The sequence below is a fragment of the Sebastes umbrosus genome, chromosome 3 (assembly GCF_015220745.1).
Source record: "Sebastes umbrosus isolate fSebUmb1 chromosome 3, fSebUmb1.pri, whole genome shotgun sequence".
NCBI classification, from domain to species: domain Eukaryota; kingdom Metazoa; phylum Chordata; class Actinopteri; order Perciformes; family Sebastidae; genus Sebastes; species Sebastes umbrosus.
This window is the reverse complement of record NC_051271.1, coordinates 14,998,322-15,240,703: the sequence shown is the minus strand read 5'-3', so window position 1 is coordinate 15,240,703 and position 242,382 is coordinate 14,998,322. Positions and strand designations below refer to the sequence as shown.

At 37.9% G+C, this 242,382-nt stretch overlaps 19 protein-coding genes and 2 long non-coding RNA genes across 32 annotated transcripts in view; 11 read left to right on the top strand and 10 right to left on the bottom strand.

The window, feature by feature from the left end:
* Positions 1-6,300: 6,300 nt before the first annotated feature.
* helt (helt bHLH transcription factor) lies at positions 6,301-10,723 on the top strand. Its single transcript, XM_037765487.1, has 4 exons — positions 6,301-7,207; positions 7,809-7,913; positions 8,073-8,169; positions 9,958-10,723. The coding sequence occupies exons 1-4, from the start codon at positions 7,181-7,183 to the stop codon at positions 10,455-10,457; spliced, it is 729 nt and encodes a 242-aa protein (XP_037621415.1). The 5' UTR covers positions 6,301-7,180; the 3' UTR covers positions 10,458-10,723.
* A 4,765-nt stretch (positions 10,724-15,488) lies between these two features.
* Positions 15,489-31,779, bottom strand: LOC119485751. Of its 3 annotated transcripts, XR_005206352.1 has the most exons (5): positions 30,976-31,779; positions 30,339-30,698; positions 29,082-29,190; positions 16,711-16,824; positions 15,489-16,474 (listed from the first exon to the last, which is right to left on the bottom strand). It is a non-coding gene; the product is annotated as an uncharacterized LOC119485751 (long non-coding RNA). The 3 variants fall into 3 exon arrangements; XR_005206353.1 differs by having other exon boundaries at positions 15,489-16,479; positions 30,339-31,779; XR_005206351.1 differs by having other exon boundaries at positions 30,339-31,779.
* Positions 31,780-32,196: 417 nt separating this feature from the next.
* cfap97 (cilia and flagella associated protein 97) lies at positions 32,197-54,378 on the bottom strand. 5 transcript variants are annotated; one of them, XR_005206345.1, is made up of 7 exons: positions 54,165-54,378; positions 51,203-52,135; positions 49,671-49,951; positions 47,563-47,728; positions 34,155-34,228; positions 32,800-32,851; positions 32,197-32,297 (listed from the first exon to the last, which is right to left on the bottom strand). XR_005206345.1 is itself a non-coding variant. In XM_037765453.1 (5 exons), exons 2-5 carry the CDS (start codon positions 52,110-52,112, stop codon positions 34,158-34,160), a joined length of 1,428 nt encoding a protein of 475 aa, XP_037621381.1. In that variant the 5' UTR covers positions 52,113-52,135; positions 54,165-54,378; the 3' UTR covers positions 34,154-34,157. The 5 variants fall into 5 exon arrangements, 3 of the variants coding, with proteins under 3 accessions (XP_037621381.1, XP_037621379.1, XP_037621380.1); XM_037765453.1 differs by lacking the exons at positions 32,197-32,297; positions 32,800-32,851 and having other exon boundaries at positions 34,154-34,228; XM_037765451.1 differs by lacking the exons at positions 32,197-32,297; positions 32,800-32,851; positions 34,155-34,228 and adding an exon at positions 46,021-46,626.
* On the top strand, positions 43,030-45,474 carry slc25a4 (solute carrier family 25 member 4). Its single transcript, XM_037765474.1, has 4 exons — positions 43,030-43,227; positions 44,082-44,568; positions 44,658-44,798; positions 44,923-45,474. The coding sequence occupies exons 1-4, from the start codon at positions 43,117-43,119 to the stop codon at positions 45,078-45,080; spliced, it is 897 nt and encodes a 298-aa protein (XP_037621402.1). The 5' UTR covers positions 43,030-43,116; the 3' UTR covers positions 45,081-45,474.
* A 1,968-nt stretch (positions 54,379-56,346) lies between the features above and the next one.
* ufsp2 (ufm1-specific peptidase 2) lies at positions 56,347-64,036 on the bottom strand. The gene is made up of 12 exons (XM_037765455.1): positions 63,915-64,036; positions 63,666-63,756; positions 61,878-62,061; positions 61,711-61,777; positions 60,315-60,469; positions 59,985-60,177; positions 58,667-58,813; positions 58,401-58,565; positions 58,190-58,314; positions 58,021-58,097; positions 56,964-57,088; positions 56,347-56,856 (listed from the first exon to the last, which is right to left on the bottom strand). The coding sequence occupies exons 1-12, from the start codon at positions 63,915-63,917 to the stop codon at positions 56,770-56,772; spliced, it is 1,419 nt and encodes a 472-aa protein (XP_037621383.1). The 5' UTR covers positions 63,918-64,036; the 3' UTR covers positions 56,347-56,769.
* A 9,000-nt stretch (positions 64,037-73,036) lies between these two features.
* On the top strand, positions 73,037-85,293 carry gucy1a1 (guanylate cyclase 1 soluble subunit alpha 1). Its single transcript, XM_037765431.1, has 8 exons — positions 73,037-73,291; positions 74,278-74,345; positions 75,170-75,249; positions 75,345-76,060; positions 78,527-79,012; positions 81,027-81,170; positions 83,633-83,787; positions 84,047-85,293. Exons 1-8 carry the CDS (start codon positions 73,037-73,039, stop codon positions 84,183-84,185), a joined length of 2,043 nt encoding a protein of 680 aa, XP_037621359.1. The 3' UTR covers positions 84,186-85,293.
* Positions 85,294-86,606: 1,313 nt separating this feature from the next.
* On the top strand, positions 86,607-107,096 carry gucy1b1 (guanylate cyclase 1 soluble subunit beta 1). The gene is made up of 13 exons (XM_037765434.1): positions 86,607-86,755; positions 87,037-87,110; positions 90,785-90,885; positions 90,994-91,112; positions 92,125-92,322; positions 93,924-94,154; positions 94,373-94,489; positions 96,057-96,190; positions 97,602-97,799; positions 99,525-99,762; positions 101,621-101,761; positions 104,940-105,094; positions 105,731-107,096. Exons 1-13 carry the CDS (start codon positions 86,753-86,755, stop codon positions 105,873-105,875), a joined length of 1,854 nt encoding a protein of 617 aa, XP_037621362.1. The 5' UTR covers positions 86,607-86,752; the 3' UTR covers positions 105,876-107,096.
* A 4,057-nt stretch (positions 107,097-111,153) lies between these two features.
* fabp2 (fatty acid binding protein 2, intestinal) lies at positions 111,154-114,020 on the top strand. Its single transcript, XM_037765499.1, has 4 exons — positions 111,154-111,309; positions 112,136-112,308; positions 113,390-113,497; positions 113,798-114,020. Exons 1-4 carry the CDS (start codon positions 111,243-111,245, stop codon positions 113,846-113,848), a joined length of 399 nt encoding a protein of 132 aa, XP_037621427.1. The 5' UTR covers positions 111,154-111,242; the 3' UTR covers positions 113,849-114,020.
* Positions 114,021-120,373: 6,353 nt separating this feature from the next.
* On the bottom strand, positions 120,374-148,172 carry usp53b (ubiquitin specific peptidase 53b). 3 transcript variants are annotated; one of them, XM_037765423.1, is made up of 17 exons: positions 147,679-148,172; positions 144,892-145,094; positions 144,366-144,520; positions 142,923-143,015; positions 142,083-142,217; positions 141,255-141,368; positions 140,693-140,775; positions 138,767-138,872; positions 136,244-136,390; positions 135,556-135,705; positions 135,281-135,449; positions 131,495-131,617; positions 130,650-131,376; positions 128,297-128,358; positions 125,339-125,417; positions 124,422-125,230; positions 120,374-122,353 (listed from the first exon to the last, which is right to left on the bottom strand). In XM_037765423.1, exons 2-17 carry the CDS (start codon positions 144,986-144,988, stop codon positions 122,277-122,279), a joined length of 3,126 nt encoding a protein of 1,041 aa, XP_037621351.1. In that variant the 5' UTR covers positions 144,989-145,094; positions 147,679-148,172; the 3' UTR covers positions 120,374-122,276. The 3 variants fall into 3 exon arrangements, with proteins under 3 accessions (XP_037621351.1, XP_037621350.1, XP_037621352.1); XM_037765422.1 differs by having other exon boundaries at positions 144,366-144,526; positions 147,679-148,171; XM_037765424.1 differs by lacking the exons at positions 144,892-145,094; positions 147,679-148,172 and having other exon boundaries at positions 142,952-143,015; positions 144,366-144,393.
* On the top strand, positions 141,601-153,077 carry LOC119485760. Its single transcript, XR_005206363.1, has 2 exons — positions 141,601-141,659; positions 152,732-153,077. It is a non-coding gene; the product is annotated as an uncharacterized LOC119485760 (long non-coding RNA).
* A 554-nt stretch (positions 153,078-153,631) lies between these two features.
* myoz2b (myozenin 2b) lies at positions 153,632-159,640 on the bottom strand. Of its 2 annotated transcripts, XM_037765484.1 has the most exons (6): positions 159,489-159,640; positions 158,326-158,435; positions 156,091-156,257; positions 155,605-155,689; positions 154,804-154,975; positions 153,632-154,233 (listed from the first exon to the last, which is right to left on the bottom strand). In XM_037765484.1, exons 2-6 carry the CDS (start codon positions 158,405-158,407, stop codon positions 154,008-154,010), a joined length of 732 nt encoding a protein of 243 aa, XP_037621412.1. In that variant the 5' UTR covers positions 158,408-158,435; positions 159,489-159,640; the 3' UTR covers positions 153,632-154,007. The 2 variants fall into 2 exon arrangements, with proteins under 2 accessions (XP_037621412.1, XP_037621413.1); XM_037765485.1 differs by lacking the exon at positions 158,326-158,435 and having other exon boundaries at positions 159,489-159,626.
* Positions 159,641-161,148: 1,508 nt separating this feature from the next.
* Positions 161,149-163,261, bottom strand: LOC119485739. Its single transcript, XM_037765493.1, has one exon. It carries the CDS (start codon positions 163,088-163,090, stop codon positions 162,596-162,598), a length of 495 nt encoding a protein of 164 aa, XP_037621421.1. The 5' UTR covers positions 163,091-163,261; the 3' UTR covers positions 161,149-162,595.
* A 2,133-nt stretch (positions 163,262-165,394) lies between these two features.
* On the bottom strand, positions 165,395-170,264 carry synpo2b (synaptopodin 2b). Its single transcript, XM_037765425.1, has 2 exons — positions 169,580-170,264; positions 165,395-168,770 (listed from the first exon to the last, which is right to left on the bottom strand). The coding sequence occupies exons 1-2, from the start codon at positions 170,262-170,264 to the stop codon at positions 166,396-166,398; spliced, it is 3,060 nt and encodes a 1,019-aa protein (XP_037621353.1). The 3' UTR covers positions 165,395-166,395.
* Positions 170,265-179,907: 9,643 nt separating this feature from the next.
* LOC119485747 (solute carrier family 22 member 7-like) lies at positions 179,908-185,130 on the top strand. Its single transcript, XM_037765503.1, has 10 exons — positions 179,908-180,395; positions 180,629-180,732; positions 181,583-181,737; positions 181,876-182,044; positions 182,133-182,256; positions 182,368-182,477; positions 183,250-183,464; positions 183,551-183,659; positions 183,773-183,979; positions 184,252-185,130. Exons 1-10 carry the CDS (start codon positions 180,015-180,017, stop codon positions 184,283-184,285), a joined length of 1,608 nt encoding a protein of 535 aa, XP_037621431.1. The 5' UTR covers positions 179,908-180,014; the 3' UTR covers positions 184,286-185,130.
* A 2,560-nt stretch (positions 185,131-187,690) lies between these two features.
* On the top strand, positions 187,691-194,508 carry LOC119485709 (solute carrier family 22 member 7-like). 2 transcript variants are annotated; one of them, XM_037765447.1, is made up of 10 exons: positions 187,691-188,165; positions 188,257-188,360; positions 189,220-189,374; positions 189,753-189,921; positions 191,200-191,323; positions 191,411-191,520; positions 192,013-192,227; positions 192,459-192,567; positions 193,935-194,141; positions 194,227-194,508. In XM_037765447.1, exons 1-10 carry the CDS (start codon positions 187,785-187,787, stop codon positions 194,264-194,266), a joined length of 1,614 nt encoding a protein of 537 aa, XP_037621375.1. In that variant the 5' UTR covers positions 187,691-187,784; the 3' UTR covers positions 194,267-194,508. The 2 variants fall into 2 exon arrangements, with proteins under 2 accessions (XP_037621375.1, XP_037621374.1); XM_037765446.1 differs by having other exon boundaries at positions 187,692-188,165; positions 194,224-194,508.
* Positions 194,509-196,456: 1,948 nt separating this feature from the next.
* On the top strand, positions 196,457-203,292 carry LOC119485748 (solute carrier family 22 member 7-like). The gene is made up of 10 exons (XM_037765504.1): positions 196,457-196,840; positions 196,948-197,051; positions 197,629-197,783; positions 198,107-198,275; positions 199,283-199,406; positions 199,494-199,603; positions 201,413-201,627; positions 201,876-201,984; positions 202,197-202,403; positions 202,480-203,292. The coding sequence occupies exons 1-10, from the start codon at positions 196,460-196,462 to the stop codon at positions 202,520-202,522; spliced, it is 1,617 nt and encodes a 538-aa protein (XP_037621432.1). The 5' UTR covers positions 196,457-196,459; the 3' UTR covers positions 202,523-203,292.
* Positions 203,293-206,038: 2,746 nt separating this feature from the next.
* Positions 206,039-210,985, top strand: LOC119485749 (solute carrier family 22 member 7-like). Its single transcript, XM_037765505.1, has 9 exons — positions 206,039-206,442; positions 206,557-206,660; positions 206,752-206,906; positions 207,049-207,217; positions 208,987-209,110; positions 209,271-209,380; positions 209,510-209,724; positions 210,190-210,298; positions 210,502-210,985. The coding sequence occupies exons 1-9, from the start codon at positions 206,062-206,064 to the stop codon at positions 210,707-210,709; spliced, it is 1,575 nt and encodes a 524-aa protein (XP_037621433.1). The 5' UTR covers positions 206,039-206,061; the 3' UTR covers positions 210,710-210,985.
* Positions 210,986-211,464: 479 nt separating this feature from the next.
* On the bottom strand, positions 211,465-222,521 carry LOC119485699 (pre-mRNA-splicing factor ATP-dependent RNA helicase DHX15). The gene is made up of 14 exons (XM_037765427.1): positions 222,329-222,521; positions 219,920-220,262; positions 219,592-219,785; positions 219,312-219,471; positions 217,691-217,909; positions 217,419-217,586; positions 217,194-217,280; positions 216,880-217,029; positions 216,603-216,711; positions 216,315-216,506; positions 214,029-214,151; positions 212,398-212,588; positions 212,047-212,216; positions 211,465-211,918 (listed from the first exon to the last, which is right to left on the bottom strand). Exons 1-14 carry the CDS (start codon positions 222,391-222,393, stop codon positions 211,801-211,803), a joined length of 2,289 nt encoding a protein of 762 aa, XP_037621355.1. The 5' UTR covers positions 222,394-222,521; the 3' UTR covers positions 211,465-211,800.
* A 2,031-nt stretch (positions 222,522-224,552) lies between these two features.
* sod3a (superoxide dismutase 3, extracellular a) lies at positions 224,553-229,050 on the top strand. The gene is made up of 2 exons (XM_037765490.1): positions 224,553-224,706; positions 227,174-229,050. The coding sequence occupies exons 1-2, from the start codon at positions 224,684-224,686 to the stop codon at positions 227,805-227,807; spliced, it is 657 nt and encodes a 218-aa protein (XP_037621418.1). The 5' UTR covers positions 224,553-224,683; the 3' UTR covers positions 227,808-229,050.
* Positions 229,051-229,130: 80 nt separating this feature from the next.
* Positions 229,131-239,565, bottom strand: LOC119485707 (coiled-coil domain-containing protein 149-like). 2 transcript variants are annotated; one of them, XM_037765443.1, is made up of 13 exons: positions 239,329-239,565; positions 237,125-237,286; positions 236,947-236,985; positions 236,198-236,305; positions 235,867-235,983; positions 233,949-234,121; positions 233,612-233,684; positions 232,797-232,881; positions 232,497-232,644; positions 232,321-232,397; positions 232,164-232,199; positions 231,910-231,975; positions 229,131-231,207 (listed from the first exon to the last, which is right to left on the bottom strand). In XM_037765443.1, exons 1-13 carry the CDS (start codon positions 239,377-239,379, stop codon positions 230,678-230,680), a joined length of 1,665 nt encoding a protein of 554 aa, XP_037621371.1. In that variant the 5' UTR covers positions 239,380-239,565; the 3' UTR covers positions 229,131-230,677. The 2 variants fall into 2 exon arrangements, with proteins under 2 accessions (XP_037621371.1, XP_037621372.1); XM_037765444.1 differs by lacking the exon at positions 232,164-232,199.
* A 2,191-nt stretch (positions 239,566-241,756) lies between these two features.
* LOC119485708 (leucine-rich repeat LGI family member 2-like) overlaps positions 241,757-242,382 on the bottom strand; it is a 7,232-nt gene continuing 6,606 nt past the window's right edge. Inside the window, exon 8 of the mRNA XM_037765445.1 lies at positions 241,757-242,382. This exon is cut by the window's right edge and continues 1,823 nt beyond it. The gene's annotated coding sequence lies outside the window, so the exon portion shown is untranslated.

The following is a 242,382-nucleotide window of genomic DNA, read 5'->3' as shown; positions in this document are numbered from 1 at the left end:
TGTATATATATACATATACAGTATATACTGTATATCTACATACATATATATGTATATATATGTATGTAGATATACAGTATATATATATATATATATACTACATGCCTGTTTACATGCAGTTTATCCATTTGAAACGGACTGTCTACTACAAATTTAGATTACTTATTTTATATTTATTTATGTTTATATTTATTTTAACAGGCACTATTTTATGTGTACTTGTGTGATTTTTTGTGTGACTATTTATATACATATTTAATGAGCATTCTTGAAGGGAACCTGAGGGCCAAGATTTTCACTGCCAATGACTGCTTTGTTGTAATTGTTGTGCATAATGATAAATAAAGAAACTTGAAACTTTAAGGTACTTGTACTTCACTTGAGTATTTCCATTTTATATACTCTGTACTGCAAGGCCTACTACACTACATTCCAGGAGGGAATAATGTAGGCTATTTTCAACTATACTACTAGGCTACTAGTAGGCTACTACCACTTAAACAAAAACAAATATCACAAATCACCCAGTGCAGTAAGAATATTTCAGCCAGTTTCCAATGCAAATCAATTTGTTTCAAATATTTTCTAAAATAAAGTTTAGTTTTTCATAATTCTAATACAGCAACACACCTTCATTTTTCAAGATACAGTCATTTCTTTTGACAGTTTATTTTTTAAAATTAAAACACAGGTGGATTTTTCACTTGCTTTAAAAAGGTATTTTGGATCCAATTATAGCCAGATGTATCTTTATAGGATAGGGGCATTTGTACTGTTAGAGATAGAAGTGCTCAAAAATATAGTTAAAATAGTTAAAATAAGCATTATTGCATATTTTTTCAGAATGATCCATTTCAGAATAATGTATATTACATAATTGGATTAAAATTATTTATGCATTAATGTGTACATGACTTTAATGTTGCAGCTGGTAAAGGGGCAGCAGATTTTATTTACTTTACATACTGCTGGGTAGGCTAGATTGTGAACTGACCCCCTCCCCCCGATCAATAAGTTGAACCTATAATAATACACTATAATTAATTTGTTGATTATATTTTGTACTATTAATCTGAATCTAAAAAGTAACTAGTAATTTAAGTTATAAAATAAATGTAGTGGAATATAAAGAACCAGGAAATGGAATTACTCCAGTAACATACAAGTAAAATTGTACCCAAGTACAGTACTTGAGTAAATGTACTTAGTTACTTTCCACCACAGCTGCCTGACTGTATATAAAGAAGTTAAAACTGGCTAAATCTCGACCAGCTACGACAGTAAAATGCTATTAATTGCTGATGCATCAGTATTAATTATAATAATGTCACAAATACATCAGTCACAGGGGCTGCTTTTCTGCACGATGAGTAATTTTACTTTTGACACTTCTTGATACCATAGCTACCTCTACACTTTTACTTCAGTAGGATTTTGAATTAAATAAAAATGTAATTTTACTTGTGATGGAGTATTTGTCATTGTTGTGCAAGCACAGTTAAAGGAACTGAGTGCCTCTTTCACAACTGAAAACTTGACACTCATTTTCATATACTCTGATTAATAAACTATTAATAGCATACAGTCAAATTAATGCAAGTTCAACATAAGGAGTAGTGATTTACAAAGCTGCAGAGACGCATGTAGGCAATCTGCATGATAAGAAATAAAAATCAACAACAGAAAATAAGAGTACAGAAGCTTGAATGAACATAATAAATAATAATAAAAAGGAAGTAATGGGCAACACAGAGAGGTCATAAAGGTCCCTGTTTCCTGGCCTGCAGCCTCTGATTAAAGCATTACAGCACCAAGATAAAATGGAAAAAGAAACATATGTCCACATGTCACATGACAATGAGAAAAAAAAGAAAGACAGTATAATTTTGGTTATGTTGGTTTGGGTTTGATGAGTCTAAAGATGACCACAGGTGTTCAGTCTTTACAACAAAGTGGGCTACATTTAGTAATATAAGTAATGTATTTAAGTGCAATTTTAAGATATGTGCACTTTACTTTAGTATTGATATTTTATGCTACATTATGCCACTACATTTCAGATGAAGTATTTTTTACTCCACTATTTATTTGACTAGAGGATAATATGATACTTTGTTCAAGATTAAACAACCCGGCAGGGCGGTATAGCTGAGGTCGTCTCCTTTTCCTTTTTTTCTTCTTCTTTAATCTAGTTATATTCTTCAATTAAAAACGTACACATGGTGGGTATTACAGCACTCAGGCTGATTCCAGTATTTTATGACTAAGTACTTTTGAATTTGATTATCTTTAGGCCAACAAAATGAATAAAGGATTCAGTATTTCTTCATCAGAATTTGACTCCTGGCAGCAAAGAGAGGGATTTTTTTTTTATTTCCTGGAACTCTGTGATCAGTTACTTATGATAAGGAAAATGGAGACAAAATACCGAGACAGTCATTCTAGTTAGACTTTACTTTTCTTTATTTGGTGGTGAGGTTATAAGATAAGCTCAATAAAAAACTTGCAGAAAATATAATAAATTAAATAGGCTAAGTGACATTTTTTAGAAACTTGACCTCCGTATTTCTAAAATCCCAGCTAAATGCTGCTTCTATTCATCTATAATCCAATTATATAACACAAGAACACTCTGAAAGGTGCTACTTTGAATAATGAGAACTTTTACTGTGTTATTCTAAATAGGCCTACACCTGTGTACATTTACTTCAGTATTGTTTTAATGTAGGACCTTTACAGTATTTTTTACATTGACGTGTTGCTACTTCAACTTAATTAAGGGATCTGATATTCCACCACTGAACCACACTTTAGATTTTTTCATTATATAGAACAACTTTATGCTGAGACAAACATGTTAAAGTTGTCAATAAAGTTGTATACTAGTTTTACTATATTGGCTCTTCCCTTCTCCATGCATCCCTACTTAATTGTCAGGAAAATCATTGGTTACACATTGCGGATCTAAAGTCTTGTCTGGATTTAGACCAAGATAATTGTGAGCTTGTGACCAGTATTATTGTATCTATGTAATCTCTTATAATTACAGTATTAGTAAAACACTTGATTGTGAGTTATATGATTTATTTAATCTATAATTTATGATATTACTGAATTGATTTTCCCTGATAAGAGATACTTTGGTTGTCTGACACTCAGACTCATGCTCTAATATCTTCATAAATATTCCTGTATCATTAATAATATGATTACTTTAGTTTATAGCATTTAAGGGAGGTAACAGTTTGCTGAAATATGTTTGCATAAAACTATAACAAGTCTCAGTAGCTTAATATAAATATCTTCCTGTGAACAGGCCACTGAAGTATCCAGAACGTACCACCGGAGGGAGCAGTTTCTCACTTTAATAAGAGAGGATAATAGAGCTGTTATATATAAACACACTTTTAAAGCATTTAAACACTTCAGACACTTTTAAATATTGCAAATAGCCCTGCTAGACATTAGTTTATCATGAGTCAGTGAGTTTTAATAATAGCTTCATATTGTAAATCATTATTCTAAAAAAATGTGAGTTTATATTGTTCCTTTTTTCATTTCCGAAGCTACAAAAATCACTGTCATGTTCCTGTAAAGATAATTTAACCTTCTGGACACTATGAAACTATGAAATTACTATGTGTTTTGTGAGGAGAGGAGTGCTCCCATGTTTACAAGCTTTAATGAGTAAATCTTCAGCCTCTGTTGCTGCTGTGTTTGTCTTTCAAAGGGGCCGGTATAGCTGCTGAAGCATGCAGTCTGAACTCAGAGCTCAATGGGGGCCGTGTGAACTGCTGCAGTTCAGGCGGAGGGTGGCGCACCAAGCCAAAGGATTGTGTGTCCGGGACCCTCAGAGGTCACCACGGGTCAGAGCGCAGCGCCTGACAACACACACACACACGCAGAGTCCACACTGAGCTGCTGTCACACATTAGGCTTGGCTGGAGGCTTGTATATGTTTTCCTGTAACAGGCTGGTGTGCTGACGTTATAATGATACCACTGGAGATTCAAAATAGATGTGTGCTTGCAATTGACTATTACATCAGCTAATACGTTTTTGTTTTTTTGTTTTTTTTCATGCAGAACAAGCAAAAGCTGCATGATTTGGCCAAAACTGCAGCAATTTATACATTTACAATATGTTTTAAAAATACAGTATATTCTTTTAGTACTGCAAATATTTGCAAAATATAAAGGTAATCTAGTGGTCTGCTGTGTACAACAGTCCTGGTTTCATGTTCAAGCAGATCTCACTGTACTCACTTGATTAATTTCAGTTAATTTGCAACTTTAATGAATGTTAATATTTATTATATGTTTATTTTTCTTGCTCTGGGCTGCATGGAAAATGGCTAAACATTATTAAGTTAAACTGACTGCTGTGTTTGTATTTGCATACAAGATATTTTCCATAAAGACCTACATTGACATGCATGCACTAATAACAGGACCAGTCTGAATGTGTAACAGAGAGTGAATAGTGTGTCAAAAATGCCAAAATTGAAAGTAAAATGGATTCATATACCAGTCAACTCAGGAGCTGTGGCCAGCAGATCTATCTGCAGGAAACATAATGCTCACAGTATTTCTATGGTCTCATATCAGTGAAGCCTAATCCTTACAGCTCATGTATTTCCTGTTACATCATATTGTCACTAACGTGCTTTTTTTGTAGTTATGCTGCATCCTTTAATAACCTATACATTATTGTAGTTATTTTCATTAAAATTAATACCTCTTAATTAATAGGTTGAGTATACAGCAGTGACTCATTATGCTATTAAATATTCTACTGTACCATAATGCACATTAGTGTCTATAAGGGCTGATTAGATCAATGCAATCAAGATATATAATACAAATGTATAAATAATGCAAATACTAGTTTGTCCTACACATGCACAAAGATTGCAACCATTCTGAAAAACTCAGTCCAATTCGAGCAGTAGGCCTAATGTAATATTATTATGTATACAGTATATAAGCAATAATGTTGCTCTTAAAACAACTACTCTCAAATTATTTTAAATCATATCAATAATGGCACATTTGTGGTTGCCAAAAGATAAAAATAGTAAAAATGTGGCTATATAGTGGCTTGTAGTATTTTACTCGGAGGAACCTATAAATGTGAATATATACAAAATAAATAAAAAAAAATCTGATTTTTGTCAGCCAGGAAATATGGCACTTTATGACCTCTCTGTGTTGCCCATTAATTCTTTTTTATTATTATTTATTCTCCATTATTGGGATTATGTTCATTCAAGCTTCTGTACTCTTATTTTCTGTTGTTGATATTTTTTTTTTCCATGCAGATTGCCTGCATGCATCCCTGCAGCTTTGTATATCAACTAAATATTTGAACACAGAAATACATGTTTTCACATCACAGTATAGTACAATAAATCCTGACGCATCATTTGGCCTCGTTCTGACGCAACACTTAAAGAGTCGGTCAGCAAAAACTTCCAGTGTTTAATTCAGTTTGTTTAAAAAAAGCATCAGCACACAAGTCCCCAAAGAACAAACACATAAAAAGTGTTAAAACTGCACACAGTGAAGTAATTGGATTTTATGCCCTCGTGCAGCTCGCTCGCGCTTTTCTCTCCATGGTGCTCTGAAAAAACTCTCCAAACACTTCAGATGTCTTGTGAGCCTTTTCTTGCTTTTTATTCTTCGACAAACGCTCACAGGATCAAATATATCCAAGCACGGTGAAAGTTTCGAGATTAAAACAGTGACAAAAAAAAAAAAAAAGAATCAGAGAGAAACAGTTTTGGCGCATGAGAGCTTGTTTGAATGTGTGAAGGAGGCGCACACAATAAACCTGTTGTTAAAACCTTGCTGTGAAAATATGTTTGAAGAAAAAACAGCCAATTGTATTGTATGAAATGTATTCAAGTATAAAATAATGCCCTTTGTTTGGGGGGGTAAAAACTTGAGCAATGTGAGGGTACAAAAGTCCCCCTGTGGCATTTATACTAGCACCCCTTTGTGCAAGTTTGCGCTTTGGCGTCTCCACTTGGCGCATTATACCCAGAGCCCCTTTAAACGCGATTGTTTCTTTCTTTCTATAATGACATTTACCGGATCAAAACATGCTGTTAATTCGATCAGAAAGCTTCACCCCTCATAACAATGGCAGTATAATTTCTCCCAAAGTTTGTTAAGTTGACCGAAATTAGGCAAATGAATAGAGGTCTCCAAGGCTACCCATCTTGCAGGTGCGCGTTCAACACCAGCTGCATTCTTTCTTTATTTCTCACCCTCTCTTTCACACAGCATTATTAAAATTTAGGCCCAATGAAAACTATTCATTCTACTTGAATAGACATTTTTTCTTATAGGATAATAGGATACAAATTGAGCCTCTCCAAAGAGTCTCCAGTGGTGGGTATAAACCCTCGTGTGCCAGAGAGGCTGCTGCTTGGAGACGCTCGCTCTGACGCAGACGACGCGCTCGTGTGCCAGGGCTAATCACACACCTGCCGAGGACTCCCAACAAAAAAAAAATAAAGAATGTAAACAAAAAGCTTGCCATCTCTCATAAAAGATGGACGTGTCAGCAAGTCGTGTGAGAAACGCCGAGAACAAACGGGGGGGACTCCGTCTCCAAAAGGTCTCCCCTGAACTTGGCGGAACAGCCTATTAAAGGCTTACTTAATTACTCTAATGACACTGGACAGGCCTTTAAAACTCGGACCATGAGAGTTAAGATCGCTTGCTGGGGATTTGTAAACAGGCGATCGTGTGAGAAACGCGAGTTTGGAGATGGAAGAAAAGAGGGTTTTTGTTTTCAGTGCGCTCACTTCTTATTTCCCGCCTGGGTTTGTTACTATGCAAATAATATTCCAAAAGTAATCACGTGTCTTTTCAAACAGCCACGTGGATTAACAAAAGCAAAGTTTGCCCCCCTGCTAGCCCATGGCTTTAGATTTTTTTACTATTTCTTTAACTGATCCTAAACGCACACATTTTACCCAACAAATGCATGGCTCTATAATCCCTCCAATGGAATAATTTACAACCATGAATGCCAGAGTCCCTTTGGATGATCCCCTTTATAAGGACCATCTTTTCCATCCTCAAACCTCAGTTCTGCTTCATCTACTGCCAGAGCAACACTACTTTCCAGCTGAACTGATTTTTCAAGAAGATTTGTCAGACATTCGTCGATGGCATCTAAAATGAAAGACAGAAAGGTACGCGCTCTTCATGCGCTCTGCTCTGCTATTACCAGGACTGAACTATTTTGGCAACACTTTTTAACACTTTTGAGTCCCTTTATGGAATTTTGCATTTCAGTATTTACATCGAATATAGTTTGACCACAACTTGGAGTAATTTTCATGCTAATGGAGGTGGAATCTATTGTCCAACACCATCTCTGTCTGTTGCGCGCGTTATAGGATAACTATGGCGCGCTTTTTGGTGTACAATCTGACAGTTATGGGATATTAGATTGGAATTGATTGGGTTAAAAAACATTTATGCTTTGCTAAATTTGCTAAAAGAGGTTTCAAACCTTTGTAATAAGACGTCAGAGTTATGGAATCTGCTCGGAGCGCGCAGGTGTTCGCCGCGCGCTCTGGAGCAGCACAGCGCGCGCGCAACTCTCCTGGAGTTATTCTATACATCTCACCATCAACTTTCCAATATATTTCATTATATTTTCTATTTCGTCGCTGCATTTTCTTTTTATTCACACCTTCCTGGCTGTTTTATGTTCGTATTTCTGTAAATAAGGTGTATCATATGATCTGTGTTTGTGCTCATGTTGCCTCTCTCTCCATGTTTTCACAGAGAACTCCCATCTCTCACAAAGTCATTGAGAAACGAAGAAGGGACCGCATCAATCGCTGCCTTAATGAATTAGGAAAAACTGTACCAATGGCTCTGGCAAAACAGGTATTGTACAATTTGTTATATATATATTTTCTGTCAGAGATATTTTATCCACTTTACAATATTGATACTTAAGCAAGAAAACGTTTCTCAGCCAATGTTTAACAATGTAATATGTGTGGTCAAACATTTTCTAAAATTGGATTTTTTTATATTTGGTAGAACTCTGGAAAACTGGAAAAAGCTGAAATCTTGGAAATGACAGTCCAGTACCTGAGAGCTCTCCACTCAGCGGATTTCCCCCGAGGAAGAGAAAAAGGTGAGTCAACTTTCCACGGAGCTCCAACACTTTACGCACCCAGATCCCACATTTCTGTTAATAGACTGTATGGAAACTTCTACAGTTCCAATTCGGTAAAACTCTGAGTTATTTGTACATTTATTTACTTTTTAGTTTTACCTAACTTATATGTACATATTTGTTGTTGCAAGTCCAGCTTTACGCACCAAAAACTACTCTCGCTTCAAACTTGTTTATCATTTCTTCCTGCACTGGCTCCCAGTAAGTCACAGAATTGTCTTTAAAACACTACTGCTTATTTACAAATCACTAAAGGGGGTAGTTCCAAATTACCTCTCAGATATGCTTCAGCAGTACACACCTACTAGACCTCTAAGGTCACTGGGAAAACATGTATTAGTAGTACCCAAGGTGAGAAGGAAACATGGTGAGGCTGCTTTTAGCTGCTCAACTGTGGAACAAACTTCCAGATTAGATCAAAGATGCACCAACAGTGGCCATCTAGACTCAAGACCAAAAACTGTTCTCAGACGCTTTTCTTAATTGATCAAATGCTGCACTTCACTTGTCTTTTGATTGTTTTTATTATCCTTTTAATTTTTTTTCTTTTAACTCATACTTTTATATTCTTTTATTCGTTTTTATCTTATGCACTATGTGCTCTTTTATGTATCTTGCCAATTAGGTACAACTCTGAGTTATTTGTGTATTTATGTACTTTTTAGTTTTACCAAACTTATATGTATAAATTTGTGTTGCAAGTCCAGCTTTACGCACAAAAACTACTGTGCGTCAAACTTGTTTATCATTTCTTATCCAATCCAATCCAAATTTATTTATAAAGCACATTTAAAAAACAACAAAAGTTGACCAAAGTGCTGTACAATTATACATAAAAACATAAAAACAACAAAATAAAACACGAAGACCAACTTAAAAACCAACAGGACATTAAAATATAAAGAACGTTTTCTTTTCAAGAAAAGAAAAGGAAAAATAAATTAAATACATTTAATGCAAAATTAATATTGGTCTCCATAAAATAATGTTTTCACACGTTTCTAGCAAGGGCAACATGGTTTATTTTATGTGGAATAATTTTCTGAAAATAAGTCTTTACTGTTAATCTGGTTTCACATGTAGCAAGAAAGTGGAAAGTAACTAAGTAGATTTACTCAAGTACAATTTTGAGGTACTTGTACTTTTACTTGAGTATTTCCATTTCAAGCACTAAATTTCAGAGGGAAAACATTGTACTTTTTACTCCACTACATTTATCTGACAGTTGAAGTTACTAGTTACTTTGCAGAATAAGACTTTACAAACAAAACATATAATCATAATAGGAAAGGAAAAAGGATTAAAATAGTCAACTCTCATCTGCAGGGGGTGGTAATGTAATAGCTGCTTGCTTTTGATTCATTCATTCCAGGTGAACTGCTGGCTGAGTTTGCAAACTACTTCCACTATGGATACCACGAGTGTATGAAGATACATTTATTGTTGGAAGTCAAGCTTTACGCACAAAAACTACTGTGCGTCAGACTTGTTTATCATCTCTTATCCAATCCAATCCAAATTTATTTATAAAGCACATTTAAAAACAACAAAAGTTGACCAAAGTGCTGTACAATTATTCACAAAAACATAAAAACAACACAATAAAACACTAAGATCAACTTAAAACCAACAGGACATTAAAATAATAAGAGCGTTAAGACCAATATAGGAAAGGAAAATAGATTAAAATAGTCAACTCTCATCTGTCTCTGACTCTAATCGCTGCTTGCTTTTGATTCATTCCAGGTGAACTGCTGGCTGAGTTTGCAAACTACTTCCACTACGGATACCACGAGTGCATGAAGAACCTGGTGCACTACCTGACCACAGAGGACAGGGCTGAAACCAAAGACATCAAGTACGCGCGGATCCTCGCCTTCTTGCAGTCTAAATCTCGTGTGATCACCGAGCCTGTGTTCGGCTCTGTGGGCTGCTCGATGCCAGAACCGTGTGACTACCTCAGCCAGCTGCACTCCTCCTCTCCGGAGCACCAAAGCCACCACAGTCCGTCTGACTCCCTGTTCCAGCAGAGTCCACCTGGACACTTCTCCTGGCACGGCTCGACCCGCAGCCCGACCATCTCCTACCCATCAACCATGCCTCCTCTCTCTGCGCACACACACACACAGCAGCAGCACGGTGGATACCTGTCACAGGTGCAGGGACTCGATCACCACTACTTCAACTTCATCGGTCACACGCACGCCAACACGTTTAGTTTGCACAGTGCGCAACACGCAATGTAAATAGTTGTTGCTATTTGATTTTATTTATATATTTTTGTGAATGATGGAAATAGATCTTGTACAGTACATCTTGTGAATAAATATTTCTGACTAAAAATTCAGCCTGTTTTGTGATCATTTATACTATCGTTTATCTGACGCACTAGTGTAAAAATATCTCCAAAATAACAAGAAATTACAATTCTGTTACCTTCCTGGAGGAATAAAGTACCGACAAAAGCAAAATCAAGGATGAGAAGAGAGAGAGAGAGAGAGAGAGAGAGAGAGAGAGAGAGAGAGAAATATTTCCAAGTGCAACTTTGTGAAAGATGTTCTAATTCTAATTCTAATTCTAATTCTAATTCTAATTCTAATTCTAATTCTAATTCTAATTCTAATTCTAGTTCAGCCTGTTTGTGATCATTTACACTCAGTTTATTGTGACGCTCTATAGTGGGTAAAAATCCACAGATCTCCTTTATTTATATATTTGTGAATGATGGGAAATAGATCTTTGTACATGTTGTGAATAAATATTTCTGACTAAAAATCCAGCCTGTTTTGTGATCATTAATCATAATGGAATATATAGATTTTCATACAAGGCACGCAGTTCCATAATAAAGGAAACAGAAGTGATGTGTTTGGAAAGAAAAGTTGCATTTCTAGGACCTCAAAGAGTTATAATGCCAAAACAAGATAAAAGTTAATGTCTTCCTTCTCAGTTTATTGTGACGCTCTATAGTGCATAAAAATCCACAGATCTCCAAAATAACAAGAGGAGGAATAAAGATAATAATGAGAAGAGAAAGAGAGAGAGAGAGAGAGAGAGAGAGAGAGAGAGAGAGAGAGAAAGAGAGGGAGAGAGAGAGAGAGGGAGGGAGAGAGAGAGAAAGAGAGAGAGAGAGAGAGAGGAAGAGAGAGAGAGAGATTGAAAGAGAGAGAGAGAGAGATAGAGAGAGAGATAAATAGAGAGAGAGAGAGAGGGAGAGAGAGAGAGAGGGATATATATATATATATATATATATATATATAGAGAGAGAGAGAGGGAGATAGATAGATAGATAGATAGAGAGAGAGAGAGAGAGAGAGAGAGAGATTTCCAAGTGCAACTTGATTTTGGCCTACAAATTATTGATGAGAAATATACAGAAACAAACTAACATCTAAACAAGAACTTAGATATCTTTTTAATGAAATAAAAGTAAATCAGGACTGTACTTGTTTTTGATGGTAAAGTGAATCATTTGGACAACAAGGCTGACTGGGCTCAAACTATGAAAAGCTCCAAAAGGCTCACTACTGTATTTGTGTACTATCTACCACTAGTCTAGTCCACACAGATGATCTGTGGGTTTAATGGGTTTACTGGGTGTCACAGCAGGTTTCCAGGAGGCAGACATGAGCCTGACTCCCACTGGGCCACCCGCTCCGGACTTAAACAAACCTGCAGTTAACAAAACCATTGACTCACCCAACACTCCCCCTTCCTTAACATTCAAATCTGTGATTGAATACAAAAACAGTTCTGGAACTAATAATGGAAAATAAAGATTTGCATACAAGAAAAGGTACACAGTTCCATAATAAAGGAAACAGAAGTGATGTATTTGGAAAGAAAAGTTCCATTTCTAGGACCCTTAAAGAGTTATAATGCCCAAACAAGATAAAAGTTAATGTCTTCCTTCTGAACTTTAGCCAAGTTTGACTATTTCCATCTGTTTAGGGAAATGAGGTTGACTATTCATCAGGAGTAAAGAGGGACGTTATGCAGGGAAGACGGAGCCAACCCAGGCTAAAATGTGGCACTTGTTTATATGTAAAATGTGTTGTTTCTTCATTCAAACACTGAATCTAAGTGCAGCATTACATTACATCAGTGAGATCTTTCCCTCACTCTCTATAGAGGAAAGCCATATTGGTGAAGTTACTGATAGAAAGAGCTCTTTTGCTCCCACTGAATAAGGAATTACTCTGATCAAAAGAGAATTGTTTTTGCCAACCTTGTGTCTGCTATATGTGACCACAGAGCTTCAATAAATGCATTAAACTGCTTCCAGGCTCCTTCTGTCTTTGTTTAAGTAAGTCGTATAGTGTTGGATTGTACAAAGGAGAAGTTAAAAAAAAAGGAGCAGGGGAGAAAACTCCTTTTTGTTTTTCTTTTTTTTTAAAAACCAAGGAGCCCCATTGTGGTGCATCTGAAAGGGGAGCAATCTTCTGCGTCTCTTGTGCTTTATCCTTGAGTGATTGCGAAGAAAAATAATCAACACCATGAAATCCAAGTTTCTCTCTGAGAGGAGTTCAAGAAAACACTTTTACCTCCCAGTTTTCCTTCAAAGAAATCATTACACATACCTCTCTCCGGTGCCATCTTAGGCGATAATGTCTTACCTTACTGTAAGACACCAACAAGCAAGGTGTGCTGTAGGTGTCCTCATGTGTTTGTTGACACGTATAGGGACAGATATGATGGATGGAAGAATCCTTTCTGGGTGGATGGGTACAGATGCATGGATAAGCCCACATTAACCGCATGGATGGTTGGATAAACCCACATTAACCAGCCTCTGACCAAAAAGACAAGCAACAAGAGAGCAAATGAAAGAAATGCAAGACAAGTGTTCACGCAGATGGAAACGTGACAATGCGATAAAAGAGGAAAGGCTTTGAAGGAATACTTGGATCCCTACAGCTCCAATATTGGTTTAAATCCTGACTCTAAACACAGGAAAAAAAAGACTCATGTTCAGCCAGATGAGAAAGATTTAGCACATCGCATGAATAATAATAAAATGAGCACGGATAAAAAGGGACTCCAAACCATTTATTGTCATGTAAACTGAGCCGCAGTGGTAAAGCTTCACTTTGAGAATGTTTGTCTTTCGCATTAATATCACATGCTGAACATTAACAATCCGATCTTTAGAGAAATTATTCATCACTGGGATGTCAAAGGAAAACGCAGTTCACTCTTTAACTGTGATGAGCTGAACTGAAGTCGGGCAAGTTTATGAGGGGATAAAAACAAGTTTTATCAGCGTATGGAAAGAGGGACGACGATGGGAATAAGTTTAAGACATTATTGTTCTCTCATATTTATGTATATTATAGATGTAAAATAACTCTTATCAATTAATCAAAACAAAACGGTAAATAAGTTGTACTATTTTGAGAAGCCTTGTGCATCCATTTACAATAAACAGTTGTTCTGGGTTGATTTATTTATTAATTGTTATAGTGCAATAACTGTATTTAAAGCTGCACTTCTATCTGCAGACATAAGACAATCAATACCCACCGTTCCTTTTATTGGAATCTTTGTATTTAATTATTTATTGCAACTTGCACTTCTTATTTGTGACTACTTTGGTCCCAATACAGTTCATGTTAGTGTATATAGTAGTCAGTATCTGTAATTAATTTGTATATAGCAGATGCTTATAATGTTGTGTTCTAGTTTTTAAAAGTTATCTATGTGTCTGTTCTTGTACTTCTGCTGCTGCAGTAACATCTGACTTTCCCTGTGTGGGATCAATAAAGTTGATCTAATCTTACAGGATCTAAAGGGGCTTTTCAAGAAAAGAAAAGGGGAAAAAAAATACATTTAATGAAAAATTAATATTGGTCTCCATAAAATAATGTTTTCACACGTTTCTAGCAAGTGCAACATGGTTTATTTTATGTGGAATAATTTTCTGAAAATAAGTCTTTACTGTTAATCTGGTTTCATATGTAGCAAGAAAGTGGAAAGTAACTAAGTAGATTTACTCAAGTACAATTTTGAGGTACTTGTACTTTTACTTGAGTATTTCCATTTTAAGCACTAAATTTCAGAGGGAAAATATTGTACATTTTACTCCATACATTTATCTGACAGTTGAAGTTATTAGTTACTTTGCAGATTAAGATTTTACAAACAAAACATATAATCAGTTTATAAAATATGATGCATTTTTATGGATGAAGTGACTCAACAGTAGGCTATGTAAAATTCGCTCCACCTCGACCAACTACAACATTAAAATGCACCAGTAATAATAATAATCAAATAATACAATATTATATAATATATATAACAATAAACACACTGATTCTGCATTTTACTTTTGATACTTTAAGCACATTTTGCTGATAACACTTTAGTACTTTCACTGAAGTGACATTTTGAATGGAGAACTTTTACCTGTATTGGAGTATTTTATACTATATAGTATAGTATTGCTATGTAGGTATTTTGGTAAAAGATCTAAATTCTTCTTCTTCCTCTGGAAACAGAAAGCATACACAGCTTAATTTCTGCAATGCAACTTCACAGTAACAGTTTACAAATTAGACACTGAAAGTATGTAAATAACTGGCTAAATTGTTTAACTGATAAAGGTAAACATTTTAATTTCTATAACATTGTTAGAAATATTATAAATAAATTGTTTCCTCTATATTGTGCTTCAGTTTTTTTCTCACCCAAAGGATCCCCACCATTAATCTCAGGGGTCACTGGAAATAATCATCTCCTTACCGAGTCATTTTTGCTTGTAACTGGAGTCCCTACAGTCTTAACAAGATGACATTTGCAAGTGCCGTGAGATATTTCTACTTTTTTCCCCAAAGTAAGTCAGTTTGTTTCAAGTATTTTCTCCCTGTACCTGCAGATTTTTTTTCCTGTGTTAAGAAGAAGGTTTTTCAGACAGATTTATGATTTAATAAGATGGAGATATTGAACAGTGATGATAAATGGGATGCAAAAGCAGAACTCTGTTTATTATTTTCCGATACTTTTTCAAATTATACTTTTTTCTTTTTAAAGACTGGGTACTTCAGGCCTCTAAAATCCTTCAAATGAAACAATCTGAGAAGGAAAACGGCTCATTGCTCATGTCCACACCGAGGCCACAACCCGTGATGACACATCTCTTCATTTTAAAGGAATATTTTGGACATTATGAGGAATACGCTTATTTGTTTTCTTGTCAAGACTTAGATGAGAAGATCACTCTCTATCCATTAAATATGAAGCTACAGCCAGCAACTGATTGGCTTAGCTTAGCACAAAGACTGGAAGCAGGGGCAACAGCTAGCCTGGCTCTATCCAAAAGTCACAAGATCTGCCTACCAGCACCTCTAAGGTGCTAGGTTGGCTAGTCCGAAACAGAGTGAAATTTATACTTTTGGTTTATTTTATATTTAGTCTGGTTCGTTTTCACAGAGCACAAATTAAAGTGGACCAAAAAGAAAATAATTTATTGAGGGTCGTGTACAACGGGCTCAACAAACCGCACCAGAGTTCGATTAAAAAGGACTAAATGTTGTCTTGTGAAAGCACCCAACTCACAATCTAATAGGTTATATCTTGTTCGTTCAATCTGTACAAAAACGACAAAAAAGTGATAATTTGCAGGATGTTATGTGTCTGTCTGTTACTTGGCTGGGAATAGCAACTTAAATAGTCTGACACAAAACCCCCCCATAAAACAATTATGATTTTTACACATTGTTTTTTGTAAATAAGTGAGATATTAAGATTTATTAATGGGCATTAAAGGTGCTGGTAGGCAGTTTTTGTTACCTTCGGACAGCTAGCTGTTGCCCCCTGCTTCCAGTCTTTATGCTAAGCGTCTACAACTGTATAGCCTACTGACTATCAATCCTCTCATCCATCTGTCGTGAATTAAGAGTATTTCCCAAAATGTCGAACTGTTACCTTTAAGGGGTCACAAGTGCAAACGGTTGGCTGCTGTCTCCCAAAGAGGGACCCACCCATTAAGTGTCTGAGAGCTCCTGTTTTGATCTTTGCACCCGTATGAGCACCAAAGTCAGGCTTAGACGGTTAGCTAAGCTTCTGAGAGTGCAACAGCAAATCTCTTTCCTTTACCCCGGTGTAGTGTGTTTGTGTTGCCCGTGTGTGTGTGTGAAGGAGGGGTACGGTCGAGCTTTGGGAGCGAAGCCAAAGAAGACGCTGTGAGAAACCCAACAGTCAGGGCTGGTTGGTAATCAAAGTCCTCCATCGGATCTCTGCCGGCTCACCTCAGGACGGTCGTCTGATCTCCAGCATGAAAAGACGGAGACACAGAGCAGAGGAGAGGAGGGAGGGAGGGAGGGGGAGACAGAAGAAGAGAGGGAGAGAAACAGTGAGAGATAGAGGGAGTGTTTGGAAAAGGGGGGAAAGGGATGAAGATCATTCCCACAACAGATAGCACTATCTCACAGGGTTTAAAGGGCCCCCTTTCTGTACACCTCCCCCTCCTCCTCCCTCCTCTCCCCCCCCTCCTCTTACCAATAATGCCAAAACTTGGCAGCCAACCCAGAGCACATGAGCAACAGTTTCCCATCAGAGAGAGGCAGCCATCCTACTGCCTTGGCACCAGCGATGTCTGAAGAAAGACGGGCACTGTAAGGAGAGAGACAGACATGAATGGAGTCTGTTAGGAGAAAAGAAAACAGCACACATATCAATGCCTTTGGATTGTCTGGGAGTGAGAGCACATCACTGAAACTGACACAAAAAAGACAATATTTGGTCTGATGAGGAGCAGAAAGGAAATATTTTCTAGACGTTTTTTTGTATTTTGCCCAGGCATGCTAAAAAAAGTGACGTTACACTGAAAGTATCAGATATGAAATTGGCTTTTTCACAGTCTTCTCTGCCCCCTGCTAAGGGATGAGGGCTTCACCTTTTTGCACTTGGCACAACCCTCCATGTGCTCACCAGCAATGCCATCAGATTATGCAAATCCATGGCGATGTCCCATTCAACACTACCTCCATTTAGAACTGAGATATTTGAGCCAAAAATGAATAGAGTGATAAAAGAAGCAGTGTTTTTAAAGGAACGAGAGCAGGGTCAAAGACATCTCCGACAATAAATGAAAACATAATGAATACTGTACAGAATATCCCACTGTGGACCATCATTTCAGTCACTTGCTCTTTGTCTTCTTCTGTTGTTTTGTTAAGTTTTTCTCGTGTTAGAGCACGTCGGCCGCCGCAGCCGCAGACAATTTGAGAAATATGGAGGCAGCATGGGAACAGTCCAACAAGCGTGCAACAACACACTATAGAAAAAGAGTTAAAGAAACAAAAAAATTAACAAACAAAAAGAAACAAACTGGGACCAAACTCTTTGTTATTCATGGGAAAAAAAGAGCAAGCTTGTTAACTTGCACAATTAAGGCATCATTTGCCAAGAGAAAGTGCAGCTCTTTGTTTTTCGGGGGACAAAAGGTTGAGAGAGCGTGTTTTAAATGTGGCGCTGTGAGCTCTGTGAGGGTGGGTTTGGTTATCATGGTGTGCCACAACAAGGGGCACTTTTGTCACGAGCACAGACAGTGTGACATCGGAAAGTGCTCGAGATAAATCAGGTGATTTTGCATGGTAGTTAGACAAAGAGCGCCATACATTCCAGTTCCTGTGTGTGTTTATAAAGGGAGTAAAGAGGAGACAAATATAACAACAACACTGTGTGAGTAATTTCACAAGACGTCTCCAATAGAGTGGCATAATTTATGATTTAAGGCCTTTTTGTTAAAGACTAATGGCATTAAGTCGGACAACATCAATAAATTATTCATATTTTGAAGAATATGTTAAATTAAAGAACCCTTAATAAAGATATTTACCTAATTTTGCATACATTTAGAAAAATCAAGATCAGAAATTCAATTTCAAAATTGTTCTTGCAACATTTATGCTTTTGTTTTCATGACTCTGACTCTCTTGTTTCTGGTTTCCTTATATACTGTAGCTACAGACCATTATCAGTCATGTGACTTATAGATATAAAACATTACATCATCTTTTTCAATATCAGTATCAGAATGAGACTTCATTCACCAAGTACAAGGAATTTGCTTTGCTGCAGGTGTCGATACGATAATAAAATATATAAAAAATAAGATAAAGTAGCTAAAGAAGAAAGAGGAGAGATAAAGAAAATTAAAAAAAAAGTTTGACAAAATACAACATTAACTGGGGGCACAAAGATTTTCAAAACAAATATATGATAAATATAAATCAAACATTATTACAACTAACTTTTAAAAATATTCTCCGGTCCGGGGATCCCCAGGGATCAGTGGCACTCTGTCAGGGGGTCTGGGAAATAATTTGCAATAAATTATAAAATTGTGCTGTATCAAAAATTATTAATGTATTAAAAAGTGCATATCTACAGATGGGGACCATTTACACCAATAAAACCAGCACATTGTGTCCATTACTCCCACCCACGTTAGCTCTGGGCCAATAGAAACTCTGATATGATTGTGACACACAGCAATAAGTTACTTTTAAGTTGAAGCACTTACTGAAAGTCAGCTTTAAATAAGTAAGTTTAAACGTCTGGATTTATTAGGACTATATGCTCGTTTTGCTACTGTTCATTTCTGAGAGCTTTTAAGATCAATTACCTGAAATGCAATTTGAATAAAATCACCCTCTGTTATTAACATTCTCCGCTGTGAGACTAATAAAAGATTATCTCATCTCATCTCATCTCATCTCATCTCATCTCAACATGATTCAAATTTAAATGTGAAATTGAAATTTATCAATATCGAACAGGTCTGAAGTATTTAGAATACAAATATTTTCAATGGCATCTAAGTAGAACTGTAGATTCTGTGTTTTTCCACACTAAACTCGGTGCAATTACAGTTTAGTTCGACCAAAGCACACTTGGTGATTGTTGGAAAGAGGAAAGACGATGGTTTAGGTGTGTTTTATTTTGTTTCTGTCCAGTTTGAATGAAGTGTTTTACGATGCTCCGCTACGTGCAGCTGATCTCAACATAAACAAAAATACACGTGGATGATGGCGCAAGCTGCAGGGGGTGGGTGGGTGGGTGGGTGGGGGGGGGGGGGGGGGGGGGAATCGTACTCGGGCACCTTGGCGGAGGTCTGCGCTCTCCAAGTGCCATTCTAGTTCTGTACTCTAAAGCTTTTAGTTACACAATTAAACCTCTCTGGCTTAAACTGCCAAAAATAAAAACCCAGAACGTCTCCATCTTAACTTCAACCGTTTCATTGGAACTACTTTCTACCAAAGAAATAGTCCCGATGAAAATGGTTGACAGCATAATCTGTGAATAGTTCAGAATAACACAAACATTTCCACTGGAAAGAGATGCTTTTCAATTAAAAAAAAAAAAAAGAAGACAATCAGCATTTCATTCACCTCCATTGAATCGGGACAGAAGCAGAAATCCTCAATGCTGGAAAATAACTAAATATATTTGCTCTAGTATAGTACTTTAAGTACAGTTTTGAAGTACTTCAATTTGATGCTACTTCGACTAGAGGGAAATATTGTAATTTTTACTCCGCTAGATTTATTTGTCAGATTAATACTTTTCACACAAAACATTTGATGATCTTATAAAATATGATGTCTTACTAAAGATTAAACCCACACAACAGAGGGCAAAGCTGTTAGGCTTCACTTTGATGACATGAGCTACAACACTGCTACTTTTAGTTTTACCTTAGTAAAGTAGTAAAAGCATAGAGCAGATGAAACCAAAACTATCAGCATGGCTGGATACCATCAGAGTAATTGAAAAAATAATGTGCTCTTTTGTAATTTGGGTGAACCTGTCCTTTAAATTATACAACAAGTGTTCATCAAAACAGTCTCTATGTTCCTGGTCAATCATAGTTTGAGTGAAATCCTGCAGGACGTTTCTAGAAGCAGAGCAAAATGGAAATAAATCAATTATCCCGTCGAGTAGTGAACAGCTCTCGTGTCTGTCGTCACTTCACTTTCTATTTCCCGGCATCACACACTTAACTCGCCTCTTTCTCCTCTATTCTGCAAGTGGAGCTCAAGATCTCCAGCAGCACTGGAATTCCCATCTTGGGATTCAATGAGGAGAGCTATCCTTTCAGCTTCAATCACTCTCGTGCTTGTGAGGCTGCATTCACGTGTGAAGGTTTTCTTTGAGAAATCCTTTAGGTTGTACTGAGGCTGGTTTTATTCCTGCCAGGAATCTTTCTCAAACATAACGCTTCAGTGGCGAACGGAGAATATGAAAACCGACAACGTGAATCGGGAGAATGCAACATGAAGCTCTTTGGGGATGTGAAAGGCCGTGTGTGTGTGATGTGGTCAGACGGTCACAGCTGAGGCACCTGACAAACTTGACGCCCCGGTCGACTCTTTGCAGGGCGATAAAGAAAGGGTAAATAAAACCCAGAGGTCCTAATGTGCTCCCTGTGCGCTTGGCTGGACTCATGAGGGGCGAGCATGGTATGTTTGCCCTTTTGTCCGGCGAGATGACGGACGCTCCTCCGTATTTAGCTGTGTCCGGGGCCAGCGTAGGGCCAGCGAGGGGGGACCCCAGGGCGCCACAGGTCACCCTCTGAGGTCACCATCTGAGTAACCAATCCAGAGAAAGAAATAAAGGAGAAATGAGATTGGCAGCCAGTGAGGGTCGTAGACTTCATTTCAAGTGACTGCATGCGATCAAACTGAATGAGATCCAGCAAATATATTTTCTCGTGTGAATGTTGATAGTGTGACTGAACGCTTTTAATTGAGCTGAAAGAGCTCTTTTTTTTAAGGATAAATGACGATAAAGCAGAACCAAAGAAAGACGTCCACACACCAAGAGCACAGACACTGACAGACGAATGCAGCGATTTTCAAAATAAGAAACAATATTGTAAATTTGAAGAGTGTTTCTTTTTGGTTTCACAGTGTCCTAACAGTCTGATTGGTGATATGTCAGTGGTCATCGTGGTGGTGGACGAAGCGGTCATACCCTCAGTGACCTCACAGTGACCTTCACAGCAGGGCACCCATGTCCGACACCAAGAACATGATGCAGCACAACACAGACTATGGAACAACAACCACATAAGGCAGTAAATCAGTTTGAAAAAAAGCAAGTCAGTCATCAAATGAGACGGACTGAGCTGCCAGAAAACCAGCGATTTTTATGACGTTTTAACATCAGCTGTTGGTAAATTGTTATGTGTCTAGTTGGAAAAAAGGCAACCAAAATAAGTGTAGTAGTTTTAAATTGGTGTTGAAAAGAAACTTTATTTTAGGTGTAGAAGAATTATAAAAGGCCTTATTTTAACCTACAAACAAAGAACCTCTAACAGTACATTGGATCCCTGTGCACAGTAAAAAAATAAAAACTACAGAAATGTTCCCACATATATGTAGATAAACAGCACATCAGACTGGGGACACTGTGTTGACATGGCCAGTATTAAAGGCCACCGGTGTATATTCTGAATTCTGATAATAATGAAAAGAGACATTATTTATTCTAACGTACACCCTGTTTTCTATCCCTGGTCACAGCATGTGGATCTAAGAGCAGTTTTTAGTTAAAGTTCAATTGTCTTGGTGCAGTTTACCAAATTAAACAAGCTGCTTTTAACCTTTGGTTCATTAAAATGACCAGACTGCAAACATTGCAAGTGTCTGAACCTGTTAGACTGGTGTTGAACAAATAGAAAAGAGTTATCATTTCTATTACATATTCTTTATCGGTTTTGTATATTGCTCCACCCCTTCTTCAAATAAAGTCTTTTTAAGTTAATTTTTTCGATACATAAAATTAAATAAAGTTTCTTTTCAAAATCAATTTAAAACTTCTACATTAATTCTGGTTGCCCCTTTTACCAACTAGACACATAACAAAACACAATTTGCCAAGAGCTGATGTTAAAACTTCATAATGACAGTACTGACATTGTAGTATCCATCACAAAACCTAATGCAGATTAGATTAATTCATCCTCTGGTTTCAGTTGTCATAAATTTGAATTGACTGACTACTTTACAAAAGGTGATTGAGTTGTTTATGTTTATATTCTTCCCAGCAGTGATCACCTAAAACTATCTTCAGGTAAATGTATGAATTCATTCAAACTATTTTATTTTTCTTCATATTTGAGTGGGGAAGTTAATTCATAACATTGGGAACGTTATGAGTATTAGTATGACAAAATAATCTTAATATAACGTCTGCTTAATAGCATTTTACCCAATCCCATGATTTATTAGCAAACAATATATTATAATTTTAATATCCGTTCACTGAGACCGTGAGACGCAGATGAAAACTGTACAAAAATATATTAAGTGGACCTTGAGTTAAGATTATTTTGACCCACTATTTTTCATATTGTTTCTAAGACTTAGCTGCAGAATATTAGCCCAGCTGCCCCCTCTGAACTCCCGCTATCAGAACAGAGCCAACATACACACAAAGGAGTGTTTTTTTTATACCCAACATTAACACCCATTAGGAAAACAAACAAGGGCTCAAGAGTGCATTATTCAGACGTATCTGCTGCACTCAGAGTTGGCAGCTCTGCCCTACCAACATGCCAACATCGGGGGTGACTCTCAGGCTTCCCGAGGCGGGGCTGGGATCCATTCAAACTGAGATCAGACAAACTGTGAATATCTCAACAGACAGATACAATTTTACGTTGTTTGGTATCAGACATTAATCTAGAAAAAACCTTCAATGTCACTACTAATCACAACAAAAGTACATGATCTGAATGTATCTGAATAATGGGGTAAAAATACGGTATATAAATAAAGATATTATCATATCACTATTTGCAGATACTCTCCCTCTGCTCTGTGTAATAAATAAGAATTTTAAACCATTATGTTATCAGTCTGACAGAGATAACAACAAATGCACAAACATATTATTACAGCTATCTGTGGACAAAACCCATTAATGAAGTGAATCCTAAAAGAAAATCTGTATCATGATGAGTGGCTTGCTACGAGAATTAAATTTTAGCTTTTTCAACTCATGAAATCATCATAAAGTAAGAACAAATTCAAAACTTTCAAGTTAACGAGAGAGTGCCAAGAAGTTTTATGTTTTCATTCCAAAGTAGTGTTGGAAAAAAATGCACAAAATGCAAAAAGATGCACCTGTTTAAAATGTTATACCAACTGAACGCTGAGCTGAAATGCCTATGGAAACCCTGGTCTATAGGGTGTCGGTTGTGGAGTTTCAGACTGAGAAATAGGAGGATTAAAAACAGCCGCAGAACAAGCCAGCGTTTGTGAGGAGAAGACACCCACAGATAACTTTCTGAATGGCCGCTTACGCTTCTCCTTTTCTCTCCCCATCATAAGATAGGAGAGGAGGAGAAAAAGGACTAACAAGATGCACATTTTACATTGAAAACTGTTATTGTTCCCCTCCTAATCTGGCCCACCATCTGAGAGGAGGGCTGCGCTAAAGAGCGGGGGGCTTTAACGGGAGGACGAGAGCCAACTCTGCAGGGACAGGGGAGGAGAAGGGGAGAGAAAGGGGGGAGGCAGGGGGTTGGTCTTTGGCTTTAAGGAGGGGATCAGTTGGGAAGTGTAGAATGGATGTTTCTTTTTCTCTATGGGGGGAACTTTGTATTTGACTGTTGTTTGTATCTGTCTTTCAGGGGCCTGATCCCCGTGGGCCTGGACAGAGAGATGCCTCTATATGTGTTAGCATGTGTGGAGCAGTGAGTGTGTCTATATATGTGTGTGTGTGTGAGGCAGAGAGAGAGACTGATGGTGGGATCTACCCCTCTTCTTTCCTACAGCTGCAGCTCAGCGGATTAGCCGTCATCCACAAGGCAACATTACACAAGTAGCCTTTGAACAAAAGTCATGGATACTATTAATGATATGGTAATCCGTAATGGAGCTACCTCCCAGTAGTGATTATACTGACATGGGAAGAATGTCCAAGAGTCCTGGACGCAACTACCCAAACAACACTGTGGCTATTGTTGGCAGGCCTGGTCTGAGGCCTGCACCTACATCCACTGGCATCAGCCGACCAACAATCCCTTCCTCCTACACACACACACACACAAACTGCCCCCTGCTTTCTTGACACCCTTCCCTCCACCCCGATCACCCTATGAATAAAAATGAAAACCCAAAAATGGATGGAGAGAAAGAGAGGGAGGGAAGGGGTGGGAGCAGAGGGGAGAAAAACAAAGTGTCTTGGCCAGGATCAGCCAGGGATTTCTCCCTATGTGGTTCCCACACACTGACTCGAGCTGGATCCCTCCTCTCTCCCTCTCTCTCTCTCTACGCGGTCCATCCTTTCTCCTCTCAGCCAGGGAAGACCACACAAACACTAAATGATTTCATGATTTAATCTGGGACAGTGGTGGAGAGGATGAGAGTTGAGTCAGTGCTCCGCTTTTCATTCCTGGGGGTGCTACGAGGCGCTGTGGTGGGTGTGTTGGGGTGGAGGTGGAGGGTGGAGGGGAGGCCACTGTTTGCCTGGGTAAATGCTCTCCGTTGGACAGGCTGGGTCACAGCGGGGGTGTTTAACTCTAAAAACTTGTCCCTTTTAAATACAATTACCAATTTCTCTGTTCACTGCAGCCACTAATCCACTCTGATGTTAGTCCAGTTGCTGAGGTGAACACACAACTCAGGGCTCAACAATAAGAATTGGTAAGTAAAATGCCAGGTCGGGCTCGTAAATCTAGTCCTATTGGGCAAGTGGTAAAAAGAATTAAAAAGATAGTTTTTTCTGGAGTTGATGATAGAAGTAGCTAAGGACTGGAGTGAGCCATCTCGCTTCATTCTCGTCTCTATTGAGAGTTGCACATGCGCGGTATCGATCAGGAACTTGCGAGAAAATGACGGCAGGTAAAAACAAAGTTTATGAGCCGAAGAAAAAGCGAGAATTTCAATTATAAACAGGAGTTTAGTTGTGTGACATTATGATGTGGGCGAAACCAGATTAATTTACTTATTTCAAGAGTAAACATGACAATTAACTTTGGTCTTTGTTGTTATTTGATAACTACTTATAAATAAAACTATTTGTATAGGGCAAGTCAAAAATTAGTGGTGCAGTGGTTAGCACTGGCGCCTCACAGCAAAAGGGTTGAATCCGGCTTCTGTGTGGAGTTTGCATGTTCTCCCTGTGTTAGCGTGGGTTTTCGCCGGGTTCTCCGGTTTCCCTCCCACAGTCCAAAGACATGCAGGTTAGATTAATTGTTGACTCTAAATTGCCCGTAGGTGTGAATGTGAGTGTGAATGATTGTCTGTCTCTATGCGTCAGCCCTGCGATGGACTGGCGACCAGTCCAGGGTGTACCCCGCCTTCGCCCAATGTCAGCTGGGATCGGCTCCAGCCCCCTAACGGGATAAGCGGTTCGCAGATGGATATTTCTGACCCATTTGCACGACTGGGCAAGTGAAAAATATCATTAACATTGAACCTTCCCTGCAACTGTGCATAATGTGTGTATGAATTAATAATATTATGTAAAGAAATGTGCATAGCAGGCATTTTTGTGCAAAACCAACAGATTAGATTGTATGTAGCAACTCATACAGTCATTTTCCTCTTTAACTGCTCAAAGAACGTAACATAGTTTTAACAGCTCAATAATTCATGACTTTTTCTAACTTCATTAGAACTGCTTATAAACAGGATTTTGAAGTGATGACATGTTTCAGAATAAATTGCTGCTCAAGATCTCTAGCTGTAAAATATGGTGAATTACAATGAATATTTATATGCTCTATATCTGTGATTGGTTTGGTTATTTTTTACGCAGCACTACACCCCCCAAATCCCAAATAAATCTATTAGGATTTTTTACAGTTCATAAGAGGTGGAGCAGCGAGTTAGGCCTTGAAATACAGGAACGTCCCTGTGTAAGTCTGTGAAATGACATTTTGGCAAAGAAAATGTATGTATTTTTGGTCATGCATTGCCCACATGACATAGTTACATAAGACGCCCAGTTTATGGTAAATCTATACTTTTCTACATATTGTGTTTTAATAAGATCAGAAGTAAAGAAAGAAATATTTGAAGGTAAAAAAAGGTTGATATTGCAATTACTATTATTTTTACCTCAAGCAACAGGTAGATAAGCCAGAGCTGACGAAACACAAAAGGTTAATGTAAAATGTAATCATTATGTATATTGCTATCATGCACAGAGTAATTAGGCATTAGTTTGTCGTACTGTAACTATGGTGTCTGTACTGCATGTGTTTTATGTACTGATAAACACCTTTTACATTACATTTCTTTATGTGATTCAATTATGAATCTGTGCATTTATCATTTATTCGCTGTCTTTACCTCATTGTTCCTAAAAGAGGCTCAGAGAATATCCCAGCATGCATTAGGGGAAATAAGGTAAACACTGAGCTCAGGTCACCTTTCCACCACAGAGCTAACTCCTTATAACTAAGTATATTGTTAGTATGGGTAAGATTGTTCAGCATAAAAAAAGTATTAAGAATAAGCAGGGTTAAAAGGTAAATACTGTATCTATGCCTAGATGGTGTTAACTGTTAAGGAGTTGAATGCAAGCAATTTAACGTTGCGCTTCATTATGTTGGGTCAAGATCCAAAAACGTATAGTCTCACATTTCACAAAATGCAAACAATAACATATTATTTAAGGCTTTGTCAGTCCCCTTGCGTCACTGCATGGAATACAAAAAGCTCCCTCCTGGATGAAATCTTTGTGTTTGTTGGACCCATTACTAATAAACTGACCTATGTGTGTAAAACCGGCAGAGTGACCCTTGAATAAGATTTGTACAAACTGTTTCATGCTCTATGGGGGGACCCAGAGACTGAGTTAAAGTTAAATTAAACTTTGCAAAGGTGTTGACTGTAACATGCAGCAAAAAATCATTTTGAATGAGACAAGATGCAGGTGCTGATAGCAGAGAGGCAGACAGGTCCAGTGTGAAGACATTCAGTAGCAAAAAGGTCACCATAACATGTGAGCCCCGCCCACTGAGATTAATCTGACAGATATTAGGCCTCCCAGATACCACACACACACACACACACACACACGCACACACACACACACACGCACACGCACACACACACACACACACACACAGACCAGACAAGATAAGACAAGACAGACAGATTTTCAAAATTAAAACCACACTTCCAATAAACTGCAGGTTAAACTAAACTGATTGATATTTGAGTTAATTGAAAAATAAATATTGAGATATGCTGCTATAAATTCTGCCAGGATTTTTGAAAAGTGTTGTGAATGAAGTTTGTTAATGTGTGTGCTTGTTTATGTGTGAAGGCAGTTATGTCTTCAACATTTTATAATAAAATGTTTCACCAGAAAAGGTTACATTTTCTTGAGAAAATTCAAGTGTGGCTGCTTACGCTGAAAACTGTGCTTGCCAACACCACAAACAAATGAAAAAGTCTTAAATATTAATTGTTTGCCTGTGAGTTGCAGTGTGAGAGATGTAGTTAAAGTTGAAGCGCTTAAAGCAGTTGAAGTGTCTGTTGAATTTGAACATCAGCAATCAGTTATTGAAATATCAGAGTTAACTGACACTTCAGCTATCTCTGATATTTCAATGTCAACTGAAGTGTTTAACCAGCGGGAAACCTCTGGGTCTAAGAAGTGAAGCCAATGCAGAATTGCCTTAAACTTGCATTCATTCTAATAGCCAGCAGGGGGCGACTCCTCTGGTTGCAAAAAGTCTGATTGTATATAAGTCTATGAGAAAATGAGTCTACTTCTCACTTGATTTATTACCTCAGTAAACATTGTAAACATGAGTTTATGATCTCAATCACTAGTTTCAAGTCTTCTTCAACACAGCATGATGTTCATTTAGTGAATTATGGTCCCACTTAGAGTCATATAGACCATAAAGCAGGGGATGCTTTGAACGGGAGCCCATCTACAACGCTGTATCCAGTTCTCTTCATACATCCATGATGCTAACGGTACCTGGTCCCGCCGGAGCTCTCTCCACCACCTCGTCCACATATGGACACTTCTGGCTCCAAACAACCGAGATGGTGACCGCCAAAATGCCAAACGCAAGGCTTCAAAACAAGTCCACAACCGATGGGTGAGGTCACGGTGGCTACGTCCACTTTTTATATACAATCTATGGTTTAAAGAAGCGATTTGAAGCGGTTTGTTTCGAGAGGGCCTGTTAATTTATGCAAATTTAAAAACAACATTTAAAATGCCACTTCTTAACCATTAGGCTGCCTCTGGATCAGTACTCTTTGTAACAGCTCTGTCCTTGCTTGACTGATATGTCAAAGTTGAGGACACGGAGGAAAGAAGAGAATGAAAATACCACACAGGCACTGACACAGGGATCAATCCGATTGGAATGATTTAGCATTTCTACGTTTTGAATAAAAATGAGTGCGCTAGACGGTGGAGCAGTTTGATTAGTGGGATCCTTAAGTCCCTCGAAGCCTTCACGGCCCATTCTCTCTTCCGTCACTGCGAAGAAGAAAAGTCCTCTTTCTCTCTTTTCAGAAGTCCCTTGGTACCCCGGCTTTTTCCTCACTGTTGGTATTACAAAATCCCCATTCAAAACAACCCTTGTCACCTGTCAACTAAGCCAGGCTGGTTTGCTAGGTCTTTATCCTCAGCACATACACTCACACGTACACAGAGGCTGACTCCCTGCCCCCACCTCCATTTATGCACATATCCCCTACATTCATAGAAAATACATAGACACAGACACAACCGCAAATCCCAACCGCACACACACACACACACACACACACACACACACACACACACACACACACGCCCACCCACTCACACATGCTCACACACTAAAACCACATGTCTGAGAGCTGTTACTATAGCAGTTTAAAATTCATTACCCTGTTCACTTTAACAAACGTCCACACTGGGATGGGCTGCTTTCAGCTGCGGCCCAAAGACTTCACGTGCTGCAAGAAACAAGCCTGTTGCATCGCGGGCCAAGAATATCTGCTGACAGAATAAGACAAATTCATACAATCAGGAAACGTTTAGACGTATATGGGGATTACAAGTAAAAGGTAAAAGCAAAGTTTGAACTTGTATTGCAGTAGGTGCAGAACATTTTGCATACTGACAATCTGTAAACTCCTCGTAAACTTCCTGATGACCAAACAGCCCCAATACTTATGCAATATACAATACAATAAGACAAATACAATGTATAAAATGAAATGCCTGGTTTTTTTTTTTAAGGGTCGGAGCAGCGGCCTTACTGGAATTATTAAGAAATATAAGTATAATACTAGTGTACATAATAGTTCGTAATAGTTTTTTTCTGTTATCTTATTAATCTTCTTGATTATACTTTTAATATTTTATCTTATTCATTATAATAATGTCATAATATGTTTTTTAACCCCTATGTTTTATGTGGTGCTGCTATTTTGGCTAGGACACTCTAATCTCAGTGAGGCCCTAATAAAGTTATACTATACTATATTGTATGTTATTTACATTTTGCTTTGAATAAAATACAGGACATGTTGATTTTTTAAAAAACATTAAAAAACTGCAAAATTGGGTGCCACTTCCTAATAAGCAATACTTTATAAAGTGTTGTTTTTGATGGTTAATTAATCACATATACATTTTTATTTACAGATCAGAAATAAGCCATTTATGACAATTTATTAACATGTACTCTTGCAGAATTGATGGTTTATTATGAGTAATGTAATTAGTAATAATTAATTCACTTTCTAATAAGCCTTCAAGTCTGCAGTTATAAATGCTACATCTTTAATTAAAGGTTATTATAACAGCTTACAGCTACATTACAGAATGTTATAAACCATACATAAGGTGTTCATATACTGCTTGTAAATGTATACATGGGGGTAAAATGAATGGTTATGCCAACATTTGATAATTACCTTCATGTACAAAAACACAGATAATGACTTTGCATTACAGTTTGTTTGCAGAGATTGTATTGGTTGATTGATGTTTGCATTTTTACTCAAATAAGATAATGTGGCATTTGTGTGTGTGCCTGTGTTGGGAGGAGCATTGCTGCATCCCAAACTGCCATGACGATGGGGCAGTGAACATTTCCGTTGTCGACCAGTGAAAGCTTGTGCAGCAGCTGTACAAACCTGAGCTTAAGTCCTGAGTCGCAGCTTCACTCTGGGGAGGGGGGAGAGGAAGGACGAGGGAGGAGAAACACGGTGGTGGAGGTGGTGGTGATGGGGGTGTTTAACTGATGGCCGTAGAGAAGCGTGAGGGTCACAGCAGAGGGTGGTCATCCGGCCCGGTCACTTAGCCAAGGCCCAGCGTGCCCCGAGCAGCCGTCGCTCATTAACCCGCTGACAGGAGCTCCGGACATCGAGGAGCTTCGCCCCACACAGAAAGGTCACGGGGTCAATCAGCCCTCTCTCCGGCCATCAAATCAAGATGGACGCACAAGCAGCGACTTATCCCCAAATCAAAGGGTCAGTGATGCATTGTCAGGCACACTAACAACACACACACACACACACACACACACACACACTGAGAAACACACATCAAAACAAATTGATTTATCAAAGGTGTTAAGGCTTTTTTAGACTAATCTACTTTAAGGTTTTCAGATCATCTTAAACCGTGTTTCAACAGAGACAAGAGGAGCATAAAGACATTACATTGGGCTCAGCGTGTGTGACATTGAGAAGATATTTGTGCTTTTAATTTATTTGTTAGCAGAGGGTGTAAATGTGAAGGGTAGAATAGAATAGAAATGTATCCACTCACCTTTGGTGAAGTAAAAACAAAATGGTTTAATAAGCATTTTATCAGTGATGGTCAAATTATACAAACGGTAAATATTAAAAGTCTGTTTTGTATCTAACTTGGGAAACAGTAATGTGGGGCTGCAATATTAATTATTTTCATTAGCGAGTAATCACTTGATTATTTTTTTTTATTATTATTTAATAAATGGATGAATAAAGTTCCCTTCACTTCAAATTGATCAACACACAATCCAAAACCCAAAGAACAATAATATTAAATAGAGAAAAGCAGCAGATCCTCACGTTTAAGAAGAATGTTTGATGTTTTTTGCTTGATAGATGATTTAAAAGATTCAAAATGATTGTTGATTCATTTCAGGCTTTCCTGTTGTAATTTGTAGCAGAGGCAGGCCATCTCACCTGAAGCACCTCCACTAATCATAAATATTAATACACCTTTATGAAATAGCTGTTTCAAACAGCAAACGCAACATATATTTAATGTGAGCAGCTATTGTTAAAGCTGTTTAGGGCTGTCAAGATATCAGATTTTCACGATTATCGTAGCCAAAATAATTCACAATAACAATATTATTGCTATATCTATAGAAAATTTAAAAAAAAACAACTAAATAATGCTATCAGTCAGATTCAACTTTGTTTATTTTGCATCTTGTCTCATATTACGAGTGTAAGGAGGTGGAGTGAGTCTGTAACCATAACTGTATATATGAAATGATTTAAGAGGTGCTGGATTATTTACATGACATCACCACATGTGTATTATTAACACAATATCAATATTTAATTTTGAAATATCACGGTTATCATCAACACCGTTATAGATCATTTCACAGTTGTAAACATTCTAAATGTGTCCCAGTTCGTTTCCTGTTACAGTGTATGTGAATAACATCAGCTGACAGGAAGTAAACATGGACCCAAGCACAATTCCGTTGAAACAGTGATCGCGACACGCCCCGAAGCCGTCATTCACTATAAACTGATCCCAGCAAGATCTGGTGGGTTTACCTCCTCGGCTGAACTATTTTCCTGGAGAACTCTGAATTTTCTGATGATCAACTGATCAATTAACTGACAAATTGTTTTCAGCTATGCATTATCATAAATCATCCTTGAAATAAATCATAATATTAAGGGCACACATTTTGGTTTTTGAGTGGAGTTTTATCACTTGAAATAAGTTTCTTTCACATTGCACATTTTAAAATCCTTATACCTATCACATAATCTATGTTAGCATCCGACTTTTCTGGTTTGCTCCATATAGCTGCCAGTCTGGAGTAGGTTTCCTGTTTCACACCCACCTGGCACACCGGTCTGCAGGGGTGAACAAAACAACACAAACACCTTGCAATACATTGTTATCCAGAACAATTGTGCTGTAATAAATGTTACCGAAGCTTAGAATGATCAGTGATTGTTACGGCTGCCCTCTCTTAGTCCACTTATCGGTCATTTTGGTCTTAGTCGACTAATATTTCTTTGGTTGATTAGTCGTTTTTTATGCTTTTTTTCATGCTGAATTACTTATTTCCAAGAATTCAATGAGCACATCTCTGGTAAACACAAGATTTAAAGCTTTTGTGTGAATCTTTGTGGAGAAACTCAGTTTTACAGATATGTCAATTAAATCAACTAATTGATTAGTCGACTAAGAGGACAGCCCTAGTGTTTGTTGATAGTGTGTCAGAGAGGTATATTTAAATTCTATTCAAAAGATTTGTGAAGTACCATTACACCTTAATGATAACAGACATGAATCATATTTTTTGGGTGCTATAAAGACATGAACAACATGCAAAACAGTGGGCCTATTTACAGTTCCTAGAGCCTTCCTGTGTATAAGTGGGTGAAGTCATCCTTATTTCTTCCTGTTTGAAAGTGTTTTACTCTGAATACAACATGAATATAAAAGATGTTCTCTCCCCAAAGAGGAACAATCTCTCTACAACATAATGTGCATGATAAAACCAATACATTTACATACCAGCACTATTACACAATAGAGACACTATACGGGTTAAACTCTTGACAAGCTGTGTGACAAAGTCTTCCTCATTACACACTCTAATTCCAGATGAGATTATTTTACAGCTAAAATGACCCCACTAATTTGGGACTAAGGGCTGTTAGGAGGGTTTGAAATCCGTTTTAAATGGACTTGAGGTTTGAAGAGGTTGTTGTCTTTCAAGAATGGATGAATGAAGTCCACACACTTACGTGAGAGGGACCATCGTCTTGAGGGTGCTACAAATATATAACACCTCTGAATTGATCAGCTCGTCTTGAGCGACCGCCGGTCCAAGTGGAATTCTTTTTATTGTGAGTGAGAGACGAGTGCTGCTATTTAAAGTTTTCTGCACTTTGGTGTAAAGAAGACAAGGCAGAGGAAGGTAAAAGGGTGACTGAAACGTCACAGCAGAGAAATGAGAGTTTTTGTTCGGGCTTCACGTTGTGTTGTGGGGGTTGTTACAAAATCCCATTTACATTTGTGCACCTGGTGCTAATATTTAGGATATATAGGATGTATTATGGAGCAATTATTCTCACCTAATTTTGGATCATGGCTTCTTATAACATCGTCATATTCAGAGGAGTGAACAATTTAAGCAAAGATTAATGTTCCCTCAACAGGCTGGTTTATTTGATTAATTAAAAGAGGCCAAAAACTAAACTAAAAAATGGGGAAAACTACGAATAACAGTGGGAAGGTGAAATAACACTATGCATACTATCTGCTTTTATCTTATCACACACACATACACAATCTCTCTGTCCTCTATTTGGTCTAATCCTGGTCATGCTCATCCTACAAGCCTTCCTAAACCCTGAAAATGGACTGTGAGCAAAGTTTACTTTGTGTAATTTATCCAATTTAGGGAAGTTAATCTGTGACGGGGCTGCGTGCACTGCTGCTTCTCAGTCCCAACATCACAGCCGAAGAATAAATAGAGTGACACTTCTGAACCCAGGAAACTACCAAACCGTAACAACAAAAGCAACGGCAACACTTTAACTCTTTGCTATTGTATGTTGTAGTACATTATTTTCATACAAATAGTGTCCTAAATGAGATGTAATGCTGTGTTGACTGTTATTAAAAAGTAAAGTATACAAAAGGTTTAATAAGGGAAACAAAGTGTCTTTAATGTAAGACATATAAGGTATATTTACCCTCTATATATTCTGAGGTGTTGGGCGTGGGTATGACCTCAAACTGGTTGAAGCAGGATTTGTCAGGGGACGATCTGTACAGAAACAGAATTTCACCAAAGGTATATGAATTAGTAAAGAAACCCAAAAGTGTTAGCTGTCAAATTCCCCATATGTAGTACAACCCGGTAACTAATATAGTAAACACTCACAAAGAGTCTAAAAGAGTCAAATACATCAAAGTTAGACCAACAGTAAATTAACAGTTACTTCAGTCACTCCTGTGTTCACTACTCCCTACAAAATAGACACACACATAGTCTAATCTATAAAATGCAACGCATTGCATTGTGGGATTGTTAGCAGAACGTAGTATACATGAACTATGAACACTACTTTTTCGTTCCATAGTGGAATTTTTCAGAGCGCTACATGGAGAATAAATCTCACACTCAGTCTCCCCTTTACAGACATGCCCACTTTATGATAATCACATGCAGTTTTTTGAATGCAGTATAAATGTGTTATTTTTTTGCCTATTCTAAAATGATATGTTTGAATATTTCTGCGTACTGGGGTCACTAAACAGTCTTGAATTACATAAATTGTGTATCACTGTAAAGCTGAGATTCTTGTGGAGCCAATGAAAACAATTATATTTACATGTGTGTTGATGTTAATCCCCATAAAAGCCACTTCACTGTAGTGAGACCATGTTTTTTAAATTTGACCTCACTGCATAAAATGACCCGTGGTGACCTCTAGGATAATCACAGCCTCATGAAACTTTACAGCCACAAACGAGAGACCTAGAGCATTCAGAGGATGGATGGCTTTCCTGGGTAGATTGATGATAAAGGGGTTTCTGAGCAGTTTCCAGAAAAGAAGTGCTCGCCATCCAATCACAGAAAAACGCAATTCTTGCAGAAATCTCAAAATGTCAAAAGCTTTTGATACCAAATCACAGCATGGCTTTTTCTGTGGTGTCTGAATGTGGTGTTTTGGAGAATTTTATTGATCATTTTTATCAATTCACGAGTCCAAATCTGTGTAACAAATGGTATCAACCCAAAAATGTATGGAGGTTTATGGTTTTTTACTTATGAGACATAATAGAGCATGGGGATGGACATGACATATTTCGATCATAATGTTCTAAACCCTTATACACTTTTACAATTAATTGCATCTCAAATTAATCTCCAGGTTCCCAGCTTTCACATGATGTAGACCACTTCTATGTGACATCTACTGTTGACCTGCTATCTCCCCTAAAAAAAACCTGTACCCCCCTAAAAAAGACGAAAACGGGTCTATTGTAGGTCTCAGAGCGTTAAGACAGTGGTTTCCAAGGTGGAGTCCGGGGGCCCCCAGGGGTCCTTGAGGGAGTTCCAGGGGGTCCCCAGCAAAAAGGGATAATAATTAATTTTCACTACAATTCCATCCATAAGCAACACAATGACAGAACGTATTGGTCATGGATTTCATACACTTTCTGTTATAAAACATACAAGTCAAAATCCTATTGATCGGGGGCCCTAGAACAAAATCTTATCAAATAGTCCTTGATGTGAAAAAGTTTGGAAACCCCTTATTTAAGACAGCCTCTGAATGAGAGTGTAGTGTAGTTTATGTACACTACAACTAACATGTCTATCCATAAAATAAGTGAATTAAAATAAGTTCTTTGTTGCTTGGATTAATATGTATTCTCACAGTTGTAAATTTGGAAAAGTCGTTGTTTGGTGTGCTGAAACCACGGCGGTACCACAGTGACCAATTTTGTTGTAAAGAAATATTCAGTAAAGTCATAAAACGGCCTATGATTTCAGATTTTCCAGTCATACTGGAGACTTACTGGTATGTTTAGACCAGCATACTCTCTGTGCCCTGCCTGACTGTGCACATTTTTGCTAGATATTTTCAGATGATAACCATACAAGGACATCTGTTGGTGAGTTGTCGTGTCACTCAGACGTGATCACAGTCAAACAGCAATAACTCCTCTCTCCAACCTCAGACTTCCTGCTCTTCATACTCCTCTTTCCACCTCAGCACCAGATCTGCTCTCATATTCCTCCCAGTCCCATGCACCCCTCTTTCTCATGAACCCCACTCCCTCAGCTTCTGTGTCTCTCACCCTCCACCCCCACTCCCGCCATGTCCATCCCTTCGTCCCCCACTGACTGTGTGTCTCCAGGTCTTCCTGATTGGTCATGGGGATTTCTCCCTGTTCTCCACAGCAGTGTGTTTATGTGTGTGTGTGATTGTCCACCTTGGCTGCTCTGCCATGGGCACTGCCCTGACTGCGGGTGAGAAACTTCAGCTGCATGATGCTGTTTTTACCCACAGACTCACACACACATGTGCTTTTCACTCAGCCTCTTTCACGTGAATGAAAACAGGCCAACAGCCAATAATGGCACCAAATAGAAGAGGGGAAACACTTAAATAATCTCCTTCCCCCTGGAGAGCTCTGTCTCTAAGTCTGCTCGGGGATACTCAGTGTGCATCCCAGCCTGTTGGATTTGAGGCGAGAGGATGGTATTAACGTTTTGACTTTAAACAGGAGACTCATGGGACCGAGCATTGTGAGGGAATAAACAGCCAACGTGATTTTCTTTCAGGAGGGAACTGAGCTTTTGTTGACACATAGCCCTGTTGTTCTGTGCTGGATAATGCTGCTTGTATTATTGTATCAGAAAAACATAGCAGAGTTTACGTAAATATACTAAAACACAAGTTTCTACATAACTACTGAGGTTTAGCGTAAATTATTTTGAAAAGGTAGGGCTGGCATTAGGGGTGTCGCTATATACCGATACTGACGATTTAAAAAATAAATATTGATATAATGTTAATAATACACATATGATAATATTGTGTAAATAATCCAGCGCCTCTTAAATCAATCTTTTTTACAGTTATGGTTACAGATTATCTCACCTCCCTACTCTCATATTTTGAGTGTAATTCAATGGCCAAAAAAATACTAAACACACAATAAACAAAGTTAAAGATGAATTTGACTGATAGCATTGTTTTATTTTATTTTTTCAAACTTTCTATACATATCGCGGTAATATTATTATATATTTTTTGTCAACAAATACAATGAAAACACCAAAAACCAGCAATGAGTTGATCACATATAAAGGATTATTTGTGTAGTCTATGTGCCATAGAGCACTGGTTCCCAACCCCCACTAGGGGTCACAAGGCCTTCTTGATTTTAATGGGTGTAAGACAACTTTTTTTTAAATATACAGTTGGCCTATATCTCAGCATTTCATTCATTTCTGTGATGTAAAGTTTGGATTATTATTTAAGATATAAACAAGATAAGAGAACGATGAAGACCTGAACACAAGCTTTATTCACATAGAGCCTTCCGTCTCTGCTAAACAACCTCGTCCTGCATTAAAAAAGTACACAGTTAAAACAACTAAAGAGCAAATAGAGCAATGACCCAGCGTCAGGGAGGAGAAAACCCTGAATTTGTCAAAAAGAAAAGCCTATTAAGTATGTATGATTGTTAAAAAATTAAAGAAAAACATTCAGAGAATTGTATTAAAAGTTCCTAAAAATAATAGGAAAACTCATCTCTGATGTAATATTCACATGAAATGATCTGCTCAAAATGAATCCAAATCACTCTTTTAACACAAACTTCCTGCAGTTATTGAGTTCACTATTTGGGTTAATTGTACAGTTCATTGTTCTGTACTGTTATTGTTATGCATTGAATATAATATGAAATATCCATAAAATACGTAATTTAGTCAGGGATCGTCACTTTACTCAATGATAGAAAAGGAAAAAGGTTGGGAACCACTGCCATAGAGCTCCACTGTTAGCTAAAAACTATTAAAAAAAAACACCAAGAGGTCACACTTTGCATTGGGTGACATGATCCTTCAATATGATGAACATGGTACATCGGCCATGTAGTTTATTTTCAGTCAGTCTCACATTCACCATCCTGCTGCCATAAATACTCACTAGAGCACCACATGTTTATTAATCCGCAGCGGAAAATAATCCCCACCAAATACACTATTTTCTCCTGTTTGAGTAATGTTTGCTAAAAAACTGCAGTGACCAGCTTTTTTGGGAAATTAATCAGCCTTTTCAAAAAGTGAAACTATCAATTTGTGAGCCATTCATAAACATTTATGTCTTCAGTAGTAACCAACAGGCTTAGTTAGACACACTAACACATTGTTGGTTTTGGTCTTTAGGATTTGTTGACTAACAGCTAACAGACATTCAAATAAACAAACAAGAAAAAAAAGAAAATTTGGAATAAACATTATAATGTATAATACACACATGCAAATATATATTTAACAGTAAGTAAATGTATGGTTCAAACTTTTATTGTAAGGCATTATACAAACCTGCATCAATGTAAATCTACTAAATGAACTAACCTCTCTGTATCTGAACACTATTATCTGTCTGAGTGTGTCTTATTTTTCACAATCATAACAAAATGACAGGTTTTCCAATTCATTGTTTGAATGAGTTTCTAGAAGAATGAAATCCTAACGGCCTGAATCTCATGCTGGAGTCAGAAGCAACCAGTGGTCCCATGCTGGTGAGTTTTGACCCTAATATCTTGTGGTGTTAACCCTCATAATCTCCATTATCTTTGAGTCTCTACTGGTCTAAGATCTAAGGTCTGAGACGGTAGGGGACCAGAGGAATAAAAAGATGCTCGTCACAGTTGCTTCTCAACAGATAAAATCAGAGACTGTATTGGTGTTGGAGCTGTGCGTAACGGCTTTGCGTATGTGCATGTTTATGTGTGTGGCGGAGGGGGGTCTAACTGTCTGACACCTGCAGCTCTTCATACTCAAAATGCAAATCCAAGCCCACACCCCCTCCACGACCCCTCCTTCAATCTCTGAGATCCGAGGTTACTGAGCAACGACTTTTGCAAATCTAGATCAGATTTAAATAACAGTATAAAAAGAGTTTCGACAGCGGTAAACAAGGAATTAAGGTTTTATTTCTGGACATATCATGAGAAGCTATTTTTCTGATATGTAGGACAACATCCTCTGCCAAGTCTCCTCCAACCATGCAAATGATTACTAGATATTTTTAGATGATATCTATAAATAAGCTGGTGAATTTTACAAAAAAAAAATGTTTTGGAAATAATTGATAAAAATGCTGATAAAAAAAACACCCTCAGTCTATAATCATACGACTGTGATGACAATCCAGAGAATTTGAAAAGTAGTTTAACTTCAAAATAAGATTGACAGAGGTGTAAATAATAACTGTAAACTTAAACAATGACCAGGCAGCTCAGGATGGAGATGCTTTAGAGGAGAAAGATGTGAAAGTATATGTGCTGTGAAACTGCAAAAAACGACGACTTCTGCACGCCAAAAAGCAGGTGCAAGCCCCTGCGTCAGCAAGCATCTGCCTAACTGAAGTGTTGGAGTGAATAAGATGCTGAATCCCTAACCAGCTCGGAGGTTGCAGCTGAGCCTGACCTCTGACCCGGCTGATGGGGGCTACTTAAGGATATTTCCCTGTGGGGGAACAAGTAAAGTGGTGCATTATTTGTATTGTTGTGAGTGGAGTGTGGAGTAAATGAGGAAAAGCACCTGTTTCACTGGGTACCACGTTAACACTCTATAGTGATGTTAGTGATGCCCTTTAATGTAACCAGGCTCTCTAGTGCCACCCACTGACTAGACAGCACAACACAGCAGCATGGAGACGGGAACGTAGAACCACAACCAAAGAAAGCTTCAGATAAACAGTTATCACAGTTCATTCTGTAAGTTTACATCAATGCACAAAAACACTATAGCTCAAACTGTATGAAGAGAAGTCTCAATGTTTTGTCCCCGTCCTGTCAGCAACAGTGTCTACAATCCCAGTTACATCTCATCTCCCTTGGAAAAAATAATCTATAAAAACAAACTAAAATTATTTCATAAGAATAAGTGATACAAGATTACTGATACAAGAGCAACCCCAGGAATGTAGGCCTACAGCTTTTAGGTAGGCCTATTAGTTTTTCTAGAACATAATTAGTCACAATGCTAGTGCTATTTATAATAATGATATTATTCATTCAACTTTTATTTGAATCTCAAGGTATTATTGAGGGCATGCCCTCATGTTCAATGATGTTCAGAGTACAATTAAATCAGAATAAATACACACAAGAACAACTAGAAAACAAACAAGCAGTCAACAACAGCGGAGTAATTTGTAATCATGGTTTAAAATGACCTATAGGTACAATTGTGTTAATTTTAATGCATGTTGTAAAATGTTTGTGCAGCACAAACACCAAAAGCATTTCCCCCCAAATTTAGTGTTTGCATGCAGCACTTCAAGAACTGTAGGACTAATTTAACAAGGACGTGATATATGAAGGCAAGTTGGGGCTTTATAAATAAATAGAAAACAAAGTTTTTTATTATTATTATTATTATCATTATTATTGAGGTTTTATCTGGTGTTACCAGTTTGAAACATCTTGAAACGTTGTAAGTTTGCTTATGAATCAACACAGTCAAGCAGCGCCACCAAGTGGTCATGAGGTGGCACTTACAGATCTGAAGAGAAGACTTCACTTATTTAATTGTATTTTAATTTTAGTTTGATTTAATAGGTCTTTGAGATATTAAGTTTCCTTTTTTGCTTGCTTTTTTTATGATTTTGAGACGTATTTTGTTTGTAAAGAGGGTGAATTTTGTAATGCTTGTTATTATAATATAGCATGTATTTGAAAGCCCATTGAAAGCCGTAAGTTTTGTAATTATACTATGAATGAAACAGTCTTGGATCCAACCACACTGTTGGACTAGAAGCTGTAGTATCTTATATCCAACGTGTCTTCAGCCAACCTGGCTTCATTTTGGATCATATTGCTTTGGATCAGGTTGCATGTTCATGTCAGATCTGCGTGCACATGGCACTTGTGATGTCCCACTTGTCAAGTCACTCAGAATGATATTTCCAGTACGATATTTCACAATAAAATTGACTCAAACTTATGTTGTTGCTTTTTGGAGGTACTTGAGGCAACTTATTTTGAAAGAGAATAGTCTTTTCCTCTCCTACATCAAGCTGACTTGACGTGGGTTTTTAACAGGTGCCAAATGTGAATGTGCAGCAAAACTGTCAGTGAGCTGAGAGGAAAAGACCAGTCTAAAATAAAATAAAATAAAAGCAGGTTTGTGAGAGATGATTCATCTGAATATTTTCTTTCCTTATTTTCCATTTAGTTCCTCATCCATCTGACCTCTGACCAGAATCAACAGGCTGTATTTCAACCTGAAGGGACATCATCACCCTTGGTTTTAATGAAAACATGCTTTCATTTGTTTATTTAGTTGCCTAAAAGCATGTTTATGTGCGAAACTAATAAGATAAAAGAAAGTCTCTGAGCGTGAGTAGCCTATCTGTATTTGTCAGGGTCACACCACACCTATGCTGTGAAACATTAAAACTGGTCTACTAGAATGACTGTAAAAAGTTCACCACAGTTGATCTCATTTAAGATAGACTACATAGAACTCCTGTTTTTATTTTAAGGCCTCTGGAAACTCAATAGACCCACAAATATATACTTGGAAACCAGATGAGCAAACTGGAGTTATCAGTACTTTACTATGATTACACTGTAAACAATTGCTGTTAATTTACAGCAGGATTTCAAAAGTATTAACCTGTTATTGCTAAAAACAGTGCTGTACTGTTAATACAAAAGAAAACCTGTTAAATTACGCTCATAGTCCGTTTTTTAACTGAACTATAATACATTCTTAAAAAACAGCACTTTACTGCTGATCAGCTGTCTAAAGTATCATCAGCAACAATTTCATGCAGTATTGTTTTAATTCTGGGACCTGATCTGCACATGTGAGGCCTGTACATTGTACATGATTGTAAAATCAGTGAATTAGCTTTATTGTTCTTCACTCACATGTTGTTCTGGTTTGCATTCTGTGCTTGTAGCCAGCTAGAGACAGACATTTGGGGAAAAGTGTCAACAAGTCTATTTTATAGCCTTTTTCCTAACAAGTGCCTTTAATTGTATTTAGTGTGACTATTCTTATGTCTGTAACCTGCTAAGTCTATTCATCTAGGTGAAAAATAATGTTTATTAAAATGTATGTAAAAAAATACAACCTAAATAGTGCATTAAAACAAATCAGTAAGATAATGTAAAAGAAAGGTGAAAAACAGCTATATAATGTATCTTTAAACAGTAAATTAACTGTAAAATACTGTATTTTTCAGTGACAATATAATAATGTTAATTTTACAGTAACATAAAGGCAACCCTGCTGCCATTTCTTTACCGTTATTTTACTGGGAAATTCTTAACAGTGTAGGATTTAGATTATATTCCTAATAAATCTACGTCTAATCAATAATCAAATGTTCTACTTTTTAACTCCGGATGGATTTGTGGGTTGTAAATAAACTTGGGATGCTGTTCATATATTTAATTTGGGATGTAAATGAATCTGTGATAGTTTATATATTATATTATATTATCATTCTATGATATATGAGTTAATCAAGGAGGAGTGAGAAAGGGGTAGGGAAATATAAGTTTTACTTCTACCTACTCCTTTTTTGGACACTTTTACTCTTTTTGTTATTATTTTGTATCTGTTTTTATTTATTTTATGTTCGAAATAAAGTCTTTCATTCATTCATTCAATGTCACAAATGGTGTCCTTTAAATGTCCCTGGCTTGGCCTTGTCTTTATTTCAGAAACATGGCGCACGTCTTGAACTTCAACCTCGGATATTTATTCAGCCTCGGTTCTCTGTTTGACAAAACTCAAATCCATCACTCAAACTTCTCGCGATATATTGCGCGGATATATAAGGAGAGATGAGGGAGCCTCGTTCACTTTGAGGGGCGTTGGTTTTCCTTGAGGACCTTTTGGAAGTGTCAGGGGTCTCATATCTGCACAAGACAGATCCAACCATGTCGGACGCGGTGATTAGTTTCATGAAGGACTTTTTGGCCGGCGGTATCGCCGCTGCCATCTCCAAAACAGCTGTCGCTCCCATCGAGAGAGTCAAGTTGTTGCTGCAGGTAAAATAACTGAACCACCTGTTTGCCAGAAGCATGGCCGCATGTTCATTGTTCTGTGCGTAAAGGTGTGCGTAAAAGTTGGGTTACTGATAAACCAAAACGCTAAAAATGTAAATCTGGAATAAGTTTTAATAGAAACAAAGTCCAACTGTGTAAGTTCATATGGTCTGGTGTGTAAAGCCAAGTGGCACTTGAGAGATCTTGGGTCAACGTGGTCCCGTCTAATGTGGTTTTACGCACTGGACTTTGCACTGTTGCTGCTATGATGGAGATGGTGACAAAGCCTCGTGTCAATTAAAATGGCCATGATAGTGGTTTGTGCGCCACTGATGCGTTTTATTAAGTTAATTATTACTCCCATATAACAGATGACTGCAGTAATATTTTGTGAAACTGAAATGCTAAATTTAACTTGAACTATGTAATCTAATACACAGCTGATTCTCAAGTGACAAGTGTGCGTATGTGTAGACATCTTAGGCCTACAACTACACACAGTAATGGTGTAAATGGTGACTAAAATTATGTAAATAGAAATTATTCAAATTAAAATGCGAAACAATTTTATTATATTGTCAATGTGATGGAAAATGAGACATGGAAAAGTTCATTGGCACAAAAGTTTTACAAGAGAATTAACCTCATTTTGAGATGTATTTTTGATGTACTTTTATGTACTTTGATTGTCTAAAATTATGTAAATAGAAGTTATTCAAATTAAAATACGAAACAATATATTATATTGTCACTGTGATGGAAAATGAGGTATGGCAAAGTTCAATGGCACAAAAGTTTTACAAGAGAATTAACCTCATTTTGAGATGTCTTTTTTTATGTGCTTTCATTGTCTTTAGGTCCAGCATGCCAGCAAACAGATCACTGTAGACATGCAGTACAAGGGAATCATGGACTGTGTGAAGAGGATCCCAAAAGAACAGGGCTTTCTGTCCTTCTGGAGAGGCAACCTGGCCAACGTGATCCGTTACTTCCCCACCCAAGCCCTCAACTTCGCCTTCAAAGACAAGTACAAGAAAATCTTCCTCGGTGGCGTGGATCAAAAAACACAATTCTGGCGCTACTTCGCTGGTAACCTCGCATCCGGAGGTGCCGCCGGTGCGACTTCGCTCTGCTTCGTCTACCCTCTCGACTTTGCCAGGACGAGGCTCGCTGCCGACATCGGAAAGGGCGCGACCGAGAGAGAGTTCAACGGTCTTGGACACTGCCTCTCCAAGATCTACAAAACCGATGGCCTCAGGGGTCTTTACCTCGGATTCAACGTGTCAGTGCAGGGCATCATCATCTACAGAGCGGCCTACTTTGGATGCTTCGACACAGCTAAAGGTGCGCACATGTGATCCACCTAACATGTATCATGTCTTTAACGTGTATTTCTTGAAGAGAGCGAGTGACTCAACTCCTCCCTCACACAGGTATGCTGCCAGATCCCAAGAACACGCACATCTTCGTGACCTGGATGATCGCCCAGACAGTCACCGCAGCTGCTGGCATCATCTCATACCCCTTCGACACCGTCAGGCGTCGTATGATGATGCAGTCTGGACGCAAAGGAGGTGAGCGTCACTCATGCTTGTGGATTAGTGGCCTGATGGTATTAGATTCCCTTGGCGCAACTGCGCATGTTACGCATGTATCCATGGGCGTTATGGCTCACTATCCCTGTCTCCATTTCCACAGCTGACATCATGTACTCGGGCACAATGGACTGCTGGAGGAAGATCATCAAGGACGAGGGAGGAAAAGCCTTCTTCAAGGGTGCCTGGTCCAACGTGATCAGAGGCATGGGTGGTGCCTTCGTGTTGGTGCTGTACGACGAGATCAAGAAGTACACATAATAAACTTTCTAATCTCCCAGTCTCCAAGGAAACCCTTCACTTTGTTTAAGTCTTAATTCTTGTGATAGATTGATAACAGCTTGTGGTGAATTACAATGTGGGCATGTACAGGTAGGTATACAGTACCTGACCTGGGTTAACATGCCTCCTCACAAATCTGTATATATCCCATCCACGACGCACATATAGTCTTACAGTGTGTTAAAGTCAAGCCGGTGTTTCACTGATGTTGTGATGATGCAGGAGATGACGTCACTACCTGTCACACGTCAGAGTCAGTTTGTAAAGCAGTTGCTGAGGCCCATGTGTTGTTATGTTGTGACCACTCTGACACATGTGTCCCACCTCACTCATTATTTTATTAACAATAAAGATTTATTAGTCTAATAGTGTACTATTTTGATGCACGTTCTGTTGTCATGGCAACCCGTCTTCTGCAGTTAAATACGCCTCCATCACAGCAGACCTTTTGACTTATAGTAGGACAAAAAAAATGTCTGTCACTAATGTCATTAACAATACTCAAGTGTCTCACTATGAGCCATGACAGTGTGACAGTGAGCCAGCATGCACAATACCAGGGAGCTGAAACTGAAGCAGCTAAATGGAATACAGCCATCATTCATTCATTCTTTTGAAAGTGACATCCAGTAACTACACCCTGATTGTGGCACTATTCTGTTCATACATGCAATTTCACAAATTTTGTTCTGACATCACCTGCATGTCTGTAAAGAACCTTTTTAATAATGTGCAAAATATTAAAAATCACGAGTATCACAGAAATATATATTGAGTGTGTACAACCACTCCTCTAACTAAGAAACCTATTGTTTGTATCAATTGTGGTATGTGCTCTATTGGTACAAGTAAGTTAACTCCTGGAACAGGCAGCTTTATTTTATAAGTAACAGAAAATACACAACACCAAATCACCAAATAATATTTCAAATAGTTTGTTTAATTCTTTAAAAACACATTTCTCTAGTGCATCATAAACTGTACAAATATGAGAAACAACCAAGTGCAGGTTTAATGGAAAAGTCACTCACTGAAACATTATATATACACATATGAGGGACGTTTCCATTAAGTATAGGACATATTTCTTACAAAAATACAGCTAGCTAACTGTCATGAAGAGTTACTGCGGTAAGAAGAAGAAGAAGCCACAAATGAACTATTCAAATGCATGACAATAGCTCGGAGCTCAGAGCACCATTTGCTATATTTCAGCTTCAAAGAGTGGAAAAATGTCCATCTTCTTTTTAATTGATAAGCACGACAACACATATCACTGAATAGTTGATTAAGTCAACTAAATGTATGATGAACCCATGCATGTAAATAAAGATGCTTGAAGCGTAGTACCTTGGAATTTTATAATGAATGGATACCAACTGATATCACTAAAGGTAAAATGCTAAAATGTGTTCTCAGCACCAGGCTGTTTCTTTTGACCTGGGTACGCGTGTTTTGCTGGAGTCAGTGTTGGTGGAAACTGCTCTGGAGCTGTGGAGGGCAGAACTGGCCGGCCTGGGATCTGCTGGTGTGAACGACAGAGAGATATTTTCTGATTACAGATTAACAGTTACATAATCAAATCAGAAACCGAATGTGCCTTTTGAATTTTTAGTCCAAATTTCTAGTGAGAAATTATATATAACTAACATTTAATATTTGAACATTTCAACCATAACAAACAGGTAAAGTACAGGTGAACACACACAAGCACAATGGTGTTTATCAGAGTTCATAAAGCAACTGGTTCCACTGCTGATAAAGTTTACAAAATTTGACAAAATATAATTAAAACAAATATAATTAAAACTCTTCAACCAGCAAATGACTTCAAATGAACATTAAAAAGGTTTAATATGACAAGGGGAACATCAGCAAATCAGTCATTACTGATGCATAAAATAATGGGTGATTCTTACCAGTATCAGTCATCCACAGCTGCTTTTTACTGTCTGAAAGTCTTCTTCTGTTAATTAGATCTCTGCAGCCATCTGAAAGGCCGCAGCTCAGACATGAGCGATTAAATCTGCAGCCTTCAATTTGAGAGGAGCAATCGCAGAGCAGTGCCACATGCTGATCCTCTTTGTTTACCTTGATTAAATCATCACATGTAAACAACAGCAGGCTACTACAAAATAACCGCACACACTTCTGCTGGTGTCAGACTGCTCAGTGAGCGTTGGGAGCACACAGGTGCTTTTTATGGTGAGCAGCTACCTCACAAGTGGGTTAAAGTGATAATCCACATACCCTGGCCCCCGTGGTTTAGTATGAAATACGCAAGTGTTTGAAGAGATGGCCATATTATGAGCAAAAAGGCACATCCTTGTTTATTAAACATCTTCTAATCTGTTTGGCTTGTATGAGCAGGTACTCAATCACCATGTTGTTATACTGTTTTTAGGATATATAACTAATTTTTAACAGCAGAAGCTGGCAGATCTAGACACAGGTTACGTACCTGAGGGTGTCTTGCTGGTAGACCTCTCTCTCTTGGTGGTGGTGGAGATGGAGACGGGGTATGAAGGAGCTCCCACGTGTCCAACCTGTCGGTGGTAGTCGTCTAGTTGTTCCGAGCGCTTCAGGCCAGATGTAGGCTTGACGGACTCCAGCCTCTTCAGGAAAGCCTGAAAGAAACACAATGACATATTTTACCTGGTAAGTCTAAACATACTGTAAATAAAGGCCAATTGTCTAAATCTATCAGATTAAACATGTGATCAGGATATCAGTCAGCCTCACCTTGGGAAGATGTGTTTCTTGGGGAAGTTATTCATCATTGTTAATGTGAAGGTGCTTCTTAATATATGCTCTTAAATCCCTCAGTGCCTCTGAGTGTGTAAAAAACAAAGTGCAGAAGGAGTTTTATGTGAATAATAGAGCTTTTTCTAGCATTTGATCCATTGAGCCATTTAATGTAAGTTGCCCACATTTGTTCTGGCTTTTGACCCAAAACATACAAAACACCATAAAACATTTATGAAAACTTTATATCTTTCACAAAATCAACAAATAATTTGACTCAGAGTCCCCATTTTACAGATCCCAATTCAATCATGAAAATAGAAACATATCTGGTACTTCACAGCAAACACAACCAAACAGCATGAGGCAAAACAGTGTAGGCAAGTGGCTGAATGTCATACATGCAGTCACACTCCCACATGCATGCTGTGCAGAAAATCCCTCAGTGAGCAAAAACTCCACATGAAGCAATGCAACTAGCAAAAAGCTCAACAGTCAAGTGTTTTTCTAAAGTCCACCAGAGGACCGGTCACCTACTGCAGTTCCAATATATGAATCATTTAAGAATTTATAATTTTTTAAAGGTTAACTGTGTAATTGACCAATTTTGAAGCTGTACTTGTGCAGGACAAACGGGGAGTCTCTCACATGTGTGATGTGTGGGGTGGATACACTCATCACACGGTAGATTCAATTACTTCACTCTAAGAATAGAGAAGGCGAAGAGCACCCCGACAACGTAGAGAGATGGACGCGAGAGAGAGAACAGTCTGTCCTGAAAATGACTGGAAAACATTCCCTGATAAAAATATCAATCAGCATTAGTTACAGACGTGAAAAAGAAAATAATGCAAGTTTTCTGTTTTCACTCGTCAGAGGAGACGTTGTAATTTCCTGAATCATTTTTAACGGCTGCTTTTTGTCAGCTTCTATCACAAAGAGGTCAAGCAGAAGTAATATATGGGGTGAGAGGTTAGAGCTGCAGAGGCTGAACGGTCTCATAATGTCACTCTGTGGTGCTGCTAGCCTGCCACCTGCTGCCATCTGTCCAAGTCCATCCGTGTCTGCTTTCAGGGGAGCCACTCTTAGTCTGACACTAACTCAACCCAACTAACTAGTATCCTTAAAGCAGCAGTGGGTAGAAATGGAGCAAATATGATTAAAAAGTTATTTTATAAAACGGTCACTATATTGTATCCTGACTGTAGTGTATGAGACAGGTAATCTGAAAAAAATCATGTGCCTCTGTGTCCTCCGGTGCTTCTAACGGCATCTGCATGATTTCACAGACCGGAGGAAAACAACCAATCAGAGCTGAGCTGGAGTTTGCCGTCCAGCTATAGATATTGACCCACAAACCTATAGCAAACTTTCTGTCATATTAGGGCTGGGTGATATGGCTAAAATCTTCTATCACGATATAGCATGGTAAAGCCTTTTTTTGTATACTCCTGTGTGAATTAAATACTTGACAAATGAAAAGTATTTTCTCATTTTCAGAACTTGGGTGCAGAATGAACATAACAGTTTTAAGTGAAATTATAGAGATAAAAGAAATTAATACAAGTCTAGCCTATATTGCGATAAAAAGGATATAGAAAATATATACTGTAGACATTTTTATATCGTTTTGACAATATAATATGCCCAGCCCTATGTCATATCCAACTTTATTTTAAAAGGCACTCAACAATGTATCTTGAAAAGCAAAAAGCAAATAAAAACTGAAGAATTAGAGTGAAAAGAATACCTACTGTATATTTAAACTAAGGTTTAGTGTTTATATTAAATTGAGTATCGATCCACACAGGAGGCAAAACTCACCAGGTTCTCCCTCTCGATGCGATGCTGTTCCCGTTGTCTGTTGAGTGCGCTGTGAGTGAGGCGGATATGAGGCGTCTTGCTGGCCATAGGGGTTTTCTTCCTCGATATACTTCCTGGTCTGGTCCCTGGAGAATGGCGCGACAGCTCCCGAAGAAGACGCTGGTTCTCATGATCTATGCGTCGGACCTCATCGTTGGTGAACGAGTAGTTCTTCCTGTTTCTACCTCCGGGATAGCAGAAGACCAGTTTGCTTCCAAGCTGACTCTCTGAATTGAAGGAGCCTGATTGGTGAAAAGGACATTTATTACAGTTTCTTAATCTGCCTTTTAAAAGAGAGTTACTGTGTTATATGCAATGTTTAAATGGTTATTTCACTCAAGAGTGAACCAAGTTGTTTGTTTATAGAAAAATAAAAAAAAACTTGAACTGTGTTTTAGCAAAGGAACCTTTTTAGTGGCAGTTTTTATTTGTTGAGTTTGGGACAGAGGACAAAGTTCTTTGTTTGCAATGTTATGTTATATGTAAGAAGTTACAATCTTGTCTGACAAATGTTTCACCACTGCAAAGGTATTTCTGGTATCTTATAAGTCCATGTGGATGAGGCACTTGTATGTGTACGACACAATACATATTTACATCAACATCTAATTATACTCTAATCTCAACTAGCAGTTAGAGTATAGATCACCAACCTTCACTAGGTTTATTTTTTCTGACTATCCTTCAAGTTGTTTTTTTTTGTAAAGTAATAAATACTTTAACTCTTCAGTCTTTGAAACTCCTTCACATCAAACTATTTGAGAAAGAATATTCCCTCTTTCTGTGAAACTGCTCAAAACTCATGTCCACACTAAGACCTTAACTTGTGATGAGCTGTCACAAGTAGATATTGCCTAATTTTAAGCATTAAAAAAAGGTTGGGAACATGGGGACATTACAGGAAGTATCCTAACTGCTTGTCCTATCTTAACTGAAGTTTCAAAGATAGGAAAAATACTATCTTCCTATTACAGAAACAAATTCCTAAACTCGTGGCTGTGTCAAAATATCAACGGCTCTCACTTGTCACTAGCTCGCTTGCTATCATGGTCAAAATTACGGCCGCTAAATTTGAGCTACAAGGAGTCTGAGGCACTAATTGTGTCAATGGAGGAGAGGAAATACCACCTTTTTAATTAAATAAATGTAAATATATGTAAAATGTTAAACCAATCATTATATTTCGGTGTTCATGTTATTCCCCATCTTCATTGTCATTGCCATACAGGCCTAACAACAGTGCTGCTGCTATTTTTGGCAGTTATTTTAAAGTTAGGACAACCTAACTTAGGATTCCTAACTTGGGAAATCCCTAAATTCTGTAATAACTAAATTCCTATCCTTCTTCTGTAATACCAAAAATCTTAAATGTCATCCTAAACTGAGTTATAGGATTTCAGGCTAAGGAAGTTTCTGTAATGAGGCCCCATCGGTTTAAAACAAAGAGTATAGTAAACATTACTGACAGATAAGAAAGGCACAAATTTACTCACACTCGTCTACATCCTGATCTGAGTCTTGATGCAAGACGCTGAGGCCACTGGAGGGCACACTCTCCTGCTGCTGCTGCCCTTTAAGGCTTCCCTCTTCGGCCTCTGTGTGGTTCAGGTCCAACGACTGGAGAGGGCTGATGTCAGGAGAGGAGAGGGGGCTCACATCTGTCACTGTATCCTCTGACTCCTCTGTACCGCCAACAGGCACATCCCGAGATCCTGCCCGGGTCCTACTCACTCCAGGGGACGAAGAAGGCTTGTTGGGCTGGGGAAGGGCGGGGGAATCCAAACTGCTTCTCCTATTGCTGCTGCTAAAGGAGCTCTCTGAGTCTGCGTCTACGCTGCTCTCCGTTGAAGTGGGGGATGGACTTCGGATGCACTTTACCAGTTTTTTAGGAGATTGTTTATTTCTCCCTTTTGTGTGTTTGGATGGCAATGCCTCTTCTTCAGACTCATTTGGACTCTGGCTGGACACATCCTTATAATATTCCTCCCCAACCTTATCCAAAAATGACATAAATCTTCCATTGGGCCTTTTAGACTGCAAATTAGAGTCTTCCTCACGATCACCGCTATTATTGATGACTTTATCTGATGTAACAGATGATACGCTGGAAGCCCTGCTCCTTCCTTCTTCTTCCTTTGATTGACAGTTTTTCTCTTCCATTTCTGCTCTGCTGCTACTGTTGTCGTCGACTGGCTTCAGGTGTTTTTTTGTCCCATCAGTCCTTGGGGACCAGCCACCTTTTGTATTTTCAGTCTGTTTTGTTTGTAGCCTCTCATGTGCTGCTACGTTCTCCTTTTCAGCCTTCGAGCCTTTCTCCATCTTTTCCCCTTCTTCTCTGCTGCTACCATCACTGTCGAAAAACGAATGATCCACTTCACCTTCTAGTTCATCGGGGTTGAACATGGTAGTCTTACCCAACACACAACCTGCAAAGTAGTGTTAAATTAGAGATGTTAGATTATTGCCATCGTGCCGGTGGTTTTTCATGTTTTAACCATTTTATTACAAATTACAATGTTTGAGACTTGTGGTCTCTTTGGGTGCGTAGCCCAGAAAGCAATCACGTCCTGTTCAGTATATTCACTTTAATGCCCTCAGACCGGCGCTACAAAGCACCCCCTAGGAATACAAATCGCTACTTGAAGTCCTTCATTCCTTCTGCTATCAGGCTGCTAAATGTTGATAGTAGCCTTTTTGAATCAATGCCTTATTTTGTTCTTAAACCACAATAGTCGGTTCACACCATGTTTGTTTTTCTTCACATGGCTGGTAAACCTATACATTCATTGAATGTAAAATGTAAGTGCAATGTATAAAAATATTTTTATTATTGTTTACTTATTTATTCTATTACTATGTGAATTTGTATTCTTCGCCTGGTCCTCCTGTGAGTCAGTATACACAGGTCCACACAAGGTGCCAGTACGCAGCTCTGCCCATGGACTGAGTTATTTATTTATTCACTTATCTATTGTCTCTGACATATTGGTGACTGCTGCTGTCTGTGTGTCTGTGAGTTTGTGTATGGTCTGGGTAGACTGTAAAACTGAATTGCCTAACTATGTTACTATATTTTATGACACTGTGGTGGCATCAGCCATTTTTTATGGAGTGGTCTGCTGGGGCAGCAGCATCTCGGCTGCGGATAGGAAGAGACTAAGACAGAGTGATCAGGAAGGCCGGCTCTGTCCTGGGATATACCCTTGACACAGCTGAGGTGGTGGGAGAGAGGAGAATGGTGGCTAAGCTGTCATCCATGATGGAGAATGACTCCCACCCCATGCAGGACACCATCTCAGCACTGGAGAGCTCCTTCAGCGACAGGCTGCTCCACCTAAAGTGTGTGAAGGAGCGCTATCGCAGGTCCTTCCTTCCTGCAGCTGTCAGACTCCACAACCAGCACTGCTCCCAGTAGACCACTTACAAACCAAAAACTGATAATAACCTGATATTTGCAGGTGGAATTTTATTTCATTCTCACTATGCAATATCATTTTCCACTTGTGCAATTTTGTTAATAGTCTGTTTATTGTCAATACTGTATATACTGCTCCTATTTTTATACTTCCTTCTATTTAAATGGTTCATATTTTGTTACACTTTGTTTAGCTCTTTTTTTTTTTTTTTTTAACTGTGTAAGCTGATTCATCTTGTTTTTTTGCACTATCCCCTTTGCTGCTGTATACTGCAAATGTCCCCACTGCGGGACTAATAAAGGAATATCTTATCTTATGCTGCTGTGTTTAAGAGATTTAATGCATTTTTTAAACCACTCCACTGCATCCATTGGGTTTCATTTAGTTCCATACAACATAAAAATCACTCTAAGCTTAAGTTAGATAGTGTAATCCATCCAAAAAAAGGAGGACAGTCTGCAGGACAGATACTAATGCACACAGTGCACTTTCATAGACTAAGCTACTGGAGTTACCCTGCACTATACTCAGTTTTAACAGTTTTCTTCATCTCCTTGTATTTTTATATCTGGTATATTTTGTACTTTGCAATACTAACTTTTTTATTGCCTTTTTACTAACATGTTTTGCAACATTGCAACTGTGATGCTGGAAACTTGAATTTCCCTCGGGATCAATAAAGTTACTATCTATCTATCTATCTATCTATCTATCTATTGCACATGATTTGTTGTTAATGACCTAAAACCTGTAAACACATTAGCATAGTCCTTCCATGGAGTGTTTTTATTCACAAGGTTTTCAATAACAACATTTACAATCAAATTTAGTGTGCCATTTGGACAGACAAGCTATGGTAACAGTACTAAAGACACCCAATAAACCATGAAAGCCACGTGTTTTCAACCTGGAACACATGACGTTAGTTACCGTTACTCAGCTTGATAGCTAATTCAAAGTATGCTAGCTAACTTATTCCAACTACGTATAGTTGAGCTAGCTAGCTACCTTTAGATGTATGACAACAACGACATCTTACCTGGCAAAGGGTCGCCCGATAAACAGTGTTTCACGTTACAGTTGCATTTAGCTCTTCTTTAGAGACGATGTTCCGTTGAGAAGACGAATAAATGAAACGCAGAGCTGCATTTAAAAACAATCCTCGTTAGCGGGCAACAACAACATCCACCAGCTGGCTGCTGTCGGCATGGTGCCTGGTAACTAGGCAACGTCACTTCCTGGCAACGGTTGCTCTGGTGCAGCGCTCTCTCTGCAGTAGTCTCGTGCGTCAACAAACGTTACAGAAATATTTATATTGATTGTATTATACAATATACACAACAATATATACACAACAATATATTTTGTTGTTTATATATGAATTTCATTCATTATTTTTATTTTTAGTAATTCTTTATATATATATATATATGTGTATATATATAATATAAATATATGCTGTATACAGTATATAAATAAATACATATAAATAAATTTACATAATATAAAATATATATGTAAATATATATATATGTAAATATATATATTTATATACAGTATATTCACACACACATATACTGTATACAGTATATATATGTACTGCGTGTGTATATATATATATATATATATATATATATTTATATTTTTATATTTATAAATATAAATATGTGGTTTAAACTATTAAAACATATCAATAATCAGAAAAAACAGCAAATCCCTTGTATGTGGAATGTCTACTGGGCAATAAACCTTATTCTCAATCAGATTCAGAATATAGTGAGTTTGGTGAATCCGCTGAACTATTATAGTGTGTTTTTGTTCATATCTTTTTCTCTACCAAGTGAATTTGATTTACTATTTTTTATATTTTGACTAATTCTAGGGTGACAGACATCTTCATATTAATAAAATCTGGCTACTGAGCAGCTTGTCAAAAAAACTGCCGTGATTTGTCTTTTTCAGCTAAAAGGTTTGAACTTCTTCAACATATCAAGAATCAGAACTGGTAGAGGAATAGACAAGAGGTCATTTAGTTTTTCTTTGGGGATCTATTATGCCAAAGTAACTGCTCCCCCTAGTGCATACCCATTAACAAGAAAGGGGATTATCTGAAGGCGCGTCCCCTGACATTATAATTTGTCACGGGTTTTCTCTTAATAACATTGTTAGACCTAGAAGTGACACACACTAATGAAATGCCAATGTCCTAGGACAATAGGACGTGGGTGAATCTATCGTATAAACCTGTGTCTGGTCACTGTCATAGAATTTGCATGCCTATGCAGGATGGGTGGAGATGGGGATTGAATGGGGGTTATTTCTGTGGCAGTCTCATACTTACACAATCAGCCCATGGAGAAGAAATCACAAAGAGTGACAATAAGTATCTGCAAAATGAAATGAACCGTCTGGTCTAAGCTTTACAGATTGTTTTTAGAAAATTCTATATTTTACTATGCTTACTGGTGAGAAGAGAAAAGCACGCATTTGACTCTGACTGGTTGTGAAAACTCAATTACAGGGAGTGATTGTTTTCCAATAATGGGCTGTGTCAGACAGGCTGCATTCAGGCGCAGCTTCTTCTCTACACAAATAGTTCTCAGAGTAGGACCAAGGGCGCCTGGGGGTCCTTTAAATGTTTCCAGGGGGTCCACAGCTAAATGAGGATTAGTGTAATTTCACTATAATTGACTCACTAGCAAATATATATATATTACAGAATGCATAAGAATGAGAATAGATTTCTATTTACACATTAATATAAAACAATACTCCTTCAATGTAGGTGTCCATAAAAAAACAAAAACACAGACATTTGTCCAATGGATGTTTGGGTCTTGTGTTATTTGGTTGTCTGTAATAGGGCTGCAACTAACTATTTTCTTATTGCCTATAAAATGTCAGAAAATAGTGTGAAAAGGCACATTATAATCTCCCAGAGCCCAAGGCGATGTCTCCAATTTTCTCGTTTCATCTGACCAACAGTCTAAAACCCAAAAGATATTCAATTTATATATGGCAAAGGAATATATCAAATCCTCATATTTTGAGAAGCTTGAATCAGAGAATATTTGGCGTTTTCTTTTTACTTAAAAAAAAGGGCCAAACGATGAATAGATTATTAAAATAGTTGCAGATTAATTTACAGTTGATCAGCTAATCTATTAATCAACAAATCATGTCAGCTCTAGTCAGTAAGTAAAAAAACAAAACAAACAAAATATACTGGACAGTTTAATTATTTGTAAAATCAGCCATTTGTCTACCAGTAACATAAAGCAATGATAAATCTCTGCTAATGAATTGTATTTCTGAATGAAATGAGCCTATCTAGTATACATATTTCACCAGCCTTTGTCTTATTAAATAATGAAAAGTACATACATTACATGATATAATAAGTTTATCTTTTAAACACCAAATTACATCCATCTGTAGTTGTGCCTTTGTTGCCATGATAATACTTTATGTAGGAATTGACCAAAAGCGTCAAAGTAAATTAAAAGAAATTTAACATCATTACAGAAATTACTGAATTTTGCAATTCTGGACACATTTCTATAAAACAAAGAGATTATAGTGTCACTCCAAAAGTTTGCGAATGCTTTACCAATGTCAGATGATGTCCGTCTGAAAGGCTGAGCTCAGATTACCTTTGGCCTCTGAGGCAGACACAGATTATAATACGCAGTTTGATCCCAAAAATCTGGTCCTTTCCAGCCACACCAGCCCTGAGAAAGATAACATACATATTACATTCATTCAACACAGCACAGTATGTGAAAATGTTTACACTACAGAGAGAGATGCAGCCGGTGTAGATGCTTGTAACAGTTACCTTGTCTGTGATAACCTGTAAGTCCTCTGCTCCTGTGTAATGTGGATCTAGGATGAGATAGCGGATCTGCCCGGTGGTCTCGCTCCACGCCACACCTAGAATGGTGTGAGCTAAAACTCCCCCTCCTGCAAAACAGGAAACAGTAACGTGAAAAAATAGCTTGAATTCATCTTAGGAAAACCTATACCAAGATTTTACCGAAGCTTTCTGTCATAGGGAATTAAGATGATTATGATTAAGATTAAGATTATGTTTTAGGTATTATTATTGTCTTAGGTGAAGAGATTGTGTACTATTGTATAAGGAATCCCTAAACAGACATGATTCAAATATTTTTTAAATGCTGTTATCTTAAGAAAACTAGCTTTGTTATCTTGAGATAATTAGATAATTAACTCGTTATCACGAGTAAACAAAAGGTTGTTTTCTTTAATTAATCAAACGGCCCAGATTGAGCTCACAGTGATGGACTTGGTGACGTTAGCGGAAGGATACAAGTGTGACTACATCCAGTTTTCAAAATAACACATTAACAAAGGTATATATAAAATACATATATGGAAATAAGATTAAATGGATTACATTCACAAGCAGTGCAAAACATTTTATCTGTGTCCCTTATAAATTAAAAACAAAATACAAATAAACTTCACCAAGTCCATCAGTGTCAGCCGTGAATGTAAACATACAGTCAGCTCGATCTGGGCCGTTTGAATGCATTTACCGTCGGCTGATTTGACCCATTTTACATTTTAAGTAATGGAAGAAAACAACCTTTTGTTTTCTCGTGATAACGAGTTAATTATCTTATTATCGCGAGATAACAAAGCTAATTTTCTCGAGTTAACCACATAATTAACTTGTGATCTCGAGATAACGGTATTAAAGAAATGTTTGAATCATGTCCGTTTAGGGCTTCAGTAATTATATGACAATATATACACAAATGATGTTAAGGTATTAAAGATTGTGCAAGCTGTTTGAGTTTAATTAAAGGCCTAAATGCTAGTAGCATAGTTTGGGAACAGTTCTGAAATAGTTCGGACATGCAGTTTACCGATCATGATGGGAGTCCCTTCAGTAAGGAAATGGTTGGCCAGTTCTCTGCCTTTGGATGCCAGCTCCGAACCTTGACTAAAGAGTACAAACATTTATCATCAGATGAATCCAAATACATGCAGTACATCATCACACAAAGTGCTATCCACAGGCGTCACACAACACACCTCACAAACATGATCTTGGAAGTGACTCCAAGCAGCTGATTCAGAACAAGCTGAACCTCAATGGATCCGATCCACTGGCGTGATCCAACAAAGGACGCCTGTTTGTCTCCAACATCCGCTAAAGCCTGGAAAGGGGAGAGCCCATTAAAAACAGACATTTGGACATTTCTATCATATTGTGGAGTCATATTTACAGGACCAACTGCTGTACCTGCTGGATCTCCTTGTGAGTGGGCACGGCTCGCTCTACGTAGCCTTGCTGCTGGAACCAGGAGCAGATGGTCTGGAGGGAGCGATAAGCGCAGCCCCAGCCGTTGTCGTCCATGTGGTCCTGCATGTAGTGGTGATAGCTGTAGATCCCCTGGACTGAGTACACCTTGAGAAAAGACAAACACATGAGAGAAGACAAGGTTACGATTCCCCGCAGAGTAGGTCGAGATAGAGTGTGACAGACTTCAATTTGGTGATTGGTCGCACCTTTCCATTGTCCAGGGTGGGATGTGTGAGGACCAGATGAGGGTTTCGGAGGTAACCATCTTTGTAGGGCTCATTGGGAAAGTGGTAAGCATTGGCTCTTCTAAAATAGGGCCAGTCATCTGGTAGCTCTAACTGTTGATGCAGTTCCTACTTAGACAGACAGAGATTTTGTGTACAATAAAAATGAAGAAAAACATGTTAAAAAATAACATAAATCAGGAGTTAAAGGGTAACTTTGGTGTTTTTCAACCTTATTTTCCCATGTTTTTGTGTCCAAGTGACTAATAGGGACAACAATTTGTGAAATTAGTCCAGCATTGAGGGAGAGCGCTGTAACCGACAACAGCAAAACAAGCTGCGAGGGCAAGTGAGCAGCATCAGTGTAACGTTACGTCCACTAAAAGTGCTTGTTTTTGGCATTGACAAGCTGTGTCTGACAACATTATGGAAATTACCCTACAGAGAAGTAGGCACATTATATATTACCTTTCCTCACCTTTAAACATATTACCTTTCTCTTGATCGGGTCTGTTTGTTATTGTGTCGAGGTCCCGCTCAAGGAGAAGTCTCGATGTGAGATCTGAATATCCGTAATATACTCTGACTCAAATAAATATGCTTGGCCGTCGAATTCAATGACCTCATTCACATTGTGGAAATCATTTAAATATTCAGCCATGACATCGAAAATCTTTTAGATAACACTAAGCTACGCTTTTCGTACTCCAACACAACAATCTCTGCCCGGCTGGTTCTCACGTTTCCACCATGGATGTATTCCACTATTCCATCATCGTCCTCCGGCAACACGTCATCTCGCCAGATTTCAGAAGGAGACTTCTCCTTGAGCGAGACTCTTTTCATTATGTTGTCAGACACTTATAATAACAATGAGAGACTGTCAAGGCCAAAACAAACACTTTTAGTCAACCTAAAATGATGGTGCCAGCTTGCCCCAATAGCAACATATTGCAGCCCATGAGCGGCTGCCGTCTACAGCGCTCTCCCTAAATACTGGACCAATTTCAAAAATTGTTGTCGCTATTAGTCAGTTAGACACAAACACATGGGAAAATAGCGCCCGGGTTGAAAAATACCAAAGTTACCCTTAAAGCAAAGACAATGCTATACTTTTAATTAAATTAAGGCAGTGTTTCATGCAAGTACAATGAGTTGGATCCACTGCCTGTTGGATAAACAGAGTAAACATCTCTATGCTGTATGTTGTTGGAGTGATTAAGATATTAAAATCAGGGGAACTACACATTGCCTTCCTGTTTGTTTGGGATTTTAAAGACTCTCAGTCTGTGGTTCTTACCTGACGTTGTGTCTCTAATTGGCTGTCAGGCACTCCTGCTGGGTAAACCACAGTCACCAATCCTTTAGGCTCTGGAAGGAGGAAGTGGAGCGCTTCAGGTACCAGCAGCGTAGTCCCCTTCATGTGTTGCAGGGTCACTTTCTCCATCTCACACAGCTGATGAGTCAGCGCCTCCAACAGGCGCTCAAAGGCACTGCAACGCCAGGAGAAAAATCTTTCACAGTGAACAAAACTATTCATGGTTGTGGCTGGTGGTGAGTTCAAGTTTACCAACACTGATGCAGTGAGGTTTCAGAGTTTGGTCAGTGATATTTTTCAGGTGAGACTTACTCTTTGATAGTGTCACTGCAGGTGGTACGGACGACGCAGTCCATGGGAAGAGTTGTAGACATGAAGTGGGATTTCTTGACTGTTCTGCTGAGGATCGGGGCTGAAAGAGGGCCCGTCTTTGTCGCCTCCATCATCAGGCGAAGGTTAATGACACTCTGAATGACAAGGGTGAATTTATATTCAAGCACAAGCACACACACCATAAGGACAATAAATACATTATGAAAACGTTCACAATTAATGAACCAATCCATTTACAAAACAGATGATGAACAGCTTGAGATGTCTCGCTGATCTCTCGGCTACAATGAAAATCAGACTGCGGTTTCCTCAAACCTGTCAACGATTCATTTATCTTCTCAGTTGTTCTTGCAAGTTCTTGTATTTTCCGCCTTGATGTGTCTGATAGTGGCGCTGAATATTATATTCCTTGAGCACTGAAAGGTGCTATGAACACACCGAGCACACTGGCTTCCCATTCTGTGAAGAAATAGGAACTATTTTTTTCCCTGTTGAAAGGGTGTTTTTGGTGGGGAGTATTGTTATCCGATGAGAGGCTCGCACTGTAAAGGACAGAGGGTGTCGTATCCTGTACAGATTGTAAAGCCCCCTGAGGCAAATTTGTGATTTTGGGCTATACAAATAAAACTGACTTGACTTGACTTAGGTTACATCTACAATACAAAATACTGCTGAGATGCTGTGGCAGATACCAGTGTTGTAGTAAAGACCACCTAAATCAAGACCAAGTCATGACCAAGACTAGAGCGTATCGAGACAAGACCGAGACTTCGAGGGGTTGAAACCAAGTCAAGTCAAGACCGGACCAGTGCGAGTCCCACACTGCATGACACACTTACGATAAAATGTGGAACATGCAAACCACTGTGGCAGTCCTCATATTGATCTGAAAGATCCACATTCCCATAAAACATCCACAGAAAACAAATGATGATTCCTCTTTATTCACCTCTTTTATTGCCAAATATATACTATGTGTGTATGTATAAGTGAACCATGTAAAATGTCTCGATAATATAACCAAAAGGCATTGAATTTTATGTGTGGGAATTTTCCTTTGTTTCCTACGAGGAATCACAGAATGATGTTAACAAATCAATCAGACAATAAAACAGGCAGTTTAGTGATATTCCCACAGTTGTGGTCTTGACCTGTCTTGAAATAAAATCCACAGTCCCTTTTTATCTGAGACTGAGACCTTCAAAAAGTGGTCTTGAGACCGGTCTTGAGAACTACAACACTGGCAGATACCTAGTGGTTCATATGGGGAGAAAAAAAAAGTGGTTTGCAGTGTTTTGTGACTTCCCCTATTAGTACAGTTAATGTTGCAAAAACACAACTTCCAACCATCTCCATAATCAAAACTTGTACATACCGCTGCTGAACTTTTTTTGCTTTTCTTTTTTGCAGATCTCTTGCCGGCGCTCTCTTGTTCATCTGTCCTGAAATAAATGAAAACCTTAATTACAATTCAGACAAACAAACAAACAAAAAGAGGAGGATTCCATATAAGAAAGAAAAGATTTTAATAAGTGAACTTACTGAATCCATTGATGTATATCTTCACACAGCGTGTGTGGAGTTACTTCTTCAGGTGTTGTATTAAAACCTTTGTTTGGCCAAATAATAACAGGACTGTCGCTCACTGTTAGAACACAGGACTCGGATTTCACCTGAGAGCGAAGCGTCTCAAATGTTCTCGAGATGATTTTGTGATTGAGCAGCGCTGAAAGAACACAGACAGACAATATTAGTCCTTTACCATTACTACACTGTTTACACAGTACATTGTTTACCCTGCTGGTATTGTATTATTCTTGCTGCCATATGTATTTTTGCATGCATTTATCTTTTAGTCAATTTTAAAACACACAATAAAACCAGTATATAAAACCCTGGCTATGGTCCTGCAGGTATTGCTATGGTCCTGCAGGTAGTGCTATGGTCCTGCAGGTAGTGTTATGGTCCTGCAGGTATTGTTATGGTCCTGCAGGTAGTGTTATGGTCCTGCAGGTATTGTTATGGTCCTGCAGGTATTGTTATGGTCCTGCAGGTAGTGTTATGGTCCTGCAGGTATTGTTATGGTCCTGCAGGTAGTGTTATGGTCCTGCAGGTATTGTTATGGTCCTGCAGGTAGTGTTATGGTCCTGCAGGTAGTGTTATGGTCCTGCAGGTAGTGTTATGGTCCTGCAGGTAGTGTTATGGTCCTGCAGGTATTGTTATGGTCCTGCAGGTAGTGTTATGGTCCTGCAGGTAGTGTTATGGTCCTGCAGGTAGTGCTATGGTCCTGCAGGTAGTACTATGGTCCTGCAGGTAGTGCTATGGTCCTGCAGGTAGTGCTATGGTCCTGCAGGTAGTGCTATGGTCCTGCAGGTATTGTTATGGTCCTGCTATGGTCCTGCAGGTAGTGTTATGGTCCTGCAGGTAGTGTTATGGTCCTGCAGGTAGTGTTATGGTCCTGCAGGTATTGTTATGGTCCTGCAGGTAGTGCTATGGTCCTGCAGGTATTGTTATGGTCCTGCAGGTAGTGTTATGGTCCTGCAGGTAGTGTTATGGTCCTGCAGGTAGTGCTATGGTCCTGCAGGTAGTGTTATGGTCCTGCAGGTAGTGCTATGGTCCTGCAGGTAGTGCTATGGTCCTGCAGGTAGTGCTATGGTCCTGCAGGTATTGTTATGGTCCTGCTATGGTCCTGCAGGTAGTGTTATGGTCCTGCAGGTAGTGTTATGGTCCTGCAGGTAGTGTTATGGTCCTGCAGGTAGTGTTATGGTCCTGCAGGTATTGTTATGGTCCTGCAGGTAGTGCTATGGTCCTGCAGGTATTGTTATGGTCCTGCAGGTAGTGTTATGGTCCTGCAGGTAGTGTTATGGTCCTGCAGGTAGTGCTATGGTCCTGCAGGTAGTGTTATGGTCCTGCAGGTAGTGCTATGGTCCTGCAGGTAGTGCTATGGTCCTGCAGGTAGTGCTATGGTCCTGCAGGTATTGTTATGGTCCTGCTATGGTCCTGCAGGTAGTGTTATGGTCCTGCAGGTAGTGTTATGGTCCTGCAGGTAGTGTTATGGTCCTGCAGGTATTGTTATGGTCCTGCAGGTAGTGCTATGGTCCTGCAGGTAGTGTTATGGTCCTGCAGGTAGTGTTATGGAAGTTACATATCGGGGTTGTGGAGGCTTGGAGATAAATGATACAGCATCCTGGAAGGACACAGCAGCAGGAAAATGAACCATGTGATCAAAATAGGCACTGAAACCAGGCTAGTGCGATTAAACTGTGGCTGGGACCACATTAAAACCTTATAATATCCAACTTAAATATTAAAATATATTGTAGTGAATACCATCTGTGCTGTCCAGCTGACATTTGAACTGCAGCGGGCCTCTGACACGAAGGATGGGCCCTGTGTCGGAGGACTGGGAGTCTGTAACAACCTGTGAAAACAAACACAAGAAGAGAGTAAATAACCTGACAGAGGACCAGAGTTATTCACCTTAAAGCAGGTTTTATTGACTGCCAACAAGGAAGCGATTGGCAGTAAACATATCTACTACATGCACGTCTCGTTTAGCTGATTTATCAGTATATTTACCATCGTGGAGTTCAGTGTGATAATGTAAAATCAAGCTGCTCCTGTGAAGGCTGACATGTCTGTTAGAGGAAGTATTCAACGTGTCTCTGGCTGCGGCTTCCTATTGGTCCACACTGACCCCGCCCACTTATGTTGCATTCACGGTAACTCGTAATTTGAAGATTTTACAGGACAACAGTGTAATTAGACGGTGGTTGCAAACCACTTTTTGACTGTTAAAGGTCCAATATTATGCTCATTTTCAGGTTCATACTTGTATTTTGTGTTTCTACTAGAACATGTTTACATGCTGTAATGTTAAAAAAAAGACATTATTTTCCTCATACTGTCAGCCTGAATATATCTGTATTCACCCTCTCTCTGAAACGCTCCGTTTTAGTGCAGTTCAATGGAATTGCAACAGAATTGCGTCGCTAGGCAACAGATGGGTTCCATGTTTACTTCCTGTCAGCTGATGTTATTTACATACTCTGCAACAGGAAATAAACTGGGACATATTTAGAATGTGTACGTTTAAAACCATGTAATGGTCTAAATATTGTATATTTGTGACATCACTAATGGACAGAAATCCTAACGGCTTGTTTCAAAGGCGCAATTTCTGAATACGGGCTGTGCGTGTTTCTACGTATATTGAGCGTTTTGATAGTTTAACAGTATTTATAGAGCACTTAAACCTGCTTTATAATGTAAAAGTCATGAAAATCTCACTTTTTACAATATGGGACCTTTAAAGGATTTTTAAAAGGCCCGAGGAGGTCAAGTATTCACTATTTCACAAGAAATATAGCAAAAATTACTATATTTTTTTTTACATAATTTGGTGTAATGGGCTGAAAACCACTGGTCTACAGTTGTATTTAGTGGAGGAAGAAGTATTAAGAACTTTTTCTTAAGTAAAAGTAGCAATACCTAAATTCAAAAATACTCTGTTACAAGTAAAACTCATTCATTCTCAATATTACTGAAGTAAAAATTTAAGCATCATCAAGAAAATGTATAAATGTAAAAGAACTCACTGAATAAAAACTGAATATAAACTGAATAAATTCAGACTACATGAGCAAACAACAGAGAGACTTTTTTTAGTCCTCTTTTTCTCTTCTTTTGTAATAGTTTAATACTTTAATATGACTTTAAGAGACCAGGGATCTAAATAAACAATGGCAGAATGTTAAGCACTTGGAAGTAGGAATAGGTTAGGCCTACATTTGGGGCAAAATAATAATAAATACTACTTATTTAAACAGGCTCTATGGTTTAAAAAATGCTCCAGTCAATCATACTGCTCACTGCTAATGAGTGCACTATAGAATCTCCTGTAGTGATGCTGTTTGTACAGTATTAAGTGTCTCTGATGCTGGTTCTGCTCTACTACGATTGAGTGAAGCATCTGATTATTCCAGCATCACTGCCCATGTCACCCAACTCGGAAACACGCGTCAACATTCTTATATTTTGATCTTTTTGTTCTATGTTTCTTTTTTATTTCAAGGATAAATAAAGCAATTCAAGGATAAAGAATGCAAGGAGAGTGCAAAGAGTCACAAGTAACACAACATATATAAACCCCATCTCTTGGTGCAATGCCTGTTTGCCTCAGGCTATTACTGTACATGGCAGCCATGCGTGCTGAGCAGACACAGGGTTAGAGATGCTGTATTTATGCATGTCGAAGTGGGAGCTTTCAAACTATTATCGCTAGCAGCAAACATCCCCACCCAAAACTCTTTGAACTTAACAATAAATGCCAAACAAAGGACAACATTTAAGCACATGAATTATGGGTAAACTACATGACTATTTGTAGATGACCTGCTGAAACGGATTCACATTACAGCCCCGTTACACTTAACATGTTCAAACTTATTAACTATCCTTCTTCATTATTACAAAGTCAAATAAAGCACATGAAGCCCGGAAGCAGAGTTGAAAATGAGGTCAGTTTTATGTCAGTCGTGTTTTCTTCTAACATTGCTTCTGGATAAAATCATTAAAGGTTTGTCAAGAGCACTTGGAGCTGAGATTGCCCATCTCATACAAACATTCAAAATCAATGGTCTGAATGTAGCAGATTGTCAGTAAAAACGTGAATAAACACACTTAACAGGCCCAGTGCACATGGCTGGTTTGTTATGAGCATACAGACGAAACTACTGCTTTGTATAGTACCGGCACTAGAATAACATTTTGAAAATTATTTTGAAAATGTGGAAAAGAAAAACAAGTTCAGTAGTTTGGTGGACCAGTTTTGACCCAGAGTGCTCAAAAAGATCCACTGTAAAATCCACCAGAGTGCATAAATGTAACATTACCAAAGATTTACTGTAAGTATCTATTAAAGGGTTTATGTGCCTGAATGCTTCAATCTGCCTGAAAAAAAAGTCTCTTCTTGTTAAACTGAGTGTATATACATTTTAACTATCTGAGGTCACGGCTGCTGAGTTCCTGTGGACTTAAGTGTGCTGGGCTTGATTTGTGATGAGATTAGCTATCTCTCTCCGCGTATCATAAACAGAGAATTAGGATCTGTGGACGAGAGTGTGCAGAGACTGAATATATGGCAGGCGCTATGGAAACTCACATTACAAATGCACATTCATCATATGGACGTAAGCAAAGTTGATATCTGGATTCATTTGGTTACATTATATCCGAGGAGGAAAGATTAAATTGTTGTATTGCGTTCAGTCTCATTCCAGTTCATGACCTCAACACTGGTGGTTGTTGTTCCTAAAGAGCAGTGAAACATTTGGGATCATATTGTGCTTCAGCACGCTGCGTATGAATGCCACAATAATGCGCAAGGCATTTAGCGTGCAATAATAACGCTTTTCTTGCTTTTGGCATGTCATTTGTATGCCATATAGTCTGTACTGACTGCAATGTAAATGCATTTGCGGAAATATGCTACGCTCCTAAAAAAACACGACTTTTAATCATGAGAACGGTGTTTTGTTTCATAAGCTACGTTTGTAACATCTGTCACATGTTTTTAGTGACATTTGTTATATGTTTTTGGTACTTATTTTGTTTCCGTATGTCTTTTACTTAGTTTACATACTTATTTTAAGCTTAAACCATGATGTCTTTGCTAAACCTAACTATGTGATTTTGTTGCTTAAACCTAACTGCGGCCGTTACTGTAGTTTTGTTGTGTGGCATATAAATGACACGGGAAAAACAGCGTACAGATGACACGCAGAAAGCCTAAAACGCGTCCTCATGACACATGGACTGTCCGTGTAATGTTGTGCTATTTATACGCCTTCTCGTGGTTGATTTATGCACAGGTCTTTCACAGCTAAAACAAGAATCTAACTACAAGCCAATCTAATTATTTGTCTATATCAGGCAATGTAAGTAAAGACAATCAATGGAATCCTTGTCTATCCAGTTTTGGTGCTCTTTAAGTTCTTGTATCAATGGAAGGGTCATAATGGGATGAGGTTATGTTATCCCAGAAAGTTTTCATAATGTCCAAACTACTGTCAGCTAAAATGTATACTGAAAGTTGCCATTTTGGAGACATATGGCTATCATTCAACAACAGTGCTAATTATACTTAAAAAATACTATCCTTAATAGTGTAAGACAAGTGATTAACAGGAAGCCACATATAAGACATGACAAGGAAAGAGAGAGATAATAACAACAAAAAAACTAAAGGAAGTATATAGATGGAAGAGAGAGCAAAAAAAAAGGAACAAAAAAAGTGTCCATTAACAATAATAACAACGCTACTTGTACTTCATACAGCATGCCTACTGTCGGTGTTTTTCATTACTTTCCAAAATGTTTTAAAATCATTCTTTTCCACAAACAGCAGGATAATTAACTGTATAAAGGAGAACAGGGTGTCTGATGGAAATATCTTGATGTGACATACATCTTTTGCCTCTGATATCTACTGACCTTAATTTCACGTCGTTGGTCTCCTACTGAGGCAGAAGCTCTGGATGGTCCTCAGTCATCCCCCATCGCTGACGGGTTCACCCCAGGACAACATCTGAGACAAATAGATGAAAGAATGTGAGGAGAAAAAAACTGTTCAACACTGCTGTATGCTCGATTCCACTGGTGGAAGTAAACTAAGTACCATTTACTAAGTACTGAAATTAAGTACAGTTTTGAGGTACTTTTACTACAAGTATTTCCATTTTATACTACTTTATACTTCTACTCCACTACATATCAAAAGGAATATTACACTTTTTACTTCACTAGATTTATTTTACAGTTGTAGTAACTTTGATTTTACAAACGAAACATACAATCAGCTTATTAAATATGATGCAATGTTCTATATTTAAGGCCCACATCCTCCTGAGAGCCCCTGAAGTCCAACCACATTTTTTTTATTTTTTAATCTTGTAGCTCATGATAACAACTGATTATCTTGTGTATATAAGATAGAAATATATAATGTTTCGGGACCTTGAAGTTTCTATATTTAAACACTCTGAAAAGGGCCATTTTGCCTATTAAGGACTTACTGTAAGTATATTTTGCTAGTAATACTTTTACTCAAGTAAAATGTTGAATGCAGGACTTTTACTTGTAACAGAATATTTTTACAGAATGATATTGTGACTTTTACTTAAGTAAAGGATCTGAGTACTTCTTTCACCACTGGTAATGCATCAGTGGGCCTAATAATAATATAATATTTAATAATATAACACTGAGGATTTTTAATGTATGGCGTTTAGTTGTAGTATTTGTAGATTGTAGAATTGCAACTTTTACTTACATTTACTTAAAAGATCTATACTTCACATTGCACTTCTTCCATGACTGCCTTTCCACAGATCAGAGAAGCTGTAGGACTTTCTTTCTTTTCCTTCTGCCTGTGCACACTTCCTCTTTTCTTTTTCATTTAATCGGGGATCTCTTTGTGGATGAGAGGTGCCTCTTCCTTCCCCACATCTTGATGTTCAGACTGCATCAGTACAGAAAAACCAAAAGCAACCTCTAACAGCAACAAGGACAAGCCCATGTGATCAACTTCAGCTCAATTCTGTGATCAGTAAGCTGATGAAGATGTTGTGTCTTCACATCTAGCACCTCTTCTCTCTGTTGATGAAGATTTGCACTCCTCATTTTGTAGGAAAGATGCTTCAGAAATCATCATCCTCTCCTTCAGCTCTCCTCTTCACCTCTGAGAAAATACAACAAGAAGACACGAAGCCGGAGAAGACTTCTCTGTCCTGAAACTGAATTCACTGTCCCACCTTGGCACAGATCAGAGGGTCTGTGTTGTAGATAATCACGACAAAGAGGTTTATTCATGCCAGTGCAGCCCGTGCCATCTCCTCTGGGTCCTGATGAGAGGCGGCAGAAACAGCTGTCACCTCTGTGGTGGCAGATGGGTCACTAAACCTGAGAATCGCCTGCGAGATCCGCTTCAACACATCACTGCAGTGTGCATTTACCTCTTGAATGGAAAAGGACTGACAGAGGAAATCTGGAGCACTTCCATCATGTGGAATGAAAACACTTCAGTCTGTTGACATGTTGCAGTGACTTCAGTATTTCATTGACAAATTCTTTTATGATTCTTCTATGATCAAGTTTGTTCCGGCTGGTGGGGGGTGCTTGGTATTTCCTCAACTGATCTCAACATTGCTTCCGGCCACATATTTGTTCAGCCGATTAGACTGTTATCCGGCTATTAATTAGGCATTATCGGTCGCTGTAAGCACCATAGATGTGGGTCAATAGGGGCCTACTACACCCACTAGTAGGTTTGTCATCTATTCACATGGTAGATCACTGAAAGAAGATTTAAAAGAAAACAACAGCGATCGTACTAATTATGACAGGAGCAGAAGAGGAAGTCAGGTACTGAAGTATAGACGTGAAAGTCCACATGGAGAGGAGGGGAGGCCGGGGTTTGCATCCTGTGTGAAACCAACAACGAGTAGTTGTGTTTGTGTTCACAAGCGTTAAGTTTTGCTTTTGAAACAGTTATTTTAAGCCAAAACACAATGTTTTTCCCTAAACTTAACTAAGTGGTTTTGTTGCCTAAACCAAAAGAAGCCGGTTTGTTTGTGTTCAAAATGTGACGTTTCATTCAGTTTTAAAACGTCTTAGAACGTGTTGCTGTTTCACTTTCGCTTTTACAACATAGTAGCCCCCTATTGACCCACATCTTTGGTGCTTATAGCAACCAATAAAGCCTATTTAATGGCCTGATAACTGTAAAATCAGGTGCTTTGTTCAGGTAAAAATGCTAGAGCCACAGGGGCAAAAAATGTATTTGAATTCAAGGAGAATTAGTTTCATTTAAATAAGGTGGATTTATTAATATGTTTTTATTTATCTGGTAGGTTTAATTTCAGCACCTTGCGCTGTTCAAACAGCCTAATAATGCAGAACGTACTGTAGCCAAGAAGCCTCAGTGTTCATGCCTCTCTCCATGTAGGACATTAATTTAGTATTAGATGTAACAAAGTCATATTTACATATTTGTGATTTACATGAGCACTGTATTTACATTGTTTTTTACGACAGATTTCTGAAAGTTATGTAAAAAATAACTAGAAACTTCATCATGGGGCCAAATATTTTTGTTAGAGGGACAGATTTGGCTATTTGCCTACCACGGACCTAAACCGTCCTTATTCAGACTTTCATGACCACAATCTCATCATTTAACATAATGCAGCATAAACGTGTCACTGATAAAACAACTTGCACATTTCAAAACAGGCAGTTTAATGAACTGCATTGAGGGTGGCCACCCTGGAGCCTAATGAAAGGATTCCCTCTTTAATCTGTAACCTATAAACTTTTTGTTGTGGTAGAAACATCCTGGACCTGAGGTTGTAAGACTGCCAATGTAAACAGCATGCTCATCCAGAGTTATCCTGCGAGAAATGAGTAAAACCCCCAAATGACAAAGCTGTTCATTATTTAAGCTCTGAAATTGATTTATTATGTTAGACTATGAAAATGCTCTTTTCAGACCAAACAAGGCCAAGAAGCAGCGCTGTAGCCTCATCATGGCCAATGAAATCTATTTTTGACGTGAGTTTTATAAATGATCACCAAACATGTATAAATATCACTGAATCATTTCCTGAACAGTCTTAAATAAAACAAATCAGATTCACATCATGTTGCACTTAAACTCACACAGTGTAGTGTTTTCTCTGACATATAAGATCTCAACAGACATGTTTGTGTGGAAAGTGTGCAAATGTTGTAGTGAATGATATTTTATTTATTTATAAGGATAAAGCACATTAATCGATGCTTCTGTAAATGTGTCACTGTTTGTGTGCTGAACCTGGTGCCTACATTAATCACAATGCAACCGACCACCGACAGTTTGATCAGAGATTCGAATGGTCGTGTCTATAGACGCTAACTCAGAAGTTGTGAAACTCTCGCAAGACGGTTGAGGTTAAGCATCGACCTTGAACAGTTAATGTGAGGATAGTTTGCACGACGGGCAGCAAGAGAACTTGTGGGGTACCATCTAGACACGACCGATTCGTATGTGTAATACTAGTAGTGGCTAATATAGCCTCGAGCTATAGAGGTCTGGAAAGCTCACTTCTTTACTTCATTTTCTTTCCTTTTGAAAACTTGTAGTCTTCAGACGCAAACATAGACTGTGACGTCACCCATTGGTTTGTGGACTCCCATTTTGAAGCCTCAAGTTTGGCATTTTGGCCATCGCCATTTAGTTTTTTTGCATCCAGGAGTGACACGAGAGGTTGGAGCTAAGTACAACTGAACGCTGAATATGAGATTTTTAGGTGACCGGAAAGGTTATAATTAGCTTTCGTGTGCCGGCCACCTATTTGTTCAGCCGATTAGACTGTTATCCGGCTATTAATTTGGCGTTATCAGTCGCTATAAGCACCATAGATGTGGGTCAATAGGGGCCTACTACACCCACTAGTAGGTTTATCATCTATTCACATGGTAGATCACTGAAAGAAGATATAAAAGAAGACAACAGCGATCGTATAGAGTAAGTAATAGTAGTAATAGTAAGAGAGAGAGCGCTGCCGGGTCACAAACTTTCTCATTTTACAGCTAAACAGTACACTACAAGATGTTTTGGAAAACATTTAAGGCGAGAAATAGGCATTACAGTAACAGAATATTGATTCATATTTGATCAGCGCTGCCTAGTTTGACCTTTTGATTGGAGTTCGCGAGTGATTGACAGCTGCTCAGAGAGGCAGGCTCCAGCTCAGATTTTAGCCATATCACCCAGCCCTAATATGACAGAAAGTTTGCTATAGGTTTGTGGGTCAATATCTATAGCTGGACGGCAAACTCCAGCTCGGCTCTGATTGGTTGTTTTCCTCCGGTCTGTGAAATCTTGCAGATGCCATTAAGAGCACCGGAGGACACCGGAGGACACAGAGACACATGATTTTTTTTCCAGATTACCTGTCTCATGCACTATACTGTCAGAATACAGTGACCGTTTTATAAAAAATAACTTTTTTTTAAAATCGTATTTGCTCCATTTCTACCCACTGCAGCTTTAAATTCTTAAATAAAATAACATCAAATAAAAATGTTAAACTATTAGTATTCTGTAGGAATATAGTGGAAAAAAACATAAAGATGAAACACACCATTGAGCACCACATCAGGCACATGATGCACTTGAGCTCCTATGTGAATAATAAAATAGAAATATGATTATCCACTCATGCAGGGGACCATGTCTCCTATGATGGTACCCAGTCCATAGGCTGATCTAAAGAAAAAAAAAGAAAAAAAAGTCCAGTGCATGCGAGGAGTCGACTGGAAATAATGTCTCCTTGCTGATAGGCTGCTCAGCTCCACTTGTGCATGGATTGGCCTGCTGCTCTTTTCTCTCTCTCCAGTTTTCTCATTGGTCTTTTGGTAATGATAGTTCCACTGCAATCATTTGCCCAATGAATATTGTATGTGGTCTCTGGCTTTTGGTGCTGATCATTTGAATCGCGAGGAGAGGAAAGGTATACATGCATGTTTGGATGAGCAGCACGCATCACCAAGATAGATGATGGCATTTCTCCCAGAGACAGCAGCTGCTCGACCAGGACCGAAATGAGATAAGAAGAAGAAGAGCAGAGCCAGGAGGGATTCATACAGAAGGGGTAAAGATGTTCTGCGCGAAGCTGAAGGAGCTGAAGATATCAGGAGATTGTCCTTTCTCCTCCAGCAGCGACAAAAAGAAGAATGATGAGCTGGGAGACTTTGAGGAGCGCTCAACTGACGCTGCGGATCTATTGCCTATTTCTAAGGACGTGCATGGAAAAAAAACAGGTGAGGATCTACCTCAGCAGAAGAAGACGAGCAGAGCCAAAGTTAACCTGCACACACTTGGGGAGAGCATCCGAAAATTGGCATGTCCTGAGGTGAGTTTAAAAAAAAAAAATGCATTTATTAATATTCACATCATGCAACTATAATACAGTATGTTTTACATATAGATGTGTCGCATGTCTGTCTCAACGAACAGAAATAAAGACACACTGTTAAGAATTTCCCAGTAAAATAACAGTAAAGAACTGGCAGCAGGGTTGCCTTTATGTAACTGTAAAATTAACATTATTATACTGTCGCTGATATTTACAGCTTTGTACTGTTAATGAAAAATACAGTTTGACACTTTATTAATTTCACAGTATTTTACAGTTAATTTACTGTTTAAAGATACATTATATAGCTGTTTTTCACCTTTCTTTTACATTATCCTACTGATTTTTTTAATGCACTATTTAGGTTTTTACATACATTTTAATAAACATTATTTTGTTGCCTAGATGAATAGACTTAGCAGGTTACAGACATAGGAATAGTCATACTAAATACAATTAAAGGCACTTGTTAGGAAAAAGGCTATAATAGACTTGTTGACACTTTTCCCAAAATGTCTGTCTGTAGCTGGCTACAAGCACAGAATGCAAACCAGAACAACATGTGAGTGAAGAACAATAAAGCTAATTCACTGATTTTACAATCATGTATAATGTACAAGCCTCACATGTGCAGATCAGGTCCCAGAATTAAAGAAATACTGCATGAAACTGTTACTGATGATACTTTAGACAGTCGATCAGCAGTAAAGTGATGTTTTTTAAGAATGCATTATAGTTCAGTTAAAAAACGGCCTATGAGCGTAATTTAACAGGTTTTCTTTTGTATTAACAGTAAAGCACTGTTTTTAGCAATAACAGGTTAATACTGTTGAAATCCTGCTGTAAATTAACAGCAATTGTTTACAGTGCATTGTAAAATCCTGCTTTATTTGAGTATTCATGTGCGCTCCTGTAATTAAAATATGCTGCTCAGTGTTGCCAGACGATGACCTTTAACTCACTGAACACTTTCTGTCATACAGTTTCAAAGGCTGCACGCTGCCCTCCAACGAATGATGAGACTATCAGATCAAACCAGGGACTCTGAAAGGTAACACTTGTGTTTTTAAATACAGCTGCCACCAATAACAACTACACTTCTCCTCCTACACTGTAGGTTATAGGCCTATACTGCCACAGCTTGTATTCCTATAACAGCAATACTGATGCTACAGCCTCATGTGGCCATCTGTTTACCTCAAGATCCCTTACAAATGTCTCTACTCTCACTACTAGACTGATAGTAATGATAACAACAACAATATGATGCAGGCTGCTATGGATACAAGGAGGTAGAGGGAGACATCCCTTACAAATTATTATAAGAAATGGCAAGCAGATAATGTCATCCTCCAAAAAATGTCAAACATTTGCTGATTGCAGCTTCTCAAATGTGAGAATTTGCAGCTTTTTTGGGGGTCATATATGATAGTGAACACAACATCTTTGTTGCTGGTCAGACTTTCCTTCAATGATAAATGGCAATTTTGTGTTGTGAGTGATGAATGTATGGTAAAAAAAAATGTATGTAACATGATTCTGTTTTTATCACATCATGACTGTTTTAGTCAAATTGGCTATAAATATATAATCAAATCACTTGATAATTTATCACTCCATTTTTTTTATTTCACATCCATTTTTATGAATCCATTTTTATCAATTTGTTTTTTGTTACTTCCACCCCTCATAGACTTGAGCTTTGGGAAATTATAACCATTTTCACTCCTTTTCTAGGCAAAATAATGAGTCGATTAATTGAGAAAATGTTCGGCAGATTAACTGATATAGAAATGAGTAGTTGCAACTGTAGTCGGATGTATTGAACAAAAGATATGGTGGTGTATGTGTCTGATTTTATTTGTCGTCTTGCAGTCCAGTAATTTGCTGCACAAGCTGCAGTGATGAACCGGAGCATCTTGTGGAAATGTTGAACATTTACTCAACCAAAACAGGTAACTGAAGCTTGAATTATAAAAATATGTAATTGTAATTTTAAATTCCGGGAATCACATCTTCACCCGTTTTTTCCTTTCATTTTGTCCGACAGCAATCCAGATGGAAGCTCTCAAAGTTTCTCTCGGCGAAGAGCTCTTCAACATGTGTTACGAGGAGGACGGACACATTTTGAGGGTGGTGGGGGGAGCTCTCCAAGATTTCCTCAACAGCTTCAATGTCTTGTTGAAACAGAGCAGCACGCCGCCCAACCCGGACAGAGGGGATTGTGTAAACGAACCTTCGGTGCTGTGCTTAGACAAGGATGCGGGTCTGCTTACTGTCTATTTCTTCAACCCCCGCCCGACCACTGAGCTCTTCTTCCCTGGAGTCATCAAAGCTGCTGCCCGCCTGCTGTATCAAACCACAGTGGATGTGTTGATGGACCCCCCCAGTGCTAATGACAGCATCTTGCAGTCAAGCCCGCAGCCCAGTCTTCTGTACACAGTTGTAGTTAAGGATGCTAAAAATCTGAGCCCCAGTCCGCTGCGGGCCACCTCAGCTGGGACCCTTCCTACCTCTCTGTTCTCCACCATCTTCCCCTTCCATCTGATCCTGGACCAGGACTTGGTTCTGGTGCAAATAGGACACGGGCTCAGGAAGAGGCTGTTCAGGAAGGACGGACTGAGGCGGACTTCTACCTTCCTAGAACACTTCTCTTTAGTCTCTCCCCAGATCAAATGTACCTTTCAAAGTATTCTGACCATGCTGAACACACAGTTTATCATTCGGATCAAGCATGGAGTCTCCATCGCAGATAACACAGGGAAGGTACGTCGACATGTCTGGGAGATATAACTTGAAATGCGACGTCACTGACTAATGAGGCAGAAAGGTCTTCCGGTCATTGTCTTGATAGTAAGATAGAGAGGAAAAAAATCATGCTATTTATAAGCAGTCAGGCTTATTAGTGTTGTGCTCGGGTGCTCGTGGCCCCGAGCTAGAGATCAACATTTATACCCCCAACGGAGATCAGAAGCAAATATCAAACCATTTTATCCATCAAAGGCGCAGCCATGCTCGTGCTATTTATGTGAGGGAGCACAGCAATGGGTCACCATGACAAGAAAAACAAATGATCAGTGAGTAAACATGGCAGTGGTATAATAACATTCAGCCAGAGATGCTTCCACTTACTATAACACTCGTCTCCCAGTGGTAGTTTTACTGTTAGTAGCCACGGAGTAAAACACACAAACATGACTCACTGTCAACAGAAGAGGCATGTTAAACACTAACCACAAATTTCAAAATACTCCTGTAGCTGTATTTTTTACCTGGAGATGTTGTTATAACAGTTAAGAAGACTAATGCGAGTGTGGCTCTGTGATATGAAACGTTGAGGTCCAAAAATATTGTTTGATTTTTTGCCGTCGTGGTAAAGTAAATGTAATAATTGGCACAAGGGTGGTGTCAGAATAATAATAATAATAATGATAATAGTTATAAAAGTTAGAAGGTAGGAAGTATGTGCATCAAAATGAAGTCTTTGGTTTAATACAGAATCCTTAAATACGTCCAGTTATGACATGAGAAATTAGTCGGTTTGTCATTGCTCATGTATCATTTATCATTAAAGTCAGTATTCCAGTTTTAAAGGTGCTAAATGCGAGATTGGGAGCATATCTATTACCCCCGCATGGCTCTCAACATGACGATGGCAAGCCGGCGGCTCGCAGCTAGCGGTGGCAGACCTAACAGTGTTTACCTGAGGGTGAACCGGAGGATGGGCGTTACACTTCCATGACACTGCCATCAGCCTGGATGGCATTAACAGCTCTAACTGCCATATGAGAGCAGTGCAGAGGCAGCGTCCATGAGCTAGCCAGTGGGACACACTGACATGTGAAGCACATGTGTCCTGTTTGCAGGAAAAGGCGTAGCCTATAAATGCTACGATAATTCGCCAGGCATTTAGCATGCAATAAATACAATTTCTTGCTTTTTCGCGTGTCATCTGTAGCATACGCCATGTAGTCTTCACTGACTGCAATGTAAACGCATCTATGTAAATATGCTACGGTGAGAGCTACTGGCGTAGAATAAAAAGCGAGAAAGGTCGCTCATGGTGGACGGGTGGGGAGGTGGAGTACGAGACCGGTGTTTCGTTTTGCAAGTTGCGCTACTGACGCGTTTAATGTACTTCGTTGTTACCATACATATTTTACTTAGTTTACCAAGTGTTTGCACCTAACCATGCCGTTTTTCCTCAACCTAACTAAGTTGTTGCCTCAATCTAACTGCGGACGTTAATGTAGTTTTGTTGCGTGGTGTACAAATGACACACGAAAAGCCTAACATGCCTCCTCATGACCTCAGAATGTTGTTGTAATATCGTGCTATTTATACACCTTCCTGTGAGACCGCGTTGCGACAAAGCATTGAGACGCTCTGATTACAACACACACAGAGGGAGAGCGACTTCATTCTCTGCTCAGGTAGACATTACTCCTCTACATCTTCACATAGAAAATAGTTGTTTGCTGCAATATTTATACTATGAATATCGTATATAACCTTTAAGGTATTAGCTACTATTGGGAATGTCCTACACTTTCAAGGTATTTAGTCATAAACTGAAGTATTGAACAAATTACAACTGTGACCTCATGATGGCGCTAGATGAAAAGGTCAGGAGGTCACCTAAGTTTACAAAGACGAATGTCTGTAGCACCAAATTTCATGGCAATCCATCCAATAGATGTTGAGACATTTCACTTTGAACCACAAATTTAAACCTCATGGTGACCCTAGAGGAAAAGTCAAGAGGATCACCAAAGTCAATAGGTTTCATCTTCGGGGAATAATGAATGTCTGTAGAAAATTTCATGGCAATCCTCGCAGTAGTTGTTGAGATATTTCAACCGTGGCTAGTAAAACATTCTGGTACCCTGGAATATAAATAAACATTTTGACGTTGTGTACTGTTGTGGCTGACGGACTGCTGCATACAGCTGCCCTTTCAAAAATACCACGCAAATGACAAGTTTGCTTTTCTTTATGTCAAATGTTTAGATGCCTATATATTGTATGTTTATATAGGGAGTTTATGTATGTGTGCATTGTATATTTACAAGTGCACAGACACAGTACACACACTACACAGTAGTCTTCTTTCAAAAAGATAAAGTCATTGAGCTACAAGGACAGTTATTATTATTATTATTTACATGATTCCAACTAAGTTTACCAAATTCCACAAAAATGAACTTCTCATCCTCTGATTCTACCTTCCAGCCTATGGATCTTAAAGGTCAGATGATCTACGTTTCGGAGTCCAACGCCATCCTGTTCTTGGGTTCGCCGTGTGTGGACAAGCTGGAGGAGCTAACGGGCCGCGGCCTCTACCTGTCAGACATCCCTATTCATAACGCACTGCGTGACGTAGTGCTGGTCGGCGAACAGGCCAAAGCCCAGGACGGCTTGAAGAAGCGTCTGGGGAAGGCCAAGGCCGCCCTGGAGCACGCTCACCTGGCGCTAGAGGAGGAGAAGAAGAAGACGGTGGACCTCCTCTTCTCCATCTTCCCCGGCACCGTGGCGCAGCAGCTGTGGCAGGGCCAGACGGTGCAGGCCAAGAAGTTTAACCGAGTTACAATGCTGTTCTCTGACATTGTGGGCTTCACGGCTGTTTGCTCACGCTGCACCCCGATGCAAGTGATAACCATGCTCAGTGAGCTGTACACCAGGTTTGACCACCAGTGTGGAGAGCTTGATGTCTATAAGGTAGGTTCATGGAATATAAGAGCATTATTTTGATTTGCAAGAGCTGATGACAAAGTTAAGAATACAGCCTACGCTTATTTTGTTAATCTATTGCAGCTGCTGAGTTGAGAATATGAGACATTTTAGAAGTAGCTAATATTAGACAGTTACGTCCATACAGTATGTAAGTATGCAAAATGTTAAAATGTAGTTTAGGTTTCACTATCAAAGGTCAAGAAACTAGCACCAACAGCAGGTTAACAAGTCAAACTATTATGTTTCTTATGGCAAAGTGTGAGGGACAATTCTAAGTCACATTTAACATCCCAGTATCTTTTTAAATAAAATCTAAGAGAAAGTGACGGTGTTTTTAGGCACATTGAAATTGAATTTACAACCTTGTAAATAGTATTATTTGCTAAATGTTTTTAATTTTAACAAATACATTGGCAGCCTGCTTTTATCAAATTCTTTACGTACCCTGTAGCCAGAATATTTGAAGAAATCACAACATTTCAGATTTTATTTATTAAAAATAATGAACAGTTAGTAATTAGTTTGTAATTAACGGTTCAATTATATTTTCTGTAAATTCAACATCACAAAATTTTGTTCCATTGCTGTTTCTACGCTGCCAGATAGTCAAGTTTATTTAACCAAAGTTGACCAAAGTATTGTCGTAGTTAAAGTGAACAGTGAGTAAAATATCATCAACAAAAGCAGGTTGCAATGGAAAAATAGAAGGCAATGTTATAATATGTGCACACATCGAAAACAGAAACAGGATCAAACTTGTAAGAGCAATTTATAAAACCAAAAGTTTATAAAATACTAAAATATTGTAGCTTTAAAACCACTAAGAGCAACCAAAGGCCATTGAAAATAAGTATGTCTTGAGGTTTGTCTTAAGTCATTGTGGTGGAGAGTAAAAATGTCTTTTATTTTGTTATTTTTTTGGCAGTCAAATCGTATTATATTTATGTTCTGATAGATTCTGATATTTAGCCTAAAAATGATCATAATCAGCCTTAAAACTCCTTGAATTCCCAGAAGCATCATAAAGGACCAACCTCAGTATCCTCAATGGTACAGTAGTTATGGCCCTGCCTGTAGCTCACTAACACATCTTCTTTTTATTGATCATTTTTTTAAGGTAACTGTAGCTGCTGACAACAGTAAAAAATAAATGTATATCAAAACTACTGTAGCTCACAAATTAAAAAGCAGATGCACTTTTCTGTCTTTAGCTAAATAAATAATGTCTTACATCAGGTACTAGCATAGGGTACACAAAGTAAAACAAAGTTGAAGTACAAAGTACGAAGTTAAATAATTTTCCTTCACATATCTATTTATTTTTTTAAATAAAAAAATACACTAGTCCTCAACAGGTTCAACAGACAGACGGAGACTATAGCTCAACCAAGTACCCTGGTGTCTGCCAAAGGCTGCTAATCTACGGGGAGGTTGGATAATGTAATCAAAGTGTCATGAAAGCATAACAGAGAGAGCAGCATGTTTGACAAATATCTCGTAAAACGCTAGGAAGTCAGAAGTTCCTCCAGGACCCTGTTTCCACTCCACATGTATGAGCCTAAAAATAGTTTCACTTTGTCTCTGTCACATAGCGGCTGAGTGCTCTCCGGTCCAGATTTACACGAACAAAGAAGAAGAAGAAAACACTTGTGGACTTTTTAATATGACCAGGGATCAAGCACTATTACAATTTAAGTTTTATTACTCCTCAGCTTTTTGCTCTTTTGTCTTCTGCTGAAAGATGGAGAGCTAGTCAGAGTGTGAAGAGATTTTGATGAATGTCCACTTCACATTTGTGATTTTGCTTAAGGTTCAACTGTCAAAGAACATTTGAAGTTTAATTAAGTTTAAACCTCCAGATTAAACAACTGGAACGCTGTACAGATTCACTGATAAGGAAGGAGGGTACTGTAGGAGTGTACACACAGCTTTTGAAATCCTGTTCTGAGTCTCGGTTGCCAGGTTAGAACTCATTTTAATGATCATCTGCTGCATTCAGGTGGAGACCATCGGTGATGCGTACTGTGTAGCTGGCGGCTTACACAAGGAGAGCGAGACGCACGCCGTCCAAATTGCACTCATGGCCTTAAAGATGATGGAGCTTTCAGACGAAGTTATGACGCCAACTGGAGAACAAATACAGGTGAGGGTCAAGTATTGATTAGCGTAGCACTCATTAATCAACTTGATGATGTAACTCACAACGAAAGAGCGTTTTCATACGAGCTCTGTATTGAAGTTTTCATTGAAAAAGAAAGTGTCCCTACTCTAACAGCTTTCATTATTTTTATTTATCTTCTCTATCCAAGCAAGCCTACCATATCTGTATGGAATTGAGCATAACATTAACCAGTGACTATGTGATCTACATAATGCCGCAGCATGTTACTGTAAAATTACAAATATGTAATAGCTACCAAATAAAAGAACTAAAAGTAATAAATGTAATGTAATACCTGTTGACTATACTGATCTAGCTAAATATAAAAAATGGCAAATTACAGGGAAATGTTTAAAAAGATGCCAAAGACATCTAGAGTTTTCCATTAGATGCAAATGTGCTGCCATTATAAAGTGTGGTGTCTTGAGTTTAGATGTTTGATTTCTAATAATGTAAGTATGATAATATATATGTGGAATCATTTTGTTTTTGCCTAAAAAGAAAAAAAAAGAAGATATTTAGCCTAAAAATATCAGAATCAGTCTTAAAGTCTTCATGCCATTAAACCCCGGAAATTCCCAGATATATTACAGAGAACTTGACCTCGAGTGTCCTCAATGGTATGAAGCACCAAAATCTGCCTTTTAATTATTCTATGCTAACTGTAGCCGCTGACAACACTGGAAACAATAAACTTCTGTCAAATAGGTTAATTAAATAAGTATTTAAATACAATAGCTGACAGATTCAAAAACTTCTTTACATTCAGTAACTGTGTTATATCTAACAAATGTTATGAGTGCATTTCCTTCCTCATAAAACATTTGCAATGATGTTTTTTTGAAGTATTTTACATCATGCATTGCTTACAGTTCATGTACAGTATGTTTACTGGCTAGAGGTCTTCTTCACTGCCTTTGTTGTTGTATTTCTACGTTTTTTTGCTCGTTACCCCCACCAACTGTTGATTAAGGGTGTAAGAAAATATTGATGCACTATCGCGATATTATATTTAGTGATAGTGTATTGATTATCAAAAACTAGGGCCGTCAATCGATTGAAATATTTAATCGCAATTAATTGCATGATTGTCCATGATTAAAGTGGCAGTAGGCAGTATATTTTTGGCATCATTGGGCAAAAATTCCGTAATAACCTTTCAGCATATTGTAATTCAAGTGTTCTGAGAGATAACTAGACTTCTGCAACTCCTCATGGCTCTGTTTTCAGGTTTTAAAAAAAATCGAATACAATCATGGGTCATTTCATTGAGAGAACGTTCCTATTGGCTGTGCTCCGGTCATATGACCGGAACTTGGCGTTCCTTCACCAGATTTTACAATGGCGGGGGCGTAACTAATTTTCTCAATTTACAGCTAAACCGTGCACTACAAGATGATTCTGAAAACATTTGAGGCGAGAAATAGGCATTAACATAACATAATATTGATTCATATTTGATCAGCGCAGCCTAGTTTGACTGTTTGGTCGGAGTTTGCGAGTGATTGACAGCCGGCTCTCATAGACGGCAGCTGGACAGCAGACCTCAGATCAGCTCTTAATGCTTGTTTTCCTCTGGTCTGTTTCATCTTGCAGATGCCGTTAGGAGCAGCAGGTTACCTGTTTCATGTACTACTGTCACGACATAGCGTCCGTTTTATAAAAATAACTAACCTATTTGAAATTTCTTTGGAATTACTGCAAAATTATCCCAATATTTACCTACAAAATTAATCGAAAATCACTTTATTATAAACATTATTTAATAATTATACGCTAAAATAGCATATAATGATTAAAATAGGGCTCTTAGGCTTGAGAAGCGGCTGTGCGCTGCTCTTCATCGGAGGTTGAAAACCAAAACTAACAGAAGACACATCTGATCAGGCACAAATCTCACCATTGTGTGACTTATTGTTTACACTAATGTAACCTGGTAGCTAATGTCATGATTCAGGGAGTTTTTTCAGAAATTTCAAATAAATTATTTGCTAATTATTATCTATTTACCAGCAGACATGGAAATAAAGCATATAAATTAACTTTGTATTCTTTTCCTGGAAATGTATTAAATAAATTACCAGCTATTGGGAAATAGTGGAATATAATTATTATATAATGTTTATAATAATGTAATTTTTGATAGATTTTGAGGTAAATATTGGGGTAATTTGGCAGTAATTCAAAAGAAATTTCAAATAGGTTACTTGCTAATTATCACCTAATTACCCTGAAATTTGCAGACCTGCAAAATGAAGTGTTACCTTTTACTTTTCACACTTTGCCCGAGGAAATGCAGGATCTGTATTCGTGCCAGGACTCAAACTACAGTCATGTGTGGTTAAAAAGTGGAGTGGAAGCCTCTCATCTACTCCAATAGTGCTACTGATGAATAAAAGACGAGCAGAAGCCTAAATTATGTTGAATGTTGCTTTTTTCCTCAGATGCGTATAGGCCTCCACACTGGTTCAGTACTGGCTGGTGTAGTTGGGGTGAGGATGCCCCGCTACTGCCTTTTTGGGAACAATGTTACTATGGCGAACAAGTTTGAATCCTCTAGCCAGCCGAGTAAAATCAACATCAGCCCTACAACCCACAGGTGAAGTAACAGCTAATACTAACTCTTAACTCCCCTCTAAAACTTTTCTTTTTGACTGAAAGAAAAACAAGTAAATATCAGATTTAAATGAGCCAATACTGTATGATATCACTAGTTTCCAGAAGTGGTTGTTGCAGAGAGAAAAAGTCCTCTCGACAGGAAACGTAACTTTTAGAAGAGCACTGTGTTTCCTCTTGTGTCAAATAATTTGCCACATTGTTTTTAGATTCATGCTTTATTTGTGTGCTCTCTGTCCCAGATTGCTGAAGGATCGGCCGGAGTTTGTCTTTATTCCCCGGAGCAGACAGGAGCTTCCGTCCAACTTCCCAGAAGACATCCCTGGTGTTTGTTACTTTTTGGAGGCGTCCTTCACAACTTCAAAACTGACTCTGAAATGAAGTCAAGCAGCTGCAGAGCCCCGAAAACATTAGATATGACGACATATAAACGTATCCGTGCTTTGGGTTGTTTAGATATTGATGATATTGTCTATCAAACTCTTGCAGCTGCTTAATAACAGACGTGTCAGTTTGCTGTCAAACATGAGTCTTGTCGCTGTACAATTATCCATTTGTACAGTTGTAACGCAGAGAAATACTCACTTCCTTCATTTTTCTTCCAGAATGAGTCATCTCTGCAAATTGATACGATATATAAAAGTGGCTTTCTTTGACTGTTTTGTTCATTTTAGCATTTAAGAGATACAAAACATATGCTAAATGTGGCCAAAAAGGGCACCATTTTCAAACAGTAGCTGCTTCTGGTTTGTTGTAAAGAATTAAATATATCATCTTGCATATGGTGTAGAAATACATTTTGGATGTTGATCCTTAATGTGATATTTCCTTTTATCAAGATTGTTTTCTGTAAATATCTGACTGGTCCATTCACATCTGTCCAGACTACAATACGTATCTGCTAAAAGCACCTTGGCCTGTTGGTACAGCAGAAGAATTCAAGATTAAAATGAGTTGGTTTGCGTGTTTCAGTGAAGAATTTCATGACAAATAATGTGGAAAAGCTGAAGCAAATGATAAAGTTATTCAAAGATTTAGGAGACATCCAGCCTTCCTAAACTGAGCAGATTCAGGTGCCTTATGGGAAATAATATACAGGCAGGATCACGTTCATTTACCTGTTTTTTTGTTTTCTGTAGATATGGTTCAATATGAATTTACATGTCAATAATTTCTTCCAGAGGTTTGTGGTTGCAACTCAGTATATATTTGTAATAACATGTAACTTAGACTTCCATTTATTAGACATAAAGCATTCCAAGATCGCGTTTTCCTAATATAAGTAATGTACATGTATTTTTTACTTTTTTTCCCACTGTACACATGTTTATACTATATTTATTACATTGGCTTCATAGCACTCCTTTCCTATCCAGCGGGAATACGACACAACAAGAATACAATGAATGTTCTACTATCCCTCATAATGATGTGCTTTAATCATTATTGTAATGTAATCAAAGCGCAATAAATATTGACATTAAAATGACTCTACAGTGTTTATAGCATTCTGCAATATAAAAGACTTGAAATGTAAATTACACGATTGTGATATGATATGCAATGGTGGAAAGTAACTATGTACATTTACTCAAGTTACATACTAATCTGTAATTACAATTTTCAGTTACTTGCACGTTATTTTAGCACTTATTTTATGCCACGTTATACTTCTACTTCACTACATTTCAGAGCAAAATATTATACTTTTTAATCTACTATATACAATTATCTTACAGCTGAACTGTAGTTAATTTAAGATTTTACATAAAAAACACATGATCAGCTCATTATATAGGTTATGGTGTATTGTTAGCAATTAAACATAAAAACTGTGAATTAGCTACCTTTTGACCTGCTACAATATTAAATTAATATTTAGCCTAGATGTTAAAGCATCAATAAATTAAATGATATTATTATTATTATTATTAATAATAATAACAATAACAACAACAACAACAATAATATTAACAGGCCTTTTTATGTTAATATTCACTTCTGAAAGGAGTCCTTATTTATAATGACTACTTTTACTTATGATACTTAAAGTACATTTAGCTGATAATATTTCTGTACTTGTACTCATTATAGAGGTTATGGTGTATTGTTAGCAATTAAACATATAAAAACTGTGAATTAGTGACCTTTTGACCCGCTACAATATTAAATTACTATTTAGCCTAGATGTTAAAGCATCAATAGATTATTATTAATAATAATAATAATAATAATAATAATAATAATAATAATAATAATAATAATAATAATAATGTAATAATAAAACAGGCCTATACATGTTAATAATCCCTTCTGAAAGGAGTTATTATTCATAATGAGTACTTTTACTTATGATACTTAAAGTACATTTTGCTTCAAAGTACAAATACTTCTGTATATTTTGCCTATAATGGAATTTTTTTTCATCATTATAATTTTTTATTTTGCCTACATTTTGAATGCAGGACAGTAGTTTCAGCAGCATGTCGCAGCATCTTTTACTAAAATAAAGGACCAGTACTTCTTCCAAATAGGTTATATCATATCATGTTTTATGACTTTTTAGAAAAATTGACTGCTTTGCTCCAAGTTTCTTAAGATAAGTTATTTTTGTGTTACAGTGTAACAGATAACATCAGTTGTAAAGTTTATAGCGTGAAACATGACGTTCATATCAGAAACTATGCAGCAGCCTGTGGTGATTTCAGGTTCACCAGCATCATGTTGGACAACGCAGCTGTGTTCTCATTGGTCAGCGACGTGCTTACGTAAGAGCCTCTCTGCTCTGCTATTGGTCAGACTCGCTGTCAGTCACCAGCTGAGGGGAGGAACTACAACAGGCTGGAATGGACGCAGAGACACTCAGCATCTGTACCAAACCATGAAGGTTGAGTCAGATTCAACGCATTTCTCTTAAAAAACAAGGAAAAAGAAGAGCGACCTGCATCATGGTATGTTTAATAAGATTATATATTGTGTTTCAATGCTGCTAAATACGCTGTTTTGTCGCATGACGTTGTGTGTTTGACATTTCCTGTTTCTGACCGCTATGATGCGAATAAACTGCATATATCAGATGAACATAATATGTATTTCAGGCTTATGTTTTTAGCAATGCATCGTATAAATCACACATATATAGCTATTTTTTTTAAATGTCTGTTTCCATGAAATACTATTGACATTGCTCATGTTTTTTTTTTTTGTTTTTTTTATTATAATAATTTTACAGTATGGTTTTGTGAATCACGCCTTGGAGCTCCTCGTTTTAAGGAATTACGGCCCGGAAGTGTGGGAAGACATCAAGTGAGTTTCTGGATCTGGATGTGTTTACTCTTTGGCCCTGTATGGTATCATAGGTTACACCAGCTGGTGGTTACACTGTGGCCTTTAACCAGACAGACCACAACAAGGATACTATACAGCCATCTCACTGTCAGCTGGGATATTTGCCTTTACTGTAATAATAATAATAATAATAATAATACATTTATTTATATAGCACTTCTCAAAACAGATGTTACAAAGTGCTCCACAAGACAATTAAAGCAGATAAATAAAGTAAAAAATATGGTAAAACAGAACATCACAGAACATATCAATAATAATAGAAGTGGTACAATTGTAGGACAAGTTGATAAAACAAATATACAGTATATATACCTAAATAGATAGATAGATAGATAGATAGATAGATAGATACGTAGATAGTAACTTTATTGATCCCGAGGGAAATTCAGGTTTCCAGCATCACAGTTCCATAGTGCAAAACATGTTAGTAAAAAGGCAGTAAAAAAGTTAGTAGTGCAAAGTACAAAAATCTATACTAGATATAAAAATACAAGGGGATGAAGAAAACTGTTAAAACTGAATATAGTGTAGGGTAACAGCTGTGATACACGACTATTAAAAAAGTGAATATAGTGCAGAAGAGACTGTTAAAAGTGAGTATAGTGCATTATTATCTGTCCTGCAGACCGTCCTCCTTTGTCCCCCTTCCCTAGAGAGATGTTGTACAGTTTGATGGCTCGGGGGACAAAGGATTTCCTGAGTCTGTCTGTGGAGCACTTGGGGAGCAACAGCCTGTGTATATACAGAAACGGATGTTTACATACATATATTTATACCCAGTCTTATACTTATAGGAATGCTATCCCTAAAAAAATGCATTTTCAAAAGTTTTTTAAAAGTGGATACAGAGTTAGATGATCGTATCTCTACAGGGAGTGCATTCCAGAGATGCAAATGAGATGTAATGATTAACCTTCATCCTCTGCTGCAGCCTCACACTGAAACTCAGATAAAGTTGGTAAATATCAGATTTTAAATTCTCTCCAAACTTTAGTCAAGAGCTCCAATAGTTGTAGGTTGAAATTTAGGCCAAAAAACACTGGTTTGAGGCTGAAAAGTAGTATTACAACAATGTAAAAATACTGCTACATTAAAAAATCTTACTTAGGCTAAGTAAAAATATACAAGTATGATCAGCAAAATGTACTTACAAGTAGGGCTGAGCGATATGGCCAAAATCTTCTATCTCAATACAGGTAATTTCACATCTCGATAACGATATATATCACAAGATAGCATGTTTGTACAAAAATATAAGTAAACCACATAGTTTTATATACTCCTGTGTGAATTAAATACTTGTTAAATAAAGAACGGAGTATTTTCTTATTGAACTTTAGTGCAAAATGAACCGATTTTTGGAGAAATTTGAGTTAGTAGACTACGTGCTTTTTATTATCAATTTAGACAACATAATTGTTTATCACGATATCTCGATATGTGATTCCATCACGATATGATTACATTGAAAGACGATAAATTATCAAATCAAATTATCGCCCAGTCGTACTTACAAGTATCAAAAGTCTTAATGCAGAAGAATAGTCCCTGTAAGTGTTATATTATGATATTTGATTATTACTAATGCATTAATGTGTGTGAGTAACATGTTGATGTTGTGGCTGGTCGAGGTGGAATTAATCTCTTTGGCTTAATATATTTTTGGGTAGTTTACAATGTATCATATTCTATAAAATGATAATATGTTTTGCATGTTAAAAAAAAAAAAAAAAAAATCTGCAAAGTAACTACTAGTTCTAGCTGTCAAATAAATGTAATGGAGTAAAAAGTACAATAGTTCCCTCTGAAATGTGCAATAGAAAGTACAAAGCAAAGTAGAAACACTAAAGTAAAGAACCTGGTAACAGGGCAGTAGCCAGGGTTTTATAAATACTCAGGTCATGAGTCGGAGCCCTAACATCCCCCAGAAAAATGTAACCAGGCACCTAAAATGAAGTCTCAAATTTATTTTTAAAATCATTTTTGATATTTGATTTACTCATTTAACGGTTTAGTTATAATAACTTTTATTTAGTACGTTCTATTCCCAACTTGACATCAACTTTTCTTTGCTGTAGAAAAACATGGTGGGTTAAATGGTTGGTTCTAAATTGGTGTATTTAGCATAAGAAGTAAGAGAATTTTATCATCCCATAACAGTAAATACTTAAATTGATCTCCTATTGAAATTAAAAGACACATGATTTTCACTAGACAGGGACTCTGCAGACTGCCAAGAATACAACTCTGGTGGAGGAATATATGTAAATACATAAAAAAAAACTTAGCTTTTGTATCATATCCTGTAGAGCAGTGTTTCCCAAACTTCTTTTCTGGGGACCCGCCTTTTTTAAAAATGCCGAACCATCGCGACTAAATTCAAAAGAGGCCTTATCTACAAATTGTGTGTCAATGAACGTTCCTGATCATTTTTACTGCCATTTCCGCATCGCCTTATTTTATCTTGAATAGGTGAACCAGCCATTTCAGAGAGATATAGCCTAGGTTTGATAAATTACAACTTTGTTTTATGCATGTATTATTGAAAACATACACACACGTTAAATAATTTATAAATGAGACCAAATAAATGCATTTAGGCTCTTTTTTTTTTGTCATCAGTAAAACTAACAGAATGTACGCTAGTCTTTCATATTAGATTCAATGTTACAAGTAGGCGAAAATTATCAGAATAATACGAACATTCAGGCTCCCTCATGTGGCTCAAAGGTGTACTGCAGATATAAATCTTGAATAAAAGACTGTGGAAGAAATTCCGCAAATTTATTTGACGACCCTAATAAAATGTCCTGCGACCCACCCGAGGGTCCCGACCCAGGCTTTGGGAATGACTGATATAGAGGGAGAATGTGGTACACCCCAGTCCAACACACATGCTGTAGGATGAATGTCTTCCACTATAATGTTAACATGTCGTTTTTTCAGCATGTTGAAAGGTTTGGAGCCCTAGATGTGACCCTGGCTAAAAAAAAGAAGAATGAAAACAGCAGCAGCTGCGTTGTGTAAATGTTTTCAGTCATTCTTGAGCCACCAAAAAAAAAAACCCTGGAGCTCTCTGCAAATGCAACTCATTGTTATTTAATGCACAATTTATCATGTTTGGTCTGTTTTCAGACCTTTGATGAGCCGAATCATTTAAAAATAAATTCTTATTTTCTTTACAAACTCTTTCAAGCTTGGTATGTTTTCTCAGCTGTTACACACTCTGATAAAATGGCGGCTGCTTCTCAGGCCCGTAAATCATGTCTGTTTTCTCAGTTAAACAGTACTAATCAGAACCTCATTAAGTTTTCTGACAATTTTGTAAAAATTGGGCTGTCAAATGTATAAATAGCACTCTGAGCTTATCTGTACTTGATCAACAGTGCAGCTTTAAAACCACACAACCACTTCAGAGCAAACTTGGAAGCATTTTTTTTGTTACTGAAATATAAATCAAGACAGCTCACACTGTCTGGCTACAAATAAGACAAATCAGTTGTTATTGTATTATTCCTGTAAACAGATGTGAATTTAAAAGAAATTCCAAAAAGGCAAAGCCATTGGTTGCCTGCAGTGACTGTTTATTTCTGCTGTGACATTTGCTCATGACTTATGTTTGTTTTCAGGAGGGAGGCTCAGCTTGATATTGAGGGTCAGTTCCTTGTTAGGATCATATATGAAGACGGCAAAACATACGATCTTGTTTCTGCTGCAAGCAAAGTCCTCAGTAAGTGTGTTTCTTTTCAATTATTGGAATAAAAACGACACTGTATGTGCTGTATTAGAACTTTGTATCGTAAAAGGAGATACTGATGAGATCCTTTCTGTATTTCAGAGATCGATGCAGGAGACATCTTACAGATGTTTGGGAAGATGTTTTTTGAATTTTGCCAAGAGTCGGGATATGACACCATCTTGCGGGTGTTAGGATCAAATGTTCGTGAATTCCTGCAGGTACGCTCGCTCCTCTTTGAATGTAGGAGAGCTGGATGCTAATATTAACCACCAGTGCTTGTAAAATTGAAATGTTTAAAGGAACAGTGTGTAAAATTTCGGGGGATCTATTGGCAGAAATGGAATATAACATTCATAACTATGATTTCATTAGTGTATAATCACCTGAAATTAAGAATTGTTGTGTTTTCGTTAGCTTAGAATGAGCCTTTCATATCTATGTGGGGAGCGGGTTTCTTCATAGAGTCCGCCATGTTTCTACAGTAGCCTAGAACGGACCATCCAAACACTGGCTCTAGAGAGAGCCTTTCAGCGTTTCTACGTTACCTGAAGCCGTAGTTCTCCAACACACTTGTGAAACTGTGGTAACGTGAGCTGCAGACTGCAAAACCGTGGTACCTCCAGCCGCCGTCTGACTTCCGTTGCTCCTAAAGTAGTGATATTATGGTAAGGATGGCCTCTGAGCAAGGCGAACGGCGTTACCACGGTTTTGCACTCAGTGGCTCACATTACTGCAGTCTTGGAAAGGGAGGAGCGAGAGGAGGGGTACTCAGTTTGTTGCAGTCTGCAACCACACCACTAGATGTCGCCAAATCCTACACACTGTACCTTTAAATGTGAAAATAACCTTGACAATGTCATAGTGATGTCATCAGGGTCCCCTCAGTTTAGGCTTGAGACTTTGAATTTTTCACAAAAAGTCTGCGTTAAGACGTCAACATTTACCGGGCACGGAGGGTCTAATGAAAGATGCTGTTGTGTTGCATTATGGGAATTGTAGGATCCAGCATTTTTTACCCATACTCGGGACTAACAGTCAGGATATCTCAGTCTCTACTGCTGCAGTTTTGAACATTCATTTTTTAATCTGCCTCTCTCAAGTCCCATACTTATTTAATGATTCATGTCTAATGTTCAGCATCATCATCTAACTTATTATGCCTCAGCCAGATTTTAATTAACTGTGCTGTGATTGAATGTTGCATAATTCATCTTTAATCTACATTTTCAGAATTTGGATGCTCTCCATGACCACCTGGGTACCATTTATCCCGGGATGAGGGCTCCATCGTTCCGCTGCACCGATGCAGAGAAGGGAAACAATCTGATTCTCCACTACTACTCAGAGAGAGAAGGCCTGCAAGACATTGTGATTGGCATCATTAAAACTGTCGCTCAACAAATCCACGGGACAGAGATAGAGATGAAGGTCTGCTTTGCTGTTTCTGTTCCTCTCTTTTCTTGCAGCTCTAATGGCACACTCTGCTACATATTTCCCTGTTCCTCTCTTAATTTATGGTTCAAACTTCAATGAAGCCTTTTAGTTCCTGTAATATTGTGTGTCAGAATATAATTGAAGAGGTTATAATGTGAAGATTAAACAACAGAAATTTCCAAAACAACCGAACGGGAACAGAGCTGCGCTGCGACAACTGCAGCTCAGCTCTGAGTTTTTGGCTAATGTCTGTGACTCAGAGGGTATTTTTAGATCCAAGTTATAGAGTCTCTAGCTTGGGAGTTTTTTTCCTTCCTTGGTTTTATTTTAACTTTGTCAAACTATGGATGAATTTAAATAGGCCATTGACTGCACATTTATTAGAAAATTAATCCAGAGGAGGGATCCATATTTTTGATCTTGGCTCATTTACTCGACCACGCTTATCAGATTTTGTCATTTGTATAACACAATATCATAAACTGTCATTAGTATTTTTATTTGTTTGTTAATGTGCAGCCCTCATTCATCTGCACCAATAACTGCAGCGTGTTATCCTCCTAGGACATCTCCTACCAGTACTTTGGCTGGAGTTTTCTCTTCGTTTCATAAGCGAGCAACATTTTCTCCCAAACCTAATCATATTGTACGGACAGGATCATCTTTTTTCCAGCAATTGTGTGTGTAATGAAAGAACGGAAAATGGCAGACGCTCCAAATGTGACACCCAATTTCTGGAAATATTAGCCACTGTTGCTGTGGCAACAGGGTGCAGAGACAGCAGCTTGACGTCAGCATGCCTTATGCCCATAAACCCACTGAATAATGCCATTTTACACTGTTGAATTCTATAATAATAGACTCCATGGCATCATTAATGGAATAATATTTATAAATGATGTGGGTGAAATATTTAATTATAAACATTTTATTGCTGCAGCCATGTGCCACAACATTATCGTTAATACATTTTTAACCTAATTAAAACTGTAGTGCATAGAATTGGAGCAAATATAATTAAAAAACGTAATTTTTATAAAACGGTCACCTATATCCTGACAGTAGTGTATGAGACAGGTAATCTGAAAAAAATCATGTGCCTCTGTTTCCTCCGGTTCTCCTAATGGCATCTGCAAGATTTCACAGACTGGAGGAAAACAACCAATCAGAGCAGAGCTGGAGCCTGCTGTCTCTGAGCAGCTGTCAATCACTCGCGAATTCTGATCAAACGGTCAAACTAGGCAACGCTGATTAAATATGAATCAATATTCTGTTACTGTAATGCTTATTTCTCGCATAAAATGTTTTCAGAAACATCTTATAGTGTAATGTTTAGCTGTAAAATGAGAAAGTTTGTGACTTGGGAGCCATGTTGAGATCAGTTGAGGAAATACCAAGCTCCGCCTGAAAACAGAGCCAAGAGGAGGTGCAGAAGTCTAGTTATCTCTCAGAACACTTGATTTACAATATGCTGAAAGGTTATTGTGGAATTTTTGCCCAATGATGCCAAAAATATTCTGTCTACTGCAGGTTTAAGTCAGCTTTGCAACAATAACATCAATATTTGATCTATTATTTAATTTCATCTGATGCAGATGATCCAACCGAAAAATGAGGATTGCGACCACATCAAGTTTCTGATTGAGGAGAAGGACTCGGAGGAAGAGGCGTTCTATGAGGACCTGGACGGCTTCGAGGAGAACGGCACACAGGAGACTCGGATCAGCCCGTACACGTTCTGCAAGTCCTTCCCGTTCCACCTCATGTTTGACAAAGACCTGATGCTCACACAGTGTGGGAACGCCATTTATCGAGTCCTGCCTCAGGTGTGGATTCACATCCAATTATGTAAAAGTCTGTTTTACATGCAGCAAACACTGTTTCATCAAGTCAGCACTTGATTATGCTTTAGTCTGACCTGTATTCATCTCAATCTCTGTCTTAGTTTTGGATGCCCAGAATACAGCACCAATTAATTTTATATATAAAGCATTAACTTCTAATTTAATGTAACTGAAATATGCACATTTTATTTTATTCCCAGCTCCAGCCCGGTACCTGCATCCTCCCTTCAGTGTTTTCTTTGGTCCGTCCTCACATTGACTTCAGCTATCATGGCATCCTCTCCCACATCAACACCGTCTTCGTTCTGCGAAGCAAGGTAGATAGAACATATTATTTAATTTTTTTGGTTACAGCGTTGTTGTCCAATCACATCAATACTTTTCTTATATTAACATCATTTTCCAGAAGACAAAAAGCACTAAAACACACTAATAAGTCTAAATGATCAAAACAGGGTTTGATTGTACATGACAGAATGTGTTTATAGTCTTATATATTAACATTGTTAAGCTCTCTGATATTTTGAACATCTGCATAACTCTGACTCTGTGGGTTTCATCAACACTGTTAATGAGGATTACATTGTTTAGATATGTAGCTTTTTTTAAACTTTTTAGTGTGTTTTTTATAAATTGTTTATATAGAGGATAGTTGAGAACATTTCACCAACTACAAAGACATAGCCTTTCAGTTACAAAGAGCACTAGTAGTCTGCAATATACTGTATCTTGAAACCTTTGTAATTATCCTTTTTTTTTTTAAACAATATGCATCCTATGCAATTTGCAAAAACCATATGCATCCTGAAAAGAGGGATGTATAGTATCAAAGATGTACATTATACATTATATATAATGTATGACTATACATTTGCTAATAGAGAGCCTAAGTCACGCTGACCCCCATTGGACCTTATTTCGGAAAAAAATATGTACAGTAGTCAATGGCAAGAGACAATTATTTTTTTGATACTTTTTGAATTGCGCCATGAATCACACATATGATGTTTGGCAATTTAAAACATAATTTTGCAAGTCAAGAAAGTCACAGTTTGTTGTAAAACTGTTGAAGTATCAGACTGTGAACATACGTAATTAGCAAGAATACACACCCAAACGTTGCAAAAGTGACGTCTCTCTCTCTGAAGCTACGATGCCTGTTTGTTTCATACTGGGATATATATCCGTTGATTACCGTTCATATTTTTTCTGAAATAAGGTCCCATGGGGTCCACTGGAAGGGGAGGGACTTAGGCTCTCTATTTCATAAGGATTGGCTGTGACTGTCGTACATAAGAAATCCATTTTGTACATAACTTTGTACATCTGTTCATTTGTAGGTGAAGTAAAAGGTGTATGTAGCTTTTTTAAAATAGATGTATATTGTTTATGCATGGAGCAAAGAGTGTTAGGGTCTAAATATCCTGAAAATAAGAACTTTTACTCAACATGCAAGATAGATATTTCTTGGAAAGTTCATAAACTGAGAAACGACGGAGCAGAAAGGTGAAGCTATTTTTTTGTATATTTTTAGAGAATTGAGAACACAGATTTCAAATGGAAACTCAGGAGGGAAAATTCATAGGTGTTAAAATAATAGCTGCAGTGACTTGAAAAAGCGTTAAAGTAGATTGTACTCATTGTGAAGAGACTGGTCTCAAAGTGCTGCCAAGCCTGGGATACTACTTGATATTTTTTTCTTTACACATATAAAATCTGAGCTAATTCCCTCGAGTGGTGGGTGACGCATGTGACACTTTAGGCAAAAAAAACAAACATGCAGGTTTAAAAATAAAGAGTGAGCTGAACTGGTGCCCAGTTTTGAAGCAGATTTAGAGGAGAACATATAATGCAATATTCATAAGTGTGATGTAATCCTGACAGGAGGGCCTGCTGAATGTGGAGACTGTGGAGAACGAGGACGAGCTGACGGGGGTGGAGATCAGCTGTCTGAGATTGAAAGGACAGATGATTTACTTGCCAGAGGCGGAGAACATCCTTTTTCTTTGCTCACCCAGGTAAACCCACAGTCTGTCCCGACAGAAGCACATACTGAATATACACACACCAAAAACACTGATTTATTTCATTCATTTCTGGCAAAGATTAGAGCGCTGGAATCCGAAATTCCAAGGTGTTAATTTATTTGATGAAAGCCATTGCTCTTCTATGCATGTATAAATAAAAACCCACTATATACATATACTGTCATTTTAAGTAAAATTGGGTAGTTGTTACAATTTGTTAAACAACAGTTTCCTCTGTAGCACTACAGTATATTGATAATATGAAGGTTAACTACAATGTGTGTTGGTCCTTCTCTCAATACTTTTCATTCCCTATTCTGTTTGTGATGTTCAGTAGGAACAATTTGACCTTTTGGCTGAAGCCTTAAAGCTGCAGTGTGTAGAAATGGAGCAAATATGATTAAATTAAATATTTTTTTTAAATGGTCACTGTATCCTGACAGTAGTGCATGAGACAGGTAATCTGAAACAAATCATGAGCCTCTTTGTCCTCCTGTGCTCCTAATGGCATCTGCAAGATTTCACAGACTGAGCCGGCTGTCAATCACTCGCAAACTCCGATCAAACGGTCAAACTAGGCAGCGCTGATCAAATATGAATCAATATTCTGTTACTAATATGTCTATTTCTCTCCTCAAATGTTTTCAGAATCATCTCGTAGTGTACTGTTTAGATGTAAAATGAGAAAGTTTGTGACCCGGCAGCCGTGTTGTGAATCTCTGAAAAGACCTGTGATTGACCAAAGTCTTCCGTCACGGGTTCGATTTTTTAAAGCCTGAAAACAGAGGCATGAGGAGGTGCAGAAGTCTTATTTATCCCTCAGAATCCTTGAATTACAATATGCTGAAAGGTTAATATGGATTTTTTGCCCAATGATGCTAAAAACATTCTGCTTACTGCAGGTTTAACAACTGTAGTTAGCTCAAATGTATTTTGCTTTGATGCTTTTATAAACATGTATAGGTACACAGTCACAAAGAGAAACAAACAAACTTGTGAGCTGAGGTAATTACATAGGTTCTTCTGCTGTGACCCCCATTAGCCTTTGTGGCCCTTGTATAACCAATCAGACATTTCTAGTGAAATATCAGATGCAGGAGAGCAGAGTTCAAGAGATCTCGTCCTCACAGATCGAAGACACTTTGCAGAGGACAAGATCAGTGTTTTCACAAAAGGTTACTACCTGACAGGAAATAACAACGGCTGAAACATAAAAGCATGCTTATTCACCTGACCAGATAAGACTCAGTGTCTGACCTCACCCTTAACAACAGGAACATTTATCTGGAGATAAGACGACGGTGATCTCATTACTGGAGGTTCGTACTTTATGTTCTGTTTTATTTACGCTGATTCCCGGTTTGAGTATCTCACTGTTTTTCTCCTTCCTCTGTGTCTCTAGTGTTATGAACCTGGATGATCTCACACGAAGGGGGCTTTACCTGAGCGACATCCCGCTGCATGACGCCACGCGTGACCTGGTGCTGCTGGGCGAACAGTTTCGTGAGGAGTACAAACTGACCCAGGAGCTGGAAATCTTGACAGATCGTCTGCAGCACACACTCAGAGCCCTGGAGGACGAGAAGAAAAAGACAGACAGGTTAGACTATTACTATATTCTAATGAGTCGGCATGTGACATAGGAAGGGGAGCCAGATCTGAATCCATAGACTATAAAATATGGATGAAAATATGGTGACGTCACCCGTAGGTTTCTGAAAAGCAAAAATAAAGCTTGTCACGGCTGTGCAGCACCCACCTTTCACTCAAAATGACCACGCCCTTAATAATATTGATTTAAACAGGTGAGTTATATAAAGATTCACATCCGTACAGTTGTCATGAAAGAGGAAATTAGCTTTAGAGATCAAAACTGTTTTTTTTACCAGGCTGTAAACACATTATTTCTGCTGAAAAGTTGGGCATTTCATCGTGGGGGTCTTTTAGGATTGACTGAAAAAAAACAAACACTGAAAAATTAGGTTTTCATATCTTCCCTTTAAAACAAGCTAAGTCGACTTGTGAACCCTCATCAAAGTGAGCAGTTCAAGCAAAAAATTATTGTTATCTTCTCAAATAGTTTAAATATTTTTAGAGGCCTAATGGAGGCAAAACTACCTAGAATGTACCTAGTAAAAAAATAAATAAATGTCATAGTGATATGCACCAGAAACATGTATTTTTTCTTTTTTTTTCTCCAATTTGTTAATTCTGTAATGATCCCATAAAACTTATATTGTGGCCCCTTGTGGGGTAAATTGTGTATTATAATTATGTGTAATTGCATACCAAAGCCCTGTCATTATCTGTAGTTTGTGAGTCAACCTAAAACTCACTACAATAACAGTGCTGTCATTCCTCTTTCACCTTCCTTTTGCTGGAAAAATAAGTGGCACAGATCATTCATTAGTCTTTTAGGGAGATAAAAGAGTAGTATTCCCTTTTAAGGAATGACTTGAGACAAGAAAACACAGAAGACACAGCAGGACACTAACAAGTGTCACTCCCGTACAGTTATGTTGAGGCTACGTGACAGTCGGACCACCTAGGGTCAGAATCTATTGTTGTACCCAAGTTGATACTTGCCGAAGAAGCTGCTCTCCTGTCCCTGTTGTGGTGCAGACAGTTGGGTTTTGGCTTTAAGAAAAGGGTCTGTCATAGTAATTTGGCACAGCAGTGGGTGACAACTGGAGAGGAGCACGGAGGTGGAGCGTGATCTTTATTAAGACTGCTGTAGATAGGAAAAGACTTTCACTCTGCCTCTTGGATCTCTATATTATTATTCTCGCAATTCTGCGGTCTCAAAGCGCCTCGGGCCTCGAACGTTGATTAGAATTCACGGCTCCTCTCTAAATATTTAAGAGAACTGCTGCTGCACTGGCTTTTAAAAGCTTTAAAACACTATGTTTTCTTGATCATGAAAACACACATTTATGCTGTTTTTGCTGCTGTTAAGGCGTGCACCCTACTAAGAGAAAAACACGCCCTTGTATGTGAAAGATGTCACAGATTATTATGCATAGTCTCATCTCCTGGGTAAATATATCTGTTCTGTATGTATCATGTGTCCTCATATTATGATGCAACATGAAAGGTATTTTGCTTTTAACAGGCAGCCATGATCCAAGCAGTTACCATAGAAACACCACCCTCCCATCTGAGAGCAGCTTGTATAGTGAAATGACCAAAAGGTGGTGGGTGAGCAAATAAAACGCTGATCCAAAAGGACGGACTTCAGTCTGGCAGCCCGAGCCCATTACTCTGCTGCTCCGGTGCACCATGACTACGCTCAAAATGTTCATTTCTCTTCTTCTTCTCCTTTTAGATTGCTCTACTCCGTTCTGCCGCCGTCTGTTGCCAACGAGCTGCGACACAAACGGCCCGTCCCGGCCAAACGCTACGACAACTTGACCATCCTCTTCAGTGGCATCGTGGGATTCAACGCCTTCTGCAGCAAGCACGCCTCGGCCGAGGGAGCCATCAAGATAGTCAACCTGCTCAATGATGTTTACACACGTTTTGACATCTTGACAGATTCTCGGAACAACCCTTACGTATACAAGGTTGGAAGCAAGAATTTTTACCGTGACACTATATCACACATTTGTGTACATTTATCTCAGTAAAGGAATAAGCAGTACATTTACTCAAGTACTGTACTTCAGTACAGTACTTGAGGTACTTACTATTGAGCCATTCCATTTTCTGCTACTTTATACTTTTTACTCCACTACATTTATTTGACAGCATCAATTACTTTCCAGATTTAGATTATCAATATGATACATAATAATATATAATATGAGCTCCATGTTAAACAGCTGGAACATTAAAGTGATGAACACATAATGCATCAGTAATTATAATCCACTGATATATGTATGACTGAAATGGGCCATTCTGCATAACGAGTACTTTTACTTTTGGTACTTTAAGTATATTTTGATGCTAATACTTTTACTAGAGGCTGTGAATCGATTAAAATATTTAATCGTGATTAATCGCAAATTAATCACACATTTTTTTATCTGTTCCAAATGTATCTTAAAGGGAGATTTGTCAAGTATTTAATACTCTTATCAACATGGGAGTGGGCAAATATGCTTGCTTTATGCAAATGTATGTAAATATGTATTATTGGAAATCAATTAGCAACACAAAACAATGACAAATATTGTCCAGAAACCCTCACAGGTACTGCATTTAGCATAAAATATATGCACAAATCATAACATGGCAAACTGAAGCCCAACAGGCAACAACAGCTGTCAGTGTGTCAGTGTGCTGACTTGACTATGACTTGCCACAAAACTGCATGTGATTATCATAAAGTGGACATGTCTGTAAAGGGGAGACTCGTGGGTACCCATAGAACCCATTTTCATTCACATATCTTGAGGTCAGAGGTCAAGGGACCCCTTTGAAAATGGTCATGCCAGTTTTTCCTCACCAAAAAGTAGCGCAAGTTTGGAACGTTATTTAACCTCCTTCACAACAAGCTACTATGACATGGCTGGTACCAATGGTACCTTAGGTTTTCTAGTTATGATACCAGTATCTTCACTCTAGCTTTAAAACTGAGCCCGCTACAACCTAAAAATCACAAGTTGCGTTGCTGCGTTAAAGAAATTTGTGGCGTTAAAACAAATTTGCGTTAACATGTTATTATAGCGTTAACTTTGCCAGCCCTAACTTTTACTTAAGTAAGATTTTGAATGCAGGACTAATTTTACACTGTGGTATTGGTATTTTTACTGAAGTAAAAGATCTGAGTACTTCTTCCACAACTGTGAATAAGAGGAGGATTCTATGCAGCAAAGTGATAACAATCAAAGTGTAGAAAAAGCTACAAGTCTACAATCTAAAATTGAGAATGTGAGCGCTTTAAACTACTGTGTTCTTTAGCTTAAATGCACCGGTGAAGCACACCGACCCTCTTGGTGAATAATGTTATGCAATTCTGCACATACAAGTCACACAAGAGTATTTATATCAGTTGACTTGAGTTTTTCACCATAAGAAGAGTAGTACTAACTTCTAAACACAGTGTAGTTTTACAGAGTCATTTTATAGGCCTCATGCAGCAGATTTACGCTCCAGGCTTTCAGACAAGAATGCACTTTAAGAAGTCAAGCAGACCTCGGCACTTCCAGGGGATCGGCTTCAGGCACTGGGTCACCAAAAGAAGTAATATTTACTCTACAAGCTGAATGGCTAGGTGGTCCTGGGGTTTTAGCGGGGCTCAAAGAGGCCCTGAATGTCTTACAGCTGATGTAAGTGTTTAAGTGTTTATTTCAGGGTGTTTCAGTTTATTTCTAGCTGCACAGTGCATTAAAACAAAAACCTTTGTAGCACAGTGGGAACAGATGATTTTACATGAACCAAAAGTAAAGCGAAATATGACTGTTTGTCTTCATTCAGGTGGAAACGGTGGGCGATAAGTACATGACAGTGAGCGGCCTACCGGAGCCGTGCACACACCACGCCAAGTCCATCTGCCACCTCGCTCTCGATATGTTGGAGATTGCCGGACAAGTCGAAGTGGAAGATCAACCAGTACAGGTGTGATAACATTTTTAGCTTTCACAAATGTTTTCTGTATTATAATTCAATCCAATCCAAATTTATTTGTAAAGCAAAGTTAAAAACAACAACAGCTGACCAAAGTGCTGTATAATCAATATATAGCAAAAACAACACAGTAAAAAACACAGAAGACAATGTTTAAAAGACAGAGGACAACAATATAGAAAGGCAACTGTCACTTAATGGCTATATACTAAGTAAGATTTTGTATGATAAACCAAAACTGTCAAATACTAAATACTGTTACTTGTATGTATTATACACGTGCTAAGCTACACTGAGCACACAACAAATGAGTTTTTTATATAGTATATAATATTTCTACATTTACATTTCTATATAATTCTCCAAATAACATCTGGACTGACAGAATTTTGGCCACAAAAATCTCACAATGATTTTTTTTAGATTGGCAGATGGTTTGTGTGTGAGTGCACATGAATGCCAATTAGCAATATCTTTATTGTATAGTGTATGTCTTATAGGGCTGCACAACTAATCCAAATTTGAGCAAAATCGCAATATGGCCTTCTACAATTTAAATGCAGGACATGCAATATTTGTTAAAGGCAAAATGTTGTCTATACATCAACTCAAGAAAACATCTTTGTTTGGTACAGATTCCCCATATTTTTAAAAATAGAAATAATGATACAAAAATTATCATTTCCTCTAATATCATAAATCAAATCGCAAATGCAATATCAGTCAAAATAATCACATTAGAAAATTGTTCAGCCCTGGTGTCTTTGTTGTGATTCTCAGACTGTTTTCCTTTACACATTTAATTATTTAGCAGTTTGTTTTTAGTAATGCATCTGTTATTTTGGCATCATTTTCCTAATATTGCTCTGAAAATGTGTCAGACCTGACGAATGCTGCGAACTGGCATTCAAGCTAATATGACCAACACTTTACCCTCAAGGATGTTTTGATTGATTTGAGCATACTAGTATCTGTGCATGTGGACATATTTCCACGCTGAAGTAATGCGCAGGGAAAAGTTGGATAAAAAACAGCAGACTTTTGTTTAACTGACTGTTGGAGATTGTTATTGTATCAATGACTGTTGAGACTTAACTTTGGAAAATCATGTCTTGTTAACAAAAGGCTGTTTATTTTGGGACATGGCACCGGCAGAAGAGGAGCCCGGTTTAGTAGCAGAAACAGACTCAAATCATCTCACGATCCTGCGTCTAAAAATAGATTCTCATTTGTCTCAAACACGCTCGGCGTGTTCATGCTCTGAAGACAACAAGCACTGAAGTGTCTACGAGTTCAAGAGTAAATATTAGTCTGTAGATTGCCTGGGGCTCCTTTTGGAATTGCCACTTTATTGCAAACCTAAAAAAAAAGAATATATATATATACATATATATATATATATTTATATATAAATATAACATTTTGTGTATTGAGTGATTTCTGGCAAAGTTAACCTTATATATCCACCCACCAAATGTTGCACCTTTTCAGTTGATAGCTTTAAGAATTTATTCCAACAAACTAAGAGAAGCATTCAGCTGGATAGTTGCTTGTATTTATTTATTTTTTTATCTTTCTCTCTGTGGAACATTTACCTCCTTGATTTAAGACGAAACACTACAGGCAAAAACATTGTTTTCATGCACTGTCAATTTTGAGATTTTGGGCTATTTTGCTTCCATAACATGTCTTCTTTCAGACTAGTGGAAAGAAAAAAACACACATTTAGTTGTTTATTTGGTTACTTTGTCTATTTGCATCTGTAGATTTCTCCTAAATTCAGCAAAAGTTAGCATTAGATAATGCCTCATTTGCATATTTAAACATAGCATTTCAGAAAACTTGTAATACAAAAAATTATTGTCTTAATGTAAGTAATCAACTGAGGAAGTTTCATGATGATATCTATTAGTTAAACCTGTACTGTCTTGCAAAATGTATGGGATTTTATAATACATATCTTTAAAGGTTGTTTTCTCAAAATGAGGTATTTCCTCATACTGTGAGCCAAAAACATCCTAAAAACATGGCGAAAGTGGATTTGTCTGTTGACAGTATTTTCTGATTTATGGAGAGACAAAAAGAGTGAAATATTTCAACGAAATTAAACAATAATTTTGAACCTGGCTTTATCCAATGTTCAGATTTCTGTTCTATGCACATTAGCACATATTTGACAATATTTGCATCTTTAAACAGAACATTTCAGAAAACTTGTGATACAAAAAATAATTGTCTTAATGGAAGTAATCAACTGGGAAAGTCTCATGGTGATATCTCTTAGTTAAAAATGTTAGACTATTTACCCGCAGTGTCTTCAAAATATATGAAATTTTACAATCCATATCTTTAAAGGTTGTTTTCTCGAAATGAGTTTTTTCTCAGACTTTGAGCCAGAAATCTCCACTTCAGTAGCACTTACATACACCAAACTTTCCAGTTTCATTCCTATCTATATTCTGAATGTTTTTACAGAGGGGTTTATTCATATATTATTCAGAGCCTGATTTTTTTAACATTTTATTCCTAAAAAGGAAATTTTTTTTATGGCTGTTGACAGAATTTTCTGATTTATGGAGTGTTAAAAATAGATACCCAAAATCCCCTCTGTAAAAACCTTTGACTCTAATATGTCAACAAAATGAAACAAGATTATTTGAACCTAGCTTTATCCAATATTCAGATTTCAGTTATGGAAATGTATGCACATTAGCACATATTTGACAACATAATGCCTCATTTGCATATTTAAACATAACATTTCAGAAAACTTGTAATACAAAAAAATAATTGTCTTAATGGAAGTAATCAACTGGAGAGGTTTCATGGTGGCATCTATCAATTACATGTTTTACCCTATTCACCTGTAGTGTCTCCCTTTAACATTTACACAGGTTTATTAGAATTAGTTTTTCTCACACTCAAACTGTGCACAAACTTTTTTATTGGTATAGATTGAAGAAGATAAATCAGGCATGTCATGTGCTGCTTTAAGTAATGAATTTACCGCAGATAACTAATGATCAGTGCTCTGTATATCCTATAATAAATATTGAAGCTTGGTTGTGCCAGTGTTTGACAAGAAATAGGTTTATCTTTGGCATGTTTATTTACATTGGTTAAATTATAACTGGTATACAGTGGAATCACAATCTCCTTTTCTTTCCAGATTACTATCGGGATCCACACAGGAGAAGTGGTGACTGGGGTGATCGGCCAGAGGATGCCTAGATTTTGCCTTTTTGGAAACACAGTCAACCTCACAAGTCGTACAGAGACTACTGGTGAAAAGGGGAAAATAAATGTCTCCGAATACACGTACCGGTAAGTAGAAGTACAAGGGCATGTTATCACCTGTTTTTTTTTTTTAATTTATTTGTATGAAGTCACGTTTGGATTTTATTACTAGAGACATTAGGTGGGTTTGAAGGAGCTTTGCATCAACAAATTGCAACTATCTCCCCCAGGAGACCGCTGTTTGTGTCCTGTGTGAAACAGTCATTTGTTGCATCTTAGTTTTGTTTTTAATTTTAAGCCAAACCATGATGTTATTTTACTAAACTTAACCGAGTAGTTTTATTGCTTAAACATAAATAAGTAGCTCTATTGCATTTTTTTTTTCAATTTACAATATTAATCACATGCTTAAAACGGTTTAAAACCGTGAAAATACGTTTCTCTCAAAACTTATTTTGGTTATGCATTTTTAGTTGTATGGTAACAGCATTTATTGGAGACAGGGTTGCAGTATTAAAAGGGATTTGTCATTTGTTAAGAAAATACCAGTATTAGTCTTGAAGGAATCAATTTAAAACACCAGTAGGTGTGTTTTAGTCCGTGGATTTGATGTTCTTTGTTGACACAAAAATGTTGTCATGGAGTTAGTGAAAATAAGACACAGAATCCCCCCCGGACTATAAAGCGCGAGTGATTTATGATGGCGTTGACACTGTTTTCCAGGTGTTTGCAGTCTGCCGAGAACGCTGACCCTCAGTTTAATCTGGAGTATCGGGGCCCCATCACCATGAAAGGGAAGAAGGATCCGATGAAGGTGTGGTTTCTGTCCAGGCAGCCCACCGACGCAGAGTCCACCACAGCTAGTTAAAGCTCAACGGTTCAGATTCAGCACTAAAAGTGTCATCTAACAGACGCTTCAGTAAGTGTCTTTATAAATTACACAAACTTTGAGGCGGGGATGAGATGGATTAGGTGAAATATAAAGTGATTATCTATCCACAGACATGCAGATATTTTTAATATGATGAACCTGTAACCGCCGCTCTCCCTGCGTGTTTCTGCTCGACCATGATCCGTCGTGACCTCGCTATATTTTTTAGACACAATAGTGACGTGTTTCATGAATAGTAGAGGTTCAAGTTTGATACATTTTTGGACAAAATAATTCCCACATTGTTATTGTACATAAAATCACGAAAGGTTTTGATAAGCAAAACATTTACCATCTTAAATATTTTTAGTTGGTAATTTTGTTATATACTGTATTTGTTAGAGATAGAGTAAAGACTACCAGCCCAAATAACTAATGAGTGTAATTAATAAATATATACTATAGCTTGTTATCATGTTTGTGCCAAAACATTACTGTCACTATTTGAGGACCCATTTTTTGTTCATAGGTTGTGATAATTTTACACTGAATAAGTTACACTGGTATTAAAATAAATATATATATATATTATAGCTGTTGTATTTATATAGATTTATATCACATTCACCTGTTCTTTGGCTTAACAGCTACTGTGCTAACTAGAGTAGTATATTACAATTCAAAGATGTATTTCATGTTTATTTCATTAACTGATATATGTTGAGCCTTTAGTAAACCTGTATCATCACGTATCTGTCACCGATAATTCAAAATAACTATACACTATTTTATTTGATATATTGATTGCACCTCTTTTGTCACTTTTCAGCTCTACTAAACATTATTGATATATTCTTATTTATTGTTAACATCGTGTTATTTTGTTTTTATTCTTTTGTGTCATAACAACTAGTAACTAAGTAAACTGTATTATAGGTAAAACTACCGTTTGTGCATCTATAAGTTCAACTATGTGCTGTATGTGTCTCACGAGTAAAAGTGCCACACTTTTTTCACCCTATTTTTCCAAAGTCATTCTTATTAAACTTCACATAATGTCCTTTCAAGGAATCCTCTCCAACCATGCAGCTTCCTGTGTAAGAAACAAACAGGCGCCTCTTGTATTGTACGAATGCATTTCTGTGCTTGTTAAGACATGATTGTTTTATTTCAACATTGTTTCTGTTGGGAGGTACCTAATAAAATAATATTGAGAAATGTTGGTTACTTGATTTTTCTACACTTCACTTTACAGGTCCGCAAATTTCATGATAATTAGGTGATTATTAGCAAGTAACCGATTTTAAATTTCTTTGGAACTACTGCCAAATTACCCCAATATTTACCTCAAAATTTATCGAAAATTACTTTATTATAAACATTATTTAATAATTATATTCTGCTATTTCCCAATAGCTGGTAATTTATTTAATACATTTCCATGAAAAGAATACAAACTTAATTGATATGCTTTATTTCCATGTCTGCTGGTAAATAGATAATAATTAGCAAATAACTTATTTGAAATTTCTTTAAAAACTCCCTGAATCATGACATTAGCTACCAGGTCACATTTGTGTAGACAATAAGTCACACAGTGGTGAGATCTGTGCCTGATCAGAAGTGTCTTCTATTAGTTTTCTATTAGATGAAGAGCAGCGCACAGCCGCTTCTCAAGCCTAAGGGCCCTATCTTAACCATTATATGCTATTTCAGCATATAATTATTAAATAATGTTTATAACAAAATGATTTTTGATACATTTTTAAGTAAATATTGGGGTAATTGGGCAGTAATTCCAAAGAAATTTAAAATAGGTTACTTGCTAATTATCACCTATTTACCATGAAATTTGCAGACCTGTAAAATGAAGTGCTACCAATCTGCTCATTTTGGCTATTATGAAGACCAAACAGATGAACAGAGAAAGTAATGCATGGTCTTTACATTATCTGAAGGTATTGTTGTTATACACAGCAGAGAAATCAGTCTCTAATAACATACAGCAGATTATGTTGTAAAGCGCTCCCTCTGGTGGTCACTTAGAAGATTACAATCTTAGGGACAAAGCATCCATAAATGTGAAGCCTCCACCATTCACTGTGCATTTCTGACACACCTGCTGCTGTTATTGTCACTAAAGCAGAGTTTTTCATTTTTACACATATTGCTTAAAATATACAGTGGGGGTTTCGACAAAGTGGGTGCAAACTTGTGTTAGTTATGAGAGATGGCATATTAGTTGATGCTTTGTAAGGCTTGAGGTTATTACAAAGTGTATACAAAACACTTTTTTTACTTGATATATTGATCCTGTGTGTGAAATATTATAGCCGTTACAGAGAATTATTCATGCCATTCCATCCTTATGAAGACCTGCAATAGTCTAAACAGGTAATTTATTTAAAAGGGACAGTGTGTTGGTGGCATCTAGTGGTGTGGTTGCAGATTGCAACCATCTGAGTACCACTCTGCTCACTCCTCCCTTTCCAAGACTGCGGTAATGTGAGCCGCAGAGTGCAAAATTATGGTAACGCCGTTCACCTCGCTCAGAGGACATCCTTACCATAATAACACTACTTTAGGAGCAACGGAAGTCAGACGGCGGATGGCGGTACCACGGTTTTACACTCTGCGGCTCATGTTACAGTTTCACGAGTGTGTCGGTGAACTACGGTGGCCTTCAGGTAACGTTAAAACATGAAAGACTCTCTCTAGAGCCAGTGTTTGGTTTGTTCGTTCTGGGCTACTGTAGAAACATGGCGGAGCAACATGGTAGACTCCGTGAAGAGGACCCGCACCCAATGTAGATATGAAGGGCTCATTCTAAGCTAACGAACACACAACAATTCTTAGTTTTGGGTGATTATACACTAATGAAAACATAGGTATGAATATTATATTCCATTTCTGCTAATAGATCCCCCGAAATGTTACACACTGTTCCTTTAAAATGAATCCAATAACAAATGGATAACCGGTGTAGCGATTCTAAAAGCAGAGTAATATGTTCTCAATCCAACCACAATCTGATCTAATGGCCACAGAGCTCGAGAGCCCCTCAGTGTTGGTAATAAGGGTGGAATCCCCTTCCAGATTTATCCTGGCTATTCAAACTGCTTCTAGCCCAAAACCCCTTATGCTTGGATTCATGCTACAAAGAAACCTTCACAGATTGTAAAATGTTGGATCCACAGGGTGCAACAGCTTTCATAGACATACAGCCTCCTCTTAGACACCATGTACTGTTACAACTGATACTACAACTAGCATAAAACATTGGGGGATATAATTGTGTTAAAGATTAGCTTTAACAGGGTTGTCTCAAGCTCACCTGTCAATTTCATCACTGCAGTCATAGTAGAAAGGTCTTTCGTGTGATAAGAGGCAGATTCATTGAGGTGAAAGAGAATGTCAGGCAAAGGTCTCTTGAGCTGCAAATTAAGATGAAACTGAGATAAGAAAGAAAATCGACATGTGCATGTTTTATTCATCCCTTTGTGAGACTTGGTGGGGAGGTTTAAGAAATACTTTTTCATGTGCATTTTTGCTGCGTTACCTCTCTGCCCATATTGGCCTTTTTTGACACTCCAATTAGTTTATAGTCACTAAATTGTGTTTTTCGCCATCCTTACCATAATAACAATACTTTAGGGGCAACGGAAGTCAGATGGCGGCTGGTGGTATAGCGTAAAAAAAAAACTAGGGCTGTCAAAGATAAAGTGATATTAATGCGTTAACGCAAATTCCTTTTTAAGGGGCACTAATTTCTTTAACGCAACTTGCGATTTTTAGGTCGTAGAAGGCTCAGTTTTAAAGCTAGAGTGAAGATACTGACATCATATGAAAACCTAACGAATCAATTGGTACCAGCGATGGTTGTGAAGGAGGCTAAAGGAGGCCATTTTCAAAGGGGTCCCTTGACCTCTGACCTCAAGATATGTGAATGAAAATGGGTTCTATGGGTACCCACGAGTCTCCCCTTTACAGACATGCATACTTTATGATAATCACATGCAGTTTGGGGTAAGTCATAGTCAAGTCAGCACACTGACACACTGACAGCTGTTGTTGCCTGTTGGGCTGCAGTTTAACATGTTATGATTTGAGCATTTTTTTTATGCTAAATGCAGTACCTGTGAGGGTTTCTGGACAATATTTGTCATTGTTTTGTGTTGTTAATTGATTTCCAAAAATAAATATATGCAATCATTTGCATGAAGCAGCATATTTTGCCCACCCCCATGTTGATAAGAGTATCAAATACTTGACAAATCTCCCTTTAAGGTACATTTTGAACAGATAAAAAAAGTGTGATTAATTTGTGATTAATCGCGATTAACTATTTGAATCGATTGACAGCCCTAGTGAAAACGTGAAACCACCAACTGCTGTAGAAACATACACATTTTGAACAGATAAAAAATAGCGAAAACACAACGATTCTTAGTGTTAGGTGATTATACACTAATGAAAACATAGTTATGAATATTATATTCCATTTCTGCTAATAGATCCCCCGAAATGTTACACACTGTTCCTTTAAATACAGCATACAGGATATCCCCAACTCAAAAACACAAGACACCCGACAAAAATCATTTTCTCATTCGCATGAGATTTATGTTTATCCAGAAAGACTATAAAAGGCATTATATTCAGTTTGCTGTGTCTTAATAGCATGCAATAATCGTGTTTGTTTAATATTAACTTTCAATATCAAAGGTCTCGTTTATCAACGATGGCCACATTATGGTCAAAGGTGGAAACACATCATCAACCACAATGATCACCACTGTATTTTTACAAGGCAATTACATGTAGTGTGGTAATATCTTGGCTGAGCGATAAGAGGTTTGGCAAAATTACATGAGAGACATCAGTCAAATTTAAAGTTGTGGAAAAATGGTATTCACATATGCTTCAACTGGTTTGTTTAGTTATTTTTTGGTCTTTACTTAAAAAAAATCCATTAAAAACATGAATGTGTTTCAAGTTAAATTTAAAAATATACTGTATGTTGGTTATATTTGCTGCATGCACAGCTGCTGCATTTCTGCACTGAATTCCTGAACCAACACCCTTTGTAAACAGAGAAACAGGTAAAACAGGATGTCAACCATTCCAATAATCTAAAGGCATACAGTATTGTTTATTCAGTATGGCATGTTCAGTTCAGGAACATGGAATTGCCCAATCAGCTGCATCGATGGATATTGCGTTGAGTAAATATGAGCTTTAAACGGCCACATCAGCACTGAGATTAGATGAGGCGATAAGAGGGTTCGTGGTTTAAAAGGCGAGGCAGACTTTGAGTAAGACACTCCTCGCTGCAGAGTTGTCTAGCTCACCCTCACAGCAACCATGACCTTCGACGGTAACTGGAAAATTGATCACAATGACAACTACGACAAATTCATGGAAAAAATGGGTGAGTGATGTCAGACTGTAGCTGTAGCTTTCTTAAATGTGTGGATGTATTGGTATAGAAAAATCACAGTGTGTCTCATTACTCTGACTATTCTCACTGTCAATAAGATGACCAGAATATAATCAAGTAGGGCTGCAACTAACAATTATTAATTGTTGATTATTTTCTTGATTAATGGATTAATTGTTTGGTCTATAAAATGTCAGAAAATGGTGAAAAATCAGTGTTTCCCAAAGCCCAAAATGACATCCTGGAATGTCTTATTTTGTCCACTACTCAAAGATATTCAGTTCACTGTCATAGAAGAGTAAAGAAACCAGAAAATAGTCACATTTAAGAAGTGGAATCAGCGAATTTTGACTTTTTTTTCTTAAAAAAATAGCTGACGATTAGTTCAATAGTTGACGACTAATCGATTCATCGTTGCAGCTCTATAATCAACATCTGAAAACGCACTTGATAAAGCACTGATAAAGTGTTAATTTAATGAAGATAGTTATTTCAAAATGTTGAATGCAGCAAACTCATAACCATGCAAATGTTTTATTTGATTGAAATGTATTATATATATATTTTTTAAATGTGTGCAAGTGTCATGTTATTAGTATTATAGTCTTTAAATGCTTAAATAGAAGACCAAATACTGGAGTTTCAAATGCTTGGCAGCATAATGATTCATGTTTGTGATTTTTGTCTTTTGTACATACTTACCCTCTATACATACATAAACAAAGGAACTACCTGCACTTGAAAAGTGATTAACTCCTGACACACTTCCTCTGATTGTCTGAGCCTATTGAACATATTTTTACGTATCTGTTGATAGGAGTTAACATGGTGAAGAGGAAGCTGGCCTCTCACGACGGCCTCAAGATAACCATCGCACAGACTGGAGACAAGTTCCATATCAAGGAGAGCAGCAATTTCCGCAACCTGGAAATAGACTTCACCCTGGGGGTCACCTTCGAGTACAGCCTCGCAGATGGAACAGAAGTATCAGTAAGCAAAATCATTACTCTTTATAATTACCCATAAACTGACCTTTACAAGAATAGACTCAATTGTGTCTCCAATTACCTAAATTTTAGTCATTTGTTTAGTTCTAAACACTTTGAGATGAGCTGAGCATTTCAATCACTTTAGACTTTGAACCCTTGAGCTGCAAAAAAGAGAAGACTTGAAACTTGACTTGGACTTGCAAAAAATTACTTGTGAGCATCAAGTGAGCATTTTAGTTCATTAAAGTATAATTTGTATACTTTAACTTATAGTACTTAGCCAATGATTTATGTATTACATAAAGAGACTTGCTCCTTTTGCTATCTGACTTGATGATTTGTGATGAGATTAAAAAAAAATTATATAATGTGTTGCTCTCGTGTGCCTCTACGGTGAACGGATAATCCAAAAACTTGATGAATTGAAGTAAATTCATATCAAAATATCCTTTTACAAACTCACACACTTTAATAGGCTACTCTATCAAAAAGTATTCTTTTCTGTAGGCCTATAAGGCAAGAATACTTAATTATACCTTAAGTATATCTTGATCAAATGATTAACTAAGTAGGCCTGTAAGCCAAGTATACATAAACTTTTCAGTATACTTGTCAGTATAAGTCAAGTATACTTAGACCTTTCTGTATACTTGTCAGTATCAGCCAAGTATACATAGATTTTTAAGTATACTTGTCAGTATAAGTCAAGTATACTTAAACTTTTAAGTGTACTTGTCAGTATAAGTCAAGTATACTTAAACTTTTAAGTATACTTGTCAGTATGAGCCAAGTATACTTATGTTAAGTATATCTCTGATAAGTACATATGAATTAAACTGAAAGTACACACTCTTATTTTAAGTTCAAAAGAAGTATACTAATAGCACACTTGAAAAAACGTCATTTTGGAAAGGGGAGTTCATTTGTTAGCTCAAGGCTTGACTTTTGACTTTTATTGTGGTAACCTTTGTGCCCAGTTGATTTAACTCACTACCACAAAGAGTCCCAGCCATAAAACTGTCAACCTTCTGCAAAAACTTTTCCCACCTTGTTATGAATAAGTTTCATGTTTGACCTCGCAGGGCTCGTGGGCTTTGGAGGGAGACATGTTGAAGGGGATCTTCACCAGAAAGGACAACGGAAAGAATCTGACAACAACCAGAATCGTCCAGGGAGATGAACTCATACAGGTGGGGTGAATTTTTATCTATAGCCTACAAATACAAAGGGCACTAAAATCCACATTTTATATCAAGCACTTGGGAAGCCGTTATGGTGCTGACATTAGGTTGAGTTGGGATACAGGTTATTTTATATTGTTACAAGATACTGTAATTTAAACATACATAGGATACTCAAGTCAAAATCTCATAAACCGATTTACATATATGTTATGGATAAGGACCTCAAATGCAGAATTTCATTATTAGTCAGAGACTATGAAGTTAAAGGCTATAATAACCATATCTGACATGATCTTTCCTCAACAGAGCTACAACTATGAAGGTGTGGACGCGAAGAGGGTTTTCAAGAAGTGTTAGACCAAACTGACTGACTTCATGATTACATACAGTATTGTGTTGAATTATCAACTAGCCTACTTACAACATAATAACTCAATAAAAAATGCACTATACCTGTTTAGTATATGAAACAGATTTTAATTGCACCGGATTTTGATACTTGCAGTAATAAAGCAATACTGTGACTGACCATTTCTTCTGTTTTATTTTTATCTCATTTTCTAACCGTGTTTCCATTCACATAGGCCAGGGGTCAGCAACCTTTACTATCAAAAGAACCATTTAAGGCAAACAAAAAAAAACTGTCTGGAGCCACAAAACATTTGCAGTGAGGATTGGGGCCACATTGAGGGCAAAACAAATCTGAGATTTTGAAAATAAAGTCATAACTTTACGAGAAAAAAGTCATAATGTTAAGAGAATAAAGTCATAACTTTATGAGAAAAAATGTCATAATGTTAAGAGAATAAAGTCATAACTTTATGAGAAAAAATGTCATAATGTTACCAGAATAAAGTCATAACTTTATGAGACAAAATTTCATAATGTTACGAGAATAAAGTCATAACTTTATGAGAAAAAAGTCATAATATTACCAGAATAAAGTCATAACTTTATGAGAAAAAAGTCATAATATTACCAGAATAAAGTCATAACTTTATGAGAAAAAAGTCGTAATATGAGAATAAAGTCATAACTTTATGAGAAAAAAATTCATAATGTTACAAGAATAAAGTCCTAACTTTACGAGAAAAAAGTCATAATATTACCAGAATAAAGTCATAACTTTATGAGAAAAAGTCATAATATTACCAGAATAAATTCATAACTTTACGAGGAAAAAAAGTCATATTACGAGAATAAAGTCATAACTTAACAAGAAAAAAAGAAAATAACACATAAAATTACTACTACTATACATATACTAATATTATTACTTAATTCTCATAATATTATGACTTTATTCTTGAAATCTCAGATTGATTGATTTTTCCTCAATGTGGCCCTATAATACTCTGTCGTCCCACAGACCTACAACAAGGATAAATAAACTAAAAAGCAGGTGTTCATTTCCACTAATGTTTTTTAAAAACCCACAGGGAGCCTGGAGAGGAGCTAAAGAGCCACATGTGGCTGCGTTCTTTTGTCTTCGTCTAATAAGAGTTGATGCGCTAAATAAATAGATGACGGACACACCTGTACTGACTAGTTGTGACGTAGTGAACAATTAACTCACCTGAGTGATGACGAGCTGTTTCTGTCCAAGTCTTCTCACATATTATATATATGTATATATATATATTCACACTCCTCGTCATCATCTCCAGACACCAAGACACATGGCCAATACTAGCTGACATGAAGTAGAATGAAAACGTGCCCAGTTTAAACAAACCCTGAAGACTTCTCTCTGTACCTTAAGTTAAATATTAGCCGGCTTGTTCTGTTTCCGGTTCAAACCTCTACTTCTTCTTCTCTGTTTACATTTACTGTACAGACACCTGAACTAGACCGGAAGTGACATTATTTTACATCCATGGTTTTCATCCTTTACTTGTCAAAAAGCTGGTTTTAAGCCTTTGCTGCTATTAAGTTTTAAGTTTTTGTTTTTTTTCCAGACGAGAAAGTGCCCATTTAGATTTCCAATGTGTGATCAGTTTAACCCAGGGGCCAGCAACCTGAGGCTCGACGGTACGACAGAGTATTATAGGGCCACATTGAGGAAAAAATAAATAAATCTGAGATTTCGAGAATAAAGTCGTAATATTATGAGAATAAAGTCATAGGTTTACGAGAAAAAAAGTCGTAATATTACGATAATAAAGTCAGAAGTTTGAGAGAAAAAAGTCGCAGTATTATGAGAATAAAGACCTAATATTATAAAGCAGTAATTTTACGTGTTATTTTATTTTTTCCTTGTAAAGTCACGACTTTATTCTCGTAATATTACGACTTTTTTTCTCGTAAAGTTATGACTTTATTCTCGTAACATTACGACTTTTTTTCTCATAAAGTTATGACTTTTTTTCTCGTAATATTATGACTATAAAAAATCGTAATATTATGACTTTATTCCAGAAATCTCAGAATTTTTTCCCTCAATGTGGCCCTAATACTCCGCAGTACATTTGCACTTGGGCCCTCACTGCATTGGACTTATATACTGTCAAGTTATTGTTTAAATATGTGCGGTGTCCAAACTTGAAAGAGACTGAAACATCCACTGTAAGATTTTAACTGGAATCCACTCAATGAAACAGCTTTTCCTTTTTCTCTCCTTTATTTTTTAGGTTGAGTTGCAGGTTCATTTCACTTTGGAATTATTATCCATTCCATTTAGTGATTAGCCATTAGCCATTAGGCGTTAGGTGAAAAACCTTTCAAATAGAAAAAATACAGAAAAGAAAATATTCACATTATTACAAAATAAGTATAAATAAGAACAAAGAGAGACTATGCAAAATTCATTACTCCTTATTTAAGTTAATACACGCACTCCCATTAAATGTCTCATGTCAAATACAAATAAGCCTTAACATAAAGGTAATATATATATATGTATATATATACATACATACATACATACATATATATATATATATATATATACATATATATACACATATCCCCCCACACACACATATACATATATACATATACATACATATGTGCATTATATTATTTTATTTAATTACTATTTTTAATTATTTAATTAAGCACAAAGTATCTTATATTTTATAATTACTTTTGAGTTCATATCATGTCTCTCATTCTGTGATTCAGTATCCTTACCGGCTGCCTCTCACACTTTGTAGATGTCCTTTTTCGCACATAGTTTTACTGCAGATTGCAGTCCTGGTTTAAATGAAAGCCCTGCTGGTTAGCGCTCTGCTATATTTTCAGGACCCTTTTCCCTGTGGCACTGAGGAGTGTTGCTTTTATAAACTCCGGGCGTAATTTGATTAATTATTTCCCTCCCTCTGCTTTACTCACTGAGCACTCAGTTTTGCTACTGGACTTACTAATTTACAAATTACTTTCTGATTTATTTATTTTCTATTTTTCTATTTATATTATTTTCTTAATTTCTATTTATTAATTTATTAATTTCTATTTATTAATATTTATAAATCTTAATTTTCCGAAACTTCAGTTTGACTTGACATATACTATATACTTAAACTACAAACTGCGTTACCTTCATCACAATGCTCAAATATTTTGCGGCTCCAGACAGATTTATTTATTTACTTTTTGCCTAAAATGGCTTTTTTGATAGTAAAGGTTGCTGACCCCTGGTTTAACCAAATAAATTTGGAAATTTGTGCCGATGTTTTGTGAGCTGTGAGGGGCTGCTGGCTATGTGAGACCAGTCAGTCAGCGTGCATAAGCACATTTCATCAGTGTTTTTGTAATTACTCTCACTGCTAGAAGGGGTAGACACAGATACACACTGTAGGTTTAACCATTGGGTAATAAAAACAATAATAAAGGTAAATTAAATCAAGAACCACCAATTTTTGGAGACAGGTAGCTAGCTATTTCATCTTCATTTAATCTGACCCAGTTACATATATAATGATGCTTGCACCTCTGCACAAGTGTTACCTTCATTATGATACCAAGATTATTCAAATAGACCTTGTAGTTGCAGAGATACGCTCTTTTCATTTTTGGGCATGTCATTTTCAAGTAGGGGCCTGTTCAAGGGTTAAAAACATACACAGTGAAGTGACTCATTTGAGAGTGATACAATAATTTAAACTTTATTCAACAATGAATAAAAATAAATATATATTATCTACAAAAATATAAAGTGTAGACAGATTTGACATGTTTCTTTAAATTGATCTGTACTTACACAAGTCATGAAGCATTCACTGAAGCACCAACAACTCAATTCAACAGTAATGTCAGGCCAAATCCCAACCACACACAGAGGTATGACAAGAGGATTCAGTGAGGCATACAGTTCCAACACATCAGGCCACATCAGCCAGTAACTTATCAGATAAAACCAGTGACATAATGGGGAAAGTTCTCCTTTGTTCTTGAGTGTTGATGCAATACAGTCTAATTAGGTTCTGTCCCCGCATATTCAGCACAAGATAAAAGATATGGATTGATTGCAATGCCAAGGGTGACGTTATGTGACACAGGACGAAAAGATCTATTGTGAAACAGGCCCTGACTGAAAACAATGGATCATGGCTGCATGAGGAAAACCAATTATCAGCTTCTTTTTCCAGGCACACAAACAGACACACATGCGTGCACATTTAATAAGTGAATCTTTCAGTTATTATTAGGGCTGTAAAAGTTAACATAATAATAACGCAAATTCTTATTAACGCAACTCATTTCTTTAATGCGTTAACGCAATAAATCTTTCGAAGGTTGTAGGGGGCTCAATTTTAAAGCTATGAGTGAAGATACTGGCATCATATGAAACTAGAAAACCTAAAGAATCCATTGGTACCAACCATGTCCTACTAGCTTGCCTTGAGGGAGGTTAAATAACGCTCCAAACTCACGCTAAATTTATTTTTATTTAAATTGGTGAGGAAAAACTGTTATGGCCATTTTCAAAGAGGTCCCTTGACCTCTGACCTCAAGATATGTGAATAAAAATGGGTTCTATGGGTACCCACGAGTCTCCCCTTTACAGTTTTGGGCAAGTCATAGTCAAGTCAGCACACTGACACACCAGACTTGAGTTTGCCATGTTATGATTTGAGCATATTTTTTATGCTAAATGCAGTACCTGTGAGGGTTTCTGGACAATATCTGTCATTGTTTTGTGTTGTTAATTGATTTCCAATAATAAATATATACATACATTTGCATAAAGCAAGCAGATTTTCACTCTAATGTTGATAATAGTATTAAATACTTGACAAATCTCCCTTTAAGGTACCTTTTGAACAGATAAAAAAAGGTGTGATTAATCGCAATTAAATATTTTAATCGCTTAACAGCCCTAGTTATTATACATTAAGGCTCTTTCAAAACTGAGAAGGTGGGATGTACTTGCCACTTACAAGCACAGATTTTCCCTTTTGCTGTTGCTGACATTTGAACATGTCAATGGATGCAGAGTGAGCTGCAGCTCTTGTAGCTTCCAAGTTTGAAAGGGTTCCCCCCCCACACACACACACACACACACTACAATGGTGCACTCAAAGGGTGTCATCAGATATGTCACTATTAGCATTGCATATTTAAAAAGTTTTGCATGACATCTTCCATCCACTTTCATTCATCGATTTCATTCCCCAACTGTGGTTTCACTCACAAACAACACGTCCCACTGAAAAATGTCAAGGCACTCTGGATACAACTGAAGACACAAAATCCAAAATGTAAAATACAACTTGTGTGAAAACAATTCCTATTTTTTTTTTTTTTTTTTTTACAAATGAGGAAAACAAGTCAATAACAAGGAAAAATACTGTAAATAAATGATATAACCATTAGTCACATAATAAACAAAAAAACAACAACAACAACACTTTGCAGGTGAGACAACTTTAAGATCAGTCTGGTTAATATACTCCAACGGAGCTTCATCTATTCCAATAGTTTAGTGATTTCTTTAACCAGTGAATATATTAGATATCTTATAATAATAGTAAATGAGTGATTTATAATTACTACAACACAATCTTGCGTAAAGGCATCCTGATATTATGTTCTTTGAATGATTCTTAATAGCTCAGTTACACTGAATGCTTCCTTTTTCTTGAATTTAAACAGCGTCAATAAATAAACCATGACAAATGCAAGTAGATGCTCAAATTACAAGATTTGGTGTTGTTACGGTAACACTTTATAATAAACCTCATTCATGAGTGGTAAATTGATAGTTTATTAAACTTCGTTAATCAATATTAATATTAATATTTTCTGTTATTTTATCATTAGTTTGTGTAATATGAAATAATTAGTTTATAAATTCTATATTGTATCATAGCTGATAGGAGACGATAACAATGACACTCATATTACATTAATAAACTATCTATTAACAGTTTATTGTTGCACACATTATACAATTTTATATAGGCTACCATATTAAGTATTTATTTGTAATTACCAAATGATTTTTAACTTTTAAGAAATTCGTAAAATTTGTAAAACATCTACAAACATAACATAGATAGATGGACCAGAAGCCAATTATTAAGCATTGATAAAGTATTAATTATCTATCTAAATAATGTTTATAGATGCTTTACAAAGTATTTATTAACCATTTAACAATATATTATAATCATCAGTTACAACTTTAAAATAGCCATCTAAATAATGTTTATAAATGTTTACAAACCAGTTATTAACCATTAACAAAGTGTTACAAATATGTTTATAGATGTTTTACAAACAATTTCTTAAAGGTTTACAAATAATTGGGTAATCATTAACAAATACTTCATATAGTATATAGAATGTTATAATGTGTATAACAATAAACTGTTAAAATAACATAAATTATATGATTAATAATATTTAGTAAACATTATTAATTATAATTCCATGGTTTATTAAAAGTAAAATAACTCTTAACTACATTTTAATTAACTATCAATTTCCCATTTATTAATGGGGTTATTATTAAGTGTTACCGTGGTTACACACACACACACACACACACAGATAAAATCCTTTTGTGTCAGACAGCACAAACACAACACACAGAAACACAGCAGATTTAGTGACTAAATCAGCGCGGTTTGACTAGTTGAGAAATACCTGGACAAAAGTTATTGTTCATAGACAAAAATGCAAAATTAAAGAAAATGTAAATAAATGGCAGGATGTTTTTTTTTTAGATTTGGCAATCTAGTGAGCACAAAATAAAATTCATATCAATATTTCAACACTGATTTTTATGTGTTCTCGGGAATGTCGAATGCACAGAATACAAAGCTTTAAAAAATGCCAAAATCTGCTTTTAAAGTCATTTTTAGTGAATGCATAGTATGTCTTGGACAGTCAGTTGTTTTCCAGCGTATTGTTTGCATCATATGTTTATATTTACACAACAAAAAGTATGTGTCACTGCATGAGCAAGAGAAGGGAACAACATTCAAGTGTTAAAAAAAGTTTCCAAATCAAACTGGTTGTTACAAATTTAATTAATTTATTACAATTAAGTAAAATCCAATAGAATTATTTATGTTTGTTGGACTCACAATCCAGTACTATCATGCTCATGCTTATGCTGCACACACAGCTAGTAAGACTTTGTAAAGGCCACATGCAGGTTTCAGAACATTAGTCTTACGAACGAGAATATTTGTTGCGTCGTATGTTCGATATCAGATAGGCATATTAATTATATTGGCATCATTATGAAAGTACCTGCAAATACAGACCTGTTTAAAACCGTCTACTTTAAAAGGAAGACTGAAAAAATACAATTTGACATCACTGTGAATTACAAAAAAGGATTACAAGAACCAGCACAATCGAAGGTAGAATACAGAAGGTGACATAGTATAACGTGACCAATAACATGAGGGCTGCCCCGACTACAGAACAACATATTATCAGATTTGTAGACTGCCAGAAACTGAACACAGTCATGCAAAATCACTTTCTTGAGAAAGATCTATACATATTAACGAATGATGGCAGAAGAATCTTTGTCGACAGATTTTTAACAACCAAAGAAGTTGACTGGTACGGAGCAGCCCTCAGTCATTCATGAACACATACATGTTGTAAAATAACTGATAAATGATAACAGCTTAAACAAATCAGTAACTCAACATATGTTGCAATATCTGTCCCCTGGTGACCTGAAGCCCTCAATGTGCATAAAGTCGGTAAGCTGCCCAGATATTGATCCTTTGAACTACCTTAAACCTGCTGCTTTTATTCTGTTGTGTAGAATGACATCATATTCTCATAAAGTACCTTTAACATATCTTTTTACGCCAACATGCTGCAATTTGTCACCACACTTCCTTCTCTCATCTTTGTATAATTACTGTACAACTGTGGCTCATCATAATCTCTCATTCCTGGCTTTAAATATATTGGTATATCTTTAATTCTGCAGCACTTCTGCAGCTGCACAAAATAAAAAAATAAACGTTTTAAACTTGACATAAGGCGACTAAAAAGAAGAACAAAGACTAAAGAACCCATTTGTGCAAACTGAAAACAGTCCAGATTTTGGTTCAAACTAAACCTTGCAGCAGTACTGCGGGACAATGGAAGACAGTACAGTATACGTGATAGTTCATAATCCGTCAAACGATACGCAACAGCATTTAGAAACAGCTTTTACTTATGTGACAAGCTTGCATAAATAAATTCTGCTCAATTTGGAGATGTCGCTCTTCAGGACATATTTCCATTCTGTAAACTCTTTGGCATCCAGTTAGTACTCTACTGACCACCGTCCATCCGTGTAAACAAACCTTACCAATAACACTCATAAAAAACCACGTTCATCCAGTCCTTTGGCTGTCACTGGGTTCCATTTTGCAGTGGGTTTATTGCTATTATGGCCTGTAAAGAAAAAAAAAAGAATAATCTTATTTAAATGATGTTTGATGATTCACCCTGTGTGCACATGTACACCACAACAAAGAAAAAAACGGTCATTTTTGTCCAAAAACTGTCAGGTAGGAGTGGGCAATATAGATAAAAACCTTCTACCATAACGTGTTATTTTATATTGTGATTCTGATATATATAGTGAAAATGAATTGAGAAACTGTTTTCAAAATAACCAGACAGGAATCAAATCAAGGTACTTCATTACATTGATGCAGAAATCATCAAAAACATGATTTTGCCATACAATAGTCCTCAACGGCCTGAAACAACCAGATATTAAAGGAATAGCTGCTACAGCTGCTACGGTTGAATATATATGTAGAATCTCACAGTATATACAGTACAATAGGGCTGTGTATTGGCAAGAATCTGGCGATACGATACGTATCATGATACAAGGTTTACAATTCAATATATTGCAATATATTGTGATACTGTAAGCAAGGTGATATATTGCGTTTTTTTTTTTAAATCTAATTTTACGAAAACTATCATAGGCCCCGTTCAGACCTGGTATTAACATGAGTGATCGGATCACAAGTGGACAGCTCGAAGTACAGGTGTGAACGCACTCAAAACGCATTGAGATCCAATCTCTCAGACCACATTCAGAGGTGGTCTGAGCCACATATAGCCAATTTCTTTTAGCAGTGTGTAGGTGAATGTGTCCTGGGCCACATTAAGGACCGCCTACTCAACTGAGGTCCCGCTGGGTCTCCCGCACTCCTCATGTGAATAGACAGGCAGACGCGATTGCTTGTCTGCCTCGCAGCATGGAAACGGCTTCTGTGCTCTACTGTATTCTGTCGGTACAACTGTATTTTATTAAAATATATCTTATCTATAGGCCACATATCTACAGACTATCAGACTAGACACACAAAGTGCATTATTTTCATACTGTCGATGATGTGTCGGTGTTTTTGTCCCGGTGCTTTGCACGGAGCTGACACCCGCCCGCTCACTCTCTCTCATCCCAGGCTCTCTGAAGCTCTGTACCCCGCTGTTCCCTGGCAAAGGCAGCGGTGCCGAAAGCACTGAAGTCCCCGGGGACCACCGGTACTATAACCTTATATTTAGATGTTAATAAAATGTACGAATTCACGAATATGTAGGATATTACTACGGACATTCATGTAATATTACGTCACAACGTCTGCTGTATTAGCCGTGTGTTTACTACGTGTTTATTTGCATATAAAGCGGGAAATGAGATCACAAGTGGTCACTGGAGACGCATGTGGAGATGCATTCTAATGCCAGGTGTAAACAGACGTACTTAAAGCTGTCCACTTTTGATCCGATCACTCAGGACGCATGTTAATGCCAGGTCTGAACAGGGTCATAGTATAAAGAACACACCGCCATGTGCAATCAGAACAGAGGGGATCTGCTTTGAATCTTTGCATGTAAACTATTAATTAAAAATGGATACAGTATCAGAACACATAATGGTTGCATCCGAAACCTTAGTGTGAAACCAATAACCAATTCTGGTGAAATATTACAGAATGCAACGCTGGACACTCCGACGGCATAAATATCCCACAATGCAATGCTGTAGTGACGACAACGTTCATAACAGACGTTGACAGACAGCTCTGTAACATCAATAACACCTCAATTTAACTGCACGTATAAGATTTCACTTAACTAGGCTTAATATATCTTTTTAAATTAACCCAGACTTGGATTCTCACAAATCATTGTTTTGGTCACATGAGGTTGGCATGGGTTACCATGGTTACACGTCTCTAACCGGCAAGGAGGCTCTCAGGAAGTGACGTCGTACATTACTGCTCAGTGCGTCCGAATAGACACTGTTTATTCACACAAAAGTATGTTGAACGATAGTGCACATATTGGGTATGAAGTGCATAGCACAGTATGCGATTTCGGATGCAGCCAATATCGCGATAAATAACGAGGGTATTGATATTTTCTTACACCCCTAATATACAGTATGTTGTCAGAATTGTGATCCCTACATTCAGGTTTGCATATTAGAGAGGCTTACTTGTTTCAGGTCTGGCTTTTGGCACATCTTGTGAGTATGTGTCAGTGGGGAGTGTGTGGCTGGTATCTCTGCGCTCGGTCACAACCACTGTCCGCGGCACCGTGGCTGAGAGGACAAGAGGTCTCTGGTTGTGGTACTTGAGACGGTATGTTTCCGTCATACAGTTATCCACGGTGAAGTACGTTGTCAGAGAAACCTCTTGAGCTGGCGCTGCCTGTTCCACTCTGCACCCAGTCAGCCTTTCCTCGCTTTCACACGACGACGGGGTGCTCCTCTCCGGGTCAGAGCCCGACTTGGAGCTTGCATCTGAGAAGGTTCTGAGGCCCGAGATGTCAGGCCTCCTGTGAGGACTGATGTAGGACGTGGACGAAAGACGAGGATTCGATGGAAATGGTTCTTGAAGCATCCTCGGGCGAAACACAGCGTGGCTCGTTTCTCCCGGGTGAGGAGAGACCCGCTGGGTCGGTCGGAGGTGAGGCGACCCTGTCGTGCCGAGCTGGCGCTGATTGTTCAGTTGGAGAGGTTCTGCAGTCACATTGCTGGGAGGGTGGTATGGCAGGGTTATGTGAGGAGGTTCAGAGGCGACAGTGTTTTCTCTGTCCTCGGGCTCAGAGAGAGCGAGATCGTCGGAGCTGTTCCATTCTGAGCTGCTGGTTTTTGTAATGTGCCTCAGGGCTGTACTTTCTCCAGCGTGCCCTCTACAGTTGGTCAGATCCTGCTGCTCACTCTGCCGGTTATCTGAACCGGCGGGCTCCCTCTCTGAGGATGCTGCCTTTCTGGAGGTACTAGAACTGTACTTTGATTTCCGTCTACAAGAGAGAATGATGGGAATTATCATTTAATGGAAATCCAATTTATGAGTCCTTATACGCACATATTAGAACAAGTTATATATAGTTTATAATAGAGGGCACTACCTCGAACTTGGACTGCACTTTAGATGTGAATGTGAAACTTGGTCATGGTTCTTTCCCTGAGGTTTGGGTTGATGTTTACCTATAAAATATAAAAACAAAAGGTGAAAACATAGTGACAGAAAAAGAAAAAAAGAAAATATAAAAAATACAAAGCTGTATAGCAGTACTGCTTTGGACAAGTAACTGTTTTACTGAAGACTTTTCTGTTTGCTGCTGTTTTTTATTAAATCACTTCTTACACTGCACTGTACCTGTTATTCTTGTATTTTATACCTGCCTTTTTGCTATTTTCTATTCTCTTGGATTTTTATTATAATTGTATCACATGTCACATGCTTTTGATGTTTTATGTAAAGTGCTTTGAATTGCCTTGTTGCTGAAATGTGTTGTATAAATGAAATTGCCTTGCCTTATATACTGTAATTAGTGCAAAATGTAATGTATTTTTATATTCTGACCTTCCCTACTCTTTACAGTTGAATTTATCACAACAAAATTAGAACAAAGAAATCTTCTAAACTATGTCAGAAGATAAAAATCTCAAGAATAAAACAAATGAGAAGACATAAATAAAACAGGAAGACGATAAGAGCCTTGTGAAAAAATAAATTTGAATGCAACGAGTGAGATTAATGACTTGTTTTCTCAGAATTTAGAGATTGAATTCAGAATCCTGAGCTGCTAAATCACCGATTTTAGACTTTAATCACATAATTCAGATTTACTTTTCACAGAATTCAGAGATTTTTTTGACTTACTACTAATCTTCTTTCCTAATAATGCTTACAATGAAGCAAAATGAATCGAAAGTAGAGACCAAGCAGAGACTGATGTCCTCTCAGGACACCAGGTGGCAGCAGTAGAGTGTAAATCAGACTTTCTCACAGCTGGATGAGCCAGTCTGCACTCACTTCATGCACCAGCGCAGTGAGAGGCAGCGAGGTGCTGAATTCCTTCCCTTTAAAAATAGATGTGTCATTTTTTTTTCTTTGCTGTTGCCCTGCAGAGGCCCATGCAAGGATAAAAGCTTTAGCTGTCTGTTGGAAACACTGGCTCTGGATGCCTCGATAAAGTATCAAGTGCAGCAGCAGCACACTCAAAGTACAGCATGAAACAGAAAGATATTTATGACAATGCCAGCAGCCACGTCCAGCTGTGCTATCTGAATGAGCTTTGTGGGATTATCATCAGATTAATGCCTGTGCGGGGCCGACTGGGTGAAGAGGTGAAAGAAGCCGGGCCATCTTCAATTACTCTCACATTATCAGCTCACACTTCATCTGTTACACTAACAGAAATATAGAGAAAGTAAGAAAGTAATAACCTTTCTTACTCTTTGACATTAAATCATAATTATAAGGTGAGCACAAATACTTCTTTTCTACTAAGACTACATTTTTATTGTTCCCTGTATATCTTTTTCTGGAAGTATTGCAGATTAGATGTGTACAGAAGAGTATCAGGGACAGGCATAAGGAAAATAATGAGAGGAGGAAGATTTTTCTTTACTTTACATTTCGAGAATAAAGTCAAAATGTTGAGAATAAGGTTGAACTTTCAGTATTAGTGGCACGCATAAAAAAAAAAAAAATCAGAGGAGGAAGATTTCTTTTTTTTTAATGTTGAGAATAAAATTGAAATGTTGAGAATAAAGTAAAAATATTGAGAATAAAATCGAAATGATGAGAGTAAAGTCAAAATACCATTTTGAAAATAAACCCGAAATATTGAGAATAAAGTCGACATGCTGAGATTAAAAATGAAATGTTGAGATTAAAGTTGAAATGTTGAAAATAAAGTTGAAATGTTGAGAATAAGGTTGAACTTTCAGTATTAGTGGCATGTATAAGAAAAAATAAATCAGGAGGAAGATTTCTTTTTTTCTTTTTTTATGTTGAGAATAAAGTGAAAATATATAGAATAAAGTCCACATGCTGAGAATAAACTTGAAATATTGAAAATAAAGTCGACATGTTGAGAATAAAGTTGAAATGTTGAGAATAAAGTCAACATGTTGAGATTAAAGTTGAAATGTTGAAAATCAAATTGAAATGTTGAGAATAAGGTTGAACTTTCAGTATTAGTGGCATGTATAAGAACAAATAAATCAGAGGAGGAAGATTTTTTATTTTTTATTTTTTATGTTGAGGATAAAATTTAAATGCTGAGAATAAAGTAAAAATATATAGAATAAAGTCCACATGCTGAGAATAAAGTTGAAATATTGAAAATAAAGTCAACATGCTGAGATTAAAAATTAAATGTTGAGAATAAAGTTGAAATGTTGAGATTAAAGTTGAACTTTCAGTATTAGTGGCATGTATAAGAACAGATAAATCAGAGGAGGAAGATTTTTTATTTTTTATTTTTTATGTTGAGGATAAAATTGAAATGTTGAGAATAAAGTCAAAATACTATTTTGAGAATAAACCCGAAATATTGAGAATAAAGTCGACATGTTGAGATTAAAATTGAAATGTTTTAAATAAAGTAAAAATGTTGAAAATAAAGTTGAAATGTTTAGAATAAAGTCAACATGTTGAGAATAAAGTTGAAATGTTGAACGTAAGTCAAAGTACCATTTCGAGAATAAACATCAAACTTTTGAGAATAAATCAAACTATCTTCCTCCTCTCATTTTTTCCCTTATGCCTGTCCCTAATACTCTTCCATAGCTGTGAGATATAACTGACCCTGACATGTTCTTTTATGCTCTTAATCATGTTTTGATATTCACATCATGCTACTTTAATTGGTGTCTCATTCTTTAGAGCTTTTTCTTTTATCACCTCTCTGTTTGTTTTTTTTTAAACACGACCATTATGTTTTCCTTAAAGATTACTTGATTTGAATTTGTTTCCAAGGGTTAATTATTAATTTAACATTTTTCTATACAAACAGTGTCATATATCTACTAAACGTATTACAGTGTAAAGACTGAAAAACCTTGGAACTTACCATTATGTGAAGGTGAGGACGTTACACTTGATTTGGCATCGCCTCCTTTTTGGTGCAGCTGACTGAAAAGAAAAGACTAAAATTATTCTACACACGTTTTTAAATCAATCCTGTTTTCATGATTAGTCAATTAGTATTTTGAAAAAGCAGTCGGCACAGTAACAAACACACAAACAAACAAACTTTCATGGCCTTTTTTGGCACCAAATATTGCAAAGGACCATGGGAAAAACACCAACAAAAGAAATGAAGGCATTATTTAAATGCAGTGTTCCATAAAACTCTCTTCCTGTAGATGTTTACTGTCTACTAAACTAGAAACAAGAGCTCTAGTTGTGCAAGGTGTGATGTTCACTGAGGAAGGATTTAACAATCCGTGTAGATAAATGTAAGGTTTACTTCAAAGTTTCAGCTTCTTCCTGATGCGCTGGTATTATATATAGCACATCTCATTTGAAAGGTAATGTCATGGGAACAAGCGGTGTGACCTTTTGCTGTTCAGTTTTTAGCCCACTTCCAAGGAAATCAAAGTATTTCTGAGTGATGATGCACAGTACACAGTACTGCGTCATCACCCGTCATGAATCTCAGAATAACACACTGGTGGAAGAATGTACTGGAGGAAGTTTACCGAGAAATGGTTGAAAAGCAGGTGGTCTGTCTATGATCAATGTTAATCACATAAAAAGCTTTCATTATTTCCATGTGGTGGAGCCAATAACTAATTACTGAATGATAAAGGTTATTTATGGGGCGGTATTTAAGACCCACAATTAAACGTGGACTGTTTCCAATATAAACCAACAAGATTTTGTTCCACGGAATAAAGGGCTTCTACGTAATTTCCATGGAAACAAGCTGTTAAAGTATAGGTTCAAAGTTTTTTCAAGTCTGTCTTAAAACAATAGTTAAGTGCCCAAAATGTACACTGAAACAGGTTGTGTTTCCTTTAATCATTCCTCCTGTTCATACTGGCCATTAAAAGATCCCTTCCTAATGTACTTTCTGTGTAAGTGATAGGGGACATGGGGGTCTTCGTTCTGAACGAATATGTATTGCATATGTATAATAAAGTTTACCTGAAGCTAATATGAGGTTTCAGTTGCCCAAATTAGTCAAATCAAGTGGTTTTCATCCAAAGTTACAGTGTTCTCAGTACAAACCTCCCCTTTTTGTTACTATCCCTCCACTGAGGCTCAGCAGGGAAACACGGAGGGAGTTTTGTACTAACTAATGAACAGTAGCTAGGTTTCAGAGCTGCAACGATTAATCGATTAATTTTCAACTATTAAATTAATCGGCAACTATTTTGATAATCGATAAATCCGTTTGAGTAATTTTTTAAGAGAAAAAGTCAAAGTTCTCTGATTCCAGCTTCTTAAATGTGAATATTTTCTGGTGTCTTTACTCCTCTACGACAGTAAACTGAATATCTTTGAGTTGTGACCAAAACAAGACATTTGAGGACGTCATCTTGGGCTTTTGGAAACACTTTTTTCACCATTTTCTGACATTTTATAGACCTGTAGGGGTCTCGCACGTCGGGGAGGTGGAGCGTGAGCGGTTGCGATAGGACCTGAAAGATGGTGAACTATGCCTGGGCAGGGCGAAGCCAGAGGAAACTCTGGTGGGGGCCCGTAGCGGTCCTGACGTGCAAATCGGTCGTCCGACCTGGGTATAGGGGCGAAAGACTAATCGAACAATCTAGTAACTGATTCCCTCCGAAGTTTCCCTCAGGATAGCTGGCGCTCAGAGTCTCGCAGTTTTATCTGGTAAAGCGAATGATTAGAGGTCTCGGGGCCGAAACGATCTCAAACTATTCTAAAACTTTAAATGGGCAAGAAGCCCAGCTCTCTGGCTTGGAGCCGGGCGTGGAATATGAGCCGCCTAGTGGGCCACTTTTGGAAAGCAGAACTGGCGCTGCGAGAATAAGAAACATTGGTTCGGCTGTGGCTCAGAGGTAGAGCGGGTCGCCCACCAATCGGATGGTCGGCGGTTAGATCCCCTGCTACTCCAAGACGTCCATCCTTGAGCAAAATACTTAACCCCAAATTGGCTGTGCCATCGGTGTGTGAATGAGTATTTAGATTAGATCCTGATGTGCAGGTTGACACCTTGTATGGCACCCTCTGCCATCAGTGTATGAATGTGTGTGTGAATAAGTGAAAGCTGACGTGTAGTGTAAAAGCGCTTTGAGTGGTCGAAAGACTAGAAAAGGCGCTATATAAATGCAAGTCCATTTACCATTTACTAACTTATTTACAGCTGTAATAACTTGGTGATTTATTAACCTTGTTGAATGTGAAACCTCCATTTGTTTTTATAAAAACTGTTCATTGAACAATGTTCTTACCTTTGCAACTGTGCCTCTGGTGTTGATCTCTGGTCTTTAACAACAAAGCCATCGACGCCAGGTGAGTCAGGATTGGTGGAGCCACTGCTGAGTCTATCGCTGCTCTCGTAGCCAGACTCCGTCCTCTGGATGGTCCAGGTATCGCTACGCAGAAGTGTCTTGGGGCCACCCTTAAGTCTGCTGCCCCTCTGTTGGTTGGCCCTGCTCTCTGACTCTACGGAGCTGTGGCTCTCAGTCTCGTGCCGCTGCTCGTCCTCATAAATCGTCATTAAACACTTCTGCTTCCTGTCTTCTCTGGTTCGTACGTATTCCCGCTCGCGGTCTCGGCTCTGTTCAGCGTGCACTCCTTCCTGGGATGAAGGCTTACTGTGCCGCGGGCTGTCATGTTGCTGCTGGCGGCGCTGCTCCAGTTCGTTCAGCACAGTGTCCACATTCAACACCTCCCTTATGGGTCTCCAAGTGGACTTGGATTTATTGCGACTTCCTTCACCTCCACCTTTTTCCCATTGCTCCTGGCAGCTATCCTGATCATAGCGACTTGGGGAGCTGTTGTTCCTCCGGCTGTGCCCACCACCCTGCGTACCGAAGGACTGGCCACGTGGCTCCTGAGATCCTCTGCTTGAGTGGTTTGATGACTTCTCGGTGCGTGGATATGTTTTTAATTTTTGGTCCACAGGAGGCCTCGGTCCATTCTCTGGAGGAGATGAAGATCTTGCATATGACATCTCTAGAGAGAGTAGACACGGATTGTTGATCAACATGCTCTGACGTACAGAAGTTATCTACACTGGCTTGCCCCTCTCTTTCTTATCAGTGTTTCCTATGACGCAGACACAATGCTCTACCTTTGTGTTGTGATGGGTCCGTTTTCCGATGCCCTCGATCCTTTTTCGATGTTTCACTCGGCCTCTGCAAACTCTCCATGAAAGGTTCCGGGAATTTGTTAGGACTGCCGAGGGGATGTTTCACTGCGGAAAGAAAATATTGTAATGGCAGATGAGTGGTTGCTCATGGATGTTTTTTATCTTCTGATTTATTTTTTGGCTCTTAAGTAAACTTTTCTGACTGAAGACAACAGTGAAGTAAATACTAAATAATTGCTATCTGGCCCTAAATTCCCTTTGACCCTGATGGTGGCTTATAGCTGAAACACATTTGTTTCTTTGCCCAGAATAAGCTAAGAAAGACCCTTTATCTGTGAGTGCCGGTGATTTGTTTTTTCTGTTCTTCCTACTACCTGGCAGCCGATACTGTTCAAGATTTGGAGACGTGCTCGCTGCTACTTTCTAACCTAAATTCCCTTTACCTGCATTAAACAACATCATGGGGTATGAACTAACAATAATGGTACATGTCCACAGGCTCCATCCTTTCCACGCTTCCCATTCATTTTCTATGTAGGCAGCCATGCAGTGTATTCTGGTAGCGCAGCGTAGTGTTTTCGAAGGATCGACCGTCACGATGGCCGCCCCTCATTTGCATAAAGTTTCTTGTGCTGGGCTCACACCGTGTTGTGCACCGTACGTATTCAACTTGAGGTAACAGGATCGGCTACCCATCCAGGTCATTTTTGACTCTGTCATTCATTACAAATTTCAATGCAGCTATAATTTTTTGCAATGCGGCACTTTCTCACCTTGAATCTTTGCTGCAAACAGGCAAGAGACGAAACAAAACAAAATCTTTCCAAAGAACAGATGCTAGTGCATCATTAGCAATGTTAAAATACTCTACTGCTGCCACATTTTGCCAACCTTGTGGTGTGTTTCTTTGCCTCTGTAGCAAGCAGCTCACTGTGAGAAACCAGAGATGAACTGCGAACATCAGCCTCCAAATCAGCACCCAACAACTGTCTTCCACGTTTACCTCTCAACACCTCCTTTCTGCATGTTAGCATTGTTTCCTCCTCTATCTTTGCGTTTTTATTCAATTGTACTTGACGCATTTTTTGTGAAGACATAGAGTAAGTCATAGCCGCTCTAAAACAAGCTGTGTGCATGTGCATGGCTGCTGGATGTTAGGACAGCGGTGAGTAACAGCAGTGAGTAAGCTGCAGTATTACTGATGTCCAGATTTGTTCATGTAGCCGAATGCTGACATTTAAGTAGTTCCACTGAAAAAGGATACTAGATTTAGATTTGAGTACAGCTTCCACAACTGCCAAGTAATTAACCAGGCCACACTTCATCACGTTGCCTGAAGTTATACAGAGAGTCTCAGGCTTAGTAATGCAAGAACAGTGTATAGTTGTCTTCGTTAGTTGTGAGTGGATGAGATAAACTCCTACCACGATGTACAGCAGGACAAATTATCTGTAAACCTCTATATAAACTGATTTAACAAAAGAGATAACAGTAAATAGTTACAATACAAATAATAATTTTAAAAAACTAAGCCACTCTAAAACAAAAGAATCAATCACTTACGCTTTCCGTAAAAAATATTTTCATAAAAACAAGAATCCAGTCCCATTCCGGTCAAAGAGTCTGGGCACCACACTAAAGCAAAGCTATCCATCTAAACGGGCGAGGCACCATTGCCCAAAAAAAACAAAAAACCCAAGCAGATAAATTAATGGAGGCAAACATCGGAAATGTCTAGGGGAGGAGTGAGGACCGTGGAGCAGGAGCAGGAGTGCGCTTGGCCACAAGAGCAGGGATTAGGGAGGGAGGCGTGGGTGGTAATCTGCGTGCAACAGAGGCATCATCCTCATGTCAAGTTCAAGCCAGCACACAGGGCTGGACAATCTTTCTGCCTGCAGTTTAACAGCCCTCTCTCCATCCCAACGCAAAACATAACTGCAATGTGCAGAGTGAAATGATTATTCTCATGGGTGCTGACATTGTTTGATGTTTGCTTAGTGATATGTTCATAAAAATGTTCAGATGCTCGAATAGATTGGGATTATGGAAATTAAATTGTTAGAAGTTGAAATTGATCACCATTCTCATCCCTATCATGATCTGTTATTAATCGTCAATACTAAATACACAAAACATGCACTGCTGTTTGGCAGCAACTAACTTCTGTTATTAGAAAAAAGTCATTGTTAGATAACCCGTATAACCTGTAGGCAGCAATAAAAGAACAGAGTAGCTAGGCGATAATTCAATATGATCATCATCATCATTTATCATCTTTCGATTGAATCACATATCGAGATATCATGATATACAATTATGCCGTTTAAATTGATAATAAATTTCTCTGAAAATCTGATCATTTTGCACTAAAGTTCTTCATAAAATGTGAAAATATTTGTAATTTGTTAAGTATTTAATTCACACAGGAGTATAAAAAAATAGGCTTTACCGTGTGGTTATCTCATATAGAGTATTTATTTATTGAATTACTAGAAAACATGCTATATCGCGATATATATTGTTATCGAGATATGAAATGACCTACTGTATATCGATAGAAGATTTTACCCATATCAGCCAACCCTATATGAATATAAGGCATGTGTGCACCTTTGAGAAAAACATTTGTGAACATGTGTGCAGTTGCATTCATACGTCATTTTATTGGCTACATAACCTGAAGACTGACCTGGATATTAAAGAGGACCTATTATGTCTTTTCCCTTTCCTTTAGTGTGTTATATAGTTTTTTGTGTATGTAAAAGGTCTGCAAAGTTACAAAGTTCAAAGTCCACGCCAAAGTGAGTGCAAAAAGAAGTCTGATTGTATAGAAGTCTATGAGAAAATGAGCCTACTTCTCACTTGATTTATTACCTCAGTAAACATTGTAAACATGAGTTTATGGTCTCAATCGCTAGTTTCAATTCTTCTTCAATACAGCATGATGTTCATTTAGTAAATTATGGTCCCATTTAGAGTCAAATAGACCATAAAGCAGGGTATTGCTTTAGCTGGCTACCTTGTGATTGACAGGTCGCTACCAATGCATTGTCCAGTCTGGGTGTTGTCCGTGTTTTCAGTTCATGAAAGTTAACTGTAAAATTTTGGTCGCATAAAAATGTCTTATTCAGCGTTCAGTTGTACTTAACTCCACCCTCTTGTGTCAAGATGGCGACGGCCAAAATGCCAAACTTGTGGCTTCATAACGGAGCATTGCCTCCAAAGTAAATAAACATATTATTTTAATTGCAGGCAAATAGCCATGGGATATTAATTAAGTTGATCCACTCTGATATGCATTTATGAAAAATTTACTTTTTCAGGACTGCACAGTTTTCTGCACAAATTCGAAATTCATTCATTCCCATTCCATTCACTGACTCTCTGATTGTGTTGCCGGTGTTGTCATATCATACATGCAGTCCAAAGCTTTCACCAAACAGTAGTGGGAGATTAATTTACTTTTCTTTTTTTTTGACTTTGGTGTAAGTAGGATTATCCGTGACGAGGTTTGTGTTCAGTAAGCAGTAACGCATCACAAGGTGTCCTGATATAAGAAAATAATGAATGAATGAATGCGGCAAAGTGGATTTTGAGAGGAATATTGCACTTTTAACATTCCAAGTTAGTAGTAAATGAGCATTTTTATCTGTCACATTGTTTGATATAGTAGTAAAAGGTTTGTGAAGCCTCTAATTATTTTAATACAGACATTTTCAATGTCTGTCAGAAGGGTTAGGTGTGCTGATAACGGCAGGTTTGTCTTACCTGTCACATCACCATTTATTTGGCCTTTGTACCGAGGACACATGGTGGTTTGTCTCGGAGCATCTTCATTAGACACCGGAGATCCCTCAGGATTGGTGTAAAATAAAAGAAGTGGCTGGAAATGTCCCCTGATACATTTAGAGGCAACATCTTTCCATTTGGATCCAATCTGGGGGAAAAAGCAGAGTGTGATATAAGAGCATGCAACACAGAGTAACGGGGGGAGTAGACGTTTGAACAGAGATAAAGCAGATTAATAGCGTAGAGTTCCTAACCTCCTTTACAGTGGCATCATCGAAAAACATCCATTTTGAAGATTTGGTGTGATAGGCAAAGGCTGAGTAGTGTTTACTGGAAAAACAGATCATCCCCACCAGATGAAGCTCACTCCGTTTGGCATTTTCATCAGTGACACGGTTGAAAAGCTGAAATGGAGCAAATTGAGACAAGTTTGATCTCGACATATCGCTCTTTGGCAGACGCTAAATCCTATGAGAATAAAATCTGTCTGTGTGTGCTTTTTATACTCTGATACTTTTTTAAAGATTACAGCAGACTGACCTTCATCATTACTAGTTTAAGGACAAATAGCTGACAGCTATGATCATTGTAATTTTGTTTGAGTTAATGACATTTTTAATGAGGGGTGGGGGAAAAAAATTGAGTCACGTAGGAATGGAGATTCTTATCTTTCGCAGAGAGATTCACAACTTCCAAAAATCGATTTTCGAGGCACAGCGGACTGGAGGAGAACCTGAAATTAGCACCCCTATGAACTGTATCGACGGCGATTTTGAATTGAATCGTGTCCCCAAGAATCAAAATCAAATCAAATCGTGAGATGCCGAAAGATTCACAACCCTATTACTAGCACAAAACTGCCAAAAATATCTACATACTATATATAATATACATAATGTCTAAAGTGATTTGTCATCTGGTGAGGTTTGCTTCAGCTCTTACCCCACACAGGTTCAAACGTGGGCCAAGTGACCGAATGACGTCGTCCGTGAGGTCCGACTGTTCGGCGTCCCAAACGAATCCAATAGTGACGATCTCTGGACAGTTCATGAGCACACGGCGGATCTTGATACTTTGACCACAGTTGCTCTGCAAAATATGAAGAAAAACATACAAAGTCCATAATAATATCAACGTACATACAAGAAAAACATTAAGTCCTAATTATGTATTATATTCTCTATTTTCTTTAAAAGGGACTGAATATACATTTTGGGAAACAAAATTAGGATTTCTATGTTAATTTTAATGAGTGTTCCTGACAGAGGTAGGTCACTGTATTTAGCCTACATGCAACTGAGCACAAATACTGGAAGGAGGGGGAAACAGCTAATGTGACAAGTGTTTGACTGTATTTGCACTGTACAACACGTTCTCATCTCAACTTGTCACATACCGCCGCTTTGTCACGTCCCTTGGCGTCACTTTAGGATCAGGTAACAAAACGACTATAGTTAGGTTTAGGAAGAAACTACATGGTTGGGCTTAAAACTACTACGTTTGTGCAGTGAAAATGACACTGAAAATTGAGAACGCGGGACACGAACGAACAGCTGATTGTAACGTGACGCACAGGACACGAACAGCGGCCTCCTGGATGAAAACTTTGTGTGTTGGTTCCAGCCACCTCCCCTTTCAGATGGGGTTATATTATAGTTAATGGAACGCATGGGGCGTTTCATACCGGTGCTAAGGGGTGCCTTGTTCAGCGGTATCGAACGCCAATCGTCTGTGACAAAGCCTCATTATTTGACGCCCTGGGAATGACAATGGTATGATAACAGCATTTAAGATGTGTAGTAATAGAAAATTTCAAGGAGCAGCTAGTTAAAGCATTTCTATTTCTGTTTCTTGACAAACAACCGCTTGGCCCAATTACGTCAGAATTGCCAGACTGCAGACTCTTGGATGTGTTTCTTAGCTAACAAGATACAATAATAATGATAAAGTTTACACACAACAAACAATCAAAACAAAGATACAGGAATAAAATCAAAAGGCAGAAACCAGTAAGTTACAAAGTGCTTCACACAGAATGAATAATAAATCAAAGATACAGAAATAAAACTAACAAGACAGAAACTAGTCAGCCAGACGCGAGACAGAAATGTAAAATATGCAGCAAGTAAAAGTGAAATTGATCTTTTTTATTTTTTTATTTCTCAGCAATAAATAAATGAGCAAATTTCCCCAAATGTCAGAGAAGTAGGTTGAGGCTTCGTCTCTCTGTCTCTCACACACACACACACACACACACACACAGACACACACTTGTGACTTATCACTTGAAAATGTCATAATAAGGACTGATGCAAAGATGGAAAAAGAGCCAGACAGCACGTATTATCAGCACACCAGTATCATTAAGTCAGTACTGAGTTTTCTGTTAGAATAAAGGGTGAAGGGAACAGACCACTCAGCTTCACCCAACTGATGCACACTGAAGAGGAAGACAGCGGTAGCGAATCCAGATGAGAGAAAAACAGTGGCTATACCCCCTTACTGCTATTTATATCCTAACACTAGTCTGGCACCGTCTCCTTCCGGCCGCTTCAAGTGCAGAGTCACGGCAGAAAGCACAGAGTGTACTCTGCATAGCTGCAGGAATCTTCTTTGTGTCCATGTTACAGTAACATACTAACGGCTCAGCTCAACGGCTACATGATTCATTAAAGGGTGACTTTGGTGTTTTTCAACCTGGACCCTATTTTCCCATGTTTTTGTGTCTTTTTGGTCCAGTACTGAGGAATAACGCTGTAACCGGCAGTGAAACGAGCTGCGAGGGCAAGTGAGCAGCGTCAATGTAACGTTACGTGGTGGCCATCGAATTAAAAAAACACATCCACATTGTGGAAATCATTTAAATATTCAGCCATGACATTGAAATTCTTTTAGATAACACTAAGCTACACTTTCTGTACTCTAACACAACAAACTCTGCCCGGCTGGCAGTCGCGTTTCCACCATGGATGTATTCCACTATTCCACGGTTGTCTTCCAGCAACACATCACCTCGCCACATTTCAGAATGAGACTTCTCCTTGAGCGAGACTCTTTCCATGATGTCAGACACTTATGATAACAATCAGAGTCTGTCATGGCAAAAACAAGCACTTTTAGTGGACGTAAATGACGGTGTCAGCTTGCCCCATTAGCACCATATTGCAGCCTGTGAGCAGCTGCCGTCTACAGCACTCTCCCTCAGTACTGGACCAATTTCAGAAATTGTTGTCCATATTAGTCACTTAGACACAAAAACATGGGAAAATAGGGTCCAGGTTGAAAAGTACTGAAGTTATCCTTTAATAGCTGCCTGTAATGAATCAGCATTTACTTTAATTATGGTTGAATCCAGACATTTTTGACAAAACAACAGAACGGGGGAAAGGTAATGACGACTTCAAGATGTCTTATTTGTTAAGAAAACCATCACATTAAAATGAACAATGACAAGAAGTCACATACCGGGCAGCTTCGGAGGTCACCGGTGTTGTTTGCTGCCTGCAGCAATTCTCCGAACATGTCTGACCTGAGCCGCTCGTTTTTCCCCAACATGCGATCAACTTGTTGGCTGCGCATAAAGACAGAGAATATATCAGTAGTCGCAAATATTATATTCCATCACCACAACCTTTCTGTATTCAGTGTCTGACATGCAGTAATGGACAGAAACTGTGTTCTAGTAATCAATATGAAATGTTCTAAATTTAATCGCAATTAATCGCATGATTGTCCAAAGTTAATCACATCATTAATCACACATTTTTTCATCTGTTCAAAAGTCTTAAAGGGAGATTTGTCAATTATTTAATAATCTTATCAACATGGGAGTGGGCAAATATGCTGCTTTTGCAAATGTATGTATATATTTATTATTGGATATCAATTAACAACACAAAACAATGACAAATATTGTTCAGAAACTCTCACAGTTAACAGCTGTCAGTGTGTCAGTGTGCTGACTTGACTATGACTTGCCCCAAACTGCATGTGATTATCATAAAGTGGGCATGTCTGTAAAGGGGAGACTCGTGGGTACCCATAGAACCCATTTTCATTCACATATCTTGAGGTCAGAGGTCAAGGGACCCCTTTGAAAATGGCCATGACAGTTTTTTTTTGCGTAAGTTGGAGCATTATTTAGCCTCTTTATCAACAACCTAGTATGACATGGTTGGTACCAATGAATTCCTAAGGTTTTCTCGTTTCATATGCTTTAAAACTGAACCTGCTACAACCTATTGCAAGTTGTCTTAATGCGTTACAGAAATTAGTGTTAGTGTTAAAACAAATTTAAGTTAACGCATTATCGCGTAAACTTTGACAGCCGTAAAAAATATAGTTATAAGTTTCTCCAAAGACTGATTAACCTTCACTGAGAGCTATTGGCTATGACGAAGTCAGTAGCATAATGAAATCAACATTTTTGGTACAAGTCATTCAACACATCTTATCAATTCTTTATACGGCTCTTACAGAGGTGTTAATTAAACTATATGTTTATAACTGAGGTCATAGTTGTACGGTGGTATTGGTAAATGGTAAATGGACTTGGACTTATATAGCGCTTTTCTAGTCTTCCGACCACTCAAAGCGCTTTACAATACATGTCAGCATTCACCCATTCACACACACATTCATACACTGATGGCAGAGGCTGCTAAGGTGCCAACTTTGCCCATCAGGATCTAATCTAAATACTCATTCACACACCGATAGCTATGCCTTCGGGAGCAATTTGGGGTTAAGTGTCTTGCTCAAGGAAATTTATTTCTAGGCACCACATTAGAAACACCTCTCATTATAATGCAGTCCAGTTGGACATCACTACAACCTCAATAATAAACATATAAATAAATATAAAATTAAATTAAATTAATACCTCAATGACAGTGTCAATCACAACTGAACATGATTATCTTTGTGAAGGTAGAATTTATGTCTGAGACATATTTAATATTTCATAATATCTAATAACATTCAATGTAATTAGTTTGAAAGCATAGCGGTATAAAATATAGAGTACATTAAAAATGAATAAAGGTCTTCCTGTTAACACTCCTCAGCTAGTCACAATGAACATAGTAACATAGTTACTTATGTATGCATGCAGAAAGTGAGTTGAGGAGGAATTGTGCATAAAAAAAGAAAAGAAGCTTCATATCAAACAATCATTTGGCATCGTTAGCCTTCGGGGGAATTAAAGTGATTATAATCAACGCTCGGTGTTTAGGTGTGGCTGCTAAAGAACAGGAAGGACATTGATCTAAAAAATTAAAAATTGCAATCAAATCATTTTCGAGTACTTTTGACATTTAAATCGTGATTATCACTCTGGCCTGATTTTTGTATTCCATTTTTTCAAGCCATGGCAGTAAATCAAGCACTCACCATAAAGAAGTTGTTGAGACATAATGTACGAACTCTGTGAACGGGTGAGGGTCTGAAGATGCTCCACAGCAGCGACACACAAACTGAAAAAACAAAACAAAAAACTGAACGTTATTTTACAGATGACATTTTATTACATGTTAACATTTAGTGAGAGCAGCTGTGGGAGTTTTTCTTTATTATTATTATTATTATTATTATTATTATTATTATTATTATATGTACAGTAATTGTCCCCATGTACTTCACATCAATACTAAAAAAACACCAAACATAAAGTATAATATCTCATTGTTTTGTATGTTTTTTCTATGTTTTTACATGGAAAGTGTTTTAAGGTTTGTATGATGTTTATCCTCTGAACATCTGTCTGAATTTAAACATTTGACACCAATGTGTGCATTTTTCCTGCCCAGGTACTGCTGATGAAATGTAGATGTATAGCTAATTGTCCCTGTTAAATAAACAAATTGAAGAAATTAAAAAAAAAAAAGCAAACAAAAAATAAACATTTTATTGTTCTTGTTTTCAATGACAAATCGTATTGAATAAACTCAGTTACCTGCTCATAAAGCATCATTGCAAACTTCTGATGGGTAATGCAGGATTTGGATGAACAAGCATCAGTCGCAGCGTCTGAAACGATGTGTAAATGGATTCGCTCCAGGATGTTCTCCTGATGTATAAGAAATAAGAGCAAATACAATGCAAATATTGAATACATGCAAACACACACGCTACACAACACTATTGCACAGCATTTCCTTCCTTTAAAAAGGAGCAGTGTGTAGGATTTGGCACCATCTAGTGGTGAGGTTGCAGATTGCAACTAAGTAAAACTTTTCCTGTGTGCCAAGCGTGTAGAAGAACTACGGTGGCCGACGTGATTGTCCCTATCTAGAGCCAGTGTTTGGTTTGTCCGTTCTGGGCTACTGTAGAAACATCGCAGACTCCGTGAAATAGGGATGTGACGGTGAGGAAAATTTCCCACTGGTTAATAAACTTGTGACAACACCGGTGTTACCGATTACACCTGACATTTTACAAGAAAAGATGATGGTCAACCTGTGTAGCGCGCTTACTTTGATCTTTACCGTCGAATGATGTGTGTCTGGCCTCTCCGGTAGAGCTTTTGCTGCAGGGCTAAATCAATATACAATCCTAACGGGGTTTAAATATGCTAAAAAGCAAGAGGCCAAAATGCAGAATTTACATACAGTAGATAAAACTGGTGATTACACAGGGCCACGGCGTTTTGTCAGTGACCTCTGCCTCTCTTTACCTTCAGTGTCACAGAGGAGGAAGCACCATAATAATATACTGTTACTGTGGAAAAGTCTTCCACTGGATGCTACTTTGATTAAAAGCCAAAGGCACAGCGTCAACATACAAAGCACTCAGCGGCGTCATCCATCAGGCCGAGTTGGAAGCGTTGCTCATCCTTAAAAGTTTCAGCGAGGGCGTTACGCAGGCTGTCGGAGGGGAGCACACGCTCTCTGCTCTGCTGAAACTGGCTGAAGATGCTCTGAAAAAGAAAAACTATGATTAGTCCCGTCCTGAAAATGACTGTCCCTCACCAAATTACAACTCATGACCAATTTGTACTTTTATAGTTATTACTTTTAATTTATAGTTATTATAACATCAAATATGTTTTTTCATCACCAGTGTCATTGAGTAATGACTGATGAAATTTGAAATATTCAAATCAGACTACTACACACACTTCATAAATATATTTCTGATGCACACACACAAATATTTCTTATTTTAAATAAATTAAATAGAAATCCACAAATATGTGCATTTAAAAGTATTTGCAATTTTCATCAAAAACATATTTGTATGTTGTTACATTTATATACAACGATAATTTGATTTTGTGAGAATTTTTATGTGCTACGCTTCCGCAATGACGTCGTCGGTCGGGACGGCGTAATCAGCTTTAACCACCATATCAGAGCAGTGCAGAGCGGCGGCCGTGAGCTAGCCAGTGGGGCACGCTCACATGCACGAACATGCACTAAAAGCATGCACGGCCGGTGTGGATACAACACACATAGAGGGAGAGTGACTTCATTCTCTGCTCAGGTAGACAATACTCTATCTATATCTATATCTTTACCTAGCAAATAATTGTTTGCTGCTCTATTAATGCTCTGGATATCAAATTTAGTACCTTTAATAATGAGACTAATATGACTCCATAAAAGTGCAGTAACATGCAAACCTTTAAAGCACAGAAGATGCAGGAATCACCGAGACAGAAGTGACCTGAGAGCTGCCTCAAACTTCTCCTGAAGATGTCCAGCTGCCAAAGCACCTGTGAAGATTTAACAACATCAAAAAACATCAATATACTGACATGCACAGAATCTCATTTCAAGCATTTCAGAAGCTCAGACTGAAGAAAAAGATCTTACAAACAACATGTATGAACGATCTTTCTCTTCAAATATAAAATAGCTGCTAGTACTGCCAAACCCAAGGAGAGTCAACACTCAACTCAGCAGCTTTTAGTCATTTTCAGCTCATTATTTTGGTCTGCTGGTCCATGTGGTCCAAGTCCCAGCTTTTTTCACCAACGCATGCATGAAAAAAAACATTTCCAGCTCACACACATCACTGAGAGTGAAAATAGTAAAAAAAAATCTAGCTAAGTAGCAAGAGACAGATATTTTATTCAGGAGTTGACAGACAAATTAATTAAAAAAACATAAGTGAGTGTTGGCTGGAGGCAAAAAGCATTTCACCCATATTGCTGTTTGTACTAAGTAATGTTTTAAAGTCTACTGCTGCACTTTACTCTTTACTCTTTACTCTATAGCGTTTCAAAACTAAGTTTACAGGACAAAAGAGCGGAAATGTTAGAAGGAGAATTTGTTCTCTTTGTTTGAGACAGTTTTGTAATTATTTCAGAGGAGTGAAGTCACTTAAAGCTGCAGTCGGTAACTTTGAGCAAATATGATTAAAAACTTATTTTTATAAAACGGTCACGATATCCTGACAGCAGTGCATGAGACAGGTAATCTGTGAAAAGACTCAGGTTCCTCCGTGTCCTCTTCGTGCTTCAAATGGCATCTGCAAGATTTCACCGGCCGATGGAAACCAACCAATCAGAGCCAAGCTGTCTCTAACGCAGCTGTCAATCACTGCTCGCTAAACTCGCAAACTCTGATCAAACGGTCAAACTAGGCAGCGCTGATCAAATATAAATCAATATTCTGATACTCTAATGCCTATTTCTCTTCTCAAATGTTTCCAGAAACATCTTGTAGTGTACTGTTTAGCTGTAAAATGAGAAAGTTTGCTCCGGCTGGTGGGCGGTGCTTTTCTTTTGCTTTTTTCAAAATTGGCTGTCGGGTCACAAACATTCTCCTTTTACAGCTAAACAGTACACTGTTCGCCAGTTTCGCGAGCAGTGATTGACAGCTGCTGTAGAGACAGATCGGCTCTGATTGGTTGTTTTCCTTCTTGCAAATGCCATTATGAGCTCAGGAGGACACAGAGGAACCTGATTTTTTTCAGACTACCTGTCTCATGCACTACTGCCAGGATATAGTGACCGTTTTATAAAAAGAACGTTTTACCACATTTGCTGAAAGTTACCGACTGCAGCTTTAATTTGAGTATTTTTTCAGTGATTTCGAGCTGGTAGAAAATGTTTCTTCACCTGAACAGCGCTGTTTAGGAAGCAGCTATTTTGCCCGGGCTCATTCAGCAGGCCTTTGGTGAGAGCAAGAGACAGCATGCTGCCAGGCTGGTAGGATTTCTTCAGGCCTCCTCCAGGTCTTTTGAACATCTTCACCCATGCCATGGAGTTAGAGCCTGCAACTGATGAGAAAAAAATACATCCTCAGGTTCTGACATGTATCTTCTGTGTGGTGCTTCACTCAGAGTTGTCTGTGTGTTTGCGTCTTTTAAAGCAATTTACACCCCATGTGTAACCTTAAAATCATTATATCATATCATATTAAAGGTTTTGGATGCTACCCACTCAAATACTAAGCATGCAAACATGTGTATTTTCCTTTAATGTTGACACCACTGATTCAAAATGTGATAATTATTGCATGGCACTATGGAGGCATTATAAGCAACGCTGGCTGAAAATTCGGCTCATCTTGGACCCAGTTTTCATTACATCACTAATCCAAATGACTGATGTGGTTGGCTGCCAGATGAATCATGTCATCTACCTTCTCCAGAGTTGGGAGGAGACTTGCTGCTGCTGGACATGCTGCTGGGAGGTGGGAGCTGGTGCGCTGGTCTGGCCATGGGCTCCATCCATTTCATCCCCACGCACCTCCGGAGCGGTTAGTCGAAAGCATCGTCATCAGGATCAGCCGCAGGGCAGCCTCAGCCTTGTGCTACTGGACATTGAATGGCAACTGGATAATATCTGAGGAGGACAGGTGGGAAAGAAGAGGTGAACCATAAACACAAGTCCACAGTGCAGCTAGCGAGGCTGAGGAGCAGAATCAACAACTAATAGTCGTGACAACACTGAATTAAGTTAATTACCATGAATTGTAAAGTACTTCTCCACTTGTTTGGAAACACTAAGACCTGAACTTTGAGTTGTGTTCCACCTCTATGATCTGCAGCCATCACACACCGACTGATGCAAGAACATGACAACAACATTTTATCTGTTTTTAATACTTTTACAGCTTATATAGAGAGAAAAGACAACCTGATTAACCTTTGGTCCAAAAAACATAATGAAATTCACTATAAAGCTTATGACTTATAGATGTTCAGATGCATTTCGATCTGTTTTTATCTGTACTTGTCCGTTCCATTGCTTCATCACTGATTCACTGTTTGCAGAAAAAGCATATAAAAATAGAGAGGTAGAATAAAATGAATATTAATGCAAGGGACAAAATTACAATAAAATGCGTTTTATTTTATATATGAGAAAGCAGGGTCAGTTGGGACAGGAGGACAGGACAAGTTAGAAAGTAACTATGCCCTTCACCGTGCTCATACTCATCCACCCACTCTTCACTTTCATTATCAAATTGGAGACCTTCTCACTATTCCTCACATTTTTTTTATTCACAGTTTTAATAATTCACAAGTAAATTATGGCTCTTTTGTTATTTTTGTTCTATACTGTTTTAGTTATGCCACATACAAAAAAAAAGATATTGTTGGGAAGCTTATTTTCTGGGCTATCAGTCGATGCTAGTGTTACAGTAGCTGTGTGGATTTTTGTTGGTAGCTATAACACAGAAGTCCAAAGTGTTTCTGCTTTCTCCCGGGACGTTTCAGACGGTTACCTGGTTGGGACAGTGTTGTTTATAGTTCCTACCTTGTTACAAATCAACAAAAAGCAAACAAAAAAAGACAAAGGCTTTTCCTAACTGAATTAGACCCGCTGTGAAATCACTGAGTGTATGTTTACTCAAGTGGCAGCCAGACAGAAAACCTTTTTTATTTCTCCAAAATTCCATATCTCAGTAATTTATGAAAATATAATAATTTTACAAATATTTTCTTTTCCTCAAAGAAATGTGCAAACAAGCGACTGATTCTTCAAATTTACACTGCAATTTTTTTTCAATTTTAAATGATATTTATTTTAGTCCAGAACAAAAAAACTTGATAAATTGTTAGCAGATTCTTGTATCTGTTCAGGGATCAAATCATTTTCATTACTGTTCAAGTAGTCTGTGAGTAATGCAAGGTTATTTGGCGTGGATGCAAAAGTGTCCCAACCGACCCGCTTGTATCATTATTATATTCAAATAAAACCTAAAATGGTATTGTATTGCTTAAATTCAAATGTGCAAGGGTAGTGTACAGTTTGGCTTTACTCTGGAACACTCAACATAAACAGCAGCTTGTCTTATTTGAAACTGAATTACATGAAACTTTAAGCTACAATAAATGTAAAAACTCTTGTTTACATTTGTATTAAAGATTGTAGCTTAAAATGTCAGCTCATCCCACCAACAAAATATCAAAACACATACTGAAGCCTGTCAGCAACACATCAACAACTACATTATAATGTGTTCTATCTTCATCTGATGCTGGTCTCTGGTTTGTTTACATTTACAATGTTAACATACAGGGGGAGTAAATCATCTTCAATTATGCTTAGATGAGAAAGACAAAATTGTGATTTGTGTTTTCAATTGGATGTCAAACTTTTACAGCCATATCTTGTGTTTTTTTTTAATATAGGCTAAATTTATATGAAAAAATGAGTGATTACAGGCATTTAAGTCGTTTTTTGGGGTCAAAAAATGACCTATTTCATCTATATTCCAACGTTTTCATCATGTACAATCTGAAATGCAACAACTACATTATAATGTGTTTTATCTTCATCTGATGCTGCTCTCTGGTTTGTTTACATTTACAATGTTAACACACAGGGGGAGTAAATCATCTTCAATTATGCTTAGATGACAAAGAGACAAAATTGTGATTTGTTTTTTTCAACAGGATGTCAAACTTTTACAGCCACATCTTATGTTTTTTTTTTAATATATGCTAAAATGTATATGAAAAAATGAGTGATTACAGGCATTTAAGTCGTTTTTTGGGGTCACAAAATGACCTATTTGATCTTTATCCCAACGTTTTCATCATGCAAAATCTGAAAATGCCTGCATGTTAGTGTATCAGTGCCCACATGTGTTTTTCTGCACCAGCCTCTATGACAACATGTGATGCCCCTATAAGGCCTATATACGGTCTGGTATAAGCGCCCATCTCTGCAGCAGCAGGGCTCATAAAGGAGGACATAATAAATCCTTTACTGGACGGGATTTTATGACCATCCTGAGCTTTTCCAGCGTTAAAAAAAAAGCCAGCCTAAAGCTCCCAGAGCAGAGCAGCAGGAGGAGACAACATGCTTCTCCCAGCGTTGCACCACCACTGAACTGTCGCTCCGGTCAGCAGCACAAATATATCGCAACTTGCATGCATGCACTGACACAAAAACAAGTGTTGTGAGGAGGACTCACCTTAAAGGGAAGAAACGGGTATAGAGCTGATTTTGCCTCCAATGATGAAGGCGCAGGAGAGGTCCAGCTGTCAACGTGCAAATCACAACACTTTTTCTTCTTCTTCTCCCTGAATCCTCCACATGAGACTGGCTAGAAAACACTGCAGATATGTCCAGACGCATGTAACGCACTATCTGCCATAGTGCAGCATTTCAAATCCCTCCGACGCGCACACAGGCTGCAGCCACTGTGTTTACTTCCACACACACACACACACACACACACACACACACACACACAACCGAGTGGGATGGCGTTATTTCGGTGGAAGAAAATCGTCCCTTTTTTTTTTTTCTGCTGTGTACAAACAGGACCAGTGGATGGCCTGTGTGCCAGAATGTCCGACGAGGATTAGTGATGTTTTGAGACTTGAGAGGTCAAACTCTGCCCCTAGTGTAGCCTCTGGTGCACTGCTGCTGCTGCTGCTGCTGCTGCTGCTGCTCACTGTTCTGCTGTAGTGCAATCTTCAATCCCCTGCATGCATGGCAAACTGTGTGTCTGTGTGCTGGCTGGCGGAAGGTCAGACTTCCAACTTGTCATGATGATGATGAGAGAAGACATCACATGACTGCACTGGTTTCATAATCATGCAGCAGCACTGTGGGGACTAAACCCTGCCTGTATTTTTTTGTTGTTGTTGTTGTTGTTGTAAATGCTCTCTCTCTTTTAAATGTCAAACAACAGAATATACAGTTTTATATTCTGATTTGAAGAGAAAAAAAGACCATGTTTTAAATGGGGAATCTCAACTTCTGCAACTCCAAGAGGCGATTCAGAGTCCCTACATTTAACCTGCATCAGGCTAAAGAACAGGCTTTTGTCTATCAGTCCATCTTGTTGCTAAATAATAATGAATGTGCTGCTAAAGACATGTAAATCCAGAGGACAGATGGTAATTTTGTAATGGGTTATGTATGAATAATGTGATGTGTTTTTTATTTTTTTTTGTCTGATGGGTCTTACTTGTTTGTCTGTCTATGTCTATGGTAACAGTGTACTTTTTCTCAAACTGAGCTGCCTATGGATGCAAAATGAATTTCAGTGTAACTGACAATAAAGTTGTATCGTATCGTATCGTATCGTATCGTATCGTATCGTATCGTAAATGTGTAAATATGCCACAAATGTGATAATAATAATAATAATAATCCACATTGGACACAGAAGTTGTCCTGCTTCCCTTCTTTTCTCATCACACTGGTGCAAATAACACATATTATTAAAGCAGCAGTAGGTAGAAATGGAGCAAATATGATTTAAAAAAAGTTATTTTTTATAAAATGGTCACTATATCCTGACAGTATAGTGCATGAGACAGGTAATCTGAAATCATGTGTCTCTGTGTCCTTCGGTGTCCTCCGGTGTTCCTAATGGCATCTGCATGATTTCACAGACCGGAGGAAAACAACGAATCAGAGCTGATCTGGAGCCTCGTCGTCTCTGAGCAGCTGTCAATCACTCGTGAACTCCGATCAAACGGTCAAACTAGGCAGCGCTGATCAAATATGAATCAATATTCTGTTACTGTAATGTCTATTTCTTTCCTCAAATGTTTTCAGAAACATCTTGTAGTGTACTGTTTAGCTGAACAATGGCCATGTTGAGATAAATTGAGGTACCAAGTACCGCCCACCAGCCAGAGCACAGCCAATAGGAACGCTCCCTCTCTGAAATGACCTGTGATTGGTCAAAGTCTCCCGTCACGGGCTAGATTTTTTTAAAGCCTGAAAACAGAGCCATGAGGAGGTGCAGAAGTCTAGTTATAACTCAGAACACTTGAATTACAATATAATGAAAGACTATTATGGAATATTTGCCCAATGATGCCAAAAACGTTCTGCCTACTGCAGGTTTAAGCATTAATTTTCATATTATATATTCTAAATCCCTTCCTCTCTTTGAATCTGCAGGAAACAGGACATGGGATCACAAAACTCGGAGCAGATGGAGAGTCTGGAAGGGGAAAGCCTGCAGAGCTGAGCAGGTTTTAAGTGTAGACAGGATGACTGATGTTGCAGTACAAACCTCAGTCAGCAAAAATGACACAGTGATTGGAGAATATGTTTTTTTCCACGTAAGTTTTAGTGGGTCTGGTTGCAGATTGCAACCTTGATTCAGTCCTCACCATCGAGTACCTGCTGCTCCAATTAAAGAGAACCTATTATGCTTATTTTCAGGTGCGTACTTGTATTTTGGGTTTCTACTTGAACATGTTTACATGCTGTAATGTTAACAAAAGGCTTTACTCGAATATCTCACACCAGCTGTACTGCAGCACCTCTTTTCACCCTCTGTCTGAAACACTCTGTTTGAGCTCCGCCCCTTCCCGAAAAGCCCAGTCTGCTCTGATTGGTCAGCTGGTCCACTCTGTCATGATTGGTCAACCAAACCAAACTCTTTGGACTCCGCTCAAGCTCCGCTCGAACTAGCTTTTTTTTAGGCTTTGCCAAACTAGCCGCTAGGCAGCTATCATGCAAATGTGTGTTACTTTGTGACATCATCACGTTACGGAAGAAAAGACTTCAGGCAAGGCAGTTCAGGAGCAGTGTTTCTGTGGGGGAGAGTAACTCTCTTCGGCGTGGACTTTGGGCTTTGTAACTTTGGGCTTTGTAACTTTGCAGACCTTTTACATGCACAAAAAAATATATATAAAACATGCTAAAGGAAAGGGGAAAAGCACAAAAGCGTAATAGGTCCTCTTTAATGTATAGCTTCTATTGTGTTTTAATGTAAATGTGTTTTAATGTGTTCCGTCTGGATGTGATATGTTGTGTTTTAATGTACCCTTTTTAATAGCAGATTTTGCACATGCAAATCAAAGACACATTTCTGCCTTTTGCACACAAAAACTAGGCAACATAATAAACAGCATTTTCTTTCTTTCTTTCTTTCTTTATTCATGTTACAAAATGAGTGATCTGATGACGCAGTGAATCCTCATGCCACATGCCAAGTGTTCATCACCTGCTGCTTTTCTCACTTCCTGCAAATACAGTGTGGATTATTTACAGTATATGTGTGTGTGTACGTGTGAGACTACAGCATGTGGGCCAGACTGTGAAAACAGTGTAATTCACTGCTCATGAGTTGTTACACTGAGAAGATTTTGAGTCCAAGAATGAAATCTGTTCGGAAATATTAAACAGGCACATCTTCTATATCAGTGATTCACTGTGGCTGTGACTGCAGGAAGTTCAAATAAGGCTATACCATCATTGTCATACATGTCAGTGCTATATACTGAAGCGAATATATGGGAAAATTGTGGACCATGTGCAGACTATGGAGTGGTACAGTCTGACTGTACATAGCTTTTCTCTGATCTTGTCTCCAGCAATAGCACTGAAACCTCCCTCGAGACACATGAAGAGCTTTTGGTATTATTTATTTTAGGCTTCGTATTTCACCCTCTGAATGTTGCACAGCTGAGCTCTGTTCAGATGAGCTGTCAAACTCTACTGTTCTTTAGTTTATTTTTGGAGGCAGTTTTTTTTTGTATCTGTTTTGTTCTTTCTTTTTTCAGTTTCCAGAGTCTAGTAGTTCAGCCAGAAATGACTAAAATAGCAACTATAAATCAGGGCAGTTAGAGTTTATACAGTAGTTTTAGTTCAGTTAGTTCTATTATTATCAGGTTTACAGACTTTTGTCTCAGAAAAACTGCCCCCAATTGACAGTACACCTTCTATATAAAACAGGATTTACATGTTGAGGCCTGTGTCAGATACTGTATTGAATCTGCTACACAACAGCATTGCTGTGATACCAGTTATAATTCATGGTAAAACTAGACTTTCTCGCAGTTAAGTCTCAAAATAGCTCATCCTTTTGGGAGTGGGTGAGAAAAGTTCTCAAAAATAAACAGCTGCTGTATGAATTCATTTAAAATGATACAAATGGACATTTCTTATCATGACAGGAATGAAACAGCTGGAAAAAATAAAACCATGTTTACATATCCGTTCTGTGTGAATGGAAAATGCAAATTCTTTGGATTGTTGAGGTTTTGGCGAAATGACAGTCATGCATTAAAGATACAGTGTGTAGGGTTTGGTGACATCTAGTAGTGTGGTTGCAGATTGCAACCAACTGAGTATCCCTCCACTCACTCCTCCCTTTCCAAAACTGCGGTAACATGATCTGCTGAATGCAAAACCATGGTAATGCCTCGCTCAGAGTCCATCCTTGCTATAATAACACTACTTTAGGAGCAACGGGAGTCCGACGGTGGTTGGCGGTAACGCGGTTTTGCACTCTGCGGCTCACCTTGCCGCAGTTTCACAAGCGTGTTGGAGAACTACGGTGGCCTTCAGGTAACGTAAAAACGTGAAAGGCTCTCTCTAGAGCCAGTGTTTGGTTTGTCCGTTCTGGGCTACTGTAGAAACATGGCAGAGCAACATGGCGGACTCCGTGAAGAGGACCTGCCAAGTCCCCAGGAAGAACGCTGGTTGTTGATGCCAATTGTCTTAGTGGCCAAATGGTGGTACTACAACTTCAGTGTCCATTATGTGATGCCATTGGGCCCAAAATGACTTTCCCATAGACTTACATTGGGAAAGAGACGTCTGTAACTCAGCGGATAATTTTTTCTGAGTTAAATCAATTTCCCAGTATGAACACTTGAATAGCCCTTATTTAAATCGTTAGGTCCTTAATGTTGTAAAATGCACTAATAGCTGAATCCAGAGTTATTTCCCTTCCTCCGTTCATGTGAATGAGACCCAGACCGAGGCTGAAGCGAGGGCTGGGATGCGGAGTTAGCAAGCTGTGACGGCAGCATGATGGCTGTGACCCCGTGACCGAGCCATTTGACCGAGCGGACGCTACTGCGCCTGCTCAATGGGCCCAATGGATGCGGAAGATAGCTGGAAGATCTGGGTACTTTTCCAGTCGGAAGTCGAGCCATTTAGGCTTCATGCGCCACTGAGCAACTTTCATAGAAATGAACGGGGCCCCGCCTCCAACGCTGTATCCAGTTCTCTTAATACATCCATGTGACAGACTCCATGAAGAGGACCCGCTCCCTATGTAGATATGAAGGACTCATTCTAAGCCAACGATAACACAGCGATTCTTATACACTAATGCAAACATAGTTATGAATATTATATTCCATTTCTGCTAATAGATCCCCCGAAATGCTACACACTGTTCCTTTAAGACTGCTCATGAGTTCCCACTGGCCAGAGTTTTCTCTCCTGTATTTCCTCTCTCTGTTTTCCAGCTGTGAATGGTATGTGCAGTTACATTCAGAAGCATTAAAATGATGTGCATTGAGTTAGTTATTAAACAACCAATATACAGTATGTTTGAGAAGGCAATACACTTAAACTGTAGAAGTAAAATCATGCAGCTCGAATGTTTTCAGCTCAAAAACACCAAAATATTGCTGACAGACATTCAGTGTATTTGTGTTGCTACTGTTGGTTGTGATGCTGTAAAGTTACTGCGACAAGAAACGATACAGAACAAACATTTACATTTTCTCTTTAGTGTTATTCCTCTCCAAACAAGGCAGGCCATGTGACTATATCCATTTTGTACATTTTGTACAAGTCAAAGATTTTGAGTCCATGACGGTCTGTGCCATCGCAGGTCAAAGTCCAGGTTTCTCAGCCTTCCTCCCACAATGATTCGTTATTTCATCAAGATAAAATTGTGTTAGTTGCAATGCGAAATAATGTCTTCTTCCTCTTCAGGAGTCAACAATAAATCTGAGCTATAAAACAGTGCTCTCACATTTTATTTCTACAAATCTATAAAAAAAAGAAATTCTGTGTTTGATTTTAGATTAATTTAAAATTTCTATTTGTATATTCAGTTATTAGAGTTATTTAGATTAGATCTTTATAAATAGCAACAAACAAGTATATTTGTGTATTTTTCTGTAATATAATTATTTTCTACTGCTTACTACTACTAATAATAATAACTAGATATAACTCACTGCATGTTCCAGCTCTGTGCCACAAATAAATAAGTTGCAATCTTTATTTACATAACATATTCATCAATTCATCTGAACATCTATAAAATTTACAGTTTTGCTTTCAGAATCGGTGGAAACTCTTCTTGAGAGTGATGTATAGCACATTCATTTTGCTATTTACATGATTTTCTTTGAATACAGTTTAAGTGTACACCAAACACCCTAAATGCATGAAACATTTTGTGTCCATTGAACGGGGAAAAAAAATCAAAAATATTGTTAAGGAATTGTGACTGCACTACTAAATGCCATCACAGACGAGGCCAGAATATTACAGCCAGATTACGTACAGTGAGAGCGCCTACAGGTCGTCAGACTCTGGGATTTTGATGGGCTCCAGGGTAATAGTAGGTAAGATCAGATGGGTGCCCTCAGATATCCACCCCAAGGCCGTCCTGTTGAAAGTGGGTCTCTTTATGCCCGGCTCCTGCAGCTCTGGGTACCGGAGCGGGTTCAGGTCCAGCTCGGGAAGCTTGAATGTGATTCCTCTGGGAGCTTTGTCAAACCCACCAAAAGGAGTGGCAACCCTGTAATTGACATAAAGTGTGAATGGTCAGCCCGTTCTCATTCCTAGGGTGTCAAATACCGACCCTTCGTCATGACCGTCAGCACTAGATACCGCCGAATAAGGCACCCTTTAGCATCAGTCGGAGACGCACAATGTAAACCCATCCGCGTCAATATTAAACGCTCAGAGAATGTGCACTGGGAGTGTGGTGACGTAGTTTAAAGAGCAAAAGAGACACAGAGTGGGTGGGAGGGGAGATGGGTGGTCCAACAACACAAGGCTTTCATCCAGCAGACCGCTGTTCATGTCCCGTGTGTCACGTTACAATCAGCTGTTCGTTTGTGTCTGGTGTTTACAAGGCCCCGTGTCATTTTCACTGTACTGTATTTTTCTAAACCTAACTATGGTGGTTTTGTTGCCTAATCCTAAGCAAGTGTTTTTGTTTAATTCACAACATTAAGCATGTGTTTACTGCAAACAAAAAGTGACGCTGAAGGGTCTGACAAAGTGTCACAATGTGACGAGTTGGGATGAGAATGTGTTGCAGCGGCTGTACTAATTCACTAAAATGTGCTCATAGTTTTCTCACCGGTTAAAGCATTTGTAGTCAGGCAGGTCTGCTCGTGCGTCTGGTGCTGACATTGTTAGTTTGAGGGCTTCGGCAAGGTCGGGGTCACTGAGGATCGCCTGATCCCACGGAGAGTGGTAGATCTTCGGCATAGCTGTTTTAGCATCGGCGTTTGACTTCTCTGCGGTCGTGTCTGTCAAGGAGCAAACAAAACCAGAGAGATCCCATTGTGAAGGATTGTCCCAACATTGCAACAGAATGATCTGACGGTTTGGTTTGCAGTTTACGGGTTAATGCTGAGCTGTTTTCTTTAGCTGTGTTTTTCTTTTGGGGTGGGGGGGGCTAAAGTTTTAGAGCGGATAGGATTATGAATAGAGACTGTGCTTAGAGAACACTTACACAGGCAGACTGAGTTGTCCGTCATTGAGATCTGAGGCCTTAAAATAGCACATAGTTGAAGTGTGCACTCATCATATAATGTGTCGACATGGGATGACACCCTACTGGAGCATTTCAGAATAAGCACAGGACTCATATAATATGATATAATATGATATAATATAATATAATATAATATAATATAATATAATATAATATAATATAATATAATATAATAAAATTAAGCATCTAAAGCTGCTATGGTTGTATAATGAATCATAGTTACATACATGAAAACAAGACCAGCTGTTATGAATGTAAGATATCAGTTGTCATTGTTATTTACACATTCATTATTACTCATGATAATAATGTTTAAATCTCGACTAATGTTGTAAATCTTAATGCAACATATTGGATTCACTAGCTGAACAGCATGATCACCTGAAGCAGTGATTTCTGGATTGGCAGTTTCTCCATCGGCTGGTGGTGCGTCCACCTTAATTTCCACAGTGTGTAAAATATCATTCTGCAAGACAGAGTAAAGTACAGTACATGTATTGGTTATCAACTCAGCTGGTACATCTATAGCTGCTCTTGTCTTCCAGATATGCACACACACACACACACACACTCATAGCTACATGCATGCACACACACAGAAACACCTCAACAGGCACTGATAAAGAGGAGCAGCTCTGCAGCAAAGTGCCCCGAGCAGCCTCTCACAAGACTTGTCTGGATGTCTCTGTTATCATCCACGTGTTGTAACACTTTTTTCAAGAGCATATTTCCTGATAAATTTGCTTAATGAGTAATACACAGACAATATAATAAATAATGCCAGAACTCCAGATAATGACAAAAACATAGAATTGAGGTGTTGATTCATTCAAACATATATGAAGTGACTGTGTAAGATTGACTTACGTTCAGCTGTGCGTTTGCCTCATTTTGGATACTTTCAAATGTATATTTTTCAGATCTCCTCTGGCGCATTTTGAAAAGGCGGGAGCCTCTGTTGGAAAGCAACGATAACTCCTCCAACATGATGTCTTTAGGAGTGCTGAGCTTCTTTCCGAGATCCATAACATCCCCTGTTGAGACAAAAATAAAGATGAAGATAAATTATATGTGTTTTTTATGTATAATTGTACAGTACTTTGGTCAACTTTTGTTGTTTTTAAATGTGCTTTATAAATAAATTTGGATTGGATTTGGATTGGATCCAAGAGGAAGAAAACAATCTGTATAACATGCAGCTTTAGTAGACAATCATTAATCAATAATCAGTGTATTTATTGTTGCATATTACATAATGGTAATGGTTTTCAAAAGAGGATAACCAAACAAAAGATTTGTCATTGATGTTATTGGGTTGTCAATTAACACACAAAAGTGGGTCCCAAAGTTAATGGTGTGGCAATCATGATAATTTCATTAATTGCACATTTGTTGGAAATATCCGCTACAAAGCCCCACATAGACTGAAATGGTGAACGCCTTTAACCTGTAATCATTAGGCTGTCTTGTAGAAAGGTCCTGTGTCAAAACAAAGTTAAAGGGGACATATCATGCCCATTTCCAGGTTGATACTTTTGGGTTTGGATTTCTACTAGAACATGTTTACATGCTTTAATGTTCGAAAAACACATTATTTTTCTCATACTGTCTGTCTGAATATACCTGTATTCACCCTCTGTCTGAAATGCTCTGTTTTAGCGCCTGTGTCTTTAAGATCCCCTCCCGAAACGGAAAAGCGCGTAATAGACCCGCCTGTCCACTGGAAGAAAGCGTGTCAGTGTCACGTTTTGTGTCACCGAGACATGAATATTACATGCATGTTGTCACGTGATGTTTTTCACGTGTTGTGTAGTGATGGAAGTCTAACTTCAGAGCTAGTTACGTAGTATATAAAGTGAGAAAGACCACTCATGTTGGACAGGTGGGGAGGTGGATGGGCACAACAAACACAGGACTTTCAAGTGGGAGACCTGTATTCGAGACCAGTGTCTTGTTTTGCAAGTTACATTAGTGACATTTGTCATGTGTTTTTTCCGTAATGACGTTTACTTAGTTTACGTTCTTATTTTAAGCCCAGTTTTCCCTTAACCTAACTAAGTGGTTTTCTTGCCTGAACCCAAGTGAATGACTTTGTTGCCCTCTGCTGGTACTGCATGTTCCTACAGGCGTTTAATATTCACGTGACGTCTCTGCGAGGCAAAGCGTGACATTGACACACTGTCCTCTGGTGGACAGGTGAGTCTATTACATGCTTTGGCGTTTTAGCGCCTGTCTCTTTTTGACTTCCTCCTGAAAAATGCCCAGTCTGCTCTAATTTGCTTGTGAGAAAAATATGGAGCACCTTTGTTCCTACTCAAGCTGTGGGAGGTATATTCTAATGATCCTGCATGTGACATAGGAAGGGGAGCCAAATCTGAATGGCTTGTTAAATCACATGTTTTCTGATCTAGACAGCCAACAAAAAACTGGCTGGGTTGGTAGACACTCCAGATACCTAAATGTATGTGCACAAGTTTTTCATGATACGTCCCCTTTAATACTGTTAATGCATCAGTTGATATTATACTTACATGCAGCATATTCAACCACAAAAATAAACTAACAAACTAACTTGGGAAGGGGTTTGGGGAATAGTGGCAGACGATTGAGACGGTGGGTTAAATCCAGCCCTGGTTTAAGAGCTGTAAAGTGCTGGATACACAATATACCGTAAATATACTCTGATATCATTTTGTCAGCTGAATAGGTTTAAGGGTTCCATAAATGACATCAAAGGTGTCACAAAAAATTCTAATTTTCCATTTTGTAAGCCCTGTCATGGAAAATGAGTTATCATTGTACTTGAGAATTAGTCTTGGATGGACATCGATGCGTCCTCATCCACCGCTACAGACGGTATGTACCACAGCTGTCACAAAGCTTCACGTTATCCCAACGGCTACACACAGTTGGCCCTCACAACTTCCCTCCCCTCTCCAGAAATAGACTTTTGAAAAGGACAACGACAAAGGATTAGCCACCATAGGTAGTAAATCATCTCATTAGCTTATTTATGGCAAGTGCCGGAGTGCAGCCCTGACATTTTGAACCCAGATTCACAATGGATATTCTATTGCAGCAGCCTCAGCTCTAACATCATACCATTGGTACCGTGGACCTCTTGGCAAATAGCTGCTGCATGCTTCTTCCTCTCCCCGGTTGGCATTGTACAGAATTGTGACATTGTGGCTTTGGCAAGTTTGGCAGGAGTACTGGAAACACATACAGGACACAGGATGTAGTTGTTCTGCCTGAGTCTTAAAGAAGGAGGTTTAATCCGAATACTATGACCCCTATAGAGAACATCAATGCAGTGCTAGTCCATACGTTGACAGGTTACAGCTAAACACACAGTTGGTGTTTGGTGTTAAAGCGTAAAGTCGCCTCTCATCAGTTGTCAGAGTAAAATACCTTCAATCTGTATTATTGTCAAAGTGAAACAGACAAAATTGAGAAGGTGAGAAGGACAGTAGTTGCCCTTTCTGTTACATAATATACTATTTATACAGTGTTTTTACTCTTAAAAGTTTATCTCTCATTTGCTGTCTGCTGGAATTTGAGGATGATTAGGAAGGCACCCCATTGAATAAATCTGCCATATCAGCGCTTGTTATAATAATCTCTCTGTAGAGGTTACATCTAATAGATTACAATGTATTGCGTAATCCTAAAACCCCATTGTACTTGCGTCAGTACCGCACACATAATTCTTAAATCTGGCCCCGTCACTGGACCAATATTTTCTGAGCAAATGTTAGTGGTATCTCCCTTTAATATTGTCACAAGATAAATGTGTAAAGGTCAAGGGTGAATATTGTGTTCCTAAATTTGTATGCGTAGCTGGACAGTAGTACAAAGTATCAAACATAATATCCACTATAACTTACAGTACATTTGCGGTGGCTGTATGGTGCAATCAAATATTTTTAGCATCTTTGCCTTGTTGCCAAATGCAGAACATGTTTCTACAATTACTCAATTGTGCCCCATCTGCTGATTTTGCAGCTATTATATTTATGACAAAAACTTTTTACATGCAAAATAAAGAGAAAAGCAAAGCAATATAATTCTAAAAATAGAAAATATATCAGTCAAATGTTGCGTTTCCATAAAGTCATAAGAAATAGACTTCTATAATTCATAGACAATTTAAATAACATTAATTTTTACACAATACACTGACTTTCTCAAATGTTCTAACTTCTATATCATTTAAATAAACCACATAATTACACAAAAGACACCGTGGCGATGCTTGTCCGTACCTGTGATGGTATCCCTATAGTGTGCAACCTGTATCCTTGAAGGGGAGACACGGAGACTCAGGGGTCAACCTACAGTGGGTAGTTTGATCTTCCCTGATCTTCACACTCCCGGACACTAAACGCAAACTGTGAGTGTGTCTCTGTGTCTGTTGTGAATGGAATGCAGCTTACATCAATAGGCTAAATTTAACCTGCCAAACACTCAAAACCCCTCTCAAACACCATGGGGCAAGGATAGCTACCAGAGAGAGAGAGAGAGGGGTGAGGATGGACAACACATGCCCACACTGAGGCGAGGACTCCCCTCCAGAGACATACTTCCTTCCTTGTGTTGAATCTTCAAAGTCGGCATGTCTCCCTGGGTGGATGTAACCTCCGAGGCACTGTTACCTTCAAGTTGGCGAGGCCGTTTGTAATGCACATGGGCACAGCTGCTACTTGTGTACGCCTCTCTTCAAACTGAGTTTTGCTACTGTTATTATATGCGATTACTGACTCTGGATAATGATATACAGACCAGTGAAAGGGGGAGTGGGGTCTTATCCTCGAGATGAGAAAAGAAAAGGTTGTTATAGAGCAGCATCAAGGTTGTTACCATGGCAGCTAAACCTGTTGTCATACTTCAGACACACTGGACATTTAATATCTGTTTTAAGGATGCACCGATATTGGATATCAGGCTGATACTGACTGAAATAGGTGGATCGGGTATCAGTGACAATGGGGCCAATCTATTCAACTCAGTTCAAATAGATCATATACTATATACATTATCTACGGGAATTTTGACTAATTTGTTGCTGCATTTTGCAGATTATTTACCAAGTTGCTGGTGTACAATTTATTTATTTTAATGATAAATATAATTCAGTAAATTTATATCTATGTATTTATTTGTTACATTTTGTTTTACAAAGTTAGGAAAGCAATGTTTAAGTCAAGCCTGATGTTTTCTCACACATAAAAGAATGATACCAGTCACTTTCACACTGTGAGGCCTATCAGGACTGAAAAAATCGGATCGGTGCATCTCTACTGTTGATACATGAGAGAAGTTCCTGACGTAATCTTAGTTATAGAGATTACTGTACATTTTTAACCAGTTTTAACTGCATGTGTTCATTTTATATAACATGAATATTTTATTTGAATAAAAGAAAAAAATCGAAAACGTCAGAGAATGAATCAAAACCATCTGCACTAAAAATGATGCTTAATTTTTATCAATCACAGCATGATCTCATAGAATTAAAGGTGCTAAATGCGAGACTAGGAGCATTTTATTGCCTCCGCACAGCTCTCAACATGGTGACAGCTGAGCCGACGGCCTGCAGCTAGCGGTGCTAACAACAGCAACAGTGCTGACAGAGCCAACAGTATTTACCTGAGGGGGAACTGGAGGGTGGGTGCTACACTTCCATGACGACACCGTCGGTCGGGATGACGTTATCAGCTGTAATCTCCGTTTGAGTGCAGTGCAGAGCGGCGGCCGCGAGCTAGCCGGTGAGGCACACATGCACTAAAAGGCCCAACAAAGCAAAGAGAAACTCGGATTACAAAACACACAGAGGGAGAGTTTGATGTTTGATGCTATATTAATGCTCTGAATATCGTAAAGAGAACCTTTAAAGCCCCAAAATAACACTTTAAAGACTGAAAGCATTTTCATGTCTTTTAATATTTCAATTTGTGTTTAAAAGGTGCAAAAACTTCATACAAAAAAATCATCATACAGAGTAAACGCCTCCAACAATTAGACAAGAAACATGGCTACATCAGTCATATTGAAACCCTGACGATCAATGGCAGAAACTGTGGTTCTGTTTACACTTTAACACCACACAGTGTATGATCAAAGGTGGGCTATGTCATGAATGTATGCATGCAACATTTATTTCTCTTAATACTTAAAAATACATTTAATAAAAGCAAAATAGCTCGTATCCATTTTTAAATATCACACGTAGGTCATCAGTTTGAATAAAGTCAATGTTAAGATGCAAATTCCCTAAAAATGCACTGTAGCCTCCTTAGAGCAGATAGATAAGCGTGTGTGTAGTTTAGCAGTCACTGTGCTGCAGATTAATAGAAGTGATCACTCTTTTGATATACTTGCCATCGCCACTGCAATAGAAGTGAAAGAAAAGACAAGATGAGTAACATCTGTAATGGTTATCATCGTATGAAATGTTCAGATGTGCAGAAGTGATCACGTCACAGTGAGTTTTTAAAGACCACACATAATATTTCTTAAAGTGCCGTATTATTTCTCACTAAATATTTATAACCAACAATGTCAAAATGAGCAACACCACTCGACATTTATTAAAAAAAAAAGAAGCAATCTACCAAACATTTTTCATCTACTACACGTCCACTTTAACTCTCATAACACTTAGCTAACACTGTCGATGTCCACTCCTAAATCAGTCTGTAACAAACTGATAACATAAATATTCTTAGGACTGGGCGATATGGCAAAAATCTTCTATCCCGATAACGATATATATCACTTTACCTGTTTTCTGCCAATTCAATAAATAAATAGTCTATATAAAATAACCACATATTTTTGAATACCCCTGTGTGAATCTTTTTAAGAACTTGAGTGCAAAATGAACATAACAGTTTTAAGTGAAATTATAGAGAAAAAAGAAATAAATATAGGTATAGCCTATATCACGATATCGAAAAATATATACGATAGACATTTTTAGACCTTTTTTACAATATTTATCGTCATATTGCCCAGCCCTAATGATTCTGAAATGATCTCTTAAACACAATTGCAAAATCTCCCATCAACGCTTGGCAGGATAATATCTCATCAGCAACACAATAGCTGCAGTAAGTCGTTGTGCTCTTCAAACCCAGTGACCACTCGTACCATGAAGACAGCGACTTTTAGCGACTCCCATCAACAACATTTTCAAACAAACATAATAAATTGTGTAAAATATGATCAGACCTGTTAGAAAAGCATGAACCAACACGTCAACAAACTATTTTTTCATCAGTGAACATATTCCCTCTCTTTAGGCCAAATTTCATGTATGTTGATTAGTAGTAGTACATTTCTCTTTATCTGATGTATGTCTGACCTCATCTTAGTGGTATTGACTTCTCTGGACTGCACTATACAGGGGTGAGTATGTTGGACCGGAGCCTGGTCCCATGTATGCAATGCTGGCCCTGCTGGCAGGCCTCAGAGGCTGGGCAGGTCTGAATGGAGGCCCATAGAAGGCCGGTTTCTCAGGTGAAAATGTCCTGCTCATGAACGGGGCCTGGAAAGCCGGGGCTGCATGATAATGACCCCCACTGACAGGTGCAGGATCAAGAGACACCCTGCGCTTCCATTCATCTGGAGGCTCTGGCAGAGACCTGCGGTGCCCTGCAGCTTTGACATTAGAGGCAACAGATGACGTGAGGCTCTGGAACCCAAAGGCATCATCCACCGCACCAATGGGGCTCCTGGATGCTGCCTCCCACGGTGACAGAGGCTTGTAGACCTTTTCTTGAAAGGACGTTTGCCTCTGTGTGGGTAAAAATGACGACTGGATTCCAGGTGTGCTCGAAGATGACAGAAGTCTGGGAGGGGGCATCGAGTTCAGTCGCCTGGGCAGACTCAGGGAGCGGCTTCGACCAAATCCCTGAAAGAAAAGCACATATTAGTTGAGTAGTGTGGCAGCAGTGCTGCAGACTTTGCTGCCACCCTCTGGCTTCATGGAAGCCTGGATAACTAATAATGTAGTTTATTCATATTTCAATTGAAATTAAATGACCAAAAGATTCAGTGAATGAATCGCTGCAAACAAATGAATGATGAGTTTGCTAAAATAACTTCACAGTTTCATAGAAAAAATGCCAAAAGAAAGAGGCAAAAGAACCAATTTATTCCATGTGCAAAATGTGACATAATGTGAAAATGTGACTAAAAGTCAACGTTTCGGCCTTATACCTCCCTTTTCCTGATTGGTCATTGATTTTATTCTTATTAACCTATTTATGTCTTTAGAATTACATGGTCTGTAAGTTGTGCTAACAATGGTCCTTTGATCGAAACATTCACTTTTTGCACATGGGATTTATAATTTCTTATATACTCAAACTCATATACTCCTCTTTTTTTTGCAGTTATTCTATGAAATGGGACTTTGGATTTTGGGTACACACACCTGACACTATCTTTTGAAAAGCCTGAATTCAACAGTGCAAACCCTTGCACAATTTTTTGTCTAAAATAATGTTCAAAATGTTAGATTTGTAGGCCAGCTAGAGAGTTAGATCCCATAAAAAGGTTTGAGTGACATAAACGTATGGGTAAGATCCATGTTAAAGTCTAGAAGCAACATTTGAGACATTCAAAAATATTTAAAATAAATCAAAATGTAAGAACTTACCTGCTGTTGGTTCAATCAACATAAAATAAGCACAGTGGCAAAATTACTACATCAAAGATATAAAAGATGATGAACTGCTTGGAACTATTATGTGCCCACTTGCCTTTGTTTCATCTGCTTAAAGGGGAAATCCACTCTAAAATACAATCCACAGGTCAGTCTCATTTAGTCAGTTTGAATGATAAAACTTTAATTTGTCCCACACAGGCAGGTACAACAAAGCTAACAATCAAATACAGTCTTTACACGCTCTGACAAGATCTCTTATCAACCAAAAGGAGTGAAATCACCTCTGTGGGTTTACTCTGCATGTACAGGGCCTTTATTACTGTTGTCCTTTAAGTCATATCTGATCTGAACTGCAACCTACACTTTCTCAAATGATCAATATTCAGGGATACGTGACAATTAAAAAAGGCCCTCTTTTCTGCAGTTTGGTCACCTCATTAGCTCATCTACCTAGAAGCCTTTAGCAGCTATGGTATGATCACATTTGTCAACCGTATCACCACAGGAAATCTGTTTCTTTTGGTTTAAATCAACTAAAGGAAGAAATACCCAGGAAATGCAACTGCTTTAAAGCTAAAACAAAGATGAGCCTATCTCATTCTCACCAGGAAAACGAGGACAGTTGACCCACTGAGCTGTAACCTAACGTCATGTTTCTTTTTGACCACTATATAAACACGTGTAGCATAACATTAGCCACTATTGATAGCTGGCTGTCAGAGCTAATATGGGTCTGTTTGACTGATCCAAAGAAACCATTTTTTGATTGCAGTTTATTATTACGCTCAATTCAATGTTGTTTGTATTTCGCCCACAAGCAGAGAAACTACTACTTACTGCAACACACATTTTACTACACTAAATGGCATGATGGTTGTTCTAAATGTGGGTGTATATGTCACTTCTTGGGTGTGGGGAGAGCGTTCACAGTCAGTGAACAACTAATGAGTATAAGGAACTATTGAAATACCCAAAACTTAAGAAGAATCCAGCCTGTCTGTATATATATATATATATAAGCTTTTTACTGTGCCAGTACATACTTGCTGAAATCATTACAATAGTAAAATGTAAATCCTACTTTAGGGTGGATTTCCCTTCAATGGACTATCAGCAATGTCCTACGAAAGTGTGAAGAAAATCTTTTTGAGGGCCGAGATCATAGCTCCAAACCTTTCACATTCAGAGTTAAAGGTGGACTGATGTGTAATGGATGGAAATGCTGTGAAAACAAACAAGCACATCAGTCCAGAAACAGTGTTTACCTTCAGCAATTTACCATTTTACATTAATATGAGCAATATATTATTGAAAATAGCCAATGAAGTAGTGAATCTTAGAAAAATGATATTGCTGAAGGTGCAGTAAATATGAGTAAAGTCTGTGTGAAGGTGTGAGGCAGTGAGAAAGATGAACGAGGAAATATGAGTGACTCAGAAAAAGCAGTGATACAGAAGTTCAGGAAAAGAGACGTGACGCACATAGGAAGTACACAAGTAGAGGGAAAGAGAAATTTAATAGCATGATTGTGCTGAGAACAAGAAGTGCAATAAACAGTGATATGTTTGAAAGACAGAGACATAAACACAAATAAGACAATCGTTTGCTTTTGTCGTTTTAAGTTGCTACTGGCAATGTGAATAAATAGTCAAATCTCTGTGATGACTCGTGTTTTACATCACGGACGAGGATCCAGAATGTGTGAGGACTTTACCGACAGTTCAATAACTGGCCATAGCTGACAACTGCAGAGAATATATCCACATAAAAAAAACAAAAACATTTTAAGTCATCAGGGTTAATAATCACAACTCAAGTTTGTGCTTTTAGCTGTTGTGATGCCGTTAAAGTTTGGAATGAAACTGAAGGAATTGCAAATTGTTTGTATCCAAAAAAAGAAGACGTGCATAGACAGTTTCTCCCCAGACACACTAAATGATCAAAAATATTCAGTAAATATAATCGTGAGTTATCTCGATGGCAGAATCATGAAAAGTATATTACTTAATTTAATAAATAAATGTATTAATAAATGTTATTGTTGTGTATAGTTTTTGGGGTCAGTGATGACTACTACTAGATACTTCTAACTAAAGAAAGAAAAACAACTTAAACTAGAGACCTCAGTTCAACAAGGCTCTCTGCACACATTATTGCACATATAATAGCACTTCCTGAGAATCACTCAACATTATTTCGTCTCACATTTCCTTTTTTTCAAGCACATGTATTTATTTTATTTTATATTCTATTAATTTACAATTTAAACCTAGCTTTGTTGTACATTCAACATGTCTTCCTTACATTGCCAGCTAAATATATCCTGAAAGCTGCACACACTGTAAACTATTTCGGATGTGACCTACATTTAGACAAATAGTCTATACATTCCGACGTGTTAAGTAAGATATTTTAGACGCTACCGGGTCGCTGATGTAATTGTGTTCTATCGTGTCAGTGGTGACTACACCAAAGCATGACCATATACAGTATTAGAGCTAATGAAGCGTAGCAACAGCCCTCCACTGTTTGGCTGTCACCACTGGCTTCTTTGCAGAAAACTTTGGGCGAGGTGCCATTTGACGTGCGCCTCTAGCAATAAGAGATGCAGGAGAAAAAGCTGAAGCTATGCTGTCACCAATAGATGAATGCTGGGAGGATGCGCTTGCAGGTCGGGCGCTTTGTGCTTGCTTGTTGCTTATGTGATGGGCTGCAAGTGTGACAGTGTGCTTTTCATCCAAGCGCTTGTCAGTTGCAAGAGGCTCAGCTGATCTTGTGCTTTGGCGGGCAGAATAATTTGGGGAACTTACCGATACAGTAGACTTAGCAGAGACTTCTGCCCTGCTTTGATCAACAAGCTCAGAGGCATTATCAGGAGAATGAGAAAGGGCAAATCTATGTTTCAGGATTTTGGTAGCCTCAAACTTTGATGCTGGAGTAGGTTTGGGGCTTGGGATTGGGCTTTTGGCCTCAGGGACTGCATCATACGTGAATAGTGACGAGTCCAACTGATAAGGCTGATGCTTCATAATATCTAAAGGGTTGAGGTGCTTTGGGGCTGCTGCTTTAGGTTTCGCTTTGGTCTTAGGCTTGATTTTGGGGCTTGTGGAAGGGGGTTGCTTGGCTGCTGATGGAGGGTAGAAAGGAGCAAGAAGGGGATTGTATGATAAAGGAGGTGGGGCACGAACAATGGAAGAATACCTCCAGGAGCTAGGGAGTGACGGGGTTGGGGAGGGGGATCTTGTTTTGTTAGCTTGCACCGAGTCAGCATCGACAACAAACTTCTCCATACGGGTCTGTCTTCTGGCGAACAACTCTGCACCTTTCCCCGCCATAGTTGGACCATCACCGGCCCGATTAGTACCTCTGTCTGAGACTCGGCCCTTTGGAGAAGCCTGCGATGCTTTCGGTGCTTGAACGTCTGACTTCCCTGCTTGTGGTGGGCAAGATGCAACTGAGTGTGCACTGTCTAACTTATTTCTTGAGGGTGAAGGTGGGTGATGTGGGCTGTAAGTGGGACTGCGGGCCTGCATACTCACAGGGGATCGTGATGGCTGCTGACTCCAGCTATTTGTTTTTGGCTGAAGATGAAGCTGAGAAGAGGAGTTGACGGGAGCCCAGGCATTGGCAGGTGTTTGAAGTGCTGCCGCAGTTTGATCTGGTGCCCAATGGTTGGCCATCTGTTGCGCTTGAGCCCATTCTTGCTGCTGTAAGTAATGCTGACTATGAGGCCCCACAGGACTGTGAGCAGGTTGTGTAGCCGGACTTCTTGGTGGGATATAGGGCTCAACAGAGGGGCTCCTCCTCATCCAAGGTGGGCAGGCTGGGTTGATGGTAGGTTTTGGGGCAACTGGAGGGGGATTCTTGAGTTTTATTGTTCTGGGTTGCATGAAGTTACAAGCTTCAGCACCTAGACTAAAACAGTCTTCCTCTGACTCAATATAAGACCTCCGTTCCCCTTTGTTTTGAAGGTGATGACCTGATCCTTGCGCCAGCATTGATGCCTGTTTATTAGTGGCTTTCCTTTGATGGATGACGGTCTTTATTGCTGGCACAGATATTCGCTCATCTCTTGAGGCTATGATTTCTCCAGTTGGGGACCAAACCATCGGATTAGTGTTACTAGGCACAGGTACTTTGAATCTCGGTTCGTGCTTCTTTGTCACTGGAACGACGCCACCAGGCGCGACAGGAGCAGTTGCGCTGACGTGAAATCCTAGGAAAGGCTTCGCAGTTCTGTTTGGCACCAAGGGTCTTGGCACGTTGGATAGGTGGTTCATCTGTTGAATATTTTCTTGGTATTCTACATGCTGCTTGAGATTTGCATCCATGTAGTTGGCCTGATCAGTATGCTCGTACATTTCCTCAGTGTCATAAATATTCTGTGCTTCTGTACGGTCAGGTTCTGTTAATCTCTCCACAGGTAATCCTTTATTCCTCAGCTCTTCATGCTCCGACGCCATTTCATCCATCCGTTTGCGGCGTTGGGCAAACATCATACCACCCTTTCCCTTCGTGTCTGATAGCTCTTCCATTTCTCGAACACTTCCCCAATTCAGACTTAAATTATGCTGCTGGTGATAAACAGAATACTCCTCTTCTAACTCTGATTCACTTGTGGCCACAAAGTTATAACCAACTGATTCGACTTCTTCGGTTTCCTCCTCTATTTGGTCTTCACTTTCAAGCTTGTTCTCACCAGTCCCGTAACTCACAAGTGTATACTTCTTGACCCTCTGGCGGCGTTTTTTAAACAGCAAGGCGCCCTTATTTTGAGGGTTGGGTGCATCCGTTAGAAGCCGAGCAATTCGCTTACATTTGGACTTGGTCTCCTTGACGTGTCTTTCTGATTGGCTCTCGCTGCGACTGAGCCCTGAGGCAAAGGAAGAGAGAGGGACAGTGAGAAGAAAAAGGGAGGCGAGGAAGATGAAAATGTAATTATTATATTTTGATATTTTGTCAGTGGACATTTAAGAAGCTACAGCATTTAACTGATCAATGCTCAGTAAAATCAAATAATGGACAGATGCAGTGCAATTACATTTGCTTATTATAATAAAAACATTATTATATGAAGCAAGCACACTAGTAACAAGTAAGAGAAATATTAAAGTTGCCCCTGCTGAAGCCAGCACACTAATAAAAGCATCATATTTACTTACAGCTAACTTAGGGGGGTCCAAGAGACAAGAAAAGTGAGGAGCTCACTTTCCATTGCTGTCAAGTCTTACGATTGGAAAATGGATCGGGTGACAGGCCCCGGGGTGACACATGCTGGTGTCTGTCAAATTTGTTTCTGCCAGCCTCATCATATGGTCATATTTTATTCTTAACCCGCTCTGACTATTAAAGCCATGGGAATTCTCCCTGTAAGTCCACCTCAAATAGACCCCTCGTTACAGCATGAAAATAACCAGCACCCATGGTGCTTTGCACAAGTTATTTATCGGTGAAATTAAATCTTCTAATACAACACCAATAATAAATACAGGCAGAAAATGTTATTTAAGATTATTATCAAAAGTTAATTCATGCATCGGGTTAGCAAACACAAAATTATATTTATTAATACGTCATGCATAATTTAAATTAAGAAAAAGACATTTAGAATATGCTGTTTGCATTACTAGCTTCATGTGTCCACTGGAATCTAACAAGTGAGGGTAGAAGATAGATACTTACGTGTGGACCTCGCCCTGTGCCTGTCCGGTCTGCACAGATCTGTGTCAGACTCCAAGTTCCACTTCTCTGCCGGCTCAGCAGCCTCGTCTGAAATTCCAAAGAAGACAGAAGCAGGAGGTGCTTCACTACTCCCTCCTTCCTCTGAAGATTCAACCCTCCTGTTCCCAGTGCCTTGACCCTGCCTATTACTGGCTCCCAGGGGCAGCTCTGTGGTCAGGGTCAGGGCCAGGGTCATGTCAGCTGCACAGCCAAGAGAGGAGGAAGAGGACTGGGAACGGGGTCGCGATATCTGGCCGCCGCAAGGCTCGGACTCAGGGAGCTCTGGGTGTGGGGATGGTGATGTTGGTGAGGGTTGGATGTGAGGAGACTCTGTAATGGACTCTCTTGATCCACTAAGGTAGATGTCATCCTCTTCTTGGTATGAAACATCCTCTTCACTTCCGCTAAGTTCAGGCAGGGACTGTTGCTCACCTGCAGATTCCCAGTCTTGTGACTGAAGGCGTTCTGGGGACTCGAGATCAGACTTCAGGATGCGAGCAGGTAGAGGGTCTAGAGGGTCTAGAGGGTACTCTGCATCACTGGCTTCATCTTCATTGTAGGACTCACAAAGTTCCTGGGAACCATCTGAACCTGACCAAGGGACCAAGTTATCATTGTTGTCTGGGCCTTCAGCTTCTGGTTCCATCTTTAATGTGGTTTCACAATGTCCTGGGTATCACCAATAATACCTTTATTAAAACAAAAACAAACTGTTTCAGGCCAAGGAGCCCGAGACATTTTAGCACACCTTCAATATTACATGTTATTTATATAAAATACCGCTGAAAATAATCTCCACCTGGACAAACATGAGTGTAAACACCAGATTTAATGAAGTAAACACTGCAAAAATATTCAAATTCTAACAATTATGACTATAAAATGCAAAAGTGTTAACTGTTCAGATCAAGATATTAGCATTCAGCATTATTACACTTTGTAACATTTCGAACTACCATGTAATTGTCTGAATTATTCCTATCCCCAATAGGAAGCGCATCTTTTCTTTGGCAGTCGCATCAGGGCTGCCATCGCTCTAAATGGAATGGTATGTAATATCAAGGGGGGGAAACAGCATCCACATCCAAAAGGATAAGCAAAACAATTGGGTGGCTGTTTTCCGAACTCCTGTTTATACAGTGAGGTTTCTTTCCCTGCGCTGTTCTCATCCATCACTGCAACAAATATCAGCATCTCCATTTAAGAACTGAATCTGAGCGACTATTTGTTTTATGCATAGTAGAAATACTAGGCATCCCACTGCCTTACTTAACACCAGTGTTTGTTTTGTTACTGAAGTTAAATTATAGCAACAGTTAATCTATCAAATAGGCTACCAAATTATTCCCTCGAATTATTCTGGTGCTAATTATTCTGACTGAAAATGATCATTATCCATTGCAAAACAGCTGCTGTTATATTATCGAAAATAATAATTTTGGCTAAAACTGACATTACTTTTTTCAGCAGTTTTGCTGCTTACACCTTTTACAGATTAATATAAATATATGAACAGAAAACGGCGCCTTCATAAACTAATATGAAACTGTGAAATTCAATATTAACATCCTGTTGAAATCATTCATGTTGTTAATCTATAAACCAGGGTTCAGAACAAAGTATGTTTCAGCAGTCTGCTACTGTTTGCAAAACTGCAGGGAATCCAAAACATGTAGATTTGACTGCAAACTACTATAAATCTATTCTCAAACTCATTTCCTGACATCCAACAGAAGGTGGCGCCATAACACTGTAGACTATAACTTACATAAATTCACCTACTGATCACCAGATTTAAAAAAAAGACTGTAAAAATCTCACATTTTACTCTATAATGTATCTTTTCATAGAATTTATAACTTAACTTAATTTCAGCTGTGCAATAAAGAGATTATAATGTGAAAGACAAAAAAGGTCAGAGGCTACAATACACATGTGCATTGGTACGTCACAGCTTGATCATCTTAAAAGCATCTGAGGGTCAGAATTTGTGGAGATTAAACCTGTTTGCTGTACGTCACTGTGAAGACACCAACGTCCTTCCATCAACAGATTTCTGCCACAGGTCCAAACACTCAACCTTAACAGCTAAAGGCTTGTTTTAAGGCCAATAACGTGGCGCAGTGCTCCAAAATGCTGCATAACTTTTTTTTCTACACTGTTGCAAATAAACACACAAATGAGTCAATGAGCTGATTTGGTACCAAAAACTACTTTGCAAAAGGGGCACAGGACCATGCCCACCATTTGTGTCTTTACTACAAATATCATTTAACTAAAACACACTCAGAGAAATATATATGCCTAAATTCTTACCAGAAAATAACAATTTAATCAACAGTGATCAAAGTCTAAAGGCAGGAGAGCAGCCTGTACTTGTTGCAAAGTCACAAAACACAAGAACAAACTGATGATTTTGCTATTATTAGATCCTTTAAAATAGTTGGGTCAAAAGGGGAGAAGTTTGTCCTGAGGATGGCGCTAGAGGAAAGGCAATAGAAAAAAAAGAAATGTTTTCCCCAATGAGAAAATGAATGTGCGCTTAGAAATTAATATCAACCTACTGTAAGATTATGAGTTGACATTTTGGCCACAGAGTAGCTTGTGCAATGTCCAGAATAAATGCTTGAAATTTCATATCATTGGGGCTTCATTGCAGCGCCAGAGGTCAGGTAAAGGTCAACATGAGGTTTCATTCATTGTGGATCAATAAATATCCAACTACATGTCATCTGAACAGTAGTTTTCTGGAGCAGAGTATTAGGTAAGTAGAGAGACAGACTGACATCGTCATCCATAGTCCACACATTTACATTATTTATTTCACATCTGAGTACATCTGTATTTTACAAATTTAGACCTGTCAAAATGAGTCCCGTTTTTCGGTTTACTCACTCACGTCCACAAATAGAAAATCTTGAAAGTTCACGTGTTTTTAAAAGCTTGCATGTCCCTTGTAATTTGTACAAAAGTTTAATTGATTTGATTTTTAACCAAACGAAAGCTTAATTTTAATTTACTGATCACGCAAGCTCTGTCTTGTGTAGGAATAACAAATGTAATTTTGCAATATAAGGGGACAAGTAGCGTTAATGTTTTCATGAGGCCAATTATTGACAATTGAAAATAAACCAATTTGAATTTCAATGTTTAACAGATTGAGTTTACAACCAATTTACAATAAGGCATAATTATTACATACAGTGTCTCCAAGGTTAAATATTGGCCGACTATGTTTTTGTAATGGGAATTTACTGTACCCTCTTGTCATGTATTTATATGAGCATTTGCACTACGAACTGATTTATCCATTTAAACAGTAGGATATTGTAGTTGTTGCTCCACTCCATAAGGAGTGACAGCACATCAATGATAGCAATAATCGACAGTACTATGCATCGTTGCACACATACAGTTCATGCATACTTTTCTATTTGCAGCACGTGGCATGGCTTTATGTGGTACGACGTAACTGGATTGAAGGTTGTTGAAGGCACAGATAAATTGCATTATGACTTTTCTTGCATCTTTACTGCTATAAAGAGGCCCTATGACACACGCAGAGGCACAGAGACTCCTGGACACTTTGTCCCATCATGCCCACGCTTCTCTTCACACTTGGTTCCACTTCGTTTTAACGCTCGACCATCATCAAGCCTTACTTTGGTGCTACAGGAGTTTCTGTCTCCTAGTATGGCAGTAACTTCAGTATGTTGACTCATCGCCATGGAAACAAGGAGTCAGCATCCTTGACAGACAAGTGAACTCTTGGTCTGGGGGGATGACCCCGGTCAGGATTGAGCTCTAGCGGATTAGATGTTTCCACACAGTTAGACTGCCTCACTTCTACCACTAATGAGAAACACGCACCTGTTAAAACAGCCATAAATACCACTTTAGTACTCACGTCAGGAGCCTTACAAAGGAACAAAAATCAGCTGAATATCCAGTTTGACCAATATTGACCCACATAGATATTGCAATCAGTAAGTAAGTACACAAATACTTTTTGACTAAATTATATTTAAACTATAATCAAATCAGTGCAGAAGCAATTAGAGAGATGTATCTTACTGTTAAATAGTTTCTCGTACAGGAGAATCTAAATGAAAAGAATAACAACTCCCAAAGATTATGTTATGTGATCCTAAATCTAGCCCGTTCCTTAGAGGTGTCCATCAAAGCCAAAAGCAGGCAGACTTTGAGAAAATCTCACTAAATGAAATTCACAACAGTAGGGTGAATGGAAACGAAGACATATGACTTACGGTTATAAGAAAGCTGCTACTACGAGATGTAAGGAGGATCAAGGAAGTAAGGAATTACTTGCCAAACATCATCCATAACTTACAGTTTGCATCCTTGAAGCGACTGTAAAAAAACAAAAAGTTTGTCCCAAGAAATACCTCGTCAGTCGACATCCAGCATGGTAGACATCCTGCTGGTTTCAGTGCATGGCCGTAGAAAAGAGAATCTGAGCACTTGTTGTGGGCTGCAGATGTTCAGGTTCAAGTCCTACCACCTTCATTCATGCATGATACCATATTTAAAGAGCCCCCGACCCCCTTCAGACACAGCTCAGTTCAGCATCATGCACATAACGAACTTGTCCTTAGAGAACATTGAAGATATTTTCAGAGTGCTTACTTTAGCTTGGTATCAGCGCAGGTGTTAAGCTTTTAATAATAACTTCACTGGTTAAGGAAATACAGAGAAATTAACAAAATCAACACAGATATACCGCATGTTGCTTTTCATCCACTACAGTTACAAGTTGTGTTAATAAGCATTTGCTCATTGCTGTCAAATTGGGTTAATGAAATAGGGTTAAGAGAATTGAGGGTAAAATGAGACATTATAAAGCTGCTGTACAGTAAATAGATGAGGTAAGACTGCTGTTCTTTGACAGGATGCCCGTACATGGAACTAAATCTGAGTTTAAAGCCGTGGTTTGCAGAAGTAATATGGGAAACTACTCTACTACAGCTGTAGTACAGACACTGATATTCACATTCAATCATTATTTCCAGTTAGATTCAAATTGGTAGTCCATTCATGTACATTTTTAATAGGTATTTTACATTTGCAGCAAACTACCCCGCTACTACTACTCATCATGGATAATTATGAATAACTATTGAACCCAAACCAGTTCCATGTGTCTCTCACCTAATGCACTCTCTGGTAACTCTTTAGCTTTAGTGCGGTCTCGCATATCAATTGTCAAAACATATTAGACTAAGAGCCATAAACAGGTTAACATGTATGAATAAGAATGTGTATGGAGGTTTTGGCCCCGTTTCCAAATCTTTATTCCTGACCTTGAACCTCTTTTCTAATCTTTGGGTGCTTTCACGTCTGTAGTTGGGTTAATTTGGTCCGGACTAAGTGGAAATAATGATACATTGTTGCATTTTAGTTCTGGTCCTGCTCACACTGACCTTTTTTTACAAACGAACCAGAGGACTAAACGTGAAGTTATACAGACTGAAAGGTATCTCACTGATAGTCATCCTGCATCATCAGGGCCCACGTGGGGAAATCAAATTCTGTTGACTGACAGAAGATTATACAGCTCTTTAACGCTCCCAGATGACTGGTGTGAACACAAATGTCAGGGAGCTTACAGGCGCACATGATCGTCCTAATGTGGGATCGCTGTCACACACTTTTTAATGGAGTTAATGAACTGACAAAGTACATATGTAGAGTTGGATAGAAGCACAGGAGTTTGATCAGCTTTTGACCTATTAATCAGGCAAAATACCCGTGCTGACGTGCTTCTATATATGGTCTTATATACAGATCAATAAGATTGCTTCTTGGACAGATTTCACAATCAGCAGATGGATTTATTAGTAGTTAAGCTTTTGAAATCATGCTAAAATCACATATCTGCTATCATAAAATCCTGTGGTTGGTTCGTTTGCTTTCACACCACAAAAGAAAGCAGTGTCTGCTTGGAAGCACCCTTTCAGGTGGTCTCGGTCCGGTTGTTCGGTCTGCACCAGGATTCGATTGACAGTTTTCATACCAGCCCAAACAAACCAAAACTAACCGGGCAAACGGACCTGAGTTCCTTTCAACCGAACCAAACAGGTTAGGCGTGATAGCACCCTTAATCTGTTTCGAGATGGCAATAGTTAATTGTTGGAGCTCTGTCACTCTAATCTGACCTTGGATATCTTTCCTGATCTTAACCTGTTTGGAGAAGGCAATAGTTTAACTCACTCCTGGGTTAAGTACACCTCACTCTAGGTTCGAAAAGAGCAAAGGTTTGAGTACAATAACCATAAACACGACAACACAAGTGAATTCAGTTAACTGCAACTTTAGTTTGTCTATGATTAGCAAAACAATACAACTTGCATTTTACATTGACATGAAAAATAAAATATCGAGCCCTTTAAACAAAGAAAAGTGTCCTTAGCTTTAAAGAGCTGTCAGAGTCTGATGAGTCCAAGTGCACTCTCTAAGTGTGTTGTATGTTCGAGCTAGTACCAATTCAGGTGACTGGTACGATCCTACCTCAAAGCAGATAGTTCATCCGGCTGTTTCAGTGGCGATGTTCCTGGAAATCCAGCTGGGAGGCTCGCCATCTACTGGAGTTGTTGGATCTGCTTCACTGGATCTCTTCACTCAAAGACCTGACCTGCATTAATAAACAGGCTTATGGTTTCTGTGCTCCTTCATATTTCATCTTATATACAACATCATTCTCATAACAACTTCAAAGTAAACTCTGATTGAATGCAAAATACTTTACATATTGAAAATTATTTGTTACTCTCTAGTTCAAATTCTCATTTTTCCAATGATATAAGAATTATTTTCTATTTATTTATTCATCTTTTTCTTTTCTTTTTCATTATATTCTAATTGGTTAATTAATTAATTCTGATTATTTAAAATTATGGAATGAAATATTTTTGCCAGTTGTTCTCCATACAAAAATAATAATTATTATCAAGACTTGTACCAGTGCAACTTCATGACTTTCAGTCATAATTATAGTCCCTAAACCTAACAACCGAGGGGGGGCGCTATCGTTTTAACAGAAGGAAAGATTATTTGACGGGGGGAACAGACTTCGACATAAAACCTGCTTTGTTTCTTGACTCTTCCAGCCCTCCAATTTCTCTGTCATTAATTTCATCGTGTCTCCTTTCTTTTTTCTTTTATCCACGCTTAGTCCACCAAAGAAATCAAAATTCATGGCAAAAGCAAAATCGGACATTTTATAATAATTTCTTTGGCGCAGTGATACTGTTGAAATGCGGTCACAGCTGTGTGTTTATAGAGTATTTTACAATGGATGCGAACACCATTTATAATCAAGGACCGACCTATCCGTTTTATTATGGAAAACAAATGTCAGCTACCTGAAATAATTGGTGATTTTACTAGCGTCGGTTACGACCGGTAAACCTCTCAGAGCAAAAACAGGAATCAACAGCACGACTCAGAGCAAGTCAGGTGCAGTCAAACAGGTTCAGTACAGAGTTAAGCAGTCAGATAAGGGCAACCAGCGCCGACAAGGAAAAGGCAAAGAACATGGTCAGGAAAAAAACAGCTGAGTTCAGAAAAAACGAGAAAACTAACACGAGGAAATCACTAGAACGCTTGACTCAGGAGACAAAGATGAACTGGCTAAGAGACATGGAAACACACAGACTAAATACACTGAGGAGGTGAGGCTTATTAGGAGCAGGTGAGGATAATAAGGCACAGGTGAAACCAATCGGGGAGGGGTAGGTAATCAGAGAGGCGGGGAAACACACATGGGCAGGAAGTGACATAGAGAGGTAAGTAACACAAAATAAAACAGGAAACATTGTAGGAAAATAAAAACACATAACCTAAGGAGCAAGGCCTTTTGAAAGAGGCTGGGACACGGGTCATGGGGTACAACACATGCACAGTGTAACTGGAGCTGCGGTCGTGCGTTGCGATTGGCTCAATTTCGCCGAGTGCAGACCAGATTTTACTGCACATTTGTTGTACCCCAAAGATATGACGCGTTGATGACGCGTGACATCTCTCCTTTTCACCCTCCTTTCTAAGGAGCAGAATGAGACACGACAGGGTCAAAGGTCAACAGCTGTGTGCATTGTTGCTGACTTTCTTTCTGGCAAAAGTTGCATGACAATTTAAGTTTAAAATGCATGTTTGTGACATTTGATGTGTGTGGGAAATAACCGTTTTAGATTTAATAATCAATGTATTGATTTGGGGATGCCTATGTGATTCTCTGTGTTTAAGTTGTGAGGTAGTCAGATTAGAGCCAGCTGTCAGCTGTACTGAGGAAGTCCAAAAGTGGATGACTAATTGAATCAACCTTGTTATGAGGTCTTTTGTTTACCTGATGATACTGTAAATAATGAAAAGCACTCTGACATACAGACGTAGGCAAAATTGTTGGTACTCTTCCGTTAAAGAAAGAAAACCCCACAATGGTCACTGAAATAACTTGAAACTGACAAAAGTAATAATAAATAAAAAATTTACTGAAAATTAACTAATGAAAATCAGCTATTGCTTTTGAATTATGGTTCAGCAGAATCATTTTAAAAAACAAACTGATGAAACTGGCCTAGACAAAAATGATGGTAGCCCTAGAAAAGATGTAAAATAATGTGACCATAGGGACATATTAAACTAAGGTGTGTCCTGTAAATAGCATCACAGGTATCTTCAAACTTTTAATCAGTCAGTCTGCCTATTTAAAGGGTGAAAAGTAGTCACTGTGCTGTTTGGTGTCATGGTGTGTACCACACTGAACATGGACCACAGAAAGCTAAGGAGAGAGTTGTCTCAGGAGATCAGAAAGAACATTATAGACCTTCATGTTAAAGGTAAAGGCTATAAGACCATCTCCAAGCAGCCTGATGTTCCTGTGACTACAGCTGCTCATATTATTCAGAAGTTTAAGGTCCATGGGACTGTAGCCAACCTCCCTGGACGTGGCCGCAAGAGGAAAATTGATGACATATTGAAGAGACGGATAATACGAATGGTAACCAAAGAGCCCAGAACAACTTCCAAAGAGATTAGAGGTGAACTCCAAGGTCAAGGTACATCAGTGTCAGATCGCACCATCCGTCACTGTTTGAGCCAAAGTGGACTTAATGGAAGACAACCGAGGAGGACACCAAATCATAAAAAAGCGAGACTGGAATTTTCCAAAATGCATATTGACAAGCCACAAAGCTTCTGGGAGAATGTCCTTTGGACAGATGAGACAAAACTGGAGCTTTTTGGCAAGTCACATCAGCTCTATGTTCACAGACGAAGAGATGAAGCATCCAAAGAAAAGAACACTGTACCTAATGTGAAACATGGAGGAGGCTCGGTTATGTTATGGGGCTGCTTTGCTGCATCTGGCACAGGGTGTCTTGAATCTGTGCAGGGTACAATGAAATCTCAAGACTATCAAGGCATTCTGGAGCGAAATGTGCTGCCCAGTGTCAGAAAGCTTGGTCTCAGTTGCAGGTCATGGGTCCTCAAACAGGATAATGACCCAAAACACAGCTAAAAACACCCAAGAATGGCTAAGAACAAAACATTGGACTATTCTGAAGTGGCCTTCTATGAGCCCTGATCTAAATCCTATTGAACATCTGTGGAAGGAGCTGAAACATGCAGTCTGGAGAAGGCACCCTTCAAACCTGAGACAGCTGGAGCAGTTTGCTCATGAGGAGTGGGCCAACATACCTGTTGACAGGTACAGAAGTCTCATTGAGAGTTACAGAAATCACTTGATTGCAGTGATTGCCTCAAAAGGTTGTGCAACAAAATATTAAGTTAAGGGTACCATCATTTTTGTATAGGCCAGTTTCATTAGTTTGTTTTTTTAAATGATTCTGCTGAACCATAATTCAAAAACAATGTCTCATTTTCATTAGTTAATTTTCAATAAATTTTTATTTATTATTACTTTTCTCAGTTTCAAGTTATTTCAGTGACCTTTGTGGGTTTTTCTTTCTTTAACGGAAGAGTACCAACAATTTTGCCTACGTCTGCAGCTTCTCTCCATGCTGCATGAAGTAAAGAGATTTGATTCATCACATCGAGTCTGTAATTTGTAAGAGAACTAGCAATATTTTGGAAGAATTGCAACCACATTAGATACAGCAGAATTATAACTATGATAGTGTAGTGTTAGTTACATTAACAGAGGTGAGTGTAGAAGTTATGTTTCAGACAGAATAAACTGTGTCTGGACAGTCATTTAAAACAGAGCAGCAGCAGCAGCATGGAAATGCTGAAAAACGTGCTTTTGCAGAAAATAATGATTAACGTGATGCTAGTAAATGTGTCTTGTTAACTGTTACCATACTTCACTTCACCTTCGGAACATTTAGCTTCTTGCCGACTCTGAAAGCACAGCAGCAAAATGAAATTTGACAGCATACTTTCGGAAATTAATGGATTTGGAAAATTCCAAATCAAGCTGGTCTTGATTCAGCTCATCTCTCGAATTACTCTGCCAGGTCACTTCCTGCTGAATAACTTCATGGCAGCTGTTCCCTCTCACCACTGCAACGTCAGCACTCTGGATGATGGAGACATCTTCGGGAATTTAACTCGGGAACAGAAACTGGCTGTTGGTGTTCCAGTGGAGCAGGATGGGACTCCTAGCTCCTGTCAGATGTTTTCAACGCCCCAATATCAACATCTGTCAGGCTCGAACAGTAGTGAGAATGCATCTACTGTTCAGTGTCAGAACGGCTGGGTGTATGACAACAGCACGTTTAAATCTACTTTAGTAACAGAAGTAAGTGTCTCTAAGTATTCTTTCATGTTATGTATGTTTTAATCATTATGTTCCTCAGAGACATTAAAGACATCGGCATCTGTATTTTGTAAAAAATAATAAGTCATATACATACATAAAAAGACATATTTCTTGTAATCAAACATTCCCTAGCATCGTTTGTGGATGAAATTTTAAAATTAAATGCAAAAGTAACTTACTTACTGTAATGCTTTCAATGGTTTTTCTTGCAGTGGGACCTCGTGTGCAGCAGAAAAGGGATGGACAAGGCAACAGCCACCGCTTTCTTCATTGGTGTTATGTGTGGAGCACCTTTGTTTGGGTTTCTCAGTGACAGGTATGTCTTCTGTCTAAAACGTCACTGACTCTCTGTTACAAATGTCAGATAAGATTAAAGGGGTTCTCAACTGATTTTACACATGGAGTTGTGTAATGTCTTCTGTGGCTGGAGGAGCTTTCTAAAGTCTGAACAAATAACCCTGGTGGCGTGTACTGTAGCGGTGGGGTTTGAAACAATGCAGGATTTAGGGGGCAAGGGAAATGTAGGAAAATGTAGGTTCGAGGGTTTTTAAAGCGTGACCTAGACTAAAAGTCAGGATGTCTTGGAATCTGCTGCTTTGATTTACATGATCCTGTCTTTAATCTGTGTCCGTGTATGAAGCCAAAACATTAGATTTTGATTCAAGTGAGACGCTTGATTCATTTGATTTTTAAAAATGCCAGAAAAAAGAGGTTGTTGGAACATTATGTACATAGCACAGCAAATGAACCCTTACCAAAAAGAAGTTTATTTAAGAGTGCTATTAGTATACTTCTTTTAAACTTAAAATAAGAGAGTATACTTTCAGTTTACTTTATCAGAGATATACTTAACAAAAGTATACATAAGTATACTTGGCTCATACTGACAAGTATACAGAAAAGTCTAAGTGTACTTGGCTTTTCGGGCCTATTTGTACTTAATCTTTTGATCGAGAACAACAGAGTGTGTGCAATATAAATATATATAAGAGGTACACAATGAAATGAGTAAGAGAAACATACGTAAAGTAAAATAAACTCATGCAATTTAAGACAAATTAGAAGAACATCTGCAAAATATGTCCTACCTCATGATTTGAGAATAATATGTATCTTAATAGTTTTGAACACAATTATTGCTTTTAACTTTTTCTTTTCATGACCAGGTATGGCCGACGGCCGCTGCTGTTGGTGTCTTATATGTCGTCCTTGATGTTTGCTGTCCTGAGTGCATTCTCCTCATCGTATGTGATGTTTGTCATCATGAGGTTTTTTACGGGGATGTCACTCGCGGGAATAAGTATCATCTCTATTGTTCTAAGTAAGTAAGCCAATGCTAAAACACAGTGAGATGAGGAAAATAGAACATGTTTAATCTTTGTTCATGTTTGGTTTTAATTTCAAGAAATTAAATGTGAAAATATTTTGATCAGACCTTTCATCTGTGCTATTTCTCCAGATGTTGAATGGTTCAGCATTGAACACAGGACCTTTGCCGGTATAATCATAAGCATGGATTGGACAATTGGAAACTGGATTCTGACTGGAATGTCATACTATGTAAATCAGTGGAGGTTGCTCATTGTGGTAGTGTCCTCACCCTTGATACTGTCCATCATGGCTTGGAGGTATTAAAGCTTCATATTTTACACTTTGCAGCAAAGAAAGCTGAATCCTATCAGAAGACACTGAACTCACCAGGTTTTGTCGCTTCAGGTGGCTTCCAGAGTCTGCGAGGTGGCTCCTGGCAAACGGGAAGGCAGACGCTGCTCATCATTACATAACGCAATGTGCCAAGATGAACAACAGAACCAAGTGTTTGGCCAGCATCACACCAACGGTACATTTTAACGTTGATAATCTCACAGTGCTATGATGAGGAAAAAACTACGGTCAAGTGCAGAAGTGTTGTGAATGAATAGTTTGATTGTATTTGTTTGCTTTTTCATAGGACTTACTGGAATCTGAACAAGGTGAAAACAGAGATAAGAGGTACACCGTTGTGGATCTTTTCAAGACCCCAAATATTAGGAATCTTTCTATATGCACAGGAATAGTATGGTAAGTTGCAATTTCATGAAGTGGGTTAAAGGAATAGTTAGCATTTTGGGAAATTGCTTTCTTTCTGAGAGTCAGATGAGAAGATCGATACAAATCTCCTGTTGACGATCTTGAGAAACTAGCAAGAGTACACTAGATTTTTTAACAATTATCAAGCCGAAAAAAGGAGCCGAGTGTTGCCAACTCTTTTCCAATGAACAATGAAATGCTAGCAGCATTAGCTGTTAAGTAGCTCCAAAAGTCCCTTAATCTAGAGAAAAAGTAGCAATGTCCGAAACATTGACAGTCCATCGCGTCAGGCCTCCTTCCAAAGCCACTCTGCCATTATTACTAATTACCTGGCTGCAGTTGAGTGGTATCAATCTTCTCATCTAACCCTCTGAGAGAAAGCGAATAAGCATATTTCCCAAAATGTTGAACTATTTGTTTAACATAGTGTGAGTGACATTAATCAAATGCTAGCAAATGTCAAATATTGATAGATTATTATTATTCTGATATACAATAATATCAATAAGTACATATTAATGTAGGCTAATATATGTCATATAATATGCAATATGGTATATAATTGAAGGATTATTGATGATACCAAAATAATATAATGTATTGTAAAGGCGAGACTAAGATCACTGCTGTCTGTTATCAATTATACTGAAAATATAAGCTATGCTTTTTTGTTTTTTTACAGTCAAATCCATGCACTAATCACCCAAAGGTTCAAATTAGCAAGTCAGTACAGAACATTTCAATGCTTTGTTCCATTTTCTAGGTATGGAGTTGCATTTACATATTATGGGATAAGTCTGAATATCACTGGATTTGGACTAAACCTATACCTCACACAATTCATTTTTGCATTCATCGAAATGCCAATGAAGATTGGTGTGTATTTCTTCCTGGAGAAAGTTGGTAGAAGGCCTGGTGAGGCGGGAGCCCTGCTGTTAACTGGTCTCTGTCTCTTCACCAACATGTTTGTTGCAAAAGGTTCTCTTTTTTTAATTAAATCTAATAAGTTATTGTCAACATATCTGAGAATTATCTTGATCGAATATCTAAACATTTTCCCTCAGATAAGTGGGCCATTCGTACTGTTATGGCCGTCCTTGGAAAATCCATGTCAGAAGCCTCTTTCACGATCATGTTCCTCTACACAACTGAACTCTATCCTACAGTCGTACGGTTAGTCAACAGCAAACTAATGGAGCCAGTTTGATCACAGACAATGATCTTCTATTCTGCTGTCCCCGCATGTACTACAGGTTTACATTAACCTCAGCGCTTTGATTTTTCAGACAGAATGGTTTAGGCTACACGTCTTTTGTGGCGCGGCTGGGCGTGTCCATATCTCCACTCATCATGCTATTGGAGGACGTGTGGCACCTCCTCCCTGCAGTTATTTATTGTGCGGTGGCAGTCGGATCTGGTTTAGTGGCTTCGCTCCTGCCGGAAACATTAAACAAACGGCTGACAGAGTACATCGAGGATATTGAGAAACCAAGGTAAGGAAAGGAAGATTACATGTAATTCAATATTAAAGCTACGTAAACGATTAGCCACCTCACTGAACTTCACTGCTAAAGAGTAATCCAGTCAACCCTGCAAGGGCAATGGGGTTGTGGGTAATTTTAGTATCTTGTACAGTTCACAAAAACATACTTATGTTTTAATCATTTGCAGGTGTCAGAAATAAATAATTGTTGTTCATGTCCTTTCCTGACTCAGTATTCCATTCAAGATAAAATGACTAACTTAAGTTGTATCTATATTGCAGGGTACAATCCACAAGGAAGGAGGAGATTCAATAAAAATCATATTTATTGATAATCAGAGTGATACTAACCCTGTCCACAGTATATCTGTTATGCAATGTATTAAATCTTAATAATTGAAGATGATTTGTTTTTTTTAAATATGTACTGTTTTGCAACAATAGCATTGTTAAAATCCCCAATAACTACTTGAACTAACAGTCTGTCATGATTTAACATATCCAAAGATGTACTTTCAAAATGATGTACTGTACAGACGAAAGTCGGACAATAGAAGAAGCTGGAAGAAAAGAAGAGAAGTGTAACAGTAAATTTAATTGTAGTTGGCAACACAAATTGTACTAAATGAGAACATGACTATTGTTTTTATTGGAATTGTGTTGTGTGTTAAATGAATGTGCACAAGATCCACCTGATTTGCTTTAAGACTAATTGTTAGCTTTCAAAATCTTTACTGTATGTTTAGACCTAAAAGGTAATAATAACAATAATAACTTTATTTAGTATAGCACCTTTAATAGAACACGATTCAAAAAGTACTAATGTCTACAGAAAGATCATTCCACAGTGACAGAGCCACCACTTCAAACGCACGGTCACCTTTAGATTTGAGTTATGCTCGAGGGACAACCAGTAAACCCAGTGGTCAGAAAAAATAAGTGACCTATTGGTGATATAAGGATGGAGCAGGTCAGATATGTACTCCAGTACTTACCATGGCATGCAGGGCTCTAAACCTAAAAGTGAATCCTGAACTTGATGGGAAGCCAATGTAAAGATATGAATCGTGTGTATGTAAAGTTATGAATGGTTATGAATTGTGATTACTAATTGGCCTTGGCCTGGTCTTTTACTCATGGATTTTATCTTGGTCTCTGTCTATGGATGTGTGTGATTTTGTTGTCTGCTCTGTAGACCTGTTTTTATTCTGCCTATGTCTGTAAAGCACTTTGGTCAGCTGATGTTGCTTTAAATGTGCTATAGAAATAAATTTGACTTGACTTGACTTGATATAAGATGTGATGTGTGTCATCCTGCTGGACCTGTTCAACAGCATTGCAGCAGCGTTCTGAACCATCTACAAATGGTTCAGAGACGACTTAAAGGAAAACCCCACCCAAATTAAGAATTTCAGTATGTTATTTCCATGGCATAGTAAAGTTCAATCTATATTCGTGAACATGAGCTACTCTCTCTCGAAGCCAGAAACCAGAGAACTTGTGATGTCATAGGGTATAAAGTCTGGAGCTGCTCCGTAGACGATGAATGGGAGACTGATTTTGTGGACCTGCAGAATGTTTGTTTTCTTTTTTTTATACCCAAATGAACTTTATTCTATTGTAGTGTTCTCAGTTGTGAAATAGAAAACTGATGCCTTCAAATGAAACTCGTGAGCTTGCGTTTACAACATGGGAAGTCGTGTACACGATATGCTTGGTGTTCAAGTTGTTAAGTCGTGAGAACACCGCTGCTAAGCAACAGCATTATTAACATTACTGTTGGCGTCTAGAAGCTGCAGAGGCTAACAATTTAGCAAGCTAGCAGGTGGGTAACATAATGCAGTAAATGCAAAGGCATACTGACAGAGGAAAAAGATGAGGCCGTTGGAAATATCAACATTTTCCTCAGACATATAAAATTACGAAGAAAAGCAATCTACGATTAAAATTACAATATATTAACTTATTATGCACCAAAAAATTAACTTCCATGCGCTCCACCATTTCTGACAATGTCAGCAAACACGTCACGAATTGTGAACTCGGAGCTTTCAGAAACTTTGTTCTTACGAGGTCTTGAATACCACAATAGGGGGCATTCATGGTAAATGGACTTGCATTTATATAGTGCTTTTTCTAGTCTTCCGACCACTCAAAGTGCTTTACACTACATGTCAGCATTCACCCATTCACACACACATTCATACACTGATGGCAGAGGCTGCTAAGGTGCCAACTTTGCCCATCAGGATCTGATCTAAATACTCATTCGGGAGCAATTTGGGGTTAAGTGTCTTGCTCAAGGACACATCAACATGTGACCCGGAGTGGCTGGGGATTCAACCACCGACCTTCCGATTGGTGGACGACCTGCTCCGCCCTCTGAAAAGGGAACTCCAGAAGTCCAGCCGGGATGACATAAAGGCGTGAATGATCTCTAGCTCAAGATGTGACAGAACAGACCAAAGTTTAGCAATGTTTCTTAGATGGAAGGAACTTGGTATGGGTCAATGATTTCATATGTTGGTCAAAGTACATGGACTGATCAAATATAACACTGAGATAATAGAAAACCTAAACAGGCCTATGAGTGTGTGGCCAGACTAGCAGCTCTGTGCGGTTATATTTAGGCACAGGTGCTTTGAGGTAAATGCTAACATTAGAATACAAACATGCTCTCGCTGACAATGCTAACATGCAGATGTTTGGCAGGTATAAAAATTACAATATTTGCTATTTTGGCATGTTAGCATGCTAACATTTGCTAATTAGCATGAAACACAAAGTACAGCTGAGGCTGATGTCATTAGTTTTGCAGGTATTTGGTCATAAACCAAAGTATTGGACACAATGAAAACGTTGACCTGCTGGTGGTGCTATAGGAAAAGTCAGAGGGTCACCAAACTTATTAGGAATCATCCTCTGGTCACCTTTGATATCTGTAATTATTTGTGGTATTTTGTATTTTAATTGTTTTAATTGGTTATTTGACTCCTAAATTCTAAACCGTTGGCCTTTATTTTTGAGTTTAACTGATCTTTCATATGTACTCAACCAATCAATCACCATGGCAATCCATCAAATAGTTGTGGAGATATTTAACCAAAAAAACAACAACACACACATACAAAATGTTGGCTTCATGATGAGATCACCACGAGGATTCATCCTCTGGACTACGTGAATATGCGTACTAAATTTCATGGCAACCCATCAGGTATGGATATATTTTATTCTGGACCACTTTGGTGGAAGAAGAGTATGATTTAGACAATAATGCCTCTTTGCAGTATTAAAGTTGCAGTGTGTAAGACTAAGCAGCATCTAGCGGTGAGGTTGCAGATTGCAACCAACTAAAATTTCTCCCGTGTGCCAAAACACAACACAACTAAACTCACTACATACTAAAGAAAACATACCGAACATTATATTCCATTTCTGCCAATAGATCCTGCACATTGATCCTTTAAGTAAATCTTAAATTGACTTGTTTTTCTTTTCAAGGCAGCGTATTGCCATGCTTAGGGACGTGCAAAGTTTCCACAGGCATGTACTTTTGGTTTTTATTTGCAAATTATTTATTTACAAAAATGTCTTACTTGTCAGACTCCTTTTATATAGCTGAGTCAGAACAAAATGTGTTTTTGAATTATATTACACATTTACACATTCTCTGAGCTGATTATTAACCAACAGCATTTAACAGTGTGCAAAACCCCAGTGGCTCACTTTCAAACAAACATCTAGCGTGCTTTGTGGTATTATTCTCTGAGCTTCACTCCAAATTGGAAGTGTTGTATCGTTTTTTTGTGAAGATGAAGTTTGAGAATGTGCTGGCGGAGGTGTCCGGCTTTGGGAGATTCCAAATAAGGACGATCCTCTTGATGATAATTTCTCGTCTGACTATACCTTTTCACTTTCTAATGAATAATTTCGTCGCGTTTATTCCCTCTCACCACTGCGACATCAGCTCTCTGGATGATGGAGGATTTTTTAGTAATTTATCTCAGGCAGAAAAGCTTGCTGTAAGTATTCCAGTCCAGGCGGACGGGACTCCAAACTCCTGTCAGATGTTTGCAGAGCCTCAGTATCATCTGCTGCTAAACTCCTCCAACATGACTGAACTACCCACAGTGCCGTGCCAGAATGGATGGGTGTACGATAACACCACCTTCACGTCTACTCTGGCCACAGAGGTGAACTTTATTTCTATTTACAAAGTAATACAAATCCCAGATTAGCCACTTTAATCTTTACTTTTTTGTCTCTTGTCTGTTCCCCTCATAGTGGGATCTGGTTTGTGATAAGAGAAGAGTGAACAAGGCAACAGCAACTATCTTCTTCATTGGGGTCATGACTGGAGCAGCAGTATTTGGCTATCTTAGTGACAGGTGTTCATGCCTTTAACTCTCAAATATATATTTATTTATTTATGTTACCTCGAAAGACCGTTGAGGAGGTATCCTCATTTACAATGGTGTCAAGATGTAAAACAATGCTTAGTATCGAATGCTTTGGATAAGTCTATAAACAGAGTAGCACAAGACATTGCTGTCCAGGGTTAGTGCAATATCATTGAAAACCAGGGACATTGTAGAAATGGTAATGTGCATAGGCCTAAATCTAGACTGATAAGGAGTGAGTACAGAAAACAAAGCGAGATGGATAGAAGATTTTAGCCAGGCAACACAATTTGAAGATAGGGATAGCGATAATTATTGATGCATTATTTGTTTTGTCACCAGGCTGTGGGGCTCAATCCGGTGGAGATAGTCAAGTTGAAGATATGAGTTATACATCCACCCTCTGGTCCCCCTCCAGGTTAACACTGTTAGCTATGTCAGCAGTGTTGCTGTTGTTTGCACTGGTCATACTATTAGCACCATTAGCTGCTAGCTGCCGGCTCAGCTGAGAGCCTTGTGGATGCAATCTCTCAATCATAGACAGCTCTGAATTTGGAATTTAGCATTTTTAATACTATCAACGTTAATTGATAAACGTTAATGTAGCTACAGCAAAATGTTTCTGAGTGCATCTCCACAGACATACTGTACATGCTACTCTTGACCCAACCTGACCCTATTTCTAACCTTTACCCCATGACCATCTATAGACTACTTTTAATTTTACACTTCATAAGTTGAAATATATTTGTCTATCCAATTAAAGTGTTGTCACATCTTCTTCTGAACAAATGTGTTTTTTAATGACCTATTCTATAGATTTATCTATAATTATTTTGTCTCACAGGATTGGCAGGAAAACAACACTTCTGGTGTCCTACATGACAACCGCCTTCTTTGGATTTGCAAGTGCTTTCTCATATAATTTCGTCATGTTTGCTGCCATGAGGTTCTTTACTGGAGTTGGCCTTTCTGGAATAAGTATCATCACCGTAGTCCTTAGTGAGTTTTATATCATAGTATCTCTCTTTTTTTTTCTTTTTCTTTTTTTTTAAAGAGAAAATTTAAAAACTGTAAATCTCAGAAAACAATAACTAAGAAGTAAAACAATAACATACAAGTATGTATTCAAATTATGTAAAATCCAAATTGGTTCAATTAGATGTGGGAGATTTTTATAATGTAAAGGTCACATGTGAAATTAAGTTTTTTTGTGGTAATATACTCTTCCTTTTTACCTTTGTATCCATTTTAACTTCAATAATTATTAACAATAAAAAAGATATGATAAAGTTGATAAAGTGTTAATAAGTCTACCGTAATCATAGTCAAGTACTGTATGTCTTAGTGGATTTGATTTATTATCATTGCTCTTTATAGGTATTGAATGGGTGGACATCAGGCATCGAACTGCAGTGAGCATTTTAATGAGCCTGGACTGGAGTTCTGGCGCTGCTCTGCTACCTCTTGTGGCCTACTTTGTGACTGACTGGAGGTACCTCATTGCCACAACAACCGCCCCACTGTTTCTGGGAATGATCTGCTGGTGGTAAGGAAAAGATAATGGGTGCGTTCCAAATCGCATACTTTTTCTTTTTACTTTTAGTACATACTGCAGCTGCCCTGCAGCATCATCATAGCATTGAGCCTTGCACCTTGACCCTCTTGATCATATATCCGCTGTGCAGAGGATTGTGGGTCACAATTGCCGGAAAAGCATGCTGGCTTTCATACTGCAAAATACGACCGGATGTAATAGGACATCCTGGTATTTTTGGCCGTAACACTTTACATTAAGGGACACAAAAATGTTAGTAGTTCCTGGGGAATGAATTAGTAACAAAAGAGGATCTAACTGCTAGTGAACCATTAGTTAATGAGTAACTCCCACTCAAATTGAATAGAGCACAAAATTAGTAACAACTCATTAATTACTGATTACTTAAACATTAGTTACTATTTTGTGTTTCTGAATATGATGAATGAAACACCTGTTAAGAATCCTGCTGTCTTTTTTACGGAATTAATTGTAAAGATAATGATGACGTAATGAGGGACTCCTCATTAATTATTCAGTATTATGTCTCACTTTTCTTGGGGAGACAAGAAAAGATAAATTATCATAAGTTAATGATGACTAAATGAGGGACTCCTCAGTTACTATTCTGTATTATGTCTCACTTTACTTGGGGGAGACACAAAAACAGAAACTAATATTTAAGTAATCAGTAATTAAGGAGTTGTTATTAATTTTGTGCCGCTCAGAAGCTGATTAGTTAATCAGAAACGACTCATAAAAGTGGTCAGTATGATCAAGTCACATACATTCATGAACTAATCATTACTTATAGACGTATAGACCTCCATTAACGATTAATCGATTATCAAATCGTTCGTGATTCATTACTCATTCGTTTTATAATCGTTAGCTACTCTAAAATTTGATTGGGAGTTACTCATCAACTAATGGTTCACTAGCAGTTAGTTCCTCATTTGTTTCACAGAAACTACTCACATTGTTGTGTCCTTTATTGTAAAGTGTTACCTTTTTGGCATTTGACATACTATGTATGTATGTATAATAAATCGTTTTCTAGCATACTAAATAGTATGGTAGCACAGAATAATTGAGCTTTCAGCCATGTCAAGCAATTTTTTCAGTATGAAGCTGCCTTAACACCAGCAAGCTGTGTTAACATTTAGAACAAATTTCTAGTTTTAAGATCATTATTCTCATTAACAGTTTCATAAGGCGGAGGTGTGACTCATGAGTTCATGTGAAAAATCTTTTAAAATCTGTGATTTTTCAAATCAAACTTTGTTGCAGGTGGCTCCCTGAGTCTGCTAGATGGCTGATAAGTACTGGGAAGGTCAACAGTGCTCATTTCCATCTGAGCAAGTGTGCAAAGGTCAACGGCAGAGAGCAGTTCATGGCTGAAATAAAGCCTGAGGTAAAACATTTTCCATAATCTGATCACTTCTGATCAGAAATTGATATCCACTACGACTCTGACCAAAGTTTTCTTTTTACACTCCAGACTCTGTCCAAAGCAATACTTGTAGAAAATGAAAATAGAAAATATTCCTATTTGGATCTTGTGAAGACCCCCAGAATGAGGAGACTGGCTCTGCTCACTGGAATTGTGTGGTAGATATAATTTATATATACATGTCTTTGTTTCTGCCTTCAAACAACTGAGATGTTCACCTTGTAAATCTTGAAAAAATGAATAATCAGTACAATCCACTGTCCATATATGATCTCTCAACCTGAGAACAACAATCTTTAAAAAGGGATGACAGTTTTGAACACAGCTGTTCTGTGTGTCAGTGGTAAGTTGTTATGGAAACGGTATAAATAACGGACTCAGGGGATATTTCACGCACTTCAAGACACTGTGTACTTTCGTAGTTTGGTCCATTTGACTATGCAGTGTAAGTTCATTTAAAGTTATAATGTAAAACAAAGACTGTTGCTATGGTTATGCACAGCTACCTTGCACACTGATTTAGAGCAATGGTTTAAATTTTGACTGTTGAAGTGTCCTTTGCAGATACCTGCCAGCCAATCACAAACTAGTATTTTCTGGGGCAAATGTGTAACTTAAGAAAAAAACATTTGCTCTCTCTGTGTTGATAGGTTTGGAGTGGCCTTTTCGTATTACGGAATCAGCTTAAATGTTGCTGGATTTGGTGTGAACATTTACCTCACACAGTTCATCTACGGCGCGATTGAATTTCCAGTTAAGGCATTTATCTTGTTCAGTTTGAACAAAATTGGCCGAAGGAAGAATCAGGCTGGAGCACTCTTTCTGACTGGACTGTGTATATTTTGCAACATGTTTGTCCCTCAAGGTAAATGATCAAATGTGAGACTACTACTAATAGATGACAACAACTGCACAAAAAGATAAGCTTATATTAAGAATAGTACATTTGCTTTTTTGATTTCCTAAGTGAAGAGTAAATAAGTAAAATGGCCACTGGGGGACGCCAAAGTCGTGAATAGTCAAATTCCACCCAAAGTGGCTTTAATTATTGTACGAGGTGGGGTTAAAATGTCCTTTCACGACTTTCTCTTTTCAGATATGGGGCCGTTTCGGACAGCTGTGGCAGCTTTGGGCAAGATGTTTGCAGAGGCGTGTTTTGCAACTCTATTTCTGTACACAACAGAACTTTACCCCACAGTAATGAGGTCAGGAAACTATCTAATATCAAGCCCAGCACATTTACAAACAGTATCTATATCCAGAGGCCTGAGGCTTTACTGAGACTTCTGGATAACTGAACACCTTGATCAGGTCTTTATACCACTGCTCAAAAAAATGAAGGGGAACACTTAAATCACACATCAGATCTTGATGAACGAATTATTCAAGTTGAAAATCTTTACTGATGTACATTGTATAATTTGTTGAGAACAAAATTACGTAACAATGGTCAATGGAAACCAAAATCATCAACCCATTGAGGGCTGGATTCATATTTACACCGAAAATCAAAGTAAAAAATTTAAATCACAGGCTGATCCAACTTGCGTAAATCTTGCGTAATCTCCTCCCAGACCTGGATCAGGGCATCAGTGAGCTCCTGGATAGTCTGTGGCGGTACTTGGCGGCGTCGGATGCACCGGTACAAAACGACCCATATGTGTCAATTGATATTAGGTCAGGGGAACATAAGAGCCAGTCAATGGCATCAATGCCTTCGCCATCCAGGAACTGTCTACACACTCTGGCCACATGAGGCCGGGTATTGTCCTGCACCAGGAAGAACCCAGGGCGTGAGGTCTTACAATCGCTCTGAGGATTTCATCCCGGTACCTAACAGCAGTCAGGGTACCGTTGGCTATGACATGGAGGTCTGTGCGACCCTCCAAGGTTATGCCTCCCCAGACCATCACTGACCCACCGCCAAACCGGTCTTGCTGGATGATGTTACAGGCAGCATAACGTTCACCACGGCGTCTCCAGACTCTATCACGCATGTCACATGTGCTCAGTGTGAACCTGCTCTCATCTGTGAAGAGAACGGGGCGCCAATGGTGGACCTGCCAATTCTGGTGTTCTCTGGCGAATGCCAATCGAGCTGCACGGTGCAGATACCGGTCCTGCTGCTGGGTTGATGCCCTTCTACGGTCCTGTCCAGCCCTCCTGATTGGGCTGCAGGTACCGCCTCATGCTACAAGTAGTGACAAGGACACTAGCAGAACACAAAACTAGAGAAGAATCAGTCAGGAAGGATAAGGAGAGAGCAATTGTCTGTGGCCACCACATGCAAAACCATTCCCTTTTTGGGGTTTGTCTTGCTGTTGCCTCTCCATTGCACCTGTTGTCACTTTCATTTGCACCAAAGCAGGTGAAAGTGATTCACAATCACTTGTGCTTCCTAAATGGACAGATTGATATCCCTGAAGTTTAACTGACTTGGTGTTATTCTGTGATGATTAAGTGTTCCCTTCATTTTTTTGAGTCAGTGTTCCAGACTTGATGGAGCTGCAGTTGTAAACTGAAACTGATTTCCCCTGATTCTTACAAATGTGTCGTGTGTTTGCTTATACAGGCAAAATGGATTGGGTTACTGCTCCTTCATAGGCCGTACAGGGGTGTCTATATCCCCCCTGATCATACTTCTTGAAGAAGTGTGGGGCCATTTACCAAGTACTATTTTCTCCCTGGCGGCTGTTGCTGCAGGGGTGTCAGCTTGTTTTCTTCCTGAGACACATAATATCCATCTACCAGAGACTATTGAGGATGTGGAACACACAAGGTAATGGGACTTAATCTGGATTGCATCCAAACATTCAAATGAAAGTTATATTATAATACAAAAAATGTATTTTGTGTTTCAGAAGAAGATCAAGCTCCACATCTGACAAGAAATCTCAACCGTAATGTTTTCGTCATTGCAACCAAAAGGCCAATAAGTTGAGTTACAGGGCATATCAGTCAGTGGCGGTAATAGGTTTTAAATAATAAAAGAATGAACAGTGTTTCTTAAATAACCACAACCTGTATAACTTTTTTAAATATAATATTTTAATAAATGTATTAAAATATTTTACAGTACCATTGATCAATGATTGATTTTTTTGGGTTGTTTAGGCTTTTTTCCCTGGTTTTTAATCATTGTTTGATGTTTCATTTGTGTGTGAAGTACTTTGTAACGGTGTGTTTTAAAAGGTGATATACAAATAAAGCTTTACTTACTTACTAACTTACTATTTCGCTATTACTTCCCGACAATCTCTCAGCTGCAAGTGCATTCATTCAATTTAAGATGTGGGATAAAAGAGAACGACTTTGTTTAAGAGTTCCAGACAAGATAACATTGATTCTTGTTAGATTTAGACAAGCCAGATTCTCAGAGACAATGCATTGCAGGATATTAAGGTAAGGTACGGTATGACGGGTTAAACTTGTTGGTCTCCTTTATTCCCGCAAATTCATCCATCGTGCCAAGATAGCATTCACTGTTTTCTCTGGTATACATCATTCATTCATAAATTGCCTACAGCTGTACGCATCTATTCATGCCTATTTGTATCTTCAATAATTAGTAGTTTGTATTGTTAAATAAACATTTCATTGAAAATTAATTTGAGTACATGGTTTGTAGAACCTAGTAACATCCTACAAAATTGAGAATGAATTAATAGGCTATCATTTTCCCTTTTTGAAGGGTGATGCCCCGAGGTCAATTTCATGCAAGTTAAATTCTGTTATTTATAAATACTAATTATTTCTGTTGGCCCAAAGTTGAGTGCAATCACTCTAAGTCATCTTAAAGGACCAGTGTGTAACATTTCGAGGGATCTATTAGCAGAAATGGAATATAATATTCATATCTATGTTTTCATTTGTGTATAATCACCTGAAACAAGGGTGCTTTAATAAATACAATGTTCACGTTCTTTTAATTAGTAGTCATAACTTTTTTTAGTCGTGAACAAATATACTTAACATCTGCTCTTTATTTACAGAATATGATTTTACAGGTCAAACATTTCCAGAAGTATAATATGTTCAGATGAAGGCTGTGATATGTAATTATTAAACTAGCTAGTTTCATAGTTATCTAGGCTATAGTAATAATTATGGTCCAAAATAATGTAAAATTGCATAGTTTTACTGTCATAGTTTTTACTATTAAAGTCAAAAACCTTTAAATGTTCTTGTGGGAGGACTCCCAAACCCAATATCTCCATGTATATTCACTCCTGCTGCATAATATATACAAGCATCCTGACTGGGAGACTGCTCCTAAAACCTGAATGAATAGCTCACACACCTCAGCTCTGCATGCATGCCTGCCTATCTGGCTGGCTGCTGTTGATTCCAGCCTATAGGCATCCTATAATATATTATAGAGTGATGCTATAGACTATGAATAACACAGGAAAGCACTTTAAGTATTTAAACTATTTGATAAATATACAAACACAACCCTATATTGTTTCAGTTGGAATATTATTGGAGTATTAATGACCTTCTATAGAAGATGCAAAGTCCAAGTATAATAATATAGCAATAAAACCACAGCTGATTATGACTGACATAACATGCAAGAGATTGCTGATATTTGCCGATACACAGGCCAAAATGTGAATAAGGGGAGTACTGGTACTTATTTTTATCTACTTCAATGGCAGTTCTCAATGGCACCCCAGTACACAGTACAGTATTTGAGGGACAGCAATATACTTCCGGGGATTCAAACGGTCTCTAACCTTTAGACTACCTCCCCCTCCTTAAAATTACCAATGCAAATTGCAGATTTACTTTTGAAAAGTGGACTTGTTGTGTGGTGCGCGGGCACATTGATTGACCTACATGTACTTTGTTGTTCCTGAGACATTAAGAAATGATTTACTTATCTTATCTGTTATACTTTTATAGGCTATGCATGCATTGTCCGTTTGCACTCTTTACTACACATTCACATGATCTCGGAGCTGACCGTTAACCAAAAGGATTTAACAGTATGCAAAAGGTAAGAGACTCATTGTGTTTCTGATAAATTTTACTTTTCTCCGTTACGAAAATATTTCCAATTATTATTTTTTTCTTTTCTTTCTTATTTTGAAGATGAAGTTTGAGAATGTGTTGGCAGAGGTCGGCGGCTTTGGGAGATTCCAATTATTGATGATCCTTTTGATGGTAATTCCTCGTGTGACTTTGCCTTTTCACTTTCTGCTGAATAATTTCATCGCATTTATTCCCTCTCACCACTGCGACATCAGATCTCTGGATGATGGAGAAGTTTTTAGTTATTTACCTCAGGCAGAGAGGCTTGCTGTAAGTATTCCAGTCCAGGCGGGCGGGACTCCAAACTCCTGTCAGATGTTTGCAGAGCCTCAGTATCATCTGCTGCTAAACTCCTCCAACATGACTGAACTACCCACAGTGCCATGTCAGACTGGATGGGTGTACTATAACACCACCTTCAAGTCTACTCTGGCCACAGAGGTGAATTTATTTCTATATTTCTATTTCTAAAAGGATCAAAATGATGCAAATCCCAGATTAGCCACTTTTACTCTTCACTTTTTCTCTCTTGTCTGTTCCCCTCATAGTGGGATCTGGTTTGTGATAAGAGAAGAGTGAACAAGGCCACGATCACTATCTTCTTCATTGGGGTCATGATTGGAGCAGCAGTATTTGGTTATCTTAGTGACAGGTGTTCATGCCTTTATCTCTCAAATCAAACACATTTGGGTTTGTGTGGTTAAATTACATTGGGCCTCATGCAGGAAGCAATATACAAACAACATTTTCTCTTATTGACACGATGCGCCGGAAGTTGCGCCCATTATTCATGCAAGGCATCGTGGGGGCTAGGAATAAGGTGGATACAGATGGTGTGCTTATGGACAGAGGACCTTAATTTGTCCAGTCCATGCATGAAATCTTATCTCCAAAGCTTATTTGGAATAAGTCCAAAGTTAATAATCAACTATCAACTGACTAAATGTTAATGTATAGCAAAATGTTTGAGTGCATATCTACAGATATATATACACTTTAGTCTTGACCTAACCTGCCCATATTTGTAACCTTTAACACAACCACAAAATGAACCCCAACCCATGAGCATCTAAAGACTACTCCTCATTTTACACATTGTGGACACTTTATACGAAGGAATACATTTGTCTGTCCAAATAAAGTGCTGTCACACCTTCTTCTGAACAAATACTAGTGTGTTTTTACATGACCTATTCTATAGATTTATCTATAATTATTTTGTCTCACAGGATTGGCAGGAAAACAACACTTCTATTGTCCTACATGACAACCACCTTCTTTGGATTTGCAAGTGCTTTCTCATATAATTTCGCCATGTTTGCTGCCATGAGGTTCTTGACTGGATTTGGAATTTCTGGAATACATATTATCGCCATAGTCCTTTGTGAGTTTTATGGTATAGTGTCTGTCTTTGTAGTTTTTCCTTTTTTAAAAAAGAGAGAATTAAATAAACTTTAAATCTCAGAAAAAAAAAACTAAGAAGAAAAAATAACATATACTCAAATTATATAAAATCCCAATTGTTTCAGTTAGATGTGGGATATTTTTATAATGTAAAGGTCACTTGTTGTGGTGATATTTTTGTGTTTTAACTTCAATAAATAATACAAAAAAAGACACAATAAAGTTGTTGATATAGTGTTAACGAGTCTACTGCAATTATAGTCAAATGTGTTGTAATAGATTTGATATAATTTATCTTTATAGGTATTGAATGGACGGACATCAAGCATCGAACTGCAGTGAGCCTTTTAATGAGCCTGGACACGAGTCTTGGTGCTGCTCTGCTACCTCTTGCGGCCTATTTTGTGACTGACTGGAGGTACCTCACCGCCACAGGAACTGCCCCATTGCTTCTGGCAATGATCTCCTGGTGGTAAGGAAAAAATATGAATTGAGCATTCAGCCGTAACAAGCAATTTTTTCAGTACAAAGCTGCTGTTATGGTAAATTTTCATGGTGTTTTCATAAAAGTATAACCTAAGATAAATATATCTTGTTTTTACACAGAATGTTCATATACTGGGGTATTTTGGTTAAAAAATAGATCAAATGTATCATTTATTCTTTCACACAAGCTAATGATAATATTACATAAAGTAATGTGTGTCTGATGCATTAGTGAGGGAAAACACACTGCCTCTCTAGTTGGGAGGAGTGGAGCATGGCAGGGGGTTTCTAGCAGAAGGATGACCAAGCCAGCAAAAGCTCTGTCAACACTAGCGGAAAAGTTGACGCTACTAAGATTTGAGGGGGGAGCTGATACAAACTGTTGGCAAAAACGTTGGCTCATCCTGAGATCTTACACCTCTTGAGGTGACATGAATGGAGGAGGCTCGAGGTAAAAAGGTTAGAGTTGTAAATTTGTCAGAGATAGGACCAAAATAAAACCGTATCGCTGAGTTTGCAAGAAATTAACGAGTTTTGGGCATTTTGCCCACTGAGGGTAAAGAACATGAAAGAGAATTGTGAATGAAGCTCATGGTATATAAGGAGGACTGGTTTGTCATGTATGTTAGTCCTCCGTTCAAACTGACGACTCTTGTTTGTTTTTGGTGACAGAAATAAACACTTTTGCATCAAGATCTGTTGACTTCTCTCGACAAATTTTTGAACCTGATTTTTGAGAAATCCAATAGCGTTAAATTTATAACGATAAAAGTGCTGAAGGAGGACGCCCTATCTTTAGCTGGTCCAAGGTCGGGGCATTTTTTCTTAAACACTGCCGTAACACCAGCAAGCCGTGAGAACGTTCAGAACAATTTTAAATTGTTTAAAGTACTCCTCTGCCTCATTACAAGTAGAACTTCATGAGGCAGAGGTGTGACTCATAAGTTCATGTGAAAAAACGTTTAAAATCTGTGATTTTTCAAATCGTTGCAGGTGGATCCCCGAGTCTGCCAGATGGCTGATAAATAATGGAAAGGTCAACAGTGCTCATTTTTATCTGAGCAAGTGTGCAAAAGTTAACGGCAGAGAGCAGTTCATGACTGACATAACGCCTGAGGTAAAACATTTTACACATCCTGATCCCTTCTGGTCAGAAATAGACACCCACTATGACTCTGACCAAAGTTTTCTTTTTACTCTCCAGATTCTGTCCAAAGCAATACCTGTAGAAAATGAAAATAGAAAATATTCCTATTTGGATCTTGTGAGGACCCCCAAAATGAGGAGACTGGCTCTGTTCACTGGAACTCTGTGGTAGATATATACATGTCTTTGTTTCTGCCTTCAAACAACTGAGATGTTCACCTTATAAATCTTGAAAAATTTAATAATCAGTACAATCCACTGTCCATATATGATCACGCAACCTGAGAACAACAAACTTTAAACTAGAAAAGTAATTTCTGAAGAAATTGCAGTGTGAATGCTGGATGCTGAAGTGCTGACGCTACGCTGAAATTCTGGCTTAAATGTTTTAAGAAGAAGGAGAAGTAGTTGGAACAGTTGGAAAAGTGGGAATGGGTTTAATTTGTATGAATGTCATTGAAAAGTTGAATAACATCAATAACATATAAAGATGTTGGAATTTTGTTTTTTTAAAAAGCTAACGCTACACTGCATTGCTGGCTTTAATCTGTATGAAGAAGGTGAATTAGTAGAAATAGTCATATAAGTGGGAATAGGGTTAATTTTTTATGAATGTCATTGAAAAGTTAAATAATACCAAAAGATGTGGAATATCTCAAGTTTTTGGAAAAGCTGACGCTACACTGCACTGCTGGCTTTAAAAGTTGAATAATACCAATGATGTAAAGACATGGAATTTTTTAAGGTTTGTTGAAAAGCTAACGCTACACTGCATTACTGACTTTAACCTGTATGAAGTAGGTGAAGTAGTATAGTTGAAAAAGTGGGAATGGGTTTACTTCATATGATTGTCATTGAAAAATTGAACAATACCAACAGTGTAAAAAAGATGTTGAATATTTTACGTTTTTTTAAAGAGCTGACGCTACACAGCTTTGCTTGATTAGAAAGTTGAATAATACCAATAATATATGACAGATGTGAATATTTTAAGGTTTAAATGGAGTATGAATCAGTAGATTAGAGTTGAAGATGCATGAAAAAGCAGCTGAAGCAGTATGAATATATTATAATAATAATAATATTTATACAGTATGAAATATTTTTTTATGAAGATCTTAAACCTCCTCTTCACTTCAATAGTTAGCTCTCTCACTCTAGCTCTGAACATTCTGTCCAATGCACACTAATGTAAAACTGTAAAAAGGGCATTTTTACTAAGCTTCAAAGGAGGTTGAATATTTTAAAAACTTTAAATGGGATTTAAAATTTGAATAATAACCAGAATATATGTAAGATGTGGAACATTTTAAAGTTGTAATGGAGTTTCTAAGTGAATGTATGAATGAGCAGATAGCAGTTGAAAATGCATAAAAATTGTGTCAGATTTGAACATTCCGTCCATTCATTTGAATGGGAGAAACTTTGCAGAAAACGTTGAATATTTCTGAAAGTATGAAAGGTATTAATAAGAAAAGTAATAGAACACTATTCTTAATTAGGCTGAACGTTTTGATGTTTGAATGGAGTTTCTACGTTGAAAACTGTGGAAGGAGTTAGACAGTGAAAAATGCATAGGAATAATAAAGAATTTGTAGAAGAACATATGTTGTGAATGCTTCCAGCATTCACACTAAAAAAGGATAACAGTTTGAACACAGCTGTTCTGTGTGTCAGTGGTATATTGTCATAGAAATTGTATGATAATACACTTCAAGGTGTCTTGAAGTAACAGAATCAGCGGATATTTTACGTACATTACACTGTAGTTTGGTCCATTTCACCAAAACAAAGTTGCTATGTTGCTATGGTTACCCACAGCTACCCTGCACACTGATTTAGAGCAATGGTTTAATGGGTTTAACTTTTGACAGTTTAAGTATCCTGTTGCAGATACCTGCCAGCCAATCAAAAACTAATATTTTCTGGGGCAAATGTGGAAAAATAATAATAAACTTGCTCTTTCTCTGTTGATAGGTTTGGAGTGGCCTGTACGTTTTACGGTATCTGCATGAATATCTCTGGATTTGGTGTGAACATTTATCTCACACAGTTCATCTACGCCGTGATTGAACTTCCAGGAAAAGCAATTATCTTTTTCACTTTGAACAAAATTGGCCGAAGGTGGAGTCAGGCTGGAATGCTCTTTCTGACTGGACTGTGTCTATTCTGCAACATGTTTGTCCCTCAAGGTAAACGATAAATAATGAGATTAATTTAGCTACTGCAACAATAATTGATGACAACAACTGTAGCAAAAGCAAAACCTGGATTAACAATAGTCTACATTTACATTTTTGATTTCCTAAGTGAAGAGCAAATAAGTCAAAACGGCCACTGGGGGGCGCCAAAGTCGTGAATAGTCAAATTGTACACATAGTGGCTTTAATTATAATACAAGTTGGGGTTAAAATGTCCTTTCACAACTTTTTTTTTTCAGATATGGGGCCGTTTCGGGCAGCTGTGGGAGCTTTGGGCAAGATGTTCGCAATGGCATCTTTTACAATTGTAAATTTGTACACAGCAGAGCTTTACCCCACAGTAATGAGGTCAGTTAACTATCCAATATCAAGCCTAGCACATTTACAACATTTACATTTTATCCAGAGGCCTGAGAGTTTACTGAGACATTTGGATAACTGAACACCTTGATCAAGTCTTTATACATCAGTCAGTGTTCCGCACTTGATGGAGCTGCAGTTGTAAACTGAAACCGATTTCCCCTGATTCTTACAAACGTGTTGTGTGTTTGCTTACACAGGCAAAATGGATTGGGTTACTGCTCCTTCATAAGCCGTATAGGGGTGTCTATATCCCCCCTGATCATGCTTCTTGAAGAGGTGTGGGGCCATTTACCGAGTACTATTTTCTCCGTGGTGGCTGTTGCTGCAGGGGTGTCAGCTTGTTTTCTTCCTGAGACACATAATATCCGTCTACCAGAGACTATTGAGGATGTGGAACACACAAGGTAATGGGACTTAATCTGGATTGCATCCAAACATTCAAATGAAAGTTATAACACAAAAATGTATTTTGTGTTTCAGAAAAAGATCAATCTCCACATCTGACGAGAAATTTCAATCCTAAATATTTTCTTCATTACAACGAAAAGGTCCATAAGTTGAGTTGCAGGGCATATCAGTGTTGTTAATTTGTTAAAATAATAAAAGAACAAACAAGCAAGTGTTTTTCAAATAACCACAACCTTTATAACCTTTTTTCAATACAATATTTAATAAATGTGCTCAAATATTTTTACAGTACCATTGATTAAGGATTGATTTGTGGGGGTTGTTTTGGGTATTTCTCTCTCACTTCCCGACAATCTCTTAGCTGCTGAAGCATTAATTCAATTTAATTAAGAAGAAGAAGGGTTGCGTTTAAGAGTTCCAGACAGGGTAACTTAGATTATAGTTAGATTTAGACAAGCCAGATTCTCAGAGACAAGGCATGGCAGGATATGTATGTTTAAGGTGCAAGTAGTCACACAGTCTATGGTCCAGTAAGGTGAAGTATGGTATGATGGGTGTTATGGATATTGTGGTATTAAAGAAATACATGCATGTAATTTGTATGAAATGTAATCTTATAGTTTTGCAATCTTTTAGAAATCAGAAATTATATGACCCTGTGTTATCAGTTATCACTCGGTTATCTTTGTGTTAGATTTCACCTATGTGTTAGTTTTCTGTTTGTTTAGATCCCCTGCTGTGGAGGATGATGAAACCTGGCATGGACAGGTGTTTTATGGTTGTCTTTACTACTTTATAAGACTGTATGTAACTCAGTGCAGGGTGCTCATTCACTAGGAGTGACACCATGCGTGCATGCATTAAAGATCTTTAGGAGAATTGATAGACAAATATTGTGTTTGTGCATTCTGTTGCCTCTCTCTCATCACTCTACTTGGTGACAGTAGGCGATTTGTTCATTTTTAACAGTGGGGATGGACCCGGTTTGTTTAATTTCATTCACCCGCTATGAACAAACTGACCAATGACCAACTCTCTTGGTTCTCTATTCTTTAATACCAATGCAGGAGAAAAAGTCATGAAAATACAAATCGGTCTGCTACTTCAGCACCATGGACAGCGCCATGGATTTATCAATACACAGCACAGTTAAGCTACTGATATTTCAGAGCCATGGTCGGGGCCATAGATTCTAACTTGCACAAACCTCAGTCAGATAAAGGATCAATGAGTCAGGCAGACTAGACCAACATATCAATGCCCCTGCACTCTCTCTGATACTAGGGGATGGAGAGATGGGATGGCAGGTTAACAAGGGGCAGGTATTTAGGTCATTCTACTTACATTCATTTATTTGTATGTTCATTATTTAGTAGTTGTGTGTGTATTGTTAAATAAATGTTTCATTCATAAAGAATTTGAATACATGGGTCAAGAACTTAGTAGCAGTGCCCCAAGTTAAATCTAATGAAATGAATAATTAAATTCTGTTTTTTTTAAATAGTAATTATTTCTGACAGCCTGAAGTTGAGTTCGATCACTCTACGTCATCTTAAATACAAATTAAGGCATGTATGCTATAATGGCCACCGTCCCCCTTTTCTCCTGACCCCCATGAAGACCAAGATAATGACGATACAAAAAAAGAGGAAGAGGAAACATTCACGTAACAGGGAGAGGGAGGGCAATACTACAATTTAAAACAAGTACAGAAGGATTCTTAGCTAATATTTAAAAGGTAAAAGTGCTCATTATTCCAGAATATACTTTTTATTCAAGAAAATTGTTGCATCATATTGTATCCATCAAATGTTTTGCAATTAAAATCTTAATCTTTAAAGAAACTAGAAATACTCTAGTAAAGTGACTTGCTCTTTAACCTTTAGAATACCTCCCCCTTGTCAATATTACCAACTGTAAAATGTAAATTTACTTTTGAAAAGCGGGCTTGTTGTTTTCTAGGGAATGTGGTGCTCTGTTAAGAGGCACATTGGTTGATCTACGTGTACTTTGGTGTTCTTGAGTCATTAACAAATGATTTACTTATCTTTATCTGTTATACTCTTAGAGTAAAACGCACGCATTGTCTGTTTGCACTCTTAATTACACATTCACACATTCTCATAGCTGACCATTAACCAAAAGTATTCAACAGTATGAAAAAGGACAGAGACTCACTTTCAAACTAAGATCTTGTGTGCTTTTTGTTTCTGATAATTTCTACTTTTCTCCGTTACGCTAATATTTCCAATTATTATTTTTTCTTTGCTTTCTTATTTTGAAGATGAAGTTTGAGAATGTATTGGCGGAGGTGTCCGGCTTTGGGAGATTCCAATTAAGGACGATCTTCTTGATGTTAATTCCTCGTGTGACTTTGCTTTTTCACTTTCTGCTGAATCATTTCATTGCGGTTATTCCTTCTCACCACTGCAAAATCAGTTCTCTGGATGATTGGAGGAGTTTTTAGCTATTTATCTCAGGAAAAAGAGGCTTGTTGTTCGTATTCCAGTCCTGCTCCGGACCGGTGAAAAGGGAGCTGAGCCAGAAGGCAAAGCTCTTGATTTACCAGTCCATCTACATTCCAACCCTCACCTATGGTCATGAGCTTCGGGTAGTGAATGAAAGAATGAGATTGCGGATACAAGCGGCAGAAATGAGCTTCCTTCGTAGGGTGGCTGGGCTCAGCCTTAGAGATAGGGTGAGGAGCTCAGACATCCGGAGGGAGCTCAGACTAGAGCCGCTGTTCCTTCGCGTTGAAAGGGACCAGCTGAGGTGGTTCGGGCATCTGATCAGGATGCCTCCTGGACGCCTCCCTTTGGTGGTTTTCCAAGCACGTCCAAGTGGTAAGAGGCCCCGGGGTAGACTCAGAACACACTGGAGAGATTATATATCTCGTCTGGCAACGCCTCAGGGTCCCCTCTATCAAGTACTTTATACTCCTTGCTGGCCTTTGTAGCATCTCCTGCTTAATTGTTTTCTTCATAATAATGAATAGCTCCATGCCGATGTTGGAGGATCATGGGTAACGTTTAAATAACTAACCACCTAAGTCTGTCTTACATAAGAAAAATCTGTATGCATTTTTTCAATATGCTATTTAAAAACAAATGTGATCATATGCATTACTCTATCACTGATTCATGGGTAGCTTGTGGAAGACACTGGTAATGTTCATTGAGTGCACGGGCAGAGTTTGCGCAGGCAGGTAGACAGGCTGGTAATCATTACATTTGGGCCAAATTAAATGACTGGATGGGTTTATTACAGTCCTACGACAGGCACATAGAGTAAACCGTTTTTTGTTTTGTCAGAGCATTTGATGTTTTGATTGCTGTCATTCAATGAGAATTTCAACTAATATAACAAAAAAAGATGTTTCTAAAATCTTCACCAACACTTCCTTTAACTATTACCACAAATGCATACATTGCTTCACTCAGACTGGCACAAGTTATTTTAGTGGTTAAGTGAGGTTAATTATTTACCAATTTCAACTATCCAGCAGCCCCAGAGTTAGATAAATGCCAAAGGTTGCCTTGTCCAGGTCTTAAGAGTCAGATTTGCTATTTACAAAATTTTAGTGTGCAGGCATGGGCATTTGAGGATTCTTTTTCTCTCAGTTTCTAAGGATTTTGCACACAGTGGGAGGCCACAATGAAGTTCGAGAACATTCTAGCCGATATTAATGGATTTGGAAGATTTCAGATAATGATCATTGTCATCAGCTACATTGGCCGCTTCACAATGCCCTGCCACTTCATGCTAAACAACTTCATAGCGGCTGTTCCCTCTCACCACTGCGACATCAGCTCTCTGGATGACGGAGGTGTTTTTAGTGATTTATCCCAGGCAGAGAGGCTTGCTGTAAGTATTCCAGTCCAGGCGGATGGGACTCCAAACTCCTGCCAGATGTTTGCAGAGCCTCAGTATCATCTGCTGCTAAACTCCTCCAACATGACTGAACTACCCACAGTGCCGTGCCAGAATGGATGGGTGTACGATAACACCACCTTCAAGTCTACTCTGACCTCACAGGTGACCTTCATTTCTTGTCATTTGCAAAACATCATACAAAATAAAACATTCTTGTTCACCATCATGAAGACTTTTTAGGGAGAAGTCACTCATGTCCTCATTTGTTTGTTCAAGTGGGACCTTGTGTGTGACAGAAGAGGTAAAAACAAAGCAACTGCTACCATCTTCTTTGTTGGAGTGATGTTTGGAGCCGTGACCTTTGGAAGTCTGAGTGACAGGTATCGCAGCTTGGCTATTTGACATTCAGCGTTAAACTTTTCCCAGTGTTTCAGTAGAATAGAAATTTGGAGACTTCCTGTCTTTCTGTAGGTTTGGCCGACGGATCATGCTGCTGGTGTCGTATGTAACCGGAATGATCTTTGCTGTTGCAAGTGCTTTTTCTACATCCTACGTGATGTTCGCAGTGCTGAGGTTCTTCACGGGGTTTTGCATCACCGGCATCATCATTGTCTCAACAGTCCTCAGTAATAATATATTTTAATTTCTGTTGTAAGCATACCCCTAAGAAGTCTAAGCTACCAAATGTGGGTCTACAGAAAACACGATTTCAAGTGTTTTCTCTTGATTTTGATCCTTGCAAAGTGATAAGGTGTTTGTTCTTTGCAGGTGTGGAGTGGGTGGACATCGAGCACAGGAAACTGGTTGGAGTGATTGACAGCTTATCCTGGACATTTGGGAACACAGTATTTGCACTTATTGCTTACTTTGTGACTGATTGGCGGTGGCTTATTGTTAGTGTCACCTCACCTCTAACCTTGGCCATCATCACCTGGAGGTACGACTCAAAAGCTCAGATATTTTAGTCTAACAGAAGTCCTCTACAGTAAACCCTGTAGGCATTGTTTTGGGATGCTTAACATTTTGATGTGTTAAAGATAAACATTGGTGGAAAAAACTAGTACTACTGTGTAGTTCACACACTAATATTGCAAACTCACATTTAATTAGTTATGTTTCAACTATCAAGGGTTCCTCTCCCAAAAGTTTAACAGCGATTTAAGATCAAATCTGCAAGAGAAAATATTTAGCATGAGGTAGAGTGCAAAGTCACGAGCAGCACATAATCCAACAGCCAACTAGGATGCAATGGACTAAATCAGCATGAAAATAATCACAATATTATTTAATGAATATTGTTATAATATTATAACCTGGTATCAAGGGTTGGGAGGGTTACCCTAAAAATGTAATCCGATACAATTACTAATTAACTGTTAAAAAATTTATTCCGCAACCTAATCCAACATTTTGACCAACAATTTTAAAGTTATGTAATCTGATTACTTTCCGAAACTTTTGGATTACCTCAATGTCAAATATGCAAATAAAGACAAGAGCAACGAAACATACTGAAATTTGACCATTATTTTGTATGTAAAGCAGAAAACGGGAACAACATCACAGTATAGTGCAAGTTCTTCCATCATATTTTATATCACCCTAAAGAAATGGAGGAAATATGATTTTGTGTTATTGTGGTGATATGAATGTAATGTATGAAGGTGGACTTTGCACTCAATGTTTCAGTAAGTTATTAATAATAATCTTTTGAAAGTTAATGTAATGAATGAAGCTTCAAACTATTCTGTACAGCCCTACAAATCCCCCGGTTTGTCCTGTATTATGTTTTCTGGATCAGAAATTTGAAGTGTTTCACTCAATTCTTACGAACCGTCTCTTCACACTGGGATGCCTCTCGGCAAAAAGAATAATCTTGATGAACTGGAAAGTGCGCAAACCATCCTCCTTTGACTTGCACTGTACTGCGATGTTGTTCCCCTTTTCTGCTTTATATACAAAACAATGGTGACAGCGTCGATGCTGCGATGTAGACTCGGGCCCTGAAGTGTTGTAATGTTTGTGCATCTGTATAGTATTCTTTATTTTAAATGTATTTCAAAATTGTAATCACTTCTTTTAATTTAAGTCCATAGCTTAATAACATAACAAATGTAGTCATTTTAAGCCAAACCATTATGTTTTATTAAACCTAACCATGCTATTTTTTTGCCTAAACCTAACAAGTTGCGTTTTTTTTGGTTTTGTATCAATTTACAATGTTAACAACATGTTTAAAACTGTGACCGTTGTCCGGGAGAAAATAAATTCACCTCAAAATGTTTTTACAGTTTAGTTGTATGGGAACGTAATTTTGTAGGAAACAGGGTTGGACTAAACTGTCGGCGGTCGAGTTGCATTGTGGGTAATTAGGAACCCACTTTTGACAAGGAAGAAGAATGTGTGTAATAAAAAAAATGATATCTATGGTTCTGCTACATTGATTTTTATCTTCTTTTTTTTTAAACTGTCCATTGGGAGCCTGCAATGTTAAATCTTTGGACTAGGCTACTGTCTTAAACGTTTGGGAGCTTGCAGTATTTAGTGTGCGGACCATCTCTCTTTTGCCTTTGTATTCTACTTTGGTTCTGCGCCTGTACCCAACTGGGCCTAGGATAGGTCAAATGTGTTTTTAATGTAAACATGCAATGAAATTCATCACCATGTAATACATCAGGAGTAAAACATCTTTGCCTTCAACATCAGGTGGATGCCAGAGTCGGCAAGGTGGCTCATTGCCAATGGAAAGCTGGAGCAAGCTCAGATGTATTTGAAAGAATGTGCCAAGATGAACCGAACAACGGAGTTAATCAACACACTTAAAACAGAGGTGAGCATATTCCAGATGATGGTTAAATCAAGACAACTAACAAACATCAGTCTTGGGCCTGTAATCTTCCAGATTACAATTAGTTTGAGTTTTCTAATACACTTGGAGTTATTTTTTTATCACATGGTTACGCGAATAATACTGCTTTGTATTCTTTCAGACACTATCCACTATTGTTGTGACTGAGAAAAGAGATCGGCCATATTCGTACCTCGATCTGATACGAACACCCAAAATGAGGAAACTGGCCCTATGTACTGGTATAGTGTGGTCTGTATTCCCAATGCCATTGTGCTCAATGATTTTAGCTTGTAAAATATTTGAGTGGTGGATAATTCTGATTGTATCTGAACAAACCATCTATCTGATTTAATGAGTCTCAACTTTCTTTTCCTCTAGGTTTTGCGTGGCAATTATATTTTATGGCATTAGCTTCAACATCACAGGCTTTGGGCTCAATATCTACCTCACTCAGTTTACCTACGCGTTAATTGAGCTCCCAGCCAAAGTGTCCGTTTATTACTTACTGGACAAGATAGGCAGGCGACGCACTGAGGTGGGAACTCTGCTGATGGCTGGCGTCTGTCTTGGAATCAACATTGTAATACCTAAAGGTAGGCATTCGTTGATGTCCACACACTTATGTCTAAGTTGGCAACAAACTCCCATCAAGACACAGCTCAAGACTTATTTTCATGATCTTGTTTTTAATTATTTCTTTTACCTCTTCAAACATAATTGTCTTTATGTATTTTACTATTTTATTGGTACTCCTGATGACCTCTGTCTTTAACACCTGTGTTATTGTTTCGATTTATTTATTTAATGTTTCTTGTAAGGCACTTTGAGCTGCATTTTATGTATGAAAGGTGCTGTATAAATAAATGCTATTATTATTATATTATTATTACGTTTTAGGTAATTTTGTCGTTTTAAAATGCGGCTGTTTCAATAACAAATTAATCATTATACACAGAAATATATAAGGAATTCTAGTATTCTTATTAAATTGTTATTATTAAAATCAACGACTGCAACAATAAAAAGCCATCCCTCAGTTACTGATGTCTTCTTTTCAGATATGTCTGTTGTCAGAACAGTAGTGGCAGTCATTGGAAAAGGGTTTTCTTCAGCATCCTTTGCAACTATTGTGCTCTACAGTTCTGAGCTTTACCCCACTGTAGTAAGGTAACTATGCATGCCTTCTTTCTCATCTTTATATTATCAATCTGAAAAAAAAAAGCCTGTCACATCTTTGGATTTGTAGCCAATATTATATACAGATCTATATCAACACTGGAAAACATTTAATTGATTTGCTCTTTTCTACCTAAAAGTACTAAAATCATCATTTAGAGCCTCAAAATTAGTCTCTTTTGTGTTTTTTTTAGGCAGAATGGTATGGGTTACAACTCCTTCATGGCTCGACTTGGTGTAGCGGTGACTCCTTTGATTCTCTTACTGGATGAGGTGTGGAGGGACCTGCCCCAGGTCGTCCTGTGCTCTGTGGCTGTACTGGGGGGAATAGTGGCGAGAACGCTGTCAGAGACGCGCAACAGGTGCCTGCCAGAGACCATCGAGGATATTGAACACAAGTAGTGAACACTGGTGTCAGTGCATACTCAATCAAGCAGTTATTTTTAGTTTAAATACTCAAGGTGGTATAAGGCAGTGGTTCCCAACCTTCTTTTGTTTAATGACCATTGATGACCATGTTATGCCCCTCTCACAAGTTACTGTGAGCAGTTTACTCAAAGAGTGATGTTCCCTTCTTGATCGTTTCATTTGAAGTTTTTTCCCTGAAAAGGTTAAACTCTTTAGTGTTTTAAAAATATAAGATTCAAGAAAAGTAAACACAATTTTGTATGGCAGTCATTTTTTTCCCCCTATCTTGCTATTCATCTCTTAAGCCCCAAGTTTTTTATCTTGTGATAAAGACCCCCAGGTTAGGAACCAGTGTTATAAAGTTAATTATATTCAGTATGTACATTTTGTGATGAAATAAAATCTTTTAATGAAAAGTGCTTTGGTTCCGATTTTGTGTCCTGAATACTCAAACCAGAATACACTATTTTATCTGTACAGTGCATCATAAGCTGAGCTCCATGTTAGGCGAGTTTAACTGTAAAAAAAAACAATATGTATTAACATATTTAGCATACTGAAATAGTATTGTGTATTTGTAACAGCGGTGGTATTACCCTGTGTATTGATTCACATACATCTGGAGACATATTTAATCAAGCAAATTCAATATTTCAAACTACTTAATCAGTATCCCAACACAAATGCAAAAAAACTCCACTACTTTTGCAATAGCGGGCTTTACTAATTAATATATAAATACACAGAAATTAAGTCAAAGCTCCTTTATTAAAGAAACAAAGCAAGCACAAATCTTTTTTATGACTCAGCAATCCCCTAAAGGAAAGTCAACCACATCTAAATGACATGTTTCTGATATTCCTTTTGAAAATCTTTATAGCCAGGTCTAATATTTGCTGCTGATATTTCATCTGACATTACACTTAGTTACAGAATTAACATTGATGGGAAAAGGAAACAAAACAAAAAAGCAAACAAAATATATAAAAATCAAAATGCCAAATTTTAAACATTAAAATACAATGACAGAACGATCTAAAACTAAAAGTACCCAGCTGGTTTCCAGGACACTTCTTGGCTATTGTTCAGTACTGGGAATACTCCTTGCTGTCTAGTTTGGCAACGATTCGTTCCAACTGTCTTTTAGCTTCACATTGTGGGAAGTTACTCATTTCATAGTACTGAGGTGCAATCTTCACCAGCCTGTAACAGAACAAAGAAGACAATGAATAACTCGGTCAGGAGAAACATTATGTACAATCGAAGCTTAATTATATCAATTTATCTTCATGACCCTGCATTACTATTATAGAAAATCTGTGCACACATACCACTCTGGTTTGATGTCTGTGCAAGTGCGGATGTAGTTTTTGGTGGTGAGCACAAATTCATTGTAGAGCACCCACTCGGGCTTGTGGTCCAAGACTGTAGATGGGTGCAGTTGGACCACTTGGTTGTCTTTGACTGTGAGGTAATGACCGGTGCGCTCCAAATGAGCCACCTGGAGGATTAAAAAAAAGAAATGTATTAATTAACAGATAAATGTGGACCTCTACAAGGCCTGTTAGTCCACAAACATCTGTGGTGCAAACTTTACTTATTATCCTGTAAAAACATCATGAAAGATATTAAATCGGCGTCTTACAAAAGAACTATTTAAACATTTACTAATCTGTGTTCACCTGCATGAAGAAGCCGGTGCAGAGCGCTCGGCGGATGTTAGTGTAGTAATCTCTGCTGGTGAACTCTGTGCTCCGGCGAGGCAGGTTGAAGCGGTCCATGATCCTGGACAGCTGCTGCCGCACGTTGTCGGCAGACATCAGTGAACGGTAGTTGACAAAGTTGTCATAGCACCATTGGTTAGACTCGTGGTCTGGAAAACAAGGATTCAACCATTTGGTTGAGTGTCAGGTCTTTACACTGTAAAAAACAGCATGACAAGCAACACATGTAAAGCTGCACTAAATCGATATGTTTCATATAAACAATGGATGAAATGACTGTGTAAAAGGAGTCACTAATGACACACCCACAGAGAATTATCAACCAAATCTGTGCATCCTGGAACAATGTTTTTGATTTCCAGCCCCTAACTTCTCTCTAATTAACGTTTCTTTTCAGTGAAAAGATGTATGTACAACTTGCACAAGTGTGATATTGAAATTTGAAGCCTCCAACGTATACAGAGAGGTGAAGTCCCTCCCCTTCCGGTGGACCACCACAGGACCTTATTTCGGAAAAAACTTTAACGGTAGTCAACATTGAGAGGCAAATTTTTGTTTTTATCCCGTTTGAATTGCACCATGCATCAAACATATGATGTTTGTCAATTTAAAACATAGTTTTGCAAGTCAAGAAAGTCACAGTTTGTTGTAAAACTGTTGAAGAATAAGTATATTTATAAATATTTAATTTCGAAAGACTACACACCCAAAAGTCGCGTAAGTGACGTCTCTCTCGCTGAAGCTACGATGCTCGAGTGTTTCGTACTGGGATGTACTCACACAGACAACGGGTCGCTAAATAATGAATCCTGCTATAGCGAAGGCATGGTCCGCCCTCCTCTGCCTCCGATTGGCTAGTACTCACTGCCTTCGTTGGTTTGATTGGTTAGGTTTAGGCATGAAGCGCGGGATTGGTTAGGTTAAGAATATCATGGCAAGCCAATCAGAGGTAGAGTAGGGCGGGTCAGGCCTTCGTTATAGTAGGTTTCGTAATATCGTAAAAGGCTTTTGTTCATTCTTTCGCTTCCCGGCTGATAAAAAGACCAGGAGTCGTTGGATAAAACACATCAGGTACGATAACGTTTCATTTGTGCGTAGAACATAGCTAGCTAGCTAGTGTTGGTGACGTATATTGTACAAGACGAGAGATGTAGTTCACGGAGCGGTTTCACGCATAACTAAATGATACTACGACAAACTGCCACTTTCTTGACTTGCAAAATTGACAAACGTGTGATTCATGCTGCAATTCAAATGGGATCAAAAAATGATTTGTCTCTCACCGTTGACTACCGTTCATATCTTTTCCAAAATAACATCACATGGGGTCCACCAGAGGGGGCGGGACTTCACCTCTGTATGAGAATGGAGACATCTCAAGTCCAGTAGGTAAACTTTTCACATGAAAAATATTTGCATATTCATACAGCGGGAGTCAATGGGATTTTAAAGATTTTTTAACAGGGTAATTTAACTATTTTGTAGAAAAATCATTGGACACAAATCATTATTCCGAGTATGAAACATCTTCAAAACAACAACCAAGGCTTGAATCATGTCTCAGGGGGATCTCTAAGGCCGATGCTCACTTTGTTTGAAGGCGTGGTAGACGTTGAGCAGCGTCAAGTGGTCTCCGTCGATGTGAGCAAACCTCATCTTGGACTCGTCTGCTGCCTTCTTAGCCTCCGTGGGGCGGACAAAGCACTGTGGGACTAAACAAGGTTGGTATGGGCCCCAACAAAGCCGCCCATAGGGATGAGTCAAATATTCACAGAAACATGGAGCAAAGCCTATGATGCTAGGGCGCTCGACACTGCGCTGGGACAGGGCAGGACCACAAGCTCTATCAAAGGGGGCTGCAGTCTGTTCTCATGGTCATTCCCAACTGTATTGGCTATTAGCTCGTAGCGAGGGGTTCATTTAACCACATCTGTAAAACAAGAGTTTTCACACAACTACAAAGTGTTAGGGACACCAGCAATGATTTAACTTTTCAAGATTCAGAAATTTTACTTTTTCGTAATGCTTAGGCCTTTAAGAGAGCAGATCATTAAAATACTTCATATGATAACTATACATAATGATAAAAGTTCAAAAAAATTCACAATGCATTATTTCAATGAAAGGAAAGATTCTGATAAATGCGATGAATATGAATAAAAGATTTAAGTGGTGCCTGCCCTATCCACTTGCTTTGGTGATGAAACACTAGTGTAAAAGCTCACTCACTATTCAATAAACGTACTGGACATATTATGGCCATAACAAATTACAGTGGAAACCGCTTATAGTGATCAAAAAGCTCAAGACAGAATCATTCCTAGACAACTGCTGTTAATCAAGTAGTCAGCTTACAGTGTTCATTTTGGGTCTTTTCCTAAATGACAACATTTAGAAAAACATGTTAAAACTACAATTATTCTATATAGCGTATATAGATATTTTTACTTTACTCCCTTGATACTTTGCCTTGCGGTAACTTGTCTGCTTTCCAGTTGGCTATCTGAGGCTGGAGCTGGTGTTGCGTGCACATTGAAATCATGACTTTCAAAAGAGAGTCAAATTCTCTCAATGAAAAGCGCAGTCTCCTCAAAGCGTATGACAAACGGCCAAAAATGAGCCAACGAGATGCAGCAGCGAAACTTGGTGTTCTTCAGGCTTCCTTGTGTAGCTCTAAACTTGAAACTTGAGCCGCTACGCCTCCATCTCTGTTGAGAGTTGCACATGCACAGTACCCATCGGGCACTCGCGAGAAAATGGCGGCGGGTAAAAAACAAAGTTTACGAGCTGAAGTGCAAGTGAGCATTTCAATTATCCTGGAAACAGGAGTTTAGTTGGGTGGCGAGAGGATGTAGGCGAAACTCCAACTATATTGTGCGGTTTGAGAGCAAGGCAGATAAAACAAGACAATTCATTTTAAGTCTTTGTTATTTGATAAATGCTAATAAACAAAACAATTTGTATAGGGGCAAGTAAAAATTGACTTTGGGCAAGTGGGTCACAAATCTACTATCTACAGAAAAACCATTAGCGTTGAACCCATAATATCTCCTTAAAGTGAAACTTCTTCCTCCATTCTACCAGCGCCCGAAGCTCCTCGCTCACTTTTTGCCGGTAGACAGCGAGCCAGTAAATAGCAAAGCTGTCTGTTTCATTACTTTATATTCATGTAATAAATATACAAATGTCAATTAGATGGTAATCTGCATGACAAATAAGGAATAAAGACAAACAAAAAAAGAATTATAATAACCATCCGCTTTTAGTAATCAATTTGATCAGACGTGATCACTATAAGCGGTTTCCATTATGCAACCTAAATTAAAAGTTATTGTAAAATAAAGGGAAAGCTTTAAAATTGAAGTTCATCTATCCACAGTGAAAGATATTCCAACCAAAACTGGATTTGTGGATTAAAAAAGCTTTTTGATGATGACATACAAGTTCATACTAAAATATAAGGATTATTGTGCATACAATATATTCCTTTAGGAATAATGGAAATATGCGTTTAAAACTTTGGTCTGCACCTCACTTTGTGCATTCTCAAAGAAAAGAAAAATAATAATTTTTCCTTTACGTCCTGCTAAAAGCATCTGCTTCTCTATTTTATCACTGTCATATCTGTACATGTTAAAGATCCAAAGGCGTTGACTAAAGTGCTTGAGATACCACTTCAAGATTTTCATGAGTCTTAAAAATGTGAAAAAAACGTCAGTAATACCAAATTAAATATACACATATTGTGTTCCAAAATGCTCTGCACAAACTATATTCTTGGTGGGACACTTTTTTTCTGTGAGTAGTGTGTTTAACCCCCAAGAGACGTGGCCTACAGAAGGCAAGGAAGATGTCAGCCCAGTCCTGGGCATTACCTGACAGCATGGCAGTTATGGAAAGGATCTCGTTAGAGCAGTTAAACTCGCAGCTGGCAATGACCATCTTAGCCAGCTGGGGGTCCAAAGGGAACTCCGCCATCATGGAGCCCAACTCCGTCAGGTCACCGTCATCATTGAGAGCCGCCAGGTAATTCAGCAGCTCAAGGGCCCTCATTAGTGTCTCAGGAGCTGCGGACAGGGAAGAGGCCGATAGGAAGGTTATGAGAGTTATGCCCAAGTAGAGATTAATACATGTTTTATCATTCGGAGGGCAGACTAACTCACCTGGTGGATCCATGAAGTCAAAGTGCACAAGGTCATCGATACCCAGCTTTTTCAGCTGGAGCACAACAGATCCCAAGTTGGACCGAAGAATCTCAGGGTATGTGTTATCCTGGAGTGGGGGGGGGGTTTACAATGTTACTAAACAACAACTAAAAAAATCAATCGATTGATGTGTGTATTAATTCTAAGAACAGGCTAAACTATCTGAGGTTTTGTTTTCATCTACCGCCAAATCTCAACAAGTGAAGAAAACAAGAAGTCTGTGACTGTCACTTGCCTGCATCTCTGTTTTGTAGGCTTTCTCTGTGTAGAGGCGGAAGCATTTCCCTGGACGTGTTCTGCCGGCTCGTCCCGCCCTCTGCTGGGCAGAAGCTTTACTGATGGCTGTGACTAGCAGAGACTCAACTCTGATACGCGGATTGTAAACCTGGACACACATTTGAAAGCATGATTAAATTAAATAGTATAATAATATGCCCTAATAAAACATACTTTATCTGCATTTATACGGGATCATCCAAAATTGATGTAGCACCATATTACAAACAGGATTAAATGCAATAAAAATCCAGTGAGTTATGCTTCGCCCACCTTTTGCTTGGCAAATCCAGGATCGATGACAAACACCACACCATCAATTGTCAGAGAGGTCTCAGCAATGTTTGTCGAAACCACAACCTGAGGATGAAGCAACAAGCTGTCAGTAGGTGCAAATGGACACATAACGTAAAGCCATCCACGGAGTAAGATCATCATTTATTTAATCTGGTGCTCCTTTTAGAGTAAACTGTATCTGTTCTGTTAGTTAAAATGTACCTTTCTTCCTATTGCACCATTGGGCTTTCTTGGAGGAGGAGGCTCAAAGATCCTTTGCTGTTGCTGTGGTGGCAATGTGGAATACAGTGGAATGATTTTGATGTCTCCGACTTCAGGTCCAAGGTCATCTACCTCGCGCTTGATCCGTTTGCAGGCCTCATCAATTTCCTGAAAGAAAAAATTTGATTGAACTTTGTGTGTTGAGGAAACAGAACAATGCGGCTATAATGAGATTTCCACTGGAGCAGTAATGCAAGCGCCACAAGTTGTACCTCTTGACCAGTGAGAAAGAGAAGGCAGTCACCTTCATCTTCCTCACACATGTGAATCTGGATGACAGTGCGGATCGCTGCTTCAAGGTAATCTCGCTCTGGTTCGGGAGTGTAGAAAATCTCCACAGGGTGTGTACGCCCGGGAATAGTCAGGAGAGGACAGTTGTCGAAGTACACCTGGAACTTCCCGGCATCTAGTGTGGCACTCATGACGATCACCTGTGCATGAAGGAAAAACGTTGCTGTAAATGATGTATTTAAGTACCGATATGTCTGAATCTGTATGTTTAGATTAGTGCCAGCTCCAGAGCAATTTTAGTCAGATCAGTAAATTAAACAGACTTGATAGATATATTAATGACATTTGCTTGATAAGATCCTGCAATTTCTTAGTTACAGAAGAAGACGTTGCTCTGACGTAGTTTTGCATATATGCAACTGTGTAAACTACCAAACTCCTCTTCATCTGTTGAAAGTCTTAAATACTAAATAATCTGTGTATGGCCAGAATAAAAATGTGATTAGAATTAAAAAGGACCAGCTAAGTCCTCAACTGGTGCTTTTAAGCATCTATTTTCTATTCTATTAATTATACGCCAAGCCCTTAAACAGTGATCAACTGTAATTTAAGCAAGTGATGACGTAATTAAATTGGCACTTGCCAATTAATTTATCGTGCCTTCCAAGGACTCATAAGACTGTTAAACACTCTCTTTGATCATTCTATTTTTATTACACTAGAAAACACCCAGACTAGCTCTTCGTCAGGTACAGCGGTTCTATTCATTTTAGGCACAAATCATTGTTACAGTTTTTTTGTAGAGATGCACCAATCAATCAGCCAACAATCAAAACCTGACGGTCACATTTACACACATGCCGCATGATAGTTCTACGTCGGCGCACAGCGGCACAGACAGTACCGTCACACACACATGTCGTTGGCGTGAAAGTTCTTCAGTGTGAGTGAAGAAGACATAAAGCTCACATTTTGTCACAATTGTCAAAAAAATAAGCCGTGTAGGGACAACATTAAAACATTTGGAACAACTAACTTAAATCAGACACTTACTATATTGTAATTCATTCCAATGATGCTGCTCAGAGTTATCACAGTGAACGGCTCGTCTGCCGACAGCACGGGTTCTCTCCCTAGCACAGTCCTGCTTATAACACAGCTAACGTTAACAGATGTTGCATTGACTTGTATTTAATGCTGCCTTCCGCTCTATTCAGTAAAAACAAGTATTGGGCAAAGGTGAATTATAATGCTAGAATGATGTGTTCAAATGTAATCTTGTAAAATGTTGTTTTTGACAAGAAACTTGAAAAGTACAGTTGTTTGAAGCAAATGTTTTCACTACTAATGCCAAGATTTTTTTAACAAAGCAAATATTTAAATAAAAATAGAATAATTTATTTTCTAATCATTTGAAATGTGTGTTTTTATGCAAATAACCACTATAGATGACATTAACAAAGTGAAAGAATAACATTTAGAAATTTGTTTGTGTATACTGACTTTGGGACGGTTGAAAATGTTTTGGAGCAAGGCATAACATATACCATGATAAAGGTAATCAAATAATTCATTGTGGCTATTTACAAAATGAACTAGTACCTTCAGATCCGGTCTTTGACGCACCACCTCCTTGAGTACTCCCATCAGGATATCTGTGGCCAGAGTTCGTTCGTGGGCTTCGTCCAGAATGATCACACCATATCGCTCCAGCAGCGGGTCATTCATAGCCTCTCTTAGTAACATACCATCTGTCATGTACCTGAAGAAATTACAGACATGCTTTGTTAGATTGAGACGTTATGGATTAAACCAAATAAGACTGGTCACTCTGTGTCTATAAAAAGAAGTTACTGTGCATTAGTAGACCTCAATCACTTACTTGAGTATAGTCTTAGCAGAGCTGCAGTCCTCAAATCGAATGGAGTAGCCGACTTCTTGTCCAAGCATCACGTCCATTTCGTCTGCCACCCTTTGAGCCACGCTCATAGCAGCCACTCTCCTGGGCTGAGTACAGGCCACCGCCCGCTTAGGCCCAGGCAAGCCCCTCACCATGTCTACACACCACTGTGGGATCTGGAGAATGAAGCAAAGTTGCAATTAATTAAGATATAATAATGACATGTTTAAGCAACACTGTGCCATCATACTGGATATGCTGGTACTTCAAAACATAAGAGATAAGTCACATAAGAGACTGCATTTCAGACCTGTGTTGTTTTTCCAGAGCCAGTTTCTCCAACAAGTACAAAGCTCTGATGACGTGTGATGATATCGCTGAAGTTTTCTTTGTACTCCCACACTGGAAGCTGCAACCTCTTCTTCAGGATCTCGTAGAAGCGTGGCGTGTGCGGCAGGTTGGTGAATGGGTTGACCTGCTGTTGCATAGCCAACTGCTTGATGGGTGCCAAGAGTGGCACGGGCGGCGTGCTGTTAGCCGGGACACTAGAAAGCTTCGAGTCTCTGTCCCGATCTTTGTCCCTTTCCCGGTCCCTATCTCGGTCCCTGTCCCTGGAGCGGTCCTCGCGGTCTCTGTCACGGTCTCTGTCTCTCCTGTCAACATCAGGGTACGGCATCATTGTAAACATTTCCAATGTGAAAGAAATCATTATGAAGTTACTTTGTCATTTTCTACCTAAACTGCTGTCAAAATTGCAAAGTATAAGTATCAGTTTAGCCTTGTTCACATCACGTGGAATGGATAGCAAAGATGGGAGGTTGGCTCCGGAGAAGGTTTAGCACCAATTTTGCAGGGTTATTCCCGGAAAATTGACTAAACACAGGGCTTAAAATTGCCAGTGTGAAACAGGGCCAAAGTAAACAGCGAAAATGTTTGAAATTCTAGTCTGTTAAGTAGCTACGGGTTACAACTGACATTTAACCCAGGGTTTGTAGAAGTGCAGTGTGAATCATATAGCCCTGGGATAATAATGTGTGTGTTTGAAAAGGGGCTAATTTAGTCAGGGTCAACTCTAGCCCCTTGGTTAAGAACATGCAGTGTAAAAACCCTCTTGGATGGCGGACTTTGCTCCATATTTTTAACCAGCAGGTAGAAAATATCTGAACTCAGGGTTGCCCAGAGGTAATTATGACTTGGATGTTGATGTGAACAAAAACTAGTAATTATGGTGAGTCCTCTATGACATAAAGACTATAAGCATGAACCTGCTGTATACTGTTGCCCGCCTGATAATGGATTTTTGAGACAGACACTGATATATGAGTTAATAACAATAAATCGGTCTATAGTTTATCTTTCTGGAGGCGGCAGTAGCTCAGTCCATAGAGACTTGGCTTGGGAACCGGAGGGTCACTGGTTCAAGTCCCTGCATGGACCAAGTAATGAGTGTACATCTCGCTCTGACATCTCTCCATTAGTTCATGTATATAGGTCCTGTTTGTGTATTTGGGACCTGTTTAAAAAAAATACTGTGTGTATAAAATAACAGAGTGAAAAAATTGAATGTCAATAAAGTCCCTTTCTTCTCGTCAAAGGTACAACATTAAAAACATTTCTAAAAAGGAACTGTAAAGTTATTAACTTGGCAGTGCTCTGTTAGGAAAAACTATAAAAAATACAGTCCTGCAATAAATCCATCCCTTAAGAAGGTTATGAGATTTAGTTTTTGTTGAACCTTGGGTGATATTAGAGGCGTTATATAATATATTTAGTCAACTCTCTTGATAGTTTGGACAAATAATACACACATATGTGAATAAAATGTAATATAATTCAACAGCATCACATCCTAACCCCTCCAAAATAACAATAAAACACCTCTTTAAATCAGTTTCAACTAAAACTGAACAGTATAACCTTCACATGGGTGTAACGTTAGTTCAGTTCAGACAACTTTGTTTATCCCCAAGGGGGCAATTCATGTGTAGCATTCCCAGTCCATACATCCACACATACAACAGACAACCAATAATTAGTTAACATATTAAAGGCATGGGGCATTTGGAGGCACAAGTTACAATAAGAACCATATAAATACATAGGATTATAGCAATAAAAGCCCAAAAATAAGAAACAATATATAAGAAGAACATATCTTAAAGTTCCTCTGAATAACTTTAAGATTTTGTTACATAACAAAACTGTCAAATGAGTGAAGAGACTTAGCTAATGTTAATAAAACGTTTGTTTTGCTGGGTGAAAAGAGCCCACAAAGTTTCAGCTAACAAGCACACTAGCTCAATGGTAAGAAGAATAATGACTAATGGGAGCTTTTAAGGTGATAATTTCTAACAGTAGATTGCTATTTAAAGACCCAAATCAGTCTTTTGAGTTGAAGTTAGTCAGCTAACGTTAAGTCTACTTAAGACAGCTGAGGTTGTGAGCCTCAAACACACGTGTCTCAATGGTGAAGGCTAGTGTCTGTTAGCTAGAGTAGCTAACCTACATGAAGTTATTAACACAATGTAGCTGAACACAATGCAGTTACAAGCCTGTATCAGAGGAACATTACAGTGTTGTTAAGCCACAGCTACAAACTCATTAACTACTGTTGTTATTGTCTCAGTTTGTTATTAAACCTCCCTGATGCTGCTAGCCTGATGAGCTAGCATCATGCTAACGGTCAGCTGTCAGCTGGCTGGTTAAATCACACACTCACCCTTCAGACCTCTTCTTAGTGGAGGAGTAGTCATCGCCCAGATCCAGGCGATGCCTTTTAGACATCTTTAACAATTAATTTATCTTATTGTTTATCTATAATTAACGCCGGACATAAATGTACCGGGTCAATATGAAGCCAGCTGACTGACAGAGTCCAGTGCTGCTGTTTCCTCTTCTTCTTTGGTGTTTATTGGCAAAACAGTTTATAGGTGCATTACTGCCACCTACTGGACTGGAGTGGCAGGAAAAAACAATATAAATAAAAATAATAAAATAAATAAATACAAAAACAAAAAAAACAATAAAATAAAAATAATTAATAATAATAATAATAATCATTATCATAATCATAATCTCTCCATAATTCCTGTTGCCCTTAAGTAATTAATTAGAAGATTGTGTCTTTCCTATCAGATTCCCCCATTGTAATATTTCCATCATCTACTCCTCTGATGTGCTTGTGTTTTCTTCTTTTCTTATGAGTTTTACAGATTGTGATGCTGTTGCAGATTAACATTACCGGCGCCGGCTGGTCTGGAGGGTGAACTGGTATTTACAACAGTTCACAACCATAGACAAAAATAAATGAATGAATAAATAAATTACTCGATAAATAAATAAATATGACATTAGATGTAATGTGTTGTAAATGTAATTCACAACTTATACTTATTTTTTTATTTTTTTATTTATTATTATTGTTATTTTTAATTTACTTATTTTTCAGTTTTTTTTTTGGTCCTTTCCTTTTTTTTTATTCTTTTTATTCTATTTTATTTTTGTTTTTGTTTTTGTTTGGTATGTATTTAATTTATGTTGCTATCGGATTTAATTCGTTTATATGTATATGTATAAATGTAATTGTTTATGAAATTAACTCTGCTTATTTAATGGTGCAGTAATATTGTTATAGGGATGGGATGGGGGAGGGGGAGGGGGTATAATTTGTTTATACAATTATTTATTGGATTTTGTACAGAATACCAATTAAAAGACTTTGAGCAAAAAAAATATGCTGTTAAATGTAGGAAAAAATAATATTAAAAATAATTGTAGCCATTAATTAATTGATAAAATGTGGCATAAATTGATATTTAATTTAATTTATTTTTCTTTGTATTAATTCCCTTATTTATTTACTCTTCTGTTTAATTTTCCCTTTTATCTATGTATTATTTCTATTATTTACAAAAATATTTATTTTTTATTTATTTCGTATTTGTTTTTAAATGCATTTATATATGTATGTATTTTTGCATTTATTTTTTTTTATTCCTGCACGATTTTCCCTTTGCATTGTACCCCTCATTTTACCCAAACTTATTTATAGCTGGCTAGCATATAGTCCATCTTTGCACTCCCGTGCATGACACACGTTGAGTGACAGCCAGCTCATTTGCATAATAAGGCAGAAATGCAGAAAGAAATGTAAAAAGATGTGTAGAGAAATGTATAAAGAAAAGAATACAGAAAAAAATAGGTTTTGGGAAATTAAATAAATAAATACATGCATTTAAAAATAAATAGAAAATAAATAAAGATTAAATGCAAAAATAAATAAATAAAAAATGCAAAAAATGAATAAATACATTTAAAAAATAATACAAATGTATACATAAATAGATAAAAGGGAAAATTAAACTGAGTAGTAATTCTTTTTTTTTTTTCAAATATTTTTTTGTTTTGGCAAATTCCTTCCTCCATAGCTTCGAGACTAGATATCATTTTAGATTTTGGATATCATCACATCTTAATATAGAATTGTTTTCTTTTCCTGGTTTTAAAGGCTGCATTACAGTAAAGTGATGATATTTTTATTATTTGCCTTTACCCACATAGTCATTATATCCACATTACTGAAGATTATTTATCTAAATTTTCATTTTGTAAATGTTTTGTATAAAAGCACCAATGGTCAGCCCTGCAATATTGTGTAATATCAACATGGTGATATTGATTTTCTCCTTATCACCAAGCCATACAAACATTCCCTAAAGGTTATCTAATGGTTAATTAAAAAAAACAAAAAAAAGGAGAAGTTTCTGTCCTAAGTATAGTATCCAGTATAACTGCATATCTACTTATTTATAGGCTTCAATAAACCTGAAGAAAACATGCACAGCTGGAGGGAACTATTAAAAGTAAACGCCAGCCTGCATGTGTCTTTAATCTGCTTAAATCATGAAAAAAAACAAAAAAAAACTCAGCTCCACCCCCAGCACACAACGCTCACTGACACGGTTAAACAAGACTTTGATTACGCAGTTTACATCTGTACTCGCCAGATCAACACTGAACTGATCAACAGTGGAGACTAACAGTGTTATAGGAGCCTGTTGCTGCGGTTTGTTTAATGCTGACCATGCGTCTACACGGGTAAGTGGACTTTGCTGATGTAACTCTGGTATCCTTTCTGAAGTCTCTGTGTTGAATTAACACTTCATCTGCAGACTCAAATACTGTCATATAATGTTTGTCTAGTGGTAGGAACTTCAGTTAGTTCATTTATTCTTCTTTTTCACAGTTAATGTTGCCTATACTCTACAGTCAATATTACACTGTGTGCATGTATGTGAATGAATTTAGACATGATGCAACCATAGTAGGATTCAATTCTATCTCTATGCAACATGAAAAGTAAGTGTTAGGCAGGTAGTTCTGTACTTGAATAATTCCTATTTTTGCTGCATTGTAAGGAGAAATATTGTACTTTTTACTCCATTATATGTTTTTTTTTATGTTAAAATTTTATATACAAAACATATGGTGGTATAAAGTGTCAGAATCATAATAGATTAAACAAGTAAAGTAGCTCAAATTACATTAGCTCATATTTTTTGGCATCATTGCGCAAGAATTTCCTAATAACCTGTTCTTTCTGAAGTCTGTGTTTAATTAACACTTCATCTGCAGAGTCAAATACTGCCATATGATGTTTGTTTAGTGGTAGGAACAGTGTACGCTTCAGTTAGCTCATTTATTCTTCTTTTTCACAGTTAATGTTGCCTAAAGTCAATATTATACTGTGTGCATGTAAATGAATGAATATAGACATGCAACCATACAGTAGTAGGATTCAATTCTATCTCTATGCAACATGAAGTTTAGTTTTTCCTATAATATAGTTTAGTTTTTCCTATAATATAGTTTAGTTTTTCCTATAATGGAGTTTAGTTTTTCCTATAATATAGTTTAGTTTTTCCTATAATGGAGTTTAGTTTTTCCTATAATGGAGTTTAGTTTTTCCTATAATAGAGTTTAGTTTTTCCTATAATGGAGTTTAGTTTTTCCTATTATGGAGTTAAAGTCTTAAAAGCAGCAGGTGGCAGTATATTTTTGGCATCATTGGGCAAGAATTTCATAATAACCTTTCAGCATATTGTAATTCAAGTGTTCTGAGAGAAAACTAGACTTCTGCACCTCCTCATGGCTCTGTTTTCAGGCTTTAAAAAATGTAGCAAGTGACGGGAGACTTTGGCCAATCACGGGTCATTTCAGAGAGAGGGAGCGTTCCTATTGGCTGTTCATTTAACGGAGGCAGCTGTCAATCACTCGCAAACTCTGATCAAACGGTCAAACTAGGCAGCGCTGATCAAATATGAATCAATATTCTGTTACTGTAATGCCTATTTCTCGCCTCAAATGTTTTCAGAAACATCTTGTAGTGTACTGTTTAGCTGTAAAATGAGAGAGTTTGCTCCGGCTGGTCGGCGGTGCTTGGTATTTCCTCAACTGATCTCAACATGGCAGCCGGATCACAAACTTTCTCATTATACAGCTAAACAGTACACTACAAGATGTTTCTAAAAACATTTGAGGTGAGAAATAGGCATTACAGTAGCAGCTGCACCCACACTGTGTGAGCCTCAGGTCTTTGTCAAACATGAGGTGGAACGGGAAGGACTTGCAGAACGTGTACGGGCTGATCCGAGTCTCCTGTGTGCTGTTCTCCTCGAAACCGTCCAGGCTCTCGTGGAATGCCTCTTCCTCCGAGTCCTTCTCCTCAATCAGAAACTTGATGTGGTCGCAATCCTCATTTTTTTGTTGGATCATCTGCATCGGATGAAATTAAATAATAGATCAAATATTGATGTTATTGTTGCAAAGCTGACTTAAACCTGCAGTAGGCAGAATATTTTTGGCATCATTGGGCAAAAATTCCACAATAACCTTTCAGCATATTGTAATTCAAGTGTTCTGAGAGAAAACTAGACTTCTGCACCTCCTCATGGCTCTGTTCTCAGGCGGTGCTTGGTATTTCCTCAACTGATCTCAACAAGGCTGCCGGGTCACAAACTTTCTAATTTTACAGCTAAACACTACAAGATGTTTCTGAAAACATTTGAGGAAAGAAATGGGCAATACAGTAACAGAATATTGATTCATATTTGATCAGCGCTGCCTAGTTTGACCGTTTGATCAGGGTTTGCGAGTGATTGACAGCTGCTCAGAGACGGCAGGCTCCAGCTCGGCTCTGATTGGTTGTTTTCTTCCGGTCTGTGAAATCTTGCAGATGCCATTAGGAGCACCGGAGGACACAGACACAGAGATTTTTTTCCAGATTACCTGTCTGTCAGGATATAGTGACCGTTTTATAAAAATGAAAAACTTGTTTTAATCGTATTTGCTCCAGTCCTACCTGCTGCTGCTTTAAGCACTTTTTCTGACTTCTATATTAGGTAATGCAGGACTTTTACCTGGAATGAAGTATTTTTATAATGTGTTGTTACTACTTTTACTTAAATAAAGTATCTAAATACAGCCTACATGTACTTGATGGCATGTAAAATGTACGATGAGCTTATAAATATGCAGCACTCCTAATCATTTTAATTTCTTTTAGGCCATTGAGTATATTGGGACCGGCACTGTTGGTTCTGCTGGCTGGCTGCCAACGTGTCTCAGCTGACAAAGACACTCTGGCTCCACCAGAGGTCTCGCAGTACAATGGCACTCTGTATGCGGCCTGCAAAATGAGACCCAGCGCCACACTACCCGGCGGTCTGCCCAAAGTGACCGGTCAGGTGCTGTTTAAGCAAGATTATCCTGAGGGAAAGCTCCAAGTCCTTCTTCGGTTCAATGGCTTCCCCAAAGGGGGTGATCTAACGCCCAGAGCGGTGCACATTCATCAGTACGGAGACCTGAGCCGGGGGTGTGACTCCACTGGCAGCCACTACAATCCACATGGTGTAAATCACCCCGAACACCCTGGAGACTTTGGTAACTTTTCACCCCAGCAAGGAAAAATCTTTTCGATGGTCGAATCTGAGGCAAAGCTGTTCAGAGAGCTGTCTGTGATTGGAAGAGCGGTGGTGGTCCATGAAAAGACAGATGACTTAGGGCAAGGTGGAGACGCTGGGAGCCTGCTGCATGGAAACAGCGGCCGGAGGCTTGGCTGCTGCATTATTGGGATTTCCTCCCCCGACCTCTGGAATAAGTACTATAAACTGTACCAGGAAAAAAAAATGACGTTGTGAAGTCTTTCAGTGACGTTCGTTATCCCAGATCACTGCCGGTATGGCGATGATTCGACGTCATTTCCATATCAAACATGGAGTGGGTCAAAACGTCTAGTTCTGCGTCTGCATTCATGTGTCAAGTGTGTACTTCTGAAGACAACAGAAAATATCCTGTCAACATTTTTAACACATATTTAACTTCTAAAGGCGTTTGGACCGTCCATGCTATTGGTTGGCATCAACATACGAGCGTCTTCTTGACGTAGGAGCTGCATTGGGCTGTACGTATGCCTACGTTGTGCGTGGGCTCTTGCTAGACGGCACGTTTGGGGCTACGTAGCTATCGTGTGTCTTATTTACAACTGCGATTTAGTATTTGGGAGGGTCCATTTGTGCGGGGTGGGTGGATTTCTGCTGGTAATTTTGAACTCTGGCGGCTGAGGAGAGTTAAGAATGGCCTCCAGAAACTTTCACACTACCTATGTTAAAAAATACCGGCCCTTGGCTGCACTAAAATTTCTCCATTAATCAGAAAGGATCTGAACTAAATTACACTGAAATCTGATTGGCTTGTAGAACACCAATTTATTTCCTCTTTCCCCAACCTACTAAAAATTCAACAGGTTGCCATTTGTGCTCTAATACGGCCATCTAGTCACTTTGGTGAACACACCACATTAAATCAAAAGCCTAAGTCAATTGATATCAGGGAATTGTTTTCTCTCTGGCAATGATTGTATAGGGATTCCACTCAGAAACGTATGAAGCATTAAAGTATTAAAACATTAAAAATGTATGTGTTACATACAAACGTCTTATGACGTGTTAACGGTATTTTCTGTTGTCTTAAGAAGTACAAATTTGACATGTTAATATGGACGCAGAACTAGACGTTTTAGTCCAATCCGTGTTCAATACTTCCCTAACATCATCACATTCTGTAAATGTACTCTTAACTAAGATGTTTGTTCAATGTCAACTGACAAATTCATGTTAATCATCAAATATTTGCTTTGAAGACGCCTGTAAAGGAATTAAATAAAAGCAACGGGTTAAAAAAGAAAATGCAATTATCTTTAATCAATAAATAGTATATTGTCATGCAGCATTTTAAATAGCTTTGATAATATTGTGTTTTTATGATTAAAAATAATTATTTAAGACAGTAATAAGAAATGAAACTGTTTGGAAATGTTTGAATTGTGTTTGAAAAAAAAACCCAAAATAAAGTTGCTACATAGCTTAAACATTGTTCACAACAGCTGGATGTCTATTTGTTGACGTAGTGATCAATAAGATACGGTGGGTTTCTTTAACGTTGAGAGGGAAAAGTGGGCAGAGGTAGGATGTGAAATCTGAATCAGTGTCTTACTCCAGAGTTAACAACAGAAATGTTTTACAAATGATATTCTCCTTTACTGTTGAGTTCAAAGTCAGTCTCTCAGTTACGTAAATGATCAAACACTGAAATTATATGTGTCAAAAGCAGAAAAATCTAAATCATCACACCTCTGTAGCGTGATAGACGTATTCTACAGCACTTATTTTGCTACTTTTTATCACCATAAAATCAGTTTCTCCACCTCTGATACATACACAATATAAAGCTTCCAGCTTTGTGGCAACAGTTTGGGATTAACCCTTTCCTGTTCATGACCTCCACCCATCCAACACCTTTTGGATTACCTGGACTGCAAGCCTCACTAATGCTCTTCTGGCTGAATGGGAGCAGATCTCTGCCAAAAATTGTTGCAAAATCTTGTGGAGAAACAAAATCCCAGTAGAGTGGAGGCTGTTATAGCAGCACATTACTGTTCAACAATATCATATGAGTGTTATGTTCAGGTTTCCTTTGGGCCATGTATACATGAGACTCAAAATGGACCAAAGTGAAAGCACAAATTAGATAATCAGTTACTGACAGTTCACAGTTAACGCTAAGATGTTTTTTAGGTTTGTTATGAGTCATTCTTACTTCATTGACAGGTTTATATTAACGAGAAAATCCCTCATGTCTCAATAATTGGCTTTGATATAGAGAGGTAAAGTCCCGCCCCTTCTGGTGGACCATCTTATTTTGTGACATCTTTCTCGCTGAAGCTACGATTCCTGTGTGTTTCGTACAGGGATGTACTCACACGAGCAACGGACTGCCTCTGATTGGCTAGTACCCACTGCCTTCGTTGGTTTGATTGGTTAGGTTTAGGGTAAGAATATCAGGGTAAGCAAATCAGTGACAGAGTAGGGCGGGTCATGCCTTCGCTACAGTAGGATATCGTAATATCGCCTACGGGTCTCGCTCGTTCTTCTGCGTCCCGGCTGATAAAAAAACCAAGAGTCGCTGGAGAAAACACATCAGGTAAGATAACGTTTCATTTGTGTGTGGAACATAGCTAAGTTATCTAGCCAGCTAGTGTTGGTGACGTATATATTACGAGACGGGAGATGTAGTTCACGGAGCGGTTTCACACAAAAACTAAATGATACTATGACAAACTGTGACTTTCTTGACTTGCAAAATTATCATTTAAACTGACAAACATCATATCTGTGATTCATGGCGTAATTCAAACGGGGTCAAAAAAATATTTGTCTCTCATTGTTGACTACTGTACATACTTTTTCCAAAATAAGGTCCCATGTTGGTCCACCGGAAGGGGTGGGACTTTGCCTCTCTATTGCTTGGATTTACAGTAACTAACAGGCATCCATTATCAACACACCATCTGTCAATCATAACAACTCAATAGTGTCACTTTTTTTCATTATTCATAAAAATGAATAAAGTAGCATTGTCTTACAAATGCATCATTTATCCTTATGTTTCTGAGGATTTGTCCCGATGCTCTGCAGCATGAGGGCGGCTCATGGAAAACTTCACGTCCTGACTAACACACAACATCTGTTCCATGTGAAAGCTCTGTCTCCTGGTTTGACTGGATGTCCTCCTGCTCTTCCTCAGAACTGGCAGCAGCAGCAGCGGTGAATAATGCGCTACTGATGTTTTCCTCTGTGAGAATACACTGCGTTTCAACAGTTTCCAGCCCTTCAGTCCATTCCTCTGACTCATCCTCTCTTCCAGCGATGGGGTCAGAGTTCTCTAAAGTTTGCTGTAATAGGGAAAGGTCAGACGGATGTTGTGTGGGAGAGGAATCGCTCACACACTCTTCTTTTGACCGGTGACTCGTTAAATCCCTTAAATCAGTTGTGACCTGTGATCGACCGCTGTCACCACACTCTTCACTGTCTGGTGTTTCTGTCGGAGGGCTGACTGGCTCTTCCTCAGCCGACTGGTACGACAGGTTTGGCTGGCACGTCTCCTCACACAGCTCCTCTCCACCACCTGACTCAGATGGTGGTCCACTCTCTTGGATTGGGACTCCTGTGGATTGCTCTATTTCTTCTGACGCTTCATCACCTGTAAGAATAGAAGGTTTAAGAAATATAACCAATACACAGAACAAAATATAAGGATGCTTTTACATGCCAAAATTGAGCTAGTTTTAATCTAAATCCGGGGCGGTTTGTTTTGGCAGTTGTGAACGCAGTAATAGTACTAGTGCAGACTAAAACAACCGGTCCGAGACCGCTTGCAAGAGGTAGTCTCAGACTAAGGGAACCCTAGTGCGGTTTGATTGCAATGAGAACTTAATCCAGTTGCAGGAAGTGAACGAAAACGCAGGGGATTACGGGCTGCCTGTGTGGGCATTTGTTGAGGTGGACACAGGTAAACAACAGGTTAACATGAGTGGGAGAGGAGTGACCTGGACTTCTGCAGAAGTCCGATGTTTGCTTGACATCTGGGCTGAAGAGAACATACAGAATATGCTAAATAAAGTCCACAAAAATAGTGACGTTTAAAAAATCATTGGAGATAAACTGGAGGAGAAGGGATTCATGTGCACAGTCGGTCAGTGCCGAGTCAAAGTGAAAACACTTCGGCCCTGCTCCTTCATACACGGCCTTCAGCAAACATCATTTCTTAATTTGGTCCGCTTTAATTTGTGCACTGTGAAACCGAAGCAGACTAAATAGAAAATGAACCAAAAGTATAAATTTTACTCGACTAGACAAACGGACTATTTCTTATGAAAGCGCCCAGGTCACATTGAATATTCACCTTCCTGTCCAGGAGAATCTGTTGACTCAGCCTGATGGGTATTCAGGATGATGGTGTCTTTTCCTCCTATTACGACAGAACATTATTCAAAGTAAGCCTTTATAAAAGAGCAGAAATTCAGTTTTTTGTATGTCAACACTTAAAACTGTTGGAGTGGGTAGAAATGATTAAATGTCAACTGGGCAGATATGAGAAGTAATGGAAGAAAGTTTTTAAAGGTTAAAAAATAGTTAGAGGAAGTGAGAAGAACATACTTCCATAAATTCCCAGAGACACATTATAAGTCAGGCCTCCGGGTAGCAAGAAGCAAAAGGACAGAAGACAGGAGAAGGAATGTAAATTATTGTAACAGCAAGTAGAATACAAGCTTCAAACATAATAGCCTCAGTATATTAACATATTTCTGTTCACCTGGCAGGCTCCATAATCCAGACATCTCTAATGTTTTGAGTTTATTCTCCAGCTCTGCGACTCGATTTCCAAGAATCCTAACGATAAAAGGCACAAAAACAATTCCATTCGCACGCTTTGTCCAGCATCCAAGTTATTGAGGTGAAAATTAGAATGTGAAGCATGAGATTGAGTACTTGTTGATTTGGCGTTGGTGCTGAATCACCATGTTCTTCTCGTGGATGGTTTCCAGCAGAGCTGTGGCGAGCGACTTGAGGTCTGAGATGGACTGAGGCGTCACCGGCAAACTGCAGCCGTTCTCTTCAGACAGCAACAATTCCTTCACTGCGCACACACACACACACACACACACACTGTTAGTCACAGGTTAACCCCCGAGACAACATATGCTGTCTGGTAAATGTTTACATGTCATTTTGTGACATTGTATATACTGAAGTGAGGTATTGTTTTTTTAAAGATATGATCTTTCTGACCTTGTTTAGCAGAGAGCACCCCAGTCAGTGCACTGCTGTTGGGTTTCCCACAGACCTTAGAGGTTTTCCTACAGTCCAGGGCACTCTGAAATCAAATTTTCAACATATTTTTCATTATTTTCAGTTATTATTTCACAGTTATGTTATGTACAACAGTTATTAGATACAGTCAGACCCCCCCCCAAAAAAATAAAAAAATAAATAAAACATGAAAAAGGACATTTGACATAAAATAACATACAGTGGTTAAATGTGACTGTAAAAATAAATATAAAAGAGAAAAGCAATACTGAGCATGAGAGGTTTGTGTTTCTGAGAGAAAAAAAAACAAACACATTTTAATAAATCCACTTTTTTAACATTTGCAAAAAGTTAAAGGTCCAGTGTTTAGGATGTAGTGACATCTAGTGGTGAGGTTGCAGATTGCAACCAACTGAAAACCCCTCCGCTCACCCCTCCCTTTCCAAGCGTGTCAGAGAACTACGGTGGCCTTCAGGTAACGTAAAAACGTGAAAGTCTCTCTCAAGAGCCAGTGTTTGGTTTGTCTGTTCTGGGCTACTGTAGAAACATGGCTGAGCAACATGGCAGACTCTATGAAGAGGAACCACTCCCTATGTAGATATGAAGAGCTCATTCTAAGCTAACAAAGACACAACGATTCTTAGTTTCAGATGATTATACACTAATGAACACATAGTTGTGAATATTATATTCCATTTCTGCTGATAAATCCACCTAAATCCTACACACAGGACCTTTAAGTGGCTCCGTTTTCATAGAATTAAGAAACATTTAAAATATAACAATGTAGTCACCTTGTACTTCACCAGGTTTGTTTTGAGCAGGTTGATTTCCTCTTGAAGTTGACAGAAGCGTTCATGCAAATACCTGTCGGATTATTTTGATCAGAAGTGCATTATTAAATCATTAAACCTCATCAATCTGTTTACAAAGTAGACTTCACAGTTATGACTCAGCAAAATCCAAATATCATTATGTTGTAATCTCTTATTTTACAGCTCAATATACATAAATATATCTGATATAAATATGCACATTATTTCAGTGAACTAGTAAAGTAATTGCTGCAGATATTCTAATATTTCTAATAGTGCAGCACCAATAAAATCTCTTTAAAAAAGAGTAACCAACCTGTTCTCCATGCAGAGTGCATCTATGTCTAGAATGCGTATCTCATCGTTACCCACGATGTGGTTCATCTCCACATTGAGCCGATGAGCCTTCTGTTGAAACACGTCGCGCTCCGCTCGGACGTCCTGAAGCTCGTCTGTAAGCGACTTCACGCTGTTCTCCAGAACCTCGTTCTACAGCGACACAAAACACACCGTGTCAGCACAGACACTGGGATTTCATCTACTAATGCAACCCGTGGAATATTTCATCCACTCATATTTCTCTTTGAAGAAAACCATCACAGTAATTGAATCCTGTTTCATTCTTTTCTCAGGAAAACGTGCTTTTACGCAATATTTGGCACATTTTTTTTTACAATATTATCATATCTTGTTGTAATTAATCACAGCAATAAATCTGTCATAAATATATTAATATGTGCCTCTGAGAGAGCCTCCCGTTCTTGCACTGTTCAGGAGTAATAATGACTCTTTGGACCTTGACACAGTGTTCTCCTTAAAGAAGACATTTTAATGTGTTGAAAAAACTACCTGACATGCCACTCAAATTGATATAATGGAAAACATGATTAATGTGACTTATTAATAACATTCAACATTTATATTGACCTTTTCTAAGTTCTGTAAAAATAAAAGGAACAAAGAAATGTTACAGTCGTATTAGAAATCAGCTGCAATAATGGGAGGTTTCCTATTTAGTGCTGGAATGGAACTAAGGGCATTTACTCAAGTACTGAACAAATTTGAGGTACTTGTACTTTTTTTTCTTTTCATACCACTTTATACTTTATACTACTCCACTACATTTCAGATGGAAATATTTTACTTTTGACTTATTTTACAGCTTTAGTTTCTTACTTTAAAAACATGTGAAGAGCTTATAAAATATGTGCTTTATTATACAATACATTACCCAAAAGTTTATACAAGTAAAACTGAAACGATTAATCGATTGACAGAAAATTAAGTAGTAACTATTTTTAATTCTTAATAATTAATAATTAAATAATTTAATTTAATAAATAACAACATTTTATGGTTCTAGTTTCTCAGATGCAAGGATATGTTGCTTTTCATTTTAATTTATTTAATTATTAGTATTAATGTTTTATTTAGAATAATTATTTAAAATAATTTTTACAAATATATAAAATATTTAGAGCTCTTTATTTCTACATTGAGTACTTTTACGTTTAATTCCTTAAGGACATTTTCCTGATAATACTTACATACTTTTACTTAAAGGTGCAGTGTGTAGGATTTGGCGGCAGGTTGCAGATTGCAACCAACTAAAAACTTCACTTCCGTATGCCAAGTGCGTTGGAGAACTACAGTGGCTGACGCAAAAACGCAAATGGCTCTCTCTAGAGCCAGTGTTTGGTTTGTCCATTCTGGGCTACTGTAGAAACATGGCGGCCAGCTCCGTGAAGAGGACCCGCTCAGTATGTAAAATGCAGCGCAGTGAGGATAGAGACATTTCATACATCGGACGTATTGAACGCAGACCCGACCTGCTGATGCGTATTCAACCTGCACTGGACCCGCCAGTCTGCAGTGTAGTTCATACACTTCACTGATAAACCAGAGAACTGTGCAGTAACAATGGAGCAGAAATGCAGGGTTTAACTTCTCTCACAGCTGTTGCAGTCTAGACTGTTCACATGTGCCACCTGGTGGTGGTTGGTGCACACTGCAGCTAGTGCAGGAAGCAACAGAAGAAAATAAAAGTGCGTATATGTGGTCACAAGCATGGCTTAACTACTTCCAAGTCTTCCTGGTTTGACATTCAATCGACAGGATGTTGTTAAAAGTCACAATACTGTCAACTACAAGACATTAACTAAACAAATCACCTGAATTATTGTATTTAAAAACAAAAGTCAGACAGCAGCAGACAGTCAGCCTCTCGTTCTCACCTGCTCTCCAGCTCTTTCTAACTGTTTGACCAGATCCTCTCGTTCATGAGCAGGAAAGTGTCGAGTGCCGACCTCTTCGTCTCCCAGCCTCTGTTTGGTGATGGTCATCCGTAGAAGCTGTTGGGACAGAGACATGCAGTTCGATTTTCTGCAGTTTCACAATATGTGACTCTGCTTTATTTCATCTGAGGAACTAATTTATAACGCTACTGACTTAAATCAGATAAATGTTGGAGATATATTCAAGACACACAAAAAGACATAAACATACACTATGTCCTAATTTGATTTAATTGCAACTTTCGGTATAGTGCGCAGTATGTCGCGGTACCTTGTTGTCACCTTGAGCTTCCACCAGTCGTTGTTTCAGCTCCTTCACCTCCTCAGAAAGTTGACTGTTTTTTTCTCTGGAGTCTCTCAGTAGCTGAGCTAAATTCACCTGAAGAAGACATGAACATGACGTCACATGACGTCACATGAGCACGATCACACAGACTTAATTCAGCTGTTACATGCATGTATCAACGATTGACATTTAAAGCTATACAGAACAAGAACTTTATGTAAATATTTCCCCGTCTTTTAACCTAAAATGATAAAAGGGGCAGCAGTGTTGAAGAGCATCCCAATAGCCCTGCTAAATTTGTCCTCCTTGCCCAAATAAAATAATAGGATTGTGTGGAAGTGACTTGAATCATTCTTTTATGTATAAAGCAACATCTGGCTTGAATTAAATATTGCTTTCTTAACAAATAAATACATAGATATAAATTTACTGAATTATTATTTATTATCAAAGTAATAAATTGTACACCAGCAACTTGGTAACATATCTTCAAAATGAACAGGAATAACAATTCAAGTGTAAACCTTTTTAATGCAGCAACAAATTGGTCAAAACAGGAATTCAATTCCAGTATATAATGTATATAGTACATAAACACTGAACTGAATTGAATAGATCAGCCCCAATGTCACAGATGAGTCAGTATTGGTCCGATATCGGTGCATCTCTAATTGTAAGGAGCCCTTTCTAATGTATTATTTACCACATTATGCAAATAACATAAAATCTCTTACTTGATTCCTTTTCTCAGGAGGCAGAGAGGGATCTCCATCCTATTGGTTATAAAAACAAAGGGAATTGTCATTAAATGCAACATCTTTGAAATGTAATAGTGGAGAATGATATTTCTCTGCCTATTATAATGCTCATGATGATGCATCTTTCTGACTGCAGGCTACTAGTTGGGCTTACAATGAGTTCCCTGTACTTCTTCTTGAGCCCTTGGTGTCGCTCCCGGAGCTGGTTGGCCATCAGCTTGTACTGATCTCGCTCCTGCTGGCAGGTGTCCAGCTCCTTCGACAGAATCAAAAGAGCTTCTTTCTTACTCTCCAACTTCCGTTTACAGATGAGGAACTGAATGCAAGAACAAATGTTTTACAAGAGAGAGAAAAAGTTAAAGGAATTGTTATGCGAATATTGATTAATATAGATTAGGTAGGCAGACTTTATATTATTTTAACTGTTTATTAATGAAGTAGTGCGGCCAATATGGAAAACAAATTATATCATATTATTCACAAGACCTTCTTCTGATGTTGACTTGTATCATGACATCTGTTAAGGTTGGAAAATCCCCTTTTTAGGGCTGCAAATTATGATTATTTTCATTGTGGATTAATTTATTGGTTATATTTTTGATTAATTGCCTATTAAATGTTGGAAAATAGTGACAATTTCCCAGAACTAGGGCTGCAACTAACGATTATTTTCATTGTTGATTAAACTGTCAATTATTTTCTCGATTAATCAATCAGTTGTTTGGTCTATAAAATATCAGAAAATGGTGAAAAATGACGGTCAGTGTTTCCCAAAGCCCAAGACGACGTCCTCAAATGTCTTGTTTTGTCCACAACTCAAAGATATTGAGTTTACTGTCATAGAGGAGAAAAGAAACCAGAAAATATTCACATTTAAGAAGCTGGAATCAGAGAATTTTTCCTTAAAATACTCAAACCGATTAATCAATTATCCAAATAGTTGGCGATTCATTTAATAGTTGACAACTAATCAATTAATCAATTATCGTTGCAGCTCTACATGTGAATATTGAATAATACAGGCTATGTAGGCAGACACTTCATATCATTTTAACTGTTAATTAAAGAATGAAGGGTGCTCATAAACTCATCATGAGCTGTCATTAGGGGCGTAAGAAAAATATCGCAATATTATGTTTTGTGATACTGTATCGATTCTCAAAAACTATGTATCAATTTTTAGTTAATAGTTTCCAGTTTAGTCAATACTTTATGTAATTTGCAAAGAGATGCGCCCTCTTAGTGTATGTGCCCTCTGAAAGTATGATGTTGGATGATACAGGTAATGTGATAAATGCAGATCCCACTGTTCTGATTGCATAAAAAATACACTTTTTTTTTACTCAGATTTTATGCATATGAAGGTGTGTTCTTTATATTATGACAGTTTTCCTAAAATTAGATTTAAAAAAATTGCAATATATCGCTTTATTTACAGTATCAAAATATATTATATATATATATATATATATATATATATGCAAATGCAAATCCCACTGTTCTGATTGCATAAAAAATACGCTTTTTTTACTCAGATTTTATGCATATGGTGGTGTGTTCTTTATATTATGACAGTTTTCCTAAAATTAGATTAAAAAAAATTGCAATATATCGCTTTATTTACAGTATCAAAATATATTATATATATATATATATATATATATATATATGCAAATACAAATCCCACTGTTCTGATTGCATTAAAAATACGCTTTTTTTTACTCAGATTTTATGCATATGGTGGTGTGTTCTTTATATTATGACAGTTTTCCTAAAATTAGATTTAAGAAATCGCAATATATCGCCTTATTTACAGTATTGCAATATATTATATATATAATAATATATATATATAAATATAATAATATATATATAATAATATATATAATATATATATATATAAATATAATAATATATATATAATAATATATATAATAATATATAATATATATGTATATATTATTATTATATAATATATATTGAACCCTTGTATCGTGATACGTATCGTACCAATAATACACAGCCCTTGCTGTCATCTAAATGTATTGATTGTGACAGATTATCTGTAATAACCAGTGAAAAATCAATAAGTCTGGTGCATATAGTTTTACTGTACATCTCATTATTGGGCTCTGCAGGTAAAAGGAAAAACAACTACTTCCTTATAGAGGCTGAGAGAAACCAAAGCAGCTGAGATGTAATCCTCTTTACTCTGTGTGATCTTTAACAGTCTGTGGGTGCAAACAGGAGGCGACACCAACGACACCAGCTGATGTGATGGTTTGGTGGTGCACAGACACCAGTGGAGGTCAGTGAGTCTATATATTATATATATAAGAGGACTGTGTATATAGTCACCTCGTTGAGCAGCCCCTGCCAGTCGCTCTCGCTCCTCCTGGACGGATCCATCTGTCTGCTGCAGGATGAATACAAATATATATTAATAATGACGCTTTCAAACAAGCATCCCCATGTTGTGATCAGGTTTAGAGACAATTCGCATCATCAAAGCGGATTATTAGCTGCTCGAGGAACAAGAGCTGCATCACATCCGTCCGTCCGCGACGTCAGAGGAGCGTCACGACGCGTTTGGAAACCCTCGAAAATATGGGAACTAGGGAGACTGTCTGTCCTTGAAATGTACACACACCCACAGACATAATGTCTATGCACATACCTGTTAACTGTGGCGAGATATTTATCTAGGAAAATATTATCTGTGACTTTTAACTTATACTGAAAAATTTATTTTATGTATTTTATTAATAATATTTTTTTATAAATGAATTTTAATTATTATTATTTTATAAATGTATATATATATATATATATATATATATATATATATATATATATATGTATATGTATATTTATATATGAATGGTTTTTTTTATAAATGAATTTTAATTATTATTATTTTATAAATGTATATATATATATATATACATATATATATGTATATATATGTATATTTATATATGAATGGTTTTTTTATAAATGAATTTTAATTATTATTATTTTATAAATGTATATATATATGTATATATATATATATATATATATATATACATATATATATGTATATATATATGTATATTTATATATGAATGGTTTTTTATAAATGAATTTTAATTATTATTATTTTATAAATGTATATATATATATATATATACATATATATGTATATATATGTATATTTATATATGAATGGTTTTTTTTATAAATGAATTTTAATTATTATTATTTTATAAATGTATATATATATATGTATATATATATATATATATACATATATATATGTATATATATATATGTATATTTATATATGAATGGTTTTTTTATAAATGAATTTTAATTATTATTATTTTATAAATGTATATATATATATGTTTATATATATATATATATATATGTATATATATATGTATATTTATATATGAATGTTTTTTTTATAAATGTATTTGCTTTTTTAAGGTTCAACACAATATATGAGAGACAAATTATTTCTAATCAATCCCATTATCATTATCGCAAAGTTTGCATTTTACACTACTCACTTTAATGTTTTCAAAAAAGAAATGGAACTATATATTAAGACAATATCTTCTGCAAAAAACAAAAATGCTAGTAAAACGGTGAGTTTGTGCTCCCATTTTAATGTTTTTACTTGAGCTACTATTATTTATTTATTTATATTAACCCCTGGCATCTTTTGTGTTTTATGGTACTTTTTTTAATTAATTAATTAATTTTATTTTTTATGTTTGTTTGTTTTTATTTATCCCTTTATTTCCTTTATATGTATTGTTTACCTATGTGTTGATTTAATTGTTTTTTGTATTGTTTACAAATTCAAAATAACGTTTATTGAAAAAATTGGGAACTACGGACTGAATGGTGGACTAATGGTAGTTCATCAATAATAATATTATTATTATTATTATTATTATTATTATTGTTATTATTATTATTATTATTATTATTATTATTATTATTATTAATAATAATAATAATAAATCTCTGTTTGGTGACCCACATTTTTCAAAACTAATTATGTGAAATTAACTAGGACAATATGAAGTTAGTAATCGTGAATAAATAGAGACAATTATATTATTTTACCTAAGGTTTAAGGTTTGTTGTCTTAGTTGACTCATATGCAAACCAGACATTTAATAAATTCATGATAACACCTGTAAATAAATATAAGTGCTTTGATCAGCCATTTGACCTATGACCCCTTATTCTGTGACATCAGTGATTGGGGCGAGGAGGGCAGAGGTGTCTCATGTTTTGTTGCCTCATTTCTTTGAGTGTGACTCTATACATTTTACACACTGAGATTGAAAGAAATGCTCTCGTCTCATAGTGTGTACAATTCCGACAGAGAGTACAATAATTCAGTTTGTGCGTTACATAATTTCCAAGCTTCTGTTGATTGTACGTAACAGAAAACATATGCAGGCTACTTGGCAGCAGTGTGGTGAGAGATTTGACAAGAGTTTATCTCAAGATACTTTTAAAATGGCATCATTCACACATCATCCCTCAACACTGAATGGCAATAATAACAGATGACGATGTGTCTTCTTGTTCTCTGACATAAACTATATGATTTTGTCATTTGTCCTCTGTTGCAGTTGAAAGAAAACGCTGTCTCAGACGCCAGATGCTGACAACACTATCAATTTCAAACATGCTGTCTGAGGCACTTTGTCTTTGCTTTATGGACACAATTCAGTTTGTGCATCTGCCAAGAAAGAAGAAAACAGATGAATACAGTACATGTGGTTAAATGTTCTTTAATGCATTTACACAAACTCATTCTTACATAAGACTGAAGGCTGTCGGTGTAGCGTAGTAAATATAAATATACCTCATTGCTACTGTAGGTAGGACATGAAGATAGATAGAAGGTTGTTTTGTTTTTTTTCCCAAGAAATCAGAAATGCTAACAAAAACATATTGCTTATGCTAGATCTCGTTAGCATTTTGTGACTTTAAGATATTTGACCATCTATAAAGACCACGGCACATCATGCCATTTTTTATGTGTGTGAAAAAGATTTATATTCCAAGCCAAACGGACTGTAATTAAATCTGTACAATACATGAAAAATATAAAAAGATCAGTAAAGAAAAGAGCACACAGTTGTGTATTAAGACCATGTAAATGTAATTTCAAGTCACACAGTTAACCTCGTGATTGTAATTCAGAGCAACAATCAGTATTATACATTTTGCATAGGAATCAGGAGTAAATTAGGTTTAGTTTTGACACTAATCAGGCACTCTGTTAATACAGCAGCGTGTTATAAATGCGGTGCAGTTAGGCTTAAGCTCATAATATACATTCAGCTGTATTTTTGGAGAAAATCTCTGTTTCATGCACGTTTAAATCATTAGTCATGA

Excerpts from the sequence above, each read along its gene's own strand:
- helt (XM_037765487.1), top strand. The coding sequence starts at position 7,181 with ATGGCATCTAAAATGAAAGACAGAAAG. Across the intron at positions 7,208-7,808 it reads CTAAAATGAAAGACAGAAAG|AGAACTCCCATCTCTCACAA; the intron begins GTACGCGCTCTT and ends ATGTTTTCACAG. Across the intron at positions 7,914-8,072 it reads CAATGGCTCTGGCAAAACAG|AACTCTGGAAAACTGGAAAA; the intron begins GTATTGTACAAT and ends TATATTTGGTAG.
- slc25a4 (XM_037765474.1), top strand. The coding sequence starts at position 43,117 with ATGTCGGACGCGGTGATTAGTTTCATGAAGGACTTTTTGGCCGGCGGT. Across the intron at positions 44,569-44,657 it reads ATGCTTCGACACAGCTAAAG|GTATGCTGCCAGATCCCAAG; the intron begins GTGCGCACATGT and ends TCCCTCACACAG. Across the intron at positions 44,799-44,922 it reads GCAGTCTGGACGCAAAGGAG|CTGACATCATGTACTCGGGC; the intron begins GTGAGCGTCACT and ends CCATTTCCACAG.
- cfap97 (XM_037765451.1), bottom strand. The coding sequence starts at position 52,112 with ATGTTCAACCCCGATGAACTAGAAGGTGAAGTGGATCATTCGTTTTTC. Across the intron at positions 49,952-51,202 it reads AGATCAGGATGTAGACGAGT|GCTCCTTCAATTCAGAGAGT; the intron begins GTGAGTAAATTT and ends TTCACCAATCAG. Across the intron at positions 47,729-49,670 it reads GCATCGAGAGGGAGAACCTG|GCTTTCCTGAAGAGGCTGGA; the intron begins GTGAGTTTTGCC and ends TGTTTCTTTCAG.
- ufsp2 (XM_037765455.1), bottom strand. Across the intron at positions 61,778-61,877 it reads GATATACATCAATGGATTCA|GACAGATGAACAAGAGAGCG; the intron begins GTAAGTTCACTT and ends CATTTATTTCAG. Across the intron at positions 58,098-58,189 it reads TCCAAGATCATGTTTGTGAG|TCAAGGTTCGGAGCTGGCAT; the intron begins GTGTGTTGTGTG and ends TGTACTCTTTAG.
- gucy1a1 (XM_037765431.1), top strand. The coding sequence starts at position 73,037 with ATGTTCTGCGCGAAGCTGAAGGAGCTGAAGATATCAGGAGATTGTCCT. Across the intron at positions 73,292-74,277 it reads GAAAATTGGCATGTCCTGAG|TTTCAAAGGCTGCACGCTGC; the intron begins GTGAGTTTAAAA and ends TCTGTCATACAG. Across the intron at positions 79,013-81,026 it reads GAGAGCTTGATGTCTATAAG|GTGGAGACCATCGGTGATGC; the intron begins GTAGGTTCATGG and ends TGCTGCATTCAG.
- gucy1b1 (XM_037765434.1), top strand. Across the intron at positions 94,155-94,372 it reads TTTATCGAGTCCTGCCTCAG|CTCCAGCCCGGTACCTGCAT; the intron begins GTGTGGATTCAC and ends TTTTATTCCCAG. Across the intron at positions 105,095-105,730 it reads GTCTCCGAATACACGTACCG|GTGTTTGCAGTCTGCCGAGA; the intron begins GTAAGTAGAAGT and ends ACTGTTTTCCAG.
- fabp2 (XM_037765499.1), top strand. The coding sequence starts at position 111,243 with ATGACCTTCGACGGTAACTGGAAAATTGATCACAATGACAACTACGAC. Across the intron at positions 112,309-113,389 it reads CAGATGGAACAGAAGTATCA|GGCTCGTGGGCTTTGGAGGG; the intron begins GTAAGCAAAATC and ends TTGACCTCGCAG. Across the intron at positions 113,498-113,797 it reads AGGGAGATGAACTCATACAG|AGCTACAACTATGAAGGTGT; the intron begins GTGGGGTGAATT and ends TTTCCTCAACAG.
- usp53b (XM_037765422.1), bottom strand. The coding sequence starts at position 144,988 with ATGAAATGGATGGAGCCCATGGCCAGACCAGCGCACCAGCTCCCACCT. Across the intron at positions 131,377-131,494 it reads GGACCCATCACAACACAAAG|AGATGTCATATGCAAGATCT; the intron begins GTAGAGCATTGT and ends TACTCTCTCTAG. Across the intron at positions 122,354-124,421 it reads AAAAGCCAGACCTGAAACAA|GCCATAATAGCAATAAACCC; the intron begins GTAAGCCTCTCT and ends TTTTCTTTACAG.
- myoz2b (XM_037765484.1), bottom strand. The coding sequence starts at position 158,407 with ATGTCACAATTCTGTACAATGCCAACCGGGGAGAGGAAGAAGCATGCA. Across the intron at positions 154,976-155,604 it reads TCCAGAAATCACTGCTTCAG|ACACGACCGCAGAGAAGTCA; the intron begins GTGATCATGCTG and ends GCTCCTTGACAG. Across the intron at positions 154,234-154,803 it reads GACTACAAATGCTTTAACCG|GGTTGCCACTCCTTTTGGTG; the intron begins GTGAGAAAACTA and ends TGTCAATTACAG.
- LOC119485739 (XM_037765493.1), bottom strand. The coding sequence starts at position 163,090 with ATGCCCCCTCCCAGACTTCTGTCATCTTCGAGCACACCTGGAATCCAG.
- synpo2b (XM_037765425.1), bottom strand. The coding sequence starts at position 170,264 with ATGGAACCAGAAGCTGAAGGCCCAGACAACAATGATAACTTGGTCCCT. Across the intron at positions 168,771-169,579 it reads GCACAGGGCGAGGTCCACAC|GGCTCAGTCGCAGCGAGAGC; the intron begins GTAAGTATCTAT and ends CCTTTGCCTCAG.
- LOC119485747 (XM_037765503.1), top strand. The coding sequence starts at position 180,015 with ATGAAATTTGACAGCATACTTTCGGAAATTAATGGATTTGGAAAATTC. Across the intron at positions 183,465-183,550 it reads CAACATGTTTGTTGCAAAAG|ATAAGTGGGCCATTCGTACT; the intron begins GTTCTCTTTTTT and ends ATTTTCCCTCAG. Across the intron at positions 183,980-184,251 it reads GAGGATATTGAGAAACCAAG|GGTACAATCCACAAGGAAGG; the intron begins GTAAGGAAAGGA and ends TCTATATTGCAG.
- LOC119485709 (XM_037765446.1), top strand. The coding sequence starts at position 187,785 with ATGAAGTTTGAGAATGTGCTGGCGGAGGTGTCCGGCTTTGGGAGATTC. Across the intron at positions 188,361-189,219 it reads TTTGGCTATCTTAGTGACAG|GATTGGCAGGAAAACAACAC; the intron begins GTGTTCATGCCT and ends TTTGTCTCACAG. Across the intron at positions 192,228-192,458 it reads CAACATGTTTGTCCCTCAAG|ATATGGGGCCGTTTCGGACA; the intron begins GTAAATGATCAA and ends TTCTCTTTTCAG.
- LOC119485748 (XM_037765504.1), top strand. The coding sequence starts at position 196,460 with ATGAAGTTTGAGAATGTGTTGGCAGAGGTCGGCGGCTTTGGGAGATTC. Across the intron at positions 196,841-196,947 it reads AGTCTACTCTGGCCACAGAG|TGGGATCTGGTTTGTGATAA; the intron begins GTGAATTTATTT and ends TTCCCCTCATAG. Across the intron at positions 201,628-201,875 it reads CAACATGTTTGTCCCTCAAG|ATATGGGGCCGTTTCGGGCA; the intron begins GTAAACGATAAA and ends TTTTTTTTTCAG.
- LOC119485749 (XM_037765505.1), top strand. The coding sequence starts at position 206,062 with ATGAAGTTCGAGAACATTCTAGCCGATATTAATGGATTTGGAAGATTT. Across the intron at positions 206,661-206,751 it reads TTTGGAAGTCTGAGTGACAG|GTTTGGCCGACGGATCATGC; the intron begins GTATCGCAGCTT and ends GTCTTTCTGTAG. Across the intron at positions 209,381-209,509 it reads CTATGTACTGGTATAGTGTG|GTTTTGCGTGGCAATTATAT; the intron begins GTCTGTATTCCC and ends CTTTTCCTCTAG.
- LOC119485699 (XM_037765427.1), bottom strand. The coding sequence starts at position 222,393 with ATGTCTAAAAGGCATCGCCTGGATCTGGGCGATGACTACTCCTCCACT. Across the intron at positions 219,472-219,591 it reads TCTGCTAAGACTATACTCAA|GTACATGACAGATGGTATGT; the intron begins GTAAGTGATTGA and ends TAATTTCTTCAG. Across the intron at positions 217,281-217,418 it reads ATGGTGCAATAGGAAGAAAG|GTTGTGGTTTCGACAAACAT; the intron begins GTACATTTTAAC and ends CTTCATCCTCAG.
- sod3a (XM_037765490.1), top strand. The coding sequence starts at position 224,684 with ATGCTGACCATGCGTCTACACGG. Across the intron at positions 224,707-227,173 it reads CTGACCATGCGTCTACACGG|GCCATTGAGTATATTGGGAC; the intron begins GTAAGTGGACTT and ends AATTTCTTTTAG.
- LOC119485707 (XM_037765443.1), bottom strand. The coding sequence starts at position 239,379 with ATGGATCCGTCCAGGAGGAGCGAGAGCGACTGGCAGGGGCTGCTCAAC. Across the intron at positions 233,685-233,948 it reads GCACTCTGCATGGAGAACAG|GTATTTGCATGAACGCTTCT; the intron begins GTTGGTTACTCT and ends ATAATCCGACAG. Across the intron at positions 232,882-233,611 it reads CAAACCTGGTGAAGTACAAG|AGTGCCCTGGACTGTAGGAA; the intron begins GTGACTACATTG and ends ATTTGATTTCAG.